The following is a 288,358-nucleotide window of genomic DNA, read 5'->3' on the forward strand; positions in this document are numbered from 1 at the left end:
AACTTAATAATTAAACCATTAAGTTATGCAATTGTTAGACAGTATTATTGTAGTAGAAAATTCAAACTGAGACATTTGAGTAATTAAAGAAAGATGAACCTGGCAGCAATTGTAGTATGGATTAGCTTATTTGTGTGAGTATATAGAAAGTAGAGGCAGGCAATTAGAATAAAGAGTAAAAGTTGGAAATTGATCTAAGAAGGAGCTTAGACTAGGATACTAATATAGTAAGGGTGTCATGAAAAACATTTTGAGGAGAAAAATGGCAAACTTTGTGAATTAAAAAAATGAGAGGGAAGAATTAAGGAATTTTATTTGACTTTCTGCCAAATACTTAGATAAACTTTTGCCATTCCCTTTAAAAATAGTTCTAAAGGAGAACTTGCCTTAAGCTATTTCTTTCATCAGCTTGTCAAAATACACCGAGTCATTTTGGGGTTCTAAGAATGGGAAATTAAGACACATTCTATAAAATATATGGCCACTGTTTAACGTTTCACAAAAAGAAAGTCTGTTGGGAATGATTGGTTTAAAATATAAACACCAAAGATATCCTGCATCTTGGGAGAGCAGTTTGGCTTTTTGTTATGGTAAGAGCTAAGAGACTGCATGAGAAAATTGAGGTCTTTCCCTTAGTAAGATTTCCACATGCTCCAGTTCCAGAGCATGTCAAAGATAAAGCAAGATTAAACAGTTTGCTGCCCAGCTGCCAAAGTCATAATGCTTCTTTATGCTTGTCTTCTAATCTACATCTTTGTTTCAAAGGATGTGAGATTCTAAGAGGAAGAAATCTTTTAAAACAAGCATAGGCAGCAAACCCCTATATATAACAACAATGAAGACATGAATTACTTGTTTTTAATGGTTCATGGTAGTAGTAAGTGAATGTAAAATTTTGAATATTTGATACTTTTATGGTCATGAATATATATCAAGGATAGATGAATGACAATGTTCGTTTATTCAAAAACTTGTCATCAGATGATTATTTAACTTTATTTTTTATAGGTCTATATTAATGTAGGCAATGTAACCTTTCCTTCCCTGAATTTCCTTAGAAAATTATATTTAGCTCATAAAGAACTCCTCTCAGACAAAGCATTCATTAAGAGACAAGACATTAAGTTTAGGTAAAAATTAGTGAGTGGAGAGGAAAAGATAAAGTGGAAATGTCTCCCTTTGGTTCTTTAGTTCCTGGGATTCTTTGAAAATCTACAGCTGTACATCAGCTTTCCTTTTTTCCACCTAAGCGTTGCTCAATGACAACAACGTGGAGACCTCAGGAATCCTAGTGCTTCAGATGATAATGCAAATGACGCATACACATGTGCATCACTCTGAAGGATTCTTGCTGAGAAGCCTTAAAATCCTTAGTAACAGATGCCAGTGTACAATATGAATCCAGCACTGAGTCTGCCTCCATGTGCCCTAGTTGAATGAAGTCACTGGAATTAGCTTGAAGATCTTCCGTTTTTAACGTATGGTGTTTATTTCATAATTCATCTTTCCTTTTTGTTACGAACGACAATTTTATGTGGAAATTACTAATTGCCTTTTGTTTGAAGACAGAACCAGAGTATCTGTGCAGATTTTCCCCAATATATGATGATTAAGAAGAAGAAACACAGAGCAGAAGCTACATTTATCTCCAACATAGGAAAGATCATCTATCTCATTTGATGCTTTCTAGACTTTTCAAATTTTAATTTAGAAATAAATTAGGAACATCTCATGTCACTAAATCTTCTAACACTGAGTTAAATAACCTTATCGTTCAATCTACAAATGTACTATTACCTTTTTAAAAAATCAATTCCCTAACTGTATTCATTTAGATTTTTTCCATCTTTCCAATGGTACTGGATACAGTATTGCAGTGAACATGCCTTTAGGCAAAATCTTGATACATGACATTTAACTTATATGGTAATATCAAGTCACAGTGTACCTAGACATGTGAGAACAAAGTGAACCACTGTGGCCAGAGCTCGGCCGTCTTGGTCTCCCTGTGCTCAGGTCTTGCAGAATGTGGCTCTTTAATGTAAACTTATCCAAAGATGAGTGTAAAAAAAATAGGGCAGCATCCCAGATGGTCTTGCTCAACAATTTAAGGTGTTTGACCTTTATAGTCTTGACCAGTATTTTCAAGAGTAAATAATTTATCAGCTTATTGGATACAACTGATATTTTCTGAGATGAAATATAATACCATAAAATGGAATATTACAAATCAGGGTGGATCAATATGAGTATGCAAGATGTTATTTCAGTTTTATGTGAGGTGCTTGTGGATAAAAGAAAGAGAGAGAGAGAAGAGAGAGGTTGTAAATGTATTTTTCATGTGTAGTAAAACAAAAGAGAAAGACAATGCTGCATTTGATGGAAAGCCACTGAGGAATTTTGTAAATGAGAGTAATCTGTCTGCATTTGTACTTCTCATAAAGAAGTTTTTTTTTTTCTCAGTACAGAAGTTAGATTTTGGGGATAATGATGGCTGGAAATAGGAAGTTATATAGCAAGCTACTAAATTTTGTGGTGAAAAAAATCACTACCCAAACTTAGGCAGTGGTAACGAAGATGAAAGGGATCCACAGGTGTGAATGATATTTAGGAAGGAGAATTAACAGAAATAGATCACTGACCAGCAGAACAGCAAGCAATTCATGATGACTCTGAATGTTTTTGGCCCAGGTGACTATGTGAACAGAGATGTCATTAACTGAGATTAGGAGCACAGGAAAGGGAGCCAGTTTTGACAAAAAGCTGTCATTTCTGTGAAAATACACATTGGATTTGATGAATAGTCCATTCTTTATGGTATGAAAAGTTTCAATATGACCCAGAGGATGAGTTCAGCTGTGCTGGACTGAAGAGTAAATGGTGGATAAGAAAGTGAAAGCAGTGTTTATAATCCACCTATAACAAGTTCCACCTCGAAATGCAGGCAACAGAGAGCATATAGATATGATTTCTTCCTTCGTGTATTTACATATTTAAATATATATTGAGTGCCTACAATGCCCTAATCTTTTTACAGCTAGATGATATTTTTTCATATAAATTATGTATAATTATTTCCCAGGCTTCCCATGTATTTGGTTATTCCTTATGCCCCAATTTTTACCTATGAAAATTTCAACATCAGAAGACACAGCTATATAATAAGTTTTAGCAGTTGATATCTCTATAAATGTATGTGTTCTGTAGTTGATAATGTACATGAACTGTTATTTATATAGGAGATGGGTACTTGCTTGTAGTGTTGTAAGCACATATTGTTCAAGCAATCACAACTTATTTTCATATGTACTCTGCAATAGTATATGAGATACGAGAGGAGATACAAAGACAATTGATAGGGTTGGGCCAGATATCATTTATTTCACTGGGATCCATCAGCTCTTCAGATTTTATAAATATAACTTTTCTTTTCTCTGATTTTATAATATATGTTCTTAAAGGCTAGCCAAATATAGTTTAGATGTATCCGGTGAATGGCTCTAGAATATCTTTAAATGGTAAACTATAGTAATTTCTTCTTTCAAATTGTTTTATACTTGTCCCTTCCTTTTAAGTCATGCAGGTATTTTTACTGTAATCTAAATCTGTATTATTGCCCACTTAAATTTCAGGAACTGCCTTATGGCACGTGTTCCTATTGTCTGACTCAACTTCTAGATCCATCCAGCATAGAATGATCCGAAATATGACTTTTATTATGACTTTACCTTACTCAACAACCAGCATTCATTCTTTATTATCTACTGCATAATATCCAGACTCTTTTGTATGAATTTCAAGTCTTTATAACCCTACCCTAAATATAGGACTTGGCATTGTATCATTCCACTGGGATTTTATCAGGCTCCTTGTCTCTTCATGTTTCACACTCACATGTGCCTCTGGAATTCTCTCCATGAAGTGGTCTTCCTTCTCTCACTCACCCACACCCATCTGGACTCCACATTTTGTAGACCTACCGTCTTTCTCATGGAGCACACTTACAAATTAACATTTATTATTCCTTCAGTTCTCCACACATCTGTAGAGTCAGAACCTTGATAATAAACCGTTATTTTAGATGTGGTGTTTTATTTCTTTTATTAAACTGTAAATGAGGATACAGTGTAGACCCATTATGACATAATTATTTTGTAAAGTTGATGGTAGAAACCTAGCCTCATCATGGTGCTAAATCATATACTTGCTCATTGATCAATTAATAATTAGATGATTATCAAGATTTCTGGTATCAGTATTCCATGGTTCAAAACCACTTGACTGTATCTTTAGAAAATACCTACTTAAAAAATTTACCCCCTTACCCGTACTTAGCTATCTCCCTCCTACCTTGTCATGTTCCTCCTTCCCTCTCCCACTCTCTTCCTGCAGTGGGGGTTGAAAGGCCAGGAGTGATGGATGGCAGGGTCTGGGAAGTTGGGAAGTCCCCTGCACAGAGGGAAAAAAAAATTTGATGAGACTTTCAACTATTTCACCAAAAATATAAAATAAAATATTAACTTACCTAGTCATATTGATTTTCTACTTTTAGTTAAATACTTAATACCTTTAGGGTTTTTGTTGTTGTTATCAGTGGTTTTCTTTTTCCACTCATTTTTCTCAGTAGTGATGGAAAAATCTCTATAGCTATGTGGAAATAAATAGGTAATAATTTATCTAACACGTGTACTTTCTATATAGCTAATAAATTTTATTCACATAAAAATACAATTCAAGATTTTTTTTATTAGCATGAAATTGTCAAATTGGTTTCCATATATCACCCAGTACTCATCCCAACAGGTGTCCTCCTCAGTGCCCATCACCTATCCTCCCCTCCCTCCCACCCCCCATCAACCCTCAGTTTATTCTCAGTTTTTAAGAGTCTCTTATGCTTTGGCTCCCTCCCTCTCCAGCTTTTTTTTTTTTTCCTTCCCCTCCCCCATGGTCTTCTGCTAAGTTTCTCAGGATCCACATAAGAGTAAAAACGTATGGTATCTGTCTTCCTCTGTATGACTTATTTCACTTGGCATAACACTCTCCAGTTCCATCCACATTGCTACAAAAGACCATATTTCATTCTTTCTCATTGCCAAGTAGTATTCCATTGTGTAGATAAACCACAATTTCTTTATCCAAGATTTTTAAAATACATTTTACCTTACAGAATATTAGCTATGATAACTGTTACTCAGTAATTTCATTTTCCTGAAATGGATAAGATGCCAAAGCTCATATTTTCAAAGAATTGGTTACACAGACCTTTCTACCATGTTGATGTGGGGACCTGCAAATCTGTCTCTTTCTTAGGGGACTTGTTCATTTTATTTAATTCAGTCTGGCCATTCCAGTGTTGAACATAGAAGTGTATGCCACTTCAGGGGAAAGTTTCTTTGTGTGTTTCCCTCAGTGAGCCAAAAAATAACATTTTATTTATACCAGAGACCCTAAGTGATGGCAAATTAAGGTAGTAGACTCTTTAGCTTACTTTGTGCCCTTGGTTGTCACTAGAATAAGATCTGCTACTAGGGCATATGGTTTTTATCTTCCAAATGTTTCCATTATGGAAAAAAGCCTACTTCTTTATTTCTTTGTAGACATATATAGGTAATTTAAAAATGGGAATGTATTCAGTATATTTGTGTAACTTCCTGTAAATAGTGTTATAGGTAGAAATGCCATCATCGGATAATTACAAAATAAGTACTGCTTTTGTAACATAAAACATTTCTGATGCTATCTCAACTTATATTTTTAGAAAGAAAGAGTTAACAGTGGTTCTGTAGCTCTTTTCTACCTCTGTTTTGATACTGACCAATCTCCTTATAAATATAGACCATGGATTTACTAGAGAGAAAATAAATGAGGAATCTGGAAGAGTTGCTATGTGCCAATTACTGAACCCGGAATCTTCTAGCAGGATATACTTCTGCAAGGTTTTCAATTGTAAATAATCCTGCCATCTCTGGATCTCTGGGCGGCAGCTACACGAAGAATTATTAGTTATATGACCATTATACCAATACGAGATTAGAAGTGGGTAAAATTTGAGAGACTCTAAAGCCTACTAAACTCATCCTTCTGGAGAGCAAAACATATAGTGGTAAAAGAGGATTTGAGAAGCTGTGTCTGATGAATGTGCAGTTCCTGGGTCTTTACAAGGCTTATGCTGCTTCTCCTGTTTTGTTTCCTTTGTGACTCATTTGTAAAAAGCTTGGATTTCATGGCATCCTACTTCGCAATCTGGGCCTCTGTGATCATGCAATTTGTATAATGTTTTTTTTTTACATTTTTTAAATTAAATCTTTATGAAAGTTCTGCAGTGTAAGTGCATATGCTAATGGTTATGTTTTAGAAAGGAACTTACACTAGGGTGGTGATAGTAACTGTAGGAAATCTAGAGCAGTAGCAACAATCCATTTAGCTGATGGTGTGCTAGGCCCTTAATTAATTCACTTATTTCACAGTTGCTCAGCATACAGAGGACTGTGCTTCTGGATCTTTCTCTTTCATGGACCCCATCTAAGCCCTTGAGAGATCAGCTAGAAATATGTTCTCATGGTCTTATAATTGGTATGATTTGCGCAAGTAGTATTCTTTAACTATGATCTCTTAGGAATATTGTCTTTCCACTCCAATTTCTCTTTGGCATTTTTTTCTTGTGTTGGGTGGTAAGGAAGAAGCCAGGAAGGAGGAAATTCAATTAGAGATTCATTTATTTAGAGTTTATTGAATAAGTTTACATGGTTGGGGTATAATTATACAGCTTTCAGTTAATATTCATGTATAGTTAATGCCAGTAATCCTGGTATAGGAATGGCTTTCTGGAATAATCCTATCACCTACTGTGTTGTAACAAAAAGTGTGAGGACAGAGTTTGTATCATGGCATGCATGTATCTTATGGTGCCCAGAGCCTGAAATCTATTGGTAGTGGAGAGAAAACAAGGTATAAAATGTGCAGAATCAGAAGCTACCTTGTGGAAAATTCTCACAGATTTGTAGTGCACATATGAAATAAATGTATAGAGATTTTCTTAAATTAAAAAAAAAACACCTAGGGGCACCCTAGGTGGCTCAGTCAGGTGAGCATCTAACTTTGGCTCGGGTCATGAGCTTGCAGTTTGTGTTTGAGCCCTGCATCGGGCTTTGTGCTGACAGCTGAGATCCTGGAGCCTGCTTCCAATTCTGTGTCTCTCACTCACTCTCTCTGCCCCTCCCCCACTCTCTCTCTGTCTCAAAAATAAACATTAAAAAAAATTTTAATAAAAAACCTAAAAATTTTTAAATACTTACCAGTAACAAGATGTGAAATGGAAAGAAATAGCTCTAAGCTATTGATAATAAAAGTCATTTTTTAAGTGAGAGAAACATTCTTTCTATCGGAAATTAAATTATAAAATTCTCATATGAAGAGGCATTCAGAGATTGAAGCCAAAACATAAAGACATAGAATAAAAGTATTACAAAAGTAATTAATGAAAACATTGATTTTTTTTCCATGTGGATTTTGTGATACTTTTGGTATGGGTCCATTTTTTAAGTTAATAAATTGTTGCAATACTTTTTTCATTCAAAATAGTAACTTCTGTAATGTTTTTTTGTATTTGTTATTTTGTATTTATTTTTAAAGAGTAATGCCAAATTTCATGTGCATCCACTCATGCCAGGTTCCATCCAAGATGAATATTATTCTCCATAGTTTATCCATACTTGGGCCAAGAGTAGAATGTCATATTATATGCTTTTTCCCTTCCACTGAATTTCTTTTTGTTCAGATTAAATCAACTATAAAGGAGAGAAAAAACTCCAACGCTATGTGGAAGGCCATATCTAGTGTCAAGACATAGAAAAGGATAGGGGATTCAGTTATTTATTCATTAATTCTACTGAGTGCCAAATTTGAGCCTGTTTAATTTAAATGGACAAATAATGCAGCTTCCCCAATGCATGTCAATATGCAAAATATTCTCTCCTATTGCCATATATTCATTAAATTGCCTGATGTATGGAGTTTCTCTTGATAAACATCATTACATATTACATATTATACACTTTGTGTATAATTTAGAGGCTGTATTTCAAACAAAAGATCTGGAAATATTTGTAGTGCTGACATTATGAACATATGTTTGAGACTTTGCAAAATGTTTAATTATGAAAAATATCTTTCTGAAATTATAAGTATAACCTACCTTAATTTTGTAAACAGAGTATTACTATGGGGTGTTTTTATTTTTGACATGTGGAGAATTTTAAACATTTGATCTCTGAAGGTTAATATTTGTTTCCAGAAGTGTAAAACTATTCTAATCTGTATGGTCAAGAAACAGAATCAAAACCTTTTCTGCAAGAGAGAGTAATTTGGAACCTATTTAAGAAAGAGAGTGACTAATCCAGGTAGACAAGACTTGAGTTTATTTATACGATTCATATCTCCCTTCTTTAAAGGACATTTACAAACTTGATTTCAAAAATAAAAGAATTTCTGAATGACAAGTGTTCACGTTTTAATTTCAATATTACAGGTATGCTCTTTTGTGATAAATTATCAGTTGAAAATGTTCCAGTGAAATCTGGTATCAATTAATTTAACACTTCATATAAGAAATAAAACATTTATTTTCAAGTCTTACATATATTACTTAAAATAGATACAAAGTTCAATTTGTAATTTTTAAATTTTATTGCTATATCAAGCTAGCTACCTGGAAGAAAATACCTTAGTGGGGGAAAAAAAAAGGTTTTGATTGTTTTAATAAGTATGACTTTTAAAACAAGCACTGTTAGTAACAATCCACCCATATGTTATTTAGGAATTAGGCAGGTCAAATAATGTATATTATTTTGAAAGAAAAGGAATAGTAATTGTTGGATAGGTGCAGGAAAATAATATTTGAAGACTATAATATGCAGCTTGGAATCAAATTCAAGAAATTGACTGATTAGAAATTATAACAATGAACAAATTCATAAATAATTGCTTAGTTCCCATCTTTTAATATTAATCTGCATGATTGAAGCACACTGAAACAACGAGATAAGGTCGTAAAAAAATTGTACATCTGATTGTTTAATGGAGGCATTGCTTTGTTAAAATAGCTTCTTATACATATTTTCCTGTCCAAAAATATAAACTTGCTTATTTTCCATATATACAAGTATCCTGTGAAATTCTGGACTCTGAAAAGGAAAAGGTTGAGGTGTAGCACTGAATAAAGCATTAAAATGCAATGGTATTTTTGGCTGAAATTCAGCAAAGTTACTGTCAGTAGAGAAGAGTTGATCCAAGTGTGCTTCCAAGAATCTTCTAGGTTTTGGCCCCTATGAGAAATTTGTTGGCGACATCAAATAATTGAACTCTTCAACATCAATATATACAAAGGCATTTTATTTTTAATCAACGAAAGGGACTTAGAGTCATCAGAAATTTCAACTTTATTTTTTCATAATACATATATTTATTGCCATGATAGTTCTGCAATTGTCATAAAATTAGAGTCAGATGGAATTCAGAGACACGTGCAAGTTTTGGAAATGGACACATAGATAACAGTATAGAACTGTACATAAAATAATTACAATTTATTAAACATACTTTTAGCACATCCTTGATGGATGGGAATGAGCACCATATCTTTTATGAATATATATTGTTCTGTTTTTTTTTTCCTACAGCACCAAAGAAATCCAAATAGGAAAGGGAGAGATGAAAATTGGGAATCAAGAATAAGGCCTGTTTCCATCTCAGCCACACTATCTTATATTTTATGATTTTCGAAGCTTTTGTTGTGTGTTTCTGCCCCCACAAGGGCATCGGGATTTCTAATCGGTACGTATATACTCAGCAAGTTGTTTTCTATACCATCCTTATTCAAAACTTGCATGTGGCATAAAATGGCTTGGTGGCACCAAGATATTTTTTCTGTTGATTTCAGATGTTCTTTGTCCTAATCTTAGCCAAGAAAACAAACAGGACCAACTTCAAATCCAAATTTCTGATTCTGATCACCAAAGTCATTGATCATTACATCAACGATAGGTACTTGATCAATTTTCGGTGTATTGATTTCAATCACAGTTTTTTCATAGCCTTTTCTGGACTGTAAAATTAAGCAGAAAGAAAAATTTATACAATCATTTCATGCTTTTAACATATATGCTTTTTTTTTTCCTTAGCCTCTGAATGGAGGCAGGAGGGTAAGAAAGAAGAGAGTAAGAAGCAGATTTGCCATTATCTATGTTGTAATTAACTCTTGTTATCACTGATGTCATGTGTAGTTTTAAATTTTGAACGTTGACAGCTGCATTTAATATTTAGCTGTTACCACTCAACTATAATATTTGGATACACTGCATAGATGAAGAGAATCTTACTGAATTGATACAGTTTAACATGAAAACTGATGTTAGTATTGGGTTAGACTCCTACATAAGAATATATTCTTACCATTATAATCATACAATATGTGCATATATATACATGTGTGTGTGTGTCCATAAATATATGTCAAGGTTTCTTAAGAAAAATTTAAATACATTATAGAAATTATTGTACATAAGGTCAAAAGTCAAAGCATTTCTGCTGCTATATATTAATTTTATGAATGATTATCAGTACACTACTATTGGGAAATCCAAACACTTGCTACTTTTAATATGCTTTCTTTTCTTTAATCTGTGGGTACCATACTCACTTTGTTGAAGGCATGGACCTATTTATTTATAATTGTGACCTCTCTTTAGTCATCAGCTAAACCGAGTTTTTTTAGTGTGCTTTCTGTATCATTTTCTTAAATGGAACTCCCATTGGGTGAAAAGGATGGTTCCAGAGGTTAGAAATCACAAAAATGATAGTAACTGCCTAACCTGGTATAACACAGTCCCAACAGACAAGCCCTTATGGACAAAATACAGGGGTAAGTATTAGCTATGGTGTAAATGGTATAATGCTGATTCCTTTGTCATTTTAGAATCATGGATGAAGGAAGCAAATGAAATAAAGTTTTTTATTATTTTTATTTCAAGAATGACTAAATATAATAGTATTCAAATATCAGGAATAATTCCATACAAATAGCATATGATCTAAGATTACCTCTGTTATGGCTTTTAAATATGTGCCTATATGTAAGTTTCAGAGTTTGTGTGTATGTATGTGAATATTAGTGGCTTCTAATATATCATATTTCAATATGCCAGTGTTAAGCATCAGATCTTAAAAACAACAGACATCCATTTCATGAGAGATTCCTGACTTAGGGCCAAGCTGAGATGGTTGCACACAGCCTCTCACCCTGTGAAAGAAGGCAAGTGATTATACTCACCGCACAGCCATCATATAGTGCTTTGATGAAAGGGTTGTTGTCATAGGACATCTCCTCATCATTGGATCCCAAGAACCGTAGTGCTTTGTCATAACTTCCTGATGACACATCATACCAGGCTGCTGACTGATGACAGGTGTAGGTGAAATTTTGCCGAGCAGAGGCAGTCAGCAGTTTCAGGAATGTCATTTGCACCATATTAATGGAATTTCCTTCAACATCTAAATAGGAAAGCTGGGAATAAAAGAATAAAAAGACAGACATAGGTTCTTTTACTTTTTTATGTTATAAAAGAATAAAATCACTGTTGACAGTGAACTGTGATCCCAGAAGCATGTGGATGAATCAACTGTCCCATTTTCACTTAGGGAATTAAAGTGGGCAAGGAGGGTCATAAGACCCAGGGACAGGATTTTATGAAATCACTATTGTACTCCCACCTGAGTTACTATGAGCACTACTTATCTTTGAAAAATATTCACCTTATTTCAATGCTTCATTTTCCTAACATTAAAAATTTCCAAAAGAAAAGCTTTTGTTTCCAAAAGATCTTTCATTATGTTTGTGTATCTTTTTATTTATTTGTTTTATTTTTTTAAAGTTTATTTATTTGAGAAAGATGGAGAGCGCACATGCATGAGCGGGAGAGGGCCAGAGAGAGAGGGAGAGAGAGAATCCTAAGCGGGCTCTGCACTGTCAGTACAGAACCTGAAACAGGGCTCCAAGCATGAACCTGTGAGATCATGACCTGAGGTGAGATCAAGAGTCAGAGGCTTAACTGACACCCAGTCGCCCCTGTGTATATTTTTAAATTATAGAATTGCAAAATAGTGAAACAATTAGAACTGAGGAATCTCGGTGCAATGGAAAGTTACCTATTTTTGTGTTTTTATTTCACCTACTCCTTTAAAAATTTCATAGTATAGCCACTAGACCCAAAGTTTTAAACATGTTTCTGCATTTTTTGACGCCATAGTTTTCTAAGATGTTTAGTCTTCTATTTCCAGCACAGATCTGCCTGTTTGTTCATTCTTAGACAATGTACTTATTCATCACTGTGTCACCAGCACCAAGCATAATGCCCAAGACAACGCAAAAGAATATATGGTGAGTCAGTAAATACTTATTTTACATTTAGGGCAGGAAAGTAGTTTTAACTACAAATTATTAAAATCCTTTATTAAATTCATAAACGGTTTTATTGGGTAAAATTGAAAGACTGGCGTCAGCTGAACATAGATATTTTTTAAAAATTGAGTAGGAAATTTACCTAGGCTATGGATTAATGTAAAGGTAATTATCTATGGCTTGCTTCTTTTGTTGAATTTACTTAATCCTTACTGATTAACAGCTCAGATAATGAGAAGACTTGTTCAGTTGAAGGAAAAAAAAAAAAAAAACTTGGGAAATGAACAGTAAGGTAAACAAACCAAAACAACAAAAAATAACACCACACACACAGTTCTGTGTTATGTATTTTTAAATTCTACACAGGTAAGAATGTCACATGGATATTTAATATGTAACTTGAAGACTAAACTGAAGAATTATGTTAAGTGGAAAACTTCACTAAAGTTGTCAATTAACGTGTAGGTTTTGCATAAGATGAATAACCATAAAATAGTCATCAATAGAAAATAATAGCTTCTTAAAGAACATTAAACAGTTGAATAATAGGATAAGTGAAAAAGTTTCACTTAAATACATTTATTACTATTTTGAATACACATGTATTTGTAAACAGCTTTTATAATATAAATTTAGTTTTGGCATCTAATCTTAAAATACCTGTAAAAATTATTAATAGTGAACTGGTAATGGTATGAAAATATCTAAGTAAACTTGTGCAATAATCCAAGTAAAAGGTCAGGTCAGTCAGTGAACTTTATTTCTAAATGTAACGATCAGAAGAAAAAAAAAAACATTTCGCCTTCCAAAAGTTTTTACTGAAATAGAGAATAAAAAATAAATTAGGTTTCAAACAGAAAAAAAGATATAGAGTCTGAGACACTAAACACATATTACATTCTCTATACCTGATATTTCTAACATAATTCATTTTTATGATGTCTATCAGGTACTTAATGAAATGCATACTTTATCTGATCATATTTATTGAATTTAGCATATTTCCATGTATTTTGATAGAAAACATTTAGAAAAATTCTCTAAAATACAACTGTGGTCTAAGAAATATAGAAGGAGCAAACCAGAGAACACATGGAATCCTAAAATAGTATAACTCAGACTTTCACAGTCAGGGTCTAAGATATATAATTTGAGCTTCATTTGTGAAGTTTAAGATAAACCATTTCATGTTGAGGTAATAACATACCAGTTTTCCTCTCTTAAATTCACTAAACCAGCTTCCTGGTTTCTCCTTTGGCCACGATGATATTCTTACCTGTTGCAAAGGAACAGGAAAATTAGAAAGTAGGTAAAAATTATGAACAGTATTGTTTATGTATGCATCAGTAATTTTCTGTAAGACTAAGATGCCAAAGAAGTTTAAAATGGTCTATCCTGAATTACAGAAAATGAGATAAACAGCAAAATTTGAGATATATCCTGTGACTTCCCACTTAGTGAAGATTGAGTCATTTTCTTCCTGTTTTCTTTAATTGCTCAAAAAGAAGAAGGCGGGGGGGGGGGGGTGGAGAACAACCTGCTGATGGCATACTAAGGGCTGTAGGGGACAAAGGTGGAACTCAGAAGCAACCCCCTGTAAAGGAACCCCTCACAATACCAGTCGAAATCAGTCATCAAGACAGATCCCATCAGTATTTCATAGCCAAGGGAAGCATCCTGAAAGTATTCAGCCAGTAACTAAGGGTGGCATGGAAAAGTCATTGCAGGAAGCAAGCGTAATCATCTCCTGCTGGGAAGAATGTTTAGAACCCTTTATAGATCTGCATTTATTGTTTTGCTTTGCAAGATCAGCAAAATGTAACAGTATATAAGGCTTCACTACAGGGAATTTGAGTTATCAGTGTAAAGAGAGGCATTTCCACGTTCCCTTATTTCTTTGGCAGCTACAGGAACTTTTATTATGCTTTGCTGCCAAGTTTGGATGGGAAACAGAAGTTGCTTTGTCTCCTGCTCCTACTACCCAACCTTTACTGGAGAACTTAACTTCCCTCCTAAAGAGATTAGCCACACTTAAAGCTACTTGTCTTGCCCTAAGGAGGTTCTTTGCCTCTGTATGCCCACACCATTTACTAAGAATGTGATTTATTAAAAGAATACAAATAAAGGCAACATTTACCACCAGAAACTGTTTGAAGAATACAATTATGCTAGTGAAAAACCTTTCCCTATATTAGTAATTTGCCTTTAGCTCAAATATATTGATACTGCTAGGTGAAAATCAAGAAATCTGTTTGAAGAGACAAAACATTTAAAAAGAACGCAAATGTAGACAATATTCTTATGTAAACGATTATAAATTGTGTATTCTGAACATCATATACAGCTGTGAGTTCTGTCGTGTCATTGGAATGAAGAGTACTATACATGCACTAAAATTTAAGCATCAGCTGTGCTGTGTCATGGAAAACCATAGAATTTTAGAGCACAAGCAGGTGCATAAAGAATACATCTGGGTAAAAAAATAAAGGAGAGAAGTATTTGTTAACTCTGTGCATCACTTTGGTGTCTTATTCATGTTTATGCAAATGAAATGCTCTAATTACCCTGTAAGAAAAGCAGATAAATGAAAATATGACAGTATAATTTTCCTGTTTAGTTCAATATTGCAAAAACATGGCAGGAACTGTCAACAATCACCACCAAAACAGACTGGTACTTACTCCCTCAGATTTTTTGTCTGGATAAATGCAAGTCTCACCACCAGACGTGAAATTACAGTAAACTTTGAAGGAATCTCCTGAGCAACCTTGGTTGGGATCAATCCAGTATTCACCTAGAAGTAGGAAAAAATATGTCATGTTAAAATACATTTAAATAAAAAATTGATTGCATGGTATACACATTTTATTAGAAGAATAAAGAAAAATTAATATTGATGGATCTTTTCCTACAAGAATCCCTTTTATGTTTTTGGTCAAATTGGGATAGGAATTCAGATAGTTAAAGAGTGACCCTTTGTCTTGTCTGCATCAAAGCTTTGCCCATGTACTTCGCCTGGAACAGTCTGTTATTTCTAGCCTGCCTGTTACTTTTAGGTTTCAGCTTAAATGTCACCTCCTCAAATATTAACATTTAATTATCCACTATCATAAATTACATGCATTTGGAATCAGAGAAACTTAACCCTAAATCCTATATGTATTATTTACTACTTTAGTAATCTGAGTATAATAATCATTATATTTTTCCTTGGTTTATTCATGTAACAATGGAGATGGTGGAATCTACTTAGCCTTAAGAATCATTTCTTGCATTACTTTAAAAAAATTTTTTTGGGGGTGCCTAGGTGGTTCAGTCAGTTGAGTGTCTGACTTCAGCTTAGGTCATGATCTCATGGTTCTTGGATTTGAGCCCCTCATTGGGCTCTGTGCTGACAGCTCAGAGCCTGCTTCAGATTCTGTCTGCCTCTTTATGCTTCTCCCCTGCTTGCACTCTGTCTCTCTGTTTCTCTCTATCTCAAAAATAATAAACACAGAATCCAAAGCAGGTTCCAGGATCTGAGCTGTCAGCACAGAGTCTGACATAGGGCTCAAACTCATGAACTGCAAGATCATGACCTGAGCTGAAGTCAGACGCTTAACTGACTGAGTCACCCAGGTGCCCCTATAATTTTGAATTCTGTGGTAAGCATTTTTTCTCTTGATTTATTCGGTTAATATTGTCATTAAATTTCCTTCAGATAACATAATAATAGCTTAATTACTAAGATATGTCTGTTCAGTAAATTCAGTATACTATGGAAACCATGTCTAGTTTACCTCTAAATTTATTCATCTCCTATTTTTACTGTCAAATCCCTAAATCAAGTCACCATTAATTTCTTTCCTAGATTAAACCAACAGCTCTTTAACTAGCTTCCTTTGATTTCACCTTGCTTCCTTCCAAATTACTTCAAGTCATTTTTCACTTTCCTCACTATTTTTTAGCCATAGAGACCTTTCAGTTCCTTGAAGGCACCAAGATCTTGTCCTCTTTAAACCTATCAAATGACCCATATCCTCTGCCTGAAATACCCTTTTGATTCTTTGCATGACTGGCTACCTCTTTAAGGTTTCAGCTGAAATGTCACCTCCTCAAATATTAACATCCTTTACACAAAATGGATCATCCTTACCTCATCTAAATACTCATTTTTTCCCACAGTATCTGTCATAATATGCTATTGTTAATACTTCCACTTTTCCTGTCTCCTTCATTTGATAATAGTAGCTCAAGGGCATTATTTCTTCTGTGTGTCTACAAATCTCTGCCTGAAGAACAGTGCCTGGCACTGCTAAGTCAGTTAATTAATATTTAATGGCAATTAATTAACCCATTCAGGAATTAATAACGCTGGTCATTATATGGAAACCATGGGGAGCTGTGGTCCACAATGAGCTTTCCATTCCCAAATTCACAAAAATTTTTCTTGACTGCTCAGGTTCTAATTAATCATATTTGTTTTATTTGTGTTGTAATCTTTTACATTTGAACTTCAATTATGTATGATTGTCTCAGCAAGAGCAGAAGTCTGAGTCATTCTCTTTAAAATTACTGAATTACTATTGAACTAAACATATCTTTTCCAAATAAACATATTATAAATTTGAAAACCTTGGACATTAGTTTGAATGGAGTCCTTAATAGCTACCTGTGTTTTAGTTTTAACAGGCTATGCTTGATTAAGATAGGAAGATTTTATGACATTTTCCTTTATGGTGGTGGCTGTTTCTGAATCACATTAAACTTTTCTCTCTGTACTGACTTATTTATATCTCAGTTATAACATTCTTATATGATTGATAGTGCAAAATAATATTGCCCCAAGAGTAAAAAGAGTGAAAAAATATTTCCATATAAAGTGGGAGATTTAAGATCACATAAATATCTGCCCCTTGTTAGTTTAGTAATTGAGTTTATTAACTAATTCATGATACTTGAAACTGTTTCCTTCTCAGGAAGGGTATGATAAGGTTTATGTTAAACAATAGGTATAATAAATTATCCTGATTATTATTACAAATGAATTGCTCACAGTTCTGATTATTTGTGGATCAATGACATAAGTTTTTGCCCCAAACTACTATGCTAAGTCTTAAATATTCTGTTCACCAAATTATTATTAAACTGATAGGTAAAATATGATTCAGTTATGCTATAAATCATGTTAATTTCATATCAAGGTAAAATAAGTTCAGTTACAGGATATAAATATATACTAATGTGTACACATGTGTGCACACATAAAACCCATTCTATGATACTTATTACGGGGAAAAATGCATTTGTGTTCTATAATTTTCCCAAAATGATCTTGTCATAATTTAATGAAACCTTATGTAAGCAGGTAAGGATTTTCTGAAGCAGTTCTTGAATTACACAGTATAAAGGACTTTTTCTGTTTACAAGACTGGAATTAATAATCATTTACTTTAGTTTATTTAGAGTCTATATCAAACATTTAACTAGAAGTAATGGGCTGACCATGCACCTTCATAACTTAGAGGCTCAGTCCCTTTGCTGTGACATGTATTATTAACATACCATCTGGGAAGTCAGGATGGCTGAGTTGCAGGTCTTTGCATGTTCGAGCTGGGTTAGTCTGCGTACCCATGGGAAACTTCATATGTTCGATGTCTTGTTTCAGGGAGTTGAGGGAACCAAATATTTCCTCCATTCCATCTGAGTAGTCAAGAATATTATCACCTGCATCTGCTTGCATGTTTTCGGCATGTCTTCTTGTTTTTTTGGGTGACAAGATTGGTAAAGGCTGAATGACTTCTCCAGGTGGACCCTGTGAAAGAGATAATGTGCATGTAACTGCTTCCTAAGGTAAAATATTCTGCATAATTATTACTGATGAGGTCATTATTATGAGAAATTATAGTTGGTTTAGCTTTTCAATGTTTTCCCTACTTTCAATATTTTCTCTAATTGTTACTACATATACATACACATGTTATAAATATTTATATAGAAACTGTGTTAAGTTCTTTTAAAAAGAATCTAGTGGAGATACTGAGGTAGACACACAAATCAAGATGATTTCTGGAACTTCTTTTCTTTTCCCTTCCCTTCCCTTTCCCTTTCCTTTCTTCCTAGAGAAGAAAGCAGTCTCTGCACTGTGCAGATCCTGACACAGAGCTCGAAGTCATGAACCGTTAAATCATGACCTAAGTCAGATGCTTAAGTGACTGAGCTGCCTAAGCGCCCCTGGACCTTTCTCTATATAAGTAGTGTAACCCAGTTTTGTGTGGATATATTGTATGTAACTTTCTTATTTATTAATTAGTCCTTATTTACATGTCCTGTCTCCACAACTAGATTTTAGTCTTTGAAGATTAAAATACCATTTTAAGGTTCTTAACCTACCTAATGAGTTGTCTATTGTGCTTGAGAATAATTTATATTATGAAACATTAAACTTCTAAAAATACACATTAATTTGCTTCAAATATAACTTAAAACTGTATAAATTAAAAAAAAATAAATGCAGACAGATTTGAATTTGCATGTGTAAAAGTAGAACTATACCAAATAGTTAAATCCATGTTGTTATGATTGTGTCCCACAAAATTCATAGGTAGAAGCTATCAGCCTCAGTACTTAGAATAAGATCTTATTTTGAAATGGGGTCACTGTAGATATAATTAGTTAAGTAAATGTAAGGGCATGGGGGGGGTATCCACCAATGGGAAACCATCCAATATGACTGGTGTCCCTGTAAAAGGAGGAAATTTGGGTGCAGAGACACACATAGATAGAATTTGAAGGGAAAAGATAGGAGAAGACAGCTATCTATGAGCCAAGGACAGGGCCATGGAACAGACCTTCCTCCACAGCCCTCAGAAGGACCTAATTCTGCCCACACTCTGATCTAGGATTTGTGGCCTCTAGAATTTGTTAGAGAATACATTTCTATTATTTAAGCCCCCTATTTGTGGTGCCTCTCATGGCAGCCCTAGCAAACTAATACACATATAGTTTGGAAACAAACTCAAGAGAGGAGACTAATGTTTTTTCACATGGATCTATCACTTAGTAGTTATATGGAGCCTGGAAAATGTCAGCATTAATAAATGTTAGAAATTATTATTGCTTTTATGATCATTATATACAGTAGGGAAAAAAATGCAAAATATCTGAACTTTTGTCTTTATTCCTAGTGTGGTCAGATACACACACACACATATATGTATGTATGTATATGTATGTATGTATTTTTATGGCCTAGGGTCAGTTGCTTTCATAAAAACATGACATTAAAAAGTACATAATTTTCGTGAAAAATAAATACAAACAAGATTATCATAATATACAGTTAATGCATCAATTAAAAGACACGCCTTGGCATGTGGATCTGATTATGTAATTAATGGAGTTGCTGTTTCCTAGAAAAATCACCACTTTGACAGAATGTCTTTTTTTGTCCTTCTTACAAATTTGGAGAAATCACCGGCAGTCTTAGGATGTGAACAGACCTAAACATCACTTTTGTTCCCATGCACTTACCGGGGGCCCAGGAGGCCCTGGAAGACCACTGTCGCCCTTCTGGCCAGCAGGTCCCTGTTAGGAACAAAAGGAACAAGATAAACAGAGAACAAGGCATTTGACTAGGCTTCACTGAACAATCAAAGTCCAAAGGGAGAAGTACTTACGGTAGAGCCTTTGGTACCCTTTGGACCTTGAGGACCCTAGACAAAATGCAAAGGCAAAAGTACAGATAAAAATCTTGGAGAAATCATGACTCTTTTGGTGTAAGTTTCCTTTACAAAATTCTTTTGTCTCGCACTTACCGGTAAGCCTGGAGGACCAGGGGGACCTATGGGACCAGCAGGACCTGGAATCCCCTGTAAAGAGAATCATCCAAATTAGAGTTTTCCTCAGCTATGCTACTCTCTATATTGCAGGACAACATACACTGAAAACTTAGATTATGCAAAAGTATATAAGAATAACCTGAAATTTTCCATTGTGAACCTAAGAAATAACTTTTGTAAGATAATCTGTATTTTTTTCCCGTTTGCTTCAATGTCTCTATATTTAGACTTATGTAGCCTTCAGAATAATGATTTGTATGTTTTGGGGATTCAATAAATTGCTGTGTAATTAACTATTGAACTGTAATCTTTATGATTTCCAACTTGACATATTTTTAAATTATTACTTTAAGGTTAAATAAATTTCTTTTTGAAAACACCATTGACTTAAAGAGGTTAAAGATGCTCTAAATCACCCTGCTGGTCACGTTTAATGGAATGTGCACAGGTGTGTGTGCGTGTGTGTGTTTGGAAAGGAGCAGGAGAATAATTTATATCTTTACTCACTCCATCCCCCTTTGCTCCTGGAGATCCTTGAGTTCCAGGGAGTCCTCTGTCACCCTTTTCACCTTGTTCTCCTGGAGGACCAATCAGGCCAATTAAACCAGGATGTCCCTTTAGAAGGCAGAGAAAAGAAATTTGACCATATGTAAATTACAACCATATATTAAATTATAGTCATAAAGTAATTGCACACTAATTTTATGGAACATAAAAGTAAAAAAAAAAAGATAAAAACTTTAACCCTTTCTGAATGATATATAGGATTAAGAACCTCTTTCCTCTTACCTAACAGGATCGTTTAGGCTTACATTAAGTGAATCTTTTGTTTATAGAGAGAAGTATAAGGGAACAAAATGCTTTCTAAAAGAATCATCTTCAGTGTTTCATTTACTGAAAAGTAATTCCCTAAAAGACCAATAATGACCATATTGATCAAATAAACTGAAAATTCATTATTTTAATAAGCATGATATTTTATATGATATGATTTCTATCCTTCAGAGACTCTGTGGTCTTTAAGAGACATTTGGAGATTTAAAAATGACCCAAAAAAACATTAACGCCATTATAAAAAGGCTTATTTTCCATAATTATTTGGTGCAACTCCGTGTACTTTCTGGAAGATCAAATTACTATTTCAAGAGTATACTAGTTTAAATTTGTTATTTTCATGTTTAAAAACATAAAATGGGCATTTTGTTATTCCATCTGTTTATTTTCTGAAGAGTTATTTTAGTATAACCATATGCTTTCTCCATATGGCTCCTACAAGGGGACATTGAGAAAATATAACGATGGATTTGAATACATTTTTCACTATGACTTTGTATCTTTTCTCTTCCCTAAATTCATCTGGGAAGCAGAGGATTGGAAGCTTTTGCCTTGGTTAAAAGGACAAAGATATTCTTTGAAATTTCCTTTTGAATGATTCTAATCTGCAAAATTATTGTCTCTGCTATTAGCATATCAAAATTGTAATAACACATGCTTTTATTCTCTCTCACCTTCTCACCCTTGGAACCGGGGTCACCTTTGAGACCAGGTAAGCCAGGAGGTCCCTAAATAATGAGAAATAATAAACATACATAAAGTAGGCATGAATTAGAGAATCATATTACTATGCATAGGGCAAGTTTGGTTTTGGTAATATGACAGAGTTCAAAAATAATTAGTAATGCTTAAAGTTTATTTATCAGAATTCTAAATAATTTTGTTTAAAATTCCATGGCTTGATATTTAACTTAACATTGGTTACATAAATATGCAGTTAGAAATAAGACTTGGTTTACATGAACTTACAACAGAAAAAGAATAAATTTTTAAACACACTAATTTTAGAAGAAGGGATTTCCAAAGTACACATCGATTAATAAAATATTTTGGTGCTAAGCTCAAATAAATTACAATATTTCCTAGAAACTTAAAAAAAAACTCAATAAATTTTTGACAGTCAAATGACATTTGATAACCACTTTTCCTAAGCAAACTCCTAAGATAGTATTTTTAACTATAATTCCTGAAAAATCTTTTCAAAAAGATTTTTAATGTTGATTTATTTTGTGAGAGAGAGAGAAAGAGAAAGAGCAGGCACGTGAGCACAAATAGGGGAGGGGCAGAGAGCGAGGGAGACACAGAATCCAAAGTAGGCACAGCCCAAGGCGGGGCTTGACTCATGAACCAGAAGATCATGACCTGAGCTGAAGCCGGATGCTTAACCGACTGAGCCACCCAGGCACCCCAATTAAATCTACAAATCATTTAAATAAAAGATTCTGGGATGCCTAAGTGGCTCAGTTGGTTAAGTATTCGACTTCGGCTCAGGTCATGATCTCATGGTTCATGGGTTTGAGCCCTGCAGCAGGCTCTGTGCTGAGAGCTCAGAGCCTGGATCCTGCTTCAGATTCTTTGTCTCCCTCTTTCTCTGCTCCTCCCCTGCTCCTGCTCTGTCTCTCTGTCTCTGAAAAATAAATAAACATTTTTTAAAAAGTGATTCGTAAATTTAATAATAAGGTAAATAATTTTTCTCATATAATTATCTCTATCCTAATAATGTTTATGGTCCAAGGATAAGGTACTTATCTATTTTGCTAAATTGTATTTTTATGAAAATTATGGCATGACCTCAACAACTAACCCTGACCCTACCCATGGAAATATTCATATTGATTACTTAACAAACTTAAATTTTTTTTTTTTAATGTTTGTTTATTTTTGAGAGAGAAACACAGTGCGAGCAGGGAAGGGGCAGAGAGAGAGAGAGAGGGAAACAGAATCCAAAGCAGGCTCCAGGCTCTGAGCTCTCAGCATAGAGCCCCATGTGGGGCTCAAACTCAGGAACCACGAGATCATGACCTGAGCTGAAGTTGGACACTTAAGAGCCACCCAGGCGCCCCACAAACGTCTTAATACAAAAGTCAGGGTACTCTATATTGAGGACAACACAAAATATCCTTGTCCTGAAATTAATGACAAATGAAATGATGCAGGCAAGAGATTCTATCAGAAGAAGTGTAACTGACACTAAAAGATGGTTAGTATGTGATTGATGAAATCAGAGCCAAGATAATGTTACAAAATGTAGGTCACAACTTCCTGCAACAGAAAGGCATTGGTGGGGGAGAGGGGGGAAGCAAAATATTCATACAGTTTCTCTATAAATAGAATTATTCATATTGGACTGAATTTTAGAATTATAATTTTACTAATGATTTAACATAGTACTTAGAAAGCAAACTGTTTTAACTTGTAACAAGCTATACCAGGAGTGTTCACAATTGTATCTTCTTCAAGCCTACCATGAGCGATTTTTTCCTTTCTCTACAGACACTGCTTTGGTGTGAAAAAAAAATGTAAGTGCCAGTCTATAATTTTTGTGAATTTAAAGTATTAAGAGCGATGGATCTGATCCAAGTAGTATGATGTAATATAAAAAGTATGGGCTCAGAATAGGATAGACTTGGGATAGAAGCCAGCCTCTCTTATTAGCAATTTAAATTAGCTAACGAAAGAGAGCTTCAGTTTTCTCATCTATAGATTGAGGATTATAATTCCTGTCTCAGGAGATCAAGTAGATGAGCCTTTTCCATTCCTTAGTTTCTCACATCTATATCTTAAACTGAAATCCTGATCATCAGGAGAAAGTAAGAATAGCTTTGGTATCAATTAGTACTATGTAACAATAGTATTTGGGGCTACTTAAATATATTTAATTTGCTTTAATTCATGAACGAATCTGAAATTCTGTAAGTATTGATATAAAAGTGGGAAATTTCTCTACATCATTCCATTAACAATAGATAAAAATCATTTTCATATAAGATATGTGCTATTTTAAATGTGAATGTGTCTAAAATATTCTTCAAAGAGAAAATTATTAATCCTCAGACATAAATTTAAATCAGTTCAGTTTAGAATCTATTTTGTATAAAAATAACCATGCCACTTTGTTAAATCTCTGACAGACAAATGCAGATCACAAAGAAATTATATTCAAGTATATTCTAAGGCTGGGTTTGAAAACCTAACTTTCACCTCAGTCACTAACACCCTATCATAGTGGATATCAAAGTGTGACCTCAGACCAACATCATTAGCATCATCTGTGAATTTATGAGTAAAGCCAATTCTTAGGCCTCATCCAGACCAGCTAAATCTGAAATGCTGGAGTGAAGAGACCAGCAGTCTGTTTCATAGGTTTGATACTCATTAAGGTTTGAGAGACTTGGCTCCGTGGCATTAGGTCCCAAATTGAGTTAAATCAACATGCAAATCAGAACAGCATAAAAAAATCTCATTTATGTTAAAATAAAAGCAATACCTATTTAGTTCTACTAGTTTAATATTTTTTAAAGTAAGGTAATATATTTCATATCTACTATTTTCTGATCTTATCAGAAATGCATGATGAATCATCAGGGAAAATAATGTTGCCCAATAGCACACTTTAAAAGGAATAATATAAATGAGTAATGGAAACTCTCAGAATTTCTTGAGACCATGTTATCATCAGGATAAATGCCGAAGACTCTATATGTTAGAAAAGAGTGGCATAAAAAGTATGAAAAAAAATAGTTCTGATAAAAATGTAACTGCATGAAAGAACCATATACTTGTACCAGTAGCAGAAACCCTTTAAGAATACTGGTTAAAACTGACGTATGTCAATTAAAGTAAGAACATTCTCTAGATTGAAAATATAAAACTCTGCAGCGGCCAGATTTTTTTCTTTCTTCACTTCTCATTTTACATTCAAACTGTTTTAGGCATGTGATACACTTTACAGAAATTTTGCTTTAAGTGGGAAAACTGACAGATGTTGCATGCTGAATATCAATATTCTTATTTTTCTTCTTTCCAAGATTCTGTTTAAGTTAGTTAACATATAGTGTAGTATTGGTCTCAGGAGTAAAATTTAGTGATTCATCACTTAAATACAACACCCAGTACTAATCATAACAAGTGACTTCCTTAAAATGCTTCCCACCCATTTAGCCCATCCCACCACCCTCCTCCCCTCTAGCAACCCTCAGTTTGATCTCTATAGTTTAGAGTCTCTTACAGTTTGCTTTCCTCTCTGTTTTTATCTTATTTTTCCTTCCCTTCCCCTAGGTTCATCTGTTTTGCTTCTTAAGTTTCACATATGAATGAAATCATGACATTCGTCTTTCTCTGACTGATATCACTTAGCACAATACACTCTAGTTCCATCCACATCATTACAAATGGCAAGATTTCATTCTTTTTGATGGCTGAGTAATATTCCATTGTATGTATGTGTGTGTGTGTATGCACACACACACACATACATACATACATACATACTAGTTCTTCTTTGTCCATTTATCAGTCAATGGACATTCAGGCTCTTTCCATAATTTGGCTATCGTTAATAGTGCTGCTCTAAACATTGGGGCACATGTGCCCCTTCAAATTACCATTTTTGTATCCTTTGGATAAATACCTAGTAATGCAATTTCTGGATCATAGGGTGGTTCTATCTTCAACTTTCTGAGGGCCTCCACACTGTTTTCGAGAGTGGCTATACCAGTTTGAATTCCCACCAGCAGTGCAAGAGGTTTCCCCTTTCTCTACAATGGACATCAATATTCTAATCACTGCTTCATTCAGAGTCTCAAGTCTAACCACCCTTTAGTTGAGTAATCTTGGATCTATTACTTATTATCTCTGAGCTTCATTTATGAAAGTACTCTAATAGTCATAACTGTGTCATAATATAATAAAAAGCAGACCTGCAAAATTACTGTATAAATAGTGAATTATAACATAAATATTAATTACTGATATTTGTTTTTTTTTATATTACAAACAGTTATCAATCAGCCCTCTCACCACATTCTAGTAGTATAGGCTAAAATGACAAAAAAGAAAAAGAAAGAAGAGGAGGAGGAGGAAGAGGAGGAGTATTGGAATTCTAATTATTCAGGCTTAATGAGAAATATGCTAGACATTATTTGTGTTTACAATGCATCTTTCTTTCTTTCTTTTCAAATTTTAGAGACAGAGTGCAAGCATGGAAGTGAGGCAGAAGGAGGGAGGGAGGGAGGGAGAGGGAGAGGGAGGGAGAGAGAGAGAGAGAGAGAGAGAGAGAGAGAGAATCCTAAGCAGGTTCCATGCTTGGTGCAGAGCCTGACATGGGGCTTGATATCATGACACTGGGATCATGACCTGAGCCGAAATCAAGAGTCAGATGCCCAAATGACTGAGCCACCCTGGGGCCCTATAATGCATTTTAAATCATTTCTATAAATGTACATAAAGGAGTTAGAGGAAATGAGTATTAATTCCTAGAAGCTAATAATTTTGTATGAACTTGCAAACTTTATCTGAGGACACATTTACCAAGAAAAATCAGTTTCTTAACATTTTCATCAGTTGGAAATAGAAATTGGTAACATTATGCTATTGATAGCAGTTATAAATAACCCTCCAAACTTGGGACATATCAAAAATATCAATTCTTCACATAAAAAGATTATTCCAAGTACATATTTTCTATTTCTTATTTAGGATATTGTAAATTGAGAAACCCTAGGGAAATACATAATTCATAAGTTATAAAGTGAAAAGGAAAACAGGGATGATACGTTCTTAAGTGCCTAGAATATACAATCAAACATTTTCCCCTGCAGTATTATATGCTTTACAGGATATTTGCTTTGATATGCATCTCAAAACTCTAGTGCATTGATGTTGAAAGAAACTGCAGATCTTGCACTTTATTTAGAATGTCATATTGTGAAAGAATGTTTAATTTGGTAAAAAGCAAATGCTTTGCTGTTTAAACCTGTTTAATCATTATGGAATACTACACATCTCAACCCTATTTACAGATAGTTTAGATGTAGCATTAAAAAACAAACAAACTGCAATTCAGTAAGCCATCTACCATTTTTTCAGGCATTTATGGTTTGAAATAATGCTGTCAGATATTTTATATTTATCAGTATGTGAAAAGGAACGTATGATTATACTGTGGTAATTTTTCATCTTTTTTAGCTATTTTGGAACAAATAGGTTCATCTAATAAAAGAACATGAAATAAAATAAAGTGAAAGCTCAAAACTAAAACAGATGCTAGTCCTACCTTCAAAACATAAAAATTAGTTTAAAATTATGAAATCCTGTTAATTTTGACTGTACACACAGAGAAGAGAACGTAGCCACAATTTCTGTTCTCGTTAAAACACTGTTTTATTCCATTTAGTTTTTGTTGACTACATACTCAAAAAATCATTGATTCAACTTAAACCCTCAAATAAAATTCTTATATAATCTCATCATTGTCCTTAGCTTTCTGTTAGCGCTCATATGTACTAGTCTACCCTCTCAGTTCCATATGGTGATTCTAATTGTATATGCACCTAAAATTCATGCATATATAGAAGTTTAATTTTTACTCTGAGAAATGTCTAACTTTGAAAGTGAAAAATATATACTGTACCTTATCTAAACTCTAGTATATCTAATTACACAGAGGGGGCAAACACCAAACATATCATCATCTTAAAACTTTTAGAAGATGTTTCATTCCTGCCCCAAAGAATTTCCACTCCAAAGGTTGATATAAAATTGTATATAAAAGACCTATAAAATATCTTGGCAAGTAACAGTAAGTGTATAAGTAAGTGTATAAATACTCTGATAAAACAAAAGCCAGAGAAAACAAAACAGCACCCACACTGCTCCGTTAGATAGAGTGCAACTGTCTAACTGGGTAGCTGCCTGTCCTGAATGATAAAAGCAGAGCAAGTTGTACTTACTGAATAGAATAGCGAAGTAGCATTTAAAAATTGGGGAAAGGGGATTGTCGTGGTTTTGTTTGACTAGTGGACCCTACAGCAGGAAGTTTCAGGCAGCTTCTAGAAGAGGAAAAGAGACCCAAAGGGTAGCTGCAGAAATGCAATGATAACAGACTTCTGAAATTTGTGTAGACGTGGATGTGGGTGTGAATATATTTATAATTATAATGAGGAGAAAACACATTATGGAGGAAATATGCACATGAATTTCACATGGATTAATTTCAGAGACTAATGCCAATTTGTATGGGTTTTAAGACGTCTCTTGTTTTTACCTCCCACATTTTTAAGCCTCCCAGACACATTTAAACCCCTCTCGTCCTTATTTAATAATCTTACCATATTTCCTATGAGGGAAAGGTCCCCAGAGGAGATGGCATTTTAACAGTTCTACTCTGAATATATTTAGCAGCATTCTCTGCTTGATTCTATTATAGTACTTACCACATTATACTCTAACTGCTGTAAGTCAGCATAATTTATTTGTTGGTCTTTTCATTTGCTTCAACAGTGTCTTTCAAAAAAATTTATTAATGGTATATATGCATGAATGAGGTCAAATTTAGTTTTTTTTAAGTAATCTCTACCCCCAGGGTGTGGCTCGAACTCAGGACCCCAAGATCAACAGTTGCATGCTCTAGTGACGGAGCCAATCAGGTGCCAAAAATTTAGTCACTTTTCACTAAGAATATGAAATTATTTCTTTTTCAAAACACTATTTCATTCAATTAATAATTCTTTGGTGCTCCTAATGCCAATTATGGCCTAAGTGTTTTACATATAACTCATTTAATTAACATAAGACCCCCATGGGGTAAAAATATATTAATAATCCCATTTAATTCAATTAAACTTCATAACATCCCATGAGATAGATGCTATTGATATTCTAATTTTTCGGATGAGGAACCTAACACTTAAAAAAATAAATAACTTTCCTGGGGCACCTGGGTGGCTCAGTAGGTTAAGCATCTGACTTCAGCTCAAGTCATGATCTCACTGCTCATGAGTTCAAGCCCTGTGTTGGGCTCTGTGCTGACAGCTCAGAGCCTAGAGCCTGCTTCAGATTCTGTGTCTCCTTCTCTCTCTGCCCATCTCCTGCTCACACTCAGTCTCTTTCTCTCAAAAATAAATAAACTTTACAAAATTTTTTTGAAAAAAAAATAATCTTCCTAAAGCAAGTCAGTGGTAGTATTTGTTTGTGAAACCAGGGAGTTTGGGTTCAGGGTCAAGGACCTTAACGAATAACCATGATCAAAAATTGCCTACTAAAGTTTTTCATAGCTGAGTTGAAAAGCTCATTAAATTGCCATAAAATGCATCTTGAAGATGGTTTCTCTGGCAGTCCTCACTTCACAAGGACTGTCTAGCATTTTCATTAAAATTAGATGTCATTGTCAAAGCGGTTGATGCTATGAGAAAGCTGCAATATATTCACATAAGTACTCTCTGAGAAAACAAGCATCCAGAGAAAAGCAAGTCACCTAAACTGCCAAATTCTGATGCCTTTCATTTCACTCTGCTTAAAAGGGTTTGAGTTGTTCAGTCCCTTGCTCTGTAAACTCACATCTATCGGAGAGTCAGAAATATAAACTTTTATAAGCTGGAATCAGGTGGAATGTCTGATGGTTTTAATTTTAATATTATCTGAAGGAAATCTCCAGCATGATGTTTTTTATTTCATCTGGATAAAGGTCAGAATACTTACTGGAAAATCTGAAATAACAAGAAAAAAATCTCTGGCAAATTTTAAGTCTACATTAAGGCGCATATTTTTTTTTCCAGGCACTGACTCTGCAGTTAGGAATTTACCATATCTAAGGAGAATTCCCTAAATAGTGGTGTAGACGGGGAACTCACCCAGCTTCAGCCAGGCTCCTGTTATGCTGAGGGGGTCACCTGCAGATGTGATAATCTCCGGCTTGAGGTCACTCAAAATTTGATAATGTTTATCCCTTTACTAAAATAAATGATCTTTAACTTTCAATGACAGTTAAAAAAATAACCTCTGTAACACTTATGAAGTATTTGGTATATATTGTGGCATTTTTACTAAAAGGAATGACCCACATTCCTCCTCATAATTAAGATTATGAATATCAGTTTTGATGGCTCTCTGAGCATCTATCTGTCAGGTAATTAATATATTCATGATAAGAGGTATTTTTGTAAAATTTAAATTGGCATAAGGAGGTGTTTGACTATTTGAACCAACAAGCATCACACCTACATAATGCTGTCTGTGTTATTTGCTGTTTTGATTAATCCCTTCACGCATAACTATTTTTGGACAATGAATTTCAAACACCTCTACCATAAAACAGAATCTGTCACCCAGAAGACAATGATTTAAGGCGAGACTTGGATTCTCACTTCTGTCCAAATTTTGTAGGGAGGATAGCCTTGGCACCTATAATAAACTCCCATCTATGAACAGTATGCCGGTCAACAAAGTGCTCTGTTGGATTTATAAAGCCATGTTTGAACACAGGGTTGATGATTGTAACCCAGCTTTAGTTGTAATAATTATACCTTTCTCCACTAATGGAGGTTAATGTTTTATCTTTCAGCCTGTGTGACTCACGAAAGGAACAATTTATTTGGTGAAGGAATCACTATGTGCCTGTGCCAATGTCATTCTTTTAAATGAAGTGCCAGGAAACTAAGTGTAATTGCATGCATTTGGGGGAACTGTCCACATTTGGAAAAGAACTGGCTGGGCCATTAGTGGCATTTTATTCAGAGTGGAAATATTTTTTTTTTCTTCTCCAAAGGACAAAAAGGAAAGATCTGATCAAGGGGAAAAATTTCCAAATAACCCATCCCTTAGGATTACTTTCCTCTTTTTAGGTCTAAGTAATATGCTTTCTGAAATATTGTACAAAATATAAACTATTTTGTAAGACACAATTTTGGAAATTCTAGCCTGTAAACAATTTTGCTTCTGGAGCTTTCCCTTTCGAAGTAACAGAAAAGACCATACTCACCATAGGACCAGGAGGCCCATCTTGACCTGCAGCTCCAGGGAGACCTTGCTCTCCCTATGGAAAATAAACACAATTGATTTTTTGATTAACAAAAGCATACATATTTCTTCATTTCAATTTTGGAAACACAAAAAGAAAGCAAGAAAACATCATCTATGAATTCCATCCCATGGAGAACATCTACAAATGTTATAAGCAATTTTGAGTGTTTTTACTTTGTGTGTGCATGTCTAGATGGATACATGTATAAAAACTTCATATTGTTGAGTTCTTAGGGTTGGGTTTTCTCTTCTGCCTTTCTATGTTGGAATTCACCATGAACTTAATAAATGATATCTTTAAATATTTTAAGAATATCTGACTTTAATGATTACATGACACTTACTGAATTCCTATGAGACATCCACACGATTACTTATGAAATAATGCTGTCATAAATATTTTCATTCACAATATTTTGGAAATGAAACATTATTTTCAAAATGGCGTCTTTTAGCACAGGTGCTTACCACAGGGCCAGGGATGCCCCGAAGACCCTCTGGACCAGGCTTTCCAGCAGGTCCCTGAGGACCAACTGGGCCAGTTTTTCCAGGTGGGCCTTCAGCACCTGCTTCTCCCTGTTAGAAATAAAATGTTTGAACACATTAATAATGAGAAAAGACATCCTGTATGCTATTAAAAGTACTGAAATGGGTATTGTTCAATGTATAAGCCTTTCAAACATAATACTTGTATATCTTACCTTGGCGCCTTTTTCTCCTTGTCTTCCCTCTGCACCTGCTGCTCCAGGAGGGCCCTATAAACATAAAAGTACACGTAAAATATATATCGCATATAAGAGTAATGTAACTGAGGACTTATTCACAAATACTCCAGTTTAATTTGTAACAGATTCTAATAGGGACTGCGTATAGCTATTTAGTTTAAAATGCAATGAGAAAAATCAAAACCCTCTTATATAAAAACTTTCAGTTAGAATAGTAAACATAAATGAAACACACATTGACAGATAATCACACATCAATGTAAGGAAACAGTAAAGATAATTTCTTTAAGAAAAGCTGATGACTTAGTTACCCTTAGTGTGTTAAATACTCAGGTATCATTTATTATGTTGTATAATTAGGAATGCATGTATCAGATTTCACTTTCATCCTTAAAGGTATTTTAAGATTGACTCCTTTTTTTTATTTTTAGGCTCCTTTCTTAATCATAGAACATCCATATGTTATGTATACATTCTTATAGGATCATGTCCGACTGAGAGCATCACATTTAAAATCTTGACTGTCAGCAGAAATTTTATTTTCATTTTCTGGGACTATGCAATTCACATAAATAAGTGGCATAAAAATAGTTATCACTTTTTAAAACCTAGTATTAGAGCAAGAGCAGAAAAAAAAATCTTCACTCTCCATATGTCATCCAAAAGCTTATGAGGATATTCTGGTGTTTGCCTGACTTTTGTATAGCTGCACAGATTGCTATGGAGAGATGCTAGTTATTTATCTGTTTAAAGCTATTCATAATATTCCTCCTTGACTATATAGGTATCTTTGTAAGATATCTGTCTACCCAATTCTCTTTAGTTCTTTTTTCATTAGCTTTGTGACTTTTAACAATTTATTAGCATTCCTGAACTTCATCCATAAAATATTACCAATAAAAATTCTCTTGCAATAGAATTGTTGTTAAATTTAAATGAGATAACACACGTAAAAGTACTTTTCAAGCTTTCTTGGGTAGTGGTATCAAACACAGATACGGAATCTGGGGCTTAAGGGCATAAAGCCTGGACTCAGATTTCCTGACTTCAAATCCTCGTCCCGGGCACCAATTAGCCTTGTGATCTCTAGAAAGTTATTCGCCAGGTCAGTGCCTCAGTTTATTTCTCTGCAAAATGTGGATAAGAATAGGAGCTATTTCCTAGAGTCATCATAACAACTTAATGAAATGATAAAGGTAAATGGCATATAACAGTGTTTGGGACATAGAAAACACTGAACAAACATTGGCTTTGGTTCTATCATTGGTAACATTAGCAAATATTATAATTATTATTATACATTAATGTATTTTACCTATACTTTTCACCATGTTGGCAACCTAAGAGTCAGGTCTAACAAAATAAGCTCTCAAAATACACTTGTTGACACCATGTCAACAAATTATTTTTTCCATGCATGCTGTTTCTAATACCTGAAAAATATAAATTCTATGTTTGCAACAACTTGTTTTAATTGGAAATTTTTGAGTTGGCTAAAAAATAATATATAAGATGATCCTGTAGTATATAATCAGATTTTGATACCTGATATTCATATTTCCTTCTTACATTTATATAGTCATCTGTGAAATATAAGACATTTCTAAACCTTGTAACAAAATGATGAGAAAAAAATAATCTATAATCATTTATATTACATGATATATAACATTCAAAGAAAGTATCAAAGAAATCATCATTTTTTCAATTATAACAATTGACACATCTAAATTTTGTTTCTATTATATTGGATCCTCATGTCATTTTTAGTAACATTTCAAATCAACAGAAGCTGGGCACTTGGTTTGATAGCTTAATAGAAGCACAATACAAATGCTTTTGGCCTATAGAATGACCCCCCAATATACATTTTCAATTCATTCAAAGACACAGAAGATTTACAATTTTGTTATAAAACATTAATTTACACTCATTAACTGAGTTTTTATCACTTAACAAGCATTAAGATTCAATTTAATGTTGAAATTTTCTGCTCAAGTTCAAATATAACCACAGAAGGTTTAAAAAAGAAACTTCATGATCTCTAAGAAACTGCATTTCCTTTTTCCCCAGACTCTCTCTCTCTCGTATTCCATCAGTTACTTCAATTTTGTAATGAATTGTACTCAAAATCATCAACTGAGATTGAGGTTGGAGGTTGGGGAGAGTAGGGGAGATGGTGTTAACTGGTGAAAATAAGGTGCTGCAGGAGGAAGACTCCTCTCTTTCAGGTGCCATATTAATATGCTAATGTGAGCACAAGCTAGTCTTTAATTCGGTCTTTTAAATTCACATTTAAAAGGAGTATCAAGCACTTCATCAGACTCGGAGCATTCTGTGAACTCATTTATCTCTGAGAGAATCAACGAATATAGCATAATTTTCTCAATATCATCATGGTAACTCTATTGTGCCTCAACCAAAAGGTAGGAAATGTATATATTTTGAAGCAGTCTCTTGAGGCAACTGCATTATGCTAACATTAATATATGCTTAAAACTTAAGTGCTTCTTTTTAATTTCATGCTATTTATGCAAGAGGATTTCTGTATAGAAGCATAAACTTCAAATAATTTAATGTTAAAATGTCATAAGTTATTTCGGTGTGATGTTTAAGATATTAATGTATGCAAACCAAAACAACCATAATGACTGTGATTTTGGAAATAGAAATTATGAGATTCAACTGAACAATGGGCTTTTCCTTATTCTGTCCTTTTCCTTATTCCTTATTCTATGAAACTCCATAGAAGTTTCCCTTAAACTCGTGACATAAGGGTATGGAATTTTTCGAAGGACTGCACTAACATACATGAACATAAAGAACAGAAGATTTATAAATATCTAGCTTTGGAGAAAAGCTAGTCATCAGCTGTCTAAAAATGTAACAAAAATACTGCTTTTACCACAAAGGAGAAAAGACAATCTGAGTTTGAAGAGCCTAGAGAATTTAAACACAAGTAAACTACAACACAGCCACAAAATTTTGATTCAAATAGAGTTTCTCCATCCCAAAAGGACTTCTTTCTTCTCTGAATGAACGTCTGATATCTGTCACGGTGGGAATCCATATTAAATGGATTTTCTCTGTTCTTTATCTCATTTTTCCCATTTTCATTTATTTCTTATATAATTTTTCCAGATGGCACAGAGTGTTTTCTTCTGTTTTGTTTTGTTTTTTTAAAGAAAAACTGGGATGAAAACACACTTTTTCTAGGGGAATATGAAGTTTCCTTTGAAAAAAATTAATAGTGCATATGGACAAATTCTTGTCTTACTTACTTCTCATATATCTGCATAAACAGATGGGCAAGGACTTAATCTAGTGAACTACTTGCTGTACTTTCATGAGTGTTCTGATTAGAAAATGCCTCCTAAAACATAATACAGTAAAACAGGCCCCAGTTAATTCTCCACCAGTAGCCATGGTTACACAGGATTTTCTTCACCATGAGAAATATACTTCCTATAAAATACACAACATAACCTCTCCCCACTATTCACATTTTACAATATTATTCTATAATTTATCTCTTCTTCCATTCATGTAAAAAATATTTAAATTGTCCTTGTGTTCTAGAAATGTACATGGAGAATACAAAAAGATAAAACAAAACACCAAAAAAAAAAAGGACAAAAAACAAAAAACCATGAAATCCTAAGGAGTTCATGAAGTTTCATTATGAAGTTTCATTTCTGAAGATAGACACCAAAATTAACAAAGATAGTACATTATAAAATGTGCAGAGATGAGGTAGGTATATAAAAATAGGCACAAGGTTGTAGTTTGACAGTAGGGAAGGCTTTCCTAAGAATCTAATCTCTGATCTGAATCTTAGTGTGGGTTAAATGTGGAAGGGATGTTTCCTTTTAACACTTTATCTTTTGACCATTCACATTCATGCATAAATGCATAAGGATGGAAAGAATATATAATGAGAATATATGCACATATATAACAACATGTATGTATGTAATAAGAATATATATATTATGTGGTGTATATATGCAGGTTAAATTTTTGTCTGCATTTCTGTTAATACTGGAGTCTTTAGAATTCCATTTAATGGTGTATTTTGAGCAGTTTCAAGTTATCATGTTTAAATTATTTTAGTGACCTCTAGGAGGTTTTTCAATAAAAGAGCGTGGACCTAGCTCTTGGTTTCAAACAGCTATAATGATAACTTGAGTATCAAAATTCCATGTTTTATCAACACAAACCATACAATCTTCTAGTGCCTTAAGGAAATGTACATTTATTCTCTAGTATTACAAATACATGACAGAATGTACATGTACTACAAATGACAACTTAATTTTCCTACTTGTTCAATAACTGTTAGAATGTTGTTTCTCAGTATCACTGCCACTCGTAACATTCTGGTCAATATTCTATTAGGAAGGTTTAGTATCATTTACTCATCCATCTAGAAAGTTTTAATGGCATTCAGACTGCAGGCAAAAATAGGAAGGAGATCTCAAAAATCATGTTACACTTTGTAATTACTTTCTAAGAATTAACAGCCCAGTGGTTGCTGTGTGAGACATTTTTTTTTCTACCAAGACCATGCTTCAGGGCTGTCAACAAAACAAAACAAAAGCAATAAGAATATTATTTAGAATATAGTTAGAATATAAGAAGAACAGGGAAGGTGGAAAGTTAAAAAGCACTTGGTCAATGAAGAAACAAGTGTATTCAGGAAGATGTTTAGTATAAAATAAATTTATTTCTGGCAAAGGAAAATGTTTATAAATATTGACTCAAATTTATATTGCTGAAGGAGAAAATTAAATTCTGTTCCTACTCTGTGAGAATGTGGAGTGTGAAAATCCCACTAAAGCAAAACTACCATTAGAAAACCACAGTAGTTCCGATGGCTCTGTGCCTTTGGATTACTGAAAGGGGAATGAACCTAAGAAATACATTTTGATGTTTACCACATATTTTGTTTGCAGGTAGGTCAGAAAATAGACTAAAGGAGGGATAGGAGAGCACTGGATAATGACGTAAGTATTGTAAGAGGCAGGTCAACAGAAATGGTTTCATTATGAAACAGTACAGTAGTAAGAAGAGGTTAATCTCCTATCATCCACTGGAGCCAATATTTTTTTTTTCAATATATGAAATTTATTGTCAAATTGGTTTCCATACAACACCCAGTGCTCATCCCAACAGGTGCCCTCCTCAATACCCATCACCCACCCTCCCCTCCCTCCCACCCCCCATCAACCCTCAATTTGTTCTCAGTTTTTAAGAGTCTCTTATGCTTTTGGAGCCAATATTTTGAACAAGATCTATTTATTTACATTTTGCTGTAGTGTTTTGTTAAAATCCTGCCATGGTTCCAAATCAGAGAAGTTTGACGGTGTCAAGCAAGCTAACATTACATGCTGATTCCTGGGCTCTTTCTATTGATAGTTGCATTCAGATTTTTGCAATGTTTTTAGCTAGCAATGGACTTTGGCGTCTCATCTCCCTGTAGTTGAAGTTCAGGGTTCCATCAGTCTTTTACAACAGACTGCATTTGTACAGAGGGGAGACCTAAGCACAGAGAAGTGGGAAACTACTGTCTATTGTGACTGATTAAATCTGTCACTAAAGTGTGTTCCATTTAAATAAGTATTTTGACAAATGTAAGAAATTACCCTCTTCTCTAAGACTTATATTTTTTCAGCATCATTATAATATGCTGTCTACAGCTTAAGAATATTATGTTTATACACATAGTAGATGAGTGGATGTTTCAAATAAAGAATTTTATTTTTTAAAAATGTTTATTTATCTATTGAGAGAGAAAGAGTACATGCATGTGCATGTGTGAGCTAGTGGGCAAGGGCAGAAAGAGAGAGGGAGAGAGACAACACCAAGCAGGCTCTGCACTGTCAGACGCCAGGCTCAATCTCATGAAATGTGAGAGAGATCATGACCTGATCCGAAATCAAGAGTAGGATACTTAACCAACTGAGCCACCCAGGTGCCCTCAAATAACAAATTTTAAAAACTTACTCTTTTTCCAGGAGGACCTGGTGGGCCAGCCTCACCAGATGGGCCAGGTGGACCCTATAAAATGTGAAAAATAGCTTTTAATTGGGCATTGTTTTATGGTCCACAGCATTGTTTTCTAAATCTGGACCGAATCCAAACTTCTTTCTTCATCTTCCCACATCTATCTTTCCCGGATAATCTCAGCCGTATTTCAGATTCCTAAACTTCTCTAGATATCTATAATTAGAGCTAGTAAATTCAGATGGAAAACTTTTTCATAGCTGGAAGAAAGTGACTCAAATTCCTTCTTCTTAAAACTGTGCTCTTTTTAAAAACTGCTAACTTATATCTGACAAGCAGCCAGTAGCCATACTAATTAATTGAATCATATGATTAATAACTCTTCTCATATCACATGCATTTGTGAAACCATAAAACTGTTACTTCTTAATTTCTTCTTGTACAAAAACAGCATTCTTATGCCAAGGAGTACTCAGCATGTTGGGCTATGATCTGCAAGTCTTATCTACACAGAATAAGCCTACAAATATCCAGTGGGGATGGCTCTGGAGACAAAACTATGTTAGGGGTGTGATTTGTCTTTGGCTCCTATTTAATTTAGTGCCTTCCTTTACCTCTTCCCTAAATACCCATATGTGGCCAAAGCCCCTGTTGAGTCATTCTCAAAGTAAAACAAAATAATAGTGATAGTCCAATACAATGCGGAGTTCATTTAGGTTAGAAATTGAAGTGCAATCATGCTAATGATAGGCTGATAACATGGCTGTCTTCATTTAAGCCTTATTTGTGTTTTTAAAATAACTTTTTATTTAACACAAATGGATAGATACTGAATTTGACATAATACAACAAAATCATTAGTATGGCACCACTACATTTTTTATTATGAAGGTTGCTTATATTTCTTAAATCACATCGAGCAAGAAACTCCAAGTAAGTTTGAACTGAAATTCAATGATAACTGACACTTCTTTCAGAAAAATGTGTACCCACCTAGCTATGCTTTTGAAAGTTTGATTACTCTTTAAAATGTCTTGAGACTGTGTAAAGAGTAAATAAAAACAGTGTGCTTAATTACCGGTTGACCAGGATCTCCGTCTTCACCCTTGTCACCACCAACACCATCTTGACCCTATAATGGGCAATAGAAAGTGAACACAGATAATGGGCAATAGAAAGTGAACACAGATATTTCTCACTATGAATTTGCTTTTATTAGAAAAAAAGGGTATGATATCCTATCTGAGTCCCTGAGATAAATGATTACTAAAGGGACAAATAGAAGTATTACTAAAATCTTTCGATTGTATTTTAAGGATTGTGGTATCTCTCACTCTTTCGACAAAGATTTGTGAAACTGTGACCACATCAAGTTTAAAATACAGTGTGTTGTTAATACAAGAAAAGAAGAGGATGGAATTAGTGTAGAAGGCCAGTGGATCTGTTCACCATGAACAAATACGGCGGTTTGAGACAGTATTTGCACCAGAGGAGACACAGAAATAAAAGCAAAGATGCTGCAACTTTGAAATAAGAGTAATGTTGCTACTCAGATAATCAGTCCATACAATGCAGCAAAGTCTGGAAAACTAACCTAAATGAAGAAAATAATCATGCAACAGAGGTCTAAATGTCTTCAACTATATGGATTTTATAGCTGCAGTTTACATTTTCTTTTCCTTTCTATTTTTGGGGGTCCAATTAAGTAATCAAGAATTTAATTATTAACAACCAAGACACGGGTAACCTCCCCATCAAAATAATTCCTTTATTTTCCCATGATACTTACTGCAGGGCCAGGTTCTCCAGGAGGACCAGGATCTCCGGGAAAACCAACAGGACCCTAGAGGGATGTTTTTTAAGAGAAAGAAGATAAATAAAAATATTTTTCATAAAGTCACAATATTCTGATGTTTAAGAGCTAAGTCATGGTAAAACCGTATGAGAGGATTTCCCTTCTTCCACTAGAAAATGTTCAAAAAATGAAATTAATCGAAAATGCTTATGCATATATGAAACAAGGAAAAGTCAGCTTCACCAGCTATGGGCCAGAGTTTCATGATTTCTAATCTTTCTATGAAAAACTCCTAAGTGGCTTTGACATAGGCTCTACCTGAAAGGGACCAAGCTCACTTACCGGGTTACCCTTAGGGCCATCGTCACCTGGTGGTCCCTTAGCACCAGGAGGTCCAGCAGCACCAGGTGCACCAGCTTCTCCTTTCTCTCCTCTTTCTCCTTTGGGGCCCTACAACAACGTAAGAAAAAGAATGATTACCTTATAAGCTGTAAATCAGGATTTCTTAGTCTCAGCCTATTGGGTCAGATAATTCTGCTGCTGGGGGGCTGTCCTGTGCACTGCAAAATGTTTAACAGCATCCCTGGTCTCTACTAATTTGATGCCGGTGTGTGACATCAAGTGTGACATTCCTCCTAGTGTGAACCAAAAATGTCTCCAGACATTGCCAAAATGCTTCCTAGGGGTCAAATTCACTTCAGGTTTAAACCAATCTAAATGAGAATTAATACAATCCTACTACAATTCATAAATGTGGGTTTGATGTAGCAGGGTTTGTGTCCTTCATGGACAGCCCCCTCCCCCAAATTGTATAAACAGCTTATAGTTTTAATGTTCTAACTTATGCAAATGTCATTTTCTTTCAATTTCTATGTAAATCAAAATATGCGCCGGGTATGCAAGATTATTAAATAGGCTCTGCATTTGTGATTGTTTGTAATGGGTTGGAAAAGAAAAGTAAATAACTGAGTTACAGGTAGGAGTTAAGTCACATGTTTAAAATACTCTAAAAGGGGGATGCCTGGGTGACTCAGTCAGTTAAGTGTCTGACTTCGGCTCAGGTCATGATCTTTCGGTTTGTGGGTTCAAGATCTGCATTGGGCTCTCAAAGAGCCTGCTTCAGAAATTCTGTCCCCCTCTCTCTGCCCCTCCCCACTCTCTCTCCCTCAAAAAAAATTAGCATTTAAAAAATAAAATAAAATAAAATACTCGAAAAGGAATTCCCAAACTGTTACCATCCCATGTTGACAATAGGCCAGCACTTACGCCTGTGCCTGCTTCCCCAGGGGGCCCTGGGTTCCCTGCTTCTCCAGGCTCACCCTATAAAGAAGAGAGGAAATGAGCTTCAAAACACAGAAATGATATTTTTATGCTTGTAAAACTGCTTTCAATGATGGCCACGACATTTTAGACTAGACCTTAATTCAGTATATTGTTTAAAAGTCAGTAGAAGACTTTAAGAAGGAACTTTTCTTATTAATGACCTCAGTATTTTTATTTCTCAAGTGAGGAGACAGAAGTGGGTGTCTCAGCAAGTAGTTAATAGAGCATTAACCCAAGTTACCACCAAACCACACAAAACAGACATCTGCATGTTTCCTAACCAATTTTTTATTGTGCTTTTGTGCTGCATCAATATTCATATTATAATTTAGTTTATTGATTAAATAACTTTCATTTTTACTATGTTAATTTGCTTTATCTTTACAATAACAAAAAAGCAAATCAGTTGGTAGTATACTGAGTCTATATTCTATAAAATATATTTAATAGAGATCTGAGATCATAGAAAAGTACTGTACTTATACACAAAGATACTTAGATACTAATTAAAACTCCTCTTGAGGATATAAATATTATAAATTTGTTCACTTTTATGGTCTCCTTGTATAAATATAGATGGCTAGAGGTGCCTGGGTGGCTCAGTCCGTTGAGCATCTGCCTCTTGATTTTGGCCCAGGTTATGATCTCACAGTCATGGGACTGAGTACCACATCAGGCTCTGTGCTGGCGACACAGAGCTTGCTTGGGATTCTCTCTCTCCCTCTCTCTGCTCCTCCCCTGCTTGCTCTCTTTTTCTCAAAAATAAGTAAACAAACATTTAAAAAAGTATGGATGGCTATTTCCTAGCTTAGCAGGCTAATAAATAAACCTCCTAGACTAGCATGTTTTAGTTATAAAAGTCTATTACTAATTTTCTACACCTAGAAAATTATTGTATCCAATTAATCTTCCAAGTGAAACAATGTTTCTACATTATTTTTACATGATGTTTTATAATAATGCTGTATTCCTACACAAAATCAGTGGAACTAGAAATTTTGAAGTGGAAATAGTTTTAAATTTAAAAAAATGTGAGGTCTGAATTTCCTTTAACTTTCAACTCTGCTCTTTCCAGTAATACTGGTATAAACCCATTGCTCCTAATTTTGGTTTGAAATGCATTATATTAAATATAAACATAACTCCAGGGGAAAGACTGTTTGGTGTACATAATTCCTTACTCTTTGAGAATATGCACATATTTTAATTTCTTGAGTTATTTGCATCATGATGGAAATATCAAGTATTTTCTAGGAATTTATTAGTAATACTAGTGTGTGTAAATTATTTTCTCTCTCAAGAGGAGTAGCAAATACCTATTATTTTAGATAAACCTTACAAGAAAAATATTACACTTACATTACTTAAAAAGCAACGAATATAAGCAAAATATAAAAAGTGTGACTAAAAATATGTAGTTATTTCCCCTCTAGTTCCAACTTTGGTGATATCACCATGCATAAGAAGATGTTTGTATTTGGTCAATAGATGACCTGTATTTTCCCCCAGCTTTACTTAGATATAAATAACAAATAAGAATTGTATATATTCATAGTGTACAATTTGGTGTTTTGATATACGTGTACATTGTGAAATAATCTATCTCGGGTGGATGGAATGATATATAAGTAATAGTTTTATGACCCATGATTCATAGCTCTGAAATAAAACTTAAGCAGTTTGTCATTCAAATCAACTATAAAATGTCCGTATTAAATGCTTTAAATTTTAAATATACACAATATACTGCATGATCTCACTTATACCTGGAATTTAAAATAGCCAAACTCATACAAGCAGAGAGTAGAATGCTCATCACCAGAGGCTGTGGTGTGGGGTGGATGGGAAAACATTGGTCATAGGTTACAGACTTTCAGATACACAAGATGAATGGGTTCTGGAGATCTAATACACAGCATTGTGAATATAATTAACAACACTGTATTGTATGCTTGACATTTGTTAAGAGAATACACTTAAGTGTTCTCATGCCACATTCAAAAAAGGTAATTATGTGAGGTAATGAATATATTAATTAGCTTGGCGTGTGGGGATTATTTCACAATGTACACATATATCGAAACACCAAATTTTACACTATGAATATGTATAATTCTTATTTGCTATTTATACCTCAGTAAAGCTGGGGGAAAATGCAGGTCATCTATTGACAGGGTACAAAACATCTTCTTATGCATGGTGATATCACAAAAGTTGGAACAAGAGGCGAAATAACTACATTTTTTATGTCACACTCCGTATATTTTGTTGTTCCGCTTTAGTCTTTGTCCAGTGTAAAGTTAAACAAAAGTAGATTCTGTAAGGATTGTTTCCATTTTACTGAGTGAAATGATAGGTGGTAAACAGATGGATTTAAAATAATGATCGAAATTTAAGGACAAGTTTTTACTACAAAGTCTCTTCACTTTGAGAATAATGCATTAATATTCATTTGCCCAAAATACATTTGAAAACCACCTTTGTGTATATTAGAGCCAGCATGCATAATATAAATAGCCAGTACTTAAGATAAAATTAATATTATCTAAAATATACCACATTAAATCTTTTGAAAGGGGATGGGGCAAAATTACAGGTAGCAAAATAAAATATTGCAACAAACCATATTATATAAATTGAATCTGCATTTCTGGCATCAACAAAGCTACACCATATTTATTCTGAAAAATAATAATTGATATACAATGATATATATCCTGTGAAGAACAATGCATATGAAGGAGGTTCTAGATTATAAATTTATTATTACTTATGTAACATTTTACCCCTTTGTAACACTTATTCAGGTTAAAATTCCCTTCAGAGGGAACAACAAATTGTAATCTAGTCACAAAGTACACATTAAATATTAAGGTAATATCTTTGTTAGGTAATATTTCCTTGTTTTGAGGAGATCATTGAAGTGCAAATCCATGTATAGCAAATATTACATTACATGGAAAACACATTAAACATATTTAAACAAATTGGAGCATGACTCAGGATATTAGTTTTCTTTTCTCTCTTTTTTTATTGAATTAGTGATTGGGAATAAATTTTCCAAAATAGAAATGGGGAGGCATACAGCCAGAATCAAAGCTGATATCGGAAATCTGTAATCTATAGCAAACTATATTACCCTAGATTCTGAAGAAAAATTATAATTAGAATTTTATTTCTATCATGCCACAGAAAAACAATTTTACTAGAAGAAAAATTAAAACTTTTTTAGTGTAACAACGTTAGATCAGGTACATTTTAATTATAAGAAGTTAAAGCACTATCTTGGTTCACTGTATCATTCTCTTAAGACTCCAAGATAGACAAGTGTTACCAGATAGTTTTTAAACAAACAGCTTGGCCAAACTCCAAACTTTTGGCATCCATGTTTGTCACCAAAAGTAACATGAGATAAAATCATAGAAGTAACTGAAGTATTTAAACCTGTTCCTACTGTACCCACAAGTTTGAGGAAACCAGTAAGATAAACTGAAAAGGCTATTAAATTTAGAATTAATTTATTTAGAATTATTTCGGAATTTTCTATGTGGACAAAACTAAAACGAGAAAGTACTTGTTACAACTATCTAGTCAACATTAAAGCCAAGGGAAGAGGGGCGCCTGGGTGGCTCAGTCGGTTGAGAGCCAGACTTCAGCTCACGTCATGATCTACCAGTTCGTGGGTTTGAGCCCCGCATGGGGCTCTGTGCTGACAGCTCAGAGCCTGGAGCCTGCTTCAGATTCTGTGTCTCCCTCTCTCTCTGCCCCTCCCCTGCTCAGGCTCTGTCTTTCTCTCTCTCTCAAAAAATAAGTAAACATTAAAGCCAAGGGAAGAAAGGGGAAAGGTGTGAGTCTGTCTTCATCTGTCTCAGACAGTTTTACCCTCAGAGGCCTCTTGCCTTTGCTGCTAATTCTTCCCATGACAACTGCACTCAATGAAAAATGTGCTTTAAATTTTACCTCAACTCACACTTTTTCAGCACAAAACATTAAATTTAAAAATATAAATGGTCAGTAAAAAAACTACACTGTTTATGCAGTAAGAATTAGATAATTTTCAAATGCTTCTAATTTCGTAATGAAGAAAGTATTTGAATAGTTGATAATAAAGGATTAATTATAATCAAAATGGTAGAATGTGAGTGTTCAGTAAATATAAACATCAAAATACCACATTCTGATTTTATTGCATTTTTTCTGAGGGGCAAATCTTTTAATTAACATAAAGTAATTTAAGTCAAAACTCTTTAAGACCAAACAGAATTATTTTTAGGATATGTCTATACTTCTGATATCACTTAATAACTATAAAATTCAGGAAATACGTTTTTTCACCGTATAATATTTTATGGTACGAAATGCAAGTTTCATCCCTCAAAACTGGCAAATAATTTATATTTTTAAATAAAGCAAATACCAATGTCAATTTTCTTAAAAATTGTATTAAGAAATGAGCATGGGTGCATAAATAAGAAATCAGAGAATCATTTGACATTTTCATAAAAAGAAAGTTGTTTTAAGTGAAATCATTTTCAGGAGAAAACGAAGTTATTCTGAGCCCAGATGTTATGGCACATGCCAAGTATTTTGAAAAGTGCCAAAGACAGGTCATATTATTAGTGATGAAAATATAACTCCAAACATGACAAAACGAATGATTAATTCTTTTGTGATTCAAAGGATTCTTTTTTCCTGTTTAAGTCAGTCACATCAACCAATCTCTTCTTTTTGAAGAATGAGTGCTACTTAGAGACATTTAGTCTAGTCAGACATACATGGGAGTAAATCCTGACTTAGTTTCTAAGGACAAAACCTTGATGCAATTATTGAAATTCTCTAAACTTCAACTGTCTCAGCTTAAAAATGTGGATAATAATAATACCATCATCAGAGGTGATTGTGTAGATTAAAGGAAATAATCTATGTATATTGCTCAACACAGTATCTGGAAATAAAAATCATGATATCTCAAAATCATATTTAACTAATATTTATATGAATAATTTAACTAATAATATGAATAATTTAACTACTAGAGTGGATGGGCTGTGATTCATATAACTATGTATAAAATACTTTAAAAGAGTACTATTAGATGTGCTTAAAATATTAGCCAATTTCATCAAAGTTCTTAATTCTTGCTGTTTCAAAGTGTCTATCACTACATTTCTTACCTTTTCTCCAACACCACCAACTGAACCAATGGATCCTGGGGGTCCTTGTGGTCCCTGCAGTGGAGGAAAAGGAATACAGTTATCCTTATTCTTGTAATAAAATAACATATTCATAGATACATATCTAGTAGTTCTCAAAGAGGGAGAAAGATATGCAAGATTATTCTAAGACATTTAAACAATGGGACAAAATGATGCTCTTTATTGAGTTGCCAAATTTACTAGATAGCAAATAACTGAATTATATTATATGGGTTTTTAATTTCACCAGAATTTTGAATATATGACAGAAGACTTTCCAACTCTAGTCATACTGGCTGATACTCAGATCATAATTTCAATTTTTTTTCCCATTGAATAGGTCAGATTTAGAGGATAGCTTGTAGATTTGGGGAGTGCATCTAAGTATGACTCTGGTTAAAAAGTATGTAATCCAGGGGTGCTTGTGTGGCTCATTCAGTTAAGCATCTGACTCTTGATTTCAGCTCAGATCATGATCTCATGGTTTGTGAGATTGAGCCCCACATCAGGCTCTGTGTGAAAGCATAGAGCCTGCTTGGGATCCTCTTCTCCCTCTCTCTGCCCCTCCTCTGCTCATGCTCTTTCTCTCTCTCAAAATAAATAAACTTAAAAAAAAAGAATTATGCAATCCATGCAAAAACCAATCTGAACCATCTCTTAGCCTTTATATCATCTCTTAGTCTTTATATTACTTAAAGGGAATTAAAACCCAAAAGCTCTTTTAGTACATCTGCTCTTTGTCTATTTTATCCAGTTCTGGCCTGCCCGAATTGCAACCAGGCATGACAGAAGAGCAACTAAAAACAAGAATAAATGATTTTTTCATTGTGAAAAGGTGAAATCAGAAGAGAGTTTTCAAAATCTAGAAATTTTTTAATGGTAACAATAAGATAAGTATAGCATTGCATTTCAAATCCTGTAATATTGGAAGAGTGGTTCAATTATGAAGCAAGCAAGAGAGCAGGGGGGAGACTGTCTTTATACAATTGAAAGAAAACATTTTACATGGTAAGAGGTGCACATATTATGCACATAATTCTCTAACATATTTTATAATGAATGTGAACTTCGAAATTCTTTTATACTTGTTTTGACTAATTCCCTACAAAGCCTGTTTATTTTTCTGTAAAATGAAATGTAGTGAGTAGATTATTTTTGAGCTCTTGTTCACTTAAATATTTATCAATAGTGCAATCATCTCCATTATGTCTTAGATACCATCCACCATTAAATAATACTGACAATTATGTAAGTTCAAAATAATGAACATATATTTCACAGTTCTTACATCAGCTCCATTGGGACCTTGAGGGCCTCTTGGGCCTGGAGGACCAGGTGGACCCTGTAAGAGATGAATATTAAGGTTTATTAGTGTCAAACCCAAATGCATTTCTGATATTTTCATTTTGTGACCAAGAAGTTTCACGCTCCAAAATCATAATCAGTGGACCATAGCAGGGTTATAAGTCATTCTTGATGGATACAACATCATGTTAGCAAATGATTCTCTACACATAGCTATGAGGAAATTCAGACTGCAGGCAAGCGATATGGTTAAAAATTTGAAAATTAGGCTATTGCTACTATCTGGTACAATTAATTCATAATGGAACAGAAATATGTTATACTAGAATATGCTAGAATGCTAGATTTAAAAAGGAGCATAAATTTGGAATAGAAATGGTGCTTGAGTAGATTTAAAATTTATTAATTCTACAAAAGTATTTTTTATTTGTATATTTTGTTTTTTTTTACGTCAGCTCTCATGTTCTATATGTTAGAAGTGAAATAAGATTAACTACTTAGTTGTCTTCCTAAGATAAATGTTCTTTCCCCTGGCTGTGCATTAAAATTACCTCAGGACTACATTTTACAAAATACTGATGGCCAGAACCCCTTACCCTCAAGGTTGTGATTAAATTAGTCTGTAGTGAATACCAGGGCATTAGTGTTATTTCTAAAGGTCACAGTTTATTTTAATGTCATTGTTGGAAACTTTCTTACTATTAGCTTGTACTAATATGTCAGAGAGAAATGTATTAATGATTCAGGGAACCACAGCAGTCATACCTAGAAAGGAGTTTTCTATGTATCTGATGCTGCTTAAAGAGTATTAGTCAGTTATGTGAGTCAGCAATGTTTATTATGTTCAATGTTTTTAAGTTCATTGTGATGAAAAGAATTCTTTTTTGAAGAAAATAACATCTAAAATGCAAGTATAAAAATATCAAAATACGTATTCTGATGGAACTAAGAACTGGGGGCAATGTTTATTGAAAGGAAGGAACAATTAAAAATACATTCATTACATTTCATTATAGATTTCAATGACCTTGGGTTAATTGTTTCCTTATCCAAGGTAATGCTTAATAAACAAATATATGTATTTCAAAATTTCAGTTAACTCTTAGATTTATACTTAGAGCAGAAAGCCAGAATCGATAAATGCAAATTATTTTGTCATAGCATTCTAATTCAAATAGGATTCCTTATTAAATTAAGAATTTGATTAAAAGTACAAATATTTAATACTATGTTAACATTTGCTACTTATCCAAATGAAGGGTGACTATTATCTATTCTTTACCTGGTCCACTTCAAAGTCTGGAGCTAAAGACTAATAAATAACTGAAGTTTGGCAGTTTATATACACCTCAATAATCCATACACTTAGAAAAAATATATATGCAACAATATATCAACCACTGAATGCTGTATGTTTATAAAACATTAGTCCAAAGTGAGAAAGAGAAAAGAAAGCGATATGTGATGAAAGAAACTTCAATGGTCACAGATACAGATTGGGCAGGGAAAGGAGAAGGCATCAATCTGAAAAGTCATGGCTTTTAGGACTATTTTGTTCAGATTACTAACCCTTAAAGATATTAGTAATGTGAAAATTCACAATATCCATAACATCCTATAAGATATAAACTTACCATGGGACCAACATCCCCATTTTCACCTTTTTCACCAGGTGGGCCCGGCAGACCCTAAGAAAATATAATAAAAAAACAATAAACGTCACTCATGTATTTAAAAAGAACCTTTTGGCCAATTTCTAATATAAAACCAAAATTAGATATAAAGTCAAATTAGAACATGAAATTAAGATTTAGAAGTTATCATGTGTCAAAATACTTGAAACGCAAGTATTAACTACATATAATAAAATCTTATATGTACATTTACAAATAAAATTCATGCTTTCTATAATATTATACTGTTTGATTTTAGTTACAAGGATGAATATATCATTTAACCTGGGAATTTATGGATGCTTAATCATTTGCTCCATCTTTTATGAACATATACACATGTATACAAGGCTGCCATTGCAAAGATTTTCTGAAAAAGTCTTGTCCCAAATTATTTTAGAACATCCTATCCAGGTGAGGTTTTATAGTTGGGTACCAATGTGACAAAATTCTTTTGAAAATAAAACTTCCGATACATTTCCAGGATTATAAATATCTTCTGAATTTTTAACCTTGTTACTTTCACTTCTAGTCCTAAAAAACTACCAGGTCATAAAACCTGCTGTATTGCATTTCCTTTATTCTCTCAAATTCATTTCCTTGATATCCAATAGCAGTGTCACTGCCTTAGGAAGGGTTCTGTGTTACTAAATAAACTCACAGGGCAGGTTACACTCAAATTTCACCTATGTCTTTATGGGAAAATTATTTTATTTCCTCTTGGTCTTCCTAACTAGTTCTTCCATGCAGAACTGTTCATATTTCCTGTTTCATATCTCAACCATATATTGCACATACTTGAATTGTATACTTAAAAACACAATGATGTCACTTGTTTATATACTTACAATTATAAGCTACTTTGCAGTAATTATCAATATTTTATCTCTAGCAATTAGCAGAGGACCAGGCAAAAGTAGGAGTTCATGAAAATGTTGAATGAATGATGAATGAATGAATTCTAAGAAAATAAATCAACAGGAAAAGCTACATGTAATAAAGTGTTGATTGTAACAGTAGCTAAGACTATTAAGATTCTCTATTATTCTAAATGTTTAATCATAGAAAACATAGCTAAGTAAGTTTTGTTATATAAGATATTGGGATATTATAGGGCTATTAATGTGTTACTAATACTCCAAATATGAATGATATATAATAAGTAATAAAACACAAATATAAATAAATATGCATAGTGTAAATTTATCTGTGAAATATGTGTTTAAAATAGGCATGATAATTATTGGACAGAAATAGTAAAAGTGGCAACAGTTTTTAATATGGTAGGATTATGGATTGTTCTAATTTTTTAATGTTTTTAGTATTATTGCCATTATTTATTTACAACTTACACACTCTGTATATGCTTTATTTTTAATACTTGTAAAATAGTATTTCAGACATAATCTATGTAAGAAATAAAAATGCACAATACAAAGTTCTAAATCTCTGCTGGTATTTTAGTCACTTATTAACTTGGCACTACACTGCAGTGGCTGCAAATTATTTGACCGTGACCCACAGTAATAAATACATTTCACTTATTACCCCCTAAATGTGCATGTGCAAAATAGCTGAAAGATGAGTTTCAAAAAGTAATACCTTTAATGCATAGATGATGGTGATCTCTGATATTTTTAATCTGTTTTACCTTATCCTGTTATATTTCATTTTTTTAATGCTGGTAATAACACACTATACGGTTTTTGTGACCTACTAATTCCACATGACTCTCAGTTTGGAGAGCGAGTGCTTTATTGAGTATATTTGTAAACCTTTTTTAATGTGGCATGTATTTATCTTTATGACAAAATCTTAGTTATGGATTTATAATGAACAATATATACCAGGATTTAATCTCCTTTTTCTCAAAAGTCACTTGGATGTCTAGGAAAATAGCCAGTTATTCCCAAATGGTTAATATCATTTGAAAGTAGCTTCTAGAATCACTGGAGAAGTTCCTAGGAGGACATAGCTAGGCAGTATTTGAGTTTAGCCTGCCTAAAAACTACCTGGGAGAGATTGCTAAAATTTAGGTTCCAAGATGCACAACCTTGGAGATTATAATTCATTGATAGAGCACAGAAAACTAAATTCTTAAGTAGGCAGGTAGATTTTAACATTTAATATTTCAAGTTGATTTCGCTAAGTAGCATGGATTGCAACTTAAAGTATAAACATCATATAAATTAATACTCACATTCTTATCTTTTGTCTATGTTTCCACCACCTCCTTTTAGTATAGAGTGAATCTGATTTGGAATCCCCAAATTGAAGAGTATAAAAATAGTAGAGTTCATAGTTTTCTTTTATTTCTGTAACAGACCCAGCTCTGTATTGCCAGCATATTTTTAGGCATATGAGTATTCCTAATATTAGCTCGATAGGGACCTCCCAATAGAAAAACATTGAAATATTTCTTTCTTTCTGATGAAGTCTGGTTATAGTTTAAGTTGATTAAGACAGAATGTTCTTATCATTAAAATTAATACAGACATAATGAGTCAAATTCTTTTGTTGCAGGAAACTAAACGTGCTAAATGGCGCTACGGTGTTAATCAGTGTTCACATGCCCTAACTTTCTCCTAAGGAATAATTTATGCATGGAGATATTCTGTTTTAAGGTCTGTCAATTTAAAATCATTTGCCACTTAAGTGGTAAAATAAAAAAAAAAGAATTTAGGTCAAGAACTATCCTTCTTTACATCTCCTTCATATGCAGACAAATTGTAAACATCAAACTGAAAAATGGAGTCACTTAATCAGAATATTAGATGACTATTATTTATGTATTATAATTGCTAATATCTATTCTGCCATGAAGACTCAATTAAAGGGTGCAGATGAAATTGTGAACATGTTAATTACATTAGCATCTTTTCAGATTCCTGATTTAAAGAGGTAGCTGTGGGAGAATATAATCAATTTTGTAGTGAACTAATTTCTTGAGTCACCCTCATCAAAGAGCACATTTCTTACATTTGTGGAGATGAAGGTAATTTTTCATTTAATATTTTATAAATATAAGCTACAAGGCATGTTCTTTAATCAGGAGAACTAAACTCCTAAATTACAGCCTTATAGAATCAGAGTAATCAGTTAAATGAAAAAGCAGAAAATGAAAGGTAACATATTTACTGGCAATCTAATTTTGAATGCCTTGTTGTTATTTTCAAATATGTGTGTTTTTCACACATGTTGATTTTTAGTATTCATAATTGATCATTTATTTTTGCCTAATAAATATAAAGGGGTAAACACAAATATGAAATGAAGTTTTTGCATTTCCCAAATCTAAAAAGAATTATTTCAGATTAAAATAAAAGCAGAAAATTACAATATCATATTCACTGAGTGCTATAACAATAACTATGATAATATGCTAATTATATTATTTACAATATAATTTGTATAATTATGTATATAATAGGCTACTTAATATTAAAAACAAGCAGTCTATGACTTTACTTATGAAAATAAGGGCAAAAAATAAATTTATATAAACTCAACTTCTATTTACTTTTCTACAACTTAACAAATTGTTAAGGACAGTGATCTAGATGGTTTAAGTTAATCAATTCTAAAATTGTTAATGTGGCATAACTCACATCCATGTGTTACCCAAATTATCATTTAAAGCACAATTTTATAATCTTTCAGATGATCACTAGGTAGGTGTAGAATAAGTACGTGAAAGAAGAAAGCCAGATGTTTCCAAAGTATGTAGGAAGCCGTGAGCATCACATGGAAGAGTAGAAAAACAACTCAGCATAGAAGATGTCTACAATGCAAAGCATTGCCTAACAGTCCAGTTGTAAGGCATATTTGAATGAAAATTTCTTAGCCTACAATGATTTATAATTTCATATTTCTTGTCCTGAATGTGCTTCATGAAATACAAATTATAATTTAAAATAAGTTATTTTAAATGATCAATCTATTGCAAATTGTTTATTTTACCTATTATTGTTTAACATTTGTTCTTGGCAGTGTCTGTTGGTAGTAGTGATGGGCAGATGGCTCTTCTCAAAATGCTTTTAATTTTTGCTAGTCATCTGAAGTACTAATTTTCCTGCTATGAGACTTGCAAAAGAATCCTTCTAACCTCTCGCTTTTAACTCTCAGCCTTAAATAAGGTTGTAGTTCATTTTTTAAGCAAAATGGGAATGAAGAACAGAGGTGTAATACCTAGGGTAGGGCTAACATTTAAATAAAACAGTAATTACGGTTAAACATTGTATCCAGGCTTCTAGATAGAAAAAAGGAAAGCTACTTTGTTTTACATCCACCTGAAAACCTGGTATGAGAAGAAGGTGGACAGGACAGCGTACAAAATGCCCAGAGCATCTTACCTGAAGACCTATTGGACCAGGAGGTCCTGGGAAACCTCTTGCACCCTCATCACCCTTTTGTCCAAACATCCCCTGCTGACCTCGGGGACCTGGCTCACCATCACCCCCCTAGAGAAGAGCAATGACAATGATCACAAGCCGGAAAAATCACAATTCTGATACAAGTCATCACAAAAATATAGCTATTTCTAATTTAATCAAAGCTGGTCTATTTACAAGGAACCAAGTAAAAAAGATTAAATTTCCATTATCTGCTGCAAATGCACCACTGTTTGTTTGGTTTACATTCTTTGTTTCTGGAGCATGACTGAGTTTGATTTTCTCATCTATACCAAGTGAAGTAAAAGCTGTCTATCAAGGGGAAAATAATGTTCAGAATTTACTACAAATTAAGTACTTTTTAACTCATTATTCTTTTGAAATGAAGTCATAACATTTCTTGTTTATAAAGATCAGCCTGGTTAGCTATATTAGAAAATGTATATTTGGCTCAACATTAGACATAGTTATAACCACACAAAATCAACTGGTTATGTGACAGTTCATAAATTTAATCAGGGAACCATGAGGATATAAATTCGCTGAACAAAGAGAAATACTTACAGCAATTCCAGGGGCACCAACAGGACCTTGAAGACCTGGAGGTCCAGGAGGACCCTGTGGTGAGATAAAAATCAGTAATTTTGAAACCGAAGCCAGAAGAGCCTCAGCTATAATAGTGCAGAACATTTGATTGATCAAAGTCTATTATGCATCTTTCTACTTCTATGGAAAAGTCTCTTGCATTTGGAGCAGTCAACCATTATTTATTTCACTTCTTGAGACTCAGACTTGCCTATTTGTAATCAGCTTTAAGTTGGTAGTTATCGAAAGCACTCTCATCTGTAATGCAGTGGATATTTAAAAATGGATTTTTATGCTAACACAAATCACATTGAAGTTTCACATTTGAAAAATTTCAAAATGCCAGATTTCTTTAATGAGATATGTATGATTCAGAAAGAGCAGTTAAAAGATCTATCTATACAATATTTTCTAGTGAATATTGGGGTAAGGATTCCATACAGACAGAATATAGTGATACACAAAAATTTAGAATTTCCTTCATATGAAAACATATGCATATGTGTATGCATATGTATATGTATGTATGTATGTATGTATATATTAAGTATACCAGGCCTCCTTATTTGAGCAATAGATTTCAATAGGTTTATGAGTCTTACATGCATAAATATTGCTTCTTAACTGTCTTTTTTTTTACATACATAACTACATACATTTTACATACATAACTACATACATTACTACACTACAAAAGATCCTGGCACTAAAGAAAAACAGTCATTGGACTATATTGTTCGTCACAATAACTGCTATGTGTTGGGAATAGTACTTAAAGGTTCCAAAAGCATGGTTCATAAACCATTGGGGTACCTGAGGCATTTTTAGGTTTCCATCAGGTCAAAATCCTTTTTATAACCACACTAAGACACCATTTCTCATTAAATCACAGGGATATTTGATGCAAAAGCAATGAAGGTAAACTTGCTGATGACTTAGTCTTATTGTGAGACTTTTAGGGTTAGAAGTACTGTGTATCTTAACACATAACTTCAAAAAGAGGTTTAATTAGAACTGACTCAATCTCAACTGAATAGTTGTCAAAGAGATAATGTACTATGGACATTACAAGTAGGTAGTAAATACTACAGAAAAATATCCCTGGTCAATAGCCAAAAAACAAAACAAAACAAAAGTTAAATGAATAATTCCACTCAATAAGAATTAGGAAACTCACGTTTTCTCCTTTGTCACCCTTGCTGCCTTTCTGTCCTGGTTCACCAATTTCACCCTGTATTGGAAAGAGTTGAGTTAAAGTTTATCCCTAATATGTCATGCCTGCCGTTGCAATTGTCATCACTATCACCCATTATTAAATTTTACTTTAAAGTAATTCTATACTAGTGTTTCATGTCACTGTTTAACTTGTGAAATCTGGGGGCGCCTGCATGGCACAGTTGATTAAGTATCTGACTCATGATCTGGGCTCTCATCACGATCTCACAGTTCATGAGTTCGAGCTCCACATCAGGCTCTGCGCTGATGGCGTGGAACCTGCTTGGGATTCTGTCCTTCTCTTTTCCTCTGCCCAACTTGTGCTCTCTCTCTTTCTCAAAATAAATAAATAAACTTTAAAAAATGTAAAATATGGGTTTTCTCTGCTACTGTTTCTAATATTGATATAGATTGATATTGATATTGATATAGTAAAGATATAGATAACCCAAAGTCGACTGAACTTTGAAGCATATTACAACTGGATTTTTAATTCACAAAATCAATTTTATCTGAAAAATCACCACAACAAGCTGATAATGGAAGTATATTAACAAAAATATAATTACATATTAATCAAAATTCTTAATTAATTACTTCTTTCTCCTGGTTTTCCAAATGCTAAAAATGTTGCACATTATCAGATTACTGGCTCATAAATTGTGTTATGGCATTTCACAATATTAGAAAACACCTTAGATACATACACATAACAATACAGCTATGCATTCAGAATCAAAAGCTTAAGGGGCGCCTGGGTGGCTCAGTCGGTTAAGCATCCGACTTCGGCTCAGGTCATGATCTCACAGTTCGTGGGTTCGAGCCCCGCGTCGGGCCCTGTGCTGACAGCTCAGAGCCTGGATCCCGGTTCGGATTCTGTGTCTCCCTCTCTCTCTCTGCCCCTCCCCTGCTCACACGCTCTTGCTCTGTCTCTCAAAAATGAATAAACGTTAAAAAAATAAATAAATAAATAAAAGGGCTTAAAATCTTCATTTCTACGTTTGGTAAAAGAGATGTCCAGTATTATCAAATAGGAATGTAAACTATTGTTTTTTTGTTTTTTTATTTTTCTTAAATGTTTATTTTTCAGAGAGAGAGAGACCGAGTGTGAGTGGGGGAGGGGCAGAGAGAGAAGGAGACACAGAATCCGAAGCAGGCTCCAGGCTCTGAGCCGTCAGCACAGAACCTGATGCGGGGCTCGAACTCACAGACTGCGAGATCATGACCTGAGCCAAAGTTGGATGCTCAACCGACTGAGCCACCCAGGCGCCCCAGAATTTAACCTATTTTAAGTCTTCTTTTGCAATATCCAAGACACAAGGGCAAAGCCTATACAAGCAATGACTTCAATTAGTTTTACATTTAGTTCAGAAACACATATATTTGAAAATAAATAAGCAATTTTGCCATGTGCTATTTTTTCTCTGTACCATTTTTCTTGTGTTCTCTTTTTTTGTTTACATCCAACACACTATTTCCTGGATAGATAATAGTATTCAAACTGTAAATTAAAACCTTTGAGCACATGGAACATGCATGAAACTTTGAAAAAACTGTCTTGAGATTTGGCATCTAATCTTCAGAAATATTAAATCTAGGATTCTTGAGAAAAAACTTGCATTTTCATAGGATGTACTCATATGAATGCAGAATACCAACCTTGTCTCCATCTTCTCCAGGCGAGCCTGCAGGCCCAGCAGGCCCTGGGAGACCCACAGGGCCTTGGACTCCATCTCTCCCTGCAGGGCCTTGGGGACCTTTTTCTCCCTGTATTGAAAATCCAGCAGACCATTACTCTGCTGTAAGAAACCATTAAGTTACCTGTTTATTAGGATTTTTAAGTACAGCTGCAGCAGGTCATACTCTGAGTTCCAAACTTGACAGATAAATTATTTAATGTTAGCAAGTAGAAAATATTTTCAATTAACAAATGATGACACAAAAGATACCTACATACTTTCCTGACTAAGAACACCATCCTCGCTAACTGATGAAGGAGCATGAGGCAGGCTGAGGGGTAAAGCACAAGTTGGTGCTTCCCCGCCCCCCCCCCACACCCCAGGTGGGATCTGTGTGATATTCCTCAGACACTCCTGGCTAGCCAAGAACAAAGGAAAGGGGTTTAAGTGCTTGCCATGGTGATGTGGGAAACTAAGGCAAATGAAAAATTAAATTCCCTTACTGCCCACAGCCCATTGACAAGCCCTTGAAATAGGCAAAGTGACCTCTCTCTAGGAGCTCAACTCAAGGATCACACTCTGCTAGGGACAAAAGAGAACCTTAGCTTAACATTGTCCCAACCTCCAGGATCCTATAGTCAACTTCCTTTATCTCAACTGCACCAAGATATATACGCTGGCAATCATACTCCAAGCTTATGGTCCCACGATATACATCTAAAGGGTCTCGTGACTGAGGTTTTATTAAATGACAATAAATTGTATTTTCCTAGCAACAGTTTGCCCCTCAAGGTCCTGAAAACCTTGCTTTCAAAATTCCTTAGAGACTTACTCTATCCCTGACCCCCTCTCAACCTGAGGTATATAATGAATTACCCGTCACCACACCATGCAGCTCTTCCTGCCCACGGGTCCTATCCCCATGCTTTCATAAAATCACCTTTTTGCACCAAAGACATCTTCAAGAGTTATCTAGGTCATTGCCTCTGGAGCACCCCACCATCACCCCAAAACTTCATCACTAACAATTTATAAATCTCAGGCTATGGCCCACAAAAGTAATTGAGACTCAACTTAGAATTTTTCCTTCAAACTCACATTTCCTAATCAAGCATTGTATTTTGGTAAATCAGATGCTTGATGTTTATGAAAATTCACTGAGCTTTTACTTTTTTTTGGTGGTGCTACTGAAATAGCTGGGCTCTGAAACAGGCCTAAGAAATCATAAAATGCATTTTCCCATATAACCAACTTTTTGCTTTATGCATCAGCTTTTTCTCCTTTTAACAAATGCATCATGGATTTTCCTAGATTTTTATATTTTAATTCACTCCTGCCTTTACAGATTCAAAATGATAAGGCTGTTAGCTTTGTTTATTTTTTGACAACGACAATATTTTCCTATTTTTAAAATACCTCTATTGTGCAATTTAAGAAAAAAATAGTGCCTTGATAATGAGGATGACATCTATTTTCCATTAAAATTTCTTTCCAAGTATAAAGTAAACTATCTCCTAAAGGTCAAGATTTCATCAATTTTGCAGAAGGTATATATGGCTGATTGTTCCCAGTGGTTCTCTCTGCTCTCTTGTTATAGAGGCTGGGAATCCACAATTCTTAAGCTCCTGCCTTTGTGTTACCCTGTTCCCCACCCTCCTTCCCTTACCACCTCCTGTCCCTTTACAATGACTAAGTTTTATCTGTTTTATCTCTTGAATGTATTTACTTCAGTTTATCTCCACCACAAACACCTTATCCCAAGATACTATCAGCCTTCCTTTGAACAACTGAAATAACCTTTTTCTTTTCTCACATCTATTCTCACCTCCAAACTATTCCCCATGCTGTAACCAGAAAGACAATGAGATCATCTTACCAACATTCTTCAATCAGTTTACTTGTTTACCATTCCTAAGATATAGACTAAGCTGTTAGTGCAGCCTATCATTATCTATCTCCTCCTACCTGCCCAGCAGCATCTGGCCTTCCCTGTTGCACTGGCTTTCTAGAATTCCAACTCCCTCTAGACTTTTTTTCAGTTAAATCTGATTCCATGCTACTCCTGTCACTTTGCCTGAATCTACCTAGTTGGACCCTTCCCCTAGATAATTCCTCCTCACCTTTTACACTCTACCATCAGTGTCCTGTCCAAGGAAATGCCCTGATTCCAGCTCCATTCCATTACAAGCTGACTTTTCCTTCATATCACTAGCCACAGCTTGTAATTATACATGTACTTAGTGGTCCTTCGCTTATTATCTAATTGCCCCATCAGGCAATAAATTGTGTGAGGGCAGAACTATGTCTGTTTTTGCATTCCATTGCATCCCTCTGGCCTGTGGCCCAGAGTAGCCACTTAAGGAATATTTGTTGAGTTGATTACTTACTGACAACAAAAATAACAAACTATCTATAAAACAAAGTTAACTTGTAAACCGATTTATTAATTTCTTAGATTCCATATGACCTGGTTTCTCAAAACTTTCCCCAATTATCATGCAAGACATACCCCTAGTGTCACCTTGGAGACCTTTTATTTCCTTTAAATCAAATATTGCAATATCTCAAACCTATTTATACTCCAAAAATGTGCTGTGTTATTCACAGGGAACTTCACTATTTTAACCACATCGCTGATTCAGATACTTCTCCTTAAATGTGGATTTCTTTTAGAGCTTGGACTCCAAAAATCAATTCTTTTATACGAGAGTATCCATAAATAAGACACATTAATTCTTACCTGCCTTCATTATAGTACACATGATTGCTAGCCAAGAATCACCTGCCATTTATTTCTTCTGATTCTGGTCTGTGTGGAGTCAGGAGAAAATCTTTCAATTGCTCTACACCACACTAAATTTAGATTCTTCATTTACAACTCTGCAAGATGACAAACTCTTCCTCCATTATGTATGCATCTCCTGGCCCACAGTCTATGGGACTACCAGAAACATCATCCATCTCTCCTTAAGCAGTCTTTATTTCATCATTTCTACCCCTTTGCTAATATTAACAGCTGAATCTTACCTTAACATTTTGATAGAAGCAGGTACTCATCCCCATGTCCTTTCACTTGGCATGATCTTGTATTTAGCCTGTACCTGTACCCTATTCACAGAATCCACCCCTCCTTACTCAAAAGTCAATTTATTTTCTGGTTATAATCCACCCTTTTTGTGACAACTCTGGTCCACAAACATGATGATGATGGCTCACTGAAGATTTATTATCACAATTCTACAAAGTAATTTAGAACTACCATTTCATCTAATCCTCACGAAATACTGTACTTATCTTCTTTTCCTGGGTTTTGGGAGGTTAAATAGCTTAGCCAAAATCATGAGCTAAACAAATTACAGACCTGAATTCCCAGCCAAATTCTGATTGGCTCAAAGTTGGCAGCTCTAGTCTACTCTGACACCCTTAACTTCCTCACTCTTCACTGGTTCTTTTCTTATTATTGGTTGTGGATAAATACATGTGCATCATAATAACAAGAGGCAAGGCATTCAATTCTGCTTGTATTTCTACCTACTGTCCCACTATTTTTTAGCCATATGGCTTACTTGGGTTGCTCTACATGTACCTATCCCACTTCTTTATCAACCGCCTTCATTTGAACCCCACTGTAATTATCCATAAGAATTATCATGAATGCCCAACAGACCAAGTCCTGTTCTCTCATTTTCCTTCTACTCAGCTTTCAGTATTCGTGGTCTTTTCTAATATTCAACAAAGGATACTTTTTAATCTCTCGGCCCTCATGATGGTGTGCCCTGGATATATTTTCTAGCACTCAAGGACCTTTTTTTTTAAAGCCATTTTATCCACATTTATGAATGAGTTTGTTTTAATCTTGGAGGATGAGAATTTTTTAGGGAAATTTATATGATTAAATCAAAAGCAGAAACAAAAATAGAGAAATCTTGACAAAGAAACGTAAGCCTAATGAACAGACTATAGCCCATAATCACTTAAAAATAAAAAATTTAAATCCAATAAATATAAGATAAAATAATTGGTTAAATGTTTTCCATGTCATTCACTGTAGATCAAAATTCAAATTACATGAGAAGAGCAGCCACTTTCTATGGGTTTCGTTTACAGACTTTGGAAATATTGGATATGAACTTGTAATACAAGAGGAGTGAAAAGTGCATACTTCTAATATAAAGCAGCAAAGTATAGTTTTAATCAAAACCCCAATTTTATTTTTTAAAAGGAGCAAAATCAGAAGCCTTTTACATTATAATATCCAACTCCCTCACAGGTCTTAGAGTTTCATAAAGTGTGGGAAAATGTCATCTCATTTAATTGAATTTGAAATTTTCTCTATTATAAATATAAAAAGAGGTGTGTTTATATGCCAGGCACATATGCAGAGAGAAGGCAGTGGAGTATGAAGAACTAATATCCTTGAATAAAAAGTAATAACTTGTGCAAAATGGCAGTATAATATATTTTCTCCTTGAAATTACTTACAGGAGCACCTTTCTCTCCAGCTGGACCAGGAGGACCCTGGGGTCCTGGACGCCCTGGCAATCCAATTGGGCCAGCTGTACCCGCTGATCCGCGTTCTCCTGGTGAGCCCTAGTACACGGGGAAAAAAGGTATTTTATTATTAGTGATGGGAAACTGGCTTAAGAATCACTTATTTAATAATAGAGTCTCATAGTATAGTAAATAATGTAAAGTCACTTTTAGACAATTCAAAGATCTCAAATAGGAATAGTTGTACTATTTGAATGATTAATTTCTAGCCCCAATATTAAGCACAGATATTGAAATTAGGAAACTTTGATATAAAAATTTTAATTTTTAAAGCTTTAATGTTTACAAGTATCTTTTTTTTCATTTAAGTGTTCAAAATGGTTCACAATGCTTTATGAAACACGAATCCAATAAACAACTTATATGATTTACTCCTGTATTATTACGGATTGGCAGAATACATTTTCTAGGCTAGTATTTCTCAAAGCAATTTCTGGGCTTCACCTCAAACTTGCTGAATCATAATTTCAAAGTCCTAAAAAAGAGTTCAGAAATTGTCACTGCATTAGGCTACAAATATAATTTTTTACATAATAAAGTTTGATAATCACTATCCCAGAGATTGGACTTTTTCCCAGAAAATAGGTCCTTAATTTATCTTAGAGTCTGACAGGGATCGTTGGGTTTTATTATGAACACTGACAGTATAATTCATATAATTAGGTATGTCCAATTGAGTTTCAAAGAAGATGCCATATATTTTCAACTAATTTGCTTAAAAAATACCTAATATGTAAACTTAAAAAAATAACATGTAAGACATTTAATAAATCATTATTTAAAGAAAGAATAAAGGAAATGCAAACATATTTACTAAGTCATGTAAAGCTCAAGTTAACCTATTTACTATTTCCAACTTTATTTAATGAAAAATAACAAGAACTTTGTCTTTGGATTAGATCCCTGGATGGATGGCTAAGTTGTAATTTGCCATTTTCTTTTGTGATTGAACTAAATGTGAAATATTAGAAAATAAGATTACTAGCAGTTTTCCTTAAAATGAAGATATTTAGATAATAACATCATTTCAAAAATCATAGAAGAAATGACTTATAAAAGCTGGACAATACAATACCTTAACATTTATTTTCTAACATTATACTTCCCATATAATTGGAAATCTTTTTATTATACAAATATGAATTATTGACTTTGTTCTAATTTATATTTTATTAGGTAGAGAATCAATTCCGTATGAACACAAGAACAGTGATAATAATGACAACAGTTTGTATCGACATAGTGCTTTACAATTTACAAAGCCATTCCACATTCATTTTGTCATTTTTATTCTCACAAAAAACCCACTGAGTTGACAGAAGCCTTAGCATGTCAGTTTTAAAGGTGAGACCCCTGTGGCTCAGGGGTCATTTATCCTTCTCATAATCATGTAGCTAGTCAAGGGGAGCCTGGAGGGCTCAGCTGGTTAAGCATCCAACTGTGGATTTCTGCTCAGGCCGTGATCTCATGGTTTGTGGGTTTGAGCCTACATTGGGCTGTGGGCTGACAGCATGGTCCCTGCTTGGGATTCTCTGTCTCCTTCTCTCTGCTCCTCCCCCACTCATGCTGTCTCTGTCTCAAAATAAATAAGCTTTAAACAAAAAGAAAAATCATGTAGCTGGTCAAAATAAATGCTGACCTTGCACTCCTTGTGCTTTGTCCACAAAGCCACCACTGTTTCTCTCTACTGGTGATATCAGTGACTCCCAAGGGTTATTTAATTGGAATTTCTTTACATTTAGTGCCTATTCAATTGTATCTAAATAGTCAGTGATTACAAAAGATTACAAAAATATTTACTACTTAACTTCCTGATATGATTTTTTCTAGCTAAATTCACAAGGTACAGAGAATAGTTTTTATGTAGCCAGGTCTCTGAATGCTAAAGCAATTAAAAGGAATTAACAGACTATAGATTTGAAATTATTGGCAATAATCTTAAGTGTGCCACTAGAAAAAGTGATTTTGTCTTTAATTTTTTGCTTGTTTGTTATAGGACTATTTGAACCACTGTTGTAGATTTTTTAATTACAGTGTATCTTAAATTTAGGAGACAAATAATTTGGAGAAACTCCAAAAATATGGTGAAAGAAATCATGAAATTTAAGCTTGATATAAACAAAAAGTGACATTTTTGAGCTATAATAAGTACATATTTAAAAACAAACCCAGAAATTGTTCCTCATATTGCATAATAATTAATCAAGAGTTGTTTGAAAATTAAATTTTCACCAATTACATATTTCAAATACTAAAGAAGAAACAATTACAAAGGAAAATTGCAGTTTTTTAGACAATAAACATCTAGCCTCTGTAAAAATGTTTTGAAATTCAATAATATTAAAGAATATATATACATATATATGTGTATATATAATGTATGTGTGTGTGTATGTGTGTGTGTGTGTGTGTGTGTGTATATATATATATATATATATATATATATATATATTTTTTTTTTTTTTTTTTTTTTTAGAGAGAGAGAGAAAAAGCGTGAGTGGGGCAGAGGGCAGAGGGAAAGAGAGAATCTTAAACAGGCTCCATGCTGCACGAGGCTCAATCCCAGGACCCTGGAATCATGACCTGAGCGGATATCAAGAGTTGGACACTCAATCGACTAAGACACCCAGGCGCCCCTGTTAAAATATTTTATGAAAAAAAAAAGTCAACCACAAGTGGCATAAGTATTAACCAGGTGGCATACTTTGGATGAATAATTTGAGAGGCCAGTGCAGAAGAAAAAAATAAGAGTAGAGTCCTCTAAGTATTTTTGCATTCAAGAGGTACTGCTCTAAAAGTGAAAGGAATATAAAGATTTGTCTCTACTTATTAGAGAGAGGGAGGTCAGAAGCAAAGTCTGGAGGATAAGGTTGAGGGCAAGGAGGAGGGAGGGAGAGAGAGGTAGGGAAAGGAGGGAGGAGCAGAGAGAGAGAAACAGAGACAGAGAGGAGGAGGAGAGAAGAGAGAGAAACAGAGAGAGAAGTAGGTGGAGGAAAGGAAGAGTGAGGAGAAGAACAAGAGGAATAAGAACAAGGACCATGAAACTGAGAGAAATAGAAAGGTGTTCTTTGAATTACAAAGAGAGAAAGATAAAGCGCTTTTTTTTTTTTGTAATAGAAAAATATCACCAGAAGACAGTATATAATGTGACTCCCTAAAGATAAGTCTCTACTTATCTGAAACACTGGTGCAGACCACATGACCGCATTACATTTCTGCTTTAACATTTTACTTGTAAAATCTCAGAAAAGGATTACTACTCATTAGTGTTGTCAAAATCTAAACTAAGCATCCAATTTAAGTGCTGAGATATTTTATTTGTAATTGACTGTACAAAAAGAGATGCAATTTTGATTTGTCAGGCCATGAAATCTTTCTCTTTAATTCTGTTTGACATTAAACCCCCAAATGTTGGAAGACTACCCAAAGAAGATATCATATTAGACTGTATTGAGGTCGACAAGCATGAGACTAGAATGATAAGAAATTCACTAGGAAGCAGAAACTTATATTTAAAAAATGTATTATTTTCCAGTTATCGAGCCTATTAAGCAATTATTGTGTCATTTTCTCTGTATATGCAATATAATTTAATTCCAATATAGTTTGCTTATTTTTCAGATAAATACCGTAAGGGCCTGATGTGCCATAATCCACACAAAGATCTTCCTAAGTACTGAGTACTTCATAAATAGTGTTAGAAAAGAAAAAAAAAGAATCCTTGATTGTTTGTACCACTATAATTCAAACATACTGTGCTAAATCTTAATAAATAGGAGAAAGAGCCATTTAAGACCACTTCTACCAGAATGAGCTCATATTCATTGAACATCCTCTAAAATGAGAAAACTTCAAAGAATATGGCAATGCTTATGTCATTCATCTTAATAGTCATTCTCTGTCATTCTTATAGTTCATTTAAACTTTGTTAATCATTAGAATCTTTGCTTCTTGTCACTGTTACTTACAAGCTTTTTTTTGTTTTTGTTTTTTATTTAACTTTCAAAACCAAAGAATTGTTTTTAGTTTGGAGAATTATTCAACACATTTGTGGGACTTTTTCATTATGTTCCACCTTTGATTTTTAAAAGCTAACTATTCCTTCTTATGTACAGAACTCTATAAACAATTTGGATAATGTATCTTTTTGAGAATGTATTTATCCTTGATCTCCCCCCGCCCAAATACTCATATACACATGCTCAGAATTTTTTTACTTTAGATTTTAGTATTGTAATGTGTAAATTATTTTCTCCTAATATATCATAGATTTCACTGTCCCTCTAATACAATATGCCTGCTGTTACCTCTGAATTGTTGGTCACACTTACCTTCTACCTTGGAAAGTCTTTGGTCTTTTCCTGCACTGTTTAAAAATTCTAGCCATTCTTTAGGCACAGGATGACAACTGTCTTTTCTAAAGGTTGTACTATTCTGAGAATTTAAAGCATGAAACATCCTTCTAAATGTTTCTTGCACAACTTACCGTAGTATGCTAGGCTTTCTACCATTATTTTCTGAAGGAATAAACGCACCATTGGGCATACTGAATTTTGTTCTGTAAATATCCCTATGATTTCTTCATCAATACTTCCAAAGCAGAAAATATTTACTGTATGCATCAAATAATTATAAGTAACAACAATAAATGTAAGAACATGATAATAGAATTAGAGATATGCACTGGTGTTTCCATGAAATATATGAACATAATAGATATGTTGAAAATTTAGGGTCTAGGGGCACCTGGGTGGCTCAGTCACTTAAGCGTCTGACTTCAGCTCAGGTCATGATCTCACAGTTAATGAGTTCCAGCCCTGCATTGGGCTCTCTCCTGTCATCACAGAGCCTGCTTTGGATCTTCTGTTTCCCTCTCTCTCTGCCCCTCTCCTACTTGCGCTGTATCTCTGTCTCTCTCAAAATAAATAAATTAGCTTTAAAAAAATTAGGATCTAAATGTTATTATGTGTAGTCAATAGAAATTTCCCAAATTTGCAGGAAAGAGAGAATCAATTGAATATATATTTTATCTAGAAAATGTGGTATTACAATTAAGAGAAATATGTATTTCCTTAACTGGATACGTTATGCCAAGAAGCTATATGAAAATAATGATTAGCCTTACTTAAGAAAAGAATGCTTACTAATTTTCTACAAAAGTCTGTTTAATATTTAACATTAATCAAATAAAATGTTCATGTACATCAAGTCAAGAAAGAATGCTGATTTGGATCAATAACAATGTGTACAGTTTGTAGATATTATATGCTATTTTTTATGGTGAAGCTTAACTATTTTAATTACTCCCTTGGAGCATTCATAAGATTAAATTTCAGATTGCCATCTTGCTTGTAGAACCTGCATTAAAATTAACAATAAAAACACATTACTTTCCTGCAGTTAAAATATTGCTTCATGATCTTGTCACAGATCATTAACTTTGAAACAGTAGATGAAAACAATAAGAAGACTATCTGGATGTATATTTGTGCCCTAAAGTACAACTGTGATTTCTTTTTCCATTAGTTATTTCAAACATTCTATAAGTCTAGATATTTCTAATAACAGCATGCTCTGCAATGATTTTGTTTTATACATCTGTAAATGAATAGTGAAAATCTCTGATGATACCTACCTATTAAGCAAATGGTCTTACAAACTTGCAAATCTTTTAAAAATATTCCCAGGCCAACTTTTAAAAGAATAAGCCTTATGAATCGCTTAGTCCCAACTGAATCATTGGAGAAATCTCATAAAAAAAAATGTAAAACCAATATTAAAAAGAGAACCTATTTACACATTCCACAAACACATAGTTAGAATCTACTTTCTTCTGACACTGACTGGGAATACAAAATGTATTAGGGTAGGTATCAGCCCTTGAGAAACGTTGCAAATCCATTTTTTTCCATAAAGGGTAGACATTTATAGTGATAGAAATTATTACATAGCTCTTTAACCAGCTTAGGTAAGGAACAGTGGGCTTTATAATTGTCAGATAAATAAAATTTTCCATTTAAAACAAATGCATTTGGGTTTCAACATAGATTAAATTGATAAGTGATCAGCTCCACAAAGGTGGGATTTTTGCTTATTTTTTTCACTGACCTCCAGAACTTTGAACAGTTACTAGAACATAGCAGACCCTAAGTAAATAAACATGTCAGTTGTATATGTGATCTTTTTCCTTTCCAGCAATGGAGCCACTAACATTCCCATCTTGAGCAAACTGACCAAGCACTCAATGGCTCACATTTCTCACCAATAAAATGGGGACAGAAATAGTTTGCCTTCAGGTTTTTGTGATGCTTCATGTGGTGATACCTCTAAGTTTCTTTGAGCAATGTCTGTCGTAAGGTATAAATGCAACAGATCTTAAGAGAACTGTCCATGAACATCTATATATTTCAAAAATAGATATGCAATCTCAAAAGAGCGTAGTGGTAAAATTCAATAGGGAAAAAAAAAAAACAACTAAGGTCCAGAATTTTATATGATATATTTAAGGTTATACTATTAGAAGAATGGTAGAGATTTTTCCACAGAATAATATCTTTAATCCTAATTTAAACTGTTTGTATACTCATGTTTTACATCAATGGTGAATATTTAACACATCAAAATTGCTTAAATGGAAATAACTCACCAAAAAAGGGCTAAAAACTACAGAAATATCATTTTCCCACTTCATTATTTCCATAGCAATGGGAACATGGCAAATTAAAAGTTTTCCAAAGGCATTCAGTAGTTGTCTTTTTGTTTTATTGTTTTCTTTGCTGTGCAAAAGCAAAGGCAATAGAATATGTTGACTTGCATGAATTATAATAACCATAATATCATAAAATATTGTGATTTTAATAGTAAATATTAATCACTACAGGTCACATGTTTTCAGTTGAAAGGTGAACATTTAGCTGCTTTTAAAAGGGAGAATTTTACATTTCTCGATTTAGTTACCTTTCTTTAACTTTATGTTAGCCAATCCTCTTCTGCAGCCCTTTCCCCTAAACTTTACAATGAAAATAAAACAAGAAGCAATAGTATCAGTTTATGTTCTTGGAGCAAAGAGAACAGTGGTTATTCCTCTAACTGTTCAGACACAGGAGAACATCCAGATAAGCATTTCCTGTTATTTTCACTGGGTGTTTCATATTCTGAGGAACGTTTGTAAAGTAAACAAATGTGGTAAACAGAGAAATGATCTCATCAGGATCCAGTTAAAAGGCAGCCCACTAGAGAGGAGTTTTATAAGAAGAGAAAACTAAGATCCAGGTTATACGGTTCATCTAAGGTAACACTTAAAATAAGGGTAGAGATTTTTTCCACCCTTTTTTATTTAAAGCACGAACACAAGTTTTTACAAACTGGAATAATTCAAGTAGAAGGAGGAAAAAAATCTGCCCTTTCTTTTAAGGCAAACTTGACCTTCACGGCAAAATGAGTTTGAGGAACCCCCAAACTCCCCAGATTACACATGTTGTAGATCATAAAGCCAAAAATTCAGATAAAATATCAAGCATTACCAGAATATAAAGCATAAATACTAAATGATTAAGTCAAAATCTTGCAATATCTCAGTCTTTGGCCTTTAATCCCTACCATCTCTATCCTTTGGTCATCCCTGATTGGATGTCATAATAACCTATTATTATAAACTATAATAAACCTATATAATAAACCTATTATAATAAACCTGGATTCCAATAGAGAAAATGCACTCTATCTCAAAAAGTATGGTATATGATGAATTAATCAGTAGGTATAATCCTTTTAAGAATTTATCTATTCCTTTGATTGAGGACTAGGTAAAAGCCAGTGAAAAGAAAATTCTCTGGAATTGGGTGTAGAAAAAAAAATTAGACAAAAATAAGAATTATGATAGGAAACACATGTAAACTCCTAAGAAAGAGATGACAAGAAAAAATAATAGCACACAAAGAGGAAAAGGAGAGTCAGAATTATCAGCAGATAGTCATGAAATAGAAATCATAGGAAAGTATGGATGGCACAATTTTGAAATCTTGGACATTCACCTTTATAAGCTCTACGTCTGGCCCCTTCTCATATATACTATCTCCACATTAACTGCAACCATTCTCAGGGGGAAAAATGTGGTTGTAAGAATGTAAGCCTTTTATTAAATGCACTATTCTGTTTTAATCCGCTTATTTCTAGAGAAATAACTATTGGTAAGGAGGTGGTTCCATATCAGAAAAAAACATATGCACAAGAGAGTTTGTTTAGGGAATACACTTTCCTTGATTTTCTTTTGTGAAAATATAAGTGGTAGGTACAATCTGAGAATTTACTTGCATAAGTATGTTTATATATTGTGTATTTACACAAATATAAAATGTTTACTCAAGTTTATGTTCAACATGTGAGAAAAATTCTTCACTGCCTTCCTCTCTTGCCACTCAGTCCTTGGTTGCTTTCTGCTTTGTGTGTGTTCATCAAGACATCCACTTAGTAAGTAAACCCCCTGAGATCAGAAAACATGCTTGTGCTTTGACTGACATCTATTATCAACTCTTGTGTACAACATCATGCATACAGTGAGCGGTTGGTTTTTGCCAAACTTTAAAAGCCCAAAGTCACAGCACCTGTTGGGATCATTTTGTTTATCTTAAGTGGGAACACTAAAAACTGTTTCTTAATATATTATCACTTCTGGTAGCACAACCTTTAGAAAATTTGCTTTCCATATATAAAACTGATTTTTATTTATAGCTACAATTAGAACATGGAAAAATCATTGTTCTCATCTTGTCTTCTTTATTCTATATTTTAAGAAATTACTTATTATTTATTATGTTGTTTTATCTACTTCATATCTGTCTTCTTCAGTATACCATAAGCTATTTGCAGGAAATATCTATTTAATGAATCTGTATAATTTTAGCTTAATAGACTGGCTAATGTATTCAGATATTTAATTATAGTTTTTCCATAAGAAAAGATGTATAGCAGTTTACAAAGAAGACATAAAATTTAAGAAAATATAAATAAAAAGACAAAGAAAAAGAAATAGGCAAAAAAATAGATAAGACAGTAGCCTTTTATGGCAAAAGATAGAACCAACAATATTAGTAATCTAAAAATGCATACTATAGACAAATGTCCTTCCCAACTTCACGCCATAATCTACTGATGGGTTATGAAATCAATTCAATGGGTCCTGTCCAACACTTAAAAAATTAATTATAATAAAATAGTATAGATAATATTAAAGCATATCACATGTACTTTTTTGATAGAACTGAATTTGGAAAGTTCCTAAATTTTGACCCTATGATTTCTGTAAGTCAAAGCCAAAAGAGAAATCAATTTCACAATTCATAAGTTAAAAGGGGATGGGGAAGCTAGCTAACTGCTAAAGAAATTACAAAGATTTCTAAAGCTAGGAGTAGCAAGAGATTTCTTCTAAGGATATTCATAACGAGGGCCCTGCATCAAGCAATCTCTCATATCCTCAAACAGATCCCTTTGGTTGATAAAACTCTACACATCGTAGTTCCTCCAAGCATAAGCCAATGACATCACAGCTAGACCTTTCAGAGTTCAGTAAGCCCGCTTCCGTAGGATATCATAGCAATGTGACAAAGATAACCCAGACTGTATTTCTGACTGAATGGATTATGAATAAAGAGAATGAATGTCAAAAATATTTATAAATAAACATATGGACACAAGGTTGGATGGCTGGCTATTAAATATTATATTTTGCTTTGTATGGATTAGAATACATAAAAAATATAGTGCATAAGGTACAAAATTGTGACATGTACGAAGCTTAAAAATCTCACTGTGAGCAAGAACTGTTAATTAATAAAACCCCTACTTAAGGCTTTTAGTTTTAGTTCATCAATATCCTGTGCAATGAGGGAATTTATTTCTCTAGTAATCCAGAAATACACCTAGGATTCTCTAGTAATCCAGCACACCTAGGCTCCTTAAAAATTGCATTATAGGATTAATAAGCTAAAGATACAATGGAATACGGAAAACATCTATAGTCATTAAGTATTCAAACTGTACGTCTGGTTAAGCAGTTTGATCTCACATTCATTCAAATTAGTTATAAAGACCACGTAAAGGAATACTAAAGCCAGTTAGCTCTGATGTTAACTCCTGTAACTTTCTCCCTTTGAACAAAATTATTCACAGCAGTGGAGAAGGGTCAGGAAGACTTGGGAAAATGCAACTGACAGAGAGAAGTGGAGAGAGGTGGAAAGGTACAGAGAGGTAGAGAGAGAGAGATAGAGAAAGAGAACACTTAATTAAGCAAATTCTTGCAGAGTGAGAGGCATACTTATCTGGAAATGAGTCTGTGTAATGTCTCCAAAGGCTTTTTGGCTTTTTATCTCCAAAGGACCATGAACATGGATAGGTTGTTTACCTTCTCTAAACCTCTGACTTTTTGCCTTTAAAAATGTAATGATAATATCTCCTGAGGTAGCAAGAATCAAATCAAATAAAATTTATAAAGTTCCTAGCATTAAGGTTTGAAAGAATAAACACTTTTGTTTTAATATTTATTTTTGAAAGAGAGACAGACTGAGTGCAAGCGGGAGAGGGATAGAGAGACAGGGAGACACAGAATCTGAAACAGGCTCCAGGCTCTGTGCTGACAGCTCAGACTCACAAACCATGAGATCATGACCTGAGCTGAAGTCAGACACTCAACCGACTGAGCCACCTAGGCGTCCCAAGAATAAACACTTTTAACATTGCTTCACTGCCCTTTTTTATTTCCTTTACCCGTCACATTCTTTATCCACCTTCTTTCCCACAGAGAATTCATCACGTTAATATTTTTTTTCTTTAATATGAATAACTGCAAAATCCCATCCTTCTCCATTCTTATGAATTTCAGTCCTGCATTTACCATGACATGGTCAAAATCTCAAAGGCAAAGTTAGTATGAGATTGATAAACACTCAGAACTATCTATTATAGAGTCAAGAAATTCTACAGGTTATTTTTACCCCTTCATCCCTTATGACTTAGAATTTGGCTGTCTCTCACCAAATGACCAGATATTTTCCTCTGATATGTTGATGTCACCCGTTGATCAACATTGCAAAATAGAACTTGTGATCTTTCTTGATAAATCAGTCACCACTCCTGATTCCTTGTGTTCACTATCAATTGCAACCTAACACCATAAAAAGTCTTGAACCACAAAAAATAAGAATTAACATGAATAAATTTTCTGGCTAAAATATGATTTACATCTAGAAAATCAACAGTTTTCTTTCTTTTTTAAAAAATGTTTATTTATTTATTTTTGAGAATGGGGAGGGGCAGAGAGAGAGGGAGAGAGAGAGAATCCTAAGCAGGCTCTGTGCTGTCAGCGCAGAGCACGATGAGGGACTCAATCCTATGAAATGTGAGATCATGACCTGAGCCCAAATTAACAGTCAGATGCTCAACCGACTGAGCCACCTAGGCACCCAACCTTTTTTCTTTTAGTCTTTTCATTTGGAATAAAAACTTTTCCAATCAAATTTCACATGCAAAAAATTGTTTTAGATAGAGTAAACAAGGCTTTGTTAAAACTTATTACGAACTAGAAGTCATCATCATGAACCTCTTTAGTACATTTTATAGCAATTATAGAAATAGCATAAGGAACTAATAAATATGAATGATGTCTTTAGTGGTTCCTCTTGAAGAATTTTCATTGGATGATGGATACAGAATTAGATATGTGAATTTATTATGGGAAAAGGTGTTAATTCAAAATAACTGAACTCACAGTGAGCATCTGTGGAACATTTCTATTAGCAAAATATAAAGCTTTTTAAAATCTCTTGTGACTGTTGAGAGGTTTTGGGTTTCCATGTGAAAGTCTTTGTTGTTGTTGTCTTTGTTGTTGTTGATCCTGACCAGGTAAAATTGCTCTGGGAATGGAAGGCAACACTAAGCTGTCATTCCCACAAGGACACAAGCTTAAGGTATCACTCAGCTTTCATCTTTCCTCACTGCCCACATCCAATCTTAGTAATAAATCCTCTCCTGCCATCCCAGTGTTTGTGACATCCGTACTGTCCTTCGACTTCCCACTGGCCTTGTCACTGGCTCACTCATATTATGACATTGATCACAGCTTTCATGCTTGAGTCTCTCCCATTTATGTCCTATATTATACACAATGATATTTTCCCTAAAATTTATTTTTTTACTCCAAAAGACTGTATTTTTTTACTCCACTTGCTCCAAAACCTTCAAAACTTCAAATTACTTCAACTTACGACTTTAGAACTTCAATAATCATATGCCATATTATATATCTGCTCTAGCTTTAAATTATGTGAATATGTAGCAGAGTGCCTGGATCCTAGCAAGAATTTATCAAATTTTAGTCCTTCCTCTCAAAGCACTTGCTTTAATAAGATCGGATATCCCCTAATGCCTTATCTTTTTTTTTTTCTCACTCTTAAATGATCTTTCAATCTTCTGCACTCTGTGAAGCCAAGTTCAAGGGCCACCTCCTGCATGACCTTTTTGCTGCTTTCTCTTCTCTGCCTCCCAACCTTGCAGAATTAATGTTTATTGTTTGTATGCCATTAGGCATCTAATCATTGACTGCCTTGCAGTGCTGTTTAGAGGCTGGTGTGTTTCTTTTCGAAAGGGTTTACCTTAAGGTCACTTAAAGGGATATGTTCTATCGAACTTAATTGTATATAAGGAAGTAGGTAGTATTGCCAAATAAATGGTGTTAAAGCTGACTAAATAAATATTAGATTTTTATATCATATTTAATATATAATTATATATGCAAATACTTGTTGATTAATAGTCTATTAAAGTATATCTCTTGTGTATACTATGCAAATAGAAATACAAATACATGGATATTAACTTTTCCAAACACCTAGATAGCATTATTCGGGCCCTAAAACTAAACAATTTAATTCTTGTAATGGTGATTCAGGTTTCACAGATACAATAACTTGATCTTAAAAAAAATATATATATCCTAAAATAAAATCAGTTTAGAATATGAAATTCTGATTAAATGTATTACATTGTGCTGAACATTTTGAAGATTCTATGCTCAAATAAAAACTTCTGTTGTGTTCAACTTTTGTTCCTGCTAGTGCTACCAGCACTTACTTATCAGGATATTTTAAGTGTTCTACATATTTTTGCACATATAAAAGGTCAAATATAGTTATTGAAATACTTATTTTTCTTTTGAAAAAATCTTTACAATATGTCCATACCTACCTTAATCACTGTAATATGACATTTATGTGATCTTCAGCTTAAATATGTTAATCAATCAGCCAAAGGAAAAATGCCATGTTCTCAGTATTAGTTATGCTATATACACTTTACTCCAATATAAGGCTTTCTGACAACTCAAATAGGTAGATATGGAATGATTACTGTCTGTCAGACACCATGCTGTGAATGTACTAAAATACAGAAACTCACATTCTAATGAGAGAGACAACCAGTTATATTCCAAAGTAATTTGTGAAACACAAACCATAACAAAGAGCACTAAGGGTGAAAAAATTTCACCAAAAAAATGAAATGGAAGTAAAGTGTCAAGGAATGACCACATAGAGATTTAACATTTAAGCTTGATCTTTGTAGATAAGTAGAATTTTTGTCAAGTAGAAAAGGGAAAATGGGGTCTTCTGTAAGAAGGGGAAAAGTAAATAGTATACTCTCTGCAAAGTGTAAAAGATCATGGTACTTTGAGAAGCAAGAAGTTCAGTGCATTAAATTGGGTAGAATTAGATGTAGTCAATAAGGCAAATAAAATAAGCTACAGTGACTGGCACCAAGCCATGAGGATGACTTGGTCATGCTAAGGAGTCTGTTTCTGAAGGTGGCACGGGACCATGAGAGGCATTAAAGCAGAGGAATGGCACAGTGTACCGGTAATTCTAGAACCAATGGGCAAAACTGCAGAGGCTAAAGGGATGGAGTCAAAGGCATGAATGAAGACACTATTAAGCAAGGAGAGACAGGAAAGAGTCTGGACAAAGGTGGTAGCAGTGGAAATAAAGAAAAGGGACGCCTTAAAAAATCATTGGAGGGGGCACTAATATGACTTTAACATTTTGTACTAGAAAGTTGAGAGAGGATTTAAAGCCACTTCCAGCTTTTCAGACTGGTGAAATAAAATAGAGAATGAGATGAGGCCACTAAAATTGGCAATTTGGCTATTACTGGTAACCTTTCTGAGAAAAGGTAAGAACAAAGGTGAATTCATGGGAGAAAATGAAGACTGTATTCAATTGCTTTCAGAGGGATTGATCTATATCTCAAAAAAGAAAAGGTGAAGTAACAATCTGATATTTTCTCATTTTCCAGTTATTTCATAAGGTTACATTAACCTGCTTTTTAAAAGCATTGACAAAATTCAAGTCTCATCAAGTACTCACAATAAGACAAATTATGATTTATTTCCTTGGGCATTTATGAAGCAAGTTAGCTCCTTTTACCTCCTGACAGCAGCAGTGGAGTAAATATTTCCAATCGTCTAAACTCTTCTGTGTCTGCACTCATTAGCGCATACAATTAGTAGAAACCAGGCATTGACTGATTTGATTGACGTGTGTTTATTTTCTCTCCCACACACTGTGGGATCACAGCATGAGAGTAATGAAAGAAGAGTCATAATTTGCAACCAAGGGTAGCATGGCTATTTATTATAATCATACTTACAACTGGCCCTGGTGGGCCCTGGGGACCTTCCCCTCCTTTCAGTCCAGGTGCACCCTGGGAAATGAGAATAAAAACAAAGAAAATGAATCGATGTGAATTGAATATAAATAGGGGAGGTAGGATTTCTAAAATGAAGATGTTAAGAAGTGTTTTTAGACACAAATATATATTGCTATATATATTATGATAATCAATGCTTATGCTTACATATTTCCCCTTCATTACTCATGAATCTTTACTTAGTCAAGTCCTGAGAAAAATGTTTCAATAAGCAATCTCATTCAGATGCTTTATCTATATGCTGATTATACCTGAGCTCCAGGAAGACCTCTTTCACCTGGGAAACCACGCAGTCCTGCTGGTCCGTCTTTCCCTGAGATACCTTGAGGACCGGGGTCACCCTAAAGAATATAGTACACATTAGTCATGGAGAATAATTTCTACAGGTTTCTATAAGCAAAATTGTTATTACGTCTAACCTGGAAGTAAGGCCTAAATGTTATTCAATAATGAGAATATTGTGTGGAATGCCACATACATTATAATGAACTAATCATATTTAAGAATGTACAGGGGCGCCTGGGTGGCTCAGTCGGTTGAGCGTCTGACTTTGGCTCAGGTCATGATCTCATGGTTCATGGGTTTGAGACCCGCATCAGGCTGTGTGCTGACAGCTCAGAGCCTGGAGCCTGCTTCGGATTCTGTGTCTCCCTCTCTCTCTGCCCCTCCCCTGCTCATGCTCTCTCTCTGCCTCAAAAGTAAATATAAACATTAAAAAAAAAAGAATGTACATACATGGATGGCTTTATGTAAGTGATGCTAAGTGCTCTTATGTTATTGTTCAGTCACACCTTGAAGTACAATAACTAAATATTTTACTGATACATCTTTCTGATCCATTGAAACACTGTGCTAACAGTTAGAGACCCTATGGACAAGTGATGAAAAGCTACAGTGGAAAGTAAATGGATATTTTTAGCCAAGAAAATTCTGTAAGCATGTCATACCTTTGCACCTTCTTTTCCTGCAGCACCAGGAAGACCTTGCTCACCAGGAGGGCCGGGAGGGCCAGGATGTCCTCGTTCACCTATTGGACCAGTCTCACCCGTTGGTCCCTAAATTGGAAAGCAAAACCTCATTAGATTGTGCTTTTGTTTTTCATAAGGATAACATAAACCCCAAATAAGTATTACTCCCTTTTACAATAGTTTATTATTCTCATTTATTTTCATAATGTCCTACAAAACATATAAGAGCAGCACGGATCCAGGAGGAGTCTGAAAAGAGCAAGTGTTGTCCTTGGTAAGGATCTGAGTGTACAAGGGACATACATAGGTAAACTCAAAAAGCTATTTTCTTTGTTTAATATCAGAATTGCTTCAGAATGATGCCAGTTAAAACCACAGTTTTTAACTACAGTTTCATCCCATTCCCTCTTTTTTTATATAAGATATCAATGAGTTTAGGAGTAGAAGAGGCATTGGTACCACAGGGGTAGCTGCTCAATGAATCACTGCTCGATAAGAAGCCTGGGTCCCCTGGAAACCAAACAACCAAAGTAGTTCTCCTTGGAATTTCCATGACTGGAGACCTCCCTACAGTTAATCTATATTCATTTGACAAAATCTAGGGAATGTAGCAGGGAGATCCTGAAGGCTGTGAGTTTGGGCTGGCAGTTCCTCCCGGCCAAAAGCTATAACAAATAGCCCGCTGCCTTAAATTGCTGCAGAATGCCAAAGTGAAAAATATCAGGTCATTTATGTGTCCCCTGAGTGGTGCTGTTTGGTGGTGCTAAAGTTTAATGAGCTTTCAAGTGTAAATTGAGAATGGTGACCAGTTGCTCTCTATCTCCACTTAGAATAAAGCAAAATGAAGGATTTAAGTTAAAGGCATATAAAGAGAAAGTTTCCAGATGCCAAGGTTGTTAAACAGCGGCATGTGTTGTTGAAGTTGTTTACACATTATCATTCTCTGTTATTTTTCTAAAAATGCAACAGATTCTTTGCCTCTGGTCTTGGATACAGAGCATATCTGCCTCAACTTTGAGTGTAAATTTCTAGGTTTAAATTCTTTTATTATGTATTACTTAAAGTCCTCAATTTATCGTTAATGTGCAAATACTTCCCCGGAAAGGAACTGTTCTTGAATATCTGATCACTGGAATTTCAATAGTAAGCAATGTAAAATTGATCCTAATTTAATGGCTATCACTATTGAGACAAAAATGAGCAACATGACTACAAAAAATGGAGTGAATATTAAATATTGCAATCAATATAGTTCCTAGTAAATCACTTCCTTTGTCCTAATATAAAAATTAGGCTATTGAAATAGGACATTGGATTTTCTCTCTTAAAAGAACCAATGAAGAAAACTAACTCAATGAAAATGCATCCTCAACAAAACACCTGATACTTTTATGCCTTAAAGTAGGGAGGAACAACAACAACAAAGATCTCAGAAGCCAGATGTCTACATTAGGCAGAGATGAATTTCCAAAAGGTATAAGGTCCTGAAATATTCAGGGAAGCCCCTTGATGTCTACCTTCTAGTTGGATTTTAACTTCATTTATTTAATGTAAAAGGAATAATTCTTTCAGTTATAGTTTTTCACAGAAAATTGCCATGAAGCTGCTTGCAGTGGAAAAAATAAGATATTTTGAAGGTAATTATTGAGGGAGTATTTTTTTAACTAAACCTGGTAAGCAGTTAAGAGCTTGTCAGCACACACACAAAAAAGTATGCAAAAAAAAATAATGCATATTACATTTTCTTTATAAAAGAACAAACAGCATTTCCCTTTTTTTGGGATTCATCTTTGGAATTAAATGATTAGCCAATCCAAGAATTCTTCATTTTTGCTTCTGTCACACATATTCCTAGAAAGATGATGCAGTTTTTTCTTTCTTTAGTTCCATATGTATTTGGATGTGCATGCTTGTGTGTGAGTGTGTGTGTGGATGCATAAAGTGCTAAGAACGAATTATAGGCTGAGAAAAAGCCATTTAATGCAATTAAATAATTAAAACACTTATTCAACTGCTCTTGCTCTTTTGCTATAGCAGGGGTAAAATTCCAGCTGAATAAACTAAATATGTTCTGTCCATTCAATACCACTTTGTCAGAATAAATATTTTCTATTCCCACAAATTATTCCATGATTCAGTATACTGCATCAATCATTGGGACTCTTTCTGCCACCTATGTCGAAAAAGCTATTCGTCTTTGTCATTGTTTAGACATATTCAAAGATTACAAACTAATATTTTATCATTGATGGAAATCATTACAAAGACAAAAATATTAAGAAACATGTAATAATGACAAATATTACAGTTTTAGGGGAAAAAAGTTGTGCTCAAAGATTTATATTATATTTGTAATATATTATACATCTAAATCTAATTTATACTCAGAAATCTGAAGTCATTTTGTAATTTGAAATTCTAGGAAAATATATGGTTGGCCTTTCTAATAAAGCATTTTGGTAGTGTTAGTAGGTAGTACCATGGTCAGTCAGGCTTTTATGTTAACTTCATTGTGAATTTTCTGACTGAATTTTCATTATTTGCTTCATTCTCTTTTCTCTATGCATCTAACTGAAATAATTACTTCAGCTAAGTAAAGTTTGCTAAAGTTTACTTGAGATAGGCCAGTGGCATGCATTTAAATCTGGTATATAAAACATAAAGTACAACATTTTGAATCATAATAAAATGGGCAGATTTTATACAGCATAGAAAAGATGAAAATATAAATAGGAAAATAAATCTTGTTAGAGAAATAAAGTACAGGGACATACCTGTGGTCCAACGACACCCCCTGGTCCTGGAGGGCCAGTCTTGCCTTGAAATCCCTGAGGAAAGAAAGCTAGACGTTACAAAAGCATAGATTCAAATTTGTAAGGTAACTCACATTAAAACAAAGTCACTTTTTGGTTAAAAATACTCATTATTAAATGTTTAAATATAAATTATATTCTAGTTTTCTTTGAAATTCAAAATTGACCGTCCTCACTATTTCACATTATAGTCCAATGATTACTTTCAATAAACTTAAAAAATTAAATAAGACATTGGGATGAAGATGAAGGAAAAATGTGTTCTTAGCCCTAATCTACCTAGTCAGAGTGAGAATTTTAACATAGCAATGCTTATGGATGAAATAAATGATGATTTAGACATTCTTTAATGTTTGTTTGTTTGTTTAGTTAGAGGAAGCAAATGGGAGAGGGGCAAAGAGAGTGGAAGAGAGAGAATCCCAAGCAGGCTCCAAACTGTCAGCTCAAAGCCTGACTCAGGGTTAGATGCCACAAACCGTGAGATCATGACCTGAGCAGAAATCCGGAGTTGGATGCCTAACTCACTGAGCCACCCAGGCGTCCCCTGGCATTCTTGAAACAGGTCACTGGCTCTGTGTACAGAGATAAATCTAAGGTCTGTCATATTAATGCATTTCTCTTTCCAGCATTCCAACGTAAAATAAAACAAGAATAGAATCAAAACAAAATAAAAACAAAAATAAAACAAAACAGGATGTAGAGTACATTTAAAAGGCGAAAGATTTATGCGATCTGAAGAGAAACCAGAGCATATGTAGAGTACATTTATAAAAAAAAAAAACATTTTGCATGATTAGTAATCATTTTAGCATTTTATCAGTCTTCTTTCTTAAAATATCCCCAAATGTAGTTACAACTGTACCTTGTAAATAACGCAGCCATTAAGAGAAAATCTAGTAGATGTAAGCAGCATGTAGCCAATAAACAAAGCCTTTGAGCATATATTTTGGTGTCTATATTTCTCTAGACTCATGGGTTATTCATCCTGTATGACTGTTTTATGATTAGCAAATTTCTCTCTCATGTAAGTTAACTTCCACTTAACAGTTGGAGAAGAAGCTTCAAAATACAGGGAGAAAACCTTCAGATGAAATGAATTAAAGCAAATAGTGTTTGTAAAAGTACTTATGGTAAAATGAGACTAAAAATAATAAGACCAGAAAGCAAAGGGCAGAAACTAGTAGCCCTGTGCTTATATAACAGGCAACTGATTAAATTATAATAACAAAATTTTGTAAGTAGGGAAAAGGAGAAGAAGCTGTATTTGGAATTACTTTACTTGACGTAACAGGGAAAAAAATAGATCCCTTCTATTTTTTAAAGTCATTAATTCTTTTTTTTAATTTTTAAAACTTTAAAATTTTATTTATTTATTTATTATTTGTTTTTGAGAGAGAGAGAGAGAGAGAGAGAGAGAGAGAGAGAGAGAGAGCGAACAGGAGAGGGCAGAGAGAGAGGGAAAGAATCTTAAGCAGGTTCCACTTCCACCGTGGGGCCCTATGTGGGGCTCAATCTGATGACCATGAGATCATGACCTGAGCCGAAATCAAGAGTTGGACATTTAATGGACTGAGTTTCCCAGGCACCCCTACATCCATTAATTCCTAAGACCAACAGGGTTTGTCTTGAGATACCACTTTTAATAGCAAGACAAATTAATATAAGGAGAATATATTGTAGATTTTATTTAGTAATTTAACTTTTTTTCAAGTTATTGGTTTGGAAATTTACACACACACACACATGTATATATACATATCAGCATACCTATATACATGTGTGTATGATGTGTATGTATATATACATGTTTCTTTCCCATTGACAGATAACAGCTTGCTGTTCCTCTTACTGATTTGTTCACAGGGTTTATTCCCACACTCTATCTACTCCTAGATTATCTCAATAACCCTCTGGACCACTATTGTTACTTATATGTTGATGAACTCCTCTGCAACAAACTCTTCCTCAATCTCTAATCTGTGTCAAACCCTATAACTCTCTCATAAGTGCTTACTGGGCATTTCTAATTGGACCTCACACTCTCTCCTCAACTTTATATTCTCAACATGGAGCTCACTAAATGAATACTCTCCTTTGATTTTCCTCCTGTGTTCTCTTATTACTAGCAGAGAGACTAGGTATCCCAGGCTTCCCTTCAGTCCTCAGACTCCGTCATTCATCCTACTGTGTCATCTTAGAACCTCTCTCAAATGCGGCTTCTTCTCTCTTGTGGAGGAGACCTGTTTTTATTCAAACTGTAGTCACCATTGTCCTTGACCACTCAGCTTTTCAGGTCAGGTTCACACACTCGTCCACTTTGGCTAGAGTCACCATCTCACTAAAGCAAATCTAATCAACTCATTATTAAGTACATATCGTGCAACATCCATTACCAACTTCTAAACAATCTGGATCTAGGCTGTCACTCTAGCTACCTCTCTGCTTTGAAAATATGTCTTAAAGTTTAGCCGTGCTGATTTTCTAACCTTTCCCTAAATAGCCCTATACCACATATTTGCATAGCCTGTTCCCTCTGTCTAGATTATAGATTACCCTTCTCCCAATTTCTGATCAGTAAATTTGACATGAAGATGTAAATGCAGTTGTGAACTTCAAAAAAAAAAAATTAGTCTTGCAAGTTTTTTTTTTTTTTTAGTAACTGTGAGAACAAGAACAGTACATGAAAAAACAATTGCAATAAATAATTAATGGTGAAAATCAATTGATTAAAAATCAATGTTTAATTGGGGAAATTCTGCAAACAATGTGGAAAGGGAGAGAGATGTTAGCACATCTGAGTGGGTGACGGATTTGGGAGGAGATGGGGGACAGCATAGTGTCGATGTCTGCTCATTTAAAACATTCAGAGTGTTTGCAAATATCTAATAAACGTGACACAAATAAACCATGTACAAGAAAATTTTATAGTTCACAATGGAGTGTGCTTGTTCAATATTGTCATCTAATAAGACTACACTTGCCATTTAATTTTAGAATTACAAGTTAAATTATGTTTTTCAAAGTTCCTGAAAACTGAGATCAATTTGCCACATTGCATCTGCGGTAAGACCCAAGAAAAATGTTCATTTGCATTCTGATAATCTGTAAGAGACTAAGTTAATCTTAGGATCACTGTGGGATTTGGCAGTGTGTTTTGGAGACAAATTTGGGTTGTTTCAGTATAATAGAAATTATTTCTTATTATTACCAATAGCCTTAAAAAGCTTTGAATTATAAAACGTCAGATGAAACTTCAAGTTTTTCTTACTCGAGACAAATCTCAATATAACAAAAGAATTTCTTCTTCAAAATAAGGTGACACATATACAGCAAAATATGGTTTCTCTAGATTCTGACTCTTTCTTGTACAATGCAATCCTTTGAATCCCCATCAGCACATAACAAGGTGAGAAAAAAAGGTTCCTGACCATAGTTTGATTCACTATTGCTCTTAAAAGTGGATTTGAAATCAGGAATACAATTTTCTAGAAGTAATTCTAACCTTTGTCTATAAGAAACTACTAGGTGAGAACATTCATCTTAGAATCACTACTTAATATGCTATTTGTCCTCTTTGCTTAAATTTAAATGTTATATATAATATAGTTCCTTTGGATAGAAACAGAGGTCTTGATTAAATTGAAGACAAAAGGAATTTTACAATAGCCGCTCTCTAGGTATCCCTTCCCCAAAAGACATTTTGAAAACATTCTAGAGTCACTCCCATGACATAGCTGCACAATGACTTAGTTAAAAATGACTGACTGCAAGATTGGAGAATACATTTGCAAATCAGGGTATGGATTCTTCATTAAAAGGTTTATTTTATGCTCCTCATGCAGATGTAATTCCCCAGAGGAAACCCAAACAATTTTACTCTTTGGTCTCACTAAATCATATTTGATTCTGCTTTTGAAATCTAAGACTTTGAAGTTTACAATCTGACTAAAATTAAGAAGTTGCTACACTAAGAATCGTTGGTTGGTGAGCAAAACTGGAATTGAGTTGCTGCTGATAGATTGTTTATCCTACGCAGAAAATCATCCTGTTTTCAGATTTGTTGCTGTGTGTGCACTCGATACAACTCCAAATATGTCTTCATGCTGGCTGCATGCCCTAAAATGACTTTGAATCACATCGTCAAAGCCGGTCTGTGCTGTGCTTTCCTTAAGAAATCTGGATAAAATTAATCAATGGTGCAATCCAAGCATTGATTCCAAGGAAATGTGCTAAGCTATGATAACTTCTGATTAGACTAACATCCCAGTGCAAAAGCCAGACACATGATTTTGTAACAGTGGCAGAATAAATAAACAAACCCACCAGCAGCCTCAAACTGTGCTTAAAGTGTCAGTTTCCCCTGTCCAAATCATTGCTATTCACAGAAGTTGTTCAGATATTTATTTAATGTTATATTCCTCATAATTTTAAAATAAAATTCAGATACATTTTTTTTCATTTACATTTTCCTACTTGAGGTGAGAAGATGCATTTGAGATAGTTTCAACCTAATTATAGCCTTATGGTTTCAACATCAGAAAATATTTCATCCCTTTGTTCTACACAGAAGAATGCATTATTTGCATGGTTAAGTATAATGTATTTCTGTTAGGGAGTGGAAGGGTGATAGGGTTGGATGGAATATATCTATAAACAAATACTTCTGTGAAAGGGTCAAGGTCAACAACCTTGCAGAGGTGTCCAAATGATAATGGGGTCTTCTCCCTAAACTCATCCCCAAAGTGCTACTATTGACAGTAAGGACAATCAAATCAAGTAACACCTCCATCCTTAAGTATATTCATTTGTAGCTGGATACAAATTTGGGTCTCTCTCTCTATATATATAAAATAAAATTTCAATGAAATTAATTTCTCCATTGCCCTTAACCTAGTAAAGGAGCTATTAATAATAAAGTAGCTTTCTGTGAGATGATGAGGAGCCAGGGATGGAAAATTTCAATCAAAAGAATAAGGTCACTTACAGTCTCTCCACGTTGTCCAGGGTGTCCTGGCAGGCCATCCTTCCCAGGTGGTCCCTGAAATCAGAAATATTAAACACCATATGTCACAAATATTTATTGAAGTGTTTTATAGTTTAAATGTATATGTTGGACAATTTTATCATCATATTTTCATTATATACATTTCGATGTTCTGTTGATTTTACATACAGTAGTATGTGTGTATATCTCTTTGGGGGTAATTCTATCTGTAACTGTGACCAAGAGAAAACTGTGTAATTCCAATATGAACATTTTACATTTAAATTATTTCATTAGCATCTGTTTTTTAAAAAAACATTCATATAGATTTTTAAAATTTTTACAAAAAGGTTAATTCTTCAGTACTTGACAAATGAACATTTTCCCCTCTTTTTGGTGCTCTGTAATTCAATTTCCTGTGCATCAATATTTGTACAATAGAAAGACAGTGTCCTCTAGTGGTTGTCTGAGCTTCTACCTGATAAGTATGAAAAGAAACACAAACTTCCAAATTACACTCTCTCAATTTCTTCAAGTAAAGGAAACAGGGTAAGGTTTGCTCAATTTTAGGTGTCATTGGGGCCAAATTTTCCCAGTTGGTTTTCTTAAATATCCTCCTGAACACATCATTTTTATTAAGCACTGGACAGCAAATCTACCATGTTATCACTTTCTCTAAGGGATGCTGTCTTGTGTCATGACCAAAGAAATAAATGAAGCAATTAACTAAGTACTTAAAGCAAACAACTCTGTGTGGTTCCTGTGTTTTAGATACTTAGTAGAAATAGATTGCTTCTTTAGTCTGCATTATGGATCCTTCACCCTACTCAGAAACCATTAAGTATTGGGGTCAGATTTCAAAACAGATTTAATAGGTATAGGCGGAAATATTCTCACCCTCTGGAGAAATGAAAGAAATGATCATTTTAATAACTTTTTAAAATTTTTTGACATTTATTTATTTTTAAGAGACACAGAGAGATAGAGCATGAGCAGGAGAGGGGCAGAGAGAGAGAGGGAGACACAGAATCCAAAGTAGGCTCCAGGCTCTGAGCTGTCAGCACAGACCCTGACATGGGGCTTGAACCCACAGACCGCAAGATCATGACCTGAGCCGGTCAGGCACTTAACCGACTGAGCCACCCAGGTGCCCCCATTTTAATAACTTTTTAAATGGTAACAGACATACCTCTCACTGTATGTTAATTATTTAAATAAATCTATCTTAAAAATAGATTATTTACAAAACTCTATTTTCAAATTGTCAATGCTTTTTAATGCTGAGTTAGAAAAAAGGTTTGTTTCAAACCATAAGAGACTCTTAAATACTGAGAACAAACTGAGGGTTGATGGGGGGGGGTGCTTAGGGAAGAGGGGAAAGTGGGTGATGGGCGTTGAGGAGGGCACCTGTTGGGATGAACACTGGGTGTTTATGGAAGCCAATTTGACAATAAATTATATTTAATATTAAAAAAATGAGATTCTTTTCACTGATGGCTTTGTTCCCCAGGAGTAAGACTTTTTTCTACATTGGCTGTAACACCTCAGGAGGAAGGCTTCCTGACGGTACCAGCTCTGTCCCTGATCTCATCTTTATTGACACACTGGTTGCCATGTGAATTAGCAGCTCTAGTTAATGACTGTTATTATGACATTTCACAAGATTATTGTTCGCTCAGTGATTTGCTCATGTCTTCCAGGATCACCTGAGTGATTCCAGTGCTATCCTCCGAAAAGACCAAAACTGGAATGCTTTTAACCAAGGCCCGAAAACATTTTCGGCCATCATTTAAACATTTCTTCTTTCAAAGCCATATATTACAGATCTAGGTCTTAGGCACTATGTGTACAGTAATCTAAGATTTAGCTTTGCCCTCCGTTTAAAGGTGAAACGCAGAAATAAGTAGTTAATTGCTAGTAGACTTCATGCAGGTTCAGTATTTCAAAACAGTAAATAAGGACACATTTTGTACTTTATTATTATTTTGATACATATAGGAATAAATGTGCTACCAATTGGGGGAACTAGTAAAAGTTTTAAATAAAGACACAGAGAGTGACCACTAAAGGATAATAAATATGTAGCAGGCTTTTCCCCCGCCCATACTAAAATGCCTCTCAAATTATGTGTTTGCCATCAACACAAGCCATTTATATGTTTTCTTACAAATCTGTAAGTATAAATGTTCACTATCTTATATTTGCTAGTTTGAGACATATAGATTATACTTTTATTGCAAAATATTATAACCTTTTAAAACTGTTAAATTTGATCTTAGATCAAAATGACATCACCTAGGGGTGACTGCAACACGATTTTTAATGGCTTTCCTACATATCCTGAGGGAACAGTGTTCTTTAAGTATATATTCCAAATATTAAGTGGTTAATTCTAAATAATCATAATGGCTCAATAGTCTATCCAATAAAAGAAAGTGGATTAACTACTCATGGCATTAATTTTAAAATCATAATTTTATTGGTCAAAAAATACTGCCCCTTTGATGTTGTTGAAGGGCAGTGGCAACAAATTTATCTAAATGAGGGTGTGCATATACAGCAAGGTAATCTGTGAAAAGACACTTACTAAATAAATGTTAAGGCTATTTTTTTTTACCTCCCATTGGCAAGGAGTTTTGATTTTTTGTCTTCTATAAATAGACTGTATCTTATAATAGTTATAAGTCTTAATCACCTCAAGTTAAAATTTTTCTTAAATGGGGTAACTATATGCTGACATTGGCATGAGGTTAACAGACTCTAAACATGAACATTTTAAGCACTCAATAAATAACATTTGTGAATGTATATCTATGTAAATTTATATATAAAAACATATGCACATTTTCTGATTACAATGAAGATGAACCAATTAATAGGCAGGAAAAGAAGCTTGGCTCTATCCCTCCACTCAATTTCTTCCTTCCATATCCAAGAGATGAAGGCATTTCTGTCCTAAAAATGTTATAAAACTGCATACCAGAGAAATAATAGGTACTTTTATTTCATGCTCTAATGTTTCACTTGACAGAGAAACAGTGTATAAAAATCATTTTGTTTAGCAGTGAAAGCAATGTTCCTGAATAGTGTCATGTCTCTCCAACTAGATGGCATGCTTCTCAAGTGTAGGCATTTATTACACTTTTAATGCTTCTTAGAGACAAAATGCATGCTTGATTAATGGCTCAAAACTTGTTGAAAGATACGTGAGAGAATGAACTGAAAAAGTCTGAGGAAAAATGGGTCAAATGGCTTTCTTTGACAATAAAATTACATTATATGAAGGAAACAATTCTTAGCAATCTGTGCAATCTGTGCAAATATAAACGGTATGATAACGTGGAAGTTATACATATCACTGGATTTTATGTTGCTAAACAATGATCTATGCATGCACATGGCTTCAAAATACTTATGAAAAACGTCTTATGTATGAAATCATTTCTTGGAACTGTATTTTCACTTCTCTACATGTGAAACGTTGCATGACAATATTACATTTGGAACGCAACTGAGATAGTGGGTAAACAACATTATATACAAGTAGTATCAATCTTACCCTGTATTTAATACTAGCTCTTTACATTAATCCTTTCATAATACTATAATACAGATAACAATCCTTTCTTGATGTGTTCACAGTAATAAAGCAAAACCGTTAGAATAATATTTCAAACAGTGTCTAAAATTATTGCAAAAAATAAGAGATTGCTTCAACATTTAATATTTACTTTAAGCCAGTATTTCGTCAGAGAACAAACTGAGGGTTGCTGGAGGGGTGTTGGATGGGGGGATAGACTGAATGGATGATGGGCATTACGGAGGGCACTTGTTGGGATGAGCACTGGATGTTATATGTAAGTGATGAATCACTAAATTCTAACCCTGAAACCATTATTCACTATATGTTAACTACCTTGGATTTAAATAAAATAAAAAAAAGTTGCTTTTAATGATAAATAATTCATTTTTAAACCTGTGAGCTAAAGTCAAATGTGAAAGTTATCAGTGGAAATAGAGGGTTATTCAAACTCAATAAGAAGTTGGAGACCATATGCATTTAGTTATAAATTATTTTCAACATGCTTGAAAGTATAATGTAACCAGATGCAACATTTATTTAAAATTTTAACATCTTAATTCAGAATTTTCCAAATTGTTCCTTTACACAAGACTACTATTGGACTATATTTGGTTAACTAATATTATTAGAAAATAGAGAACTGGAATATACAATTTTTTGAAATACTGGCATATATAAATAGTCTCACATTTCTTCATACAGGATGCATGCTGTGGTTTTGTCAAAAAGACTCAGTTCAAAATCAATTTAGAACATTCAGTCAAAAAATATATATCAGTGAGCCTCTAAATGAAAATATCCAGGATGTGAGTAAAACTACTAGTAATGATTTAGTTATTTGTATCATTATAATGAAAAAACATTTGGTTCTCAAATTATTAACTGAAAATTTAGCTATACTTTGTTTCCTGCTGAGTAAATCATATTCAAACTATGTTAGTTATATTTTCAGCCAAAATATTTTTGAGCTTTGTTACTTAAAATATGGCCTAGGAGCACAGTATTGGCATCACCTGGACCTTTGTTAGTAACTTCAAGACTCATGACTCACTCCAGGCCTACTGAATCAAATCTACATTTTTTTTTAATGTTTATTTATTTTTGAGAGAGAGAGAGAAAGAGCATGAGCAGGGAAGGAGCAGAGACAGAGAGAGGGAGACACAGAATCTGAAGCAGGCTCCAGGCTCTGAGCTATCAGCGCAGAGTCCAATGCAAGGCTCGAATCCATTAGCTGTGACATCATGACCTGAGCTGAAGTCAGATGATTAACCGACTAAGCCACCCAGATGCCCCCAAATCTACATTTTTACCAAGATGCCAAAATAATTTGTATGCACATTAAAGTTTAGACAGCATTGTCAAATGTAGACTAGAAGAGTGGCTCACAAACTTTAGCATGCATCAGAACTATCTGGAGAATTTGTTAAACAGGCTGGGCCCCTCTCTTAGAGTTCTGAGTTAGCTGAGTGATGTAGGGAGAAGACTGTATGTCTAACAAACCCCAGGTAGTACTGATGTTCTGGTCCAAGGAACACACTTTGAGAACAACTTCCTTAGACATGTGGGTGCTATGGCCTGTAAGTTCGTATTGAAATTCATATTGAAATGCCTAATTCATGATGTTGAAATCCTAACCCTCAGAGGCAATGTTAGTAAGTTGGGCCATGGGTAGGTGTTTAAGTCATGAAGGTAGACCCCTCATAAATGAGATCAGTGACTTAAGAAAGAGACTCCAAGAGCTTCCTAGCCCCTTCTGCCCTGTTACCTGAAAGAGGGCCCCCACTTGACCATGCTGGCTCCCTGAGCTAGAACTTCTGGCATCTAGAACTGTGCGAAATAAACTTCTGTTGTTTATAAGCTATCTAGTTTCTGTGGGTAAACAACATTGTGTGCTTTGTTTGTTTGCTTGTTTGTTTGTTTTTTGTTATAGCAGCCAGAATGGACTAAACCAGTGATTAAGTTGATTCTAATTCTCATAAATAAACTGAGTAGGTTACTAAGAAAAGAAAAATAAAACAACTGAGCAATGAGCATGTCTGATATTCCCATATACATTTAAGTGTGGAAATAAAGGATTTCCATTAACTTTGTGAAGATACTTGAATGAGCAAATTTTATAAAAGGGATATAATTCAGAAAGGATTATCATTATTTTTTTTTAAAGCACGGATTATAGACAAAAATAATAAATACAAATAAACAAATTACAATGAAATGTAAGTAATGTCAGAATGCCAGAGAATGTTTAGGAAGTGATATTTTGAAGGATACATTGGATGATGGAAGACAAAAGAGAAGTTCTGATGTAACAAATATTTAAGATTCAGTAACGATTTTTAATGCCATCAGTAATATGCACTGTAGTGGAGGAGTATTTGAGAGAATAACATCCAGGTTGTTCATGTCTTTGATGTACTTTGCAAGAATCTTTATGAAGATCTATTTGGGTTATATCAGAAACATTCAATAAACGTCATAAATTGAAAAATGTACATTCTTTGACGTCACCAATTGCAATTTATTTTTATTAGAATTTTCATCAATATTTGCATCTAAAAATTACTTAAAATATAAACTGTGACTCTTGAAAATTTGAAAACATTATCAAATGAAGAAATAAAGAAAAACTATGGTACTTACAGGAGGACCTTTAGGTCCAGGGAATCCAACTGGACCCTGAGGTCCTTGAGGGCCCTGAAAATAAAAAGCAGTGCAGAAATTTAAGAATATGCTTTAAAAGATACATCTTTATACTTTACAGTTTATTTCTACAGATGAAACACAATATAGCATACAGCTTCGTCATCATCATGACAGAACTACAGTAATGTAACAAGATAATGTAAGCTAATCTAAAAGTTAAATGCATGATTTTTCACCTTATTCAGTACTCAAAACCACACACCAATTGCCTTAAATCATGAGCACTGTAAATATTTAGAATTCATAATAAAGTGAGCAGAACATAGATGTATCAAGAAGCTCCATACTTTTAACATTAGTTGGAAACATCCTTGGGACAGAATAATTCAATTCCCTAGCCACCCCCAAAAAATTATTTTTAAAATTGACTCTATAAATGTTCTGATTCCAGTCATACAAAAGTAAAGGAAAAAATAAGTGACTAATTCAGAAAGACCTTTAACTAATTTCTATATTTAAAATGTATTTTGGAAGATGCCAATATCTCATTTTACTCATATATAAAATTCTTTTGTAGATCAGAGAAAAAACGCTTTATTGTATTATTTTTCTCATTAACATTCAATCTAAAAATACATTTATAATATTGTTTTAACTTAATCTTTAATCAACATTATTATTCAATACTTATATTAATATAAATTTAAAATGCAGTAAATAGACCCTATTATAGTGACAGCAAAATAATTGGTGAAGATAATCCTTTATGTTCCCAGAACATAATAATTATGTTTCCAAAAGAAATATATATATATAATGGAACATAATATAAATAGGATTTCTTAAATAACTCAACTAGAATAGGATTTATTTATATTTAAATAAAAAATGAAGTTTGCTAAAATTGGTCTTTACTCTTTTCAGTTTATCAGTTTAGCCTTTCCAAGGGAAATTTCGTTATCATTTTTAAGCCAATGCTAGTTCATAAATCAGCACAAATTATTGCTATTACCAGCATCTTATCTTAAAATCAAAAAGAAACTTCAAAGTTCAATATGTCATTAAATAAATAGATATCACAGTGTAATTACCAAAAACACTGGGCAACCTTTGGGACTTACAAATTTTGGTACTCTCATTGAAGTATGAAACTATCATTCTTAAATATATATCATAATAACTTAATATTATAAACAAAGTTTCATTTTAAATATAAAATACTAGGGGGTTCTGGGGTAGCTCCGTCGGCTAAGCATCCGACTTCGGGTCAGGTCATGATCTCACAGTTTGTGAGCACCACATCGGGCTCTGTGCTGACAGGTCAGAGCCTGAAGCCTGCTTCAGATTCTGTGTCTGTCTGTCTGTCTGTCTGTCTGTCTCTCTCTCTCTCTCATTGCTCCTTCCCTGCTTATGCTCTGTCTCTGTCTGTCTCTCAAAATTAAACATTTAAAACAATTTTAAATATAAAATTTTTTTAAATATTATTTTTTAGGCTATGTAGCAAGCTCTATTTTTCTAATTCCTTAATATGTAGTTTCTTTGCCTTCTAAATTTCTGCTCCTTTTCAACCAAAATTTGATTTTGGATTTAAATTTCTTTAAGGAAAAAAAAATTCAAAAATCACTTCTCTACAGAATACATAGAAGAAAAAGTGGACCTGTATAAAATTCCACAAGAAAGTGTTGACATAGTCCTTCCATATTAATGAAAATAGTTTCCAGGTGATGTGGAAAATACATACTCAGTGTAAAGACAGTGTTGGAACCCAGTAAGTGTTGCCAGATAAAAACCAAGTACCTAGTGAAGTTTGAATTTGAGATAAATAATGAATAATAATATTCCCCAATATTGCAAAGGACATACTTATACCACAAACTATTCTGTTGTTCATGTAAAAATTCAAATTTAATTGGGTGCCTTAAGTCTTTTTATTTTATTTCATTTTTTATTGTTGTTGCTTTTTGGCTTTTGCTAAATCTGGTAATCTTAGAACAACTAAAAGCTGTCTTAACTAAGTCTTTAATAATAGGCATCCATGATCCGCAAATCATGAGTATGAGGAATTATTATATTTAAGCTGCAGAGTATCCTAATTAGTAAATATATAATAGTATATATTTAAAATATCCTACAACATGTACATAATATGTACATATAATACTATATATATATATATATTTATAGGCAAATATATTGTTAAAGAAGTCCATTGAAATGGGCAAAGATAGGTATTTCCATTTCTAGTTCAATAGTACTATAAAACTCTCCCCCTAAACTTCCCAAGTTATCTATTTTAAAGAAAATATTTGGTAATATCATTTCTATCATTCTTCAACTATGCCTAAGACATAACCAAATAGTTTATGATACATAAAATTCTTTGGAGAAAATGAGGATATGTTAGGGAGAAAAGGTTTCATCAACTATGCAGAATATAGGAAGTATGTCTTGTATATTTAAAATGTATGAATGCTATTTAAAAATGGTTTCCAGCTTACTTAATTTTTTTTTATAATAACCTCTACTTTAAGCTTCAAAATACACTTTCCTTACTCTCAAAGTATTTTTACAATTACGAGTAATCATGCTATTAGGTCACACTGTTATGTTCCAAAATTGTGAATATATATGGTTGATCATGACATTTTGGAATGCAGAAACAAAATATGAAAGAAAAATAGTTTATGCTTTAAAAACAAAACTCCTAGTTTTGCTATACTTTGTCAAGTGGTTCTATTCCATTTAATGATTTAGCCATTTTAATTAAATTGCATCCTCTTATTAAGATTATTTTGACCATCACATTTTTAAAATGTGTATGTTATTTATGATTTTAAAATGTACAGGATGGACTTAATTTGGGAATAGTTCATCAATAGTGAGATATATTTAGCAAGAAAGTTTACTTTAATTAAATATGAACCAAAGCTTTGAAACAACTATAATTAAATGTTTATTCTTAAGTCTTATCTACTGACATTTCTGTCACAAATAGAAACTTCATTCCAAAAAATTACTTATTCTCAGTTTTAAGTTACATATCATGGGGTATTTCAGTTTTCTCTTTGTGAAACATCTATTATAAATTTCAAATAATAATATACAAAAATATATTACTATAACTGCATAATACTAAACATTGTTATAGAATATTCAGAAAGGAGTCTAATTTCTTTAACAGTAATACAGATTGAATATTTAAAATTCAAGAAGATCACTTTCAAAAACTCTGGCTACAAAAATGCTTTATTTTGCCAAAAGAAAACAAATAAAGGGCATGCTTACTCATGTATATTTAGCTTTATTTTATAGCAATTGAAAATCAATTTACTAAATAGTTTTTCTATTTACTGGAATAGATGTTTTATCTTGATTTGAATGTATATTGATTCTGACTTAATGGCTACTGGGAGCTTGCCTTTTACCAGCATAATGTTGCTTCCAGCTCTATGGACAAATTGAATATCAACAGGGAACACAGGAGGACTGAAGGAGAAGGCATAGGTGTCATATGGATATTCAAAAAAATTTTATTTGGCTTGAGTTTGAGAGACATCATAGGGCAATTATGCACATTAATTCTCTCATTTCTATAACAAAATTGGTAGCACATAAGTGATTAAGACTTTTTAAGAAGTAAATTAAAAAATAAGAACTTTTAAATTCTGAATAGATTTTGCAAATTTCTGTGTACATGTATGTGCAGACACATGTACTTTTTCCCAGAAATTTAAATACTTGCAAAATATTAATATTTATTTTATGTTACTGTATCCTGTATCATACGTACTCTTTCACCAGGAGGGCCAGGAGGGCCATCACCACCTGAAGTACCCTATCAAAAATAAAAAAAGAAAAGAGAAAAAAAGAAAAATCAGTTTTGATTCCTTCTGATAGCATTTGTCCTCTGGAAGAGGAACTTACAGCAAACGCAAATAGAATACTTCTTTTTTTTTTTTAATATAATTTATTGTCAAGTTAGCTAACACACTGTAGAGTACACAGCGTGCTTTTGGCTTTGGGAGTAGATTCCCATGATTTATCGCTTACAACACCCAGTGCTCATCCCAACAGGTGCCTCCTCAATGCCCATCACCCATTTTCCCCTCTTCCCTGCCCCTCACATCATTCCTCAGTTTGTTCTCTGTATTTAAGAGTCTCTTATGGTTTGCCTCCCTCTCTCTTTGTAACTATTTTTTTCCCTTCCCTTCCCCCATGGTCTTCTGCTAACTTTCTCAAATTCCACACATGAGTGAGAACATATGATAACTGTCTTTCTCTGACTGACTTACTTCACTTAGCATAATACCCTCCAGTTCTATCCATGATAGAACAAGTACTTCTAATACCTTTGGACCAGGTTTCCCCGTGGGACCTCTCGCACCTCTTGAACCTCGAGGACCCTGCATACGAGAGCAAAAGATGAAACCGATCGAGTGTCAGGCACACCTCAAAGCACAGAATCTGTTTTTATTTTTGAAGAAACTTATCTTGAAACATTAAATCAAAATGAAAATTATTATTTTAAATAAAGCCACTCACTGTTGGGCCACGTTGACCCCGAGGTCCTGGTTTGCCAGCTACACCCTGCCAAAGATAGTTCAAACAGTTTCAGTAGGCAGCATATCACAGCGAATCATAAGTCAGGTGCTGAAAGACAGGTACTCATGCAAGAACATTTGTATGAGATAGTCCAGGACAATAGACTTCTATACCATACCCGTGCACCTTTCTCTCCATTGGCACCTGGAAACCCAGGAAATCCAGTGGAACCCTACAAAAATAAAAATAATAAACAATGAGTATGGTAACTAACGTTTTTAGACACAAGCTACAGGCCTTTAGGAAAATGAACTTACAGTAACATCTGAAATCCTGGAAGCAGTGAAAGCATGAATTGATAAAATACATTTTAGTTTTTCACTTTAAAATAATGAACCAAGTATCATTTCTCATATTAGAAAATAGCAATTAGAGAACACTATATAAAATAATTTTGACTTACAATTCTACACACTTGCTTCAACTTGGAAGAAAAATCTTATTTTTCATGAGCCTGAATAAATATTAAAATAAGAATTTTATAAAAATTTTCCTAAATTAACATTGTTGTATTTATATATTTGAAACCTTTAATTTAATATTTTTACACCTTTCGAATTGAATCAAATCATAAAGGCTAAAAATCTTCTTCCATCTTTCTGCTTGATGTTTGAATGTGGTTAAACCTAGCTGAGAGTTTAAGTCCGGCAGTCCAGCATTAAAGTCCTGTTTTTGGAATTCCAAAGGCATAAATTCATAACTTATGTTTATCATACATTCACCTAAGTTGGGTACATTAGTTATCCTCTCCAAGCATAGTTTTTCTGCCAAATGAGGACACTCACCCACATCTTATAGGTACTTTGACTTTGTGGGCGATTAGAATAAAGGAAGGCAAGGTATACAATTGATAATAACAATAAGTATTGGTTGTTTAAAGGTGTAATAGGCACAGTGAAAGCTTCATACTTCATCCACAGACAGTCACATTTTACAGATGGAATATAATATAGTCCCCCATTTCATCTTGTGCATATTCCAGATTTTTATCTGTTTACAGATTCCTTTGAACATGACTGTGACTGGTTTGCTTTATCGTATCATGAAACAGAACAGATTAAAGTTCAGATCTTTTCTCCTCAATGTGCTAACTATGAGACTTTGGAAAGTGTGTGCTTCCAAATACTCACTTTTCCTATTCAGACCACTTTATGAATTAAATGCAATAATGTATAAAATATCCAGCAGAGTAGTAGACATTCAGATTTTACATACTTTCCCATGTGTTAAGGGAGATATAACAAAACCTTCCTTTGACTTGAATATATTTCTTGCTTTTCTTTCCATTCATTTGGATTAAATTACCCCTAAAATAATATTTATCTAAGTGATAAGTGTCCCCTCCATTTCATGATAATTCAGAGTAATTCCTAATAATGTGGATTGTCAAATCCCACTGCAGATTTCTCTCTCTAGCAGAAGGACCCAGGAATCTGCATCTTTAACAATTCCTCCAGGTGATGTATATAATAGATATCAATGTATATTTCCTCCAGGAGAAAGTTGTATGTGAAGCCTTATGGGAGCTGATGGCCAAAACAATTATCCATTGTATGCACTGCTGAGCTTCTTTTTATGACCCATTTCCCAATATATTCTAATTCATATCTATAGAGGTTACTATGTGATTCACCTGAGGACAATTGTTAGGACATGTAATATTCACATAATGGGGAAATAATGTCTGCAAATTATGTTTTTTGAAGGGCTTTCAAAGCCTTTTTCTCTATGCAGAATGAGAAGTTAGATCTGGTAGAGGATTACTATGGGACTACTCTAGGAATTTGACAAGTGAGTAGAATCCAATATGGAAATAACCTACTCTACCAGATTTTATCTGTGAACAAATATTCATTTCTGTCTTGAATAGAATAGATAACTAATCACATTTGTAGAGACTCCATTCAAACAAATTGCTCTATGCATCAATTTTATTGTTATAAAATTTATTTTCTTATGTAAGTTTCTGCTCTAGGCAATTTATGAGAAAAAAACAAAAATGCCCAATCCATCAACTAAATAGTTTGTAATATAAAGGCATATTCTTCTTTTCTCACATAAGGAGTTATCACCAAAATATAAAATTTCCATGATAGGTTTTTACTTTATTTTATTTTTAATGTTTATTCATTTTTGAGAGAGAGAGAGAAAGAGAGAGAGCGAGAGCTAGCAGGGGAGAGGCAGAGAGAGAGAGAGAGAGAGAGAGAGACAGAATCTGAAGCAGGCTCCAGGCTCTGAGCTGTCAGCACAGAGCCCAGTGAGGGGCTTGAACTCATTAACTGTGAGATCATGACCTGAGCTGAAGTAGGACGCTTAACCAAGTGGGCCACACAGGCACCTCAGGAATTATAGGTTTTTAAATGGAAAAAACAAACAGCAAATGAAAGGCTGAAAAGTCAAAGATTAATGGTTAAATTGGCTCACCAATTGTGAAACTTACAAAATTATTTGAATGCTGTTTTAAATATAAAGAATCCTACATTAAAACAGATTTACTTTTTGAAGTAGTGATCTATCTTTTTATAGTACCAATGATGGTGCAACTTTCAAATACCCATTGTGATTTACAATGCTAGTAAGATATTAAATAAATTATATTGTCTAACTATAGTCCTTAAACTGCTTAAGAGATTAGCAGTTGAATTTCACTTTTAGTGCAATATAGATTTAAATATATTCAAAATTCATTAGATTCCACATAGGAAAAAAAAATGTGAAGATATCTTTGATCTTTGATGAGACCATTATTTTTTGTTTTAGAACTAAGAAACGTTAATCATTTTTGATCATAAAAACAGTTATTGTGAAGAACAGTAATATGAAAAAATAAAAACCAAGGTTTCAGACATTTTGGTTAAGGAGTAAAGAAGAAAAATGTTTGATTTCTCTAGGAAGAAACATTTCTCTCCAGTCACTCTGGTGCATTTTGTTAATAAAAATAACTCAAAGAATATTGAACAGAGTATTGTCATAGGAAAAACAGAAGGAAATAAGAATGTCAAATAAAAGAATATTGTGCTAAGCCTTCAAGTAATATGATAGTTTTCTGTTTTTAAATCAAAATAGCACAATTGCAATTCAATTTCCTAATTATATCAAGAACTCATCAAGCAATCTAATGATAGCTTAAAGTTGTGGGATATGCAGTGAATGTTGTGTTTTTTTTTTCACTCATAATACTTGTGAAAATGCTTGACATTTGAAAGGAAGGTAGCTAAGAGACGGGGCAGTGTATTAGAGACAATATCTAAAAGGTAAAACTTACTAATAAGCATTCTAAATGTAGCTAGAAACCTTTAAATGATACATGTGTTATTTTTAAGTCACAGATGAAAAGCTCAAAGCATTATGTTTACCTCTTACTATACAAGGGATTCCACATTTTCTAGAAACTCAATGAAAATTTATAAGACAAAACCACATAGCAAGCCTAATACACTGTCATCACAGGACAATGAGTGAACATAAGTACATGCAGTTCACATTTGTCAAGAGGAAGGACATTCTGGTTTCCCAATGATTATCTGGGGAACTTATTAATAAATATGTTTGGAGATTATTATATAAACAGGATTTATCTTTATATACGATTCCTGTCAAGCCTGAATGGGTCAAACAGAGACAGATTGAAAGGTAGATGGATAGATAGATAGTCTGTCTCATGGGCATATAAGTATTTTAATAGTAGAAACCAAAATGTATGTATTAATTTATTTAACCACTTTAATTAACTAGTCAATGCAAGAAGTGCAGCCTTGACAAAGTTTTAAGATTAGCTTGAGGAAAATTAGCACACCAGGGTAAACATCTATTTTTAAAACCATCTATTTTTATGCTTAAAATATGTATATTTCAAATAGTTAAAATAAACTTTTAGTTCTGTAGTGGATCAGATGGTGGCCCCAAATCCATATATCTGATATTCAAATCTCTGGAACATGTGAATGTTGCCTTATTTGGAAAAAGAGGTCTTTGTAAGTGTAGGTTAAGTTAAGGATCTTGAAATGAGATCATGTGGTCCCTAAATGCAAAGACAAGTGTCTTTATAAGAGACAGAAGAGATGACAGAGAGAAAAAAAAGGCCATGTGGAGATGGCAGAGCTATGCAGAGACAAACCACGGACTGCCCTGGTTTACTAGAAGCTGGAAGAGACAAGGAGAGACTCTAGCCTAGAGCTTTTGGAGGGACTGGGGCCCTGCTGACACCTTGATTTTATTAGGCTTCTGGTCTCCAGAACCATAACAGAGTAAATCTTTGTTGTTTTAAGTCACCAAGTTTGTAGAAATTTGTTACAGTAGCCCTAGGAAACAAATACTGGGGAAAGGAGGGAAGAGAAAGATGATGAAAGATGTATTGTAATTTTTTTTAAAGGCAGCAAGTGGAAATTCAAACCCTTAGGGTACTAGAAATGAAATAAAAAACTGTTATCCATCATTTATCATCCCCTTTATAACTTCTAGATATAGTAGTGTGTCACTCTGGAATAGTCCTGATTCCAATTACAAGGAAGTAGCTGACAATGTCTTCCTTTTATGACACTGTCTGCTAAAATACTCCAGTCCATAATCACCTAGGCTCCCGGAGCTCCTTGTGTATCAGGCACTCACAAACCTGATGTCTTTCCCTTGTGAAATTATATTTTAAGGATTTATCATCTCTGTGTTACAAACCATTATGTATGATTAATTTCTACAAAATGTTGATAAACTATAAACATCAAGCTAATTGTTTTACCTTTGGACCTTGTCTTCCTGGATATCCTGGTAATCCTGGAACACCAAGTTTCCCCTAAAGTTAAAAAAAATAATAATAAAGATTCTAAGTTGAATTAAGTTTAAATGATGATTTTAGCCATTTTTCTAGAAGTTAGAACCACATATTTGTACAGTCAAAGGGAAGATTTACAAGTTTTCACCATACTTTACTTACATTACATTTCTTCATTTGCATAGGGAAAAATTGTTTTGGACATATTTCTAATGCTATAACGTTCTCTAACTTAACACCTGTCTAAGTGACAGTGCCTTCTTTGGGGGCAGGACCCTGAGCTAAAAAGAATTCTAGGACTCTCTCTGAACTCTTAAGCATGACTAAAGAAAATGCCTAACCTTTACAACATTAAAATTATTTAAAGTTAGTTGATGTAGTTAGAACTGCATTTAGATTTTATCATTTCAGCTGGAGTTAATCCTTTTTATAAAATGATTTCATTTCTCATGTAAATACAAAGTAAGCAATCCTGAGTTATTTAAGTATTTCTCCCTGAGCAGTTTAAAGAACTATACAAGAAATTCTGACCTAATTTTGGGGCCAAGCTGCTTCTTCTTTTCAAACATCTGGAAAATCTGGGTTAATCAACACATCAAATGTTGAGAACTATAGCTAAGTAATGATGATTTTTGTGGAGTGTTAATTCCTGCAGGTGGGACCTTAAATGTGCAACAATTTTGTTCCAGTGTAATGAGATTACTTCTCAAAAAGTGCTAAAACAGTAAATTGAAGCAAAGTCCAAAGATGTGTAACAAATACCAAGAGGTTTAAAATGCTACACTAGCAAAATTTCACCCTGAACAAAGCATTAACTTAAAAATACAGGTAATGAGAAAATTAAACTAAATTTCTGAATAAAATGTTTGTGGAATTTTACTGTGGCTATTTTCCTTAAGATTTTATAAAAGCACACTCCATATATATATAATATTATTTATCAAAGTCTTAAAACATTGGGAAGCACATAGCATCATTGTTTCCCATGTACATTTAAACAAAATAAGAATAGAAACAAAAACAAATCCAAATTACTGCATGTAACAGTAAGAGAGGAACAGCAACTTTATGAGCCACAATAAATATTTTACTGGATGAATCAAGGTAAGAAAATAGGAATATAGTTTATGACCTTGTTATTATAGATTGAACTAAAGAGTTGTCTGATTCAAGATCAACACTGCATAGGTAAGCAGTCTTCAGATGGAAAATATGCAAACAAGCCCTAAGAAGTATGCTTATAATGATGTCCCTTTGGATGCATTAAGTTATCATGTCTGTTTTATGCCACTGATTTCAAGGTTAATGAAATTCTCTAATTATGATCATGAAGTCTTTGTGTTCCATGTTAATTACTGTATTAGAATATAGACTCTTACTCACTTTAAAGTCATTTCAAAATAAATCCAGGCAGAAGTATTGTTTGCCTTTTCAATATGGTGATGGGCAACTTCCATAAAGGGGAAATGCTAATGAAATGTTAAAGAAGAATTGTGGGGCAAAGTCCTGATGCCTCTGAAGAGACTCTGGCGTCATTTACAAGAATAAAGTGGAGGAAGGATGGGAGGAAGTTCTCATAATAGTCTGAAACTAATAGTCTGTGATAGGGCCTTGGAAGCCTTTGTTTCCTCTCATCCTTTCCTTCCCTGCCTAAACATGATGACATTATTCATCAGTTCACAAATGGCAACTGGGAGGGTGAAACTTTAGAAGAACTACTACATCAGATGATTCATAATGACATGAGGAAACATCTTCTTACCTATGCAGTCACAGTGCCTGTGTAATCCTTATATATTGTTCTTCTGAGCCAGGATGGCAAGGAGGGAAATTAAGAGTTTTCTTAAACAGCATGGAATTCTCATATTTTATAGAATAGTGGCATGCTCAATATAGAAAATTTGGAAAGCAGGTATACATATTAAAAGGAAGGAAATCATCTGAGTTATACCACCAAGAAATAATTCATATTTATATTTTTCTTTAGTGTACAAATAGGATAACACTTGTCATGGGAATTTCTAGTTCTTTCTTAATTTAACTTCATAGTTACATTATGAGGTGTTCACCATATCACTAAATACTCTATGATGCCATAGTTTTAATGTTGTCTAATATTACATGAAAATGTAAATGTAATGGTTGAAAATATTTTCTGACATAGTATATATAGCACAGTGGCTCTTAAATCAATGAATATTACAATTATGGGGACGTTTTAAAACATAGTGATGCCTGGGTTAACACTAGACTAAAATTAATCTCTTCAAGTTGGGCTTTGACATCATCATTTTGTAAAACACTTGCCTGTGAAAATGCATGTTCATGTGAAAAAATATAAAGTGTACATTTTGGCATGAGGAGCAAAGATAATTCTACCTCTTCCAAAACAATAAGTATACCATCTTTCATTGATTCTTTGATCCATTGTTAATCACATGCACATTCTTTTTTAAACTTTTTTTAAGTTTTATTTTATTTGAGAGGGAGAATGATAGCAACAGAGAGAGAGAGAGAGCATAAGTGGGGGAAGGAGGGAAAGAGAGAGAGAGAGAGAGAGAGAGAGGCAGAGAGAGAGGCAGAGAGAGGGAGAGAGAGACAGAGAGACAGAGAGAGAGAATCCCCAGCAATGTGGGGCTCAGACTCAGGAACTGCGAGATTATGACCTGAGCCGAAATCAAGAGTCAGACGCTTACCCGACTGAGCCACCCAGGCGCCCCAATCACACTCAAATTCTTAATCTCTAATGAACGTGCAAGAGCTTGAAGAACTGCTAATTCTGCAAGGCCAAGGAGAGCAGAGGGGATAGGTGACAAGGGAGAGTGAAAAAGGATCAATGTAGCCCTCTCATGGTTGTACTCCTAATAGTATACGGATATGCTTGAAACGCAATAGAATCCTCTAGTTTTCTGACATAGATGATTAAAAATATTTTTAAATGACAATGAAACATCATCTGTGAATTTAAAGTTGTTCACTGACCTTCTCTCCTGCTTGCCCAGAAGGACCGGGGTCTCCAGTTGGACCTGCTCGACCCTTGGGTCCTTCAGGGCCATCTTCTCCTCTTGGACCTACTTGACCAACTTCTCCCTGAAACACAGAGTAGCAAAATTCTTATAATTTAAAATACATCGGAGATTGAATAACAGACATTATAGTCTATCAGAAAGTCATATTCTTCAACTCTTCATTTATTTCCTTATGTTTTATTTATGACAAAGAGGCCTGAAAACATTTGACTTCATCAACCTTTCCATTGGTAAATAGACAACTGAACACAGTCTGACATTTGAGAGCTTGTTTGGAGGTTCTAGCAGGGGAGCGCAGCTACTCGTAAACCCTTGATCGAAGAAGGGTCCTCCTGTATTGGGGAAAGTCGTCCTCTTCGACTGAGCGCGCTTCCGGAGAGACACACTTGGAGTGGTGAGGAAGGAAGGAGACCCCCGCCTAGCCAGCCAGATCAGCTGAATCAACCCTGGCGATCAATGGGTTGACAGATGTCACAGCCAGATCACCCTCCCATCCTAGTCTGACGTTTGAAAACCTACAACAGCCTGATGCTACCATGTTTAATATTAAAGTAATTTTAACACATCTGTGTTGCACAGAGGAAGAAAAAAAAATAAGATTCAAAGTTAGATGGTATAGGGTGGCAGAATAATCAACCCCAAAATATGCCACTCTGGTGTGAAGATTATTTTGAACTGAAAGCAACTGAGAAGAAGCAGATGTGAGAGAAGCTGCTAACAGCAGGATATAAATTTTCAAAAGTGCCCTCCCTCCCCTTTCTACAAGAAAAGACAAATGTTAATCACTGGAGACAACTAGACCCTTATCAGTCTGGAGCCAAAAGCAGACACCAGAGGAATCTATTCAACAAACTTCATTAACTAGCCTTTGTCTACCTTTAGTTTCCAATATAGCTACCTTCCCACAATTTGCAGCCCTACAAAACTAAAAGTCCTTTTCCTTGTCATCTCTCTAAAAATTTATTCTTCCTTTGCTGAAATGCCATATAAGCCCAAATTCTAACCACCCCTTTGAGTTAATTATCATGGAGTGCTCCCATGTGTAAACTTGAGGCACAGGCTAGAAAACTTCTGTTTGTTTTTCTTTTGTTAATTTGTCTTTTGTCAACCTAATTTTACAGGGCCCCAGCCTGAGAACCTAGCAGGTTAGTAGGAAAAAGTAATTTTCCTCTCTGACAATAGCAATTTTGGAAAACACTTTTGGAACACAAGAAAAATGCCTCCATTTTAGACTTGTTTTTCACATTTATAGTTTTAGGGACTGAAATGTGTAAATCATTGCCCCCATTCTGGAAACAAGCATTACATACATTTTAGGGAAACAAAAAAATTCTGCAGTATGCTTCTTTGCTTAGATATATTAGGTATTATGGTGTTAGATAAAATAAATCTTCCCAATAAAGCATGTAGTTTAATTTACTTTGGGAAACTCGTATTTTTGTTTGTTTTGTAGACATTCATTACCAGAAAAAAAGTGTACTACTTTTATGCTCAAAAATTCAAGATCACTAATAATGAAAGTTCAAGAAAGTTGCAAATACATGGTTTCCAAGCAATAGTTCACCACAAAATTTAGAAGAAACCTATAAAACCTCTTATTTTTTTTACTACTTATTTATTTATTTTAAGACAGAGAGGCAGAGAGAAAAGCCCAAGCAGGCCCTGCACTGTCAACACAGACCCCAATTCAGGGCTCAAACCCACAAAATGAGAGATTGTGGCCTGAGCCAAAATCAAGAGTCAGACAATTTAAACTGCTGAGCCACCCAGACGCCCTTCAAACCACTTCTTTTAAACAATTTGATCATCAACTTAGAAAATACCTATAAATAATACTACTCAACTTTATGCACACACACACACACACACACACACACACACACACACACGCACACGCACACACAGGATGTAGAACATGGGAATTTAGTATAATATCTGAAAGACTATATTGTCTCCACAAAAATTAACATGTCTAACCTTCATATAAAAATCAAAGTGAGCAAAGTCTCAGTACGCACATTTTTATTTATTCTGTGCTTTCTATATTTAAATATAAGAATATACACACGCATGCCTACATATACACACACATGTAAGTGTTTATTTTAGTACGAATTTTCCTCTTACTTACTCTGTCACCTTTAAGACCCATGTCACCTTTGAATCCTGGAAAACCATCTTCACCCTAAAAAATAAAAGTAATAAAACCGGTGTTTAATGATTTGCTTGAATGAATTTAAAACATGGCTATATAAAATATGAACACTGATAATTTAGGGAAAATTGTTCTGGGAAATGTGAATCCTAGCTGTGAAATCTCCTTCTCCCTATTCTAATCTTTATTGCCTGTATCCTGTCGTCTTTTTATTATTATTGGCTCCAAGTTACTCCAGGAAATTTTCCTCCAATATGTCAATTAGATCTCTGTCTTATGGGGGATATAACCATTCCCTTATAGTAACATATATCTTATGCCATCTGAACACATAAAAAGTAAATATTTAAATAATTATCATTTTAACTTTGGAATACAAGGACTTTTGATTACCAATTAAAATGTTTTTACCCTTAATTTTATACTAATTCACACCAAAGAATATTATAGTATGCATTTTGTATCATGTGCTTTAGATAAATGCCTTGTAGCTCAACTTGTATTCTATATTACAATCTCTTTTCAGATGCAAAATAAGCAAGCCAACATTATTCTTTACATGTCAATAGAGAATGTTCATTATTACATCAGTTCAGTAATACTGAAAACTGGGCTTCCTTTAGTAAAGAAAGCAGAAATATTTCATACTATTCTGAGTGAAATTTAGATTTTTAACAGTCAGCTTCATAGGGCTGCCTGGGTGGCTCAGTCAGTTAAGCATCCCACTCTTGTTTTTGGCTCAGGTCTTGATCTCATGGTGAGATCGAGCCCCACATCAGGCTCTACACTGGGTGTGGAGCCTGCTTAAGATTTTTTCTCTCTCTTTCTGCCCATCCCTCCCTCAAAAAAAATTAAAAATAAAGAATAAATAAAAGTAAGCTTCATGAACAAACTTAATGTCTCTTAATTTCAAGAAAAAAATTATATTCCTAAAGAATAACCATTCAATTTTCAATAGCATTAATTGAGCATTACTCTGTTCTGAGTCCATGTATGGAGTATTTTGAGATTTTTAACAATAAAAACTAAGATAGAACATTTGCATTAACTTTGATACACATGGAGATGGATGTTCAGATGATAAAAGCATGAAGATGATGATGGTTCTGGTGTTGGTGGTAGTGAGGCAAGAAGCTATTTGAAGAAGGTTTGACAGGGCAGTTGGTATCTTAATTAGGAGTTAGAGAATGGATATTACTTAAAAAGTTTGAGGAAAGGATATTTCAGGCCGAGTATGAGAACAGAGCTAGGAAGATTGGCACATATACTTCCACATTCTGCTGCCAAGTGACCTCTATAAAAAACAAAACTGATCACACAATTTTTTACTTTAAAACAACTCCAAATTGTTAATAATGAACATAAGCTGCCATCTCTCCCCTCCCCTTCTGACAAGCATGATCTAGCCCTTGCTTGTTCATTTTGGCAGTCATATCTTTGATCTTGAATCTCCCTTCTACTCCCTACCCAAATGCACTGAGATTGAGTTCTAGAAAAAATTAATTACCTATATTTCCATTTGTAATTTTTGCATTGGTTGCCATTGTCATACACACACCTGCAAACCCTTTACCTTCTCTGTCTACCTCTGTCTACCTTTACTCTTCTTCCAAGACTCAGTTCATAATTCTGCTATGAAGTTTCCTATGACCTCAGTCTTTCTTCCACCTTGAAATTAACCTCTCTGTCTTGTGTGCTCCCACTAAACATTTATTATTATCAGAACATGCCACCCTGCACTTAGGAAATCATAGTTTTTTTCTTTTATTAATTGGTAGAAAATAAGACTTATGCCTAATTAGCCTCTGTGCTTCCAGTGCCTCATACATTTTTGGTCCTCAATAACCATGCCATTTAATAAACATTTACTAAATGGACCCTTACTAAGTGAACATGCCTCAGTGTGTGTTTAGCAAGGTATGTTAAGATCCAGAACATATTAGGTAATTATGGATATGAGACCTAAACCTGGAAACGGGGTCCAATCTGGTATCTTGCTTAAACCTAAAAATTATGACAGGTCTAGAAGTTACCTTTAAGACAAAAGCATGATGTTTTCAGTATTCTGGCTATAAAGTAGCCGTGTAAGTAGGATTCTTTCTGTACTGAATGCAACTGGGCAATAATAGAGGCTTAAAAGCTGAAAATGACCATTTAACTTCCTATTGACTATTGTCTTCATTACCTTCTCTCTAGAGAGAAAGGTAATTACACAGTTGCCAAATTTAGTTTAAAGAACACTGAAATCTAAGTCAAAAAATCAATAACAGATTTTACAATTTTTCCAGGCAGAAATTTTTGTTTTAGGAGAGAACATCGTTGACTATAAGCTATTTCTGGCACATCTTTGTTTTCAATATGTTCACAATTAGAAAATAAATTAGAAAAGCAAATAAGAAATAAATTAGAAGACTTAAATTATTAGGTGTATCCTTACAATAAGTGGCATTTTTAAAAACAAGTGACTCTATCAAGTTACTAAGCTTTTCAGTCCTAAAACTATCAGGTCTGAATTAATCTTCAGAAAGAAAAAAGGAGAGGGGTAAACAAGGAATTCACCTATGCCATTTGTCATTGGGTTATGTTGCGTAAGGTCTAAGGAACACATCTGTCTGTACAATGAAGAATTCTAATCCTAGTTAGGGTACTAATTGCTTTTTCACCTTTAGTTAACAATTAACATTGTCATGTGTAAAAAGAAAAAAAGTTTCAACATCCTTCCTTATCTCTTTCAGGAAAAATGGCCAATTATAAACATTCTCAGAAAAACAAAATAAATAATAGATATTAAAATTCACTAATATTTAATGACTCTTCACAGTTTGAAAATAGGGAGAATTTGTATTAGAACAAAGTTTCCATTAACTTTTATATGAATTTCTCTAATCTAGGTATCTAGATATCTAGATAATACGTTATTAGATTTGATAAAATAACAGGTAAAAATATAATAAAAGATACAAAAAAAAGTATTGCTGAAAATTACCTTAGCAATTTTTTAGGACAATGTTTTTATTTTACACACTTAAAATAAGACTCAGTAAATTAAACAATCTGCCTCAGTTTACCAGTCTACTTAGTATGAGAACTAGAATTGGAACTCAAAATTTTTATAGCCCGTGGAGGGCTCTGTGCTGACAGCTCAGAGCCTGGAGCCTGCTTCAGATTCTGCGTCTCCCCCTCTTTCTGCCTCTCCCCAACTGGCTCTCTTTCTCTCAAAAATAAACATTAAAAAACATTAAACAACAAACATTTAATTTTTTTAATTCTTTTTCTCTACATCTACTTGTTGCTTCTGAGATCACACACCATTCAAAACAACCAATAATCTCCAATTGTTTTTCTACATATAAGCAGTATACATTATTTTCCTGTGTGAGTTTCTCTTCACAGGTATCTCATCATCTATATTCTTACTTACTTCTGTCATTTTGCCACTATTTCTTTTCCAGCAAGTTTACAACTTTCCCACCCCAATTAACCTTTCCTTTAAACACTGTCTTTCCTAAACTCTTTGGAAGGCACTTATTGCAGACAAAAATTTGAATTAACTCTTAAATGTCTTAAGAAATATTGCAAACAGAGAAAATGCTTATATGTGTGTATGTATTTTTTTTTTTTTGCATAGGCCATCTGCAAATAATTACAAGTTCAACCCTATCTGACCGATCATTGGGCTCAGCTACCAACTCAATAGGACATTATCCCTGAAGTTCATCTGTGATGATCAGAATGAATTGGGATTCTTATCAAAGTAACTGAGTTCATTTCAAATTCATAATAATTTTTATACAGTAGAACTGAATATAGTTGCATTACTTAACAATGCCTCAGTATGTTACTTTTTATTTTTTAGAAAAAATTATAATGGATATAAGAGTCCCATCCCTTCAGTCCTTGTTTTCCATTCCTCATTGGTATCAAATCCACACAAGGTGCTTCTTTTTTTTTTTTTGGTGCTTTTAATATAACATTATGACTATGGGAATTAAATTATCATTAAAATCAAAATTTATATTCCATAGTTTCTCAACAAAGCTATAAACATTTTATTCTAAACACTATTTTTTAAATATAATATTGTATTAAGAATTAATAATACTGCCTGTGAGTAATGCCATTTTACTATTTTTTTAACGTTTGTTTATTTTGAGAGAGAGAGAGAGACAGGGGGATAGAGTAGGGGAGGAGCAGAGAGAGAGGGAGACACAGAATCCATCCAAAGCAGGTGCCAAGCTCCGGAGCTATCAGCACAGAGCCTGTTATGGGGCTCGAACCCACAAACCGCAGATCATGACCTGAGCTGAAATCAAGAGTTGGGCACCTGAGCCACCAAGGTGCCCCTGCCATTTTATTTTAACATAATCAGAGAAGGATCTGGGGGTTCTACACTTACATTAAACATTTATGTAAACAAACAAACAAAAAAAACACCTCACTTTCAGTTTCTTTTCCCAAGGACAATTAAACTACAAATGCTCTATGAAAGATTCCACATTCTTTCATTCACCTCTGCCTAGTTTTAATCTTTATTTCTTCTCATTAATATTTTTGTTTTGCATACAGTATAATATCTAAGATTTCTTCTTCCCCCAATTGATTTAGAGTACTTCTAACTTTCATAATTTCCAGTGCATTTCAGCTTAACTTTGGGGATTTCAGTAAAGAAAGAAGAGAATAAACATTCCTCTGTTAGGCATATAACTGGATATGTACAAGCCCTGTGGCTAATTTATTCATAGGCAACTCTATGATTTATAAAAGGTAAACACATGTAAGAAAAAAAGGGATACAGGATTAATTCTGTTTATGACGTATCTTTGCTTCTGTTCTATAATGTAGTCCTCACCCCAGGGTATAATCTTTTTTCAAAAAAGTTTCCATGATACACAGTACAAATGTCTGCTATCAAGTAATCACTTAAAATATGGGGAAATGAAACACCTGTTGAATGAATTTAAATTTTTGATCTAATAGATATGTAGTAATTAAAATTACCTAAATAAATTATATCTTACCTTTTCACCTTTAGAGCCCTTGAGGCCTCTGACACCATCTGCTCCCTATAGAATAAATTAGAAGGATTAAGTGATTGTAATATTTTTCACTGAAAATAAATGGTGTGGAAAAAAATAACGTTTACCTTTACTCCTCGGGGACCAGGGTAACCAATAGGACCCTGTGGACCAGGAGGACCCTGAAAAAGACCCATTGCTATTTAAACATGCATTATGTTGAAAGTGCTACTCATCCACACAGTAATTTTACCAAATAATCTACAAGAATATGATATTTTTCTACTACTGGTAAAGATTATTTGAGGTTTATCATTTGTTTCTGAAGTCAGATAGGATGAACAAACCATGTGATTAGCCCTACCTACTCCAAATTTATTGTATTATATGTTTATGAAAAAATAAGATAAACATTATCAAGAAGATGATCAAAATTTATATATTTTCCACAACTGGCTTCATTTAATTAGTTTACCTAAAGGAAACAATTTTTTAAATAGAATATATAATTTCTATAGTAATGCTGTGTTTTAATGCTATTTTAATAAAAATCTAAAACTACCAACTCTAAACAAACTGATCCTACTCCCTTCTCTTGTAATCCAAAGTAGTACTAACAATAAATAAGCTCTTATTTTAATATTTTATTTAGATATTTTGATAATTATTTCTCTTACAATTAAATATTCTCTTGTTTAAAAGCTACCAGAGAGTAATAAAGTAAAATTGGAGTGACATAAATAGTTTAATGATATTTAGTAATTCTTACCCAGTTTCATTATTGTCATTTATGGCCATTCATTCCACATATACTACCTTTGCAAAATCTAGATCTATCTCTGATCATGAGAATATTTATTTAAAAGAGAATATACTCTAATTTATAAAATTACTATTACAAAATTAAAAGTTATCTAAGGCACATCTGTTTTTTTAAACCTTGAATAAAAATAACTACCAGAACATTCCTGTATTTAAATGATAGCAAAAGAAATCTTCAGAGAGTAAAGACATATTTAAAGGTAGAAACAAACTATTTTCATGTACTTACTTTCTAATATTCTTATCCCTAAATGATAAGAATATATATATGTAATGTTTACATATATATTATATGTTTATATATTTATACATATATACATATATATATCATAAAGATGACTGAAGTAAAGCATTTTCTCTTAGACATAAGGTGACAGGACATCTACATAGATACTCTGTAACATACCAGAGCACCTTTTTCTCCAGACTGGCCTTCTTTTCCAGGATGACCCTATATTTAGCAAAAACATATACTGGTAAGATGCAATTTTAATGGTAGTTTATAATAGTATGAAATTGTTCCTTTTTTTTCAAACCTATGGTTTCATAAGATATTGAACATTTTGCACCTGTGCATATGGCCCTAAACAACATTATGAACTGTAGCATTTGGAAGGAAACATAAGCTTAAATTTTATGGATGTAAGTTTCACCAACTACATAATGTATTTGAGAGTTTGGAAAAAGTACATAAAACAAAACAGATCATCATTAACAATTCAACTCTGGTATCAACAGTTCTTATATAGAGGCATTTTAATCTGACTTCTACTTCTCAGATTGATCAAATAATGAAATACACACCTTCAAAAGGCAGCTAAGGCATATGAACGGGACATTTGATAATATAACAAGATCATAAATACTAATAGTGTTAATAAAACTCTCGAGATTCAATAAGCAAAAATGTATTACTCCATCACAATTATACCCAATAAAAATTTCGCATCTTAGCTCAAAAATCTAAATAGTTTGAAGAGAAAAAAAAAGCATAAATAACCAATTTTTATATATAACAACTGTAGAGATAATATATTTACATTATTTATTATTACATTTTGGGTACAATAAACACTGCTATATTTCTAGAAGGAAGGAATCCCTGGAGGCTGAGGATTTTCATGCAAAGTGTTTGAGGAAATTTACAAATGGTGAGAAATTACCCCTTGGACCCTCAAGAAAGAGGTACTTTGAAAAAGAAGAGAGAATGGAAAAGTGCAATGAAAAAAAAAGTGCTACGAAAGGTATAGAGATAAAGATGATTTGAGAAACGCTGAGAGAATAGTGAGTGGATCTGTTTGCCTGGAACTAATGGCTCATGAGGAAGTAGGAAAATCTGAGCATCTGAGATTCTGGCACCAGAGCACCAGAATGAGTTTATCCAAGAATCACTGCATGATCATTAAAGATTTTGCAATATGGAAGTAACATGATGCAATGGTATTTGAGAGGGATCAATGTTTAATTACTGGCTCAATTTGTTTTTATTACTAACTTCAGAAAAAAAAATCACTTCTAAAACACATGTGAAACCTATTTTTGAAGATAAATATGTAGAAATTTTAATGACAAGTAACTATTACTTACAGGAGGCCCATCAGCACCAGGAAGTCCTGCAAGTCCTGGTTTTCCTTGTGGTCCCTAATTAAACAGAGAAAAAGCATATCTTATTTCTCTTTTAAATGAGAATAGTGAAAAATATAACTTTTATGCAGGAATATACTATCAATAAAATTCTTAACTCAAGTCACTGGTTTTTATCTATAAGCAACAAAAATTTAAATAACTGTTAAACATATGTGGAAAATGATATATAGAGATAAATGAAAACCAAATTTGACATACATCCAAAAACATGCTAGTTTTGGCCTGCTTAGTAGTCCCAAATGTATCTTTTTTTATTCACAAATTAGGTTTTGCATACCACAATAAACTAGAGCTTAGAGAATAAAAAGAAAAGCAACATAGATCAGAAATATATTGATTTATATCATTGAAAAATAAACAATGCACATGTCTATCAAAGATACTGATATGTACTGATTCAAATAATTACATAGTAATACTTATAAAATATAACTAATTATTAAAATATGTTAGAAATATATTATATTGCGACAGTTATTCATAGGACATAAAAACAAATCTAATATTTTGATGTCAAAGTTCATAAGCTAATATGCAACTAACAAATAACAACAAAGTAACTATCTATTCAACACATCACTCTTAATTTCCATTTGACCACAGAGGGTTTCAAATCTCTTTTAACATGCCACTACTACAGTTGGAACATAGTAAGAATCACTATTGCAAAAAGTAAACTCTTTCTTGATAGGAACATGGGCATTCTGCTGAGAATAATTAACATATCAAGTCTCCAGAGTTCAAACAAGTATTGTTTACTGGTCAAGTTATTAGCCAGAATTTAGAAACAATTGAAAGGGAAAACATATATAAGCAAGCCTAGATAGTGGACACAATTTAGCATTTTTTTCATTCTCAAAGGGTATTTAGGAAAAGCATTACATTTATGTAGATTTACAGTATAATGTTATAAGAGATATAACTTAAATCACAATAGAATAATAAAAAAATGAAGATATCCTTTAAATTGAACAATTTTTATTTTATAACTGAGGTTAACTGCCTCTCATTTAAAAGATTTAAATGTTTCAATCCCATTTACCACTCTGAAAAGTCATTTTAAGTCAAGTAATCTAACATTATGTAATAATCATTGTAAAACACCATATTTTTAATGGCAGTATTTTGTCTGTGACATACATTATCTTTTTCTCTCAAGACAATTGTCTTATTTCTTGAAAACAAGATGTAGAGTACAAATGCAGAACTATTCCATTAGTTATTCTTATCAACAGACACGATATTTCCACAACCATCACCTACACACAAGACTACATGGATTTTTTGTTGCTGCTATATTTAATGGACTAGAAATATTAAAACTCTTGAACTATAAAATGATTTTTTAAACTGAGTTAACCATTCTGACTGATGTGAGGTCATATCTTATTGTAGTTTTAATTTGTATTCCCCTGACAATGAGTGATGTTGAGCATCTTTTCATGTGTCTGTCAGCCATCTGGAAATCTGAAAAATGTCTATTCATGTCTTCTGCCCATTTCTTAACTAGATTACTCGTTTTTTAGGTGTTGAGTTTGATAAGTTATTTATATATTTTGGACACTAACCCTTTAGAAGATATATCATTTGCAAATATCTTCTCTCATTCCGTAGGCTGCCTTTTAGTTTTGTTGATTGTTTCCTTCATTGTGCAGAAGCTTTACATTTTGATGAAGTCCCAATAGTTTATTTTTGTTTTTGCTTTCCTTGACTCAGGAAACATATCTAGTAAGAACCTAATGTTTATAGCAGCATTATCAAGAACAGCCAAGTTAGGAAACAGCCAAAGTGTCTATCAACTGATGAATGGATAAAGAAGATGCAACACACACACACACACACACACACACACACACACACACACTGGAATGGTACACAGCCATAAAAAAGAATGAAATCATGCCATTTGCAACAATGTGGATGGAACCAGATAGTATTATGCTAAGTGAAATAAGTCAGTCAGAAAAAGACAAATACTATATGATTTCACTCACACATGGAATTTAAAAAACAAAACAGATGAACATAGGGGAGAGAAAGAGAAGCAAACCAATAAACAGACTCTTAACTATAGAGAACAAACTGATAATTATTGGGGGGGAGGTGGGCAGGGGAATGGGTTAAACAGGTGATGGGTATTAAGGAGGACACTTGCTGTGATGAGCATCGGAGGTTGTATGTAAGTGATGAATCACTGAAGTCTACACCTGAGACTAATATTGTACTATATGTTAGCTAGCTGGAATTTAAATAAAAACTTAGATAAAAATATTTTTAAATTTTTTTATTAGTTTTCTTTATTTTTGAGAGGTGGAGACAGAGCATGTGTTGGGGAGGAGCAGAGAGAGAGGGAGACACAGAATCCGAAGCAGGCTCCAGGCTCTGAGCTGTCAGCACAGAGCCTGACTCGGGGCTCAAACCCACGAACTGTGAGATCATGACCTAAGCTGAAGTCAGATGCTTAACCAACTGAGCCACCCAGGTGCCCCAACTTGGAGAAAAATATTAAGTTAAAATAAATCCATCTCTTTTATTTATTTTTATTTACTTTTTAAATGTTTATTTATTTGGAGAGAGAGAGAGAGAGAGAGAGAGAGAGAGAGAGAGAGATGGAATGAGGAGTTATGTTAAGCAAAAGATTAGATAGTCTTTTTTAAATATACCGTCCATTTTAAGTCTCAATTCCATGAAATATCATCATGGGTATGGGTAAATTAACTAATGTTAATATATGAGAGAGTTTCAATATAAATGAACCCAGATCCATATCCATGTCTTCAAAGTCCTTGACTTTAATCTTTATTTTGTGTCTTGTTATTTCATTCTTAACTCATAACATTATATAATACTATTAGTTTTCTGTAAAGAAATTAACATGTGAGTGATGTAAATTCTGACGTCATAAATTAAATCACAGGAAATATTCAGCATATATAAGTTATCAAAATGTCAGGATAAAGGATACTGTTGTTTTATCCAATTTAGTTAACTAAAAAATTTTATCAAATATTTTATCACAAATATAATAAAAGTACAGGCTATAATAACTTAGGGAAAAATATAAAAGTTACTGGGAATTTAAAATATATGACAATAGTTAAGTTATATCTGTTAGATTATACCATGATCCAACTGAAAATATTATTCACCAAGTTTTGGGAGAAAGGGCTCTTGAGCCAGAATGAACACAATACAGTGTGTCATAAAAAAAAATAAAAGTAATATAGATGCAAAATAAAATGTAACATAGATGCAATATAAACAGAACATGCCTCTCTTGTGTTCTTGAGTTCCTTTCTTGTTTTGATAAAAAGAGACTATCTTTGAACCCTCAATTTAGATACGTTCAGACCACAGAAGGAAGCAACTAATGCTTAAGACAGCTTTCTTCTTACCACAAGTACAATGAACCAAATCTTGTATTTTCCCTTTGGCTTGACAAAGGGAGTTCAGATATTCTAGTTTACCTTAACAGCAAATTCCTCTTAGTAATCCAATGCATGGTAGAAAACTTAATAGGCATATGCCTCAAGTACAATTTATTATGAATATATTCTGGTCATGATGAGCTAATCTAAAGTATGGTAAAATAGGCCCAAATTAAAATTTCTGATCTAAAGTAAAGATTTGACCACACCTGGGAGGCTCAGTCGGTTAGGCATCTGACTCAATTTCAACTCAGGTCATGATCTCGCAGTTTGTGGGATCAAGCTCCATGTAGGGCTCTGAGCTAACAGCATGGAGCCTGCTTGGGATTATCACTCTCCCTCTCTCTCTCTGCTCCTCCCCCACTTGCAAGCACACACACTCTCTCTCTCTGTCTCAAAAAAACAAAACAAAAACAAAAACAAAATACAATACAAAACAAAAAAAAAAACTTTAAAAAGAAATGTCTTAAAGTACATATGTGAAATCACCTTTGGTACTTTACATTTTAAATACATAGGGCAGTCTCCAAAAGAGCTCTAATACTGTACCATATAGAAATATGCACAGAAAAAAAGTACTTGAAAGACAACTTAAATTTGATGTTAACTCTCACAACATAATAATAGGATAAATAACTCAATTAGAATATTACCAAAGTATGTGAAAAGATATTTTACCAAAGAAAATAGAGAAATGGCCAGTAAGCACATGAATAGATGCTCAACATCACTAGTGGTTAGGGGAATGGAAATTAATAGCACAATGAGATACCATTTTGCTCCAAGAAGAATGACCATAATCAAAAAGAAAAACAAACATTCATGAAGATCTAAGGAAACTAGAATCTTCATACAATGGTGATGGGAAGGAAATAATGGTGCAACAGTTTGGAAGCTTCTTCAAATGTTAAGCATTACGTGCAGCATATAACCCATGGTAACCTATGTATCTACCCAAAAGAGATCAAAATTCGTCCACACAAAGACCTATATGCAAATATTCATAGCAGCACTATTGATAGCAGCTAAGAAGCTTAAACAACTTGTAAGTCCATTACTGATGAACAAGTAAACAAAATGGGGTATATTCCATTAATGGAAACCATTTGGCAATAAAAAGGAGCAAAAAAAAATGATGTATGCTGCAACATAATAAGCCTCAAAAACTTTAAGTCAAATGAAAGAAATCAGACTCAAAGGTCACATATTATATTCATTTATATGATTAAATTCATATTTTATATTCACTCATGTATTTCATTCACATTAAATGCCCAGTAAAGACAAATCTATAAAGACAGAAAACAGATTAGTGGCTGTCTAAGTCTAGTGGTTGTCTAAGTGGGTAGAACACAAGTGCATATTGACATAAAGTTTCTTTCTGGGGTGGTATAAATGGTCTAAAATTGTGATTGTGGCACAACTCTATATATTTACTGAAAATCATTGGCCAGTACACTCACAATGAGTGAAATTTTATGGTATGAAATTACACCCCAGTAAAACTGTTTATCTTTTTTAAATTATATGTTCACATAAATCAACACAAGTAAGGGGGAAAAGACATTAAGAAGAACCTGTTAACATTGTACTGTAACTATACGGGACAGGAATATTACTTAAGGAATCTGGCAGAAGAAATCAGAGAAAAGCATCTTTTTAATTAAAGATTTATTATTTTTCGATCCAGACATTGAGTTATTAACAAGAACATTCTTTGCCATTTATACATAAAAAATGGTGGGAATCATAACTTCACAATTTTCCCTTAATCAGATCTTCCTAAAAAACCCTTTTCACAGCAAATCTAATGACATTTTTTAAATAATGAGAAAGAAAAGGAGAACCGAAAGGAAGAGAAAGCATTCATTCATTCCAGTACATTTCTAAAATTAATATAGCTGAGAATGTCACATTTGGAATCTATCCAAATGGAAATATGTGATATTTTATCATTTATAGTTCAGAGATGCATGAATGGCTTCCCCTCACACTGTACCCTCAAGGTTTTACTCCAGATTATTTCCTTATGTGCTGAGCCATCTCAACATCTTATCAAAACCAGACGGCAAGGCATTGCATCTGGCTAAGGTTGACAACCCGAAATTGGTCGCCAGATTACTAGAACAAACAGAGTAACTTACTTTTTCACCAGGAGGACCAATTGGACCTTGTGGACCAGGAAGACCCTATTTTAAAAGAATTTATTTCACATGTCAGGAATCACATCATAAGAACGAATTTTTTAAAAAAGTAAAATAACCTTCTATTTCACATGCAATGAGTTATGAGAATCTGTATACATTCCCCACATTTCCCAGAAAGTTTTGGAACACTATGAGGCATTTTACACAAGCTACTCTTTTGGCAGCGTGATTGTAATGTGATCTGATTCAGACCCTTCTGCAGGTGTGGCTTTTGCCCTGGCATTCCACGAACACTGAATGACTCATTTTATTCTTGGAAAAAAGGGGCCTCTGCACATTTGCTTAATTTAAAAAAAAGGGGGGGGGAAGAATCGTCTTCCTACTTTCACGCTGTAAACATTTTCAGCCCTACACAGAATTTTTGAGGCTGTCAGTTTTCTCACGAAAAGATACGATCTTACCCCATTATCTCAAAGGAGCTGCAGTGGCTTAGACCTACCTGAGGTCCTGGATTCCCTTGCTGACCTGGAGGTCCAGGCTCCCCTTGGGGACCCTGCCACAGGAAAATATAAAGAGTCTTTAATAGGGCTATTTAGCATAGTTTTTTTTTTTCTTCTCAATTGAAAATCAGTCCCTAAATCAGTTTTCCCTATAGAGAATCTGAAAAACTTGGAAAATATTAATGCTAGCAGAACTTAATGGACTTAGCAAAATGAAAGAAATTTTTATTTTCGACTTAGCAAAAAAAGTGATTTGCTAGAACCTAGATGGCAGAAATGAGTTATTTTACAGATGTTATCTACATACCATGTTTCCTTTTGGTCCTGGGGGGCCGTCTACACCTGCAATACCCTTCAATGAAGGAAAAAAAAAAAAATATATATATATATATATATATGTGTGTGTGTGTGTGTGTGTGTGTGTATATAATATACATATGGATGTTTATAAGTTTAAATCCCTCAACAGAAAATCAAAAGACTAACCTAATAGCATGGCACCCACTAGTCTAGGGTGACTAAAACTCATTTTAGGATTTAGAGGAGATGAGATAAAAGGTCAGGTCTATATTCTCCTTTCTGTGTCCACATTGGAGACAACCTAGCAGCATTTTGTACTATGTGTTGGAAATTTAACATGAAACAGTGAAGTGGATAAACAAAAAGGAGGAGGAAAGAAAGAAAGGGGTAGAGTGGAGAATGATCAGTGTACCCAATAGGCAGCATCATTAGGTCTCAGAATACAATAAGGCAGTAAACACTTAGCTGTCTACTGAAAGCTGTCATGGCCTTGGGCTTTAAAGAGTGACAACAAGCTTTTCCTAGAAAATTCTGAATATTTCCAGCAATACATACAGGCTGCCCTGTAGGTCCTGGAGTCCCCCTTGGTCCCAGCAAACCTCGAGGACCCTAGAAGGAAAAAAAAAAAAAAAAAGCATGTCCTCATAAGGAATGCGCTCAAAGTACACTTCCTCCTCTAAAGACATTTTAATGCGATGTTTGGAGCAAAAATATCTATACATCTTTTATTAACACATGGCAAGTAGTGTTTAAAATACCATTTTTATGTAACACAAATATCTCATGTTTAGGCTGATCCAAAAGCCAGAATGGGTAACAGGGAGTTTTAGCACATACACTGTGTATTTTGATTCTATAAATTTACATATAAATCACTTGGGAAATTTTTAAATAGGAAATAATTTCATATTTTATGCCACTTTTGTGCCATTTTCTGATTGGAATGGCAATACTGAATCTTACTAAGTATTATATTTCAATCAAATAAATTATACAAATAGAAAAATCCTGATTTTCACTCGTTTCATATTTAGGTATATTTCGTCTTGAGAGAATATTCACAAAGGGAAAGAAACAGACAGCTGGATAACTATATATACAGATTATAGAAGCCATTCTCCTGAGAGAAGATTGTTTTTAATTATTATTATTTAAAATTAATCAATATCTCCTTTTCTTTTTTCCCCTCCTCTATCTTCTCTTCTTTTCCTTCTTTAGAAAAATCAGTACAGTAATTTATTACCTCTCATATTCCCTTGAGCTATTATGCCTTTGCGTTGACAGGCCCTATAATGTGGCAAGCTTGGACTGAAATTAAGAGGCCTGGGTTCTAGTCTGGTGTTTTGATTAGTTTTGGGTAAACCTTCCCAATTCAGTTTCCTCATTTATATAATTTGGTGGAAAAAATAATATAATTTAGCACATGTCATCCTTATATATGATATATACTAAGCTTGTAAATTTTTTGTTTCTTCTGGTTATGAGATCCATTTATCCTAAACATAAAGATTCTGGAGCTACTGATGATATAAAAAATAAAACAAAGAAACAGCAACAAAAACTAGGTAAGTTCTTTGGCTGAAAAAATGTTACCTCTGATTTTCTCTATAACTTGGAACTCCATGTGCCTTTCTTTTAAAATGTTTTCCCATAACAACTGCCTGGTTAGCTTAGGTAAGACTTCTATAGTCACTTGAGTTTATTAGTGACTATACATGTATGACACCAGTCACTATTTTTCCAAACTAGGGTATTATTTTAAAAGAAAGAAAGTTGCTTACAGCTTCACCTGGAAGACCCCTTGGTCCGATTTCTCCATCTTCTCCCTGTCATTGACAAAATGAATGGGAGGTAATGCAATTAGACAATATATCAATTCAACAAGACTTTGTTCTCTTATGTTTTCATTTTAAATATTTCTTAAAAGAAATGAAGTTTCATATACCCTCATTCCATCTTCTCCAGGGGGACCAGGAGGACCTTGCGGACCCCGTTCACCCTATTAAACAAATACAAATACGATTAGAAAATGAAATAAAGCAGAATACTCAGAAGTCTACCCTATAGCTATCCTGCTGAACATAACAGACCATTTGGTGGAAAAACTTATGCTTTCTTTGTCCTTCTCAGGACACTGCAAAGATAAATCATATTTTTACATTAACTGACTTTATATATTACTATGCTAGAAAAAAAGTTCCTTCAATTCTAAAAGCAAAAAGGTTTAAATAAAATACCTAACACAATTATTACAAACTAAATCATTTAGAAAGTTATTTTGCTGATGATTGTTTTAAACAGAGATACACTTGGTTGACTTTATTTTTTTCTGCTTCTAAAATAATTCATAACAATCAGCACAACTCAAGACTAAAGAAATTTTGGATTTTTTTAAAAAGAATATTGTATATTTCTCTTGACATATAGTAGGTATACACTAAATATCTTACTAGGCTTCCATAATGTTCTCTTTTCTGTTTCTTTCTTTTCTTTTTATGTTCTTTAATTTACATAAAGTTTGTCTTATCTTCATTCTTAACTTCTGAAGAAGAAAAATGTGAAGGTCCAAAGCTGTTCTTTGAGAGACTGCCTCTTAGTTTAATTTCCCACTGAAAATATCCCCTAGATTCCTGTTCAGCATGGTGGTTTATTTAGCTTTTGCAAATTATAAGCTCTTGTGTTGGATTGCAAGCTCATATTATCACAAGAAATAGCTTGTGGTGTCTCTGTCAGTGGGTACCATTTAACTTAGGATAATAAAATACAGTGTCCAGTATATTAATGACAGACTGCCTAAAGAGGACTCTATTGAGTATATGTCCACACATAAAATATAAGAGGGAAATTAAGGTGATTATCAAAAAATAAGAGGCAAAATTAAATCTCCACTCTTGTCTTTCTATAAATATATCTTCCACATACATGTACATAAAGATTATGCCAGAACTTATATTTGCATGATTAATGTCTAAAAATAATTAAAGAACTCATATTGGTATTACATGTGTAATTCTACATTGTAATTCTACTTATCTTTCTTCCAGTATATAGTAGATGCAGTAATTTACTAAATTATTGTCTTTACAAATATTTAAACTATTATTTTTTATTTCTTAAAGTCCAATGATTCTAAAATAGTTCATAACATTCCTATATTGTCCCTGTATGCAAAGTAACAGAATAGTATATCTTACCCTGTGACCTTTGTCACCTGGCAGACCCGGAAGTCCATCAAATCCTCGATCACCCTGTAAAATAAACATCATCATCATCATCATCATCATCATCATATTCCCAATCTAATTCTATACTGTAATTTAATTGTGAAATATTCATTGATATCAAGAAACTCTGTTTCAAAATATAAAATTTTCAGAGGTGAACTGACATACAAGATCTGAATATACAAATGTGTGAGCTCCTGACCTTCGCCCCAGGTTCTCCGGGCATGCCTCTTCCTCCATCAGCACCCGGACGACCCTGATAATGCCAAGAATATGACTAAGCAAAAAGGATTCCTACTGGCACAAAGAAACAACAACAACAACAACAACAAACAAGATAACTGATGATTTCAGATGCCCTCAAAATACACAATATAAACCAGTCATACCCTTTTTCCAGGTTTTCCCGTTGGACCAGGTGGGCCTTGAACACCACGAGGGCCCTATATCAAAACATCATAATTTATTCATTTTATGGAATTTTTGATCAATAAACTGAATCACATTGAGAGAGATGGTTTTAGAAATGTATGTTCTCTTAGCTTTACCTTAATCACTTTAAAATAAAGAAAATTATTTCTTATGTAAAAGCTCAGATAAAGCAGAAGACAAAAGAATTTTTCTAAAAGGTTCTTGCCACAAAAAAGAGTCATATTATTTTGTTAAGTTTCTAGAGACAGCTGATTACATTTAAATAAAAGTAATAAAAAGTGATATTTTAACATTTAAAAAATTCCTCAACTACTCATTTTATTCTAAAAAACTTGAGTTTTTTTACATTTCCCTGGAAAACACTCTCAACTACCCATCTATTTTCTCTTTTCTTTCCAATCACTTTTCCTTCATCTTTCCCTTTATTTTTTGGAGATCCTCTCCTACGTATTTATTCTTTTATTTGACTTATCACATGGATTATAATTGCCATTTTTCATAATTGAATCTCCCATTAAATTGTTAACTGCTGTGGTGGTTTTAGATTACATCTGTCTTTTCTCCATTATACTCCTACCACTTAGCATAGTGACTGATACATGTTTCTCTCAATCACCTACAAAATGCTGCAGGATGATTTGGTGATCCCTAACACAAATTATTGTCTGGAACCATGTCATTTCAGATCAAAGGTTAAATATTCTCAGTATGTTTCTTTCTTGGAGCAGTAGAATACAATGTTATGTCAACAAACAATGTCTTTTGTGGGGATTGATCTACATGTTTTTTAAAATAAAATTACACATTTAATAATAGATCAAATGTAGTTCTAGAGTAAACATTATATAGGCCTTTATATCCTTTTTAAAGTTAATTTAAACAATATTCATATGATGAGTGTGGTAGCAAATGTAACACACATTTGAAATTACAAATGTTTTTTATCATCCTTGTAAAATGTTGGTTATAGAAATATGAAATCAAGGTTATCTGATAATTGGAGTTTAAAAGAATATACCTTTCTAAGAAAATTATTGTTGTGAAATGACTCTACCCTATATCTCAGCTGGAAAGCAAAGGGCAATCCTAACAGGACAAATCTTAGTTTTTAATGAAAATGATCCTTCTTCACTTGATATTGTATCTCTCTGGACTTGAGTCAAGGAAAGCCACAAAAGCCACAAAAACTACTGCAAAATGTTTTCAGATTCAACTATTTTATAAAGGGGTAAATTTGATGAAAAATTTACAAATTTTGCAAAAGATTAAGCTCCCTAGATTTTCATATAGTGACACTTCAGTATTTTTATGCAATTCTCAGTTAAGTTCCAATGCTTTCCATACCCCTCTGGCAATATTAACCAAGCATGAAATAGAAGGCTGCCATGTTCTGAATCACCCAAATATCTTTCTCAATTTTCTTTGATTTTTTTCTAATTCCAAAACAAATTGTGGTGTAACCATATAAAGGAATACTACTCAGCAACAAAAAAGAATGAACTATTGATGCACTTATCAACTGTGATGAATCTCAAAGGCACCATGGGAAATGAAAGAAGCCAGTCTTCAAAGGTTACATAATGCATGATTTCATTTGTACAGTATTCTTGAAAAGATAAAAGTGTAGTAATAAAGAAAAGATCAGTGACTGTCAGGTATTAATGGTGGAGGAGGGAGATGTGATCATTAAGTGTTGGCTCCAAGAAATTATTTAGGTTACTGAGCCGTTCTCTCTCCTGATGATTATGGTAGTGGTTACAATGAATATACACTGGTTTTGAAATTCATTTTCACCTTGTAATATTTTAAAAATAAAATTAATTTTATTAAAAAAGATTTTTTTACATTTATTTATTTTTGAGAGACAGAGACAGAGTGCGAGCTGGGGAGGGGCAAAGAGACGGAGACACAGAATCCAAAGCAGACTGCAGGCTCTGAGCTGTCAGCACAGAGCCCGACATGGGGCTTGGAACAGTGAGATCATGACCTGAGCTGACGTCAGACATTCAACCGACTGAGCCACCCAGGTGTCCCCCAAAATAAAAGTAATTTTAAGGGAAAGAAAAATAATTAGTGGACAGCCACTTGAGAGTTCCTTCAGCGCAATCTGAATTTCTATTTATTGAGTATATCAAGAAGTATTTTCATTTAGGGCGCCTAGGTGACTCAATCAGTTAAGTGTCCTACTTCAGCTCAGGTCATGATCTCATGGTTCATGAGTTCAGCTCAGCGTTGGGCTCTGTGCTAACAGCTCAGAGCCTGAAGCCTGCTTCATATTCTGTCTCCCTCTCCCTCTGCCCCTCCCCTGCTCGTGCTGTGTCTCTCTCTGTCTCTCCAAAATAAATAAACACATGTAAAAAAAAAAAAGTAGAAGTATTTTCATTTAAAAATAAATGTATTTGGAAGGCACCTGGGTGGCTCAGTCAGTTAAGCGTCTGACTTCGACTCAGGTCATGATCTCACAGCTTCTGATTTCAAGCCTCCTGCTGGGCTCTGTGCTGACAGCTCAGAGCCTGGAGTCTGCTTTGGATTCTGTGTCTCCCACTCTCTCTGCCCCTCCCCCGCTCGCATTCTCTCTCTCTCTCTCCTCCAAAAACAAATAAACATTTAAAAAATAAAGATAAAAATAAATGTATTTTTAAAACGTCACATTTTGTTTTTCTGTTTTCTAGAATGAGTATACTTCCTAATGTGCTTATATTGAATGTTTCTACTTATTATCATTAAAGGAAAGATAATACTTTTAACTTGGTATCATGTAATATAACCTAAGATCTGTTTTTGAAATTTCACTTCAGATGTTTTCAATTCTCATAATTTCCTCAGTTCTACAAAAGGTTTGAAGTTAGCTTCTTTTAAGTATGTTAAATATTGTTTCTGAAACTATATGCTAGGTTCACTTTCCACAGAAAATATCGTGGGTTTGAGACATGGCCTCTAAGCAGTACCACTGCAGTAGTTCTCTGCTCTGTACAATCTCAAGCCAGTTTAAGATTCTGAAGGCCTATTACTATCAAGCCTTTCCCATCCCAGCTTATTATCTTCTTTTAATATTGTTTAAATTAATCAAGTTATTGGCAGTCAACTGGCCACTAGGGATTTTTCAATTAAAGGAGGTGATGTGAACCTAAAAGTAATGTAAGTAATTTCTTTACTCATAAAACAGATGGCAGATACTTCAATTATCCTACTGGATAAAACGGAGTCAAAAATAAGATAAGTGAAATACATTAGTTTTTTTACCTGAGGACCTGGATCACCACTCTCACCTTTGGCACCAGATGAACCAGGCCCCCCCTGCAGAGAAAAAGTAAGGATATAATAATTTAATTGAGCAATAATTCCCTAACCAATTTCACCCTACCATTTTCACATGAAATGGCTAAACACTGTTCAACATATATTTCATCAAATTAGTATAATTTTATTAATTAATACAATAAAATTTTAAGTCCTGTTTCATTGAAATACATCTTTTCTCAGATTTTGAATGTATTCAGTGTGAAAGCTGTATTTTAAAGTCTCCATTTTACACATAATTACACAGAAGCCAATTTCATGAGAAATCACATTGAAATTTTCTTTAATGTGTGCACCATCACAGTACTTATGATAATACACAAGGCATTATTTATTATTAAGCTGTGATGCAGTACAGAGGCAACACATTTTTACTGAATCAGGTATATGCTGAATCCATTTATACAGCCAGGACTTGGTGAAATGTTACTGCTTTTATACTCAGAAATTTCTCAGACACTGAATTCTATAGCAATAAAATGTCAAGAACAGATGCTACCACCATCATTATAATTGTCCTGAAATAACGTCAAAGCATTTTTTCCCAAAATGGTTTGTTTATTTCCCAGAAGAATAAGTCCTTATGACAAAAACTTCTTACAAATGTATACATAACTCAAAAAGTGCAACAAAAACCTAGCACATTAACTGGAAAAAATATAAAATCAATTTATAAAAGTGTTGTGGGTTTTAAAAATAAATACCAGACTGTCCATTCCCCTAAAAAGCTTTAGGACATTAAAATTAAATGTGGTGATAATAGTTACTTTGTGCTGAACAAGTATATTTTAGGTGTTTAAGAAGTTTCTGATTTATTTAAATCAATACATATTCAAATAATAGTGCATTGAATCATCATACAAAAAGATCAAAATTGTGCTAAGTCTGAAAATGTTAGCTATCTAGAGCCTCCTGGTGGCTCCAAAGTAAAATAACTATTAATCTGACTCCTAAAAAAATACAAAAAAAGTCAAATAACAGGAATATTCTAATCTTAAAAATTATAGAATAATAGCCTTCAAGCTCCTAATTAAGAATTCTTGCAACTAAGTTTTTTCAAGAGAAAACCTGGGATTCTACATTAAATCAGATTATGAATCAATGAGTTGAACACAATTGTAGGATAGTCAATTTGTTTTTAATTAATTTATTGCATTATATTCTCTCTATATAAGGACTACCTACTCAACAAATTATAATTACTTTGTCTAAACACTCTAAAAATTATCATGCAATAATTGACAGTAACAGAATTCGAAAATAACCACAATATTTTCTGTTTCTTGCATATTTATAAGCCTCCATTTGTCTAGAAAAGCAATTGAAAAAAACAATTGAATTAAGAATTTTTCATTGGAAGAATGCATATGTTTGTATCTTAATATAGTGATGTAGACTCTGTTTCTTTTTTTTAAAATTTTTTTAAATGTTTTATTTTATTTTTGAGAGACAGAGAGAGACAGGATGAGTGGGGGAGGAGCAGAGAGAGAGAGAGACACAGAATCTGAAGCAGGCTCCAGGGTCTGAGCTGTCAGCACAGATCTAGCCCAACGTGGGGCTTGAACTCGCAAGTAGTGAGATCATGACCTGAGCCGAAGTCAGATGACTAGCTGAATGAGCCACCCAGGCGCCCCGACTCTGTTTCTTTTATATAAAATACTTTAAGACTCTAGAATTTGACAGTCTCTAGTAATTTGATGCTTTGGAGCAAAGGATAATAGAGGAGAAAACTGAAAAGAAACAATATGATGTTTTTCTCTCAATACCTACCTTTAATATTTAAGGAAGCTAACACTTTCCATAACAAAGGCTTAGGTAGTAAAATTAATTAGTCTTGTATCCGATGTTTGACACTAAGAATGTGTACATGGTTGCCAATGTTTCCTTTCTGCCAACAAACTGGGAATGGCTGACCCTCAAACGGGTGGTGAAAACAGGAACTGTTAATGAAAATGCTTTCACTGCTTCTGCTCATCACTGCCCTGACCCTCTGCAGATCTGCTGAGCTTATGCTTGTCAGGATGATACATAGGAAAATTCCTTTGGAAAATGCAGTTTTAGAGATCCTTGACTGATATTTTTAAATTATGTAACATATGGCAGTATTTCCCAAACATGCTTGACTGTAAGAATCAGCCTGGTGCACTCATTAAAAATATAGTTTGCCACTTTGAACCCTGAACCTTTATCATCAGAATCTCAAGTTAAGGGCCCAGGAGCTTTTTTTTAAATAAAATATATAGATAATTCTTCTGCCGCAGATTTATAAAACATTTGCATACTGCTGACTTTCCTCAGTCGTAAATTTGAGTTATCACTAACAAACAATGAAGTATTAACTTCATTTCTTCCTTTGTTAAGTAACATAGAATCTTCCATGTTTATTACTTTGGCAGAACATATGTTCTACATGAGCCCATATGATTGAGTGTATGCCCCTTCAAAATATATAAAATGTACGAATTTTAAGACTGAATTAAGATTACCATAGTTTATGTAAACTACATTAACAAACCTTTGAATAAAATACATGAAGAAAACTATTTATCACCCTAATAAGATCAGTAAAACAAACTAAATAATTAGAAGACTATTCACTTGATGTAAACTTGAGTAAAATTATTTTGCTGTGTCTACTAAGTAAATCACATGTTAAGATTTTAATGTTCATAGTAATAATTTCTATAAATACCATTATTTCAATAAAACATACTGAAAGCATATAAAATCATATGAAAGAACAGGAGGAATAGCTTTATATAGAAAAATAAATATTTAAGAGAGAAATTATTTATTTAATTAATTGTAAGATCAATCAGAAGCAAGGTTTGACTCATGCAGTCTTCTTTTCCCTTAAAGAAAAACATGACTTGAAAAGAACCTTTGTGTTTTTTGTGAATTGCTACACTGCTCAACATTTGGTAAAAGTTTCAAAATATTTGAAGATTTTTTATATTAAAACCCACTTGGAAAATATTAGCTTGTTAGCAAGCTTGTATGGAAAAATAAAACACTGTCATTTTCCAAGAGTCTCCAGAAGACAAATTAATTTCTCTAATATCTGAAGTACTTTGTGGAATATGGAAGGCAAACTGAAGTTTAAGCCAAGTATCCTGCTTGCTTTCCAAATTATGGAATAATTTAACTGACTTCAAATACTTTTTTTCTTTTTTAATGAAAATTCTATTTAACATAAAATTAAGTCTCAATAATTTAATGTAAAACTGAATTTTAATAACTTGGAATGTTATGCAAATAAATTATAACTATACTTCAAAAATTAATAGACATGTAACTCAATTGTTTTTTTCACTGTATTTATTTGATTTGAAAATTCTTCAATGAAACTTTTTTTTATCAAAACTTACTGAGGACTAAATTGAAATAGACTTTAAATAGAGGAACAAAATCAAGCATAGGTAGATATGCATATCCTATTTTTATCAGCTAGAAATATGAACAATGTTTGGCCAAAGTTGCACAAGGAAATACTACTATGTAAATTTAAACACACATTATCATATTGAGTAACCTACCACAGGACCCGGTCTTCCAGTTAGACCCATTGGGCCAGGTGGACCTCTCAGAGCAATCTAGAAAATAAAGTATATCAAACTCAGGGGTGCCCTTTTTGGACAAGAATAGTAAACCACAATATTCATTTGCACAAACTACCTGTAAGTAACAGATAATAAACGAAGGTATATTAGCTACATGCTAGAAAGAGTGCCTGATAACTGAAGAATTACAAGCTTCTAGAATGACAAATGATCTATCAGATTTGCTCTCAACTGTTATAGCTTGTATACAATCTTGTACCGTATACTATTATGATTTATTCAATGATAAAAGTTAAAATAGATTTCAGTACAAGAAACCTAATATCCTGTAATTTTTCTACTCTGAAGCATACTTCACAATAACATATAGACTTCTCTTAAACATGTTGGCACAATTATCATCGAAAATCCTTTTAGAGATGAACAATTTGAGGTGCTTGAAATAAAGTTTCTAGCAATATGTAGGAAAAACTATTGACAATTAAAGCCAGATAGCAAGCAAAATTGATCAGAAAATATGCTCATATACTTCTTTTTAACAAATCTCAAATTTAACATTACAAGAAAAACACATTCATTTTGTATAATCATAGGCATGATAGATTGATCACATGCACTACTGATACTGAATATTAGAAATGTGAAATTAGCATATTTGAAAAGCTGGAACAAGTGGAGTACAAAGGATAAATATTTAATAGATGTTAAATTAGTATGGTGAGCTATTTTTGAATATTAGTGATTCCAAAAGATGAATATTTAGATTATCAAAACAGATATCAAAAATAATACTGTAATAGAAACAATATGTAAAATCATATTAGAAAAGTGCACAAGATAAAAACATAGGATCTCCAAGGTTCCACTACTGACTCACCATGAGATTTTTGACAATATACTTCTTAATCCTTGAGATTAAGTATCTGAAAAATTGGAATTATAATGCTTGCTACCTATTTACAAGTAGGATAAAAGGACTAATAAAAGGAGGAATTTAATGGCCTCATAAAACATTTAAGCTCAAATAATTACCTTAAGTTTGTTGAAAGTAATATAAGTTATAAGATGAATTGTAGGAATCATTAGCAAATTATTTTAAATATTTTTAGGGATGTGTTACGCCAAGGTCAAAAAACACTTAAAGTTTTCTGTCTTTATACAGGATATAATCAAATAATGGAATCTTTGCAGATTAATAGATTTAGTAAATATATAAATAAATATGAGAGTGAATTGCAACCTTCACTTATGTTTTCAGATATTTTATACACATACACAATAAAACTATATGTGTATAAAATACACAAATGATAAATTTTATATATTCATAAATTTATACAAAGTTATCACAGAAATGATTTATAGCACTTAGAAAGTGGGTAATTGTATCCATACCAAATGTGAGCCATTTATTTCCTTTTTCCTTAAAAAAACCAAAACCCCTACTACAAATAAAAGTATTATATGACTTTCAACTCTTTCCTCGTCCACTATTTAAATTTCCTTATGTATAAGACATGTATAAGATAAGATTTCCTTATGTATAAAATCTGTATAAGATAGAGACAGTGGAAGCTTTCAGCTCATGAAGGATCTATAAACTAAATGGATTTTGTGAAAACACTATAGATTATAACAATTAGAACTTAAATACATATTTGAAGGATTCTTTCCTATATGATAATGCTTAGAAAACTTAATTTGCTGGCTTGTTCAGGATATCCTGAATAATTTAGAAGATTAGGAGGAAAAAATTATTTCAAACCTTCTTCTCTTACTTTTTTTTTAATCATCAAATTCTGTCTTAGCAGAGAAAAACTGTATGTGAAAAAGTGCTAGGTATAAATCCATCAGTACTCTGAAAAAATTTTAGAAAAATGTGTGTTATTGTTTATGTGTTATTGCCAGAATTATATATGGCAATACTGCCAGGGTCAATCATTTAATTTTAGTATTCAATTAAAGAAAATATTCCCACTGGAAAAATAGATATAATTTAGCAATTTTTATAGCTAAAATTCAATGCACTTTTCAGAAGTGTTTTGTTTATAATAGTAGCATCCTCCAGGTGCAGACACACACACACACACAAGCATGCACACATGTGCATACACACACAATCTGACATATATCAGTTTATAGGAATACATGTTTATTCCTTCTTACCCGAGCCTGCTGAAGAATCGCCTGTGCCTGAGCTTCCTGAGCAGAGATGGTTGGTCCTTTGGAACCATCGCCACCATAACGAAACTAAGAAAATAAAGAAGCTCAAAATTAGCCATTTTCAAATAGGTGCCTTAATTACTAGATTAAAAACTGCTTACTGAAAATGGTGTGGTTTTATAAAAGTACAAGATAACTTTATTATGAATCAAGATACCTAGATTTTTGGGGGGGTTCTCCTGCCCATATCACAAGTTCCCTAGACCATGTTTTACCATTTATAGAAAAGAGACTTCCAATTTTCATTCATTCACTCATTCATTCATTCATTCATTCATTCATTCATTTTAATGTTTATTTATTTTTGAGAGAGAGAGAGAGACACAGAGTGTGTGCAGGGGAGGGGCAGAGAAAGAGGGAGACACAGAATCTGAAGCAGGCTCCAGGCTCTGAGTTGTCAGCACAGAGCTTGATGCAGGATCGAACACACCAACAATGAGATCATGACCTGAGCCAAAGTCGATGCTTAACTGACTGAACCACCCAGGTGCCCCAAGACTTCCAATTTTATATTCCATAATCTTTGAAAAATCTGGAACAAGTCACCATATATTATACCTGTACAAATGCTACCCATATCTATTCACCCATTTGTAAAAAGTCCAAGTGTGTTCAGTTCATTGGTGTTTATAGATCAATTGTTGTTTTGTTGAGCAAAACTTCTAGAATCTGTATGAACACGGAGGAAATCTTCCTTGAGATATACTCATTTGTTTACTGTTTCTCAAATAATTATAATAAGAAACTCACCCTCCCTGTATCCTTCCATAAAATTCTAAAATTCTAAAGCTTTCTTAATTTTAATTCCAAATGCAGCATGAGTCAATTTCTTACTCTACATGATTATTACTTGAAATTTTATTACATTTAAACAAATAAATCACACTTTTTCCCCCAGAGAACAAGGTCAATTTTAAAAAGCAATCTTATGGTCAAACAATTTTTGAGCAAAGAATAATGACCCTACAGATATATCTTCTTTTAAAAGTATCAACTATTGTATCTATGGTGATAAATAGCATATTAGTATTATGTTAAGTATCACATGAAATGTATGTTAATCATACAACTCAGGATAAAGCACATGACTGGAAATACGAAGAGCAACCTGTAAGCTTTGTTGTCAAAGTCTAATCAAACAGTGAAGGGTGCCTGGGTGGCTCAGTTGGTTAAGCATCTGACAGCCTCAGGTCATGATCTCACAGTTCATGAGTTCGAGTCCCGCATTGACTTAGCTGGAGCCCCACTTCTGGTGAGCTTAAGCCCTGTGCTTCTCTTTCTCTTCCTATCTCTCTCTCACTCTTTCTCTGCCCCTCATGGGATTTTCTTTCTCCCTCTCTCTCTGCACCTCACTCACTTGAGCCCAATCTCTCTCAAACAAACAAACAAAAAAGCCTAATGAAATAATGAAACCTTTGCTCTAACACAGAGATTGATGTTTACTAGAATTTTGTTTTAATAAAATTTTCTAGAATTTCTAAAGGCTGCATGATTTCAAATATCTCTACCACATACAATGGTTTTTAGTTAATTGCTCTGTAATACAGCTCAACAATGCTTTTCAGCAATAAGATGATGAAATATTAAATCATCTTTACAGCATTAAAAAAAGAAAACATACCGGTAACATTAACATGGTCCCAGGAGGACCAGGTAGACCATCAGCCCCTGGTAAGCCAGGACGTCCTGGGGGGCCCTAGGAAAGTAAATCAGCAAAATTAATAAATAAATTAAAACAAATTTATTAGAAACAGAATAACCTTTAATAACATTAGTCTACATTAACTAATTTGCATTTGTCCCTCCTTTCTTGGTTAATCTCCTTTTAGTAAGTATACCTAGAAAGGGTTGTTTTTCGTTTCCCTACTTTCACAGGATTTTAATCATGCACGAAGTTATTGGCTATTCAAGGATGGAGGAAAAAAAGGGAAGGGGCTTTACAAGAAGAGTTTGGACAGACTTAACACAAATGGTCTATTCCACCATGTTATCCAGGACATGCTCCTCAAATTAGAATTCAGGCTTATTAACTCAGTTTATCAGAACCCAGCTAAATACTCATCACAGTTTGTGGAAAACGGGTTTCAATTCAGATTAAATAACTGAATCTAATGTAACAGGTTTATCTCAGCATTGCAATTTATTGAAAATAAAAGTTTTCTTATTAATTATAACGTAGATAAGTGCACATTCTTTATCCTCACTTCTAAAATTATAGTTAGAAAATTTAACCAAAATGTTGCACATTGAGTTCACAGACTTCCTCCTCCCTCATGAGAAAGATAACATGTTTAACTTGTGGAATACATTTTAATGATTTTCATTTATGTTATATTCTTTTGTTATAAAGAGTCCCTTTACTTACCCTCTCTCCAGGGTCACCAGGGGGTCCAGTGGGGCCTTGTAGACCTGGGGGACCCATAAGACCCTATAGAGAAACAAACCGTGATCTGAGTCAGATTCCTGATCTCATTATCATTCAGGCAAATTCATCCTACCAAAATCCAAGAAAAGCTCATTTTATATTTCATAAATATACACTGGTCTTCCAATCAATTTCCCTATTTATCTTCCTATAAAAAGACAAAAGACAATACATAGGAACCACTCTGTAGCTAGATTAACTCTTCCTCTATGAAGCTGCTCTCAGGGTACAGGTAAATATTCCAAGGAAATACAGGAAAGGAGAACACACCAATACAAAGTCACTGAAGTAGAAGTTGGTTCCCAGTTCTTAATGAACAAATGGTACATTCAGACAATTAGACCTCAAAAATGTGATAACAAAGTTGAAATGTAGAAATCATTTAGCCTGAAGGCATTTTTACATTTTCTGGATAAAAAGTATTTAAAGGCATCAGTATAACATATTCATTTCAGATGACAAGAATTTAATTCCACAAAAGATAGAGATTTCTGTCAGATCAGTACAACTATCTGAGAATAAAGACACACTGAGCAACATGAGCCTTCCTAGGAAGTGACAATGGAAGCTGATAATCACTCCATTTGGAAGTACAGATAAGGCTGCTACTGTCTACTTAGAATTCTCAACTCCATCTATTGAGATATATCTTTACCTCTTTAATGGAAACAAGAATTTTTTTTCACTATCATAACTTTCAGATAGAAAGTTGAAAATGAGGTTAGAGGATGCAGAGATATTGAAGCCCCCTCCAAAAGAAATTAAACAAAATTTAATTCCACTGTTCTCAAAAGAATAACATTTGGATAGCCAAATCAGAAAGCAATTTAAGGCCATCAGGCCCTTTGAAAAAATGTTTGCCTCTATAATTCAATACTCAAATTAGTATAAAATATATAAATTCAATAATGTAATAGAAATGTTATATCTGATTATTTAAAAAATCAAGATGAAAATAATCTCAACACATTTACATACCGCAGGTCCTGCAGGCCCTGGTGGTCCTTCAATAAGCATACCCTATAATAAAACAAGATAGAGATTCATTTCTAGGGAAATGTAACCTGTAACCTCTTGTCTAAGCAGCTCTAACAAAGTGCATCATTGCATTTTAAAAAGTAAATTCTCTATTTCTACCATATAAAATCAATTATAAACAGTTTTCTATGGGGAAGAGAGGGAATTTAAAATGATAGAAAACATAGCCCTTGTCCTCAGAGAATCTGTGAACTAATTAGAAAAGGAATAAATATTCAGAAAAGTAACACTAAAAGGAAAATATGTTAAGTTCTCCCAAGAAGGACAAAACAAAGACGTTTGACCAAGTTCTCCGTGGCACCCAGAATAATGCCTGATACAAAGCCAGGATTTAATAACTATTTACTGTTTGAATGAAAGAATGGAAGTTAGGTGGCATCTAAGCACTTTCATTCAGGGAAAAGGGAAAAAAGTCCAAGCAAAAGAATCGGGCATAAACATGAGATAAACTCCTAAATAGATAAGAGAATAGAGTACTATCTCAGGATAAAAAAACTCATTCCACAATGTTTATGATTCTACTTCCAGAAATTATTTTATCACTTAAAAACATGATTGTAATTTTTTGTAATAAGGGCAAATTCATTCTGAAAAATATTTGAAAATTCTTTGATGAATATATGGCATGATTTATCAGATTTTGGAGTAATACAGTAGATAGCCACTAATCTCCTTAGAGCCATATCTTTTTAACCTTTTAATTTTCCCTCTACCCAGTTTTTCAATGTGTATGTCCTTGCAATTTCTGAAATGGATTTTCATGATCTTGAGGCAAACAGTTAAGCATATTTTCTTTAGTTCTAATGTAACAGTTTTCCTGAGTTGCTGATTAGGGACAACAATAGTAAAATTGCTTTCCAGTAGGATTGCCTTTTACCAATATCTTGAGTAGTGAGAACATTAATATGAATTTTAAAATCACTTTTGGAGTGAACTACACCTTTTCTTCAATGGAAGAACGGGAAGTGGATTTTAAAAAGAATATTTTCATATTTGTTACATGATGTCATCTGGATATGAAACAAGTATCTACGTCAAATAATATATTTCTGATAATGCCAAGTTAAAGAAAGTGAAGGAAGTTAGAAAAGCTAATGTCTAGTTATATCTCAACCACCAACATTTGAACCTCAGCAAAGTTATTTAAACTCTCTAGGTCTCAGGTTCCTTCGTTGAGTAAAATGAGAGAATTAGACTAGACAATTTCAGTTACTTTCAAATTCCAAAATTCATGTATCTATATTTTTTGGCTGATTGAAGTGTTACTTGCCAGAAATGACCTTACTAACACTTCTTTGTGGCAAATTTTAAATATTTGGACATCAGAGTTTTTATAATATATGTGCTATATATTATAAACATATATAATATATGTAATAATTTATATACTAATTTATATAAACATATAATAATTTAAGGTGATGATGGCTCATAATATAAATTAAATCATTGTTACCAACCTTTACAATGTATTCACAACAGTACTTACAGGTTCAACTACTGCTGGTTCTCCTTTCTGTCCTTTTTCTCCATATGCACCGTGGCCATTTATCTGTTGAGTGAAAAATTCAAGCAGCCTGTCTTTAAGTAAATAAGACCACTTAAGGTTTTTTGGGGTTTTTTTTAAAGAAAATTTAATCATCTAAGTGCATTTAAAAACAACCTATTAAAACGTGTTTTAAAAATAGAAACCTATTAAAAGTTTAGATACTGAAAATATAAAAAGGAAAGCATGATAAACATTAATACAAATCTTGAATGAGAGTAAACAATTGTTTCTTAAAGACATATTATAGAAAGTTAAAGACATCTGTAGACCTCAATTATCATTCCAAGGCACTAAGCAGCAAGTATCATCAACTTGAATTTAACAAAATAAAGGTGGGAGGTAAGGGGTGGAAGAAATGGGTGAAGGGGGTCAAAGGTAAAAAAATAATAATAATAAATATGGTACCTCTACTGAACATCACCAGAAAATATTTTTAAAAATTAAAAATTAAAATAGTCTAAAATTCAGAAATTAGACTTACTATCCCAAATAATAATGGCTATTTTAATCTTATCAATGATAATACAACTCGGATACAATTCTATTCACGATTATACTTTCAAATGAAGACTCTGGTAGCGGAGGCAGAAATACAACTGCCGTAGATTCCCATGTGGAAGAATCTATCAAGGTGTCCTAGTAGTGATAAATATCCATAATTTACATAAAAACACAACTTGTATTTTAAACCTGAAAAGACATCAAGATAAATGTGAAAATACTCCAAAAATAAGACATACAATGACACAGAGCGTAATACTGACTTACGCTTGTTTCTGTGATATCTGTTTCTGCTGGAACACCTGGACCAAATTCTTCATTAGTGGGGCTTGTTGGTTTATCTTCATATTCTTTATATTCATAAAAATCATATTCGCCTAAATCTCCATCTACCAGAAGATCAGAGTCCCTGCCGTCTATTCCTTTGTTTTCATATAGTGTATCCTCGGAATTTTTCCTCTGGGAATCATAATCCTCTCCAGTTAGATATTCTTCAGTAAATACTTCTTCAACTGGATTTGGCTATTAATTTAAGTTGCAAAGAGTTGAAGAACATGAAGTTTACTGTTAGTAAAGCAAGGTAAGCATTTGCAATTACAGTTTGATGGAATGTGACGAGAAGCAATTTAAAAGCTACTAAAGCAAGCCTGAAGGCTGAAAAAGATAGCCTTTCAGTATCATTGAAAGCAATATTTTTGTACGTTGGTATGTACAAGGAAATATTGCTTTCAAAGTACTTTTCCCAATAAACTGCAAATATTCACATGGACTCAACATGTGTATTTGCTAGCTCCATTAAAAAAATTGTTAGTCAATTTTATATTTACTTCATGGTTTAAGATTTGAATAATGAAATATGCACAGTTAAAACTTCGCTTAATTTTCAAATCTCACAGATCATCATTAAGAAATATAACTACTACCAGAAAAACCATGTAAATTTGACTCTCAATCACAAAAATAAAATATTAATGTCAATATTGAGACTTGTCATAGCAATTTTTAGAGTATATAGTATATAAGGAAGTATTATATCACCTAAAAGTTCTTTAAAGCAAATAAAATATAACTTATAGGCCTCGAAATTCAAGAAATGAAATAGAATATATCACTGCACAATCTCATAAAGGGTAGAGAATAAATATGCACTTACAAGGGAATTTTATATCAATAAAACTCCCTCAGAGACAGAAAAATAGACCTAGTATAATTATCTTTTTCACATAAGTAATTCTTTATTAATAGCATAAATCTGAATCATATTTATTATGCAATTTTTAGCCATATAATGATCTTGATGAGGTTCAAATGAAATAATTTATCTTGCTAATTTGTGGATTTTTTAAGTTACTTGATTTCCAAGACATAGTGAATCTAGATGACAAAATAGCATTGAATAAATAAGTAGTAGTACACAAAATCATGTGAATAAAAATGCAGCTAAATGATTAATTTAGCAATTGTTAACCAAAATAAAATATTTAGTAACCATAATATTTTTGTATTCTTAGCCAAAGAGGATACACTATCTATAGAGAATGCATGTTATCCAAAAACTGAATATTGCTATGTTCATAGCTCTGAACTAAAAAGCTAGTTAAATTTGGTTAGATAAATAGGCATCTTGAATCAAGATATCCATTTCTGAAAAACGATAAATTTGGACCAGATGAAACTTAAAATCTGTTCTCTCCCTAAAATGTTATTTTTCTGAAGTATGTGTTTGTATGTCATGCACTACTGCGTTTATTTGCTTCACTGACACAAATGTTATATAAATCTTCTCACAGCTAAATTATTCAGGTATTCTTCATACCCAGTATGACAGGTGTTTCACAAATTTAAACTGAATTGTACACTCATTTTCTCATGATACGAATATATCATAATATGAAATATTATGAATGTACGCACAATATGAATACATTATGAATAATATTTTTAATAATATGAGTAATAATATAAATATATTATGGATAATATGAGTATTATGAATGTATGTATAATATGAAATAATATATGCATAATATGAAGATTGTTACCTTTACACCTGTATGTGCTTAAACATTTACATAGAAAAGAATGAAAAGGTTAAGACACATTATTTTAATAGTGTGTTTAATAATAATTAACATCATTCTCCTAACAAGTATGAAAATGTACATAGCTATTAAAATCCACTAAGATTAAATTTTCTCAAGAAGTTTGCTGTCGGGGTACCTGGGTGGCTTAGTCAGGTAAGCATCCAACTCTGGATTTCAGCTCGGGTCATGATCTCACGGTTTGTGAGATCAAGCCCTGCATCTTGCTCTGTGCTGACAGTGTAGAGCCTACTTGGGATTCTCTCTCTCCCTCTCTCTCTCTCTGTCCATTCATTCCCTGTTTGTGATCTCTCTCTCTCTCAAAATAAATAAATACACTTAAAAAATAAATACTATTAAAAAAAGAAGTTCTCTGTCATAAAAATGCATGATTATTGGTCAGATGAAATAAATTCTAATTGTATCATTTCATGATACAATTTTCTCTTTAGAGGAGTCTCCTCCTCACAGAAAAATCATGTTGTGAATACCCTTCATCACAACATGTTGAGAAGCTTGCTCAATCCCAGGAGCAATGAAGAGAATGATAGCAGCCAATCCAGTTTAATCAATTTGTGTCTGCATGAAGCAAAGAGTCATGTAAACCTGAATGGACTAATTTAGTAACAGTGAACCAATGCTATTGTTTCTCTTACCTCAATAAAGGAATAAAAAGATGGAACTTCTCGCAAGTTATATTCTTCCAGAGTGAAGTATATTTAGAAATATTACACGCTTAAAAAATCTGGGCTGTGATTTAATAGTGTCAATGAGCTTACCTCATTTGTTCCAGATACATGCCTAGGAGCTTCTGTATGGTAACTTTCCTCTGTTCCATAGTTGTATTCTTGAAAATCATCAACAATATTTGCCTAGTGGTAAATTCAAAAGAAAAACAATTCTAAGAATGTAAAGTAATACCCAATTTAGGAAAAACATGATTTAACTGGGTTATCGTATTAGCCAAATGAGGATTTATCTAGTTGGGTTAGGACAATGACTCATCATCAGAGATCTTCCAGCTTATCTAGGAGAGATCTTGATTGCTTTTTCTTTGCTACCTTTACCCCTAGTTTGGCTTTTGCTGTTGCTTGATAACTTTTCTTCTTCTTGGATGCAAATTTTTCAGATTTAGGGGGTGTAAACTTTTTGGACTTTTCCTTTGAGTTAGTGGCCACTGTCCTCGTCTTCTTTTTGAAATTGGATTTCTTTTTCTGTAAAATGTGGTGAAAGATGGAATGGAAAACATAAATACAGTGAAAAGGGAAATGCAGGGCACGGATGAAAGGAAGGACAAGCAAAGCAAAATGAGCATCATTCCTTCGGGGCAGCTACTGTCAAATAAGAATCACAGTTATTGGGTCACAGAAATCAGGTGGATGAAAGGCTTACAATGAGTTTGAGGAACAGCGGACATAAGAAACCACGGAATGACAAACACTAGGACACCATATACACAGGTGCTACTTTGTTTTTACCTCAGTTTGTGCTATTGTCTCCTCAGCTACAGTGGGTGTCTCTGTTACAAATTCAGCCTCTTTATACTCTGCTTCCCCATACTCATAGTCATATTCCAGAATATCCTCAGGTGCATACTACCTCGCAAAGGAAAAAATATCAGGCGATTTTGTTAGTTGCAGGTAATACTAATAACAAAGTGGTAATCATCTTAACTTTTACGTAGGGTAAAGGTTAAGAGGCAAGTATTTAAATGTTATTTTATATTACAAGAAGTATTATACTGTCAGTGTACAGAGTATAATAACATAAGAGCAACAAAGCCGATTTTCTAAGCGGAACAGTGGTTAGGATTGTGAGGAAACTAAAAATTGTGAATATTAATCCAAACTTAATATTCAAAATTTGTAGCCAATGACTTATTTTGAACACAGCAGTTATATACTTGGTCACAGTTGTTAAATGTTCTTGTTAATTTTTATTTGTAAAAATTGTTACACAAGGCTCCTCTAAAAGACTTTTAGTGTATTTCCAATGGGTACTTTTTTTTCATTAAACTACATGCTTAAAATATTAAATATGGAGAATAGTCTTTCCAAGTATGAAAGGATATTTAAATTGGAAGTCACAGAGTGGAGAGGAGGAAAAGGAAATGCAAGGAACATAAGGTAAGTCTAAACCGAACACTAGAATAATGAAAAATAAAATCTAAAATTTGTTCAGAAATCTCTAATTTGCCATAGACTTAAGATCAAAATGAGCACAGAATACTAGCAACACATTAAAAGATTCAAAGTAAGATCTGTTTCTAACTAACATACTATTCACTTTTTAAAAATCCTGCTTTTTTTCCCCTCTATCAAAAAAGCATAGCACTCAGACATTGTAAACTACTTAAACTAAACTCAAATTGGAAAATGATATTTTATACTAGATTCCTCTGTATTAAAGCAATTTAGTTGGAGAGAGAGGTATGTTTCTTAATAGAGGGATGTACAAGACAGTCATATATACTAAATAAGGAAAATAATGTGTTCACCTTCACAGCCAAATGTCTCTATCAAAACTTTAATTTATAAACAAGAATATAGTTATTGTGAAACATATATTAATCATTGGCTTTAAGCAAAATAACTGTAAATACACTAAGTAATACATACAAAAACATTAAGCAGTAAACTCAACAAGCTGTGTTCCTAATATATACAAGCTAAAGGCAATCTATTTGGGTTTCCCTTAGTATTATATTTGATAAAATTCCAATTATATCCCAACTGGAATCTTGCCATTTCAAAATTGCCAGAAAATCCTTTTTAATCTGCCAGAAAAGTAACTGTTAACCATATGTCTTTTAGAAAGTTGTGATCACTGTGCCTTCTAATTAGCTCTATTAACTATCGCAATGCAAATGAGTGCAAATTTCACAGACATATAATGAGACATGTCCAAAACTGATCTCCTGGCATCATTATACATCTGGCCCTAGATGAGCCTCACTAGAGTAAACTTTTCAAATGGTTCAGCTGAAGGTCATACTGAAATTTGAACAGACATGTCTTTGGTGTTCTCTATGACTGTAAACACTCTAATTTGATTAGATGAACTGAAACGGATTCATAATTTTATCTATTCAGTGATAGCTTCATTATCAATGAACATCCATTTGAAGAACTTCAACAAGAGCTTTATTCTAACTGAATTTGTACAGAATTTGGTAAATAGAAAAATGCACATATATAACACTGAGCATTTGTTTCTTAATTGCCTCTGCAATCAAGATAAAGGCCAATTACTTCTAGGAAAGTTAATGTAAACATTATTAACATCATTAAGTAAATAAAATAATTAAATACTGGATTTAGATACATATTAAAAAGACATAAATGGTGACTGAATATTGTATAGTGAATAACTTTTCTGTGGTTATGATCACTCATGTTGAAATAAGAAATAAGAAATTTATACAACCACTAGCTGCCAGCTGGAAGTAAAACACCAAAAACAAAAGATTTGATAGTCTATTTTATGCCATAGAGTTTTAAAATTAAGCAGACTTTTCAAAATTGTGTGCATCTATAATTAATTTTAAAAACATAAGACAATAAACAAAGACATAAAGGGCTGATTTTTAAAGTCCATGGTTTAATGGATCTCAAATGAAGCATGGTATTCAAAAATATACTAATGTACATTAACTTCATGTCGTTGTTCTTTTTCTTGTAGGAGGAAACATCTTCTAACCCCCATAAGCCTCTCCTCTTTTTAAACTCTTTCCAAATGAAGATTAACCAGACTAGTTGTGACTCTGGAAGAATGGAGGAAATAATATTCTCACCTCCTTAGGCACTAAAGCATATCTTTTTCTTAGAGTCTTTCAGGAGTCAGTGTAAAGAATCACTCCTGTTCTTATTTCTTTTTCTAAACAGCATCTCCTTAGTCATGGTATTGAGTGTATTTAGCACTTTGCTAGTATACATGAAGCTTTATAACCTATGTTTGGAGATGGCCGCCTTTCCTTACCATGGAATTTTAAAAATCTTGAAAACAGAGAGAAATAGTTGTAATAAATTAGATGAATACATGCAAAAAGACATGCATTGATGGAATGATTTTGATTTCAGCTTGGATATGTTAGTAGCCTAGCATAAATTGTAGTGAGAAGGAAGTCTTCTAGAAATGTCATAATCTGTTCTTATTTGACTTGTTAGAAAAATAGTGGCATCACTAAATATCTATGAGAACTAGAATATATGATAAATATTAAGTGCAAAAAATATTAGGGTAATATATTTGGGGAAGTACACTGGTTTTTAAATTTGTCTATAAAATACTCTCTTTCCTTTGCTTTATTTTCCTTGTTCATCCTTTTAAAAAAAGAATGTCAATTGCCTACTATGTATAAGTTACTATAGTTTGCATAATAAATTAATAACCATATATAGATTTCACATTTAATTTCTTGTAAAGATAACAGGATACTCTTACTTGAGAAAATCCCCAAACATCATAATTTTAATATCAGTTACTTTTCTACGTAAATGGTATTGTGTACGTTCAAATAGAATTAAAGTTTGATGATATTTTGGCTCTATTTAAATATATCTCTGTTATGCATTTCACTCTATGATGATGATGTGCCAAACACATACACAATTGAATCCTAAGAATGATTTAGAAGATGTTATTTAGAGGGTATGAGGTAAACACAATTACAAGTTGGAAAAAGCACATGAGTTAATTTATAAAAGAAACTGACATACCTATTAATCCAAATAGATTAATGAATATGCATTGTTACAAATTTGTTAATGGAAAATTAAGCAATATAAAGTGCAACATGAATGGTTGATGCTCTGTATTGCACTTTATTTTCTTTGTTCACTGGTAAATAGCATTGCTTACTATGCTGTACTGGAATAACATCTGTAGATCAATTATTAAAATGCATATTTGAAACATAATGACATATTAATGGCTATAGTTCAAAATTATTATTATAAGAACTGGTTACTAATTTGGTTAACCAGTTTATTTAATAAGTGTATAACATAGGATGGTTATCTTACTATTGAAGTATCAATGTAATTTAGAATTGGAAAAAAATGTGACAGCTGATTCTTCAAAAAAACTTTTACTGTAACACATTCAATATAGAAAGCGGTAAGAAATGCTATATATTTTTGCATCACCCAACCATATTTTCATGCAGTTTTTTGTTATAGCAATACATTGTTTTTCCCTACACGCTCTTCTAGTAAAAACAAGTTGAACTTCTTAACGAATGTTAAATATACGTTATCAATAACTCAAAGTACAAAAGAGCAAATTCACTTTTAAATGAACTTAAGAAAAAAATGGATAAGAATTATTTTGCTTTAAAATAACTGTTTAACTGGCATGATAGCATTAACATATAGTAATAAAACACCTCAAGGTGATATATTAAGAAAGCATACCTTCATTCTTCCAAAAATCAGAGCCATGTCTGTTGCTAAAAGGAACAAACTTATCTTTCTTAAAATAGGAGCAAAATAAATCTCATCAATATCGAACAGGTACAACATGTATAAATGTTTTAAATTTCAATACTGATTTAACACATAATCTCTAAGATATAAAAGCACTAAACCTGATGGTATTTAACCTATCCTTTTGGAATTCACAAAAAAAAAATTATTTAAATAAATCATGAAGGAATAAGAAGAATGAACCACTGGTGAACCGTGAAACAAGCAAACAACTACCCAAGTAATTTCTCTTTTCTCTCTCATATTTGCTTTTCTGTCAGCTTCTTAAGCCTTTATCCTGTTTTAAGAAAAACATCCATATTAAGTCATGGAAAAGATCATTGCAACAGAATTTACTGTCATACTTTAAAAAGAAAAGTGATGTCAAAAAAGATATTTCAAGCATTTAAGTGGTAAAATCCCAATTGAATTTACATGCAAACATACCAATAAATTAAAAGATAAGATCCTAACCTCTTTTAAAAGAGTAAAACTCAAAAGGTGGCACCAGTTAGTATATTTAGAAAGAAGAATGCCATTTGAGCTATTTTCAAACATAAAGGCAGCCTTGATGTTTTCAAACTTCCAACCCCCACTTCTAAAATGTAACACTCCCCACCTTGAGAAAACAGAATCTAAGTTGTTTTGCTGCCAGCTAAAGAGTAACTTCCTTCCAGCTTGCTTGTTTTTTTCATTTCCAGAAGACCCACACCAAAGGATTTTACCAAAAAATCTGGATAAGGATGTGTTGTACTATATTTTTGTTTTTTGGGGGTATTCGATTTTGATAAAATTGCTATGGCTATTTTTTTTTTGGCCTGGAAGAGAATAGGGTCAAATTTCATTACAGTAAATTTTCTTGCAAAAATAGCCTGGAAAAAAGGTTTCACACCTGAATTTCAAATACAGTGACATAATATGAATGAAAGTACATGAATATTTTTAGCTACAATTAGATCCTACTGCTTTTCATTTCATTGTTCTTTATGTCAAATTCTGTAGAAGAAAACGAAAATGTACATATCAATGTAGCCTAGCCCTATAAGAAATAGGAAAAAAAAATCTCTTTAAGTATTCAACAAAGCCTGAAACTTCAAGATAGATCTAATGTCACCTTCTCATCTGTGCGCATTGCCAAAGGCAAGTACACCAGAAGAATTGTCACCCTTATCTTGAGGCTGTGTGTTAATTATTTAAATGCCAAGGGCAGAAATATAGCTTTTAGAGAACTACCTTTTTCTCACCTCTCCCAAAATGAAATATGCTCATATATATAGCATATAACTAAGGAATCTCTATTTTTAAGAAGTTTAAGAAACAGAGTACTTAAGAGGAAAAAAATACCAAAAATCTTCCTTAAGTCACTTCTTCCTAGAACTATTAAAACACTAGTAAATAGAAAGTATAGGTTTAATTAAAACTAAATAATAACGATAAGCCTCAAAACTGCAAGACTATGTCTGTACCACTGAAAGGAGAAAATGAGCCCTGATCTCATGGTCCTCACCTCATCAACCTGAGGTTCCTGAGCCTGAGCGGCCTGGGGTACTGAAGAGTCACAGTCTGGACTGTAATGCTCACAGTAGTCATATGCTGCTTTAGGGTCACCTATGATCAACAGCTGCTGGATGTCCCCCTGTCAAGAAACAAACATGAATGTAATCAGTATATATAGATACACATATATTTAGAGCAAGATTTATTCAAGACAACATGTAGTTTATTTTTATTGTTTTATTGTTTTGTGTGTGTTTATTTTTATTTATTTATTTATTTTAATTTTTTAATATTTATTTATTTTTGAGACAGAGAGAGACAGAGCATGAGCAGGGGAGGGGCAGAGAGAGAGGGAGGCCCAGAATCTGAATCAGGCTCCAGGCCCTGAGCTGTCAGCACAGAGTCCGACGCAGGACTCAAACTCGTGAACCACAAGATCATGACCTGAGCTGAAGTCGGCTGCTTAACTGACCGAGCCACCCAGGTGCCCCGTGTGTTTATTTTTAATTACCTGAAGAACTAACACTTACATTTCAATGTTAGAAATAGCCTTATAGAACAAATGAACAAAGGAAAAATAGAGAGCAAGCAAGAGAGAGAGAGAGAGACAGACTCTTAACTCTAGAGAACAAACTGATGGTTACCAAAAGGGAGATGGGTAGGGACATGGGTGAAATAAGTGATGGGGATTAAAGAAGGACACTTGTGATGAGCACCAGGTGTTGTATGTATGTTGAATCACTATACTGTATGCCTGAAACTTATATTACACTGCATGTTAACTATACTGGGATTAAAATTAAAAATTTAATAAAAACTAGTCTCACAGATTTGAGAGAAAAATTCACACCTGTTTTACAAATTAGCTGTTAATATTAAGGTTTTATTCTATTATTTTGTGGTTCATAGAATCTATACTATATGCATCCATTCGGTCAAACAATTTTACTACATTCACAGTATATTCTTTATAAAATAAGACAAATAAAATGTAAATATTAAGCTGATAAAAAAGTAAATAAAATTTAACAACTGTAAATACATAAAGAGGATGATTATATTTTCTTTTTTTAAACTTTTTAATGTTTATTTATTTAAAAAAATTTTTTTAATGTTTATTTATTTCTGACAGAGAGAGACAGAGCATGAGTGGGGGAGGGGAGGAGAGAGAGGGGGACACAGAATCTGAAGCAGCCTCCAGGCTCTGAGCTATCAGCACAGAGCCCGACGCGGGGCTCAAACTCGCAGACTGTGAGATCATGACCTGAGCTGAAGCCGGACGCTCAACCGACTGAGCCACCCAGGTGCCCCAATGTTTATTTAATTTTTGAGAGAGACAGAGTGTGATCAGGGGAGGGGCAGAGAGAGAGGGAGACACAAAATCTGAGACAGGCTCCAGGCTCTTGAGCTGTCATGACAACACAGAGCCTGATGCTGGGCTCGAACTCACGGACCAAGATATCATGCCTTAGCTGAAGTTGGATGCTTAACCAACTGAGCCACCCAAGTGCCTTGAGGGTAATATATTTTCAATATTAACTAAAGAGTTCAATCAAAGTAAACTGAATTACAGATGGCCAACAGGCACATGAAAAGATGATCAACGTCACTCCTTATCAGAGAAATACAAATCAAAACCACACTCAGATACCACCTCACGCCAGTCAGAATTGCTAAAATGAACAAATCAGGAGACTATAGATGCTGGAGAGAATGTGGAGAAACGGGAACCCTCTTGCACTGTTGGTGGGAATGCAAATTGGTGCAGCCACTCTGGAAAACAGTGTGGAGGTTCCTCAAAAAATTAAAAATAGATCTACCCTATGACCCAGCAATAGCACTGCTAGGAATTTACCCAAGGGATACAGGAGTGCTGATGCATAGGGACATTTGTACCCCGATATTTACAGCAGCACTTTCAACAATAGCCAAATTATGGAAAGAGCCTAAATGTCCATCAACTGATGAATGGATAAAGAAATTGTGGTTTATATACACAATGGAATACTACGTGGCAATGAGAAAGAATGAAATATGGCCTTTTGTAGCAATGTGGATGGAACTGGAGAGTGTTATGCTAAGTGAAATAAGTCATACAGAGAAAGACAGATAACCATGTTTTCACTCTTATGTGGATCCTGAGAAACTTAACAGAAGACCATGGGGGAGGGGAAGGAAAAAAAAAAAAAAGAGGTTAGAGAGGGAGAGAGCCAAAGCATAAGAGACTCTTAAAAACAGAATAAACTGAGGGTTGATGGGGGGGTGGGAGGGAGGGGAGGGTGGGTGATGGGCATTGAGGAGGGCACCTGTTGGGATGAGCACTGGGTGTTGTATGGAAACCAATATGACAATAAATTTCATATTTAAAAAAATAAATAAAAATGAAAAAAGTGAACTGAATTATTGTTAGGCAAACTTATATGATAATTTTATTTATTTATTTATTTGTTTGTTTGTTTATTTATTTATTTATTTATTTAGAGACAGAGAGAGAATGAGCAGAGGGAGGGGCAGAATGAGGAAGAGAGAGAGAATCCCAAATAGGCTCCTCATGGTCAGCACAGAGCCCAATGTAGGACTCAAACCCATGAAACTGTGAGATCATGACCTGAGTTGAAATCAAGAATTGGATGCTTAACCAACTGAGCCACCCAAGGGGACGATATATGAAAATTTTTAAATGAAAACATAGATCCTACTATTGTGTTCTGGCAAAGGAGTCCATATTAAAAGGAACTTCTACCTACAAAGGTGAATAAGAAATGCAGAAACCAGAAAAATTCATATTATAAATAAAAAAGCATAAATTTGGTATATTTTTATTAAGAAAAAATTGGACTATCCAAGCACACATTAAAATTCACTTACTTTGAATTCTGTATAATTTTAATAACAAACATTACGAGTAATTAGTAATAGGGTTATCTAAAGAGTTTAATTTCAGGAGGTTCCCCAAACTGGCTCTGGAAATTATGTAAACAAGAGAAAAATTGTAATATCCTGCTCCTGAAACAATCTGAATGTTTCCACAAGGTCTAATTCAACATGAAACTGTTTTCTATAAATCTATGGGTCATGGCCATATTAATTCAGAACTATACTCAGGCCCAGAAGAATGTCTGTGTTAATACCTATATGACTTGGTGATTCAAGGCCTTGTAAGTTTGAGTACATGAGAATGATTCACAGGAGAACTCCTGATTCCATTTTGAATAATTTCAAATTATTCCAGCTTTTCTTCATTTTGTTAACAGGAGCTATTTAGAGCTATTTATTGTCTGAAAATACCAACATTAAATTTAAAGAGTCTCTAACAATGAATACTAAGAAAGAATTCATAGCAATTTTATACAACAGCTGTTTAATTTTTTCATTAAATCATTCATTCAAACAGTGTTTTAAAAGTGCATATAGCATGTTCATATGTCAGGTAATACCCAAATAAGAAAACATCTACTTTATTTCCCAGTAAAACATAAAACAAAACAGAATCAGCAAATATCCAGCTGAAAATTATACGGTTTATAGTAGTCATACTATTATTAGTGTTTCCAACCTCAAAATTATTTACTTCCATATGTCATGAGGCAATATAATTAATTAATCAAATTAGACTGTTTCTGAGATTTTTTCAAGATTCTTTTTTGTAAATAGATTAGAAAGGCTCTAATATTTCCTTAATGTCTTCTGATTTTAAACATGCTCACAGCAAATTAATATAAGTTCTTAAATTCATTGATAGCCATTCTCAAACATTACCTGATCAATATACTACTGATTAGCCACTACTGAATTATATACAAATAATTCTATAATTATATAAATGGATAATAATAAATAACAAACAGAGTTATGAATGCACAATTTGTCATTCCACTGTCAAAAAAATAATAATGAGCCATCATTGAGTACATCATGAGTATTGGCATCTAATTAGAAATCCTAACTCTTGAATTTTCTCCAAACTTTGCCATTAACTATGTGGAATTATGCAAGTCACTTAATCTCATTCATCATTTGTAAAATGAATACATGTAGAGATCATATCTAAGGTCCTTCCCAGAACTCCAGAATTCCATACTTAATTATAGGAAATATAATGAACTAAGTGAAGCTGTTGCTGAAACAGAAAAAAAAATTCCCTATCTTATAAGCATATAGTATTTTTTAAATAGTAAATTTTTGAGAAGAATACTGGTTTTCTAAGTTCTTACTTGACTTCATTAAATGGAATCCTGCCAATATTTCCACTATAAATTCTTATTTCAGGTGTTTAATATTTAGCCATAAAATATAGTACTGGAAAGAAACTGAAAAAATCACTTAAAAACTACAGTATAATTTTCCCCAGAAGGCATTTTACAGTGTTTTATGTTAATCATAGGACATGTTGTGAGACAGTCTGAAGATAAACAAAAGCACCCTGACAGGTTGAATAAACTGTAAATATTTATATTCAATACTCATAAAAATTTCCACAGCTGGGAAAGGGTGAAGTTACCAAGTGATATTGGCATCTGCAGCATACAAAGTATGAAAAAGACAGCCTCCTCCTCTAACGATCTACAAAGCCAAAATTAGAGTTGATGCAATTACCTTACTATCTACAGCTGTGTCAACTAAGTCTCTAGAGTAGTATTTGCATACAGACAGGATGAGACTAAGGTAGAAAGCAAAGCAAATGTAAGAAAACCAAATGGCACCTATCTATAAAAATGAGGTTCCTGTAAATGTCACATGCCTTGCAAAAGGATCCTGCCACATTTTTATCAAAACCAATGAATTTCAAAACTAAAATATAATGCACATATTCTTTTCAAAACTAAAATATAATGCACATATTCTAGTAATTTCTATTTGGTTTGTTTTCATTTTGTTTATGATGTATGTGTGGGCATTGCGTGTGTATGTGTAGCTCTATAAAGCCTAGCAATTTCTATTTTCTATGCAATGAATATAATTACATTGTGTCTATGAAGTACACAAGTTAATACACATTTAGCTTTTTTTCCCATTTACAAGAGATCAGATTTATTGAAAAAAATGTGGTATATGAAATTGGTCTAATGTTTTTAAGGTCAAATGTCAATGTGTCAATGTTAAGTGTCTGATTTTTGAAATTCAGCTCTTCATCCTATGTGAAACCAACCTGTGCTTGGTTGAAGTCAGTTCCCAGCGTAAGTATCCACTGAATTGTACGGCACAGAAGCTGATTCCTGAGTGTGAGCAATGGAAAACCAGCTCTTATCAGCTGTCATGTTCAATTCAGTGTGACCAGTGAATGGATTATGTGCCTGGGACATAATAAAATAACAAGAATGGCAGAGGAAATTCAGATATAACCAAAACAGCAAATGCAGAGGCTGGATCAATCTTCAACTATAATGGCTCAAATAGAGTTCACTTAAAAAAATTATTCAGCAGAGAGTGTAAGCAGGGGAAGGGCAGAGAGAGGGGGGACAGAGGATCTGAAGCAGGCTCTGCGCTGACAGGCACAGTAGTGACCCGGACGCGGGGCCAGAATTCACGAACTGCAAGATCTGACCTGAGCCGAAGTTGGACGCTCAACCCACTGAGCCACCCAGGTGTTCCAAGAGTTCATTTTTATACAGTTTATATATAAATAGTCTCTTGAATGTCAGTCTAGAAACTAGTATGTATACAAAGGCATGAAGCTTTTAATTCCACTCGTAATCTTGGAAGACTCAGACTTTTAATATTAAAACTTGGATATTACTTGTATTCTAAGAGAATAATTTACTTTTGTAATACCATGAAAAATAGACTCCAAGTTATCTATTGATGATGTATGTCACTGAATTTCATAGGTTTCTAGAATTAAAGTTTTCATCTCCCCTAATGCTGAAATAAATCACACAGCTGCAATTGTGTTCTATAAAATCATCTAGCCTCCAAATTTCCCATAGCACATTCCTGTCTCTTTTATCCTCACAAGGATAAAACATGCAGGTATTTCAATGGGAATGAATGTTTTATGAATGCTCCTTGGAAAAATCTTGACGATAATTTATAAGAAAATAGGAGTTACTTTGATAAAAAATATGCAGAGGGAAATAGCACTAAAAAGAAAAAGCATCTCAACCAAAACTTTGAAGGTATAAAACTGCATGATGAAGTCTGAGAAGTACCCTCAGTGCCACACAGTTGGAAGGATAGCCCTAGCTGATGATAATGAGTAGTGAGCATTGAGAGTGGAAAGAGATAAAGAGGGGGAGCCTTATGTGTGAACTGAATTCTGGAAGTTATGGAGTATCATTGTTTTGAACAATGGAGGACATTGATCAATGCTGCATTTTAATAAAATTGTTGACAACATAGGAAAGGATGAATTGGAAGCAGCCATTTTGGAAGCATGGGAATCTGTTAGGAGTCCACATAGTTAAGTTTTGAGAAACTAAACTAAGCAGAAGCAGGAGCAGACAAAGGAGACACAGTTGACATATTAGAAAAAAAGATTAGGAGACTGGGTGCTGATGATGGGGTGGGTTGAGAATGGCAGGAAAGATGGAGAAAGGTGCATTAAAGAGGAATGGAAGGCAATTCTTTAATTTCTGGAGGAAGCAATAGCAGGATGGCAAAAGCATTTACTCAGTTAAAAAAAACATAACAAAAGGAAATATTTTTGGATGAAACTCTTATGTCTACAAAATTGAATGATAATCATTGTGTCTGGAATAAGTTCAGTTTTTCGTCTAAGAAAATGGCCTTCATTTACTTTTGAATTGTATCCTTCTACCTACAGATTGTATGGTCATATCACTGAAGCCAAACTAAGCTATAGGAATCAATAAGAATCAGGGAGATTTTCTGTAGCAATTGATATCCATTTTTTCATTGCTAATGAAGGATAAAATGAACTTGCCTAGGCTTAATGGTATGGGCTCATTTGTGTCCCCCCACCCCCAACCAACCCAGATTTTTATATATTTTTTTAAGTCTTAAATAACTTCACAATGTGACCAGTTTTGGAGACAGAACTTATAAAGAGATCATTAAGGTAAAATGAAGTCATTATGGTGGTTCCTAATGTAATGTGACTGGTCTCTTTATAAGGGGATTTAGGACACAGACACAATCAAAACAGACTACATGAAGACACAGGGAGAATAAGGCCACCTAGAAGCCAAGGGAGAGAGGCCCCAGAAGAAATCAACCCTACTGACATTTTGATTTCAGACTTGTAGCATCCAGAACCATGAAAACAATACATTTCTGCTGTTTCAGACAGTCTCTGGTATTTTGTTATGGCAGCCCTAGAAAACTAATACAGACTGAGTTAATATTAGTTTGTTTTTTAAATGTATACCTTGTAAGTGTTGTCTTTATAATAGAATAAAGAATGCTTTTGGCAAAGTAGTTTTGTTTATTTATAACTAGGGTAATATCTGGCTATATCCAGGAACTGGTATTAAGTAGATGCTGCAGTAATATTGGCTGATTTAATTTGGCAAACAGCTAGAACTCAGTGTACTCATAGATTATCACAAACTTAATAGTATCACCACACGTAAATATCCCTCAGTCTACTGGAGATAATATAAAGTGAGAAATAATTTAAAAAAAAAAAGTATACTCCTAAGCATAAATAAAGAATTTGAAGGGAACAAGTTTTTACATAAATTTACCAGAGGTTTAAAAAAAAATCATCAAACTAAATTATGTTAGAGTTCATACGGAGTTTAAATAGCCATTTATAAGACTATTTCAAAATTCATTTTAATTATACAAGTAAAAAACTTAAAAATCAATCCACAAATTTAATGCAATTCCTATCAGAATACCAATGGCATTTTTTAAAGGACTACAACAAATAAATTTAAAATTTATATGAAACCACAAAGGAGCCCAAATGGAACAGATCAATGGAAGAGAGAACCCCAAAATAAATCCACGCTTATATGGTTAATTAATCTATCACGGAGAAGGCAAGATTATACAATGGGGAAAAAAAACAGTCTCTTCCATAAATGGTGCTGGGAAAACTCAACAGCTACATACAAAAGATTGAAACTGGACTATCTACTTACATAATAACTAAAATGAACTCAAAATGGATTGAAGACTTCAAAGTAAGATCTAGAACCAAATAACTGGAAGAAAACATAAGCAGTAAACTCTCTGACACTGGTCTTAGCGATATTTTGGGAGGTCTATATCATGAGGCAAGGAGAACAAAAGGAAAAAACAAACAAATGGGACAACATCAAACTAAAAATCTTTTCCACAGTGAAGGAAAACATCAACAAAATAAAAATGCAACCTCCTGAATAGTTGAAAATGATGTAGCTGATAGGGATTAACATCCAAAATATATAAAGAACTCCTACAATTCAATATCAAAAAACACACTATATGATTAAAAATGGGCAGAGCACCTGTACTGACATTTTTCCAAAAAAAAAAAAATACATATGGCCAACAGATACATGAAAAGATGTTCATCATCACTAATCATCAAGGACCTGCAAATCAAAACCACAGTGAGATATTACCTCTTAACAGTCAGAATGGCTAAAAAGGCATTAAACACACACACACACACACACACACACACACACACACACACACACACACCCCAAAAAGAAAACCAAGCAAGAAATAACAAACATTAGTGAAGCTACAGTGAAAAGAGAACCCTCACGCACTATTGGTGGGAATGAAAACTGGTGTAGCAACCATGGAAAACACTACGAGTTTCCTTAAAACATTAAAACTAGAACTATCATACGATCTTGTAATATAATTTTTGAGTATTCACACAATGAAAACAGAAACACTAATACATATAAAGAAGATAATGGTGTGAGTGTGTGTGTGTGTGTGTGTGTGTGTGTGTGTGTGTGTGTGTGTGCATGTAATGGAATATTACTGAGCCACAACAAAAAAGAATGAGATCTTGCCATTTGCAACAACATGGATAGACCTACAGGGTAATGGACTATGTGAAACAAGTCATGCAGAGAAACACAATACCATATGATTTACTTACATGTGGAATACAAAAAGCAAAACAAATGAACACAATACAAAAGCAGATTCACAGATAGAACAAATTGATGGTTTCCCAGGGGTGGAGGGTGAAAGGTGATTGACGATATAGGAGAAGGGGATTAAGAGGCATAATCTTCCAGTTATAAAATAAATTAGACATGGAGATGTAATGTACAGCACAGAGAATATAGTAAATAATATTGCAAAAGACTATGTATGGTGGCAGATGGTAACTAGGTTTATTGTAGCAATCATTTCACAATGTATATAAATATGGAATCAATATGTTATATACCTGAAACTAGTATAATATTAAATGTCAATTATGTTTTAATAAAAAAACAATTCCTCAGTTTGTTCTCTATATTTAAGAGTCTCATATTTTGTTTCCCTCCCTGTTTTTATATTATTTTTGCTTCCCTTCCCTTATGTTCATCTGTTTTGTATCTTAAATTCCACATATGAGTGATTTAAATATAGAGAACAAACTGAGGGTTGCTGGAGAGTTTGTGGGCGGGGAATGGGCTAAATGGGCGAGGGGCATTAAGGAAGACACTTGGGATAAATCACTGGATTCTACTCCTGAAATCATTATTGCACTATACTAACTTGGATGTAAATTTAAAAATAAATAAATGTATATAAAAAAAAACAATTCCTGGTTGTATCATTAACTCCATATTAATGAAATTATATTTGAGTTCAACTTCATGTCAGCAATGGGAAAAAAGAACAGAAAAATGTATTCTCATCAGAATTATATATATATACACTAATATTTACCTCAGAATTACATATCTTTTGCATTTTTGCATTTTATTTTATCTGTCTAAACTAATGCAATCAGAAGTAAAATAACATAATTAGTGCTTTCTTGATTTTAGAAAACACATATAAAGATTTTAAATAACAAGTCTCAAAATACTGAGATGATTCTTAAATCACCAAAGGATTCTTCATTTCAAATTTCATTAAATAATGAACATTTAAAATGTATGTCACAATTTAATTACTTTCCCAAAACAAATTTATCTCATACTTTTTACAAAGATCTGTTTTCTTAAAGAATATTGAAAATAATATTCAAAAGTCTAAAAAGGATTTTAAAACAAAATGGAAGTCATACTGAGACTTATTTAAAAAGTAATTTTAAGAAAAAAATCATAGGTCAAATATGGCCTTTGTCTGTAGGTATGATTTTTCACTGTCTCACAAAGTTAACAGCAGAATTTGACATTTACTTTCATAGCCTTTGACTCAACAGTAAATTTGGGGCTTATTTTTAAAGTAATTATCACCTTTTGAATATGAAAAAAAGATCATCTTCATCATTCCACAAAGAGTTTAACAGTTAAACATGCTCGTCTACTCCTCTAAGCAAATATGCCAGTTATTTGGAAATCATTTTTTTACATATCAATTCGACATCACCTTTTTTATTGCCTATTTTTAAGACTAAAGAAAATATCTCTCACTAGATGAAATCACTGGTTGTAGCATCTCTATACATTCATTATTCTAGTTCTATATACAGTGACACTGTGCCAGAAATAACAGAGCTTTAAAAATACTTCCTTATGTTACACTGGTTCACTCCTCTGCTGTGTAACAATGAATGATACATTTCCTTGCATGAACTGAAGTTTTACTAAAGCAAAATTGGCCATTTTATAAGATATATAAGCCTAAGAGCATTTTAAAATTATGCATTTAAGTATATAAAACAATAAATACACCCTTTACTCTTTTTTTAGTTTTGAAAAAAAAAAGATATTTTTGATGTGAATGTGAAAACCTCTTAGCTTATGACTAGCCAATCTGTACACATGTCTATTGAACAGTGAAAAACAGGGGGTCTGCTTTCAAAGTTGAAAGACATAATTCCCTATTGAAATGGGAGTATTTGGAAAGAACTGTATTTTTCTTGAATGCAAAAGCAAACCTGCTATACAACATTCTTAATTTCAGGAGGTAGTGTATGCCTTACAATTTTAGGACAAGCTACATATTTTCCCAAGACAAATTATTTTTCTTTTTTATATATTAGCATATATGATAATTTGTGTTAATAGGCACAGATACATTATCAGCCAGATAATAAAGCTTTTCTTCTACAACTTTTAATCGTAACTGACAGGGGAATTTGACAGCCAGATAACTTTCAGAACTTTTCTCCTTGGTGGTTTACCAATCATCCATCTATGTGTTCAGTAAATAAATATTTACTAAGGCAAAGTAACATGCTGACTCCTCTGGTAGAAGGAAGAGGAATAAACTGGGAAATCAGAGTCAGATCCCATTCTTGGATAGCTTATAGCCTGGTAAAGGAGATTAATAACGAACAAAACATAATATATAAGAAACTTATTTCTTGAGTACCTACTATACTCCAATTATGAGGAAGAAAGAAAATGGCAGCTAGCGGGTAGGGAGAGTGGGAACAACTTCCATCTGGGAAAATTAGAGCAATGATCCAGAAAGGCTTGGCATAAATGACACAATTAATGATAAAGTATCCAGTGTCTCTTTTAAATACAGAAATGCTTGGCATTCTTTGTTGGCACCCCCCAATCCTAATCACACTTCTCTCTCCTACTCTGTGTCCAAAAAACCTGACCCTTGTAGCCGACACCATTAGACTCTCACGCTGGATCCAGTTCAGACAATGAAAGTTACTATCAAGAATTTGCAAGGTGAGAAGAGAAGGAGTTGGAGTCATTTTCCTCTCACTCTCTGGGTTTATCACAGTGGTCTGGTCCCCTAACCACTACTGCCATTGCCAGAAAGCACTTCTGCATGGCTCCAGCTTTCAATGAGCTCTGGGCCACTATTTCTGCTCCTTGCCTCTTTAGCCCTAAGGAAGTAATGCTCATCCCCAGGTTCCCTGGACTCCTTGTTCACACCTCTGTAATCACCTGAATAGAAATTCTGTTTTCTTCTGGAACATGGTGTGGGCTCACAAGGAGTATGAGAAGTCAAATAAAGACCTTAAGGTCTTTAAGACCAAAGAAATGCCTTAAAATGGTAGCTGGCATCTTCCTTTCATGTATGTACTCAGTTAAAGGATTCAAACAATCTAGACAAAAGGCACAGTTTATAGTCTAGGCTCCTCCACTTAATCAGCCAATCTATACTGTTTAAATAAAGTCACTGGAATATAAACTTCATGAAAGCAAGAACCTGTCCATTTTGTTCTCTAAGGCTTCTACCATGCTTGGTTGGAATAGGCCTGCACATAGTGGGTACACATTAAATGTTTGTTCAATAAGTGGATCTCTGGGATATTAATTTATTCATCATTACAAGACTTGATTTCAATACCTTGTAAGTCGAGAATACTATTATCTTTCCTCTATTCCCTAGAGATTCTTTAAAAATTAATATGTACTTAAATAGTTTTTAAAATGTAACATCTTCACAAACAAGCTCTAATTATTATATTATTTGAGGACAATTAAAGGAGAACACAGCTTTGAATGGCAAACTTCTAGACAACTTTATAGACACTATAAAATCTAAGAAATGTTGCTGGAGAATCCATTTGTAATTGTTCCAATAATAAATTCCAAAGAAGTTGAGTTTCAGGAGCCTTAAAGTCATTATTCTGTAAGTAAAGCCCATCAGGAAAAAAAAAAAAACATATAGAAGAAAAAGAAGAATGCATTTAGCTAAGCAGCATGTGTCGCTGTAAAAGCAATAGCTTTTACAATAGCATGTTTCCAGCATATGTCACTGTAAAAGCAATAGCTTAACAAAATTATACAACATTTTCATAAGATACACCCTGGACACTAAAACTTCTGTTCATGTTTGATATTAGAGCTTTATTGTAAAGTATGATCCTGCTTTGTAGAGGCTTTTGATTGTATATCCAGGAACAAAACTGACATTAAATCTTAAACATAACATAAAATTCTCAAGAACTGACATTCATTATCAGAAGTTTAATTGAAACCTATGCTTCTTGTCTACTCAGACTTCTGAATCTGCCAAAACATTAACTCTATCGTAGTTTTTTTTTTAACATTCCATACGGTTAATGATTCTTTCCAAACTATTTTGTGTGGAAAAGGAAAGATGCCAAAATGTTTAGAATTTTAGTGTAATTGAAAAATGCATCAGAGATTGCATCTTAGCTATAATTCATAGGAAAGAATGAGGGAAACCACATAATCACAGACAGAACTGCTACTCGCACGAGACTTTACATTTCTTGGTATCCCAAAATCAGCTTCAGAAATCAGTTTTAAGAAAATGGGTAGTATTCTTATGTTACTCGAATGTACTACTTTTTGATGTACTAGCTATTCACCTAGTAACACAGAAAATGACTAAAATTGTAGAAAACATTAACATACAAGGTGCATATTTATCTTATACTTTCTAACAAGGTTTCTTACTGAAAGATAACTACCAATGTGGCTCTATACAGTTCAAAATAAACTTATAAAATGGTTACAAATATGGTAACAGACCTTGCATCCTATTTTTTTGTTTGCTGTAGATGATCTATAGCTCTTGAGTTAATGCGTGCTAGAAAGTAGATTTATTTCATTCATTAAAAAATAGTAATTTTTGGGGAGCCTGAGTGGTTTAGTCGGTTAAGCATCCGACTTCGGCTCAGGTCATGATCTCACAGTTCATATGCTCGAGCCCCACATTGGGGTCTGTGCTGACAGCTCAGAGCCTGGAGCCTGCTTCAGATTCCATGTCTCCCTATCTCTCTCTGCCCCTCCCCTGCTTATGATCTGTCTCTCTCTCTAAAATAAATAATCATTAAAATTAAATATATATATATATATATATATATATATATATATATATATGTATGTGTGTGTGTGTGTGTGTGTGTGTATTAAGTTTCAAGCACTATTCTAGGTCCTGTGGATATAGCACAGAGCCTCTACACCCTTTGGAGCTTACATTCCAGAGGAGAAAAATAGAAAATAAACAATATATAGTACATCAGAAAGTGCTAAGTGCCATAAAGAATATAAAGCAGGATAAGGGAGATGTGTAATCATAAAAGGTTTCACTAATAAAGAGACACTGAGACAGAGACACCTGATGAACTGAAGATATAATGCAGATATCTGGAGAATAGATTAATGGATGCCCAGGCCTCAAGGCTGCAGAAGACTTGGTGTGTTCAAGGAAAGGATGCCTTGTCAAGCACAGAAAGCAAGGAGAGGAGCCTTTGATAAGGTCAGAGAAAAGGGGCAGGGGATGGGGTTGGTTCACATACGAGCCTAAAGAATACTGAAAGAACTTTAATTTGCCCTATAAATGATATGAGAAGCTACTGGATGGTTACTTTTTAAAAGGTGACATTCCTCATTCACTTATTCCTTATTTCAACCAGGTGCTATGTGACAGGAATAGGTTTGCTCTTCTTTGCTTGAGGTTTAGAGAACAGACTAATGGATGGGCAGGACAGAAGCAGGGAGATCAATTAAAGGCTCTTGCAAATATCCAAGGAACAGATAACACTAATAGTTAGAATAATAGATAATACTTTGTTGGTACTTCTGTATACTTGCCACTCCTCTAAGACTAAGTCATACTGTAAATAGAAATTAACTAGGTCATGCCTTAAAAAAATCTCATTTCTAAAAAGAACTTACTCAAAACATATTTTAATAATCTATCACATTCTTATATTCCTTTGAGCGAATAATAATTTCACATTAACTGTGTATTTACTCTAAAGTTCCAAAGATATAGGAAGTTGGTGAGATAAGATTATTTTGTCCAGGATAATCCTATGGCCTTTTTAGCCAATATAAAGCTTTGTTTAAAGCACATAATTCATAAACCATAAAAAAGAAAATTAAAGATTTTTAAACTTAGCTAAAATTCCAAACAGCTCATGTTTGCAAGAAGGAAACATCAACTATTTGCTATGGAAATCTTATAGTAATGAGTTCCTCTGTCCCTTTACTCCACATAACCAATAAATCCCCAAGTCCTGTCAATTGCACCCCACAATGTAAAGAGACATCTCATGACTTATGGTTTATAGCCCAACCCCCTCAGCATGGTATAAAAGGCAGTCCACAAACAGGCACTAACATATTCAACCAGGTCATATATCAAATGCACCCAAACCTAATGACATTTCTTATATCTGTTGTGCTCATTCCGACCTTTCATCTTTTGTACCTGTGCCCTCATCTTTAAATATCTTTTTATTTTTCATCATTTTGGATATAGTTGTGATTCCCTCACTTGAACATTATCTTTATTATGGACACAATCATATCTTGTTACAACTATTTACGTCTATCAATTATTTAAGCACAATATTTGGCATATGATGTTTATTCTGCTTCAACAGGAGATAGTCAACTACTTAATAAACACCTGCCAAGTCACACTATCTGATAGCTATCCCTGCCCTTTTTCCTCCCAGACATTTCTAATAAAGTCTTAACCACTACCAGGCACAGCACTCATTCATGTATCTACTAATCTTCAGGGGTTATAAACTCTGTGTCAAGCTTTGTGTTTGGTGCTGTTGCTGGAATATCTAAGTTAATAGACTATAAATCCTGCTTTCAAGGAATTTATAGTCTAATGAGAAAGCTAACCATTAGTAGGTAATTATAAAACAATGTAGCAGAGCTACGGCAACAAGAATGCAATTCAAAATGGCTTATTCTTTGAGAAGTTAACAAAATGCTACAGATGAACAATAAATCTTAAAAGGAAAAAAATTACAAAGAAGATGAGTATCACCTTTCACCAGGGTAATCAGAGACAAAATTTATAAAAGGGACAAAATACAATGTGACATTTTATTGTGCCCTTGTGGCGGTGGATAATCCAGTGATGCACTAAACATAAAGAACCTAACCATAATGGCAAAGTTCCTTTGAGAGGACAGGCAATATCCTGTGTGACTGGTGCTACAGATCTTCTATAGAGCTCTGAAATCTCAATCCAACTCAAATGAATTCTCCATTGAGTTTCTTAAAACAGTTTCAACCATGAATCCTGTTAACTATAAAATTATACTAAACTATCAATAAAGTCCCCAAATGTAGCCTGTTTTCTGCATACCACACTACAATGGTACAGATCTGACCACAGTCTGAATGGCAACAGTATACCACATGGCTGTTATATAATGAAGTACAGTGATGTCTGGAGAGAACTTCAGAAATGTCCTACCAGCATCACTGAAGCTCGCTCATAAATAATGTGGCACATTTTTGTGTGTTGGTCCCCACCACACTTGTCATACCAACTCAAAGTGCAGCAATGAAGAATGTAATTACATGTCAAACAGCCAAAAACAGATGTTCCTTTCAGACTTGGCTTAAGGATTGCCCTCAAAAAAAGAACCCAATGTTATACTTTGGTCTACTGGTATATGTGGTCAGTAGTCAGACTTAAATAGCTCCCCAAAACAGAAAAACCAAAAGGTGAATATCTTATTTTTCATCACAACTTTGTAAATAATTATTAATTATTAACAAAAATTAACAAAATCTGACTTCTAAATTTGTTAAAGTAATGAAAATATGCTAGTATAAGATACTGTTGTGCATATATATTACACTATTTCTTCATGAGAGCCATAAGATCCCCTTTTAGAAATAAAACATACTTATTTTTTATATATATTAAAAAACATATAGAAAAATCTATTTAGCTTTTCTATATATTAGAGAAATTCAACATGCCCATGAAGGAGTGAGTCTTTAAAGCAGTGTTATTGCTGAATCCTAATTTTACATGGGTGTTTAGTATGCCTTGGGATTTTTTGCTCTAATCTGTATTGAACCTGTGTTTGTTACAATCAAGTTTTACTTGGATTGTGCTTGAATACCACCCTATCAAATTTGTACCTCGTCTTTGGTATCCACATTTGTTACTTCTCTTAATATTGTACATATTTCATGAAATTTAGAAAATAATTTTGATGTCTTACTACATTACACAAAACATTAATCACAAAACTGATTCCAGACGATGTTTTCCAAAATTAAAAAAAAAAAGAGCCACAGTCACATTCCCAAATGTACATGTTAACTAAAGATTCACAGAACAAGAACTAAACAACCGTGGTAAAGTCAAAGCTTGGTTGTTTTTCTGTTTTGCTAACACCATGCTATTTTGACAGAGTAAGTAATACAATGCCATTCCAGAATACATTTCATTTTTTCTTTCAGTTATGGAAGTCTTTAAAATAGTACACTATACACTGAAGTCCTTTACAAAGCCAATGTAGCTGCAATGTTAGCACAATCTGCTATTTTCACCTAATTTCAGAAATAATCAAGAGAAGAAAGTTTATTTTTCAAACACTTTTAACACTCAGTCATAAGGAGGCCTCCTCTCTTGAGTTTTACCACCAGGAGCTCTACCAGGTCCTCATAGTGAATATTGGAGAAAAATTTCCTCCTTTCAGAAGAAAAAATGCTTTCATAAGGGAAAAATGAACCGGTTTTAAATACACCATGGCATTCTGTTCTTCTTAACAAGGACTACCTTCAGGAGAAGCTATTTTCCCAGATTCTAACCTGCTGGTGTTTTATTAGAGCCAAACCAAATTGGAGAAAGGAAAGTACCCAACTCCAGCCCCCTTCCATGTGGCAGAAGAGAAATACACATCTCCAGCTACATGTTGCCATCCTGTCCCACCTAGTGTGGGGGGAAAGAACTGAAATGCAGTGGTAAACTTCACAATCTGGGATACAGATTCACTAGAAGACTGAGACCTAATCACAGGACTACAGAACGTTTATCCTCTCTCTACACCTTGCCAATGCATCACCGAAGTCTTCTTTACCAAATTTCTTTTACCCAGCACATAATGTCCATTTTTTTGACATTAAAGTTAAAAATCATGCTAAAAGGTTAAAATGGCAAGTTGAAGAAATAGAACAAACATCAGAACCACACACGATCAAATATGGCAAGATTTTGGAATTATCCAACTAGCAATTTTTAAAAAAACTACTACTAATATTTTAAAGATGTTAATGAAAAAAACAGATGATATGCAAGAACAGATGGATAACATATGTAGAAATATGGAATTTATAAGTATGGATTATAAAGAAATGCTAGAGATTGAAAATAAAGAAGATTCTTTGATGGGCTTATTAGTACACTGCACATGGCTGAGGAAAGAATCTCTGAGCTTGAGGACACAAAAATGAAAACTTCCAAAAATGAAAAGCAAAGAGAAAAGAAATTGAGGGGGAAAAGAGCATGATATCCAAGAATTGTGGGACCACTACAAAAGATATAACATACATGTAATGAGAATACCAGAATAAATTAGAGAGAGAGTAAGAGAGAAGAATTAAAAGTAGTAATGACTGAGAGTTTGCTCAAATTAATGTCAGACACCAAACCAAAGATCCAGGGAGCTCAGAGAACCTAAAGCAGCATAAATGCCAAAGAAAAACTACACCTAAGTATATCATATTCAACTTCAGAAAATCAGTGATAAGGAAAAATCTTGAAAGAATCAGAGGAAGACACCTGAACTATAAAGGAGCAAAGATCACAATTACATCTGACTTCTCTTCAGAAACCACAGAGCAAGAAGAGAATGGAATAAAATATATCTGGTGTTAATAAAAAACCCATCAACCTAGAAATCTATATCCTACAAAATTATTCTTCAAAGTGAAAGAGAAATAAAGACTTTCTCAGACAAGCAAACACTGAGGGAATCTGTTGGCAATTTTAAAAATTAGTTCTTTTTTGGGGGCGCCTGGGTGGCTCAGTGGGTTGAGCATCCGACTTTGACTCAGGTCATGATCTCACGATTCGTGGGTTTGAGCCCTGCATCAGGTTCTGTGCTGACAGCTTAGAGCCTGGAACCTGTTTCAGATTCTGTGTCTCCCTCTCTCTCTGCCCCTCCCCGACTTGCGCTCTGTCTCTCGCTGTCTCAAAAATAAATAAACATTTAAAAATAATAAATAAATAAATAAATAAATAAATAGTTCTTTTTAAATTTAAAATTTAAAAAATTTCAAGCAAATTTAAAAGTAAGTTCTTTTGAGAGAAGAAAAAATATATAGGTCAGAGTTTTGAATGTAGATAATGGAAAGAAGAGTACTGAAGAATACATAAGTAAAAGTTAAATAATAAGTTTTATTTTTCTTATTCTTAATTTATCTGATAACAGTTAGTTTAAAATAATAACAACAAAAATGTATTCAAATATATATGTATAATTATACACGATTATGAAAAAATGCAACAAGTGAAAACAATGATACAAGGTATAGGAGAAAAGAATTAGGACTATTCTGTTATTATAAGTTATTTGCACTACTTGTGAAATAGTATAGTTTTATTTAAAAGTGGACTTGGATTAACCGAATATGTATATTGCAAATATAAGGACAACAGTTAAAATAAGTTTAAAAAGAAGTATAGTTAATATGCAAAGGAGTGAAATGTAATCATATAAAATATCCAATTCAAACAAAAAAAAAAAGGCAGACAAATTGTAGAAGACAAAAGCTAAACAAAAAATAAGGTCAACAAACAGAAAACAGTAACAAATATGGTGGATATAAATTCAAGTATATCAATAATCATTTTAAATATCAAAAGTCCAAATACACCTATTAAAAAACAGAGATTGTCAGAGGGGATCAAAAACAAGGCCCAACTATATGTTGTCTACAAGAAACCTACTTTAAATATAAAGACACATATAGATCAAAAGTAAAGGGATGGATAAAGATAATACCATGCCATCACTAGTCAAAAGGAAACAAGAATATGTCTATTAATTTCAGACAGTAGACTTCAGAGTAAAGAAAGTTATCAGGGATAAAAGGAGACATTACAGAATGATAAAGGAGTCAACTGGCAAAAAGAAATGAGAATCCTCAATGTGTATGTATTTAATAACAGAACATCAAAATATGTGAGGCAATACCTGACACAATTGTAAGAAATAGGTTAATCCAATATTATAGTTAGAAATTTTAACACACTTCTACCATAAATGGACATATCCAGCTACAGAAAATTAGCAAAGACATAGCTGAACTGAACAGCACTATCAATCAACTGGATACACAGTTGACCTTTGAACAACATGGGGGTGAGAGATGTTGACCCCACACACAGTCAAAACTCCATGTATAACCCTTGACACCCCCAAAACATGGCTATTAATAGCTCACTGTTGCCAGAAGCCTTAATGATAACATGAAAAGTCAATTAACACATATTTTGTAAGTTACATGCATTATATACTGTATTCTTAACAAAAAGTAAGCTAAAGAAAAAATGGCATGAAGATCATAAGAGAAAATCCATTTACAGTACTATACTTTATATATTTAAAAAAATCTGCATGTAATTGGACCCATGTAGTTCAAACCTATGTTGTTCGAGGATCAACTGTAATTGACATCTATACACTACTTCATCCAAAAACAATAGATTACACATTCTTCTTAAGCTCACATGGAACATTCATCAATGTAGGCTATATTTTGGATCACAAAACAGTAACAAATTTAAAACAAAGAATCATACAGTATCTGTTCTTGGAACACAATGAAATTAAACTAAGAAATCAATAACAGAAAGTTATCTGGAAAGTTCCAAAAGTCTGGAAGAATAAGCAACATATTTCTCAATAACACGAGAGTCAAAGCTGATTATCTCAAAGGAAATTTAAAAATATCTTTGAACTAAATGAAAATAAAAGCACAACTCATCAAAGTGTGTGGGATGCAGTGAAAGCAGTTCTCAGAGAAATTTATAACATTGAATTCATATAGTAAAATAAAAGAAAAATCTAAAAACAATCATCTAAACTTCCACCTTAGGACACTAGAAAAAGAAGAGCAAATTATATCCAAAGTAGGCAGAAGAAAAGAAATAATAAAATTAGAGCAGAATTCAGTAAAAAGGAAAATAGCAGTGTGTGTGTGTGTGTGTGTGTGTGTGTATGTGTGTGTGTGTGTGTGTGTGTGTACATCACATAAGAGCAATGTGTCTCTAGGCAGGCTAAGAAAATAAGAGAAAAGATGCAATTATTAATATTATAAATGAAAGAGGGTACATCACTATAGATCCCATGGATATAAAAGGATAATACAGGAATATTATGAACAACTTTATGCTCACAAATGTGAACTAGATGGAATGAACCAATTGTGTGAAAGGCACAATCTGCAAAACCCATATCTGCAAAAACTCATACAACAAGAAATAGATCATCTGAATAGGCCTATATCTATTAAAGAAATTTATTCAATAATAGCCTTCCAAAACAGAAAGCAACCGACCAAGAATGGTTCACTGGTGAATTCTACAAAGCATTTATGCAAGCAATTATACCAATCTTCTACATTCTCTTTCAGAAAACAGAAACAGAGGGAATACTTCTATCTCAGTGTATGAGGACACTATTTCCTAAACCAAAGTCAGACAAAGACATTACAAGAAAACTACAGACCAAAGTCTCTCATAAACACGGATGCAAAAATCCTCAGCAAAATATCAGCAAATCGACAATTTATAAACCAACAATATATGAAAGAACTATACACCATGATCAAATGAAATTTATCCCAGGTACGTAAGGCTGGTTCTCCATTTGAAAATAAGTTACTGTAATCACATTAATAGGCCAAAAAAGAAAAACCACATGATCATAGCAATAGATGAGGAAAAGGCATTTGGCAAAATCAAACATCTATTCATGACAAAAAACTCCCAGAAAACTGGAAATAGAGGGAAACTAATTCAATTTGATTTTTTAAAATCCATGAAAAACCTAAAACTAACATCATACTTACTGGTAAGACTTGAAGCTTTCCCACTAAAATCAGTAACAAGGCAAGGATGTCCCCTCTCACCACTGCTTTTCAATACTGTACTGGAAGTCCTAGCTAATACAATAAAACAAGAAAGGAAAATAAAAGATACAAATATAGAAGAAAGAAATAAAACTATCTTTGTTCACAGATGACATGATTGTCTACATAGAAAATCCAAAATAAACACACAAACTCCTGGAACTATTCAGTAATTAGAGCAAGATTACAGGATATAAGGTTAATATACAGAAGTCAATTGCTTTCCATATATAACCAATTAACTAGTGAATTTGAAATTAAAAATGTAATACCATTGTATTAACACTTAAAAAATGAAATATTTAGGTTAAACCTAACAAAATATGTCTAAAATCTACATGAGAAAAATGGCAAAACTCTGATGAAAGATATCAAAGAAAAACTAAATACCTGAGAGATATTCTATATTCATGGATAAGAAAATCAGAATTGTCAAGATGTTAGTTCTCCCAAATTGATATACAAATTCAACACTCTGAGTCAAAATCCCAGGACTATGTCGTGTATATTGTCAAACCGATTCTAAAGTTTATAACAAGAGACAAAAGACCCAAAATAGAGAATTCAATATTGAATGAGTATTGACCAAAGTTGGAGAACTAATATTACTTTACTTCAAGACTTATTATGAAGTGACAATAATTAAGATGACAGTGTGGTATTGTTGAAAATAACCAAATATGTCAAGGGAACAGAAAGAGACCCTCATAAGTAGAGTTAACTGATCTCTGACAAAGAAGTCAGGCAATACAATGAGGCAAAGCTAGTCTATTCAACAAATGGTTCTAGGAAAACCAGACAACCCACGTGTAAAAAGTGAATCTAAACACAAACCCCATACCCTTCACAAAAATTAACTCAGAATGGATCAATGATATAAATGTAAAATGCAAAACCGAAACTCCTAGAAGATAATACAGAAGAAAATTCTTTGCGAATTTGGGTACAATGAACCCTTTTTAGATATAACATCAAAGGCATGATTCATGAAAAATAACTGATAAGCTGGACTTCATTAAAATTAAAAACTTCACCTCTGTGAAAGACAATATCAAGAGAATGAGAAGTCAGAATGACAGAAAGTATTTGCAAAAGACACATCTGATAAAGTACCATTATACAAAATGCACACACACACACACACACACGCAAATGTAAAACTTAACAATAAGAAAAAGAGCAACCTGATTTTAAAAAATGGGAAGAGGGAGGAACCAAGATGGCAGAACAGCATGGAAGTTTTTTGTGTGTTTCGCATCCATGAAATACAGCCAGACCAACACTAAACCATCCTACACACCTAGAACACTGATTGGAGGATTAACACAATAATCTGCACAACCTGAACCACAGAATTCAGCAGTTACGCAGCATCAAGAGGTGAACTTGGGGAGAGAAGCTGGCGGCAGGCATGGAGCTGCTTTTGTAGGCGGAGAGAACACGGACACTGGGGGGCGGGGAAATACAGGAAAAGCACCCCTCCCCAAAAGCAGCTGGAGAGAAAGTGGAAAATTGGAAACAGCCGCAGGGACTAAACTACAAAGGGAGAAGGGAGAAAGAAGAGGATTTAAATTCCATTAAGATTGTAAACAAGGGGAATGCAAACTCTGCAACTCCACAGCTCGATACCTGGCGGTGCTCTGGTGAGAAGGGCCAATCCCCAGGAACACAGTGGGTCCAGGAGGTTCTCGGGCCACACGGGGAAAAAGCAGTTCCACTACTGGAAGGACATTTGGTAGAGACTGTCGAAGCCACCTGGTCCCAGCAGATCCCAGAAAACAGCCACATTCTCTGGTGTTGGAACAAGGCCCTTAAGGGTGAAGCCTGGTGCCAGATGTGTGTTGTGATTTTCCATAGCCCCTGAAACGCTGCTGCTACACTATCTCGAGAACTTTTTCTGGGGCGGGCTGGCACCTGGCCACTGACTCGGGGCACCGGCAGCACCAGGGACCAACAAGCGTTCCTGGGTGCAGCCAACATTCAGCCATTGCTTGGTGAGACCCTCCCACAGAGGGGCAGAACGGGTCAAAGACGCAGTCCTTCAGAAGTAAGGGGCCGGGGAAAACAGCCGCATCTGAGACAAAACTAGGGAGAGAGGTACTGCCTGGGGCTTTGTCACAGACAGTGAAGAAAGCTGAAGACACGGGTGCACGATTGCTGATCGGGGAGAACATAGTTTGATACTAGTGACTGGGTACCTGGGTGATGTCATTTTCATCGCCGCCACGCATGTGCAAACGCACCTACTAGCATGGCAACAATCCACCCCAGTAGGCTGGCAGCGCCATCTAGTGGAGAATGGAGCCATTACACTGAGCCCTGTCCAACTGGGCCAACCTTGCTCTTCAAGAACACAAGTCTCACCGCCTACTTAGTTTATAGACTATAATGCGCTATATAGCCTGATTTCTAGGGGAGAACGAAGTAATTTCAGTCCTATTTCAATCGGTAGGCAGGTCCATCTATTCAATTTTCTTTCTTTTTTTCTTTTACACTACTTTTTCTTGAATACAGAAACAGAAAAAATTCATTTTTATTTTCAATTTTTATTACATATATTTTTATTTGATTTTTTTACTATATTGTTACTTTTGTGTAAATTTTTTCAAATTCTACCTTACTTCCATCATTTTATTTAGTCTACTTCAGTGTATTTACCTTTTCAAATTTTCAAATGATTAACTTTTTTGTTCTTTTTTCTCTTTCTCATTTCTTTTATTTTAATGCAGAAAGAGAAAAAACTTCATTTTTACTTTCAATTTCCATTAAAAATACTTTTCTTTAATATTTTACTATATGTTTTGCTTTGATGTAAATTTTTTCAAATTCTATTTTACTCCCATTATTTCATTTTGTTCTACTACAGTGTATTCACTCTTTCAATTTTCAACAGATTTCTTTTTTTTCTTTTTAGTTTCTTTTCTTTTTCTTCAATAAAGAGAAAAAAATCATTTTTATTTTTAATTTTTACTAAAAATATTTTTCTTTAATATATAGGTCAGAGTTTTGAATGTAAATAATGGAAAGAAGAGTACTGAAGAATACATAAGTAAAATTTAAATAATACGTTTTATTTTTCTTATTCTTAATTTATCTGATAACAGCTGATCATGGATGGATGCAGCGGCAGCAAGATGGATGAGGCAGAACAGAGAATCAGCAATATAGAGGACAAATTTATAGAGAATAATGAAGCAGAAAACAAGAGGGAGATGAAGGCAAAAGAGCACAAATTAAGAATTACAGAAATCAGTGACTCATTAAAAAAGAACAACATCAGAATCATAGGGGTCCCAGAGGAGGAAGAGAGAGAAATAAGGGTAGAAGGGTTATGTGAGCAAATCATAGCAGAAAACATTCCTAACCTGGGGAAAGACACAGACATCAAAGTCCAGGAAGCACAGAGAACCCCCATTAGATTCAATAAAAACCGACCATCAACATTAGATTCAATCAAAAAGGTATATCATAGTCCAATTCACAAAATACTCAGGCAAGGAGAGAATCATGAAAGCAACCGGGGGAAAAAAAGGCCGTAACCTACAAGAGAAGACAGATCAGGTTTGCAGCAGACTTATCCACAGAAATTTGGCAGGCCAGAGGAGTGGAAGGATGTATTCGATGTGCTGAATCAGAAAAATATGCAGCCAAGAATTGTTTATCCAACAAGGATGTCATGCAAAATAAAAGAGAGATAAAAAGTTTCCCAGACAAGCAAAAATTAAAGGATTTTGTGACCACTAAACCAGACCCGCAAAAAATTTTAAGGGGGATATACATATACATATATATATATATATATATATATATATATATACATACACACACATATATACAAACATATATATACACACACACACATACATACATATATATAAACACATATATATACATATATACAAACATATATATACATATATACAAATATATATATATACACACATATATACGTATATATATGTATATATGTATGTATATATATGTGTGTGTGTGTATATATGTATATATATGTATATATATACACACACACACATATATACATGTATATATGTATGTATATATGTGTGTGTATATATATATGTATATATATGTGTGTATATATATACAAATACCAAAAGCAACAAAGACTAGAAAGGACCAGAGAACACCACCAGAAACTCCAACTCTACAAGCATCATAATGGCAAGAAATTCGTATCTTTCAGTACTCTAAACATCAATGGACTCAATACTCCAATCAAAAGACATAGGGTAACAGAATGGATAAGAAAATAAAATCCATCTATATGCTGTTTACAAGAGACCCACTTTAGACCTAAAGACACCTGCAGATTGAAAATAAGGGGATGGAGAACCATCCATCATGCTAATGGTCAAGAAAAGAAAGCCGGAGTAGCCATACTTATATCAGACAATCTAGACTTTAAAATAAAGACTGTATCGAGAGATGCAGAAAGGCATTATATCATAATCAAGGGGTCTATCCACCAAGAAGACCTAACAATTGTAAACATTTACGCACCAAATGTGGCAAAACCAAATATATAAATCAGTTAATCACAAATAAAAAGAAATCCATCAATAGTAATATCATAATAGTAGGAGATTCAACACCCTACTCAAAGAAATGGACAGATCACCTAAATAAAAAATCATCAAAGAAACAATGGCTTTGAATGACACACTGGACCAGATGGACTTAACAGATATATTCAGAACATTTCATCCCAAAGCAGCAGAATATACATTCTTCTCCAGTGCACATGGAACATTCTCCAGAATAGACCAAATACTGGGACACAAATTAGCCCACAGTAAGTACAAAAAGAGCGAGATCATACCATGCATATTTTCAGACCACAACACTATGAAACTTAAAATCAACCACAGAAAAAATTTGGAAAGGTAACAAATACTTGGAGACTGAAGAACATCCTACTAAAGAATGAATGGACTAACTAAGCAGTTAAAGAGGAATTTAAAAGGTACATGGAAGTCAATGAAAATGATAACACCACAACCCAAAACCTCTGGGATGCAGCAAAGGCAGTCATAAGAGGAAAGTATATAGCAATCGAGGCCTTCCTAAAAAAGAAAGATAGAGCTCAGATACACAACCTAACCTTACACCTTAAAGAGCTGGAAAAAGAACAGCAAATAAAACCAAAACCCAGCAGAAGACAGGACATAATAAAGATTAGAGCAGAAATTAATGCTATCAAAACCAAAAACCAAAAAACAAAAAACAGTAGAATAGAGCAATGAAGCCAGAAGCGGTTCTTTGAAAGAATTAACAAAATTGATAAAGCATTAGCCAGTCTGATCAAAAACAAAAAGGAAAGCACCCAAATAAATAAAATCAAGAATGAAAGAAGAGAGATCACAACCAACACAGTAGAAATACAAACAATAATAAAGACAATTATGAGCAATTATATGCCAATAAAATGGGCAATCTGGAAGAAATGGACAAATTCCTAGAAACATATACACTACCAAAACTAAAACAGGAAGAAATACAAAATTTGAACAGACCAATAACCAGTAAGGAAATCGAATTAGTAATCAAAAAACTCCCAAAAAACAAGAGTCCAGGGCGAGATGGCATTCCAAGGGAATTCCAAAAAACATTTAAGGAAGAGTTAACACCTATTCTCTTGAAGGTGTTCCAAAAAATAGAAATGGAAGGAAAACTTCCAAACTCTTTCTATGAAGCCAGCATTACCTTGATTCCAAAACCAGACAGAGACCCTACTAAAAAGGAGAACTATAGACCAATTTCCCTGATGAACATGGAAGCAAAAATCCTCAACAAGATATTAGCCAACTGGATCCAACAATATATTAAAAAATCTTATTCACCACGACCAAGTGGGATTTATACCTGGGATGCAGGGCTGGTTCAATATCCACGAAACAATTAGCGTGATTCATCACATCAATAAAAGAAAGGACAAGAACCATAGGATCCTCTCAATAGATGCAGAGAAAGCATTTGACAAAATACAGCATCCTTTCTTGATAAAAACCGTCAAGAAAGGAGGGATAGAAGGAACATACTATTGAGATCATGAAAGTCATATATGAACGACCCAACACTGATATCATTTCTTAATGGGGAAAAACTGAGAGCTTTCCCCCTAAGGTCAGGAACAAGTCAGGGATGTACACTCTGGCCGCTGTTATTCAACATAGTATTGGAAGTCTTAGCCTTTGCAATCAGACAACACAAAGAAATAAAAGGCATCCAAATCAGCCAGGAGGAGGTCAAACTTTCACTCTTCGCAGATGACAGGATACTCTATATGGAAAACCCAAAAGATTCCACAAAAAACGGCTAGAATTGATTCATGAATTCAGCAATGTTGCAGGATATAAAATCAATGCACAGAAATCGGTTGCATTCCTATACACCAACAATGAAGCAACAGAAAGAGAAACCAAGGAATCGATCACATTTACAGTTGCACAAAATAACCATAAAATACCTAGGAATAAATCTAACCAAAGAGGTAGAAAATCTATATGTTGGAAACTATAGACAGCTTATGAAAGAAATTGAAGAAGACACAAAAAAAATGGAAAAAGATTCCATGCTCCTGGATAGGAATAACAAATATTGTTAAAATGTTGATACTACCCAAAGCAATCCACATATTCAATGCAATTCCTATCAAAATAACACCAGCATTCTTCACTGAGCTAGAACAAATAATCCTAAAATTTGTGTGGAACCAGAAAATATCCAAATAGCCAAAGCAATCTTGAAAAAGAAAACCAAAGCCAGAGGCATCACAATCCCAGAACTCAAGCTGTACTAGAAAGCTGTAATCAAAACAGTATGGTACTGGCACAAGAACACTCAGATCAATGGAACAGAGTAGAGAACCCAGAAATGGACCCACAAACATATGGCCAACTAATCTTGGACAAAGCAGGAAAGAATATCCAATGGAATAAAGAAGTCTCTTCAGCAAGTGGTGCTGGGAAAACTGGACAGCGACATGCAGAAGAATGAACCTGGACAACTTTCTTACATTGTACACAAAAATAAACTCAAAATGGATGAAAGACCTCAATGTAATACAGGAAGCCATCAAAATCCTAAAGGAGAAAGCAGGCAAAAACTTCTTGACCTTGGCCATAGCAACTTCTTACTCAACACGTCTCCGTAGGCAAGGGAAACAAAAGCAAAAATGAACTACTGGGACCTCAACAAAATAAAAAGCTTCTGCACAGCAAAGGAAACAATCAGCAACAAAATGGGAGAAGATATTTACAAATGACATATCAGATAAAGGGTTAGTATCCAAAATCTATAAAGAACCTATCAAACTCAATATCCAAAAAACAAATAATCCAGGGAAGAAATGGGCAAAAGACATGAATAGACACTTCTCCAAAGAAGATTGCCATCTGACACATGAAATAATGCTCCACATCACTCATCATCAGGCAAATACAAATCAAAACCACAATGAGATACCACCTTACACCTGTCAGAATGACTAACATGAACAACTCAGGCAAAAACAGACGTTGGCAAGGATGCAGAGAAAGAGGATCTCTTTTGCATTGTTGGTGGGAATGCAAGCTGGTGCAGCCACTCTGGAAAACAGTACGGAGGTTCCTCAAAAAACTAAAAATAGAACTACCCTACAACCCAGCAATGGTACTACTAGGCATTTATCCAAGGGATACAGGTGTGCTGTTTCAAAGGGACACATGCACCCTCATGTTTATAGCAGCATATCAACAATAGCCAAAGTATGGAAAGAGCCCAAATGTCCATTGATGGATGAATGGATAAAGAAGGTGTGGTATATATATACAATGGAGTATTACTTGGCAATCAAAAAAGAATGAAATCTTGCCATTTGCAACTACATGGATGGAACTGGAGGGTATTATGCTAAGTGAAATTAGTCAGTCACAGAAAGACAAAAATCATATGACTTCACTCATATGAGGACTATAAGAGACAAAATAGATGAACATAAGGGAAGGGAAACAAAAATGATATAAAAACAGGGAGAGGGACAAAACAGAAGAAACTCATAAATATGGAGAACAAACTGAGGGTTACTGGAGGGGCTGCGGGGGGGGGGGGGGGAATGGGCTAAATGTGTAAGGAGCACTAAGGAATCTACTCCTGAAATCATTGTTGCACTATATGCTAACTAATTTGGATGTAAATTTAAAAAAATAAAAAATAAAACATTAAAAAAAAAGGTTACACTACTATCCATGATATTTTATTAAGTGATAAAAGCAAGTTGCAGAACAATGCATATAGAATAATCTCATTTGCTGTAAAGAAATAAATTTCCTTTATATTTGTAAAAAACAAAACTAAAATAAATAAATAAATAAATAAATAAATAAATAAATAAATAAATAATGGGAAGAAGACCTTAACAGACAACTTACCAACCAAGACACACAGATTACATGTAAGCATATGAAAAGATGTTCAACATGTCACCAGGGAAATGTAGACTAAAACAATGACATACTACCACATGCATTTTTAAAAAAAAATTTTAAATGTTTATTCAATTTTGAGAGACAGAGTATGAGCAGGGGAAGGGCAGAGAGACAGAGAGACACAGAAACTAAAGCAGGCTCCAGGCTCTGAGCTATTAACACAGAGCCCATTGCAGGGCTCAAACTCATGAACCACGAGATTATGACCTGAGCTGAAGTCAGATGCTTAACCAACTAAGCCACTCAGGAGCCTCCTAATGCCTATTTTAATGGCCAATATCCAAATGTTGAACAACAGGAATTTTCATTCACTGCTGCTGGGAATGCAAAATGGCATAGGTCTTCTGGAAGACAGTGTGGCAGTTGTTTACAAAAGTAAACATATTCTTACTGTATCAGCAATCATACTTTTTGGCATTTACCCAATGGAGTTTAAAACCATGTCTGCACTAAAAACTGCATATACATGTTTATAGAAGCTTTATTCATATTTATCAAAAACTTGAAAGCAACCAAGATATGCTTCAGTAGATGAATGGATAAATAAATTGTGTAACATTCAGACAACAGAATACTACTGAGCACTAAAAAGAAATGAGCTATCATGCCATGAAGTATATGGAGGAAACATAAATGCATACTATTAAGTGAAAGAAGTCAACCTGAAAAGACTACAACTGTATGATTCCATCTTTATGACATTTTGGAAAAGGCAAAACTATGGAAACTTTAAAAAGATTCGTGGTTGTCAGGATTTAGAAGAGAAGGAGGGATGAATAGGGAGAGCACAGAAGATTTGGGGGGCATGAAAATATTTCATAAGATACTGCATTGGTGAATACATGTCATGATACATTAGCCAAGATCTATAGAATGTACAACACCAAGGGTGATCCCTAATATAAACTATTGACTTTGGTTTATAATGATATGTCGGTGCAGGTTCACACATTGCAACAAATGTATTGGTTTGGTGGGGATGTTAATAGTAGAAGAGGCTGGGTATGCATGTGTGTGCACACTCATGCACATGCACAAGGATATACGGAAACCCTCTAAGTTCTGGTCAGTTTTGCTCTGAACCTATAACAACTCTAAAAACCAAAGTGTATTAATGAATAATTTCCATTATTCCAACTCAGATAATATATGCCAACTCATATAACCCAGATGTGAAAACTCTTTATAGACTTTAAAATATCTATTACAAGTATAAAACACTCAATCCAAAAGTTTCAGGACACACTTTCTTTTTAAGGGCATGTGCTCCATTCACCAAGATAGACTACATGCTGGGTCATAAAATAATTGTCAACAAATCTACATGGAATGAGATCATATCATGTTTATTTTCAGAGGAAAACAGACATCTACACTGAAAACTAGAAAACATTGTGAGTGGAATTAAAGAAGAACAAGATAAATGGAAAATTATACCATATTCAGGAAATGGAAAACTTAATGTTTGTTAGTTTGATTCTCTTCATTTTGATCTATAGCTTAAATGAAATTCCAATTAAAACCAAATTTTATTTAACTAAAAACCCAATTTTATTTTAGAATTCAACAAGCTTACTCCAAAATTTATATAGAATGTAAATAACCTAAAACTACTAAAGCAACACGCATAAAGGATAAAAAGTAAGAGCAGTTACCTCACCTAATATCAAAACTTTATATCAGACTATAGTAATCAAGATAGTTCGGCGTAAGTGAAAAGATAGACAAATCAATGGAATAGGATAATAGTTCAGTAATAAATCTACTCATATGTATTACTACATATGATTTCTGACATAGAAGCCAAGGCAATCCAATGAATGAAAGGAAAGTATTTTTTATAAAGGATGAACTGGATATCCTTGTCTACAATCAACATTGGCCTTTACCTCACATCATACACAAATATTAACTCAGAATGAGGCATGACTTTCGTGTAAAACCTAACACTACAGTATGTTTGATAGCAGGAGAAAATTCTTATTATCTTGCTGTAGATAAAGATCTCTTAGAATAGGGCACCTGGGTGGCTCAGTCGGTTAAGCAGCAGACTTCAGCTCAGGTCATGATCTTGTGGTCTGTGAGTTCGAGCCCCCGCGTTGGGCTCTGTGCTGACAATTCAGAGCCTGGAGCCTGCTTCAGATTCTGGGTCTCCCTCTTTCTCTGCCCCTCCCCTGCTCGTTCTCTCTCTCTCTCTCTCTCTCTCTCTCTCACACACAAATAATAAACATTAAAAAAAATTTAAAGATCTCTTAGAACACAAAACATGTAAAACATAACCACAAAATTGACAAATTAAACTTTATAAAAATGAAAAGCATTCACTCTTTAAATTAAAACGCACTATTAATGAAATAAAAAGGTAAGACATATGCTAGAAAAGTATTTGCAAATCTCTATCAAACAAACTATTAAGGGTTTATAAAAAAATAAATAACAGTCCATAATCAAAATATAGCAGCACTTTTTAATGGGCAAAAGACACTTCACAAAGATGCAGAAATTGCCAATGAAAACCTAAAAAGTGCTTGACATTATCAGTTATAGGGGAAATATAAATTAATACCACAATGAATACTACTATACAACCACTGAGAATGGCTAAAATCTAAAAGAATAACCATATCAAAGGTTGGCAAGGATACAGAACAACTGGAACTTTCATTCACTGTGGGAGGGAATGTAAAATGATTAATGACACTTTGAAATGCAGTTCAACACTTTCTCTGGTTTTTGAAAAGTAAATATGCACCTACCAAATAACCCAGAATTCCATTTCTAGGTATTCAAGTTAGGCGAACAGGGGCGCCTGGGTGGCTCAGTCGGTTGAGCGACCAACTTCAGCTCAGGTCCTGATCTTGTGGTCTGTGAGTTCGAGGCTCGAGTCGGGCTCTGTGCTGACAGCTCAGAGCCTGGAGCCTGCTTCAGATTCTGTGTCTCCCTTTCTCTCTGCCCCTCCCCCACTCATGCTCTGTCTCTCTCTCTCTCTCTGTCTCAGAAATAAACATTAAAAAAAAATTTTTTTAAGACAAAAAAAAATGCCCACACAAAATTTGTACATGAATGTTCATGGCAGCTTTATATGTAGAAGCCAAAATCGGGAAATGATCCAAATGCCCACCAACAGGATGAATGCATGAACAAACTGTGGTTTATTCATACACTGTAATACTGCTCAGCAATTTTTAAAAAGGCAAAAAAAAAAAAGAAATATATGATACATGGATAAGCCTCCAAGACATTATGCTGAGTGATAAAAGCCAAGCTAAAGAGAGTATACTCAGTATCATTCTGTTTATGAAAATGTCAGAAAAATAAATAAGCTATAGTGATAAAAAAGCAAATTAGTGATTGCCCGGGGTTAGGGGAGGAGAAGAGATGGATTATAAAAGTGCAGGAGGAAACTTTTGAGTGTGATGGCCATGTTTATTTTCTTGATTATGATGGTTTCATGGGAGGTGTAAATGTAGACCATGATCAAATGTACACTTTTAATATTTGCGGTTGATTCTACTTCAGTTATATCTCAATAAATAGAGTTTAAAAATCTCAGATGCAATGAGCTAAATGTATATATATTGGGAAAGGTAGACAAATAGGAAAGCTACCTCATCCTGTTATGTCACTCTATAGGAAAACCATGTCTACCAACGTAATTTTTTTAATGAAACTTAATTTAATTTTGGGTCTTTTTTTAATGTTTGTTTATTTTTGAGAGAGTCAGAGAGAGAGGGATTCAGAGAATCCCAAGCAGGCCCCACGCTGTCAGCACAAAGCCTGATGCTGGGCTTGAACTCAGAAATCAAGAGTAGTACACTTAACTGACTGAGCCACCCAGACACCCCCCGACATAAGTTTTTAAAAAGCATATATATTGGAAAATATATGTAGTAAAAAGATACACAGGCATCATAAAGCAGTAATCAAATTCTTACTGGAATATTTGAGATGGCTATTATTACTTTAAGGTAGGTTATCTGGCCTCATAAAACCACTGAAATTGTGTAGCTTATATAAATTATTATTCATTGATTTCTCCCAAGAAAACTGAATGCTAAAATCTTTTCTGAGAAGTTTGAAAAAATGAAAAATTTCATCAACAAGTTTTTCCACTTAAATTGTCATTATATTCTTCTCATTGCTTCAAAAGAAATAGTCTGCCCAAAGATAGAAGACTCTTAAAAATAAAAAAGACTTGTAATAACCTGCTTTGATCATTAAAAAAGAAAAAAGATTGAAATAGCAATGCTTTGAAAACTTGAGTTATAATGGCTATAATTTGATATTTAGTGAAGAAAATTCCTGTTTAAAAGACTACAAAAGTAGGGACGCCTGGGTGGCTCAGTCAGTTAAGCATCCAACTTTGGTTCAGGTCACGATCTCACAGTTCATCACTTGGAGCCACGTGTTGGGGTCTGTGCTGACAGCTCAGCGCCTGGAGCCTGCTTTGGATTCTGCGTCTCCCTCTGCCTCTGGCCCTTCCGTCCCCCCTTGCACTCTGTCTCTCTCTCTCAAAAATAAACATTTAAAAAAATTAAAAATAAAAAAAGACTACAAAAGTAATTTTATTGATAGTGAATACAGGCAATGTAGTTATTTTTCTAATTCAGCTTTCCACACATCTTTGAAGTGTATTATCAAGCTAGGAAAAAACAAAACAAACAAAACAAAACAAAACAAAACCCCAAAAGGCTGTGGATTAGGGTTGGCTGGATATTTTATGTCTGTTTGAAAGTATTCATCTACCCAGACCACGTTTTGCTTGCTAAGGTCTATACCTAGATGCTACCTGTTTCAGGAGGGAAAATTTATCTAATCCCCGCAGGACAGCTTGTAAACAAGCAGTAACCCAGGACCTATTCAAGTACTTCATTTACAAGACAAAAAGACCACTTAAAACCTTTGACTGATATATGGGTCACTGTTGCTCACCCCTATCAAAAATGTATAAGAATATTTGACATGTTGGGGTGCTGAATGGCTCAGTCAGTTAAGCGTTGAACTCTTGATTCTGGCTCAGGTCATCATCTCACAGTTCGTGGGTTTGAGCCCCACATCGAACTCTTGATGGTGCAGAGCCTGCTTGAGATTCTCTCTCTCCTCCTCTCTCTCTCTACCCCTTCCCCACTCAAGCTTGCTTTCTCTCAAAAGAAATAAATAAACTTAAAAGAATGTTTGACATGTCATAGTTGTAAGATGATTTTAAATATAAGTAATTAATACATTATTATTAAGAAAACTACATAGTAATACATAATTAAGTTACCCATATGTACATAATATACAACCATATACATGTATAATTAATACTAGTATTTTAAGTACTTTACATACATGAGCTCATTTTTTAAAATATATACTTATAGACAGATTACATTACTATTCCCATTTGAAGAATAAGAAATTAATATTTACATAAAGTAATTACATACAGAAATATAATTAAGCTATTGTGAGATTCAAAATCAGATTTTTCTGATTCCATAGTCAATTTTTATATTCACTCCACTATGATGAAATTATATAATCTGAATGATGACTCTATATATTCATTTTGGCATTTCCATATAAACTAATTCGTCATACTTTAAAAAAATCGGGTTTGCTTCTATCTGTTTAATGTTGAATTCTTAAGTATCTTCGGATTGCAGTTCAAGTAAGGCCATGTTTAGCATTTTTTCCATACCAGTACAATTCCATAAATGTAGGGTAATGTAGGGATGATAGAGATGAAATTATATAATAAACAAATTTGCATCTAAATTGGAATGATACTGTTTCCAAAGAAATGACATTTCCAGTTTTCAGAATAATAACTCACGGATGTTTTTATATCATCTCACCAATACAACTGTTTATCAAACACTAGAATATGCATACATGGTACCATTCCCATCTCTTATTGTTTTAGTTTAACTTCTACACATTCAGTGGTAGAGATTCAAAAGTCTAGACAGATACCATAATGTAAAACAAAATGAAAATAAAAGTATTTGAGTAAATTTTTAGAGAATGATATATTAACATCATATTCAGATAAGACGAACTAATTTCATAAAAGGAGTCAGAAAGTTTTATTCTGATTTAAAAATCTGTGTTTGAATTACTTCTTTTCTTCATATTCTTTTTTCAAGTGGGGAAGATTAAATTGCTTTTGAAATTTATATACCCACACAATAACACAATTTAGGAAACAAAAGTTGAATTTTATGTATAATGACTTTGGATATAGTGATAATGATAAACCTTACAGTGAAGTATCTGCATTTATTTACTTTTTCAAAACTAATTGTACTTCATATGAAATAAAAGTTATTTTTATATTTTTATACTAGATATTTTATTTATTTTAATTTATTTTACTTTCTATAATTTATTTTTTTTTATATTTTATATCCAAGTTAGTTAGCATATAGTGCAACATTGATTTCAGGAGTAGATTCCTTAATGCTCCTTACCCATTTAGCCCAACCCCCCTCCCACAACCCCTCCAGTAACCCTCTGTTCTCCATATTTAAGAGTCTCTTATGTTTTGTCTTCCTCCCTGTTTTTATATTATTTTTGCTTCCCTTCCCTTATGTTCATCTGTTTTGTATCTTAAATTACACATATGAGTGAAGTCATATGATATTTGTCTTTCTCTGACTAATTTCGCTTAGCATAATACCCTCTAGTTCCATCCACAGAGTTGCAAATGGCAAGATTTCATTCTTTTTGATTGCAAGTAATACTCCATTGTATGTATATATACCACATCTTCTTATATTTGATATTTTAAATAAATATTCTTTTTAAAGCTCCACAGTGTTTCACGAAACTCCAAGATGCAAAGCTGCATAATAAACTTATTTTCACTACTCACTATCACACGCCTAAAGAATTCAATAATGAGTGTTTTAAAAATTATTCTTCTTAGTAGTTTAGCAGTTTCTCCAAATAAACAGCTGGAGTTACTCCAGGATTTAGATTGTGGATTATGGATTAGAAAATTAAGAATTAATCAAAGAATATATAATAATCTTTGCTTCTAGTACATCTGTCTTTGGTAATTTACTAGAGGCCCTCTTGACCAGAGGTAGTTTGGTTAGAAGTAGTAAAAACATATGGAAATACTTCACGGAAATCATTTTCATGTATTTTAGGAGTTGATACTGTAATCAGCTTATGAAACACAGAGGCTATTATTACATATTTTAAAAGATGCAACATCAGGTTCAATTATTTATTTTGAAAAAAAGAACATATTATGATAGCCTAAAATCCTAATTCAAAAACTAAACTGGACCCCAGTGAGTATGAATGTAGTGTATGGCAAAGAAAGGGGTGTATAGTCTGTATGTGGGGATTCAGGAGTAAGAGGGGAAGAGCTGTATGAAAAAGAGACATAATCAACATGTACATATAACAAATATCTTTCAGGGCAGTAAATTTTGAGAATATTAATAATTGATATGTATTAACATACATGTTTTATTTATATTCTTATTTATATAACATATTTATATTTTTTCTCTTCTGTATTTCTTTTTTTAAATTTTTTTAAATTTATTTACTTTTTTATTTGAGAGAGAGAGAGAGAGCAGGGGAGAGGCAGAGAAGAGGGAGAGAGAGAGAATCCCAAGTAGGCTCTGCACTGTCAGCGCAGAGCCCAATGTGGAGCTCGAATTCACAAAATGTGAGATCATGACCTGAGCCGAAATCAAGAGTCAAACGCTTAACCAACTGAGCTACCCAGGCACCCCTCTTTTGTATTTCTGTGTATATTCTTATCACTTATGATGAACAAAATTTACTCTTAATTTCCATTGCTTTAAGTTTCATAGACTCTGTAACTATGTATAACAATAGACTAAACTAATATATGAAATGAAACCATCCACTGATATACTTTGTCCGTATTACTCATTTATGTTCCTGGAAAATAAGGTTGTGTGTATTACAAAAATAAATTTAGCCTGTGAAACTGATGTTCATAGGTAGTTTAATTTCAAAATAGAACTTTGCGAGACTAGAAATTAAGTTAATTTGTTTATAATATTCATCTAATAAATAAATATTCATTATCATTTGTATGCAATCAATAGATGATATTGGAAGATCTGAGACTATATTATTATATATTGCCTGAATAAGTTTATCATTTAATTTAGTATGATATAATGTGTTAAAACATTTTGTTTGGAGTCAAAGGCTTAGGTACCTACAAGTAGAGAAAAATCAGAAACAAACAGAATCTCAATTAACCTGAAAGTGTCACAAATGTTAATTATATTTAAAATTATGCCATAGGTTATGTATAGAAGTACAGGAATGCAACATTCTACTGACACTCGGAATGTATGTTGTTCTTTCTATGAACATACACATTGTCTGTGTGTATATCCAAATACAGAAAATCTTCTGTGTAAACCTTGTCTATTAATCTGTTATATACCACAGAAGTTTACTTTATTACACTTTGAAAAATAAATTACTCAGAAACTGGATAAAAACAATGATCAGAGTACTGAATGATGTCTCAGGAGTGCATCCTTTTGTGGGATCAGGACTCAGTCTGTTTGTTATGTTAATAATTGACTCAATGAAAATTAAAGCATGCATTACCAGATCCAATGATTGAAGAAATAAAGAAAGAATGTAATTACCATAATTGGTGAAATATAATTGGAGGAAAACTTTTTACTATGACCTTGACATTATTTAAAAAGTGGTTTTAAAGACCTAAGTTCAGCTTTTGCAATATGATCTCTATTTTATACCTTAGAGACATTAGAAGAACAGAGAAAAGCAAAATACCTGACTTGTACATTTCCTTAAATTAATCTCCCAGAGAAGGAAGCAAAGAAAATGTTCTTTTCTCCAAGGAAAATAATACAAAGTACCAAAAGTAAAGCCATTTGCCCTTCCCAAGAGAAAAGCATGCCTGTGTTCAAATCAACCAATGTCTGTAATGTTTCCCAGTCGTTACAGCCATCATTGTGTACTCATTCTCTTAGGGAACAATAGAAAACATCACCACTATACCCACAGGGGAAGAAAGTAGGTCATCCTTTCGTTTTCAACTTCGCTTTATAGCATATATTGATTGTTACAGTTATTAGCTCAATTCATCTGATTTAATAATATTCAGCTTCAAATAACGTTTGATTTATTTTTACCTCAAAAACTTCTTCATCCAAAATCCTGGTTCCAAAAACCGTGATTCCATTGGTGTCAACGATTGCTCTCTCACTTCTATCAAGTGGTTTTGTGGTTTTCTTCTTACAATCAACAATCATTGTCACAGTCTTCTTCTCCACGCTAATTGCGACCCGATGCCACCTAAAAAAGCCAATTCCTTTGTAAGCTTCAAAGATATTGTTGCCACACCATTACTCATTTTAAAATACAATGTATTTTAAATTGTGAAAGTGAGCTGAAAATGTACAAAAAGTAGGCTCATTTATTAATCAGTTAACAAGTGACGACTTACTGTTTACCCAGAATAGTGCTAGATACTAAAAAGGGTACAAGTGGTATAAAATGCACACCAGGGGTGGCTGTCTATGCTGATAAGGAAGTGCCCATCCTTTGCTACACTTTGTATTGTTGCAACAAAAGCTTAATTTCACCATGTCCTGATGAGTATATGTGATAGAGATCAGGGGTGGGACATGAGGTAAGTAATAGTTTCTATGTACGTAAATGTTTTCTTCCAAAAGGAATTCCACTTAATTTTTTTGTTCTGTTTTTGCTCTAGAGATCCCCTGAGATGAACTGTAAAAGGGTATGTCTACTTATTGAATGACTGCTCCATCTGGAACAACTGAACGTTCTAATTGTAAAACACAATGTGCTTCTCTGTCTTTATTCACATTTATTTCAAGTGCTTTCGTTTTCTTTTTCCACTTTAATTTCAAGACAGTTATAGATCACTACTGTGGGCAGGATCCAAAACTGAGACACAATATCTCTCCTTCTTTCCAGGGTTGGCAGGAAGTGGGAACACTGAAAGAAAGCATAGTCAACGCATGTGTGGAATGAGAATCTCAATTCACTCTGAAGCTACTGCTCCAGCTAATTCAGGGCAGCGATGACAGGCTTAGGGGGTAGACATGGCCAGCTCTGTGGAAACATATATACCCTAATCTTACTATAAAATGGTGGGTTTTATTAACACTATCTGGTGCTAACATAAACCACTGAGTGAACGTCATTTGGATTTTGCAAACCACTCTGCTTTATATATATTTTTTTCCAAATGAAAAACGCTAGATTAATATTGCAGAAGTGTCTAGGACTACATCCATAAAATAAAGTACCTAAAAAGTTGCAGGAGCCTTCCTAAAATGTCTGTTTCATGTGACTTGGCATGGCTACTGATGAGGACCAAGTATATTTCCATATACACTTAATCTTTGGTCTTTCCATAGCACATTCAACTAGCATAGGCGTCTGCTTAGTTTGAATCAAGCAAAGATTTATTTTGGAGCCACTTAATACTGTGAGAGTAAAATTTACACATATTTCTGCCAAGAAGCCTGTGTCTCAACTTAAACCATCTCCACTATTGTAAGTATGTGCTTTTCATTAACAGAAAATAAAAATGAATTCAATTGTTAAAAGTTGATTAGGACTCTAAACTTGACCTTATTGTTGATTAATTTCAGCTCTGATAATAATGATATGTCATAATCATGGTATCATATATAATTATCAAAATATGAAACCATTCTTAATTATTCTTTTTTGTACACAGTACATTCACATCATCAGAAAATCTTTTACTCAGTGTATATACAGAATCCAGTGTGTCTCAACTACCCAATCTGGAAGCTCTCTCATCTAGACTCCTTAATGGTCTCTGCTTCCACTCTCATGCAACTGTGTAGTGACCATTTTAACTTTATTTTTTTTTCAACGTTTATTTATTTTGGGACAGAGAGAGACAGAGCATGAACGGGGGAGGGGCAGAGAGAGAGGGAGACACAGAATCGGAAACAGGCTCCAGGCTCTGAGCCATCAGCCCAGAGCCTGACGCGGGGCTCGAACTCACGGACCGCGAGATCGTGACCTGGCTGAAGTCGGACGCTTAACCGACTGCGCCACCCAGGCGCCCCAGTGACCATTTTAAAACACAAGTCAGATAAAGTCTCCTTGCTAAAAACAAGGTATTATTCCCAGTAAAGCTGAAGTCCTTACTCTGCCTCACAGGAGTGTCCTCTGGCCCGCCGACCTCACGCCCAACTTTTGCTTTCTCGCTCCCTACACTCCAGCCACATTGCTGCCTCTTTGCAGTCCTTTGCACATGTTCTTCACTCAGCCAGAAGTGCTCTTCCTCCCTATCCCCACATGGCTCACTCCTTCACTTTCAACATGCCTTTGCTCAGTGCAACAATATCAAAGAGATGCTTTATTGAAAACAGCATCCCCTTAAATTCCTTACCCTGATTTATTGTCATAGCATCATTTTTCATATTCATTATTAAGGATAGTATTTAAATTGCTCATAAAAGCCTAGTTTTTCCTGCCACTAAGATGAAGTTTTCTCCATGGTGCTGACAAAGATACATTGAGTGTGGATTTTTTTTCATCTGCATGGCCATTTCCTTCCTACATTTATGACTAAATGTCATATTTCAGATCAGGCTAATTTTAGAAGCCTAGATTCAGCAATAAAATGCCAAGTAAATTTAGCAAATATTTATTTGTATTTAGCTGTTCCCTAAGTGAAAGGCAATGTTCACAATGCAGAATTCAGATTCAGGATGATTTTCAGAAGAGTATGATGGTTACTATCAAGCCTAACTACCTCCGCCACTTTGAAAATATATGATCTCAGGCAAGTTGCTTACACTTTCTGTGCCTCGGTCCCCTATTCTGTAAAATGGGTTTATTAACATTATTTTCTTCAAAGAGTTGTGAAAATTAAATGAGTTGACTACGTATAAAGTGCTTCAAACAGTACATAGCCCATATCAAGCATTATGAAAACTTCTTATGATTGTCAATATTAACATGCTTGAAAAAAAGGCAAGTCAAGTCAGGTCATTCCTCTGCTCAAAAAGTCTACAGTGACTTCCATGTCACTCAAGATAGAACCCAAAGTGTTAGACCCATCGACAAAGCGTTATACCATTTGGCCTCCCATGGCTCATCCTCATCATCCCACTCTGCTCCTGCCACGTGGGTATCCTTGACATTGCTTAGACAAATCAGCCACACCTGGAATCAGAGGCTGTGTATTTGCTTCCCCTCCTCCTGGAATAGTATATACTATTAGTATAATTAGTTAGTATACTATTAGTTAGTATATAATAGTATATACTATTAGCAAGGCATGCACCCCAGATTCTTCACCAGTCACCTTCTTAGTGAGATTTTCCCTGATCTCAATCCTTAAAATTGCACCCTCCACCACCATCTCCTATCTTCCTCGTTGTCTACCCAGACTAAAAGAAACTATGTGCAATTAGGTATTTTATTGTTTTGTTCATTGCCGTATCTCTAATCTCTAGAAAAAACTGCTTCATACTTTATGAATATTTGTTGAATGGTTAAATGAGATAATTGCTTTCAACATGGTGAAAACATTGAATTATTATGTTACTTACTTCCCGTCAGCGATGTTAACGGTTCTGAAGAGGGGATAGTCTTCAGGGGCAGGTTTCCCAGTGTGGTCTTCAAACAGGAAAACAGGTGATCTCCCAACCTCAACACCGACTTGCTGAATACCATGCTCGTTATATATAGATAAAAGGAAAGACTGAATTCCTTTTTTGGGTTTTATTGTAAATAATATTGAAAAATCTTCTGGAAAAGTTCCTCCTGAGAATAGAAGGCCAAAGGTTCAGGAATGTCAAATTCCCAAATTATTCCTGGATCACCCTAATTTTTTAACTTCTTAGGTGGCCTTAATGAGTCATGCTGATTAGAAGGGGCACATGCACCCCAATGTTTATAGCAGTGCCATCAACAATAGCCAAATTATTAAAAGAGCCCAAATGTCCATAGACTGGTCAATGAATAAAGAAGTGGTGCGCTCTCTCTCTCTCTCTCTCTATATATATATGTATATATATACACACACACATACACAACGGGATATTACTTAGAGATACAGAAGGATGAATCTTGTCATTTGCAACAACATGGATCAAGCTAGAATGTGTTATGCTAAGTGAAATAAGTCAAACACAGAAAGAAAAATATCATATAATTTCACTCATATGTGGAATTTGAGAAACACAACAGATGAACATAGGGGAAGGGAAGGAGAAACAAGATAAAAACAGAGAGTGAGGCAAACCATAAGAGACTCAAACACAAAGAACAAACTGAGGGCTGCTAGAGGGAGGTGGGGAGGATGGGTTAAATGGGTGATGGGCATTGAGGAGGGCACTTGTTGGGAAGAGCACTGGGTGTTACATGGAAGTGATGAATCCTGGGATCTACTCTGGAGACCAAGACTATATACTGTGTGCTAACTCACTTGAATATAAACAAATTTTAAAAAACAAGTCATGTAAATTCAAACAGTAATAACAACACAGATTAAAAAACAAATGGGAAAGGGACAATAATAAGCTTTCTCTGAAATAATTGTCCACGCTATATTCAAATTTTAAACCTGCTCATTTAAAGCACAATGACTATGTAGAATTCAACTCAAAGTTAGGAAACAATATCAATCATTTTGCCAGTACAATATTAAATGCACAATAAGAACTTTTAAAATAAAAAAATACCACTTTGATCTAAGATTTGTATTTTCAGGCTTCTCTAATCTGTGGCCATACACCCTCTCTTTAAAGAGGCATCGCAAGCACACGATATATGAAGGTATTTTTTTGTCATCCATTAAAAGCTAAAGAGTTTCTCATCAGTTTTTCCTATCACACAAAAGGCAATTTCACCAATAAAAAGCTTATAGCATTATAAATCTGAACTATCAGATACTTGGTTAATTTGATTCTAAATTCAAGAGGGCAAACTGTCTTTTTTTTTTTCCTTTTCCCTCCTACCACTATACTCTAAATATCCAGCATGCGGCCAAATCTACCTAGGTGCTTAGTAAGTATTTATTAAGTAAACACATCAGTTAAATGACTATCACAAATATTTCTCAGATAGTTAAGCAATGGCTGCTTGTATATGTTTTATAAAAACATTGCATGTTAAATTTTGCATTTTACTCTTCAAAAATACTTTTACATATATATCTTATTTGAGCCTCTACCCTGGAATAGAAGTAAAACAGGCATTATAATTCAAAGGATGAGATTATTTCAGTTAAAAAGTTTTCCGTGTGCAAAACTCGTGTTTATGTGCGTGTGTAATCAGTGATATCTAGGACAACACCGGGAGCTTCCATATTCAATCCATTCATTCTAAATTCTATTCTACACGGTCGTATAAAATAATAAAAATACTCTGAATATGACTGCCACGGATTCAAATTCAAAAGATTATAGGACACCAGCAATTCTAAAACTTTATTGGAATAGGAGAAATGTTTGTGTGTAAAGGTATCTTACATCAATTCACCAAAACACTATTTATAATCCTGAAATATTAAAATAGCCTGTAATGGTTGGGACAGGCTAAATAACATATAAAACATCTGCATATGCAGTGTTTGTAGACACTTAAAGTAGTAAGAGACATTTTACGAAATTGGAATTATTTAAAATGTGGAAATTAAATAAGAGTATGTCACAGAGAAAGCAGTCAATTAATGTTAGGTATTTGGTTCTATAATATCTACTTATATCTGTATGTATTTCTATATCTTTATCCATACGTATCTATATCTACATAGATAAATAGGTATCTCCAAACTAAAAAGTTATTTATTAAAAATTATTAATTTTATTTTTAAAAATAATTTACCAAACAACTTTGCCATATCACAAGTAGGTCATAAAAGCTCTGCTATCACATCAAAAATTATTTAAATATAGATATAGTTTTGTTTCATTTAGATGTCACAAAGACATCCAATTTTATTTGTATATAAATCAACAGAAGAAAGATAATCATATAAATAAAATGGAAAAGTAATAAAACATTAATTAATAAAACATGTTTTACCTGCTTATACTATAAATAAAAATCTAGGTAGGTAATCAGCCTGCTATTGAAGAAGCTCCATGGCCAACTTTTTCTTCAAATAAGTAGCTCAGAATGTTGAGAATCACAGGAATTCTTTCCCTAAATGTACCTCAATTTTTCAAATATCTCCTACATTGAAAAAAAAAGATGCTAAAATATTATGAGCTAGGGGAAAACAATTATTTTTTTTCCATTTTTGCAAAACCATCATGAATTAATGTCTACATAGAGACATTTAGGGAAAAAAGAATTCCAGGAAAGAATATATTCATATAAGATTAAATAAGTTATAACAAATTATAATTAATGATCCAATTTGTACAGAACGACTTTTGAAACTGTCATGTGCTAACCACTAATGAGTAAAATCTTTCAATTATATAAGTATTTCCCAATTTAAAAAAATTAATGTTTATTTTATTTTTGAGACAGAGAAAGACAGAGCATGAGTGGGGGAAGGGCAGAGAGAGAGACACACAGAATAGGAAGCAGGCTCCAGGCTCTGAGCTGTCAGCACAGAGCCCAACGTGGGCTCTTGACAACCACAAGATCATGACCTAAGTGGAAGTCGGACGCTCAACCGACTGAGCCACCCAGGCACCCCAAAGTATTTCCCAATTTCAAATTAGGCAATAAGATTATAATTATAATCTTTATGCTATGACATTTGAAAAAGAGAATTTAGCTACCTAAAAAATCATGACTTGATGTCAAAATATTCAGTCTAACCTAGACACCCCACCTTAGTTTCTTCCCTATAAAACACTAAGCAAAACTGTCCATAACTGACTAAATGTATCAGAGAGAATTCATTATGATATTACTTCAACAACAGGAATGCAACCACTTACTATGTGAAATTTTATCTCAAATAACAGTGATCAGTATACATGATAAAATAAAATGTGAAAATTTTCAACTTAAATAATTTGTGTTTTGAAATGTATAAATGTAAAGTAAAAGCATCCACTCTGTTGAATGACTGCTGTTAAAGAAAAAATACTATTACTACTTTTGATATGCATGTAAACATAAAATCATACATATATAATAATCATAATTCACACTGAATATATCAAATTCAATACTGATTCTTAAAATGGGCTTTTAATATCAATAGATAGTACATGCATAAATAAATTTTATATAGAAAAGTCACAAAATTTCATTATTTGATTTTAATTTTCTCAAATTGTGGTTAATATATTTCCATGTGTCATATGTCTCCCTTTAACTAAAATACCTTTTGATGTAGCTTGGTGGTCAGCAGGATTTTGAAAATGAGGAGGGAAGGCCATTTTTGCATAGTGAGAAAGCTCACTTAATCTAAAAGAGACAGAGACTGTCTCTCAGCATCACATCATTCACTGGTTCTGTGATTATATTGAAATACTTTACATTTCTAACACCTAATCCATTACTTGGGCTTAAATAGTCTTCTCTCCAGATGGATATGAAGATAAAGATCAATATACACAAAGTTTCTTGTATAGCATCTGTCCCACAGCAGGTGTTCTAGAGAAGGCAGATAGAACTTGTAAATTATAGCTTCTATTCAGGTCACATGTACAGTGTTCTCAGACAGTTAAATTAAAGGTCTCAAATAAGGACTTTAGAGGGCATGTACCTTAATTAAACAGAATTTTGCAGTGACCATCTGACAACCCTTCAGCCCCACCCCAATATTGAACTTTCCAATACTACTACTTACTTTTTTCATTAGAAAAGAAGTCGCTATTATGTCTTCCCATAATGGAAGAAAGAGTATTCCAAATAATTTTTCAAAGATCTTTTTTACTCATTTGATAAAGAATAATATTCATTGTTTGGATGTTTTTAACTATGAAAATGTCACTGATCATTTTTATTAATTGCCGTTTTGCATTGTTTGACAGGAAGCTTTACCCAAATGGAAGATTAAGTTTAAATTCACTTGCGTGGGACGGGCGGATGAGGTCTCTATCAGAGGAGTCTCTTCCTATCTGAAATAACTGTTTTGAGAATTATGTGCCTAAGTCACAATATTGTGAGAAGGGGGAAAAAAACCCTTCAGTATAAATGAATATTGTTAACTCTCATGAAAGGAGAGCCCAGAGGCATACATTATATTCTTTTCCACGGATAACAGAAATGATTGCATTAATCAAACTAACTACCAATTTGGAAGGCACAAAAACTGACCCTGAAGTGATGAACCAAAATACAAAAAATTAAAAATTAACTTTTTGAGTATTTCTAAAGCTTTTCCATTAATGTATTTTTCCCTGTTTTTTTTCTCTTGACAATTCCCATCCCTATCCTATTTCTGCATTGGAGTGCAGATAAATAGAAAAGCAACATTATTTTTACATTTGCAGCTTTTAAATTTGATTTTTAACATACTTTTATGGATTTAATAACTATTTTAATTTTTAATTCCAAAGTCAGAAAAATTGTGCATTGACATTCTTTGTATTTGCAGATTGTTGCTTTTGTCCATCACAAAGGATTGCAAAACAAGAAATATTTGGGAAAGATCAATGAATTGATCAAAATAAATGTGTTTGCAAAAATACTTTAAAATGTCCATCCATGAAAAATATATTACCTTGTTTTGTAGTTAGTCCCTTGATTTCTAATTTTTCTATTGTTAGAAAATAGTTTTTTGTGAAAAGAGATAATTCAAATCCCTTCAGGTAGGGGCAGTGGAGAGGATTATATGAAGAATTTAAATGATAAATTGTTTTGGGGTGCCTGGGTGGCTCAGTCAGTTGAGCATCTGAATTCAGCTCAGGTCATGATCTCGCAGTTCGTGGGTTCGAGCCCCATGTCGGGCTCTGTGCTGACAGCTTGGAGCCTGAAGCCTGCTTCAGGTTCTGTGTCTCCCTCTCTCCGCCCCTCCCATGCTCGTGCGCTCTTTCTTTGTCTCTCTGTCTCTCAAACATAAATAAACATTAAAAAAAATAAACAATAAATTATTTCTGAGAGGATTCCAAAGCACTAAAAAGAAACACTTGATAGTATAGTGAATATTGGCTTTGGCAACAGACAAGACCTGGATTAAATCAAGACCCCTCGTAATGTGGACAAGTCCAAGAACCTGAGTGAAACTCTATTTCCTCTTCCATCAAATAAGGATGGGAACACTCAATTCAGTACAGTTGTAAGAAAAAAATAACTGATGTGTGCAACAGCAGACTTGTAACAAGTTACTGTTTTGACTATGTGACACTCAGAAATTGTCAGCTCATCACTCAACTCCCTTTCCCTACATTATCATGATTGCAGATAATTAGTGTTATCAGGTTAATCAATACTTTCATGGAAAGAAATAATATTCACCAGGTATTTTTCAATACCATTACAAAAACTTTCCAGGTAAAGGTTTACAAACTCTCTAAACCCAGATCTCCTTATAACTGTGACATGGGGCTTTTACTCTATTTAAGAGAAGAACAGGATCCCAAAATAATACTGAATTATCTGTTTTATAATATATCCTAAAGAAGTATTTCTTTCAACAGAAACTTAAATTAATTTCATAAAGACACTCACTAAGTATGTCTAAATCCACATGCCCATTCAAGCCACATGGGTAGTCATTATGGGTAAAACTGCCATGTTATCCAGTGAATAAATTCTATAGGATTATATGCAGAAATGAGCTAGATATAATGTTGTTTTCAATTTTTATCATCTGGAAATAAAATGATAAATTATTAAATTTTCAAATAAACATATCTTCTGTGATTGTGTTGAATTAAAACTGGCAATTATTAAATCATCAGTTATTTCCATTAAGTCACCTTAGTGACCACAACGTATTCAGTGTCCTATATAGGAAAGAATTATATCTGCCCCAATAATTGTGCATTATACAGCATGATAAAAAGACACAAAATAATTAGCAAAGTAGTGACAGTTCTAGTAATAAAGTGAACATACCTGAAAATAATTGTTTTGTTGGAGCACTGAGTTGTGCTTGCTTTGAAACTCTGTAAGCAGTATCCGAACCTTTTGAATTCTTTCTGTTTGTGCAAAAGCCCGTTGTTTTTGATATTCCCTCTGGAGAATTGTGAAAATCTAGAACTTTTAGTACATCGACTGGAGCAGCTGAAAAATAAATTAAAGGCAAAAAAAATTGAACAAATAATCTAGCATAAAAATGAGTATTTTTAAAAGAGAAAACTGTTTATTATTCTACTCTCAAATCTGTCACTTAACACATCTCCCTGTTATCTGGGTAGGAGACTGAGAAGTGGGGCAGCAGGTAAAATATAAACTAAAAAATTCTCAATGCAAAATATCTCAAATCAAGAATATATTTGTGGAAAAGCAAACAGAAGATATTCATATTTTGGGGGGATAAGCAGATTTGGAATTGAATATATAAAATATTTGTTACCTGGTATATATTATGTATTTAATATATAATAGAATATATGTAAATTTACAATCTGATGCATCTCCATTACAATTTATAAAGTCTTTAATCATTCTAAGTAATTTCACTATCTGGAGTTAAAGTGAAGGCCAGCATCTGGACATATTCCATTAATTTCTAATAGATTTACTATTCAACTATTTATAAGACACATAAAGGTGATTTTCATGGTTCAAATTCACAATGAACGTATACATAATGATTGCAAAATGTGCAGTTACTAAGCCATATTGTACACACAAAGTTAAAAGTTGTTAAAAAGAAGAGGTAACAAAACATGCCTATATTCTATTGACTTTTTGTCTTTATTCAAAAATAAAAATATTCAGAGAAGGCTATGTGTTGGCCAATGTATTACTGAGCATGTCTGAGACGTAAGTCCTTACTGCAAGTATATAGGTTCTAGTTCAGAAGTAAAAGAGATCACTTCTACCAATAGAAGTAAACCAATATTATTGATTTGAAAAGTTTTGATGTCAGTTAAAAAAACAAAACAAAACAAAACAGAATTTCTATCAAATTTCAAAATATGCTGAGATTTATAAATATATTGTTTCTGGAAGGACTTAATGAGAATGGGAATGGGACTGATTTTAGAATCAGAAAATATCATCACAATTCATCACGATCCATAAAGAGTGACCTGTAATGGGGTGTTGTTCTTTGAAAATTATGATTTCAGAGTGCCTGAGTGGCTCAGTCAGTTAAGCAACCAAATCTTGATTTTGGATCAGGTCATGATCTCACAGTTTGTGGTTTCAGGTCCCATGTCAGGCTCTGCAATGACAGCACAGAGCCAGCTTGGGATTCTTTCTCTCTCTCTCTCTCTCTCTCTCTCTCTCTGCCCCTCCCCCATTTGTGCATGGGCATACACGCACTCTCTCTCTCTCTCTCTCTCTCAAAATAAAAAACTTTAGGAAACTCTAAAAAATAAAATTATTATTTTTAACTATTTTTTTTATAATAACCACCAGTTCATTACAGAATACATGAATGAATGAATGAATGAGTGCTTGTGAGCACTGTATACTTGGTCATTTCCTTAGTTAATTAAATTTTAGGGGCATTTACTTCCACATGTACAAATATATGTGGATGAAGGTTTCTATAATTTTCCTTTTAGAGTATAACAAGTGTAATTTCCTTTAACAATACTCTGTATACCTATTTTATCAAGCCTCTGAGTGAAAATCAACATACTATCCAGTATAGGGCACATTCTTCCAAATTATTAAAAAAGAAGAGAAAAATATTCTCTTTATGGAAATCAGACAATTCAAAGGGATCATCATCTCTACCAAATATGACACTCTCTAGTTTAGCCTTGGAATACTTAAAAGAATAACAGCATTCAAGAACATTTTTGCTGTAGTCCTGCTTGTGATGGTCAATTATTTTAGGCCCATAGGGATACCGGACGTTCTTAACTTTCTTTTCTCTTATCATAAAGTAAAAAAGAAAGTTATAATATTTTTAAATTTTTAATAATTTCTATTTTTTGAGGGAGGGAGCATGCAAGTGGGAGATGGGGCAGGGGGACAGGAAGAGAGAATCTTAAACAGGCCACATGCTCAGCACAGAGCCCGATGCAGGGATTGATCCCACAACCCTGGGATCATGATCTGAGCTGAAACCAAGAGTTGAGACTCTTTAACAATTGAGCCACCCAGGCGCCCAAGAAAGTAGTAATTTTTAATAGCTTTCATGTCTAGAAAGCCTAATATGTGCCAGTCACTAAGCTAAGCTCTTTACAGACTTTTCAGAGCATATGTTCTTATCCCTACTGTGCAGATGAAGGAATTGAGAGCCAGAAAGCAAACTAAGGATACTCCTGAGATCTGGGAAAACATCAAATCTAGGCTCTTTCCACTTCACCACCTTCATTGCTCTACCCCATAAACAAAAACTCTGTAAAAGAAAGTTAAAACATAAATATAAATATACAATTATCTTGAGACAGCTAATTGATTCCTGATGTTTATATTTGCTTTAAATTAAACTCAATTTATGTTTCAGGGTCTAAATTCCTCTTAAAGAGACTATTTATAAAATTCATAGCATCTTATCTGCTTATTTTGTCTTATCTTCTTGCTCTGAGGCCATTAGCAAAAGTACATCTGAATAGGGTAAAGACTCAAGGACAGACATGAACACAGCTATGAAGGCTGTAATTCTATGAAGAAAATGATGCAGTCCCATGGTCATGGTCCCAATTGCTTATGGGCAAATAATAACTAAAATAAACTGCACATGCCACCTCTCCAAAATATCTTTCCACAGGATGATATTTTCCAAGAGTACAGATTTTGTCACACGTGCTTCTTCCTACTTTGAAATAGTGTGATAAAAACACATTCCCTCTATAGGATTCAAAATAAGAGCTCTATTTTTAAAGCCTCACAAAATTCTTTATAGAGACACATTATATGAAATAATTCATTCTTCAAAAATCAATTAAAAATAGGGACAAGTAAAAACCTAGATTTCAACTAGGTTTTTTTTGTTTTTCTAAAAAGGCATATCAAGGGGCACCTGGGTGGCTCAATTGGTCAAGCGTCCCACTTTGGCTCAGGTCATGATCTCAAGGTTAGTAGGTTCAGTACAGAGCCCACTTAGGATCTTCTGTCTCACTCTCTCTCTGCTCCTCCCCCCCATAACTAAACATTTTAAACAATAAAATAAAGATAAAAGGCATATCAAGTTACAAAAAATGTAAAACCTGGTTAATCAAGTTTTAAAGTTTTTCCCTTCAAGAAAACTAAATAATAAATTAAGCCACTTTGAAATCTGCCTGCTATTTGATTTCATGATCATAGCATTTAACAAATTCTCATAATAAGAATTCCATGGTTTTATACATACACACATACACATATACATATACACACACAGTGAAATGCTTCTTCATATTTTATTAACTGAATTGCAATTGTTTAAATATTAAAAGCAGCAATTTGTTATAGCTTAACTTGATATATCTAAAAAAGCAAAATTTCCATTTTCAAAGCAATTCTTAAATGCCCTTTATATTTGTTTTCTTGTTGCCAATAGCTGATGCCATAGATCATGATTAGAATTTCAGATGTACCCAATCAGCACAATATTTTGTTAAACAATGTTTTTCCTGCCTTTTATTGTATACTGTTGCAGTCTATTAAATGGGAGAATAAGATATCAGAGCCCAGTGCATTACTACAATAACCATTTAACTGGTTTCCATGTCTTTTCTAATCATTCTACATACCACAACTTGAGCAAGTTTCCAAAACACCAGGCTTTATGTCACTCTGCTGCTTCAATTCCTTCAGTGAACCCAGTAACTTCTGGATGGTATGCACAGAACTTGCATATAAATCCTGAAGATCTGAACACATCCATTTGTCCTGCCTGTACCACCCCTAGTGTGGTATGCACCTCCATCATTTGTTTTTTTGTTTTTTTTCATTGTCATTTCCCCTAACTCCTTCCTCATTCAGCGCTGTAGCTATACTGAACTCAGACTTGCCAGAACCTCTCATCTTCTTTCTCCTACCTCTGGGCCCTTGAACCCCATTTCCCCTGTCTGAAACACTTAGCTTCACTTCACCTGAGGAATACATACGATATAAGTCATGTGTAATCTGCTCCAGAAAGCATTTCCTATCTCCCAAAACTCATTTAGATATATGCTTACCTTTATTATAGCACTTTTCACCCTTGGTTTTAATTTTTGCCTATACTTAATTTTTTTTTCTTTACTAAAACTAGAAAAGAACAGATATGTATACACACACATACACACACGTAAATGAGCTCTATAAAATACTGGTTGAGTGTGAAACATGATAACGTGAAAATACACAGAAGCAACTTTCTCTGAAGTCCACAGGGCTCTCTTGTCTTGAAACAAAAAATTTGAGGGCCTACTATGTCTTTTTTATTATGTTCTGCTGATCTCTTAAACATCCCGACTCATTCATTGATTAGTCTGTCCCAAGTCTTTAATCTTTTCCCTCTGTTGCCTTCAGTGTCCACATGGATTACTGATGTAAAGGCTCACAATGCTTTGATTGTTTCATCTCTAATTAATTCCTCCTCTAAACTTCACATACTCCCATGACCAGTAAGGAGTAGATGACAGCAATACATAGTGTTGAAGAACTGGGATTGCTCTGAATCCCACCCCTGGCACTTAGCATATGTGATTTGGACTCAGTATTTAACTGCTTTGTCCTCAGTTTCTATATCCGTAAAATGAAAATAATAAAAATATTTACCTAAGTTTATGAGCTGGCATTTGTGACAATGCCTTAGCACAGCAGCAGGAAAAATTATGCCTGTGGGATAAGACCTTTCTGACTATTTTTGCAAAGGTACATGACATAAGAATTTTTTTTAACATGGCTAAAAAAATTAAAAGAAGCATAATTTTGTGGCACGGGGGAATTATACGAAATTTAAATTGCAGCATCTACAAATAAGAATTTTATAATACTATAGCTACACCCAATCACTTATATGCTGTCCATAGCTGCTTTTGCCCTACAAGAGTTGTATAGCTGTGATAGAGACTGTATAGCTAACAGTAGCTGAAATATCTACCATGTGGTCCTTTTAAGCTGAGTCCTAAAGGATGGGTAAAAGTTTATAAGCCAAGAGGAGGGTGACAGAAATATCAGATATGCAACACAGATACAAGACAGCATAGAGTACAAGGAAATGAAAGTAATCATAGTTGCCTGACAAGACATCAGCACTGAATAAATTTAAATGTCCAAATTCTCCCTGGGTGTATCATGGCTGCTGAGGACCTCTTGAGAAAAATCAGATATCCACCATGGATATTAAGAGCTACAATCTCCAAAGGAAACATCCACACTAACTCCTATCTACTTCTTCTACCCCAAATGTTATGGTCCAGCTGAAATAAACTTCTCTTAGTTTCTAGAATATATTGTGCTCCCTTTCTGGGGATTTATTTTTTCAATCCTTCCTAAATTGGCTAAGGATAATTGTTTTTCAACCCTAGCTGTGATTAGAATTTCCTAGAGAACTTTTAAAACATAAGAATGCCTAGGTACTACATAAGAACTTATAACTAGAATGACTAGGTGAAGCAGGAGGCAGGGAGGGCAGGCATTAATGTTTTAAAAGTTTCCCAGATTAATCTAATGGGTAGCCAGGATTAAAGCCAGGTGGACTGAGACCTAATCAACCTTTTGATCTCCACCTAATCACTACTTCCTTCAGGAAATCATTACTTATCTCTCCCAGGCTTGGTTATATGACCCACTCACATGATCTCAAGTACCCTATACTCCCCTTGGATAACTCCACACTCTATTTTGTTTGCTTGCTTAATTATCGCATTTTCACTCAGGCACAGGGTATGTCTAAACTCTGTTACAAACTCATACCACCTAATTTCCCTCTCTCTCTCTGCTAAACTTATAATTTATTGTTTGATGTCTGCTTCCCCTAATAGATTGTAAACCCTCTGACAGCAAACATCAGCACTATAGATGTTCACTATAGTATTCATAAATAACATAGCAGCTGACACATAGTAAGTAATCAATAAAAGTACATTTAATGAATGAATGAATAAATGAATGAGCAGCTACATCCTGCCTTAGAGCTAAAGTTTCTTTCCCACCAGTCTGAGAAGGAACATGAAGAGGGTTGGAAATGGCCTTTACAAACAGCACCTTGAAGTGCTTTCCAAATCAGATTGTTTCCATTTGATTCAAGTGTGGCAAGAACACAGTTCTCAAGTGGCCTTTGTAAAGTAGGCGCTTTTGCGCTTCTAGGGAATCACTTACCTTACCTTGTACCTCACATCACAGGCCACATATCAGACATATTATAGGATAAATAAAAATAAAACAAAACACAGAAAGAGTTATAAACTATCTCCTATCCAGTCATGGAATGCTTTGCTGCTTTAGATAAATATCAAAACACCAGAAGTGCTACTGTGTTTATGTGGTGGTGGAATGCAGGGTTGACAAAAGAAAAGTCAGAGTCAAGTGACTATTATTATAATTTAACTAACACCAATACACTTCTCTACATCAGAATCACAAGAGCTCTTAATAAAGAGTCTAAAAGGTAGGATATAACAGGTGAATAGGCAACAGTTAATAACTTAGCTTCTAAGGCTGGAACTGCCCAACTTCTAATCCAAGTTTTTCCAACATCTAGTTCAATGTCTGGTCCAAGCATTTATTATCCTGTGACTTTGGGTAACATACTTATGCCTCTAAGACTTAATTTCTCCAATTTAGCCTCATTTTGAGAATTAAATAGGATAAAGCATTTTAATCTCTGATGATAAGGTCTAACACATAGTAAGTCCTAAATAAAAATAGTATCTGAGGAAGAGCCAAGATGGCAGAACAGCATGGAAGATTTTTGTGTCTCGCATCCATGAAATACAGCCAGACCAACACTAAAATATCCTACACAGAGAAATGATTGGAGGATTAACACAACAATCTGCACAACCGGAACCACAGAATTCAGCAGGTACGTGGCATGGAGAGGTGAACTTGGGGAAAGAGAAGCCGGCAGAGGGCAGGGAGCCACTTTTGCAGGCGGAGAGAAGACGGAGACTGGTGGGGGGAGGAATAGAATACGAGAAAAGCACCCCTTCCCAAAAGCAGCTGGAGAGAAAGTAGAAAATTGGAAACAGCCGCGGGACTAAACTACAAAGGGAGAAAGGAGAAAGAAGACGGTTTAAATTCCATTAAGACAGTAAACGAGGGGAGTGGAAACTGCAACTCCACAGCTCCATACCTGGTGGTGCTCTGGTGGGAAGGGTGAATCCCCAGGAACAGAGTGGGGTCCGGGAGGTTCTTGGGCCACATGGGGAAAAGAGGTTCCACTGTTGGAAGGATTTTTGGTAGAGACTGTTTAAGCCACCTGGTTCCAGCAGACCCCAGAAAATGACCACATTTGCTGGTGCTGGAAACAAGGTCTTTAAGGGTAAAGCCTGGTGCCAGATGTGTGTTGTGATTTTCCATAGTCCCTGAAAAGCTGCTGCTACACTATCTCGCGAAATTTTTCTGGGGCAGGCTGGCACCTGGCCACAGTCTCGGGGCACTGGCAGCAGCAGGGTCCCACAAGCGTTCCTGGGTGCAGCCGACATTCAGCCATTGCTTGGTGAGACCCTCCCACAGAGGGGCGGAACGAGTCAGAGCTGCAGTCCTTCAGAATTAAGGGGCCAGGGAAAACTGCCGCATCTGAGACAAAACTAGAGAGAGAGGTACTGCCTGGGGTTTTGTCACAGACAGTGAAGACGAGGGGAGTGGATGAAAGCTGAAGACAGAGGACTGGTGCAAGATTGCTGATCCGGGAGAACAGACTCGGTAGCTGGCTGGCACCATTTTCACCACTTCTGCGCATGTGCATATACACCTATGAGCCCCACAACAATCCACCGCAGTAGGCTAGCAGTGCCATCTAGTGGAGAATGGAGCCATTACACTGAGCCCCACCCAACTGGGCCAAACTTGCTCTTCAAGAACACAAGTCTCACCGCCTACTTAGTTTATGGACTATAAAGAGCTAGACAGTCAGCCATCTAGGGGAAAATGAAGTAATTTCAGTCCTATTTCAATCTGTTAGCAGGTACATCTATTCAATTTTCTTTCTTTTTTTTTTCACTTTTACACTACTTTTTTTCTTCAATACAGAAAGAGAAAAAATTAATTTTTATATTCAATTTCTATTAAAAACTTTTTCTTTATTTTTTCTTAATTTTTTTTGCTTTTATGTAATTTTTTCAAATTCTATTTTACTTCTATCACTTTATTGTAGTCTACTACAGTTTATTCACTCTTTCAAATTTTCAAACAATTTCCATTTTTTCTTTTTTCTTTTTCTTTTCTATTCTTTTCCTTGAATATAGAACAAGAAAATATTCATTTTTATTTTTAATTTATATTAAAAATATTTTCCTTTATTTTTCCTACTATATTCTTTACTTTTGTGTAAATTTTTTCAAATTCTCTTTTACTTCAATCATCTCATTTTAATCCTCTTCAGTGTATTCATTTTTCGAATTCTCAACCGATTTCCTTTTTTCTTTCCCCCCCTTTTTTTTTCTCTAATATGTCAAACAACTGTCAACACCCAGACAAAAACACACCTAGGATCTAGCATCATTTATTAGATTTGTGTGTGTGTGTATTTAATTTTTTAAATTTTATTATTTTTTTAATTTTAATTTCTTAATTTTAATTTTTTCTACTTCATTAATTCCTTTTCTCCTTTCAAAATGATGAAACGAAGGAATTCACCCCAAAAGAAAGAGCACGAAGAAACAACAGCCAGGGATTTAACCACCACAGATACAAGCAAGATGTCTGAACAAGAATTTAGAATCACGATAGTAAGAATACTAGCTGGAGTCAAAAATAGATTAGAATCCCTTTCTGCAGAGATAAAAGCAGTAAAACATAGCCAGAATGAAATTAAAAATGCTGTAACTGAACTGCAATCACGGATGGATGCAGCGGTAGCAAGGATGGATGAGGCAGAACAGAGAATCAGTGATATAGAGGATAAGCTTATAGAGAATAATGAAGCAGAGAACAAGAGGGAGATGAAGGCAAAAGAGCACAAATTAAGAATTAGAGAAATCAGTGACTCATTAAAAAGGAACAACATCAGAATCATAGGGGTCCCAGAATGGAAAGAGAGAGAAACAGGGGTAGAAGGGTTATGTGAGCAAATCATGACAGAAAAGTTTCCCAACCTGGGGAAAGACACAGACATCAAAGTCCAGGAAGCACAGAGGACCCCCCTTAGATTCAACAAAAACTGACCATCAACAAGGCATATCATAGTCCAATTCACAAAATACTCAGGCAAGGAGAGAATCATGAAAGCAACAAGGGAAAAAAGTCCCTAACATACAAGGTAAGACAGATCAGGTTTGCAGCAGACCTATCCACAGAAACTTGGCAGGCAGAAAGGAGTGGCAGGATATATTCCATGTGCTGAATCATAAAAATATGCAACCAAGAATTCTTTATCCAGCAAGGTTGTCATTCAAAACAGAAGGAGAGATAAAAAGTTTCCCAGACACACAAAAATTAAAGGAGTTTGTGACCACTAAACCAGCCTTACAAGAAATGTTAAGGGGGACTCTCTGAATATTCATATATATAGATGGAGAACCATCTATCATGCTAATGGTCAACAAAAGAAAGCTGGAGTAGCCATACTTATATCAGACAATCTAGACTTTAAAATAAAGACTGTATCAAGAGATGCAGAAGGGCACTATATCATAATCAAGGGGTCTATCCACCAAGAAGACCTAACAATTGTAAATATTTATGGGCCAAATGTGGAGGCACCCAAATATATAAAACAATTAATCACAAACAAAGAAACTCATCGACAGTAATACCATAATAGCAGGAGACTTCAACACCCCACTCACAGCAAGGGACAGATCACCTAATCAAAAAATCAACAAGCAAACAATGGCTTTGAATGACACACTGGACCAGATGGACTTAACAGATATATTCAGGACATTTCATCCTAAAGCAGCAGAATATACATTCTTCTCCAGTGCACATGGAATGTTCTCCAGAATAGACCATATACTGGGACACAAATCAGCCCTCAACAAGTACAAGAAGATCGAGATAATACCATGCATATTTTCAGACCACAATGCTATGAAACTCAAAATCAACCACAAGAAAAAAATTTGGAAAGGTAACAAATACTTGGAGACTGAAGAACATCCTAGTAAAGAATGAATGGGTTAACCAAGCAGTTAAAGAGGAATTTAAAAGGTATATGGAAGTCAATGAAAATGATAACACCACAACCCAAAACCTCTGGGATGCAGCAAAGGCAGTCATAAGAGGAAAATATATAGCAATCCAGGCCTTCCTAAAGAAGGAAGAAAGATCTCGGATACACAACCTAACCTTATGCCTTAAGGAGCTGGAAAAAGAACAGCAAATAAAATCCAAAACCAGCAGAAGACAGGAAATAATAAAGATTAGAGCAGAAATTAATGCTATCAAAACCAAAAAAAAAAAAAACAAAAAAACAAAACAGTAGAACAGGTTAATGAAACCAGAAGCTGGTTCTTTGAAAGAAGTAACAAAATTGATAAACCACTAGCCAGTTTGATCAAAAAGAAAAAGGAAAGGATCCAAATAAATAAAATCAAGAATGAGAGAGGAGAGATAACAACGAACACAGCAGAAATACAAACAATAATAAGAGACTATTATGAGCAATTATATATATGCCAATAAAATGGGCCATCTGGAAGAAATGGACAAATTCCTAGAAACATATACACTATCAAAACTAAAACAAGAAGAAATGGAAAATTTGAACAGACCCATAACCAGTAAGGAAATCAAATTAGTAATCAAAAATCTGCCAAAACACAAGAGTCCACAGCCAGATGGCTTTCCAGGGGAATTCTACCAAACAATTAAGGATGAGTTAATACCTATTCTCTTGAAGCTGTTCCAAAAAATAGAAATGGAAGGAAAACTTCCAAACTCTTTCTGTGATGCCAGCATTACCTTGGATCCAAAACCAGACAGAGACCCCACTGAAAAGGAGAACTATAGACCAATTTCCCTGATGAACATGGATGCAAAAGTCCTCAACAAGATATTAGCCAACCAACTCCAACAATACATTTAAAAAATCATTCACCACGACCAAGTAGGATTTATACCTGGGATGCAGGGCTGGTTCAATATCTGCAAAACAATTAACATGATTCATCAGATCAATAAAAGAAAGGACAAGAACCATAGGATCCTCTCAATAGATGCAGAGAAAGCATTTGACAAAATACAACATCCTTTCTTGATAAAAACCCTCAAGAAAGTAGGGATAGAAGGAGCATACCTCAAGATCATAAAAGCCATATATGAAGGACCCAACATTAATATCATCCTCAATGGGGAAAAACTGACAGCTTTCCCCCTAAGGTCAGGAACAAGGCAGGGATGCCCACTCTCCCACTGTTATTCAACTTAGTATTGGAAGTCTTAGCCTCTGCAATCAGACAACACAAAGAAATAAAAGGCATCCAAATTGGCCACGAGGAGGTCAAACTTTCACTCTTCGCAGATGACATGATACTCTATATGGAAAACCCAAAAGATTCCACAAAAAACTACTGGAATTGAAATCATGAATTCAGCAATGTTGCAGGATATAAAATCAATGCACAGAAATCGGTTGCATTCCTATACACCAACAATGAATTGACAGAAAGGGAAAGCAAGTAATTGATCCCATTCACAGTTGCACAAAATAACCATAAAATACCTAGGAATAAATCTAACCAAAGAGGTGGAAAATCTATACACTGAAACTATAGACAGCTTATGAAAGAAATTGAAGACACCAAAAAATGGAAAAAGATTCCATGCTCCTGGATAGGAAGAACAATACTGTTAAAATGTTGATACTACCCAAAGCAATCTACATATTCAATGCAATCTCTATCAAAATAACACCAGCATTCTTCACTGAGCTAGAACAAATAATCCTAAAAATGTGTGGAACCAGAAAAGATCCCGAATAGCCAAAGCAATCTTGAAAAAGAAAACCAAAGCAGAAGGCATCACAATCCCAGACTTCAAGCTGTACTAGAAAGCTGTAATCAAAACAGTATGGTACTGGCACATGAACATTCAGATCAATGGAACAGAGTAGAGAACCCAGAAATTGACCCACAAACATATGGCCAACTAATCTTGGACAAAGCAGGAAAGAATATCCAATGGAATAAAGACAGTCTCTTCAGCAAGTGGTGCTGGGAAAACTGGACAGCAACATGCAGAAGAATGAGCCTGGACCACTTTCTTGAACCTTGCACAAAAACTAAAAATGGATGAAAGACCTAAATGTAAGACAGGAAGCCATCAAAATCCTTGAGGAGAAAGCAGGCAGAAACTTGTTTGATCTTGGCCACAGAAACTTCTTACTCAACATATCTCCGGGGACAAGGGAAACAAAAGCAAAAATGAACTATTGGGACCTCATCAAAATAAAAAGCTTCTGCACAGCGAAGGAAACAATCAGCAAAACTAAAAGGTAACCCACAGAATGGGAGAAGATATTTGCAAATGACATATCAGATAAAGGGTTAGTACCCAAAATCTATAAAGAACCTATCAAACTCAACATCCAAAAAACAAAAAATCCAGTGAAGAAATGGGCAAAAGACATGAATAGACACTTCTCCAAAGAAGAAATCCAGATGGCCAACTGACACATGAAATAATGCTCAACATCACTCATCATCAGGCAAATGCAAATCAAAACCACAATGAGATACCACCTTACACCTGTCAGAATGACTAACATTAACAACTAAGGCAAAAACAGATGTTGGAAAGGATGCAGAGAAAGATGATATCTTTTGCATTGCTGGTGGGAATGCAAGCTGGTGCAGCCACTCTGGAAAAGAGTATGAAGCTTCCTCAAAAAATTAAAAATAGAACTACCCTACGACCCAACAATTGCACTAGTAGGTATTTATCCAAGGGATACAGGTATGCTGTTTCGAAGGGACACATGCACCCCCATGTTTATAGCAGCACTATCAACAATAGCCAAAGTATGGAAAGAGCCCAAATGTCCATCGAATGGATGAATGGATAAAGAAGATGTGGTATGTGTGTATATATATATATATATATATATATATATATATATATATATATACACACAATGGAGTATTACTCAGCAATCAGAAAGAATGAAATCTTGCCATTTGCAACTACGTGGATTGAACTGAAGGGTATTATGTTAAGTGAAATTAGAGAAAGACAAAAATCATATGACTTCAATCATATGAGGAGTTTAAGAGACAAAACAGATGAACATAAGGAAAGGGAAACAAAAATAATATAAAAACAGGGAGGGGGACAAAACAGAAGAAACTCATAAATATGGAGAACAAACTGAGGGTTGCTGGAGGAGCTGTGGGAGGGTGGATGAGCTAAATGGGTGAGGGGCACTAAGGAATTTACTCCTGAAATCATTGTTGCACCATATGCTAACTAATTTGTTTGTAAATTTAAAAATAAATAAATAAATAAATAAACTAGTAAAAAAATTTTAAAAATTATTTAAAAATATAAATAAATAAATAATAAAAATAAAAAATAATATCTAAAAGCACTATGTCCTTAAATATTCAACTTTTTTCAACATCTTTTATAGTTCATGTGAGCACCACCCATATTTCCCCAGAGTTAGAATTCTCTTGATTCCTGCTATCCATTTCTCCTGACCACTTTGGGAAATCTCCTTACAAAAGAATAGAAGACTGAACAGGTTTCCATCTCTAAAGGTCCATCAGATATCATCCAGGAAGTTCCCTGACAGCTTATGCAATCAAATGAGATTGAATCTGTATTTTCATGTTCACATTTCCATTATTACTCTATAGCATAAACAGACATTAATACACTATCATTGGCATTTTCCCCTTTCAATAATTTCTTTTTGTATTGCAGAACTGTAAGTTACATACAGCAACTGTGATGTGAGTTATTTAGTAAAAGGTTTGTTAACTAAAATTTAAATTAAAAAAATAAATTAAATAATTACACAAGTTTAAAAAAAGTTTCAAAAACTAATATTTTAATGTCTGTCTTCTGATACTATTTCTACATTTATATCAACACATATATGCTACATACCAACCTTGTATTGCAAACAAACATGAAGTACTAGAAAATAAAACATATTGACCTAAATTTTCCCATATTAAAAAACATAGGTTTGGAAGTTCATCTTTAAGTGACTCTGTGGCACAAATAATGTCAACAGAAATTACATAAATTTCCTATGTCCCAACATAGGTCTTTGTACCTGAAATGATCAGATTTTTTTTTCTGTATTCTATAATATAATATTTGTACTATAAAATGGGATAAGTAACTGTTTGAATACATTAATAAATTGCAAGCTTCTAAGATTTTGGTTGTAGAGCTTACACTTAAATACGCCTGGGTATGGGAAGTGTTTAGAGTTCCTTTTATCCCCAAGAGATTCTATAATAAACTTAAATGTTTTGTCATTTTATTAAATTTTTTTTCAAAGTTTTTATTTTTTTATTTTTGGGACAGAGAGAGACAGAGCACGAACAGGGGAGGGGCAGAGAGAGAGGGAGACACAGAATCGGAAACAGGCTCCAGGCTCCGAGCCATCAGCCCAGAGCCTGACGCGGGGCTCGAACTCACGGACCGCGAGATCGTGACCTGGCTGAAGTCGGACGCGCAACCGACTGCGCCACCCAGGCGCCCCTGTTTTGTCATTTTAAACCTATATTTAGAGAGAGTAGATACCCCTACAGAAAAAAAAATGAATAAAATTAATATAAGTATCTCAAGGCTCAAGTTTTTGTTGGGCTTCTTGGAAAAACTGTATCATTGCTATTCAAACAAAGAATAGCATTAAATTGATAATGATATGAACAAAGACACATATAAAAGAGTAGCCTGTAGTTTTAGGAATTTTGAAGTTAATTTCATCAAAACCAGGCACCTAAAAAGACTAATGGTAATACCATTTCAGAAAACAGAAACCCAACAATCAAATGTAAATGTACTTCCTTATAATCTCACGAAAATACCAGCTTAAAAAATCAGTTACACAGTGAAATTCAAAATTGGATAGGCCAGGGTAAAAGAAATACATAGTGAAATATTCTGAAGAAGAAGTAATGGAAAAAGTGTGACTCCCACCACAATCCATTGTACCCACATCCCACTATGGACTGTTCATTTTAATTCTGACCTATTTAGTGGTTGAAAGAAATGCATAAATCGCAGGATCCTAGCCTCGATTTAGCACTGATTCGAAATAACAAATAAATTTGCTTTGAATAACAGAATGTATGTTCATTTCCTTAACAACATTTAATATATTTATATGTAGTGTCTTTTAGGTCTTCACCTGCAAATATCACCCATCTACTTTCTAAGTAACCACAAGTCCCACATTATTGCTCTGTTAAACCAGGGAAACAAAATACAAACTCCCATTACCGTTTGATGCAATTATAGTCTCTTAAAACAACTGGATCAATGTGCATGGTGTCCATCAAATAAGTAAAATGATTTACCAAGCGGATTTTTTTTATTTTAATTTTTTCTTTTATTTGAGAGAGATAGTGTGTGCATGAGCAGGGGAGAGGAGTGGAGAGGGAGAGAGAGAGAGAGAGAGAGAGAGAGAGAGAGAGAGAGAGAGAGAAAGAGAGAGAGGGAGAGAATCCTAAGCAGCCGCCACGCTCAGCACAGAACCCAACAACATGCTTGATCCCATGATCCTGGGATCATGACCTAAGCAGAAATCAAGAGTCAGCCACTCAACTGACTGAGCCACCCAGGAGCTCCTACCAAGTGTAATTGAAGTGTCACATTGACTATGTCTAAAAATATGTAAAATAAAATTAAAAACTATGGAAATTATTTGGATAAGAATGGCTTAGATGCTACCCAAATAGTTTAAGACAACATTTGTACTCCTTGTACTCCAAAAATAACTAATTCTACATTTTGTATAGGGTCTTAAAATAAAATCTCTACCTTAATTTAAATAAGTCATTATGAATGACAAATAGACTCATAGGAGAAAAATAAATCGGTAAATGAAGGTTGAGGAGGCATGGATGTTAATATCAAGTAAGAAAGGTAGAAAGGCCTCAATTAGATGATGTCTGAGCAAAGTCTAGCAAGGCCGAAGAGGCTCCTCTGTCCTGATATTTTGACAGAAGAGCATTCTAAGCAAAAGGAATAACAAGTACAAAGAACCTGATGTAGGAGTTGCCCCAAATGGGAGGAGTTGGAAGAAATGCAAGGAGACAATTATGTCTTCAGCAAAGAAAATAAAAGCGGTCAGAGAAGTAAGGGTGAAGCAGGTTGGAGGCAGGTTGTATCGGTCCTGGGGATGTTCATGGAGTTTAGATTTTATTCCAAGTTAAGATGGAAACCTACTGGAAGTTAAGGGGAAGAGAGGAATAACCTGAATGAGTTCATTTTCCAGACCACTGTGGCTGTTGTGTTGAGAACTGACTACAGAGGGCACTACAGTGGAACAGACTGTGCAGAGAGCAGACAGGAAGCAACTTGCCACTCTCGAGGTGTAAAATTTTGTCAATTTTGCTGTTTTGGACTGAGAGATGAAATACTGGGTCAGATGCTGGATATACTCTGAAAACATAGCAGACAGGGTTGTTGATGGGTTGGATACTGGAGTAGGAGAGAACAAGAGTCAAAGCTACTCAAGCATTTTAGTTTGAACATCATGACTAATTGTTTTGCCATTAGCTGACGTGGGAAAGATGGTGAGAGGAATGGGTTTCAGGAGTTCTGCAATTCAGTTTGGGGCATGCTAATTTTGAGATGACTTAATACATTCCACTGGAAATGGCTAAATAGGCAGTTGGGTATATGAGTCTAGAATTCAGGGAAAATACCTGGGGTAGAAATAAAACTTTGGGGGTGACAGCCTATTAACTTTATTTAAACTGTAATTAATTAATGACACTTATTTTAAAACTCTATTTGATATAACTTTCTGTGAAAGAAATCATTATGACTTAAAAAATGCTTATAATAGGGGCACTTGGGTGGCTCAGTTGGTTAAGCATCCAACTTCAGCTCAGGTCATGATCTTGCAGTCCATGAGTTCGAGCCCCATGTCGGGCTCTGTGCTGACAGTTCAGAGCCTGGAGCCTGCTTCAGATTCTGTGTCCCCCTCTCTCTCTGCTCCTCCCCCACTCATGCTCTAACTCTCTCTGTCTCTCAAAAATAAATAAACATTAAAAATTGTTTTAAATGCTTATAATAAATATCTTATCCTCTCAATTAATCTAAATAGAGATCTTGGTCCAATATATGAATCCTCAAAGACAACAACACCAACAAAAACAAAAAACTACTTATAATTTATGTCCTAAAACATGCTATAACTTGGATAATAACAAGAATGATCACATTTAAGGTTTAAAAATGTCAGGCTCATCTTTGTCTTTTAACAAATTTTCTAAATATGTACACACATTTTGTTTAATGTATCCCCTTATAAAATAGGAAGATAATTCATTCATATATCTTTCAAGTTCATAATGGCCATAACTCTGTATCAAGTGTGACTGTACTAATTATCTTGGAGAACTTCAGGTGACTTTACAGTGAGCTGACTATTCCAGAAATAGTATCAAGGCCCCAGTTCTCAGGTTGTCAGAAGACCCAATGGTTGCAGCCAAGTGGAACCAGCAAATATTGATAAATATCAAAGTATATACTGGCTTTGCCAACTTAGCCACCTCCTTGTATTTTTTTAATTAGTCACATGATTCTGTGCTATGCAGAAAAATCTATCCATACGGTCTTCTGTTATGTGGCCCTAGTCCATTGTCCTAACCACAGCACTCCCCTGATAACACACACGCCCCATGAGAATAGACACTGGCATGCTATCCTTGTAGTCAGGGCACTTAACACTGATTGCACATAGAAGTGAGTCATTTAATTTTCACGGTTATTGAACACCTTAACCCTGAACTTTCTTGTATCATAAAAAGCTTCTATGAAAATTGAAAGCAGAAATAATATCACAACTCTGAGGATGGCAAAGGAAAGAAGAAATGCCAGCTGAGAGAGTGATACTTAAAAAGTTTGGCATTTCTGATTTACAGTGGCCAAACCAATTAAAATGTTTATTATAAAACTAAGATTACAGTTTCAATACAAGCATTTGACTTTAATGTTGAGAAAAGCAATATTTGCTAGTATTTAGTTTATTACATGCTATGGACAGGAGGATTAGAAAAAAGCATTATCTATATTACAATCAGCTGATCTATCAAATCAGTTTTTGCAGAGTTATTACTGTTGGGTAATTGAATATTTATCAAATGATCTGTACATAGCAGATAAATAACCTTTTACTTGACTTCCAGTACCCTTTTATACAAGCCAGACACATTCCCATTTTTGTGTGTATTTAATTTCTTGTTACAGAAGATCCATAAGCCCTTGGATGTGCATCAAAATTATCTGTGGAGCTTTATAAAACACCTATGTTTGGAATCCATACAAAATAAATCAAAATCCAAAGGGATGGGACTACAAGTGATTGTGATTATCAAGCCCTGTCTTCTTGACTTTAGTAAAATCCCTTGCTTGTGAGGTCATTAATTCATACGATAAACATTTATTGGCCATCTATTATGCTCCAGGTTTAATGCTAGAAGCCAGAGTTTCTTACATAGATGAAAAAGATTCATTCCCTGTTTTCATTTTATCATCAAAAATATTCCGTGATTAGCATTCAACTTTGGAGTAAGTGTAATGGTGTAGCATGCTTTAGGATGCTTTGCAAGGCCAACTACCTCAGTCTGCATGGTGGAGGAGAGTTATTTCTTTAAGAGATAATTTCTAAATCCTAAGCAAAAAGCAATGATAAGCAGTTTGGGAGAGTATGTAAGGTGGAAATCATAGCTTGCTTGGAGGCAAAACAGAGACTGACATTTTCAGGAAACCACAACAATATCAGCACTAATCTGTTCAATATACTTTTGTAGACACTGGCAATAATTAATATATATAACCTTATATAATCTATCTCAGGTTGTTAGTTAGGCTATTGAAGAGCAATTCATTAGAGCTTGACCAACACTTTTCACTTCATTCAACAAAGATTTATCAGATGCTAACTGTGACAGGCTCTGTTCTGTGTGCTTGGGACACACTAAATAAAATAGACAAAGACACCTATCCTAATGATTTTAGGACTATGGAATGGATAAGAACAGAATACAAAAAATATATAATATTCTTCCAAATTATCCAAAATCTATTGTATCCAAATAGATGTAACCACTATTAATCTTACTAGGCACTTGAAACTTTATATACTCCTTGCTTAAAGATGATACACATAATATAATAATTATAATACATGCATAATATGCAAATTACTTTCTAACCTGAAGAATGAGTGAGCTAAAATAATCATGAAGCAATAAATATAGATAGGCTATTCTTTACAATAGTTACTAAGCAAAATCAGAAATTCCTAATAGCATACAAAACCCAGATAAAAGTTTCAAAATAAACATATGACAGGAATTTTCCCACTGTCATTCCCACTGGAATTTTCCCCAACAGATTGATACCACTCTTGGATTAAACTGTTTTGTTCACCAGCAAACAGTGAAATGATGATTTACATTGATGTCAAAGCAACAGTACCACTTCATATGGTGTTTCTCTCTATCAGAAAGGAAACTACAATTTTAGAGGTCTTCTAGTAAATCAGTAACTTCAAATATGTAGAAGCAACCTCAGAGAGAATGTGCAAAAGTGTTCTTCAAATGAGGAAAGCTAGAGAGACATCCCAAGTCTTTGACTTACAGAGAAGTAAAGAAAGAGAAGATCTAATTACTGCTGACACGACATGAGGAAGTCACTTCACACCACTGTAATTTAACTAGATTTAACCTTGTTCCAGTCCACTGGGCAATGTAAGAAGGATAATTAATAATCTAAATAGTGACAACATTACATACTGTGCATTCTGGCATCTTGGCAGACACTGGGGACAGAAATAAAACTAAATCATAGTCATTACCCCTCAGCAACTCCTTACAGAAGGCTAACATATAAATGAGTAATTTTTAAAATAATGACCTTCTTTTGCAAATTATGTATCTTTTAGTTACATTCTTCCAGTTGATTACACTCCAAACAGCTTTTAGATAATCAGATCTGACACTTTTATAGTGAAGGTAATAAGCATACTACCATATACGTGTCTCCACGTATACTACCATATATGTGGAATAAGACCTGTTGTTCCTTGTGATGGATACTGATTGGAACAGGAAGCAATTTGTAAGTGTCCTTATTACTTAATGAAACCAAGCCAACCACAATCTGAACCTTGAATGCTAACAGACACAGCTGTCAACTTCTCCTTAAATAAGTCAAAGGAAGCAAAGTAACATTTGCTGGTTTCCAGCAACAGCCCTTTTTGTTCTCCACCATCATTAGGGCTTAGGTTTATTCTTGAAAGAGTGGTATGGCCTCCACCACTGAACTTTAATGCAGTCTGAAGAGCTACCTGAATTATAACATCACTTTATGCCAAATCCTCTCTATATTCCTCCTTGGTGGCATTCAAATTATGCACACAATTGCCATGACGTGTACTGTCGTGCAGCTGCATGATTTTGTGCATTAATATTAGGCCCCTGGGCACTATAACCATAAGTCAGGGATGCTGTGTGCAAACATTAGAACACACCATGAAGTAAGCATGGACAAATGATCAAAAGCACGGGCTCTGGAGCAAGACTGTCTAGGTTCACATCCTGGGTCTATCACATAGGAGCTGTGTGACATCAGGCACGATAATTCTCTGTTTTTCAGTCCCTTCATGGATAAAATGGATATTTTAATATTAGCTTACTTCCAGGGCAATTATCAAAAAGAAATGAGATTCTATATGAAATGTGCTGACAACAGGACCTGGTATGTAATAAGCATGCATTTAGTGTTATGTGGAGATATGAAATCTGATCTAAATCTTGAAGTAGAAGACATTTGCTAGGTGGAGGAGAAAAGAACAGATATTCCAGGGAAGGAGAATAGCACGTTCTAAGCCAGAGGAGAATAAAGGCAAGAGGTTTAAGATGGCTGAAGTGCAGGGTAAATGGGGGCAGGTTTGTGGCAGGTGGGAAATGGCTGTTCATGAGCCCGGACATACAGAGGGGTCCCATCGTGAAGGGCGCTCTATATCATGCCAAACCATTTGGACCACACATTTATCTTCAAAATCAGTGAAATATTTTGAAGACTCATCAGCATTCAAAAAGAAGAGTGACAGCTCATAAGTTGTGCGCCACTGTCAGACTCAAAGAGAGAGGTCAGAGAAAATACCACTTGAATACACACAGCTCTTCTTTCTCTTCAGAGCCAAGAGCACGAAGTGCAAAAGTGCCTTAGAGTTTCTTATTAGCTTTGTCAGGAATTGCAACCACTGCTCTTTCTGGCAGTCATCCTTTGGGAAGTTGTTTGTGAACAGCTGAGTGAGGAAGGAAAGCCAACCACCTCACACAGTGGAAGGTTCACGCCTGTAAGCCCGGATGCCAGTTTACCAGTCAGACAGAGGAAGGAAGCTTCCACTGACACTCTATGCGCTCAAGTTCTATGAATAGGGACCTTCATTTGCCTGTACAGTACAGGGCCATTCAAGAGCAATTAAATTTGTTTAAAATAAGAAAGAAATGCTTTTTAAGGAAAAAAAGGAGGTTTGAAGGGATTGTAAAAGTTGATTGTGCTAAAGCACTTTTACACAGGTTTGTTTTAGTTCTCAATTGTCAAGTCGTATTTAAGCTGGTCTCTTACTCTGAAATATGATAACCTTTCTTTTCTCTGAGTTCTTTCTCCTAAATTAATAGCACTGTCTCTAATTCCATGCGCAGCAAGCAAAGAGTTTATTTTACCAGATAACAGTAGGTCTGGTGATCAGCCAATGTCTAAAGAACCACTAGCCAAGTCAGTAGTAGGCCAAAGACTGCAACCGATAGATACTACTCGCTAAATCACTTTAAAATCAACTTTCATCTTTACCGGCTAGTATTATTCAGGTTGAGTTTGGAGACAACGGAAAATAGGGGGGAAAAGCCTATAAAAATAAAATCACATTAGGGTTTTGCAAGAAAAAGAAATACATATGTCAGACGCATTATAATAAAGAAGGCTAAAACTAAACTTTATGAAAAAAACTAAAACTTTATGTTCTGAATTAAACTGCAAGAGACATTGGAAGAACAAAGTCCAAATTTTGGAAAGTCATTATAGTATACCAAAAGCTACACTGAAATCTACATTTAAAGTGAGAGAATTTAGGGAACACTGCAACTTTTTTATACCATCTGTGTATACCTCTCTTTCTTCTTTGCTAAGGGACAAAACTTCAATGGTCTAAAACAAAGTTTGGTTTCCTCTCACCACTCCCAACTCAGGTCACATTTCCCCAGTATCAAATGAGGGAAGTGGAGGAGAAAAAGCAGAAATGCAGATCAGCTCTCAGCCCCCACTCTGCAGTTGCCTTGAATTCCTAATGATTACACCAACTGCCCCTAATTATTTCTCCAAAGGTAGGAGGAAAAGAAAAGTATGTTTAGGATACAATAGAATTCTGGCTTTTGAATACTAAGTATAATCATTAAAATGATATAAAGTGATGGGGAGAGCTCAGTACTTATAAGAACCCTGTATTCATACAAATTGTTAGAGTTGATCATGAATATAAATATTTAGCTTCCACAGTATCTTCTTCAGGACGCTAGGGACATGTACTGCTTTTTCCCTAAAGATAGGAAAACTCTTCATTTGATGGAAATACTAGCCCTACCATTATTGTTGCCAGCACAACAAATATTGTGGCAACCTCTTAAGAGTGTCTACTTCTCTGTAGATTAACTGTCCATTTATTCATGAGGTATAAGTTGTTTATGTAGTCTCAGATGGTTTAACAATCCAAAAGGAAAATTAATTAGAATTTGCACTACTAAGTGCTCTCCTATTTTTCCCCAATGTTTGCCACTTGTTCGGAAAAAGATTATTATACAAGCAAGTCATAGCAAGTAATAATCAATTCATTATCTGATTTAGTAATAAAACCCTATATATATATATATATAATATACATAATATATATATAATATATATACATAATATACATAATATATATAATATATATATACATAATATATAATACAGCCAATCTAAAAGAAACTTGAAAGACACAGAAATTTGACAGTATTTGCAATAAATATAGAGATATATTATTAAATATATTATTTGAAATGCCTGGCCCTCCATCAACAACTTTAGAGTGGATAAAAAAATCACATTCCTAATCCAGCAACGAACGTACATGAAAGGTATTTTACAAACTATTATGCTTTCTACTCTGATACCAATAATCTTACAGAATCACATAATCAGGTATATTAACAATACAAATTATCAAAAATTACCTTCCTCCAAACTTAAAAAACTGAGAAATTTTTAAATGCATTCTATAACTCAATTTCCTGTCTGATTTTCTTCAATTTCTTTAATTGAATCCATCTTCTCACTAAATCTAAACTCTAATACATTCGTTTAAGCAATATTTGGTCGTTCCATAAAGTCTCAGATCACTATTATTTTGAGATATTTTTGTCACTATTGCTGACCTTCACTCTACTTACTTAGAAAAACACTGAATATTATAAAAATGTTTTTTTATTTTTTATGAGAAAGAGCATTCAGCTAATAACTTTTCTATGATTTAGTTTCCTCATTAGTAAAGCAAGAAGGGAGTAAAGAGAAACAATCTCTACAGTAATGTCTATCTCTAGCATTCTCTTTTAAAAAATCTTATCTAAACACCTTTTCTTCCCTTGAAAAATTCATCTTTTTATGACATACTCTCAACCAAGCTTGATTTGAGTTCATTCATTATCAGTAAATACACAATGCTTCAATAAATTAAGCAGAGTGAAGAGAGTTTTTTCAGAAAAAAAGCAAATTTCTAGAAAAGAAAGGTGACTACTTAGTTTAGGGAGGTTTTTTGTTTGTTTTGGGGGGTTTCTTTTGGTCAGAAATCCTACCCAAAAATCTAAAAGAGATTCATGTTTGCCTTGCTATATTTTAGGGATAACTTAACTTGAATAATATGCTCCTTCTATGTTACTCACCCTGAAGTGAACATAGAACCCAAAAAATTAATTAAATAAATTGTAAGCAATCATACTACCTAGGTGTATATATTTCTCATTTGCACTTCACAATTGTGTTAACAAATATGAAAATACCTCTTACAGAGTAATTTTTATAAAGTAGAGACTCAGGTGTTTATTATGAAGTAAATTGTCACTTAAGAGATTAACAAACTTAATTTCAAAACTAATAGACAATTTTGTGATGGTGTACATGTTTAATTGAATATATATGTGCCCCTTAATCTGTGTAAAACAAGCAGGAAGATGCTTCTCATAAGACACCTAATTTTCTTTATTGTTTCTCTATTATAGACTTTGTCAATTTTTATTTAAAAAACAAGAGGAAAGACAATATAAATAATCCTAGCAGGCACTGCATGTGTTGTCAGATGTATATCTGATCTTTTAACTGATTTCTGATTAAGTAGCCTCAGTGGCAAACTTGATCTCTTTACAAAGTTGGATTAGCACATACCCTGGAAGCCAGCACCATTTCACCTGCTGATCCTGGGCACTCAAAACACTCCAGGAAAGCTCACTACCAATTGTTAACTAGCTTTGAAAGTCCTTTATAAAATTAATCAACTTTTTGCAAGGCACAGTATTGGCTTAACCACCAAAGTTTGAATACCATTTTAATTAGTGAAAAATGATTCAATTACATACTATTTTTCTCAGTATTCAATTATAACTTAACCCTTTTTTAAACCCTTAAAACCATCACTCTTAACACAATCACAGCATAGTCACTATAAATTCCAGGTAAATCTCAGGTCCTATCTATGATAAACAATGGCCTAATTGATAAAGAAATCCATAAATTTCTGAGATAAAACATTTATGTCAACCACAGGAAAATATATGAGACATAAAATTGAAGTTGATGCAAGTGAATATATTATAAAAATAACACTCTTACATTAAATCATAATAAATACTAAAAATCTTTAATAAGCATGTGAAAGATGACCAAATTACAGTTTGGATTTGCAAAGTAAAATAATATGATTCTGTATGAGATTATAAATTTTATTTTAATCCATTCACTCCAAAAACTATTCTTTGTAAGGCAGATGCTTTAGGATCCTAACTATATTTTCTTTAGAGTCTAATTTATTGGCAACCCAGAAATTTTTAAGGCTTTAATGTTTTAAATCCAAGAAATGCAAATTTTAGATGAAAATAGGCTGTTTTAAATTACCTTTTGATTTAGCAACCAAATCGCACCATTGCATCTTAGTGACATCAATAAACTATAGCATACAATACCTTTATTTAGAAACTGGAATGAAATAATATTCATTGTTACTTCAATTGCAAATCTGATGGCTAGTATAAGAACTGGACACTGGGTTTATATTTCCCTTGTGTGATGATTCAGACCAATGTTTCCTTTTTAAACATTAGGATACTATTACTTCCTTTATGAAGTTTATTAAGTGGCAAAATGCCTTCAAGAGTACATTTGTAAATATGTAGCTTCCCACTAGGTAGTAAGCACCTAGCAACTTGATGACACAAATACCAAATCTTACAGTATGACTATACACTCTTGTAACTTTTGAGACATTTCATCAGAAATGACAAATAAAAACAACACATGATCCTTAAACTTTGCTATTTCTCACATTACTTGGTCTTATAATAATAGTAAAGGTTCTTTTTCCACCATTTACTTGACATGGAACTGAAATGTTTATTTAAAAGTGTTTCACATCTGAAGCTAGATTGAAAAGAGCCAATTTATGCAACGCAAGTGTAGAAATTTGATCTTTCTAATATCCTTAGAGCTTTAAGGAAGGCCAAATGTGGAAAATAAGACAGAAATATCTTCAGTGAAATAATCCTTGAATGCCTACAATGGTGTCTCCTGAGTTTATATTTCATGTCTTCATTGAAGAAACTCTTGGTTTCTACATTTTTAAATTCAGAGCTGCCATTATGGTACATTTGTCCATATGTGTGTGTAACAAGTTGAAAAAGAAGGAGTATATCTGTTCTTAAGGATTTTAAGAGGCCTATGTGCTGAGGCAGATGCTTAAATTCCAAATAAATTCCAAATAAATTCCAAATAAAACCAGCAGAGGGCAGAACAGCGAACAGAAATGACCAACCCAGCTGGTGACCAGGTACCAAAGGTAAAAAGCAAACTTTTGATGGATTCCACTCTCAAAGACTCTATTTATCCTTAAAAATGTTTAAATTAATGCATCAGAATAATTAGCATAACTCGTATCAAAATTTAAGCACAGTCCTAAGGAGGCTCTGGCTGTATTTACCAGTTAAAGTCAAGCAGAAGAATAATCAACCACAGCCTGCCACTCCGGAAGGTGAACACCACTAAGCTTGGGGAAGGAACACAGACCTGGTGTGCCAGAGTTCGGCCTCCGGGAGCGCTAATTCCCATTAGGGAGAGCTCAGATCTTGGCATCTACCAGGGCCAGACTCAGGTTTCTGCTAAAGCCTGCGCATTTGGGGTTGACAACTTCTTTCTCCCTCGGCCAATCCTCGCCACCCTTCTTCCTACCCCCCACTTCTCTGTACACTCCTGACAAAGCTTGCTTTTCTACTCTAAGCTGTTCGGGCTCTGTTAACTCCAAAGGCGTTTGCCCGCCAGTCGTGTCTACAGCACCTAACGGACCGCTCCAGCCAGATGCCTTTGCGGGAAAGGGCGGGGGAAGGGGAGGGAGGAGGCGGAGGGGAGGAGTGAAGTCGCTCTCCCTCCTTCGGTACTGACAGGGCTGCAGTCTTCCGAGCAGGTCTGGTCATTGAATATTTGGTGGTGCCACGTAGGAACTTTTCCTTACCTCTCCCCTCCCACCCCATCCCAGGCCCCCTCCTCTTCCCTCCCAATCCCTGTTCCTCCTCTCCCACCCCATTTGCTTGGCGAGTTTCATCATTCTCCAAGAGAACTGCGAGTCCAACCTGCAAGAAGAAGGGGGGGGGGGCGCGAGGTGGGGGTCAAAGTGGAGAGGAGTGGACTGAGATTCAGGGATAAGTGTTCCCCCCATCTTCAACCCGTTCTTTACAACCTGCCAATTTTTTTCCCACTTAAAATCTCTCCAAAACGCCACACACACCCACACCCACCCACCCACCCACCCACCCACCCACACACACACACACGGTGTTCTCAGTCTTCTAGATTCATCACCTCTGCTTTCTCTTACATCCCTAAAAGTAAAAGAGCCTGTTTCTCACTTTGTTCCACACAAAGAACTTTATCAAGGTTCATTTTATACCCTTTCTCTATATTCCAGCTCACCCTTAAAGAGATACTTCCATTAGTTAGAATCTGAAGAAACCAGAAGATGTGTTCCAAGGGCAATCTAGGGACTAGTCCTCAAACAAAAGCTCTGCACAACTGCCCTTGTGTTCAAGGTAATATTTTTCCTCTTTTCAAAGACGCTGGAAAGTGGTGAAGGGCATTTCAGCGGGCTCTGTGCTGACAGATCTTTTTTCCTGCTACCTCTTCTCCCATTACTGTCCCGCCTACATCCATCTCTCTCTCCAGCCTTCACTTCAACCTGGTGGCAGCTACAATCTGGATTTTATTTAGGAGAATTGTTTTCGGGGGGGGGGGGGGGAGCTTGGGAAGGTGGGGGGAGGAATGGCGGGGGAGGAAGGGTGAAGAGGGGGAGGGGCACAGAATGACAAAGACCGACGGCAATCTCCCACCTCCCCAAAACCACTTTTTTTCTTACCTCCTCTGACCTCACTAGCCTGGAAGAGGAAAGTCAGTGCGAGGGTTGTTATGGTGAAATTCCAGAGCCACCGTTTCGTTTTCCACCTAGAGGACCACCGCTCCATCTCCGAGCCCCGCACTCAACCGTGAACTCAGCCCTCGAAATTGCGATTGCAGACCAACTTCGTCCCTTCCCAGGTATCGTCGGGGATGTTTGCTACACAGCCATTGAGGAGGGAGAGGGGGGAAAAGTCAAAGGGCTTTTTCTTTAAAATTCGATGGTTGGCCTCCTTCCTGTGTCTCGCCCCCTCCTCTCCCTCTCGGTTGGCCCCGCCGGCCGGGACCCTCCGATCCGTCCTCCGCGGGGCCCTGCCTTCAGACTGAAGGCAGATAAGGGGCTTCAACCGAAAATCTGAGAGGACTGCGTGCCCCTAAAGGCTTCATGCCGTCAGTGGGCCGGACGAGAGGCTCCGGGCAGCCCCCTCCTCCGCCCACTCCCCTCCCGCGCCCCCCTTACCCCGAGCGAAACTGACAAGCCGGTTGAGGGTCAGACCCAATCACACGCCTCTCGGGCGGCCCCGAGCCCGCCCCCCTCTCCTCCAGCCCAAGAATCAGGACTCCTGGCAAGCCCAGCCCACCAACCACCCCCCATCTCCCGTCGCCTCGCCTCCCTCCTCTCCTACCCAAATCCCAGAGAAGAAATGGGAGGGAGTTACGCGGGACGCGTGCTTGGCTCCAGCACTTTGGGAATGAAAGGAATTGCAGGAGAGCCCCGGAGCCCACAGAGTTTTCAAGGAGCTTCTGTATTCAATAAAAACAGCTACTTGTCTACTTGCACCCGTCTGTTAGCCTCTCGTTCGTCGGCGGGGGAGGGGAGGAGCCCAGCGTCTGATTTGCCACACCGCTGGAGTTCTGGGCTGGCAGCCGTAACCTTATCCTTGTGCAAAAATCTGCTTCTTATAGCAGACGTGGAACCGGAGGATACATTGCTCTGCCCGCTCCGAAAAGTATTTTTATTTTTATTTTATTTTATTTTTTGTGTCTTTAAACTGAGAGTTAGAAGGGATGAAGGTGAGATGGAGGGACCTAGAAGGTCAAAACACTTGATCTTATAGGGAAGCTGTCCTTGGAGATCTGAAACTGACAAGTTTCTCTCTTAAAATGTTTAAATTCTGCACTAGCTTCATTCAGTCTCGTCTCTTAAAGAGCTGAACTGTACCCTGAAACAGGAGGAGAAAGATGTATGGGAGCTGACATTGAGGGGGTGAGTAATTTCATTTTCCAGCTGATTCTGACATGATCCCGGATGAGGGGGCAAGGCGGAGGACAAAAGACCAGGAAAGCATCTAACAAGAGATCTCCAAGCATTTAGGCCCACAGCGCCTGTAAAGGGCCTCAGAAGCTGACAACATGGTCACCCCACAGTGAAAATAATAAGAGGCAGGTTTCTAAATTCCTTCCACTCACCCTTCCCCAAAGTAACCCACTTAAATCTGGAATATACATTCCCTGGTCATTTTTTCCAAGTTTAAATTATTCCCTCCTGTTGGCTCCTTTTTGTTCCTTAATATTTCCTGAGATGTCCCTTTCAAAAATTGTCTGGAACAGAGCCCAACAAGGTAGCCAGCATACATTAGGCACTCAGTAGAGATGGGCTGAGTGAATGGATACATTTTCCTGTTTGTTGACCAAGACTGGGAGCTTTGACCAAGACCTATGCTGAGTATTTAAGACATTTCAGTGCTTAAATTCTCAGTTAAGTTTATGAGGTGCATATGTCCACCCATCTCTAGGAGACTAGTTTTCTGTTAGTTATCAAAATATAGCTCTTGATCCATCATATTAATCAGACAATCCATTTATGTGGTTTAAAAGTTGGAAGGAAGGTCTTCAGAGACTAGTGGAGGCCCAAGATGGAATTAACAACATACATGAGGCATACAAAATGAGGCAACTAAAAAGTACCTTCAACGTGACTGTCACCTTCTGTGACAAAGATTCATTCCCACATCAAGAAGTTAACCTCTTAGGTAACAGGTAAAAATAAAAACCCCACTTTATATTAGTAATGCTGTTGGCAGAATGTTTGGGATGACTTATATGAGCTGCAGAGAAATATCACCAACTAGCTTTTCAGAATCCAACCTCAAGTTATTAATATAATTTCATAAAATGATTGAATATCATATTGTGTTTAAATGTGGAAAGTACAATTACTAATTAAGAACCTTATGATGGAAATATAGGTCAATTTACCACCTTAATTATCCTTCATTTTCTGAAAATGAAAAATGTGTTTGCATTTTCAGTTTCCAAACTTTCTGAAACATGATTTTTCTGTTCAATACTTTGTATATTTATGAACTTATTTTATAGGCTTTCTCCTAGATGTGAAAGAGAAAAATTAATACAAAGTTTAGAAACACATATTTGTGAGGCTGCCAGAATCCTAAATAAACTCAATATCCAGAGATAGATAGTTACAGTGCTTGCAGCAACATGTATGAATGGTATTCCAAATTGTTTCTTAATAGCTCCCCTGATTTACTGAGAATTCCATGGGCTGATACTGTTCTAGAAGGTGAGAAATGATGCAGTCAGTCTAGTAAGCCCCACCTTCTGGTCACATCTCAGGCCTTCTCACTGGGGTGAAAGGGTCCTTTCAGGCAAAGTGTCTTGGGTAAATAGAGTTATTACTACTTTATGCTTTCTGTACTCTGTGGTCTAAATTCCTCTGGCCAAGGCCCAGCTAGGCATAACCTGGGTCTGAATTAATGCCTCTGGAAGGAAATAGAGTATATTCATGGTAACGAGTAGGTAATTATGTCTAACTCCTCTAGTCTGTAGACAGCTGCCAGACCTAGAGCCTCCCAAGAGCCAGCTCATAGATTTACAGGAGATAAATTCAGCAAAAGGAAGAACAACACTAAGCAACAAAGGGAACAGAAGGAAGCTGGGAGACACATATCTTACCACCTTCAACTTCTCAACAGATAACTTCCTGGGGCATCATTTCCTAGGTCACCTTTCCACTGGTCCTTGCTGTTTATACGTAGATTCAGAATGTAACAGAATACAACAGTTTTCCTGACCTAGGTCTTTAATTTGGAGCACAGTTAGCTATATGACATTTCTTATCTTGCCACATTAGAAAACAATGTTTGGAGATGTTTGTTCAGCTTTGTAGAATTTGTTCTGATTGTAAGCCTTCAACAACAAGATGGAAACAGTTTAGAGAAAAAAATAGTCACTTCTTGGGGCAGTTGGTTGGCTCAGTCCATTAAGCATCTGACTCTCGGTTTCAGCTCAGGTCATCATGATCTCACAAAGTTGAAATCCTTGAGATCAAGCCCCGTGTCAGGCTCTGCTTACAGCATGGAGCCTGCTCAGGATTCTCTCTCCCCCTCTCTCTCTGTCCCTCCCCCACTTGCATATGCACACACTCTCTCACTCTCTCTCTCAAAATAAATAAATAAACTTTAAAAAAATTAGTCACTTCTTTTGTAGCAGTATTTAGGTTGACTTGCCACGGTGGCTTCTCAGAGAAACTAGGATAATAATTTGATAACTGAGAAGTCAGATTAGGGGAATTTAAAATTTCTAAACAAACTTCAGTGTTCATAGAGCTTTAGTAAACAATGTGACAAGTTCATAGATCTCCCTTAATATCTTCACAAATATCTAGGAATCCAGAAATACAGATTGAGAGCCAATGTGTTAATTATGGAGACCTCAGTAACCAAATTGGACTGAAGAAACCTTGTCCACACCTGGATGCCAGTAATACAAATAGTAATAAAGTATTGGAGGTAGAGAGGACTGTATATAATAAGACCTAAATCATTACAGGTACAATTAGGGGAAAGAAGAAATAGATGAAATAGCAAGATTTCAGAAAATGTGCATCATCTTTTAAATCATTTGGCATTCATTCCTCTTTTCTCATACTTATGTTTTATTCTATTTTTGTTACATACAACACAGATATGGATGTATGTAATAAATATTATATATAAAATATGCATATATATGTGCCTAGTATATGTATATACATTTTCTCCAAACATTTTACTATAACTAAAACTATTGCATCAAATTTTACTTATTGAATGATAAATTATTACGGGGGTGGGAAACTCTTGCACACATCAGAAATACTTAAAATGTTTAAAAGAAAATTGCTGTTGAATATAATCCCTCTCTTACTGTGCCTAATGGTTTGTCTTTCTTGCCCTTTTTTGAACTTAGGTCAATTATTTTAAGAAAGAAATGACTAAGCAGTTTGACATTTATTTTACAGTTTTTCTAATACATGAGTGGTTAAAAATTAGGCTCTGTTTAAAAATGGTGTTAGTCCCTCTTACCTCACAGATGAGCCATTGTACTGCCGAAAGTGGGGGTGGGGAGAGGACAGGAAAGTTTATTTCCATAGTCCATCCTAGCTCACAAGTACCCCATAGTGATGACTGGGTGTTTTTTGGCACCTTTCCTGTGAAACAACTTACAGAACTTCAGAGAAATCCAAATTTAGCCCAATTTCCATGATAAAACAGAATCTTCAGATGAAAATTTGGTCTGTTGGAGTGGTGAAGGAGCCAGCTCAGAAATGACAGACCCATCCTGTTTAAAATAACCTAAAGAAACAAAATGTAATGAGCCCACAACAAGCAAAGAATATGGACTCATACATTCATGTGCTTCTCTCTTAAAAATATCTTTTAGTTAGCTATACTTGTTATCATAGTTCTTTTTCATAATTGTCCAAAGTATAGAAAAGGAATGAGAAATGAATGATTCAGGATAAAAACTTGGATATTTTTTGGACCTTTGTCAAGATATTTTTACTCTCTGTATCTTTTTTCTTCTTTATAGAATAGATTTGGCATTTGCTAAGCTCCTGTGTGTCAGCAAAAATATAACATGACTTTTTACAAAGTGGTACAGGACAGCATCAACATCTCTATCAGTAGAAGGAGAAGATGGGGTTTAAACATTTTCATGAACCATGCGTCATGGCCAAAGTAAGTATCGCAACAGTAATATATGCCGATGACGTTTCAATGTATATTGGCATCCCAACTATCATTTGAGTAGTAATCATCTTGATTCACACTAGCTGTTCCTAATAAAATAAGGTTGCTGAAGGTAAGAGTTTTAACTTCTTTAAAGGGATTATTTCCTGGGGCACCTAGGTGGCTCAGTAGGTTGAGCCTTCATCTCTAGATTTCGGCTCAGGTCATGATCTCACTGTTCTGCTCCTGGGATCGAGCTACACCTTGGGCTTCTCACTGACAGCATGGAGCCTGCTTGGGATTCTCTCTCTCTCTCCCTGTCTCTCAAAATAAATAAACAGTTCTCTTAAAAAAGAGTTTATTTCCTCTTAAGAATCTACTCATACAAATAGTTTTTTTTAACACTTATCATTTCATAGTATAAATAATAAAAGGAACAAAGATGACCAAATATATCATTGCACTTTCTAAAATAAGTAGACTACTTGCTTCCACCTCTACCCTGTCTTCACAGAGTGATCTACCCACTGGCATTTGTCAGTATTTTTGACTTAAAATGATTATTGTTTCCAGACAACCATATGTAATCTGTTTTGTGCCTCCACCATTTGTACCAATTCATTTCATTTTGGAACCAAATGCATGTGCTTTGGAAAATGAAGACTCACATAAAACAGATTTCTGAATTATATACAATATTTCTATTATTTTTATATGACAGTCTTATACATTCTCTTCATGCAACAGCAAATGCCAAATACAAGATTTAAGGCTGGTGAATATGGTTAAATATCAAAATAGATCTGATTTTTAAAACATCTGTGATGAATAACTCCAACTTAATTTGTTTTGCAGATCCTTAGTGTTTAATAACCCTCCCAATATTACATTTTCTGCCAGTACTGGTATGGTCAAATTATTGCACATTCAGATGCTGGACAAACAATAGATCCTATTTCAAAAGTTTTCACAGTGTAATCTGTAAAGACAGGAAAATCACACATGGATTTAAATGGTTGCAAAAAAAGCAGTATTTTATATGAAGTTATGCTTTTAAGAGCAAAACACCTTTGTCACTATAATAACTTTTTTTTATTTAAAGTTATTACTTTGTTGTTGTTGGTCTTCATAAAATCTTCATGAGGTAGGAATGTGGCAATTTTAATAACTTCATTTTAAGGATGAGGCTAGGCATACTCTAAGTTCAAACTAGGAACACAGAAACAGAATGTGTGAAAAACATTTTATTTCAAACTTCTGCTCTCATTATTACTTCTTTCTTTATAAATAATGCATTTCTATAATACACATATTTTTGTATTTTGTAGCAGGCACATTATTTTTCTTATAGATTAACCATTAAAATGAATAAAATTCCCAGTACTACAAATCTTAAAACAATGAAAGTTAATGTTACTGACCTTATTTATAGCCTTAAAAAATCTATAAATCTAATTAAAGACATAGCTTTGACTACATTTCTAAGAAATAAAAAACCTGTTCTTAAAGATAAATGAAGATAAGTTCTGTTTATCCCAATGCCAACTTTCAAGTTTCACTCTCTTTTGGGATTTTAAAATCATTCTATAACTGTATATGCTTCTATAGACAGGAAACACTACTGACGTTAACCTTAAGTCATTTTATACTTTCCAAGAAGAGAAAAGATAAAAGCATTCAGTATGTTAAAAAGAAGAAATATCATAATTACATCAATATTTTGTAAATGAATGGAACATCTTGAAAGTTTTAAGTATTAGTTAAGAACTCTAGCCCAAAATTTTAAAAATTTCAGGCAGAAGATATTTCAAGCCTTAGATAAATATTTCCTTCTAGACTACACATTAACTTCTAGACTACACATTCATTCTACGTTGTATCTTGAACATCTTGGTTTCCTCTTCTCATTGAACTCTGTATGCTTTTATTGATGCTTACCTTAATCGTGTGCTTTAATTCTGTTTAAAACACAAAAGATCCTGTTTAAGTGATTTTTGTCCATTATTTTAAAGCATTGGAACTTTAGATATGAGTCACTATTATTCCTGAGACCCAAGCTGGGTTGGACCCCCAGGAACATACTGGCAATACCATGGAGCTCTAACCAAACTGGAAGGAAGGGCAAACACCAGTGCCATTGATGAAACAAGATTTTTGAGGTGTGGACAATCAAAACAAAGTATGACATAACCCTTGAGGCACAGTTTACTGGAATATTTTACTAAATTAATGTTGAAACTTCACAAGATCCATTCTGCTGATATAGGTCCCATCAAGCTTAGATCTCTTCATTTCTACCATTTCATGATAATAAGGATCCTGTAGGGTTTGTGTCTAAGCTCCCATGAACTTTGATGTCAACAACCAACCAGCACTGCTTCCTGTAGTCACCATTGTATTCTCTTGTTGTTTCTACCCAATAATTCCGAAGCAGGACATTTAATTAAATTTTGAAAAATGGGTAAGAATGAAAGAAGGAAAATGTCAACAAATTCATATAAGCAATTTTAAATCATTGCTGACAAATAAATTTTTTAACTCATATGTAAACATACTTATATTGTAATGCAAATACAGACCAGCAAAAATAGTGCCATAAGTTATTCTCAAAAATATGTCATATATATGGATAATGATTTCACAAGTATTTGAATGGAATAGTGGCCTAAATCCTAGAACTTTACATTAGGGTAAAGAAAGAAAAATCTGTTAATGAGTCAATTAATTAGGAAATCAGGCATCTTACTTTGGGAACAAACTGTTACTTAAGAGAAAGTGATTTTTTTTTCAAAATCTACATTCTTTAGTACTGTTTTAAATGGATCTCTATTTGAGATTATCATTTACATAAAAATTATGTAATGATCAGAAATGTTTTAAATACACACACACACACACACACACGCACACCTTGGTAGCTCAAATAAATCACTTAATGAAATGTAAACATTATCCAGAGATTTTGTGATTGATATTATAGTGTTCTGAACAAATATGCACTGGCTTATTTAGTCTCTGACTATAGACAAAGAAAGATACTACTTACTGTTTATTGAAAACCTGGCTCAGTCTTCACCACTCTTGTCTTTAGCAATATTCCTGGGGACTATTCACAAAGAATGCCTATCCGGCCTATTATTCTCATAGCCTGTGGACATCTTTGAGTCCATTTATATTCCAAATCTATTACTAAGATATTTTCCTGAATCTTGTAGTTCCAGAGAAATTTATTCCTCAGAATTTCAGGGCCTAGGACAGGGATAAAAGGTTGAGTATTTTTGCAAGAAAAGCAATCAGCATTTGAGAAAATTAAGTATCTTGATGGAGGATTCCAGGGTACTAGAAGAAAAGAGATGAGGAGAAAACATAATGGAAACAGGAAAAAATAGACATTTAGCAATCATTATAAGTGAGAAGTGTTGAAAAAAGGGAGAGTTGTCTCAGAAAATGTTTTAAGAAGGGGCGCCTGGGTGACTCAGCTGGTTAAGCATCTGACTTCGGCTCAGATCATGATCTAATGGGGCTCGTGGGTTCAAGCCCCATGTGGGGCTCTGTGCTTACAGCTCAGAGCCTGGAACCTACTTCATACGTATTCTATTTCCCTCTCTGTTCCTCCCCTGCTCATGCTCTCTCTCTCTCTCTCTCTCAAATTAAAAAAAAAAAAATGGAAAAAAAGAAAATGCCTTAAGAAGTGTTACTCCATGATGCATTTTCTTACACACTCCTTTCTCCTTATTTTTTTTTTAAGAAATTGGGTGACTTATAAACAAAATTTATTTCTCATTGTTCTGGTGCCTGGGAAGTATAAGATCAAGGTGCCATCAGATTTAGTGTGCAATGAGGACCTACTTCCTGTTCATACATGACTGTCTTTTTGACTATACCTTTACATGACAGAGAGGCAAGGTAGCTCTCTGAAATCTCTAAGAGCACTAATCTCATTGATGAATGCTCCACCCTTGTGACCTAATTACCTCATTCACAAAGGCCCTACCTCCAAATACCTCCCATCACATTAGGGATGAGATTTTAATCTACGAATTTAGAGAGGGGACACAACATTCAGTCTACAGCAAATGTTGTTCATTGCATGTATCAGATAGGCAAGTGAACTAGTCATATTTTGGTTGTTAGGTAAAATATTCTGTAGGATATATATCAAGCAAACCAATTGAAATCTGTATTTACTGCTCTGAATGGTGACCCACACTAATGACAAGCTTAAGTTATTTCAATTGTATATTTTTTTTATTTTTATTTTTTTTAAGTTTATGTATTTATTTTTGAGAGCAACAGAGACAGCATGAGTGGGGGAGGGGCAGAGAGAGAGGTAGAGAGGGAGAATCCCAAGCAGGCTCTGCACTATCAGCACAGAGACCAAGGTAGGGGATCACAAAACTGTGAGATCACAAAACTGTGAGATCATGACCTGAGCCAAAACCAAGAGTCTGGCACTTAACTGACTGAATCACCCAGGTGCCCCAAATTATTTCAATTATAAAGCTGTGATATATTAACCCCTTCATAAGGGGAAGAAAAATTTACTTTGTGGCCTAACCTAACCAGAGGAGATTCCTATTTTCACACAACCAAATGAACTTTAATAATTAGGACACAATTATAGTCAGGTTGGATATGGAGGGATGGGCACAACTTCAATATCTAGTAGACATTAGACATGGCAGGTACCAGGGAATATTATGAGGACAAACCTGAAATAAAACGTTTTAAGGATTATATCACAAGAGGTGGGATCAGGTGACAAGTTTAAAATACAAGCTTAGGGATGCCTGGGTGGCTCAGCTGGTTGATGTGGGACTTAGGCTCAGGTCATAATCTCACTGTTCATGAGTTCAAACCTTGCATGGGGCTCACTGCTATCAGCATAGAGCCCACTTCAGATCCTCTGTCCTCCTCTCTCTCTCCGCCTCTTCCTGGCTTGTGTGTGCATGTGTGCACACGCTCTCTCTCTCTCTCTCTCTCTCTCTCTCAAAAACAAATAAACATTAAAAAATAATAATAAAATAATAGACAATACAAGCTGAGTTCAAATTGTGTAGGGAATTGAACGCAAGTCTCTATTTCACTTTGCTTCTTAGGAGTGCAGACTATTCCCAACACTCAGCTGTCAGATAGGCAAACCCATATATGACCATTTAAGCAACTATCACAAAACCACAGAATTTGCCAGGGATTAAGCCAGAAATAGAACTCAAAAAATTGAGCTACAAAGTCCCACTCTTTAACCACTAGTACCACTCCCTTCCTACAGTACATTTAGTGTGAAATAGTTTTTTGGTTTCTTTTCATGCTGTAGTCAACTGAAGTAGGGTGGAAAAAATTAAAAACAGCCCATGCACTAAAAATGCATTTTTCCTTCCATTTAAGGACCTTGAATTTTTTTTAAGTAATTTAAGAAATTTTATGAAAATTAGAAACCCAAAATGTCGCTTTTTACTATTTTAGTAGTTTTCTTCTATTTTTTTTTCATACTGGAGCCCTTCAACAAATAAGTGTAGACACTTTTCATCTGTGCATGAAATTAGACTATTTTTCATCTCTGAGAAATAGCATCTTTCAGCCTGCTTTCTTCAGCTCCTTTGGCCAGGCAAACTTTGACAAGGAAAGATGATCAAAAAGATGAAAATAACTTTTACGTTTTAAGCCATATCGGGCTATTAATTTGTATCATATTTTTTTTTATTTTTTCCAGAGCAAAAGTAAATTAGCATTTTTACAAGCAGAGAATTCAGAGGTAAAAGCAGTTTGGTGTCTAGAGATTCAGTAATTCGTGAAAGAGCCTCTTTTTCCCCTTTCATTTCCTGTTTTTGAATTCCCTCCACTAGCACCATTCAAGCAAAGAGTAGCACTGTGCTTCAGCACAAATGACTAAAAGTGACATTCGTTATTTTATTTATTTACTTTTTGTTTGTTTGGGCAGCCTGCCTGCAGACAGTGGGACTTGGCGAGCTACATTGCCTTGCAGATGTGCTAACTCTAATTTTTTTCTGACAGAGATGATAGCTTTAATGACGCTGATTTAAATCAGACAAGAGATTTGACTCCTGGAATACTAATTGAAAATATTTGTCTGCCTCAAGGCCTACGCGTTCAAAATAAGGTTCTTTATGATCATATGTTTATCACATTTTTAATACTTGGGTGAAAAGCAAGTGATTAAATATGTATTTTTAAATTTCAACCAAAAACCCCACACCAACAAAATTTATTTTGGTGTTCAAAAAGACAATGATAGTTTGAAATGTTCTTCATTGCATATGGCTGCTTTTATTCTTAAAATGTGTATCATGTTCCTGTAAGTATGCTTATGCTAATACTAAATTAAGGGTCAAGAGTTTTGTTAAGAGCAAATTGTAATGAATTCATTTCTTGAAAAATAATGAAGTCATTTCAAATGAAATATTTTCATCCAAAAAAGATTCAGTATAAATGAGACAGATTTTGATTAAAAAAAGAGTATGAAATTTAAGCTTAACAATCGTGAAGAGTAATATTCAGTAAATCCTGACCCTGGAAAGGGTCGTTCTAGGGAATGGTCCTTGATTTCCCAAGGTTCACTCATAGAGTAATTTACTGGGGTGTTTCAAACCCTACATTCTTTTCCTCACCTCAGACCAGCTGAGTTTTCAAACCTTTGAATTCCTCTTTCATAATTTCAGCTCTTCATGGTGCTTTGAAATGCATATTTCCAGAAATAGAGTATTAGTCACAAAGAAAGGAGTCAGTTTGGTTTCATGATCAGACTTTTCCCCCCATATTTAGGGTGTCCCATAATAACTGATCTTTGAAGCAATGGAACTGGATTTCTAGACTCACTTCTTTCAGGGTGGAATTTTCCATATCGCTTTACCTGCTTAGATTCTATAGTTTTTGGTAACAACTTTTACATTGCTAATTTTGTCTTATTCATAAGGCTACACTTAATTTTCAGATCAAATACTTTTTCCGTTGCAATTTATAATTTTATAATATTTTCTTCTGTGACTTGTTTTGACAAGGATTTTCTGAAAATAGTAAAACTAACTTGCCAAGCAGGATATCAAGAAATTGTGAACTCATTAATGGAAAACACTTTGTTTTCCTGCAATTTTTATCTCCAGGAGGTAATTCAATGCATATACTGTCTGCAATGAAAATTTGCTGAATGCATGTATGAATAGTGAATATAAAATTTTTCTATAGTTTTTAAAAAATACACATTTCTGAGAATGTAGCATTTGGCCATCACTATGCTGGTTGCTATTGGAAACAAAAGAATTTAAATTTTCACAGAACATTAAATTTCAATAAAAAAATCAACATATCAACAAAATTCATTTTGGTGTTGAAGAAGGCAGTAATGTTTATAAATGCCCTTCATTACATGTTGTTTCAAAGACTATCAGACGTAAAACGAATATGAAGATTTTAAAAATTCAATCAACTTATTTTTTAAATGAGGAACTGAGAATAGATTAGTTAATGGTGTTGCCTGAATTCATTTATATAGCAACATATGTTGGTGAACTTGCTTTAGTATCCAAATCTCTTTGAAACCATATTAGTGTACCTTTTCCTGTGGGAAATATCCTGCCCTTTCATATTATCCAGCAAAATAAATATAAAATTATCTCAGACACACACACACACAAACACACACACATTTATAAGAAAATAAATATATTTATTTTATTTAAATTGTATTTTCCTATTGACTGTATGAGAACAAAAACTTTAAGGGAATATAATTACTTTTAGCTAAATAATATTTTCTCCATGTATATAAATCACGGTTTCTCAATCATTTCAATCCAAGATATGTCTATGAACTTGCCAAGGCAAATATTAGAGAGAGGGCACCTTTATTTTTTAATATCATTACAAGGTAACTATGATATTGGTAACCCCAGCTATAAATGTTTTGTACATGCATGAGCACACTATATCTCTCCACCACAGTTTACAACTTGTTTTTTCCATTAAATATTAGCAAAAGGATGGGAGGAATCCATAATGCTATTACATGCAGGCTAAGTCCAGATTTTTCTTAAATGTAATTAGGAAGCACTAACATCAGTTATTAACCTGGAGATGTATTCTAACCAAAAGGAAAAAGATAACCTCAACTTACACCATAAGAATACTGTAAACGTTTTAAAGTATACTCATGTGAAAGAGTAGTAGTACTTTTCTGGAAAAAAAAAAAGATTAAGATTCCCCAAATTTTCTAGGATTATCCAAGTAACTATATGTTTCTTAGCCTGAAACCACAGGGAAAGACTTGACTTCGAATGAATTTTTTGAATACCCTGTAAACATAATTTCATTCCGCTTCTGCTCTGAAAGATTAGATGGGATTTAATACTTCCAAGTATTAATTAAAAAAAATAAGTTTTCAGCTGAAATTTTTTATTTATTTAACATATAATTGTCTATGTGTCTCAACTTTACTGGTAGTATTTTAAATGGTATTTGGCACTATTGGTTTTTCCAGAAGTGTCAGAATCCTTTCTTGTGTACTCCCATTGTTAGCTCCTCATTTAACTTGCAACTAGTATGCTCTCCCTCAAGTAGTTAATAAAAGTTGTCATGAATCATTTTGAACTTTGTTAGTTTAGATGATAGACCTTTGGAGATACATTATGATCTTATTTTATTATACTTGAAGCTTAGCATAATCAAGATGACTTTAGGTAATCCAAAGTCCTCAAGTGTTTCAGTAATGACATTATATTTAAATATTCAAAAACAAGGATTGTCATCTTGCTTGCACATACAGTGGAGAGGTGGGGTACTCTCCAGTATCTTTGTATGGACAGGGGTGGAGGGTGGGTGGGACATTTCATTTATCTAGTCTGGCCAGTCAACTGCTTTTCCAAAGCTTCTTGTATTCTTATCAGTCCTCTAGGTCCTGTGACTTTTTCTTCCTATCCAGCTATTTTTGCACACTAGATACTCCTATTACCTACTATAATCAGCAATTTTCTATGGAATACTGAGTTTTCAAATCAAAGTTGAATGTTAAATATTGTAGTCTTTTTAAAGTTCCTGAACCACTCCCTCCCTGCTATTATGTCACTGAGGCTTCCATACTTCCTTCTTTCAGATGTCAACTCTAGCCCCAATTCTGAACCCAACAGCTAACCAAGGAAGACCCACTATCTAATTCTGTGGATGTATTAAAGAGATTAAATTAACTCTCTGACTTTCTTTTACCTGAATTAGGTCCAGAGGGCTTTGACTTCCAAAACTAAATGTGATCTTTATTGTTTCTTCCTTACAAAAGGAGACAACTTTATTTAAAAAGTAAATAAATAAAACTGTAAACTTATCACCCAAAACTTTCCTTAGCAGATTACAAATATGATTAATTGAATGGTTTAGTTAAATTTTTAATGCCAAATTAAAAGAAAATAAACACTAAAAGTAACTGAAATCCTAACTTAGGTACATTAAAAGAGCCATTGAGAACCTATCAATTTGCATTCTTTCTATACTATGGCCATATCATTTCAGAAATACATTTGTTAAACCAATGTTTATGATCTTCAGCAAAGATTTCATATATTTTAATGTATTCTATTGTTTCACAGATTCCCTCTAAATTTAAATCTCTTGTTTTGTCTTATAGTTTGTGAAAATGGAGAATAATAATTGCTCACCAACATCAATAAAATGCTCCAAAAACCACTTAATCCTTTAGAAGGTTGAATTTTACTGAGTAGATTAGATTAGTAGGTTTCTGTTAACATTCTTTTTCCCTATTCAGTATGGACTAAATACTTATCACTTAACTACTCTTATCTGTTTACAGAATATTCACCTGGGTTATGAATCCTTATGAATTATATTTAGGGTGGTCTGTTGATATATATACCATTGCTTATATATTCACCTATAGGTAAAAAATTAGAAATTATACAGTATAGGCTATCAACATTGTTAAGAGTTAAACACTAAGAGATATTGTACTATGTTTTTGTTATTGTTGTTGCTGTTTTAAAGTTAGAATGGAAATTCCTGAGGACTACAACATTCTATTTATTTTGTTCACTGATGTATCTCAAGCTCCTGGAAAAGTGCTTGCTACATAGTAGGCACTTAATTTCTATTTGAAGAAGAAATGAATGAATGAATAAAACTTTGGGGAAAAAGTGAGTGGTTAAAGAGTAAAAATAAATAACTAATAAAACACTATATAAAGCCTCAAATACAGCTACTTTTAAATTGTTATCTGAAAATCACATTAGCAGAGGGTCTGCTTTACAACTGTGAAGAATTATTACCATATCTACAGAGTTAATGACCACTTCTATGGTACATGGCACTTAATAATTTTATACTGTTTGGATTATGTGCAGTTCCTGTATGAAAGATGCCTAACCTTGCTGGTGATTTTATCTTTCAAATAAGAATAAGTTGTGGATTTCATCAATAGCTCTTTATGCTCTACATATGGAAAGATTTTAGTTACATATACTCTCTACTTATGGAAAGATTTTAGTCACATATGCATGAAATTTGATTAGAAATCCTCAACTTTATTTTTTAAAATCATTTATTTATAATTTCTCAGCCACTTAAGGCATGATTTAAATTATTTAGTTTTAAGTAAAATTTAACACATTTTGGGATGTTTGACCGGTACCACTTCAAGCCTTTTAAAGAAGTATTTTGATTCACACTTTAAAAAAAAAGAAATGTTTTAATTTATATCTTTCCTATTTCTAGAAAGGATTGGGAAACCCAATGAATTTCTAAATATTTTCATATTTCCCTTAAATTTTCTGTAAACTTAGCATGGGTAGGATTATATTTGTCAATATAGACATTGACATTGAAATCAGTACAGTTTTTTAAATGTTTAAACATTTCTAAACAAGGTAATAATATACCAAACCCTCTATCAGGATCCAAACAACAAGACAGAACCATTTTAAACATTTAAAACTGAGATAATTGAATTCAGGAAATGATTACAAGAAGGATGGAAGATCTATGAAGCTGAATAGTTGTCCCTGAGATTGGCAGCCAATCAGGGGACAGTCCCTAAGGTGGAAGAACATAAAGGAAAAGTGGCATGAACTCATCATCCAGTTAAAGGAGCTAGAACCACAGAGGAGAAATTGCTAATGTCAGGGATATAAGCAGAGAGGGAAGGAAAAATTCCCGGCTGTTCCCTGTATTGTATCCTCCAAGTTTGGCTAATACCTTCCGTTGGCCATACACACCAGAAGCCAGCTGATACAGCAACCTGGGGAATGCCTTCTGCAGGGGTTGTTTGTCCTTGGAAACAAAGAGTCAACAGAATGGATCTGAGGGCAAGCAAGTCAGAACCAACCTTAAACAGAACGGATTATAGCTTTGAAAAGGATGAAACGATGTTACATCGTCGGCAAACCTAAGATATTAGCTGAGAAATCATTAGGACTCATAAAGCACTTTTTTTTTAACTGAAAAAGGTTAATAACTTTGTTAACCAATACTAATTAAAAAATAGGAAGTGACAAGAAATTCCATTCACATGGCAACAATTCCTACTGCTGCTCCAGCATTAATTCCAATGAAGAGGATGCATTCCTGTCCCGCTCCCGCTTCTACTTGTTCTCTTAACCCGCCACCATGAGGGCTACCACTGGCACCACTTCTACTATTAGGCCATGGCAATAATAAATACTAAGGGGTGGACATACTGATAAGTGGGAAAAGGCTCCATGAAGAAAACAAAACACCAGAAAAGAAAACTAAAACTTGCACTAAAGACATATTACATTCAGATATTTAAAAAATCTGAATTTTGCAGAAGAAAACTATTCATACTGAATTAAAGATTTACCACAATTGCAATGAAACTTGAGCAAAATGATCTTGAAGTTTATTTGGAAAAATGAAAGAGTAAAAATATCAGATATATTTATTTTAATTAAAGAAGTATGATGGAGACAATCTGTTATTATAATGGAGTATTCATTCATTCATTTGTAAACACTTAATGAACCTCTTACAATAATGTTGTAGGCATTTGTGACACAGCGGCAAACAGGGAATCTGTTTGACAAGATAGAAAATAGACAAGTAAAGGGGCACCTGGGTGGCTCAGCCGGTTGAGCGTCTGGCTTCGGCTCAGGTCATGATCTCACGGTCTGTGAGCTCGAGCCCCGCGCAGCTATCTGTGCTGATAGCTCAGAGCCTGGAGCCTGGTTCAGATTCTGTGTCCCCCTCTCTCTCTGCCCCCCCCCCACTCATGCTCTGTCTCTCTCTGTCTCAGAAATAAATAAACATTTAAAAAAAAAAGAAAATAGACAAGTAAACACATAAGTGAAAAATATAATTATAGATCGTGGTAATTTCTATGAAGTTGATTGTGGGACTAAATAATAGATGGAATGACCAGAAAATGTCCCTTTTTTTTAAAGTTCTTATTTATTTGTTTTGAGAGAGAGAGGGATGGGAGGATGGACAGAGGGAAGGAAAGAGAGAGAGAATCCCAAGCAGGCTCTGCACTGCCAGCTCAGAGCTGGACAAGGGGCTCGAACCCACAGAACCATGAGATTATACCCTGAGCCAAAATCAAGACTTGGATGCTTAACCAACTGAGCCACCTAAACAGCCCAGGAAATGTCCTTTTGAAGAAGTGACATTTGATCAGAAACTTCAAATGAGATTCAGCCAGCTCTTGCACAGATGAGGGAACAACCTTCCTAGTTCAACTAGCTGTGTGGCCTCAGGCAAGTCCTTTAATCTCTCTTTCCTGTTCTTCATCTGGAAAATGGGGATACTATAGTATCTACCTTATTTAAGTGTTAAGAAAATGAGTTATGATAGTCTCAAGTACATACAACAATGTCAGAAACATAATAAGCATTCAATGAATGTTGATAAGCTGTTGATAATGCCCGAAACTCCACTAAAGATGGATAGACATGAACACAAAATGTAGCCAAAAAAGAAATAAAAATGTCTAATAATCACACTTTATATACAATTTATTCTTATTAACAAGCCAAAACTCAATGGGAGTCATATGATTTTATTCATTGACACATTTAAAACCATTCTATTTAAAATAACATTAAAGAGTAGACTTACAGAATATTAACTCTTAACTTAAAATATTGTTAGAATGATTGAAGGTGTTTATCTTGGAGTAATTTTTTTAATTGAATTTAATGCTTAAAAGGACATAGTGGTGGGGTGCTTGGGTAGCTCAGTCAGTTAAGCGTCCAACTTCAGCTCAGGTCATGATCTCACAGTTTGTGGGTTAAAGCCCCATGACAGGCTCTGTGCTGACAGCTCAGAGCCTGGAGCCTGCTTCAGATTCTGTGTCTCCCTCTCTCTCTATTCCTCCCCCACTCACGCTTTCTCTCTCTCTCTCAAAAATAAATAAACATAAAAAAATTAAAAGGACATAGTGGAAACTAAAGAAATTCGGTTATTGGAACTTGTAGGCAGGAAATAAGAAGTCCGGGTTTCATTATGAACCTTTACACCAAGTTTCTCTGCGTACCACCTTGAAGCTCATTGAAGCTTTCATTTTCTTATATGTAGAAAAAAGTAACATGGGAAAATATTTCAAAGCTTGTAGCATTTATCAATATGAAATATTTTTGCATAGGGCCTCCTGGGTGGTTCAGTCATTTAAACATCTGACTTCATGAGTTTGAGCCCTGTGCTGCCAGCACAGAACCTGTTTGGAGTTTTCTCTCTCTCCTCTCTCTGTCCCTGCCCCACATGTGCTCACTGTCTCTCTCTTTCTCTCAAAATAATAATAATAACAATAACAATAACAATAATAATAATAATAGATCCTCTCTCTGCCCCTCTTCGTTGCTCATTCTCTCTCTCTCTCTCAAATAAAAATTAAAAAACTAGTTTTACATATCCCAAATCTGAATTTGCATCTGAGTTATCAATAATGATTTGAAGGTTTTCTAAAAAAAGAACTGTGATATATACATTTGGGGAAACTATAATAGGCTAATGTCTTGATGGGAGTTGGATAAATAAATGTCAACATGTTATAAGGAATGCAGAGTCAACATCATAGGAGACATGATTTTGACAGTTTAGTTTTTGAAATTTCTGAAAGAATGATAATAATAGGGATATAATAATAATCACAGTGATAAATCTCCTTTTCAGGTGTACCTGAAAAATCAAAAACATCAGAAGGAAGATGTAACTTATATATAATTTGGAATTTCTAAGACCCTAGGATACAGAATTCAGCCTTAAGGCATACCCTATGAAAGTCACATGTTCTTTTAAAGATTTCTACCAATTCCTGAGGGTTGCCACTCTTGTGATCTAACACCAGGAAAATATTTCCTTCTTCTCATGGGCAACCTACATCCAATGATGCAGAAGTATAAATGCCACACTGTCAATCCCAAGCAATTCTCAAGCTCCCTCTGAGCTCCAGGGCTTCCTGAATTGCAGTTGAACAACTCTGTCAGCCCATTCTTACTTTCTTCACTCTTCCACAGGTGTTTATCTTGAAGGCAGTCTCCAATAAATATTCTACAAGCAAATCTCTGTTTAAATCTATTTCCTGGAAACTTTACCTAAGAGGGTTGATGTCAGAAGTAATTTAAGGAAGCAAGAACAATAATGGTATTTTGGAGTTGAATCATCAGTTGGTCATCTGGCAATGAGGACCTTTTAGTGGTAGTAGATAAAACATCATTAACCCCTGGCATCATGTAAATGTGCAGTTGTTAAAATGTTCATCTGTGATAAACTAGAATGGGATTTTGATGAAAGTAAATACACTGGCAGGTGCAGTATCTCAGGCATATCAGAGGTTCAGAAGTAAGAGCTATGAAACTGGATGGAAGTTCTAAATATGAGATGATTAACCACCAACTAAAAGACTATGCATAAAAGCCAGAATACCACCTTGGCAGTTAATGAAGTAACCTTCATTTTTTTTTTTTTTTTGTGAGTGATTGGCAGAAAACAAAAACCAGCATCAGACCCAGCACATAGTTATAACAGAGTTCCAGAAGAGATTGAATACTCAATCGGGGAAAGTCTGGACCAGCAAGATGCCTGATTGGAGAAATGTAAAGGGTTAAGACATTGAATGGATACATCTGACTCAATGTTCTAGAAAATCTTGAATCAAATAAGATTCCTCTGAACCCTTTAGACATGTAATATTATCTTACTCTATTATGTTCTTCTCTAGTGTACTTCTTTTCTTAAAGATGAAGCAGAGGTTTCCTTCTGGCAGGAAAACACATACACTGCTCTCCTCCTTTCCTGGACACCACAACATAATTTTTATATTCCATTATAACCCAGTCAAAAAGTGCTGGCCTTGCTAACAGAAGAAAGAGATGATACCCTCTTTGAAGTGGCTGCAAGAACTTGTAAGATCAGAACCTGGAAGAGTATGCATGAGACTAGAGTTTGCTTGATGAAAGAGGCAGAATATAAAGTTGAGAAAGTTAAAGTTTACCCATTTAGGAGCAGTCCCCTGTATTACAACATTTAACCTTGGCAAGAATTCAAGGAAGTGGTGCTAGAATAGAGCCTAGATTCATACCAAAAGCTATGATCCATACAAAATGACATAGAAACACTAGATCTTCTGTGGAAGACAATAGAAGACAATGGAAGAATGTGTCAAATGACTCAGAGAAACACGCATCCTAAAATGAGGGTGGGGTGCAGCCTGGCTCTTTATCTAGTCATGTGGCTGGCAAAGTGTTTATTCAAGACAACCATTGTTGAAGTGATATTTCTGCAATCAAAGTTTAAATCAGACACTTGCATTACAAAAAAGAGAGAATCCAACTGTCAGGGAATGCCACAACTCTCATTTCCTTTGCTGTAGAGATTGTTTTTTTGTTTTTTTTTTACTTTAATGTAGTCTCACATGTCTAATTTGCTTTTGATGTCTATGCTTTAGGTGTCATATCCATGAAATCATGGCCAAGATCAATGTCATGAAGCTCCCCCACTCTATATTTTCTTCTAAGTGTTTATAAATTCAGGTCTTATATTGAAACCTTTAATCTCTTTTGAGTTGATGTGTATATATGGTGAAAGATAGAGGTCCATTTTCATCCTTTTACATGTGTCTATTTAGTTTTCCTACAACATTTGTTGAAGAGATGCTCAATTTCCCCACGGTGTATTCTTTGCACTCTGTGGAAGAACAGTTGTCCATATATCCATAGGTTTGTTTCTGCACTCTCTATTCTGTTTCATTGGTCTATATGTCTATTTTTGTGCTAGTATCATACCACATTAATTACTGGGCTTTGTAATATATTTCAAAATCAGGAAGTGTAATACTTCCAGCTTTGTTCTTCCATTTCAAGATCACTTTGGCTATTTGGATTTTATATATTTCCATATGAAATCTAACTTTTTTTTTCTATTTCAGTAAACATGCCATTGGAATTTTAATGGGAATCACACTAAATCTATAGGTTGCTTTAGGTAGTATGGCATTTTAACAATAAATGAATATGGATGTCTTTCCATTATTTGTGTTTTCATTAATTTCTTTCATCAATGTATTTTAATTTTCAGCTTAAAAATATTTAATCACTTTGGTTAAGTGTATTCCTAAGTATTTAATTGCTTTTGATGCTATTATAAAAGGGATTGTTTTCTTAATTTCTTTTTGGATAGTTCATTGTTAGTATATAGAAATACAGCTGACTTTTGTTTGTTGATTTTTTATCAGGCAACGTTACTAAATTAGTTAATTAGTTCTGACAAGCTTTTAATGGAGTTTTTAGGGTTCTCTATTTATGAAATCGTGTTGTCTACAAACAGACATTTTTACTTCCTCCTTTCTGATTTGGATGCCCACCCCCCATTTTTTTTTCTCTTGCAAAATTTCCCTGACCATGACTCTTAGTACTGTGATGAATAGAAGTGGCAAGAATGAGCATCATTGTCTTGTTCTTGATCTTAGAGGAAAATATATCAGCTTCTCAGTATTGACTATGGTGTCAGCTGTGAACTTGTCATGTATGGTCTCTACTATGTGGAGGTATTTTCCCTCTATCCTCGGTATGTTGAGAATTCTTATCATGGATGGATGTTGAATTTGTCAAATGCTTTTCTCATATCTTTTGACATGATCATATGATTTATATCTTTCATTCTATTACTGTGGTATATTACATTTATTCATTTGCATATGCTGAACCATCATTTCATCCCAGATATAAATTCTATCTGTTCATGGTATATGATCTTTTTACTGTGCTGTTGAGTTTGGTGGCTAGAATTTTGCTGAGAATTTTTGCATCTATATTTGCCAAGGATATTGGCCTATAATTTTCTTTTCTTGTAGTATCAGTGTCTGATTCTATTTAGTGTCAGGATAATGCCAGTTTTGTGAATGAGTTTGGAAGTGTTCCCCCCTCTTCAATTTTATAGAAAGATTGGCTATATATAGAAAGATTGGCTACATATAGAAAGATACGTATACATATATACACATACTTGGTAGAAAACCCCAGTGTAGCTATCTGACACTGAGCTTTACTTTGTTGGGAGAGTTTTGATTACTGATTTAATCTCTTTACTTGTTACTAGTCTGTTCACATAAATACTTTGTATTTCTTTATGGTTCATTCATAGTAGGTTTATGTTTCTAAGAATTTATCCACTCCTTCTAAGTTATCCAGTTTGTTGGCATATAATTGTCCATAATATTCTCTCATGCATTTTTGTAGTATCAGTTGTAATGCCCTGTTTCATTTAAAATTTTATTTTAGTCTTCTTTCTTTTTTCCCTAGTTTCATTGATTTTTTTCCTATTGTCTTTCTAGTCTGTTTTTCACTTATTTCTGCTCTTTTATTATTCCCTTCCTTCTACTAGCTTTGGGTTTAGTTTGTTCTTCTTTTTCTTGTTCCTTGATATATAGATGGTTTATGTGACATCTTTTTTCTTTCTTAATGTAGGCATTTATCATTACAAACTTCTCTCTTAATACTGCTTTCGCTGCATCATGTAAGTTTTACTATGCTATTTTTCATTTTAATTTGTCTCACAATATTTATTTCCTTTTTAATTTTTCCTTTGACCAGTTGGTTCTTCAGAAATGTGTTATTTAATTTCCACATATTTGTGAATTTCCCAATTTTTCTCCTGCTACCAATTTCTAGTTTTATGTCATTATGGTTAGAAAAGATACTTGATATGACTTCAATTTTCTTAAACTTTTTAAGACTTGTTTTGTTTTAAAACTTGTTTTGTGGACTAACCTGTGATCTACCCTTGATAATGTTATATGTGCACTGAATGAGAATGCGTATTATGATGCTGTTGAATGGAATAATCTGAATATGCCTGTTATGTTTATTTGGTCTATAATGCTGTTCAACTCTATGGTCCCTTATTAATTTTTCTGTCTGGTTAATCTACCCATTGTTGAGTGTGGGATATTGACATATCCTTAAATAATTTCTTAAAAATAATTTTATTATAATACAATATAATACAAAAATAATAATGTTATTGTAAATAATAAAAATAATACTATTATTGTATTCCTGTTTATTTCTCCCTTCAGTTCTGTTACTATTTGCTTCATATATTAGGTGTTCTGAAGTTGAGTGCATATATATTTATAAGTTTGATATCTTTCTAATAAATTGACTCTTTTACCACTAAGTAATGGTCTTCTTTATCTCCTGTGATAGTTTTTTACTTAAAATCTAGTTTGCTTGATATAAGCATAGCCATCCTTGCTCTCTGTAAAAAAGCTGCCAAGAAAGCCACCAATAGGTTTATGGGGACTTCTTTGTATACAATGAATCCCTTTTGCTGCTTTGAAAATTATTTCTTTGATTTGAAAATTTGATTTAATATGTTTTGGTGTAGACCTTTTAAGTTCAGTCTATCAGAGCTTCATACATCTGGAAGTCTATTTGCCTTCTCAGATTTGGGGAGTTTCCATATATTATTTCTTTAAATAGACTTTTTTTCCCTTTTCTTTTTCTCTTGTTTCCCTTTGGGAATCCTATAATGTATATATTACTTTACCTATTGATCCTGTAAACCTCCTAAGTTTTCTTCACTCCTTTTCATTCTTTTTTGTTTTTGTTCCTCTGACTAGATAATTTTAGATGCCTTGCTTTCCACTTGTTGATTTTGTTTCTTCAGCTTGTATGAGTCTGTTGAAATCCTCTAGTGAATTTTTTAGTTCAATTATTATGTTTTTTCACTCCAATATTTCTATTTGTTTTTTTAGTAGAGTTTATGTCTCTTTGCTGATATTCTCATTTTGTTCACCTATCAATTTCCTGATTTTATTTAATGGCCTATCAGTGTTTTCTTATAATTCACTCAACTACTTTTAGACCATCAACTTGAATTATTTATCAGGTAATTCATAAAGCTTTATTTATTTTGGAGAAGTTGTAGAAGATTAATTTTTTCCCTTTGTGGCATGTTTTTCTGATTCTTCATGTTCCTCATAGAGTTGCATTGGCATCTGCTCATTTGAAGGAATAGCACCTATTCCCAGACTCATAGAGCAGTGCCAGCAGTAGGAGGACACCAGCTCCTTTCTTTTGTTGCTAGTTGTCCCAGGTGCTCACGTTCTGCCAGTCCTTCAGTACGTGCTGTGAGGTGAGGCCAAACCCAGCCCCTGATGGAGCACACTAAAAGGCTGGCACCAGAATCACTTTGCTTTCTTCCTTCCTTTGAGAGGGAAGGCTTCTGCTCTGCAGCTTTACCTAGTCTTACAAGCAGTGGTTGCTGTGTGGGATAATCCATCTCTTTCTCTTTATTCCAAGCTGTCCCAGGCATCTAGGCTCTGCTGATCTTTCAATACTCAGCATGAGGGGAAATAGAAACCAGTGCTTCAGAGGAACACACCATAAAGCCAGGAGGCCAGAAAATCAGAAAAAATCTCGCTCTCACTTTATCCTTGAGGGAGAGGCCATGGGCCAAGGAGATCTTCTTGGCACAGAGCTAACTGGTTTGAGAGAAGAGATAATTTTGGAAAAACCAATTTTCCCTTCATATACACTTTGGTGTGACTTTTCACAGCCTTATGTTCTGGAGGTGCTGCAACTTAACCATATTCTGGATTTCACATAAAGCTCGTTTGATTTGAATATAATTGTCATATCAGTGTTTCTGTGGAGGAATGAGGGCTCAGGCTTCTTGTTCTGCCATCTTGCTAATGTCACCTCATTACCATTATATTAATATTTGGTCTCTTTAAAGTATAAGATACTAATAATATTGTCAGTGAAAGGCATATGATAGAAATGAATTCATTATTTTTAAATCTTGACTTTACAAGTTGCTGCATAAAATATAAAATATATTGTTCTAATTTAATGGATCTTGATACTTTCTTTTAATTGCTGTAATTGGAAAGAGGCTACTCTAAGTAATGATGATATTTACTCTTCCACTCTACCTATGACTTAGGTGAATGTTTTTCTTGAACTCACCAATATTCTTGCAAATTCAAAAAGTGGTACACATCTATATATTTTAAAAAATGACTTCAAATTCACTGAAAATCTTTGAAAGATTTTTAGGTAGCTAAAAAAACATGTTCCATTTTTTATGAATGCAGATATGAAAGTTTTGTAGGTAACACCAGTTGGTTTCAGCACAGATTGCATGACAGAAACATTTCCATATATATGTTTCAAAACACTTTTTCCATAGCATAATTTTCTATTCAAAAGCCATTGCTTGTTTAGTTATTGTTAAAATGTCATCTTTACCTTGAAGTGAGGCCTGCAAAAAATGACTATTAGGTTGGGCAATACTGGCAGCTACTTTATAATCTTTAAAAGTTTGGTAAATCTAAATTTTAGGGGGTTAACAGAAAACGTGTAATTTAATAATTTTCACAACTCTCTTAAATACTTTGCCACCAGATATTTTTTATGATCATTCCCCATCACATGTGAACTATTACAATAAAACTTTATCTATCTATCTATCTATCTATCTATCTATCTATCTATCTATTTATTTAATATAAAGTGAGTTGTTATTTTCTTATCCTTCCATGCTTAGATGAATCAAAGTATTTGTTTTGCATACATTGTAAGCAAAAGAGAGAAAGAGATGGTATATTTCACAATTATTTTCAAAGTCTTCTTTTTTAACTGAAATTATCTGCATTGATGAAATCTTTGTGCCTTTTCTGCTACAAGTGCTTTACTGCAGTGGTCTATGAATAATTTTGGAAATGAATATTTCATGTAGTAATACTGTTTAACATAACTTCAAAATTATTTTTTCTTTATTGCTTTCAAAGCAGGCACACTAAAATATTATACTTACATCCTTTTTCCAAGAAATACTATTTTTACTAAGGATTTTTTAAAGTCATCTCCAGTACATCTTACTTTTACTGACCACACACAAAAAAAATAGCCTTTTTAGTTTTATTATTGAGGCAGATTTTACCATAATCATAGCTTGAGAAATGTTTGAAACATCTGTACTTTCCTTCAACAGAACCCCTCTGATGCTGTGCAATTTGTTTGAATTTCTCTTTCTCCAAATTTTTGGCACTATTTTCTGTTTCGTCTAAAGTACTTTCTGTTAAGTAAATACATTTTAGTTTTTGAGACACATTGTTTTGCTAGTATAATTTGAGCCATCTTACTACAGCAAGAAGAAAGGAAAAAAATTATCAAGTGGTTTGAAGTTATTTTAAATTGAGGTGGAATTTATATAACACAGAATTAACTATTTAAAACTGAACAATTCAGTGGCATTTAGTATGACCATAATGTTGTGCAACCACTGCTTATATACAGCTCCAAACTATTTTCCTCACCCCAAAAGGATATCCCATGCTCATTAAGCAGTTATTCCCTATCCTCCTATCTCACCAGCTCATGGCAAACAAAAACATGCTTTCTCTCTCTGGATTTAACTGTTCTTGATATTTCATATAAATAAATTATATAAGAACTTTTATGTCTAGTTTCTTTTACTTAGCATACAATTTTTAAGGTTCACTCACATTGCAGTATGTAGCAGTATTTCATTCCTTTTTATGGCTATATATGTATACATCACATTTTATGTATACATCACAATTTGTTTATCCATTCATCTGTTGATAGACATTTGGGTTATTTACACTTTTTGGCTATTGTAAATAGTGCTGCTATGAATATATGTGTATGTCTATCTGTTGTACTGCCTGTTTCAATTCTCTTGGGTATTTATTTAGGCATGGAATTGTGGGGGTTTTATGAGAATTCTGTGTTTTGCTTTCTGAGAATTACAAAGCCATTTTCCATGGCAGCTAAAAGTTAACATTCCCACTATCAAAGTAGGAGGGTTGGTTCTAATTATTCCACCTTATTACTAACACTAGTTTTCATTTTGTATTATATCCATTCTAGTAATTACGAAGTGATATCTCATTGTAGTTTTGATTTGCATTTCCCTAATGACTGATGATGTTAAGCATTTTTCATGTGCCTGTTGGCAATTTGTACATATTCTTAGAAAGAATGCTTACTTAAGTCATTTGCTAATTTTTAAATGGGGTGTCTGCCTTTGTTGTTGAAGTTGTAAAAGTCTTTGTTGTAAAAGTTCTTTACATATTATATGAGACTCTTGTCAATATATGATTTGCAGATTTTTTTTTATTCTGTATGTTGTTTTTACTTTCTTTATAATGTCTTTTGAAGCACTGATGTTTTTTTTCCTCTCATGAAATCTAATTTACCTATTTTTTCCTTTGTTAATGCCTTTGGTGTAACATTTAAGAATCCATTGGCAAAATCATATAGATTTATCCCTATGTTTTTTGTATAAAACTTTATTTTACCTCTCATATTTAGTCAATCTATTTTGAATTAATGTTTGTATATGGTATGGGGTAACAGTCCAACTTTATTTTTTGCGGTTGAATATCCAGTTGTTTCAGCATCATTTGTTGAAGAGACTATTCTTTCCCCATGAAGGGTCATGGCATCTTGGTCAAAATCAATTTGCCATAGATATATGGGTTTATTTCTGGATTTCAATTTTATTCCACTGGTCAATATGTCTATGCTTTGGCCAGTACATTGCTTTGTTTACTGTAGCTTTGTAGTAAGTTTTGAAATTGAGAAGTATGAGTGTTCCAACTTTGCTTTTTCAATATTATTTTTGGTTATTTAGGGCCCCCTTGCAATTTTGTATGAATCTGAGAATCAACTTTTCCATTTCAGCAAAAGAGACCATTGCCATTGATAAGAATTTCACGTATCTATAGATCACTTTGGGAACATTACTACTTTGAAAATAATAAGAGGGGCGCCCAGGTGGCTCAGTCGGTTAAACATCTGACTTCAGCTCAGGTCATGATCTTGCAGTTCGTGAGTTCCAGACCAGTACTAATACCCCTGCTTTCATTACTAATTTTAGTTATTTGTGTCTTTTTTCCCCTCTGTCATTCTAGCTAAGGTTTGTCTATTTTGTTGATCTTTCCAAAGAACAACCTTTTGGTTTCACTGCTTTTTTCTCATAGGAGCAGACCTTACTAAGAGTAACAGAATGTTGTTGTGTATTTTAGCATGGTTCCTTTTCCTCTCTCCCCATCAGAAGCATGAGTGGATTTTTCTCCACTGTGAGAATCTGGTATTCACTGTGAGAATCTGGTAGAGCTACTGGAGCTAAAAATTATAAAAGTATGAGTTTTTTGACTGATTTCCCCTGAAGTTTTTGCCTCAGAATTCTTCACACTGAGCCTCTGGCAATTCATCAATTACAGTTTGGATTTTCCTATCCCGATACTACTTCCTACAGGGGTTTCTGCACATGGGTTTCTGCTACAGTAAGTTGTGATTCTCTGTATCCGCTTGTCTGCGTCTCTAATTTGGGGGGCAGCAGTTTGCTCTGTGACCTTACTTATTTAATGGATCTAAGAAGAGTTGTTGATTTTTCATCTTTTTACATCTTTGTTAGGGTGGACTTCCAAGCCCTTTACCTGAGGAAACTGCAAGTCTATAACTTTAATTTTTAGTGGCCTATTTCATGCTAAAAATCTATCTCTATAGCCCAAGCTCTAGAATTTCCCCGATGTGTTCCCTTTTTTATTTTTTTCTTACATTGAATTGGAATTTCTGGGTATAAGTTTTCAAAAGATAAAAATGGCCAAAGGTGTCTATATTTAACAAAACACTCTTAGGTATTCTATCAAATGTTCTCTAAATTTCATTATCTACTAAGAACTAAGACTTAGGCACTGGTGATGTAGTATCAAAACAAAACAGACAAAAGCCGCTTCCTATCTGGATTTTTCTTTACAGGGCAGAAGACTAAAAATTAACAAAATAAATAAGATATGTATATAAAGGCATACCTCATTTCACCACACCTCACTTTATTGCACTCCACAGATATATTGCATTTTTTACAAATTGAAGGCTTGTGTCAGTCCTTCATTGAGCAAGTCTATCGGCACCATTTTTCCAACAGCATCTGCTCACTCTGTATCTTTGTGTCACATTTTGGTAATTCTCAAAAAATTTCAAACTTTTTCATTATTATTATATTTGAATTGCTGCAATCTTACGATAAAACTTAAATGGCTGAGGAGTTGCTCCTCATGGGTGAGCAAAAAAAAGTATCTTATTGAGATGGAATCTACTGGTGAAGATGCTGTGAAGACTGTTTAAATGATAACAAAGGATTTAAAATATTTTATAAACTTAATTGACAAAGCAGCGACAAGGGTTGAGAGGATTGATTCCAATTTTGGAAGAAGTTGTACTCTGAATAAAATGCTATCAAATAGCATTGCATGCTACAGAGAAATAATTTGTGGAAAAAGAGTCAGTCAATATGGAAAACTTCATTGTCTTATTTAATAAATTACCACAGTCACCCCGGCCTTCAGCATCCACCATCTTGATCAGTCGGTAGCCATTAACATCGAGGCAAGACCCTCCACCAACAAAAAGATCAGAACTCACGGAAAGCGCAGATGAGGGTTAAAGAATTTTTTAGTAATAAAGCACTATAAAATTAAGGTATGTACAATTTTTTTTACATAATACTATTGCACACTTAACAGATTATAGTGTAGTATAAACATCATTTTTATATGTAGTAGGACACCGAAAAATTAATTTGATTTACTTTATTGTGACATTTGCTTTATTACAGTGGTCTGAAATAATTTACAATATCTCCAGGGTAGTCATGTATGTTAAAAGATGAAAGAGCTGCAAAGGTAAAATAAATCTGGAAAGGGGGTTGTCAAATGGGATATGTTTGTGAAATTTCAGATGGCATGATAAAGGAAAGCCTTATTGATAAAGTATATCTAAAACAAGGAAGAAGAACCTAGGTGATCCGTGAGTTTGAGCCCTGGTACGGGCTCTGCACTGACTGTGCATGAACTTTTTTTTTTTTTAATATATTAAATTTATTGTCAAATTGGTTTCCATATAACACCCAGTGCTCATCCCAAAAGGAGCCCTCCTCAATACCTATCACCCACCCTCCCCCTCCTTCCAACCCCCATCAACCCTCAGTTTCTTCTCAGTTTTTAAGAGTCTCTTATGCTTTGGCTCTCTCCCACTCTAACCTCTTTTTTTTTTTTTTCCATCCCCTCCCCCATGGGTTTCGGTTAAGTTTCTCATGATCCACATAAGAGTGAAAGCATATGGTTATCTCTCTTTCTCTGTATGGCTTATTTCACTTAGCATCACACTCTCCAGTTCCATCCACGTTGCTACAAAGGGACATATTTCATTCTTTCTCATTTCCACGTGGTACTCCATTGTGTTTATAAACCACAATTTCTTTACCCATTCATCAGTTGATGGACATTTAGGCTCTTTCCACAATTTGGCTATTGTTGAGAGTGCTGCTATAAACATTGGGGTACAAGTGCCCCTGTGCATCAGTACTCCTGTATCCCTTGGGTAAATTCCTAGCAGTGCTATTGCTGGGTCATAGGGTAGGTCTATTTTTAATTTTTTGAGGAACCTCCACACTGTTTTTCAGAGCGGCTGCACCAATTTGCATTCCCACCAACAGTGCAAGAGGGTTCCCATTTCTTCACATCCTCTCCAGCATCTATAGTCTCCTGATTTGTTCATTTTGGCCACTCTGACTGGCATGAGGTGATATCTGAGTGTGGTTTTGATTTGTATTTCCCTGATGAGGAGCGACGTTGAGCATCTTTTCATGTGCCTGTTGGCCATCCGGATGTCTTCTTTAGAGAAGTGTCTACTCATGTTTTCTGCCCATTTCTTCACTGGGTTATTTGTTTTTCGGGTGTGGAGTTTGGTGAGCTCTTTATAGATTTTGGATACTAGCCCTTTGTCCGATATGTCATTTGCAAATATCTTTTCCCATTCTGTTGGTTGCCTTTTAGTTTTGTTGGTTGTTTCCTTTGCTGTGCAGAAGCTTTTTATTTTCATAAGGTCCCCGTAGTTCATTTTTGCTTTTAACTCCCTTGCCTTTGGGGATGTGTCAAGTAAGAAATTGCTATGGCTGAAGTCAGAGGGGTCTTTTCCTGTTTTCTCCTCTAGGGTTTTGATGGTTTCCTGTCTCACATTCAGGTCCTTTATCCATTTTGAGTTTATTTTTTTGAATGGTGTAAGAAAGTGGTCTAGTTTCAATCTTCTGCATGTTGCTGTCCAGTTCTCCCAGCACCATTTGTTAAAGAGACTGTCTTTTTTCCACTGGATGTTCTTTCCTGCTTTGTCAAAGATTAGCTGGCCATACTTTTGTGGGTCTAGTTCTGGGGTTTCTATTCTATTCCATTGGTCTATGTGTCTGTTTTTGTGCCAATACCATGCTGTCTTGATGATTACAGCTTTATAGTAGAGGCTAAAGTCTGGGATTGTGATGCCTCCTGCTTTGGTCGTCTTCTTCAAAATTACTTTGGCTATTTGGGGCCTTTTGTGGTTCCATATGAATTTTAGGATTGCTTGTTCTAGTTTCGAGAAGAATGCTGGTGCAATTTTGATTGGGATTGCATTGAATGTGTAGATAGCTTTGGGTAGTATTGACATTTTGACAATATTTGTTCTTCCAATCCATGAGCATGGAATGCTTTTCCATTTCTTTATATCTTCTTCAATTTCTTTCATAAGCTTTCTATAGTTTTCAGCATACAGATCTTTTACATCTTTGGTTAGGTTTATTTCTAGGTATTTTATGCTTCTTGGTGCAATTGTGAATGGGATCAGTTTCTTTATTTGTCTTTCTGTTTCTTCATTATCAGTATATAAGAATGCAACTGATTTCTGTACATTGATTTTGTATCCTGCAACTTTGCTGAATTCGTGTATCAGTTCTAGCAGACTTTTGGTGGAGTCTATCGGATTTTCCATGTATAATAGCATGTCATCTGCAAAAAGTGAAAGCCTAACTTCATCTTTGCCAATTTTGATGCCTTTGATTTCCTTTTGATGTCTGATTGCTGATGCTAGAACTTCCAACACTATGTTAAACAACAGCGGTGAGAGTGGACATCCCCTGTCGTGTTCCTGATCTCAGGGAAAAAGCTCTCAGTTTTTCCCCATTGAGGATGATGTTAGCTGTGGGCTTTTCATAAATGGCTTTTATGATCTTTAAGTATGTTCCTTCTATCCCGACGTTCTCGAGGATTTTTATTAAGAAACGTTGCTGAATTTTGTCAAATGCTTTTCTGCTTCGATTGACAGGATCATATGGTTCTTATCTTTTCTTTTATTAATGTGATGTATCACGTTCATTGATTTGCGAATGTTGAACCAGCCCTGCATCCCAGGAATGAATCCCACTCGATCATGGTGAATAATTATTTTTATATGCTGTTGAATTCGATTTGCTAGTACCTTATTGAGAATTTTTGCATCCATATTCATCAGGGATATTGGCCTGTAGTTCTCTTTTTTTACTGGATCTCTCTGTCTGGTTTAGGAATCAAAGTAATACTGGCTTCATAAATGAGTCTGGAAGTTTTCCTTCCCTTTCTATTTTTTGGAATAGCTTGAGAAGGATAGGTATTATCTCTGCTTTAAACGTCTGGTAGAACTCCCCTGGGAAGCCATCTGGTCCTGGACTCTTATTTGTTGGGAGATTTTTGATAACCAATTCAATTTCTTCGCTGGTTATGGGTCTGTTCAAGCTTTCTATTTCCTCCTGATTGAGTTCTGGAAGCGTGTGGGTGTTTAGGAATTTGTCCATTTCTTCCAGGTTGTCCAGTTTGTTGGCATATAATTTTTCATAGTATTCCCTGATAATTGCTTGTATCTCTGAGGGATTGGTTGTAATAATTCCATTTTCATTCATGATTTTATCTATTTGGGTCACCTCCCTTTTCTTTTTGAGAAGCCTGGCTAGAGGTTTATCAATTTTGTTTATTTTTTCAAAAAACCAACTCTTGGTTTCATTGATCTGCTGTACAGTTTTTTTAGATTCTATATTGTTTATTTCTGTTCTGATCTTTATTATTTCTCTTCTTCTGCTGGGTTTGGGGTGTCTTTGCTGCTCTGCTTCTATTTCCTTTAGGTGTGCTGTTAGATTTTGTATTTGGGGTTTTTCTTGTTTCTTGAGATAGGCCTGGATTGCAATGTATTTTCCTCTCAGGACTGCCTTTGCTGCATCCCATAACGTTTGGATTGTTGTATTTTCATTTTCATTTGTTTCCATATATTTTTAAATTTCTTCTCTAATTTCCTGGTTGACCCACTCATTCTTTAGTAGGGTGTTCCTTAACCTCCATGCTTTTGGAGGTTTTCCAGACGTTTTCCTGTGGTTGATTTCAAGCTTCATAGCATTGTGGTCTGAAAGTATGCATGGTATGATTTCAATTCTTGTATACTCATGAAGGGCTGTTTTGTAAACCAGTATGTGATCTATCTTGGAGAATGTTCCATGTGCACTCAAGAAGAAAGTATATTCTGTTGCTTTGGGATGCAGAGTTCTAAATATATCTGTCACGTCCATCTGATCCAATGTATCATTCAGGGCCCTTGTTTCTTTATTGACCGTGTGTCTAGATGATCTATCCATTGTTGTAAGTGGACTGTTAAAGTCCCCTGCAATTACCACATTCTTATCAATAAGGTTGCTTTTGTTTGTGAGTAATCGTTTTATATATTTGGGGGCTCTTGTATTTGGCACATAGACATTTATAATTGTTAGCTCTTCCTGATGGATAGACCCTGTAATTATTATATAATGCGCTTCTTCATCTCTTGTTACAGCCTTTAATTTAAAGTCTAGTTTGTCTGATATAAGTATGGCTACTCCAGCTTTCTTTTGATTTCCAGTGGCATGATAAATAATTCTCCATCCTCTCACTCTCAATCTGAAAGTGTCCTCAGGTCTAAAATAAGTCTCTTTTAGACAGCAAATAGATGGGTCTTGTTTTTTTGTCCATTCTGATACCCTATGTCTTTTGGTTGGCGCAATTAGTCCATTTACATTCAGTGTTATTATAGAAAGATATGGGTTTAGAGTAATTGTGATGTCTGTAGGTTTCATGCTCGTAGCGATGTCTCTGGTAGTTTGTCTCACAGGATCCCCGTTAGGATCTCTTGTAGGGCTGGTTTAGCGGTGACGAATTCCTTCAATTAGCCTTCAGATAAAGGAAGACCTTTATCTCTCCTTCTATACTAAATGACAAACTTGCTGGATAAAGGATTCTTGGCTGCATATTTTTTCTGTTCATCACATGGAAGATTTCCTGCCATTCCTTTCTGGCTTGCCAAGTTTCAGTAGAGAGATCGGTCACGAGTCTTATAGGTCTCCCTTTATATGTTAGAGCACGTTTATCCCTAGCTGCTTTCAGAATTTTCTCTTTATCCTTGTATTTTGCCAGTTTCACTATGATATGCCATGCAGAAGATCAATTCGAGTTGTGTCTGAAGGGAGTTCTCTGTGTCTCTTGGATTTCAATGCCTTTTTCCTTCCCCAGATCAGGGAAGTTCTCAGCTATTATTTCTTCAAGGACAACTTCAGCACCTTTCCCTCTCTCTTCCTCCTCTGGAATACCAATTATGCATGGATTGTTTTTCTTTAGTGCATCACTTAGTTCTCTAATTTTCCCCTCATACTCCTGGATTTTTTTATCTCTCTTTTTCTCAGCTTCTTCTTTTTCCATAATTTTATCTTCTAGTTCACCTGTTCTGTCCTCTGCCTCTTCAATCCGAGCTGTGGTAGTCTCCATTTTATTTTGCAGCTCATTTATAGCATTTTTTAGCTCCTCCTGGCTGTTCCTTAGTCCCTTGATCTCTGTAGCAATAGATTCTCTGCCATCCTTTATACTGTTTTCAAGCCCAGCGATTAATTTTATGACTATTATTTTAAATTCACTTTCTGTTATATTGTTTAAATCGTTTTTGATCAGTTCATTAGCTCTCATTATTTCCTGAGGTTTTTTTGAGGGGAATTCTTCCGTTTTGTCATTTTGGATAGTCCCTGGAGTGGTGCGGAACTGCAGTGCCCTTCCCCTGTGCTGTCTTGACTAACTTGCATTGGTGGGCAGAGCCGCTGTCAGACCTGATGTCTGCCCCCAGCCCACCGCTGGAGCCACAATTAGACTGGTGTGTGCCTTCTCTTCCCCTCTCCTAGAGGCGTGATTCACTGTGGGGTGGGGTGGCCCATCTGGGCTACTTGAACACTGCCAGGCTTGTGGTGCTGGGGATCTGGAGTATTAGCTGGGGTGGATCGGACAGGTGCACGGGGCAGGAGGGGCAGGCTCAACTCGCTTTTCCTTCAAAGATCTGCTTTGGGAGGGGCCCTGTGGCACCAGGAGGGAGTCAGACCCGCTGGAGGGATGGATCCACAGAAGCACAGTGTTGGGTGTTAGTGCGGTGCAAGCAAGTTCCCTGGCAGGAACCGGTTCCCTTTGGGATTTTGGCTGGGGGATGGGCGAGGGAGATGGTGCTGGCGAGTGACTTTGTTCCCCACCTAGCTGAGCTCTGTCTCCGGGGCTCAACAAGTCTCTTTCCTGTTGTCCCCCAGACCTCCCATTCTCTGTGCAGAGCTGTTAGCTTATAACCTTCCAGATGTTAAGTCCTGCTCGCTGTCAGAACACACTACGTCCGGCCCCTCTGCTTTTGCAAGCCAGACTCAGGGTCTCTGCTTTGCCAGTGGGCTGCCCCTCTGCTCCGGCTCCCTCCTGCCAGTCAGTGTAGCACGCACCGCCTCTCCACCCTTCCTACCCTCCTCTGTGGACTTCTCGTCTACACTTGGCTCCGGAGAATCTGTTCTGCTAGTCTTCTGGTGGTTTTCTGGGTTATTTAGGCAGGTGCAGGTGGAATCTAAGTGATAAGCAGGACACGGTGAGCCCAGCATCCTCCTACGCTGCCATCTTCCTCCAATCTCCTAATCTATCTTTCTTCCTTTCTCTTTCTTTCTTTCCTTCTTTCTTTCTTTCTTTCTTTCTTTCTTTCTTTCTTTCTTGGGTTTTAAATTATTAACTCAATTATTACTCAATTATTACTTCTTTCATGGACATATTGCTATTCATCTTACCTACTTATTTCTACTTGAGTGAATATTTAGACTTTAAAAAATTGTTCTATTTCATCCAAGTTATCAAATACTTGGGCATAGAGTTTTTAAAGTATTCTATTATTTTTTAATGCCAGAAGATCAGTAAATATGACTCCTTTTAATTTTTGATATTAGTTTTTTATGTGTTCTTTCATTTTTCTTGGTTAGCCTCAGTAGAAGTTTATCAATTTTATTGATCTTGAAAAAAAAAAGCTTTTAGGGGTGTCTGGGTGGCTCAATTAGTTGAGCATCCAAATCTTGATTTTGGCTCAGGTCATGATCCCAGGGTCACACACTGGAGTCTGTGCTAACATGAAGCCTGTTTAAAGTTATCTCTCTCTCTCTCCCTCTGCTCCTCTTTCACACTCGCATACTCTGTGTCTCTAAAATAAAAAAAAAAAAAAGCTTTTAGTTCTATTGGTTTTCTCTATTTTTCTTTTTTTGAATTCCATTGATTTCTGTTCTTTCATTTCTTTTCTCTTGCTAGCTTTTTATTTAATTTTCTCTTCTTTATTTTTCTAAGGTAATATCTCAGATTATTAATTTTAGCTATATTTATTTTTCAATATATACATTTACTGCTATTAATTTCCACCTAAGTACCACATCCCTAATGACTCTGGTATTCTGCTATACTCCACAAGCTTTGACAAATTGTATTTTTATTTTCATTTAATTCAATATAATTTCGTTTAATTCAAAAATTTCTCTTGGAACTTCTTTTTTGATACTTGTATTATTGTTGTTTACTTTCCAAATATATTGAAGGATCTTCTCAGGTATCTTTATTTACTGATTTCCTAACTTAATTCCAGTATAGTCTGAGAACCTATTTTATGTGATTCATGTTCTTTTAACATAAATCTTGGTCTATCTTGATGAATATTCCATGTAAACTTGAGAAGAATGTGTGTTCTGTTGTATCTTGATGAATATTCCATGTAAACTTGAGAAGAATGTGTGTTCTGTTGTTGAATGGAGTATATACATATCAATTATGTCATATTGATCTAATTAGTGCTGTGAAAGTAATTCTTACTGATTTTCTACCTGCTTGACTGACAGAGGAGGATTGAAGTCCCCAATTGTAACAATTGTTTCAGCTATGTAAGTTTTTTCCATATGTTTTTACTTTTTGTCGTATATACAAATTTAGGATTACTATATTTCTTGGAGAGTTAACTTAATGCCCCTCTTTAACCCTGATGTTTTTCCTTGTTCTGAAGTCTGATTTCTCTGAAATTAATATAGCTACTCTAGCTGTTGCTAATTCGAGTTTGCATGGTATGTATCTCTCCATACCTTTACTTTTAACGTATCAAAGTCTTTATATTAAAGTGATTTCTTGTAGAAAACCCATAGCTGTAGTTTTTTTTAAAACATGTTGACAATATGTAATTAGTATGTTTAAAGCATTCACAATTAAGTGTTGGTATATAGTTGAATTAATATTTACCATCTTTGCGACACCTGGGTGGCTCAGTTGGTTAAATGTCTGACTTCAGCTCAGGTCACGATCTCACAGTTGTGAATTTGAGCCCCGCATGTGGCTCTCTGTTGTTGGCACAGAGCCTGCTTCAGATCCTCTGTTTGTCTATTTTCTTAATTTAGGAAAGACTGGAAGATTGGAGGGAACTGAAGTGAGGACGAGTTCCCTTCTTTCAGTTAATATAAAGTTTTACAATTGTGTTCTGCTGAAGTCTTTTCCCTTTAAAAATAGGCCTTTGTTTTGGAGAAAGCAGTGGATGTGTTTACCAATGCTTACTTTTCCCCTCCTCCTACCAGGGACACCAGGGATTATTTTTCAAATATTCACTGTAACGACTTAATAGAACCTCCTGTTCACAATCCAGTATGGTTGGTCTTTGTATTAGTACTGAGATAAGACATTCTTGAGCCATCTATCCAATGCTCCATGGATATATCCTAAGCCTATAGGCTTTCCATTCTGGCTAGTGGAAACCAGTACTTTCTCTCTGAATGTCCTGTAAACTCTAGTGTTGTGTTCTCTTTGGACTTCTGGCTTTTTCCGACCCACATTGTGGGTCCTCTTTGTTCTGGCTTTTCTCTTCTATTACGCTGCTTACAAACACTCTCCAAGCAATTATAAGGGCAATCATAACCCACTCCTCATTTGTTTCCCATCTTTTGGGGATTGCTGTCCTTTGTTGTCTGTTGTCCTAAGTCTTATAAACTTCTGCTTCGTGTATTTTTCCAGTTTTTAATTACTTCAGGTAGGAGAGTAAATAGGACCCTGGTTACACTATCTTGGTTGGATGTGGAAATCGCCCTATTTTTTTTTAATATTATCTTTAAGAGGCTTGTTCATATTGATATTCATTATCAAACAAAATAAAATCCTATTTTCAAGAATCATTTCAAATCTATATCAAATTGAAATATTTCTATTTGTACTCATTCCTTTAGATAGCTTTTATAAGTTTCCCAAGCTAGCACTGAACAATGCCTTTCAGGCAGGCTCAGGGCTATGGTGAGGCCACTGAAGTATCCAGAGTGCAAAATTTAATAATGCACTTACTCTTAGGGTAATGAAAATACATGACCTTGAGAATTAATGCCTTTATAAGACTGGGCATGGGAAAATGAATTCTGTTACCATTTCATATTAAGCAAACATAAGGCAAATACATATTTACTAGAAGCTCTGAAAGTGCTGAAGTACCATAGATCTCATATAAGTGCACATTGGGTACATTATTTCTTGAAAATTATGACCTGCACAAGTGGAGAAATCTGCTTCATTTAATTTCCACAAATCCTGATTAACATTTTTCCAGCATCTTAAGCTTATTATTTTAAAAATTATTGATGTTATTTGTACCTGTTATTTATTCAAGCATGCGATCACAGAAGGGGGATGGATAATAGATTTAATACTTAGGATAGGCAACTTCAACTTCTACTCTCCTCAAAGTGAAGGATTACCTCAACATAACTGGTCTGGGCTTGGTGTGACATAACTTGGAATGAACTTTAGGCTTTCCATGCTCTGAGTACATTAGATGTTCGAATTGTATTCTTAGACTACTGTCCAGTACAATAAATAGCTCTGAGAGTAGGAGTTAAGGCCTCTGAAAGGAGCTAATTCTTGAAGCAACTCTCTACCTTGCTTTTTTTTTCTGTAACTCCAAAGATTTCAGAAATAATTTGCTAAATGTCAAAAATCAAAAACATGTAACATGTAGAATTAGAGGGGACATTTAAGCAATAGCTAACTGACAAATGTCACTTCCATGAGGTTGGAATCAGTGTACCCAATGAGGAATATGAATGTTTGTCAGCAAACAGTTCCTACTCTGAGATGTACACTCAGCCAGGCTTTAGGTGTCCAACAATGTGCAGAAGAGACACTGTCAATGCCCTCATGGAGCTTACAGTCTGTCAGAGAAGAGAGATCCTACTAAAAATACCACACAATAAATGTGAACTTATTCATATATTGTGATACGCAAGGGAGGCAGCTGTTATGATAAGAGCTGAAAATAGAGACATTTAAACGGGCCAAGGTAGGTATTTGAAATAAAATCTATCTGAGTAGGAATTACCTAGGCAAAATAAACATGAAAGATAATTAAGTGGATGGAGGGAGTGAAGAGGGTATAAAGGACCAAAAGCAGATTGGTATATCTTGAGTGAAAATAAAAAGAAGGATGGGGCGCCTGGGTGGTTCAGCAGGTTAAGTGTCTGACTCCTGATCTTGGCTCAGGTCCGTGATCTCAGTTTGTGAGTTCAAGCCTGCACTGACAGTACAGAGCCTGCATGGGATTCTTTCTCTCTCCCTGTCTCTCTGCCCTTCTCCCACTCATGCTCTCTCTCTTTCTCTCTCTCAAAATAAATAAATGAACTTAAAAAAAAAAGAGGGGTACCTGGGTGGCTCAGTTAGTTGAACTTCCAACTTCATCTCAGGCTTCGATCTCACAGTTCGTGTGTTTGAGCCTCCCATTGGGCTCTGTACTGACAACTCAGAGCCTGGAGCCTGCTTTGGAGTCTGTGTTTCCCTCTCTCTCTGTCCTTACACTGTTCATGCTCTCTCTCCCTCTCTCTCAAAAATAAATAGACATTTAAAAAAAAAGAAAAAGGAAAAGAAGGAATGTGGGGGCAACATGGCTTTGTTGATTTCTTGGAACTGACCTAAATGAAAGCCTCTTGGTCAAGTTATTTTAAGAACAATGGAAAACCAATAAAAGATTTTAGACAGGGTAGGGGCACCTGGGTGGCTCAGTCAGTTGAGTGTCTGACTTCGGCTCAGGTCATCATGATCTGTGGTCTGTGAGTTCGAGCACTGCATCGGGCTCTGTGCTGACAGCTCAGAGCCTGGAGCCTGCTTTGGATTCTGTGTCTCCCTTTCTCTCTGCCCTCATCTCTCTCTCTCTCTCCCTCTCTCTCTCTCTCTCAAAAATAAATAAACATTAGGGGCCCCTGGGTGGCTCAGTCGGTCAAGCGTCCAACTTCGGCTCAGGTCATGATCTCGCTCGCGGTCCTTGAGTTCGAGACCCGCGTCAGTCTCTGTGCTGACTGCTCAGAGCCTGGAGCCTGTTTCAGATTCTGTGTCTCCCTCTCTCTCTCTGACCCTCCCCCATTCATGCTCTATCTCTCTCTGTCTCAAAAATAAATAAACCTTAAAAAAAATTTAAAAATAAATAAACATTAAAATTAAAAAAAATTATACAGGATATAAAAATTATCATATTTGCATTTGAAAAATTTTGCCCTGAATGTGCAGTAAAGAACAGACTGGAGGTGTGCCAAAGTGGATATTTGGAGACCATTGAAGGAACAATTGAAGTATCCATGTCAGACATAATGTGAGCTTGAATATGAGTGGTGGTGACAATGTCTAGGCTCAATATGGACTCAAGAGATGTTTTGAAGGCAAAATTGACACTCTAACTTATTTTGTATTCATAAATTAGTAAAGCTGTTGACAGAAGATTCACACATATAATTAACCCCTATAGGGTGAATCTTTGTGGGAATATGTATTTCCCAAAATATCTTGCTTTCAGTACTTGATGGGGAATGAGGATTTTATGTATGAAATTTAAGACAAGTAAGGAGCATATCCCAAACCAAATTCATCTGTTAACTTTGGAGACATGTGAAAAAATACATGGAAAGAGGTAGGTAGAAGGATAAACAAAAGAGATTTTGTGATGTGGTTTTAAAAATATTTTAAAAGGAGGGGGTTTAAATCCAGAGGACTCAGAATCAAGGTCTCCCTGCTACCACTTTATGGCTCTTAAGTTGGGGAACAGGTCATTTAACGACTGGATTAACTCCATGGTACCATAGATCAGAGATTTAGAACATGAAGTCAATGAGTCTGGGATCAATTTATTTCCCCAGTAGTGTTTAGCTAGTAGAATGCCAAGGAAAAAAGACTTTAAAGCTCTTTATTGTGAAAAATGATAAAGATGCTATATTGATCTTAGCAAATTATCTATCACATCTGTCTAATTTTAAGGTTGGTCAACAATTGAGTATACGTTCATGCTTTTTGGGAAAGGTTTACCCAGTCTAAATTGGTATAGTTATTAGTATTTTTAGAGCATAAGGTCTAAGACTGCAGGTTCAGAATAGGTGATGGGGATTAAGGAGTACACTTGTTTAGATGAGCACCAGCTGTCTTATTTAAGTGTTGACTCACTAAATTGTACACCTGAAACTAATATTGCACTGTATGTCAACTGGAATTTAAATAAAAACTTTCTAAAAAGAATATAGGGGCACCTGGGTGGCTCAGTTGGTTAAGCATCTGACTCTTGATTTCAGCTCATGTCATGATCTCATGGTTCCTGAGATCAAGTCCCATGTCAGCCTCTGTGGTGATAGCACAGAGCCTGCTTGGGATTCTTTCTCTCCCCCTCTCTCTCTGACCTTCCTCACTTGTGCTGTCTTTCTCTCTCTTTCAAATAAATAAACTTTGTACATCTTTAATTGCCATTGGCCACTGAAAAATATATAGAATGGATCTAGTTTTTAAAAAATCAATTTGACAAAGATATTCATTTTTTAAAAACATGTCAAAGAAAAAGATATGCATAATTTGAACAAAGCATTCTGGGTATAAAGAATATTGTGCCTTTTGAGTATTCACAAAAATTATGAATTAGATATGAGGAAAAAATAAAGGGGAAAAGACTTTGGGCAAGTAGTACTCTATAAATTAAAAATTGCACATGAAAGACAAAATAATGCCACTAGTTAAGATACATTCTTGGGAACATCTCTCAACACAAATTTGCCATCTCTAACCTTAACTTTGTGTACTTTTTGAAATCTACTTTGTAAGTGATACATGATTATCTATGTTACAAGTTATGATACATTTGCATTCTATTATCTATGAGTATAATTTGTTTCAGACATCAGAAAAGTGTATATATTTCTAAAAGCCTAATTTTTTTAAAAGTGTGAAGTGTGCTTTCATAAAGCAAAAAAATTCATGTCCAGTATATTTATTACTAAATATTACAGTATTAGCATGAATCCTCTGATTTCAAAAGATATTTTTGTTATACTTCTCTTGGCTTTTGCAAAGTGATTGATCCAAAAATTGTTCAATGCTATTTTTGAATTTTATATAGCAAAGAATGAAACTCTTTCAAGGCCATTGCTAATTTAAGCTTAGTTGGATATATATTGCTGCAAAATAGATCATTCCAAAATTTAGTGGCATAAAACAATAATCATTTTATTATACTTACAGCTTTGTGAATCAGAAATTCAGATTGGACACAGCTTGAATGGCTTGTCTCTGTTCCATAACGTCCAGGGTCTCAGATGAGGAAATTGAAATAGTTGGTTATAACTCAACTAGCTGGGAACTAGAATCATCTAGATGTGTTTTCACTCATTTGTCTTGTGCCAATGCTGGGATGACTCAAGGTTGGGCTTAGCTGGAACTGTCAACCAGAATGTCTTTATGTGGCTTTTTGTGAACATGGACTTCCTCATGGCATGGCAACCTCAAGCCAGTAGGTCATCTTACGTTATGACCCAAGGATCTCAGAGAGTGTTTCAGATGACAAGATGAAACTGTATAGCCTTTTATGAGCTAGTTTTAGAGTCACATACCATCATTTTTACGGTAATCTACTGGTTGAAGCTGTCACTAGCTTACCCAGATTCAAGGAGAAGTGACATAGATCCTACAGCATGATGGAATAAGTGTCAAAGATTATGTGAACATGTTTTAAAACTGCCACAGACATGAAGAGTAACATTGAGAGGCCATCCTCACCCCTTTTGGGATGTGGTGCGTTTGTAACACAAAGCTATTGCGAAACATCTCAGAACACTTTTAGAATCTAGATTTTTATTTACTCAGTGATTCAGTTCTATCCATTCTAAATTCCAGATTCATGTCCTTTGAATTGCCAATGCTCTTTGACCCTCTCAATTACCCTCTTAGCAAAATCGCAGCCAATAGTCTTACAGGTGCATTCAAGCATATATTTTAATCTAAACTAATTATTCAAAATACAAAATATTATATAACAATTTATTATCTTCAGTTAACTGCTATACCTAATAGTTAAAGGACACAACCTACATTTAAAATATCACTAGGTAGACAAGGATTTCTGAATACATTGTATGAAGAGAAGTTTTCATTTAATACAGATTGCTGTATCCAAGTCAGTAATATGGTATTTGAACTGTCATACTCTCTTTTCATGAGTTTTGGAACTGAGATATATTCTCTTTTGGAGAATGGGACTTTGCAATGGCATTTGTTAAAATGGAATTGCACACACACTTCAAAAGCTGACAAAATACTGGAATGCTACATGTTAATGGAATGAATGAAAACAGAGAGCAGTGTATTTGGCATAGGTAAGTTTCTTTTGGCATAGGTAAGTTTCTAAGATACTACATCTGAGTGGAACTTCGTACTTTAAGAAGAATATTAAGGAATTGGAGAATATACAAAGAAATCAGCCAAACTGATGATTAAGAAAAAATAACATTTTTAAACTTTTCAATTATGGAGAATATTTTCCTTTAAATAATTTTATATTTCTATAGTAATTTGCTTATACAACTAATTTTATTTATTCATTTATTTAGAGAGTGTGTGAGTGAGGAAGAGGAGCAGAGAAAGAAAGAGAGAGAGAGAGAAAGAGAGAGAGAGAGAGAGAATCTTAAGTGGGCTCCTGATGCAGGGCTCAGTCTCATGACCCTAGGATCATGATCTAAGCCAAAATCAAGAGTCGGACAGTCAACTGAATGAGCCACCTAGATGCTTCTCAAATCATTTTAATGCATGTAAAGTCACATGGATTTTTACAAAAGCACCAAGATTTCTTTACACACAAGGGAAATGAAGTCTGACAATGCAGCCAATTAATGGAAGAGTCAGGACAAGAATTTTACATAAAATCACATGACATTGATTTGCTGTGAAGATTAAATCATTCTGACACTTCTATGGATTCAGAAAAATTGTGTTTGTGTCACAAGATTTCTATAGCAAAATAAATATATATTTTTTTACCTCTAGGGGAATAAAAATATAAGGAAAAATAATTAAATGCCATAGAACCAACTACCTAAAGTTTGTATATGTAAACTAATATCTTAGGACTCAAAAGGTATAAAAACACTTATGATATTTCAGAACATAGACTTCTAAAAACCTGCCTGTATGAATTATATATTAAACTGTGCTTCCTCTTGAAAATTGATCTATTTTTTTAATGTTTTTAATGTTTATTTTTGAGAGAGAGACAGAGAGAGCATGAGTGGGGGAGGGGCAGAGAAAGACAGAGACACAGAATCTGAAGCAAGCTTCAGGCTCTGAGCTGTCAGGACAGAGCCTGATGCAGGGTTTGAATCCATGAACCATGAGATCATGACCTGAGCTGAAGTCGAACGCTTAACTGACTGAGCCACCCAGACTCCCCTTCAAAATTGATTTAAATGAGATTAATGAAACAAAATAAGCATAAATCTACACGGACAAAGAAAAAGGGAGTAGACATAACAACAAACATGTTACATCAATAAACAAACTTCTAGAAACCAGAAAATGAATGGGAAATGGTGACTGATTTAGAAAAATGGGGAAAAATAAAGCTGAGATGTGCAAGGAAGAAGTCAATAACTAAAGCTTGGGGCTCAGAGGCACTGATACCTCTGGAGAAGGGATGTTGACCAGTTTGGAGTCTATAAAAAATATTTAGACCCCCTGAAATTTACTCCACTTGAAGAATGGAGTGTATATGTGTGTGTATACACACACACACACACACACACACATATGTAGAGAAAGAGAGAATATATATGCATGTATATATATATGTATATACATATATACATATATATATGGAATAAATACCATATATTTACGTACACACATATATACATATATACATACGGGATATTTACATACCATATATATGGTATTTATTCCATATATATATATTTATGGAAAGATTTAATTAGACATTCTCTGTATTCAGAAATAAAAACAGAACCTAAGAGTAGGCATATAGTACTGTTCTTTAAAAGACAATACTGGATGATTAAATGTTTAAATGTCAATATAAAAGTCCCTTCCACCTCTGGATTCTCAAAAGCCCTCATTGCATTGCTCTGTGGGAATTGAGCCTCAGGAAAAGAGCACAGAAAAATGATGATCTGGCTACTCTTTTGCTGTAATAAACTGTCCCTTTTCTCTGACCCAGTAGTTGTGTCTGTGTTTTCCGCCAGAATACATGAAAATGAGGCATGCTAATATGTTAGCCTGCAATTAGAGAAAAATATCAGCCCCTTCACAGTTCTTGGCAATCACCAATTACAAATCAGAAAATGAGGCTTAGAGAGCATAGAAGACATGCTCAAGGCCACACAGCTAATAGAAAGCAAAACCTGGATATTAACTAAGTATGTTACTCCAACTTCAAGAAGAGATATGTTATTTGAATTAGTGCTTTTGAGAAGAGAAACCTCTAGGTAAAAAGAATTGAGGGGCAGGGGATTTTCTAGGTATCACTTTCACATGGGATTTATCAATTTTTCAGTGGCATGGACCTTAAGAATTACCTTTAAATTCTTCAGAAGGGTAAGCTTTACCTTCCCCTAAAGCAAGTGAAATTCTAAGAGCGGTATTCTTTGAAATCAGCAATGGATCCTTGAGGTGTAAGTTTTTCCTAAGTACAAAATTACAACATGTTCCTTCTCTGGAAAGTTTTCTGGATGGCATTGGTTATAACAATGAGGTATTAAAGCAATGTGATACTAAGGAACACTGGTCTTTATGATACTCAGCTTCATTAATAAGAGTAGCGAGTGGTTAGGCCAAACAGACAATAAAAATCAAACTGAAAAAAAACAAAAGCAAAAAAAAACAAAAACAAAACCACAACATGATTTCAAACATGTGAAGCTGCTGCTGCTGGGTGAGCCTTGACCAGCATCTGTCTTTCCCACTTCTTCTGACTGCCTTCCAACTATGGGAACCACAGGAATTGACTCCAGGCAAATAAAGCACTGGATGTGTGATGGTAATCTTTGCCACAAAATAAATGAGCTGGCCTGGAAAACTTCACCTTCAGAAGGATATTTTCGCTTTTTGTTAATATAATCTTTTCCTGAGGTACCTGCTAAGTAGTGCTCAGAGCTCAGTTGTATAGTGGATGAAAAAGAGAAGAAGCATATAATATTTCCTAGAAAATCTAGAAAACCACATGCACCTTAATGGGTTTTTTTTTCAAGCTCTTAACACAGTGCTAAAGAAAGAAGTTTAGCTATCAAAAGAAATGTATCAATAAAAATTCATATCTATCTTGGAACCCCAAATTCTACCATTTTTCCTAGCTTCTTGAGCATGTGAGGGAGTGCAGCAGCCACAAAGAATTGGGAGAGGCAGAACAGCGATACTTTCTTGCTGATCTCTCCTCAGTAACAGTCTTAGCTCCCAACTCTGTTTACAGACATGAAAACTGAGGTTTCTAGACAGTCAAGTAGCAAGAGGCACACTCCAGATTCAAACCCAGTAGGCCCTAACTTCCAAACTACAACATTGTATTTTTTTTTTCCTGGCTTCCCACTGGAAAACGCCATAAGGGGAGATGAAGACAAAAAGCACCAAAATGTAACAAACAATGCCAAAACCAAGTTTTCCTCATTTTGAAGTTTTCCATGATCAATCCTATGTGGTCCCAAAGACTCCAAAGAATAATAAAAGGTAAACTGAAATCACAGGTTATTTAAGAGCAGATTAGGACAAAATCAAGAACTTCAGTACAACAGTTTTAGCTGAGGTCTTTAACTATTTCTTTCTTACAGGAAAATCATTGTGCAAATGAGTGTAAGAATTAGGTCAGTCCATGTTCATTAGTATGCAAGCATTATGAGATCATGAAAAAGGTGTTTATGTCATTTACTAGCAAATCCTCAGAGTGTGGAATGATGTCTAGTAAATTACTAATTCATATAAATCAAATATATGAATAAATGGAATTGATTTAATCTTTTCTTTTTGTCTTCAGGTTAAACTTCAGGTAATTCTATCTATGGATTCACTCCTGTCAAAGCTTGTGGGCCAATCCAGATCATCCCTGGAAGTATATTAGAAACTCCATCTTTACTAGTGGTAAGGCCTAGAATTAACCTTGTGGCCTTATCTAGATATACCATGAAATCAAAATTTGCTCTTAAGCTACTCTGAGCCAGCTGAGCAATACATTTCTACTTAACTTCCATTGTGTAAGTCAGGCCCATATGAACAGATATTTTTTACAATCAGAGATTTCTTCTATTTAAAGCTCTGATCTTCAGTCTACCTCTATCTTCTTTCCACCAAAGCTCAACTGACCTTGTGTTCCAACTGATCGGTTTGCTACCTTGGTATAGACACTAACTATCACACCTCACCCACCATATCAAACCTATCAGGTAACATGCAATGATTTATATTGCGTAATGTATTTAAACTTTTCCCTAAGTTGTACATTCTTCAAAAGAAATGACTTATGATTTTTTAAAAATATATTGAATACTATTCATGGCTCCAATATATATTCAACAAATTTGTGTTCATGGATTAAACAAATTTTGTTTGATACACAATATATAGAACTCATAAGGCTGAGAGAGAAAAAGGAAGCAAGCTCTTTTGTGTCTCTTCTTATAAGGGCACTGACTTCATCATGAGGCTCCATCCTCATGACATAATCACCACTCAAAGGCTCCATCTCCAAATCTCATTGCATTAGGGATTAGGGTTTCAATATATGATTTTTGGTCTGGACACAAACATTCAGTCCATAGCGGTACCCTAATCAGAGGGTCGGGTAAATAAGAGGTCAGTGTAGACAAGAGGGGATAGAAAAGCTTTCTGTGAATGTGGAATTAACTATAAGCTTTATAAAGAGTGGGGAGAGTATCTAATCAAGGGACAGGGACTGTAGCATACATACAAGCAATGAAAAGATGGGTATTTTCTGAAAAGAAGTCTTAATACAGATTGTTGTACAGCCCAAATGATGTCAATGTTGTAATGTTGTATATTGAATATTGAATGTGCATCAAGAGATAAAGGAAGAAACCGACAGAGACAGAGAGAAGATGCAAAAGATCTGAAATTAGTGATAAGCAAAAACACTGTGCTTACTGGACACATAAATCACCTTCCAAAAAGGTATATTTTGTTAGTCAAGAACTCAAGAGGAAATGGGCTGAAGAGAGTTTATTAGAGTGTGAGGGTTTAAAAAACTATCCAGGGCTGGTGAATCACCCAAGGACTCCCCACAGTAAGAAGTCATTACCACCTCTAGGCCTGATGTGGCAAGGAGAAGGAATGCTGTTTTTGTTATGAGAGCACAGAGAGAAACATCCTTCAAGAGGGACATGAGACGAAAGTTACAAACAGAAGAATAAAGCTACTGGCAAAGCCATTACCTGGTAAGGGCTGGGACAGCTTTAAGTAGACAGACACAGACCGCTTCTCCTCCTCTCCTTCTTCCATCTCCTATTATTTCCCCTTGTTAACACAATAGTTCTCAAACAGGGGCGAGTTTGCCCCACCAACAGGACATGTGACAATGTCTGGACATTTTCTGATTGCCACGAAGAGGGAGGAGGTGCATCTGGTGGGTAGAAGCCACGGTGCTGCTAACCATTCTACAGTGCATGGGGCAGACCCCCACAACAACAAAAGATCCTACCTAAAATGTCAGTAATGTCCTGGTTGAGAGACTCTGCTGAAATAACCAAATCTAATTGGAAGCCAAAGGTAAGGGGACTAAATGATATAGCCTATTTGTTTAGCCTCTTGGGACATAAAGTAATAGAGAGAAGGGCAGAGAAAGGGTCTAGGAGTAGTGAAGTGTCAGAGAATAATGAACCAATATTCTCAATTTTTTCCACGTATTGGCTTTCAAAATACTCAGCTAGTTTGATGGTTATTTAATAAAAATATGATATTTTTTTTAAAAAAACATTGCTGTACAAAATAATATGCCATTTGTTGCAACATCTTGTAATTTAAAATGTCAATTTTAAAAGAGAATTAATTTAAAAGGGTGTTTATCTTTAAAACTCTAAAAGCCTTAATCCTATACTCTGGGCAAAGTCAAAGGAAAACACTATAAAATGTAATTCTTTCCTTAAGGAAATGGATCAATAGTTTGTTGAATTTCAGCTTAGAAAATACATTTAATATATTTAATTATTGAATTAATTTTCCATTGAGAATAACTGATATTAAAAAGCTTGATATTTTTCTTTAAATTAGCACGCTTAGTTAAATATAAAGAAAAATATATATGTGTGTAGGAAGATGAAGTTAGGTTTCCAACCAACTGAGAGTGGCTTTCAACAGTACTGGAGGAGAGCTTTCACTCTGTAAGTTTCTTTCCTACCAATGATTTCCCCAATTCTTTCCTAACAATAACTTAAATCAAAATTATACAGTGGTCTTTTCTTATGAAGTTTTTATTTTCTAAGTTGTGTCCAAGTGATACTAATTGAAATGAAATATCAATTTTCTCTACTTTTACCATAACAAATATTTGGAACACATCTGGCCATATAGTAGCATGCATCATAGATCAAGTGGTTTTGTTTATTTGTAGGTATTTAGAATCATGTGTATATAGTCGTGTGACTAGAATGTCATCAGAATCAGAACTTTAACCAGCGTATAAAGAGGTAATGCTGTAATTTCTCAGACTGCATTATATTTTATTTATTTTTTTAATGTTTATTTATTTTTGACAGAGAGAGGCAGAGCGTGAGTCGGGGAGGGGCAGAGAGAGAGGGAGACACAGAATCCAAGGCAGGGTCCAGGCTCCAAGCTGTCAGCGCATAGCCTGACGTTGGGCTCGAACTCACAAGTTGTGAGATCATGACCTGAGCCGAAGTTGGGCGCCCAAGAAACTGAGCCACCCAGGCGCCCGCCAGGCTGCATTTTAAAATTTAGTTCAGAAGCTCAGCATCCCACTGGTAGGTGATGGTCGCAAAACAACTTTTATAACAAGAGACCTCTTGTGTAGCTAAAAAAAGGACTTCCAGGAGTCTAAGCCAATCAACTTTATAACATATATATCCAGTTCACACTGCTTTACAGCCAGTAATTCTTTCATATACATCTAATTTTCAGAAGGTTGATTGTTTGACCGCGCCTTCACCTTAACTGCTCTGATAAGTGAAACAGGGGGTGCTGAGCCCAGCAGTGAAATCATTACAGCCCTAAAATGATTTATTTTACACCCTCAAAACAAACCTTTCCAGCTCCTCAATTGTGGTTTACCATGTGTGAATGCAGACTCTATGAATGACCAGTGACTACATAATTTAGGTGCAAAAAAATAACCATTATGGCAGTTAGATCCTTATCATTATGTTGCATTTCCTGTGCTTATTTGGCAGGAGCTGGGAGACCTGCTCTTATAACAGCTCCTCAAAATAAAACCTTCAAAGGTATCAATCACAAAACCTACATGTTTGGTTTTGTGTGTGGAGATTTTAGAAGTTTGCCATAAATCCTAAGTTGTTTTTTTTTTTTTTGCAAGTAACATATAAGGTCAGTCTTGTGCTCAATTGTTAATTAGACAAAATATGTCTTCCTATTATAATGGCAGCTCATTGCCTCCTATCCCCATTGCTAGATGGAACATTTTTGCTTGCATACCATGTAAAAGAATTTTGTAATACATTGCACCCTCTTGTTCATTTTAAGTTTTGTATAAAAAAATGACTGTGATTTAAATAGTAGTAAAGGATATGTTTTCCTGTGGTATTATATATTGTAAACTTTAGCGTTTTAAATGCATTTTACTATAACCTCAAAGTAACAGATTTAGCTTATTCGGTTCATGGAAAATGTCAGTTCTGCTGGCAAATGTCAGATCAATTAGCCAAATAAATTTGTTTTCTGACAAAGAGTCAGACTATATTTTTAGCATGATAATTATACACATATGAAATTATACCCATATGAAAACCTCCTCATGTTTGAAATACCACCCTAAAATGATGGTTGAGGAAGAAAGGGCCTAATGGTGTGGAACCTTATCTGGAGTGGGTCACAAAGATAAAATTAGGTATGGACAACATGAAGCCCTCTTGGCCTTGTTTCACCAAGGAACACATTGCTTTATTTGATGCCCTGGAGATTTTTGGACCCTGGGGCTAAAAGGTCATTCTGTTGTACTATGGTGAAAGGTCAGTTGTAAAAGCAGTACTGAGAAGCACAGTTGGTGACTAAAAATGCTTTCCTAGGAAGAACAATATTAGGAAAGAATCACAAGGAAGTTGAGGATTTGAATATCAATCCCCTTAATGCTATTATGCCTACCCAACTCACTGAAAAGCTTTCATATAACTTTGGTTATGGACATAACCAAGTCTTAAGACCAATATAGGAAGTCAATGGCCCTTGGTTTTTCTAACTCAAAAAAAAAAGTAACATATTTATATACATATACCATATATATTTCCTAATCTTGATCAATTGTTACATTTTAATAATATACATTCAACATACATTTATGTAACAGACATTGTTCTAGCTGCTGGGGCTGTATCAGTGGGATAAATCATATTATTGTTTCCAATTATTCATTCCTCTTGTGTAAGAGAATTCTCCATGCTCAGATTTACCACATGTATCTCTGTAAGTATAGTGCAATTTTTCATTCCATTGTCAGTCTTGTCCATTTGACTTATTTTGTCAAAGGATAGTGAGTGAGCCCATTATGTGCCTCACACAAGCAGAAGCTTTAAAAGGTATGCAAATGTACTGGTCATGTGCTCTGACTCCTACAATAAGCAGATGCCACAGAACTCCTTCCCTGTATCTTCTCAACCTGGCTTGAGAAGATATATATAGCTCAGCACAACACAGAAAGGTCTAGCAGAGACTTGGATGACCCATAGCCCTCATGTAAGCTAAATAAGAAATAAGTTATTTCGTAGATGCCACTGAGATTTGTTAGCTATGCAATATTTACTGCAACAAAAGCTAAGAAAACCGATGAACAAAAAAAGGGGGTATCCCTACTCACAGGTTACAGTCTACACACACACACACACACACACACACACACACACACACACGTAGTATATACAAGAAAATAACATTATTTGACCTTATGTGGTCAACACTATTTAAGTGTTCATATATATTTGTTAGTTTATGTTAAAGAACAGAAAAACTTGGGAGGATAGGGTTAGATGGCAGCAGAGTAGGAGGACCTTAGGTGCACCTCGTCCTGCGAATACAATTAGATAACTGTCAAATCATCCTAAATAATGCAGAAATCAATCTGAAGACTGGCAGAAAAACTCCACAACTAAAGGTAGAGAAGAGACCACATCATAGAAGGTAGGAAGTGTAGAGCCACTTGGGATAGAAATGGATCCTGGCCACTGCAGTGGGGAGGGAGCTGTGGTCATGGAGAAGGGTGAGAGACAGAATATCACACAGAGGAATGCATGGGAAAACAAACCCCCACAGCAATTGGCTTGGAAAGCAAGAGGGCCTGAATTTCATGAGTTCATACAACCAGTGGGGCTTACAGCCTAGAGCTTTAAGTCCCAAAGGTCAGCATGCTTGGCTCAAGGAAAGCTCAGAGGACACTGGGGTTACTCTTGGAGAAAAGGTAGAGCAAACAGCCCACAGACTCAGTGTGGAAACAGCCATCTCAAGAGTGCCTAGAGCACACAGTGGGGAGGTTAGCTGCTCACCTCAGAGCATATCCCAGGAAGGGAGTGTTCACGGAGTGACCACTCTGGGAACAAATGAACTGGCAGGTTCCCTCTCCCACCCCTCAGCATAAATACAGAACCACCTGTGGGAACCAGCACAGCACCCACACTCTACCTACCTTACTTATACCAAGCCTTGCCTTCCATTCTCTGGTGGAACTGAATCACCCTTACCTCAGTCCCAGTACAGCAGACACCCTCTCCAGAAGACCATTTCCAACCCATCCAACACCATGTCTCCTGACACACAGGAGTTTTGTGACTCTGTTCTGATGCAGTGACAGATCTCATTTCACAAGCAGATCAGAGCACATCTAGTTAAATGCCACATTCAGGCCAGGGACTACACACTGCCCATAACAGGAAGAGAGCCTCTGTAGATGATTGGCCTGAAGGATAAAGCAGCCATGACACAACAGCAGAGTGCACACAGCACAACTGAATACACTTCTGGAAGCACCAGTCCTTGAGGAACAGGGAACACTACACTGCAGGGCACTCTAAGACCTCTTCTTCATAAATCCATTACCCTCAAGAACAGGGGATGTAGCTGACTTCTCTAACACACAGAAACAGTCACAGAGACTTAGACAAAATGAGAAAACAAAGGAATTTGTCCCAAATGAAATAATAGGACAAGACCACGGCTGGAGATCTAACCAAAACATATCAGATATAAGTAACATGCCTGATGGGGAATTTAAAGCAAAGATCATAAGGATACTCGCTGGACTTGAGAAAAGAGTGGAGGACATTCAGTGAGACCATTAACACAAAGACAAGGATTAACATAGCAGAGATAAAGGACTCAAAAACTAAATGAGAAAGAGCTTGATGGAATGAACAGCAGACTGGAAGACACAGAGGAATGAATTAATGACCTAGAAGACAGAGTAATGGAAAATAATCAAGCTGAACAAAAGAGAGAAAAAAGAATTATGCCAAACAAGAATAGACTTAAGGAATTCAGTGACTCCATCCATTGTATTAACATTCATATTATAGGAATCCCAGAAGAAGAGAAAAGGGGGCCAGAGAATTTATTTGAAGAAATAAAACTTTCCTAATCTGAGGAAGGAAACAGATATACAGATCCAGGAAACACAGAGAACCTCTAACAAAAACAAATCCACACCTGGACATATTGTAATTAAAATGGCCAAATATAATGATAAGAATCAAGACAGGGGCGCCTATGTGGCTCAGTCAGTTAAACATTTGACTCTTGGTTTCAGCTCAGATTATGATCTTACAATTTGAGCCCCACATTGGGCTCTGCACAGCTGGCAGTGCAGAGCCTGCTTGGGATTCTCTCTCTCCCTCTCTCTCTGACCTTACCCCACTCATGCTCTCTCTGTCTCTCTCAAAACAAATAAATAAGCTTAAAAAAAAGAAGAAGCAAGACAAAAGGAAACAGCTACATACAAAGGAAACTTCATAAGAACATCAGTGGATTTTTTAGGAAAAACTTTCCTAGCCAGAAAGGAGCGACATGATATATTCAAAGTTCTGAATGGGAAAAACCTGCAGCAAAGAATACTCTATCCAGCAAGGCTATCATTCAGAATAGAAGGAGAGACAAAGAGTTTCCAGACAAAAAGTAAAGGAGTTCATGACCACTAAACCAGCCCTGCAAGACATATTAAAGGGGAAAGGAAAGGAAAGACCAAAAATGGCAGTATGAAGGTAAAAAACACAAAAGGAGTAAAAATGAATATTTCTGTCAAAAATCTGTTTCAATAGAAGTAAAAAAAAAAACACATTGACAAAATACAACATACATTCATGATAAAAGCTCTCAACAAAGTAGGTTTATAAGGAACATACTTCAACATAATAAAAGCCATGCATGAAAAACCAACAGTTAATATAATCCTCAGTGGGAAAAAACTGAAAGCCTTTCCCCTAAGATAAAGAACAATACAAGAATGGGGGTGCTTGTGTGTCTCAGTTGGTTAAACATCCAACTCTTGAGTTTGGCTTAGGTCATGATCTTGCAGTTGATGAGATCAAGCCCCACATCAGGCTCTGCACTGATAGCACAGAGCCTACTTGGGATTCTCTCTCTCCCTCTCTCTGCCCCTCCCCTGCTTGTGCTCTCTTTCTCTCTTTCTCAAAATAAATAAATAAATGTTAAAAAACATAAAAGAACAATATAAGGATGTCCACAGTCACCACTTTTATTCAAGATGGTACTGGAAATCCTAGTCACCAATCAGACAACAAGAAGAAATAAGAGGCATCCAAGTCAGCAAGGAAGAAGTCACACTTTCACTATTTGCAGATGGCATGATATTCTATATAGGAAACCAAAAAGACTCCATAAATTTTTTTTTAGAACTGATAAAAGAATTCAGTAAAGTTACAGGATACAAAATCAATGTACAGAATCTGTTGCATTTCTATACACCAATAATGAAGCAGCAGAAAGAGAAATTACTTAAGAAAATAATTCCAAAAATATTTACAAAACTTATTTACAAAAATAATAAGATATCAAGGAATAAACCTAACCAAAGAGGTTAAAGACCTGTACTTGAAAACTATAAAACACTAGTAAAAGACATTGAAGACAACACAAAGAAATGGAAAATAATTCCATGCTCATGGATCCAAAGAACAAATATTTTTAAAATGCTGTGCTACCCAAAACAGTCTATGCATTCAATTAAATCCCTATGCAAATACTAATAGCATTTTTCACAGAGTTAGAACAAGCAATCCTAAAATTTGTGTGGAACCACAGAAGAGCCTAAATAGTCAAATAAATCTTGAAAAAGACAAGCAAAACTGGAGGTATCACAATTACCAACTTCAAGTTGTATTACATAGCTTTAGTGATCAAATAGCATGGTACTGGCACAAAAAATAGATACATAGATCCATAGAATGGAATAGACAATCCAGAAATAAACCCACAATTAATGGGTTTATTAATCTTTGACAAAGCAAGAAAAAATATCCAATGGGGAAAAAAAGAATATCTTCAACAAATGATGTTCAGATAATTGGACAGCAACATGTAAAAGAATGAAAGAGGACCACTTTCTTACTGTACACACAAAAATAAATTCAAAATGGATTAAAATCCTAAATGTGAGACCTGGAGCCATAAAAATCCTAGAAGAGAACACCGACAGTAATTTCTCTGACATCAACCATAGGATCTTTTTCTAGATAGGTTCTTTGAGGCAAGGGAAACAAAAGCAAAAATACACTAATGGGGTCACATTAAAATAAAAACTTTCTGCACAGCAAAAGGAAACAATCAACAAAACTAACAGGCAGCCTACTCAATGGTAGAAAATATTTGTAAATGACATATTTGATAAAGGGCTAGTATTCAAAATATATAAAGAACTTATAAAACTTAACACCCCCCCAAAATAATCTAATTATAAATGGACAGGAGACGTGAACAGACATTTCTCCAAAGAAGACATACAGATAGGCAACAGACACATGAAAAAATGTTCATAATCACTTATCATCAGGGAAATGCAAATCAAAACTACAAGATATCATTTCATACCAGTCATAAAAGCTACAATCAACAACACAAGAAACAACAGGTGTTGGCGAGGATATGCAGAAAGAGGAACACTCATGTACTGTTGGTGGGAATGCAAAGTGGTGCAGCCACTCTGGAAAGCAGTATGCAGTATCCTCAAAAAGTTCATAATAGAATTACCCTATGATCCAGCAATTGCAGTAGTAGGTATATATTCAAGGAATGCAAAAACACTAATTCTAAGGGATACATGGATTCCTATGTTTATGACAGCATCATTTACAATAGCCAAGATGTGGAAACAGCTCTAGTGTCCATCAACTAATGATGCGTAAATGGATAAAGATGTGAAAGATAGATGATATATAAATAGATAGATGATAGATAGATAGATAGATAGATAGATAGATAGATAGATATATGTATAAATACATTTATACATACAATGAAATATTATTTAGTCACAAAAAGAATGAAATGTTGCCATTTGCAAATACTGGATGGAGCTAACGGGTATAATGCTAAGGGAAATAAGTCAGTCAGAGAAAGACAAATACTAAATGATTTCACTCATATGTGGAATTTAAGAAACAAAAGGAGCAAAGGGAAAAAGAGAGAGAGAGAAACCAAGAAACATTCTTAACTATAGAGAGTAAACTGATGGTTACCAGAGGGGAGGTGCGTGGGGGGATGGGTTAAATAGGTGATGAAGATTAAGGAGTGCACTTGTGATGAGCACCAGGTGATTAAAATAAAAACTAAAAACAAAAACAAAAACAAACAAACAAACAAACAAAAAACAGGGGCATCTGAATGGCTCATTTGATTAAGTGTCCGACCCTTGATTTCAGCTCAGGTTATGGACTCACAGTTTGTGAGTTCAAGGCCCACGTTGGAATTATCTACCTCTCTCTCTGCCCCTTTCTCTCTCTTTCTCTCTCTCTGCCCCTTTCTCTCTCTCTCAGAAATCAATAAATAAACTTTAAAAACTTAAAAAGAAAAGAAAAACTTTGGATGTCTTTTTCAAAGTTGCAGGAAACAAAAGCAATATGTATATAAGATTGATAAAGTTTACACTTTCCATTTCCTTTTACTGATCATACTTCCACTTGAAGCAACAATAGCAAACAAAAAAATGTTATCGTTAAACAATTATTTCATCTTGTAGTGAAGGAAAGAATCTATTTGGAGAAAGAAAAGGAGGAAGAAGCTTAAATTGGGCATAAAACCCTTACATAAACCTAAATATATGAATGAAACCATTAAGGTGAATGGATACTTTTATAATGTCTTATGCAATGTCCTTTCTCAGAGTGTGAAATTGTTTAAGCCTTAGTCTAGAATATTCCTTTACACACGAGCATTTACCTCTCCTTTGTGCCAAAATCCATTCATTCAATTAACACTTACTGTATGTCTTTGATGCACTGCCAACATTCCCGTAGGTTCTGTCTGCTCCTGGAATCACAAGTATTAATGGGTTTTAGGTGTTTTATATGGTTCTCTTTTTAATATGTATTTCCTTTTTTTTTTTTGCAATGATCTTATGAAGTTCGTGTCTCAATCCTAATGCCATAATAAGGCATTTCTTTAAACTATATAAGAAAGATTGATTGATTTAGACATAGAAAATGCACATTGATTAAAATTTTAAAATTAACAATACACTTAGAAGTTTAGTTCATGACTCATCATTATACAACCAAAAATGTCTTGAAAAAACACATGAGCATGAAGTCTCCCAGTATAAGGTGTGAAAGTTAAATATCATAGTGTTATAATGTTACACTTTTTTGATACTTTACACTGATTTAACTACTTGACACATTATTTTCTTTATACATGTAGCACATATATATGTTCCATAACAATAAATAGCTTAGTTTGTGTTTTAACTTCATTTAAATTATATCAGGAAGTATGTATTCTACTGCAAGATTTTTATTACACTACATTTTATGTTTATAAAATGCAGCTCTTTTGATATATGTAGATGAAGGTCATTTATTATGTTTTGTATCATAACGTGTAACTATACTACCTTGTATTTACCATTCTCAGTGTGACAGATATTTTCATTTGTGTCCAGTGTTTCTGTATTATGAACAACTTTATATTCTTGTACATATGTCCTGGAACATAATCCTGGAGAATTTCATGGTATATATCTGGAACTGAAATAGTTTGTAAAATGGATACTTGTTTACCTTTAAAAATCATACCAAATTGTTTCCCAAAGTGAAGGTACTGTTTACACTCCACCAGCAGTGTATATGAGTTCCAGTTATTCACATTAGGTAATTCACAGTAGGTAATTTTTTTCATTTTCCAGTTTCTCTCATACGAGTAAGTATATGATGATGGCAATTGTAGTTTATTTGAAATTCCACGATTATGTTTATTACACACGTTTTTTCTTCTATGAAAATAGTGTTGTTCATATTTTCTCACTTTTGATAATTGTGTGCATTTTATCTTGCTGCTTTTTAGATGTCACTTATATGTTCTGAGAACTAATTTATTGTTGGTTATGTGGTTTGCAGTTGATTACCCTAACATTTTATGAAATATTTAAGGAAGAAGAAATCCACTTGGAGGATAAAAGACCCTTCCAAAGTCACATCAGAATATTTTTGAAATCCAATAATGTTCAACTAAGTGTTTTGGTCATGGTTTTGGTTTTAGAACACATCATTTTTAGAACATTTGTCCTTAGAATAAACATATTTTTGTGTGTGAAGGTTGGATCCAGCCGGTATTTTTTTTTAATATATTTTTTTAATGTTTATTTTTGACAGAGAGAGAGAGAGAAAGAGAGAGCATGAGCGGGGAGGGACAAAAAGAGAGGGAGACACAGAATCCGAAGCAGGTTCCAGGCTCCCAGCTGTCAGCGCAGAGCCTGACATGGGGCTCGAACTCACAGCCGGAGAGATCATGACCTGAGCGAAGTCGGAGGCTCAACCGACTGAGCCACTCAGGCACGCCCAGGCGGTATTTTTTTTAACTCTTGGAATATTTGACGTGTTGAGTCTCCTGACTCTAGATTTTGGATTGACGTGCCCTTAGTTACTTCCTATTGGCACTCAAGCAAGTAAAATCAATAATTTTGATTGCAACCAAAACACATTATAGGCCAGTGAAATATATAATTACAAGTATAATACAAAACTAAAATATTATATAATTTAACAGTTACTTGATTTGTGTCAGAACTGTAGAAATAAAATCCAATTTTAATTTTTTTTAAGTTTGTTTATTTTTGAGGAGGGGGGAGAGGGAGAGGGAGAGAGAATCCCAAGCAGGCTTCATGCTGTCAGCACAGAGCCTAATGTGGGGCTTGATCTTACCAACTGTGAGATCATGACCTGAGCTGAAATCAAGAATCAAATGCTTAACCAACTGAGTCATCCAGGAACCCCAATCCAATTTTAATTTTTAAAAAATTATACATATAACATGAATATTAGATTATTATTCATTCCAAATAGCATCCAATAATCCATTATTTAGTGTAGTATTTTGGTGTGAAATGAATAAAGACTATATAAACTAAACTGACTCATGTAAAACAAAGAATGTCTACTTTTACCCAAAACTTTTGAATTTTAATGGAAAATGGACTGAAAGAGCAACAAAACATTTTTCCATTAATGAAAATAGTATTTTAAACAAAAAGAGATGGAACTATATTATAACTAAGCCCCTCATGCCAAGTTTATTGCATATTCTAAATCAAACAAAAAGTTTAAGAATTTGCACCAGTGGTAGGGCAATCTCAGAACACATATATTTTTAATAAAACTCTATTGTGTTTGTAGTTGTTTATGTGTCTTCTTCATATGGTCAGCAGCTGGAAGTTATGTAACATCAAGACCATGAAATGTTCTACATAATTCTCAATGCTCTCTTTATGCAAAATCCTAACAGTAGCAAAGTTATGAATTTAAGCCTTAGATAAATAATGCATTTTATTGAATTCTGAAAGAAATGAACTTAGTGTAATACAGCAATACCAAAAATGCCTGAGGTATTCACAAGGGCTCTAAAACTGAGTGGCTCAAAGTACAAGAGTTGGTGCAGGGATATGGGGTGACAGTTGACACCGTGGGCTGCATGAAAAAGCATGCATTTTGGAGACAGATCTGTTTGTGTCTTAACTCTCCTTCTTACTAGCTGTGTAGTTTATTTCAATGTATAAAAGAGGACAATTATGGGGTGCCTGGATGGCTCAGTCAGTTAAGTGTCAGACTCTGGCTCAGGTCATGATCTCACAGTCCATGGGTTTGAGTTCCACGTTGGGCTCTGTGCCGACAGCTCAGAGCCTTGAGCCCACTTTGGATTCTATGTCTCCCTTTCTCTCTGCCCCTCCCCTGCTTGCTCTCTCTCTCTCTCTCTCTCTCCCAAAAACAAATAAACATTAAAATAAAACACCTTTAAAACAGGACATTTACTACTAACGTAGGTTAGGCTGAAGAAACAAACAACTCTAAAACCTGAGTGGCGTATAAAAAGAAAGTTTTTTTTTTTCTTACTCAGGTTATGTGTTTGTCATGAATTGAAAAAGCATCCACAAATAAATACTTCAGTCCAGAGGTGACACATGTCATTTCCACTCACCATGTGTTCGCTAACACTCATCATAAAGTCCCACACAGATGTGATGTAGTGTAAAAGAGCATTCCGACAAGGCTTCTGAAAAGCAGAGATCCAGAAATACTAGATACAGAATGTAAGATTAGTACAGGGTTGTTAATAATGTAGTAATAATATGCATAAGGTTTCTAGCATAGTGTTTATGACATATAATGGTAAATATCTGGAAACATTCTTCATTAAGGGTTGCTGCTGAGCATACAAAATTAGCATTAGGAAGAAAGAATAAAATAACATTATGAGCAGAATTTGTGTATACTATATAGTTCTGCGTATGTTAAAGTTTCTTTGGTGATCATATTTTAAAAATACACTAAAGATATCCTTTTTTATTTTTAAATTTTTACAGTGGCATTACTATACCTTGTCAGTTATCCAACTAATATGAAATCTAGAAATTTAGTCAGAAAATCAAAGAACTTGGGGCACCGGGGTGGCTCAGTTGGTTAAGTGTCCAACTTCAGCTCAGGTCAAGATCTCACAGTTCGTGAGTTCGAGCCCCACATCAGGCTCTTGCTCTCAGTGCAGATCTTGCTTCAGATTCTCTGTCTCCCTCTCTCTCTGCCCCTACCCTGCTTGTGCTCTCTCTCTCCTCAAAAATAAATAAATAATTAAAGAAAAGAAAATCAAAGAACTTATGTTCCAGATATTATTTGGATCTTTTCCAAACTTGTTAAATATGATAGGAATGTTTTTTTGTGTGTGTAGCAAAGCTTTAACTAATGTTCAAAGAAGAGAAACCAAACAAAAAATTTATGGTTCAACCCTTCAAATTTTTTTTGGAAATTAGACCCAGAAAATTTTCATTCCCAAGGGTATGCAATTATTTGTTTACGGGGATGGGGAAATAGTGTCATTCATATTTCCTAACTTTATTATTAGTGAAGGAGATAGAATGACTACAAATATGTTCTAATTTCTAAAAGTTCTGTGCTTTGTAGATATTTCCACACAAAGTGGTAAGTTTAGTATTAAAATTCTTAGAAAGAGCAAAGAAAATTTACTGCTATGCTTCCAAAAGTCCGCAAGACTATGAAAAGTACAGTTTAATTCCACTTGTATTCATTGAATATTTATTATAAGCAAAAATTATATGTTCTCAGAATTGATTTATCTTATAACTGGATGTCTATACCTTAGACTTTTAAAATTAGACTTTAAAACTACCAATAAAGAGAAATTGATGTATCTTTTCAAGGCATTTTGTTTAGAACCAAGGAATAACGTTAGCTTTTTGCTGAGGAAAGTGGATTTTACAACCATAACTATATGTAACCACATAGATGAAACTAGACATATTTCTTGACATGGATGGAACTAGATAAGCAACATTAGTCAGTCAGAGAAAGACAAATTCAGTATGGTTTCATTCGTATGTAGAATTTAATAAACAAAACATATGAACATGGGGGAGGGAAGGAAAAATAAAATAAAATAAAATAAAAACAGAGAAGGAGGCAAACCATAAGAGACTCTTAACTGCAGAGAACAAACTGAGGGTTGCTGGACGGGAGGTGGTTGGGGGGATAGGCTAAATGGGTGATAGACATTAAGGAGGGCACTTGTGATGAGCACTTGGTGTTATATTTAAGTGATACATCACTAAACTCTACTCCTGAAACCAATACTACACTGTATGTTCACTAATTTGAATTTAAATATAATCTTGGAAGAAAAAAAAATATCAGGTTTTTAGATATCAGGTAAAAAAAATGATAAACCTTACTTAATCAAAATTTGAAGTCCTGTTAAGGTGATAAAAAGGCAATTTAAGATGGGAGAAACTATTTTCAAACCACATACCTGAAAAAAGTACTCATATTTAGTATATATACAGAACTCTTAAAATGTAATGGTAAACATAAACACACACTCACAATCCATTTGGAAATTGGGCAAAAGACATGGAATACGCATTTCACATAAAAAGAATATGCAATGGCAAATAAGCATATAAGCACATGACAAAATATTCAACATCATTAACCATTTAGTGAAATGCAAGTTAATACCATAATGACATATTACTACAATTAATACGAGTTTAAAAATAGTGACAACAACAAATTTGGTTAGGATGTGGAGAAATTTCATCATTCAGATATTGCTGGTGGGAATGTA

At 34.4% G+C, this 288,358-nt stretch overlaps 1 protein-coding gene, 1 long non-coding RNA gene and 1 pseudogene across 6 annotated transcripts; 1 reads left to right on the forward strand and 2 right to left on the reverse strand.

Annotated features, from left to right (window-relative positions):
- Positions 1-9,955: 9,955 nt before the first annotated feature.
- On the reverse strand, positions 9,956-225,190 carry COL11A1 (collagen type XI alpha 1 chain). 5 transcript variants are annotated; one of them, XM_053214541.1, is made up of 69 exons: positions 225,040-225,190; positions 224,376-224,573; positions 196,388-196,555; positions 189,964-190,177; positions 186,529-186,691; positions 147,029-147,157; positions 141,535-141,651; positions 141,118-141,270; positions 140,836-140,928; positions 138,243-138,497; positions 137,415-137,477; positions 135,866-135,907; positions 134,828-134,890; positions 134,084-134,158; positions 132,406-132,489; positions 130,216-130,272; positions 126,623-126,676; positions 123,337-123,390; positions 123,150-123,203; positions 122,918-122,971; positions 121,669-121,722; positions 121,505-121,549; positions 120,279-120,332; positions 119,731-119,775; positions 119,423-119,476; positions 118,921-118,965; positions 113,289-113,342; positions 112,108-112,152; positions 111,008-111,061; positions 110,883-110,927; positions 105,841-105,894; positions 103,663-103,770; positions 100,648-100,701; positions 96,031-96,084; positions 95,853-95,897; positions 95,660-95,713; positions 95,101-95,145; positions 91,308-91,361; positions 85,085-85,138; positions 80,062-80,115; positions 77,267-77,374; positions 76,571-76,660; positions 76,260-76,313; positions 61,500-61,607; positions 56,998-57,105; positions 55,301-55,354; positions 54,103-54,156; positions 53,500-53,607; positions 49,109-49,162; positions 47,458-47,511; positions 46,149-46,202; positions 40,918-40,971; positions 39,994-40,101; positions 39,646-39,699; positions 38,935-38,988; positions 37,857-37,910; positions 31,827-31,880; positions 31,594-31,701; positions 31,085-31,138; positions 21,783-21,836; positions 20,782-20,889; positions 20,251-20,304; positions 20,113-20,148; positions 19,967-20,020; positions 17,999-18,248; positions 15,136-15,248; positions 13,662-13,730; positions 11,327-11,560; positions 9,956-10,102 (listed from the first exon to the last, which is right to left on the reverse strand). In XM_053214541.1, exons 2-69 carry the CDS (start codon positions 224,479-224,481, stop codon positions 9,956-9,958), a joined length of 5,574 nt encoding a protein of 1,857 aa, XP_053070516.1. In that variant the 5' UTR covers positions 224,482-224,573; positions 225,040-225,190. The 5 variants fall into 5 exon arrangements, with proteins under 5 accessions (XP_053070516.1, XP_026914273.1, XP_026914276.1 ...); XM_027058472.2 differs by lacking the exon at positions 141,118-141,270; XM_027058475.2 differs by lacking the exons at positions 141,118-141,270; positions 141,535-141,651; positions 225,040-225,190 and having other exon boundaries at positions 224,376-224,840.
- On the forward strand, positions 10,095-18,454 carry LOC106967021 (uncharacterized). The gene is made up of 3 exons (XR_003419966.2): positions 10,095-10,918; positions 12,334-12,433; positions 18,102-18,454. It is a non-coding gene; the product is annotated as an uncharacterized LOC106967021 (long non-coding RNA).
- On the reverse strand, positions 216,369-217,352 carry LOC106967025 (superoxide dismutase [Mn], mitochondrial-like; annotated as a pseudogene).
- Positions 225,191-288,358: the final 63,168 nt, after the last annotated feature.

Source organism: Acinonyx jubatus, chromosome C1, assembly GCF_027475565.1.
Source record: "Acinonyx jubatus isolate Ajub_Pintada_27869175 chromosome C1, VMU_Ajub_asm_v1.0, whole genome shotgun sequence".
NCBI lineage: Eukaryota > Metazoa > Chordata > Mammalia > Carnivora > Felidae > Acinonyx > Acinonyx jubatus.

Coding starts and splice junctions, on each gene's coding strand:
- COL11A1 (XM_053214541.1), bottom strand. CDS start 224,481: ATGGAGCGGTGGTCCTCTAGGTGGAAAACGAAACGGTGGCTCTGGAAT. Junction 126,677..130,215: donor CTGGAAGACCGGGTCCTGTG/GTAGGTTACTCA, acceptor TTTTCTCTGCAG/GGGGGGCCTGGTTCATCTGG. Junction 18,249..19,966: donor CAGGGCCTCCTGGGCCCCCG/GTAAGTGCATGG, acceptor TCTCTTTCACAG/GGTCCACCTGGAGAAGTCAT.